At 41.9% G+C, this 288,358-nt stretch overlaps 1 protein-coding gene and 1 long non-coding RNA gene across 8 annotated transcripts in view; both read left to right on the top strand.

Annotated features, from left to right (window-relative positions):
• Pde6 (phosphodiesterase 6) overlaps positions 1–43,269 on the top strand; it is an 840,004-nt gene extending 796,735 nt beyond the window's left edge. For all 7 annotated transcript variants that reach the window (XM_069822899.1, XM_069822895.1, XM_069822898.1 and 4 more), the window contains 9 exons: positions 3,081–3,186; positions 5,595–5,738; positions 10,717–10,896; positions 14,844–14,997; positions 25,079–25,224; positions 30,319–30,402; positions 31,995–32,145; positions 35,280–35,353; positions 41,776–43,269. In XM_069822899.1, the coding sequence (XP_069679000.1) occupies positions 3,081–3,186; positions 5,595–5,738; positions 10,717–10,896; positions 14,844–14,997; positions 25,079–25,224; positions 30,319–30,402; positions 31,995–32,145; positions 35,280–35,353; positions 41,776–42,084 (1,348 nt within the window). In that variant the 3' untranslated portion in view covers positions 42,085–43,269. The remainder of the gene's footprint in view (positions 1–3,080; positions 3,187–5,594; positions 5,739–10,716; positions 10,897–14,843; positions 14,998–25,078; positions 25,225–30,318; positions 30,403–31,994; positions 32,146–35,279; positions 35,354–41,775) is intronic.
• Positions 43,270–68,547: 25,278 nt separating this feature from the next.
• On the top strand, positions 68,548–284,587 carry LOC138697557 (uncharacterized). The gene is made up of 7 exons (XR_011331585.1): positions 68,548–68,615; positions 69,156–69,255; positions 72,593–72,712; positions 72,872–73,005; positions 75,225–75,343; positions 82,449–82,663; positions 282,658–284,587. It is a non-coding gene; the product is annotated as an uncharacterized lncRNA (long non-coding RNA).
• Positions 284,588–288,358: the final 3,771 nt, after the last annotated feature.

Genomic DNA, 288,358 nt, shown 5'->3' with positions numbered 1-288,358 from the left:
GTCCAACGTTTGGAGTCCTCCGGCTGCTCCCTCCTTATGGTGGCGCCACCCCATCCTTGGCTTGGCTGGGCAGCGATACTCGTACAGCGTGGGCGCCATCTTGCTTTTCCCCTTGGCCCTCCAAGGAGAGCTCGCTGGCCACGGGTTGGTCCTCGGCGTCCATCAGGAACACTTCATCCCGACCAAGACGGAGTATACGGCGCCGGACGTCCACCGTCGCATCGAGTAACCGCATGGCGTCGAGTCCCAGGACGACGTCCTCGGTGATGTTGGCGACGAACACTCACATCTTCAGTTTCCTCTTCCCCAAGGTCACGTTCAGGAAGACCTCTCTCTGGATGGGCAAGCTCTCGCCTGAAGCAGTCCGTAGCTCGTATTGGCGCAGCGGCATCCTCCCAGGTAGGCCACGCACGACGTCTGGTCTGGCGATAGTGAGCATCGCCCCGGTGTCCACCAGTACTCTGCATGGACGGCCTCTTATCCGTCCTTCAGCAATCAGCCCATCGTCGCACCTTCTGTCGACCGGTTTCAGGACGAGCCGAGGGGACGGTGATGATGGCGCCGACGTGCTCCTCCTAGCATCGGCCCCCTCTCTCTCCTGACTGTTGCCAGGTCGGTCGCAACTCCTCCGCAGGTGCCCAGGTTCACCGCAGGACCAGCAGGTGGGCACCCGTCGTCTCCGTTGCTCAGGCGACTGTTGGTTTCTCTCGGTGTCAGCCACCTCTCTCTCCTGCCGGTGGCTGGAGCGGTTGCAGTCCCTCCTTAGGTGTCCCGGTCTCCCGCAGGACCAGCAGTTGGGCGTCCGTCGTCTCCGCCGCTCCGTCGACTGTTGGCGCTCCTCGACGTCGGCCACCTCTCTCTCCTGCCGGTGACCGGATCGGTCACAGTCCCTTCTCAGGTGTCCCGGTCTGCCGCAGGACCAGCAGGTGGGCGCCCGTCGTCTCCGCCGCTCCGTTGACTGCTGGCGCTCCTCGACGTCGGCCACCTCTCTCTCCTGCCTGTGGCCGGATTGGTCACAGTCCCTTCTCAAGTGTCCCGGTTTGCCACAGGACCAGCAGGTGGGCGCCCGTCGTCTCCGCCGCTCCGTTGACTGCCGCTCGGGTGGCTTCGGTTGGCGCCCCCCCAGCATCCGTCGCCGTGACGCTCCTGATCCAGTGCGGTGTTGAGACTCCCGCCGCCGACTTGGCCGCCTCCATCCTGAGGGCCGCCGCCAGAGCTGCGTTGATACTGCGATGCTCTGCTATGAGTAGCTGTTGTCTTATTTCCGGGTCTCGAACTCCGCTGCCGAAGGTGTAGGCCGCCTCTCCAGCGATGAAATCATTAGGTAGGCCCCTGAGGGCCTTATGGGCCAGTTGTTCCACCGCCATCGCGAATTCTTGTAGGGACTCGCCTGACTGTTGGACCCTCGTTTTTAGTTGGGTCCTAAATGCTGCAGCAAGTTGATGGTCACCATAACGTCCCTCCAGGGCCGCCATTATCTCAGCGGCTGTCCCATCTTCTGGAACGCTGTGAAGAATCTCCGACGCCTGTCCTTGAAGCGCGGTCAGCAGCTGAGTAGTCTTCTCCGCTGGGGTCCACCCATTGTCGATAATGTCCCGGTTCTGACACCAATGTGAATTTTATTAGTAACAACAATGTAATTTATTCGTCACAACAGTAATTCCTTTCTACAATTCACCTTCAACGCTCTCGTCAACAATTGGATCCTCACTCAACACAGTATTCGTTATAGCACTCCACCGACGACAATGACAATTTACTTGGACTATTACGCACAACAATGAACTGTTAATCTTAACTAATATTTGCAAAGCACTATTTACAAATCAGAACTACCAGTTCTCAGTTCACAGTTCTTCTATCTCAGTCACTCGAGTTCACAGTATCTCGAACCACAGACCTTCAGAGACAGTTCACTGTACTTGAACTCGGGTCCCTCCAACTGCGGTCCACTGCACTCGAACTCAGGTCCCTCCAACTGCGGTCCACTGCACTCGAACTCAGGCCTTCGGATGCTGACGCAGATGCGGACGCACACTCGAGTCGAACTCCGGCACACAAGTCTGGCTTGCTTGCTCTGGCTTACTCACTGACTTAATAACTGAAAACTGCAAACTGGAAAACTCTGAAACTGCTGTCGTTCCTTCGCGTCCGTAATTTATAACCACAGCGACGTAGCCTCGAAGGTTCCACGCGTCTCTAGAGATGGCATTCCAGAAAAAGCCAGAGGCCTCTCCTCTCTACCAGCACCAGATGCGCGCGCACTCTCGCTCCACTCTCTCGCCGCGTTGGCCCTTTCCCCTCTTCGCCGCGCGCCATCACAAAGTGCTCCGCGCGATCTTCTCTCTTGCGGGACGCTGGTCGTGAGTTCGAATCTCACGTCGCTGTCACAATATTTTTAACTTAAAATTGATGTGCAGTAGTGGCAAAAAAACCGGACAGACTCTTGTAGCTGATTTCAGAGCCTCGTTCACTGCAGAGCACTACAGACTGGTGACTAAGATTTTCTTGGTCGAATCCTGTCTGGGAAGGAAACTTTTTTTTGTTCCTTATTCAAATTTATTCCCAATACTTTTCGATTGCTGGTAAAATTCATGTTCTGGGAATAAGTTAATTAAGTAGTAAAATATTGTTGCAATTGAAAAGTATTGGGAATAAATTTGAATAAGGAACAAAAAAAAGTTTCTTTTCCAGGCAGGATTCGGACCACGAAAGTCTAGTTAGCAGTCTATCGTGCTGTGAGTGAACGAGGCTCTGAAATCAGCTACAAGGGTCGGTCCGGTTTTTTGCCACTACTGTACACGTTGGTATGTTTAATTTGCTGCCTAAGATCCCTTAGTTTAGACATTAGCTCTTAGAATTCGTGTACCAATGCTCCGTTAGTGCTGATTTGAGACCCACTTAAGCTAAATATTTTTCAGCGATTTCCTACAGATGTAAGATGAATGTCAGGTAATTCCATGGCGAATCTTCAGCCTTATCTTGTCAAAATATCTATTGTTATCACAAATTCCTTGATACGAAGCTTGTGCGGCAATCTGCGCTTGGTTTGAATTAAATATTATGTTTGTCTGTTCTAGTTTCACGTTCATCGACTTCGACCTGTCCGACGAGGACACATGTCGAGCCACAGTGCGCATGTTCCTGCAGTGTAACCTCGTCAAGCAGTTCCACATTCCTTATGACGTGAGTGAACCACCTAAATCCATAGAATGGCTGTTGTAAATGAAACCTGTATATGCAGATTATTTTAGTTTATCTACACAAGTTTCCAACTTCAATTTGTTCAACCACATCCCTCTCATTACCACCACCACCACCACCACAACCACAACCACCACCACCACAACCACAACCACCACCACCACCACAATCACAACCACAACCACCACAACCACAACCACAACCACCACCACAACCACCACCACCACCACAACCACCACCACAACCACCACCACCACAACCACAACCACAACCACAACCACAACAACCACCACCACCACCACCATCATCATCATCATCATCATCGTCATATATTAGATACACCTCTAATGCCCAGTTGTACGATTACGGAATAAATCTTGGAATAGCTATTCGTGGATGTGCCTAACTATAGAATAAATGGAGTGTCGTGTTTTATTACGTTTGTTTATTCCAAGATGATCTATTCCATAGTTATCCGAATTGGAACAGAAGTTGGCAGTTGTGGATGGTGTTTTGTTTATAAAGTACATTCACAATACAAGTAATATCAAATACCTTACTATAATGATACCGGACAGCTAGCAGTTCTGCGCGCGAACGAGACGCTGGTGCTGCTACCTAGGCGGCCGGTGTGGCGATACTCGCGAAACAAACTGTAATCAACTGCAATATATATTGTTCCTGGACTAGTTAATAGTTTGTTAAAATAGTTTGTTATAATAGTGTTTTAAAATTGCTTCAAATTGTACTTTCGATTTCCGAGGGATCATAAAACGTGAATCAACAACATTCTTTAGTAGGCCTAATTTCTTCGTCTTTGTGTTGATAGAAAAATACAAATTATATTTTTTATTTAAATGAATAGAAGTTAAAATGTATTGGAAATTTTAAGGTTTTATCAAATTAAGTTTTATTCTTGCCCACATGCCTTTACTAATTAGTACAAGAACCAGATTACTATCAATTTTATCTTTGCAGTTGTCAGCAATGCGTATATAAAGCATTACTGTAAATTCATTCTTAATGTCAGAATTAATTTTGTCTCACTAAACCAAAGAAAAAATATGTAACAATTAATTACGGAAAGTAATATGAAGTATGCAATATTTCTCGTAATATCCAGCTTTGACATAAGATAATAATTTTACATTAAATGCTATTCAACATTTCTTAAGTGTTTCATATATTAGTCCACATTAGTAACTCACGTTTTAAACAATATTCCGATTCTGTTATGTTAATATTTGTATTTGTGGACATAATTCCAAGCCGCTCAGCTAGATGTCAGGTCCGCGATATTTCGCACTCACATCAATGCTGCTAGTATACAGCTGTCCGGTATTATTATAGTAAGGTATTTGCTCCTACCTTCTCATCATACTCATTCTTATTCTGTACTCTTGTTGATTCGTACTATACTCGTTTTCTCACAATGTAACCTAACTTTTCTCCGATTTATCCTTATTGTTTCCGTCCTCTATTTTCTAAATCTTTGTCTCCTTTTTTATTTTTCTCGTATTATACTTATGTTTATCTTTCACTTCATCCTCACACTTCTGCTCCTATTTATCCTTATCCCTCTCATCTTCCCTATTCTTCACTTCCTTCTTCACCCCCGTTTCCGCTATATTTTCACCCTCTGCCTCAAGAACTGCAATGACATCTTAAGACTCCTGATATACCGTACAAAGAACACTACGAACTTGTTGTTGTTTTCTAATGCCAGGCGTTTGACAATAAAGTCATTTGACCTCTTGCACTCCAATATTTTTCAAAGATATTATCATGACCAGCCACTGAAGCACAGATTTTGAGGTGTTCCGAATCCATTTCTTGATTTGAGTTGCACAATGGGCAGTTAGGGGACTGATATATTCCAATTCTATGCAGGTGTTTAGCCAAACAATCATGGCCTGTTGCCAATCTAAATGCAGCTACAGACGATTTTCGTGGTAAATCGGGAATTAACTGTGGATTTCGATGCAGAGAGTTCCATTTTTTCCCTTGGGATTGTGTTATCAAATTTTGTTTGTTGAAGTATAAGTATGTATATTTAATAAATCTCTTCACAGAGTAATACGTAGATTTAGTAACAGGTCTGTAAGTAGCAATGCTGCCCTTCTTTGCTAAAGCATCCGCATTCTCGTTTCCCAGGATTCCACAATGGGATGGTATTCATTGGAATACAATTCTTTTATTGAGTGATATTAATTGAGAGAGCATTTTAGTTATTTCTGCTGATTGAGATGAAGGTGTGTGTTTAGAGACGATTGATAGAATAGCTGCTTTGGAGTCTGACTACGAAGATATATTATATTCTGTCGAAGTAATCAAAGGTTTACATCTATAAACACTTTATTTTTCTGGTCACCGCACGAATTTATTTTCAGGTTCTGTGTCGATGGATACTGAGCGTCAAGAAGAACTACCGCCCCGTCAAGTATCATAATTGGAGACATGCCCTTAACGTTGCTCAAACGATGTTCGCGATGCTGAAGACAGGGAAGATGGAACGCTTCATGACTGACCTGGAGGTGAGATCTTAGTTGCATTCGTAATTTCTGCCACAAAAAAAAAACAATGATGAGAATAACTATATACGTAAAATAATACCGGTTATAATAATTTCTATCATGCATGAGGCCACAGGCTTGAGACAAAAAATACATTGTTTTTTAATCAAGTAGGCCCTCTTCGTTCTCCTTAAAAAAACCGTCCGGAAAAGTTGGTACTCAACACTTTTTTTAAGGGGACTCTTACATTATTTTTTTTAATTTCTAAAATTTTCATCCAAAATTTATGAAATTTAAACTGCACAAACATAATCATCATCATCATCGGCTCAACAACCCATTGATGGTTCTAGCCTTCCTCAGTATTTTATTCCAGCCATCTCTACTTCTGGCCTTGACTGTCCACATTCGTGAACCAATAAAGTTGGCATCTTCGTATACATTATCCTCCTATCTGCTCCTTGGTCTTCCTTTGGATCTGCTTCCTCCAGGATTGGATGTAAAGGCTCTTGTAGCGGGTCTAGTATCGTCCATTCTTACCAGGTGTCCAGTCCACTGCAATCGACTATTTTAATAACCTACTGTTATAATATCTGCCTCCTTAAACAGATCGTATATTTCTTTGTGCGAGATCGTGCGTATTTGCTTGGTTTCCGCACAAAACTATCCGCGGTAAGTGTGAAATTCCACATTCAGTATTCCCAACCTAACACACATAACAATTCCCCTCTTCTTACCGCTTAAGTGACATATTGATTTTACTGCTTTAGGTTCTTAACATATTATTTTTAGAGACGTTCAATATAGTAATAATTATAAACTGGAAACTTACTACTACAATTTCGCCTAAATTGCACTCTTAATTATTGTTTTTAAATATTTGCAAAAAATTAAGTAAACTCTACAACTCCACCAAAGTTACTGCATTCGATTAAGGAAGCCGTGAAAATATCAACAAGATTCCAGATGCCGATGTTATTACTGCAATATGTTATGTAAATAATATTGTTAAAATATTGAAATGAAAAATAAATCGTTACATAACCTTACCGTTTGTTTTAAGTTCGCATTTATAGACTGGGAAAAAAAAAAAAGACAGACGTATATCACGGCCTGCTGGAATATAGTAAACACAGAAAACATTTTAAAGCAACAATGTTGAAGATAGATATTTTTGTTTTCCAAATTTGCCGTCATTGAACAGAAACCAAGATGGAAATTTCATTGCAACTAATTAGAAATTCCTCTTTCAGGTATGTAATAAATGATCTTCGCACAAAATAATGTACGATACACGAGTGGTATGTTTTCTTTCAATTCTCGGAAATTAAAAAGCTCAACTACGTTTCGCTTTTTCAAACTTTTCCTCGAACATGAAAACTTCAACATACCGCTCTTGTAACGCATATTACTATTGTTATATCTAATTTTCCATTCATTATTTATTTTGACGGGTCCATAAATTGCTCTCAAAATTTTCCTTTCGAAGATAGTAAGTCTTCTGGTGTCCTGTTTGTTCATAGTCCAAGTTTCTGAGGCATACGTCCACACCGGCCTAATAAGCGTCTTATATATTCTTATTTTAGTTGAGATGGTTAAGAATTTCGATTCAATATGTTTCAGTAATCCAAAGTAACATTTATTTGTTATAGATATTCTTCCCATAATTTCAAGACTGGTGTCGTTGTCATTATTGATCATGGAGCCAAGCTACATAAAATTTTTTACATATTCAAATTTGTAATTTTCAATTGTAAGATAAGTTGGTTCTTTATTAATAATGCTTCGTTTAAACTGCACAAACGTGCCTACAATAATATCATCTGTACAAAATTATGTGTCATTAGGGCCAATAGTTTTGAAATTATATTTTAAAATTCATTTTTATATTGAAGTCACTAAAAGGCTCTTATCCTCTGATTGAAGTTCTGGCTGATATGTACATACATTTTCAGTTCATATTTGTTCAAAAACTTGAAAGCAGTCATAAGGATAAAATTAATTAGCTTCTTTAGAGCAACTGATTTGATAATCTATTTTGGTTTGTCTTCTAACGAATGTGTTTGCAATAATATTACATTTGTATAGCCTATTTCTGCAATAGATACATTTATTTTATATCAAACTTGCATATTGTAAGTACTCACTTTTTTCCGTAGTAGTATGTAGCTATATATTGAGTGTTTTATGTAGGTAGTAGAGAGAGGAAAAATCTGGGAAGTGGACTAGAGAGAAAGTGGAAGTGAGTGCAAGTAGATGAGTGGTTCATGAAAGCTAACCAATAAAGTGAAAAAATGATAAGTAAATTGAACAAGTGATAGCAAAGTAGTGTTACAAACATTCGAACATTGGAAAATTAAATGGAATATAGATATTTACTGGATAATAGTCAGAGATAAAAACATTTGAAGATAAACAGAAAATTATAGATAAGAATAATGAAAGATAGCAATGTTAGTAGAGGAGGATTAGTAGATTGTAGCCGAGAGTGTTTCTAAACAAGAATAATGTAGATAAGTATTGTATAGTTATCTTCAATGGAATGGAGGGTACATAAAAAAGTGAAGAAGTATGTCACAAAGGATGGAGGCAGGAAATAGTGGATTGAAGCAGAGTTTAATTTTATGTATCAGAAAATATCAGAAAATATTTATTTATTTATTTATTTATTTATTTATTTATTTATTTATTATTTATTCATTTATTTATTTGTTTGTTTGTTTATTTATATATTTATATATGTATATATTTATTTATTTGTTTATTTATTATTTATTCATTTATTTATTTGTTTGTTTGTTTATTTATATATTTATATATGTATATATTTATTTATTTATTTATTATTAATCATTTATTTATTTGTTTGTTTGTTTATTTATATATTTATATATGTATATATTTATTTATTTATTTATTGTTTATTTAATATTTTATTTGTTTGTTTGTTTATTTATATATTTATATATGTATATATTTATTTATTTATTTATTTATTTATTTATTTATTTATTTATTTATTTATTATTTATTCATTTATTTATTTGTTTGTTTTTTATTTATATATTTATATATGTATATATTTATTTATTTATTCATTTATTTGTTTGTTTGTTTATTTATATATTTATATATGTATATATTTATTTATTTATTTATTTATTTATTTATTTATTATTTATTCATTTATTTATTTGTTTGTTTGTTTATTTATATATTTATACATGTATATATTTATTTATTTATTTATTTATTTATTTACTTATTTATTTATTTATTTATTATTTATTCATTTATTTATTTGTTTGTTTGTTTATTTATATATTTATATATGTATATATATATTTATTTATTTATTTGTTTGTTTGTTTGTTTATTTATATATTTATATATGTATATATTTATTTATTTATTTATTTATTTATTATTTATTCATTTATTTGTTTGTTTGTTTATTTATATATTTATATATGTATATATTTATTTATTTATTTCTTTATTTATTTATTTATTATTTATTCATTTATTTATTTGTTTGTTAGTTTATTTATATATTTATATATGTATATATTTATTTATTTATTTATTATTTATTCATTTATTTGTTTGTTTGTTTATTTATAAATTTATATATGTATTTATTTATTTATTTATTTATTTATTTATTTATTTATTTATTCATTTATTCATTTATTTATTTGTTTGTTTGTTTATTTATATATTTATATATGTATATATTTATTTATTTATTTATTTATTTATTTATTTATTTATTTATTTATTTATTTATTTATTTATTTATTATTTATTTATTTATTTATTTATTTATTTATTTATTTATTTATTTATTTATTTATTTATTTATTTCATGTGGTATAGTTAAGATGATATGAGAAGTATATTAGGACATGTGGTGGATCGTATACAGAAATGTGAGGAAAACATGAAAGCAGTATGACGGTAATAAATAAGAATATGGCTTTATTACGAGAACAATTCTACAGAATATATTTTAAGAATGTAACAGAAAATCACACGGGAATTTTACTGGAAGCAAGTAAAGAGATAGGTTTGGAAGTAAATCCCGAAAAGATAAAGTAGCCTATATGATTATGTCTCGTGACGAGAATATTGCACGAAATGGAAATATAAAAATTGGAGATTTATCCTTCGAAGAGGTGGAGAAGTTCAAATATCTTGGAGCAACAGTAACAGATATAAATGATACTCGGGAGGAAATTAAACACAGAATAAATAAGGGAAATGCCTGTTATTATTCGGTTGAGAAGCTTTTATCATCCAGTCTTCTGTCAAAAAATCTGAAAGTTAGAATTTATAAAACAGTTATCTTACCGGTTGTTCTTTATGGTTGTGAAGCTTGGACTCTCACTTTGAGAGAGGAACATAGGTTAAGATTGTTTGAGAATAAGGTGCTTAGGAAAATATTTCGGGCTAAGAGGGATGAAGTTACAGGAGAATGGAGAAAGTTACACAACGCAGAACTGCACGCATTGTATTCTTCACCTGACATAATTATTAGGAACATTAAATCCAGACGTTTGAGATGGGCAGGATATGTAGCACGTATGGACGAATCCAGAAATGCATACAGAGTGTTAGTTGGGAGGCCGGAGGGAAAAAGACCTTTAGGGAGGCCGAGACGTAGGAGGGAAGATAATATTAAAATGGACTTGAGGGAGGTGGGATATGATGATAGAGAATGGATTAATCTTGCTCAGGATAGGGACCAATGGCGGGCTTATGTGAGGGTGGCAATGGACCTCCGGGTTCCTTAAAAGCCAGTAAGTAAGTAATGGAAAATCGCACTCGGTGGTTTAATATTTATCCTCCATGCGTATTAGACGAAAAAAGTCAAGCGCGATTGTCGTCGTTGGATAACATTGTAAGTCTAGCAATAGTTTACGACCACTGGTGCACGAAATTATTTACTCTATAACAGAAATAACGTGAATCTCAGACCGCAGGATTTTAATTGCAGATCCTTGGCCTGCTAGTGGCTTGCCTATGCCACGATTTGGATCATCGTGGCACCAACAACGCCTTCCAGACCAAGACTGAGTCGCCCCTGGCCATCCTCTACTCCACCAGCACGATGGAGCACCACCATTTCGACCAGTGCGTGATGATCCTCAACAGCGAGGGGAACAACATCTTCCAGGTGAACCACGGGTTTAGGGCTTTCGTCACCGTTATGAGTTGCCACGAACAACTCGTAACGAGTTGTGACTACTTTTTATTCTTACACTAAATTACGAGTGTTTTTCAATTCAATTTAAAGTAGATGTATATTCAGATTTGTTGTTTTGTGTCTGCAAGGTCCCAAATTTTCGATTATGGAATGATAAAAATAGCGTAAGAAAGGCCTAGTAGATAAATTGTGAGGAGCAGTTGCGAAAGAATGAATGCATTTTATAAAAGCAACTACTCGTCACTGGAACTCTCTGGTGCCTGAAGTCAAGGGCTGCCAAACCTTGAAATCTTTTAAATCTAAATTAGAAAATTGCCTTATGACAAATTACCAAACTATCTTACTATTATGACGAGTGTTGCATGTTTCCACGTATTTACTACATTTAGATATTTTAGTGATATTTACATTACATTTTTAATCATCTGTCACATCATTTTTCCTTACATTGCCCACCATGTGAGAACTCGTCTTACATATAATAATTTTACCTTTTTTGTACGAGTACTTAAAAGTAATGTTTATCATATGCTCTATACTTCACTATATTTTATAATAATAATAATAATAATAATAATAATAATAATAATAATAATAATAATAATAAGCAGGGAGATGCACTATCACCTTTACCTTTTAACTTCGCTCTAGAATATGCCATTAGGAAAGTTCAGGATAACAGGCAGGGTTTCGAATTGAACGGGTTACATCAGCTTCTTGTCTATGCGGATGACGTGAATATGTTAGGAAAAAATCCACAAACAATTAGGGAAAACGCGGAAATTCTTGTTGAAGCAAGTAGAGAGATAGGGTTGGAAGTAAATCCCGAAAAGACTAAGTATATGATTATGTCTCGTGACCAGAATATTGTACGAAATGGAAATATAAAAATTGGAGATTTATCCTTCGAAGAGGTGGGAAAATTCAAATATCTTGGAGCAACAGCAACAAATATAAATGACACTCGGGAGGAAATTAAATGCAGAATAAATATTGGAAATGCCTGTTATTATTCGGTTGAGAAGCTTTTGTCATCTAGTCTTCTGTCAAAAAGTCTGAAAGTTAGAATTTATAAAACAATTATATTACCGGTTGTTCTTTATGGTTGTGAAACTTGGACTCTCACTTTGAGAGAGGAACAAAGATTAAGGGTGTTTGAGAATAAGGATCTTGGGAAAATATTTGGGGCTAAGAGGGATGAAGTTACAGGAGAATGGAGAAAGTTACACAACACAGAACTGCACGCATTGTATACTTCACCTGACATAATTAGGAACATAAAATCCAGACGTTTGAGATGGGCAGGGCATGTAGCACGTATGGGTGAATCCAGAAATGCATATAGAGTGTTAGTTGGGAGGCCAGAGGGAAAAAGACCTTTGGGGAGGCCGAGACGTAGATGGGAAGATAATATTAAAATGGATTTGAGGGAGGTAGGATATGATGGTAGAGACTGGATTAATCTTGCACAGGATAGGGACAAATGGCGGGCTTATGTGAGGGCGGCAATGAACCTACGGGTTCCTTAAAAGCCAGTAAGTAAGTAATAATAATAGACATCACAGAATCAGGTCCATGATTGCCGAAGCCTTGAGGAAGAAAGGTCTCACTGTGCACGAAGAAGTCCATGGCATCTCTCAAGAGGGATCCTGTCGGCGAATTGACATGCTTGCCATTCCACCAGGCTCTACATCCGCCTACATTATCAGGTTCGAGGCACAGGAACAACAGCCCGCTGACGTCCACGCAGAAAAATGCAGAATTTATGAGCCCACAGTTCCATTCTATTTGGAGAAATATCACCTCACCTCCAGTGAAGTAGTTGGGCTAATGGTTGGCGCTAGGGGCACAATACCTCGCCTCTTTGCCAGTTTCTGCAAGAAGTTCCAGCTGAACAACGACTTCATTCGTGATGTTTCCCTTGCCGCTATCAGAGGATCACTTGCCATTTTAAAATACCACCTGTACTTTGTTTCCTAAAAAGGAAGAACTTTTGCTCGAACGTCTAATCCGTTTGTTTATTACGTTTAGGCCTCTTATATATATGCTATTATAATTCCTGTACTTAATTTCCCTTTCTTGTTTGTTCCCTACTTTTCCCTTTTGTGGTCTGTTTTTGTTTTCGCTCTATGCTTTGTCCAATGAGGCAGTCCGGTTATTGGGAAAGCTGAAAGAGTGTCTTTCTTTATATCTATACTAATAATAAATCTGTAGCCGAAATTTTTCTGGCAATTTTCGATTTTACAAAAATAATTGGTCCTAACATACATAATTAACTACCCTGAAACCGAAAATCGCTTTTTTGAAATTTTTGTTTGTCTGTCTGTCTGTATGTTTGTTACCTTTTCACGCGATAATGGATGAACGGATTTCGATGAAAATTGGAATATAAATTAAGTTCGTTGTAACTTAGATTTTAGGCTATATGGCATTCAAAATACATTATTTAAAAGGGGTGTTATAAGGGGGCCTGAATTAAATAAATCGAAATATCTCGCTTATTATTGATTTTTGTGAAAAATGTTAAATAGCAAAAGTTTATTTAAAAATAATTTGCGATAAGTCTTATTCCTTGAAAAATTTTGATAGGACTGATATTTAATGAGATAAATGAGTTTTAAAATTAAAATAACTGCCATCTAAGGCCGTGTAATGAATTAAAAAACAAATGACTTCGTCTATAAGGGGCCTTGGACAGCAACAATCGAAAGCTATGAAAGATATCCTACAGAGAATGTTTCTGTGTTTGTATGAAGTAATATCGGAAGCTAAATTAACCGATTTGTATAATTAATTATTATTTAACCATTGGAAAGTGCAGTTTCTCTAGATGGACATAATGCTATAATGTTATTACAGTAACTTCTGATATAATATAATATAATATAATATGCAATGTAATATTATATAATATAATTTAAGTTATTTGAAGGGTTCAGAACCATAGTGGGCCAAGCGCCATTTACTGAATACGTAGAAAACAAGGGTTAAAATTAAGTTATTACCATAATTCAATGGAAACCTATAACAAGTAAGATAAAGTATACACATTAAATCTAAATGATGTCAATCTTCATTAAGCTATGGTTGCATGTAATAAAAATTAAGAAACATGTTAAAGGAATTGTCATTGCACCAAATGAGTGTCTGTGGACCAAAATGATCGCATTTTAATTATTTGGATGCAATTTAAATTAAGTAACATATTAAACGATTTATCCCTCTATCAAACACGAATGTTCCCTGGATCTAACGTCCTATTTTAATTATGTAATTACTTTATATTTATTTCTAAGGGGTGCAGCGGAGCGCACGGGTACGGCTAGTATAATAATAATAATAATGTGTCTAAAAATGTATTCTTAATTTTAAAATGGTTTTCCAGAGCCATCTGCTATTTCAGCACGATGTTGTCAATGTATGTACACTAGCATTTAAAGATACCTGGCCCTACTAATCGATAGTGATCAATAGTTGAACAGTCTGTGTAGTAGTACATAAATGTACCCGCATTATACAAATCAGATTTTAATCCTCCTCTAAATATTGTAAAAAAAATCATTAGGTTTAGCCGCAGTCTACTGATACAGTAAGTATGAAAATAATTTATACTTAATCCACATCATTTTTTCAAATACATTTTTACCCGTCCCATATATAGTGTCACCTATTGAGAGCTAGCGGCACTATTTCAAAGTTAGTCAAGTACTTATATCTTTGGTTCTGACTTATCCCGTGGTTAGAAAGTTCGCTTACATGATCAGATAATCGTAGCTCAGTTAGTGATAAAGAGTAATCTTGTGTCACTGCATGTTTAATAATTGGTGAACTATTTAAAGTTTGATATATGATGAAGGATGTGTTGTATGTAAATTAACTTGTATCTCGGAAGCCTACAATCATGTTTGTTTGTGCAGTCTCTATCGACAGAGGACTACCGCTCCGTGATGAAGACTGTTGAGAGCGCCATCATCTCCACAGACCTGGCCATGTACTTCAAGAAGAAGGATAGCTTCATGGAACTGGTCGACGAAGGGGAATTCGACTGGCAGAGCGAGGGAAAGAAAGAGCGTAAGTTGGTACTTTCATTCTGAGAAAGATGACTAGAATCTTCAACAAGTTCTACCAGTAAACCCTAGAGTATGAAAGAACGCCAAACGAATTATCTTTGCACCAAAAACGGATGCTCCCTGGACCAAATTATCGTATTTTGTAATTGTTTGAATACAACAGAAGCCAGGAGTCTTGCTAAACACGTTATTGCTAAAGCACTACGAAATGGCGTTCCTGTGCTTATCAATTTCCAAAGTTAATTTTTCATGTGAAAAATAATAATAAAATATGAATGCCAAGGAGGTGACTTAGTTATAACACAGTCTACTATATACAGTCGCGAAGCTTGACGTGATTTTTTTAAATCTCGTGATAAAGCGCTCCAAGCGGTTAGCAACTAGAAACAATAGACTGTTCACGGTCGACTTTGGACTGTGTCGTATTTCCATCGAGTGCTAGCTCGTTGAGTATTTCACATTGATGCTTATAAAACGTTCGTTATTGGTTGTAATGAAAATGTTAATGGCTAAAATATAATAATTGGAATAATAATATTTTACTAGAGACGTAGAAAAATTAAGTTTGTTTTAATGAAATTTATTGATCACGTTTTATTTTCAATTCTGGTGGGATTATTATTGCTTAGGCCTACTTTTTTTTTTTTTCAAAGGATATGTTTTTAATTATAGCTGTTAATTTTGTTGTTATTTTTATTTGTTACTTTACTAGAGACGTAAAAAAAGTCTGTTACAATAAAATTTATTGATCACGTTTTATTTCCAATTCTGGTGTGATTATTATTGCTTAACCTCATCCCACTTTGTTAACTACGTAAGCCTACACTACAAGTACCGGTACACGTAAGTTACTCCATCAATTCATATTTCATTATTATTGTTGTAAAGGGAAATGCAAATTAATATTTATCGGTTTCATAGTTAATTATCGCTATAATCTTGAATGAGTGAAGCGATTATAGTAAATTTTAGTTCGTTTTGCACAAACAAAAATAATACTAACCTATTTCTTGCAGGTATCTTCGAGTTTATGGTGGAATTTAATATACTTTATTAAAATAATAAATTAACTTTATGCATTTAATATTTCAATAATGGAAGGAAGATGTTAATTTTAACAAAAGAACACAACGAAAGTGTAACATATTTTGTCGTCTACTAGGAGAGAGATCTGCGATGATGAGGCGATAGTACCGATCCTAGTGGTGGGCAACTACCCATGTTTACATTTTTACTACATATTGAGCTTCGCGACTGTATATAGTAGACTGTGGTTATAATGTAGCAAGTGTCCCAACGCGCAAGAAAATACGGAGCTAAATCGAAAACAAACGATGCACATGTTTATATGAAATGTTTGTAAATTAATGTGCAACATTTTAAGGACATATTTCTTGGTCAATTATAAATAGATTTACCCAATATCATTAATAAAAATTGTAATACACAAGCTTAAAGTTGGAAATTTTGGCGACGATTTCTTTGACAATAAATGTTATGAATATTAAATAAATAATAAGTTATCACAAGATACATATGCTTATTATGACATTAACAAAACCCTGCCATTATCTCTACTTGGAAATAACATGCAAAAGTTAAAAATAATAACAAAAGAGTAGGTCTTCATAAGCTTCCAGTAACTTGTTACAACATTAATTAAGAGCACAAAACCATTAAAAAACGTAGTGAAGAGATGAATATTTTATGTAGTTAATGACGGTTTCGATAGGCGCGTCTATGCTTAAGTGCTTGAACGCTTGTCTTAAATGCAGGCTGTTCGAGTTCTATCCCCGGCAAGGTCGTGGTGGAATTTTTGGTGGAAAAGCCTAACGTTGCATAGGGTCTTTTCCCGGGGTACACCCGTTTCCCTCTATTACTCCATCAACATTTTCCACATCTCCTTCATTTTATCTATCATCAGCAATCGTATGGGGCGAAGTCTTAGGGGTAATACGGGTTTCGTCCACACCTGTGGAGTAACGGTTAGCGCGTCTGGCCGCGAACCCAAGTTCGATTCTCGGTCGGGGCAAGTTACCTGGTTGAGGATTTTTCCTGGGTTTTCTCTCAACCCAATATGAGCAAAATCTGGGTAACTTTCGGTGCTGGACTCCGGAATCATTTCACCGGCATTATCACCTTCATCTCATTCAGATGCTAAATAACCTAAGATGTTGATAAAGCGTCTTAAAATAACCTACTAAAAAATACGGGTTTCTGATGCTTATACAGGAAGGATTTAGGGTTTCGAGCCGCTATATCAGGGGATGAGGCAGGATGGATCATATGTCAGCGTTGGATTCACGAATGTCATCCTGGCCACTGGTCAGACAATTGGTAACAGCAGAAGAATAGGAAGAAAATGTGTTACTTTCACGCTCATTATTATTGTATAACTCCAAATACAAAATTGAATAAGTAAGTAATTGCTAGGACAAAGATCCGGGCTGTAGGATGGATGTTGAAACACGTCCCAGCGGAACTTCTGCTGAAGATCTGTTGTGAACCGAGCCGTATGCGATAGAGCGATTGCTAGTTTCTTACACTTCAAGAAATTCCTGTCCGGTCAGTATTTTCACAGTGACAGAGAGGTGCAGACGGCTGTCACACACTGGTTCCGATCCCAGGCGGCTGACTTCTACGACAAAGGGATACAAAAGTTGATGCTACGGTATGACAAATGTCTCAGTTCCGGCGGGGAATATGTTGAAAAATATCTCAACAATTGCTGTAGAACTATAAATGATTGGAATGACCTACCTGCAGCGCTCTTTGAGGGCTGTCCTTCCTTAAGGAGATTCAAGAATAATTTAAAACGTTGTGTAAACAGTGTAAATTAAGATTAAGGTGACATTTATATTTTAAGGTGACATGTATTTATTTAGCTTGAAAGTTACTCCCTTGGTTTGAATTGTAAGTTTAGTTAAAATGTAGTTCTGTTTATAAGTATGAATAAGGATGTAATTGTATGTCTTATTTGAATTGTTGTATCAGTGAAGCGAGGTGAGTCAGTGAAGTTATGGTTTTACAGTGCAGTGAATAGTTCCGATCAGTGATAATTTATAGTGTCAATGAAATGTGCTCTATAGTGTCAGTGAAATGTGTCATAGTGCCAGTGCAGTGAGTGAAATGAGAGTAAAGTGAAAGATTATTATCCGTACCAATATGAAACTTATGTAGGGCCTAAACATAGGCTATGTAGGTTGTAATGTAAAATTAGGTTCACTTATTAATTAGGTTATTTTATGTATTATTAATTGTAATTATTGTGTATAATTTTATTGTGTATATACAGTAATTGTATTGTGTATCTAATTGTATTGTGTATTGTATTGTTGTATTGTAATTTTATTGTGTGTTGTTTATATTGTTTGCACCACTGCCATCGGGTTCTTGTCCACTTGCAGTGAAAATAAATACACACATCTGTTCCAATAAATCTTTCCTGAAATTGTGTTTTCTTTCTCTAAACGGCCCCAAGGAAACTTACTTTCAGCATGAGTCTCGTATTATATATTAAAAATATATATTTTAATCGATATTAGTCCTAAGAAATAAAACAGAGTGATAGATTTTGTAAGGATTGAAATTCAATTTAACACCAGAAAGAAAAATTAACGAACTAAAACATATTGAAACTGCTTTATAGACGGATTTCACTGAGATTAAATGGTTAAATCTCTTTCATGTGGATTGGATGTCATTAAGAAATTAAACTGTTACGTCGCATTGTTGCAACAATTTAATTTTAACCCGCACGATTTTCTGTCTGTGTGTTTTGCCTCGTTGCACTCAATCAACGCCCCCTGCTAACTTATCACTGTTTCTGCGTTCCACATTAGTTCTCATAGTTCAAATGAAGATAATTAACAACGCAATCTGTAACCAGAGCTAATTGAACGTTCCGACGGGAACCCGATTACCATCGACTGCTGGGTTTGAGAGGCCATTAAACCTCTACATTGCGAGATGAACTGATCGATCTAGTTGGCTCTAATTTATTGCAGATAGACACACATTTCTCCGTGATATGAACTACGCGTAGCATATGATGGCATCATGTAGGAATGGAAGATTTTTATTAACGTCTTTTTATCACTAATTTAACTACGCTTCATCAACTGCTCATTTAACTACGCTTCATCACTTTGTTATCTGGAATTGGTAGGGTTGGTTACAGCGGTATGGTATTTTGAAGGAATGAATTCAAGGATTTCTCAATGGGACTACTCTAAATTTGCCTTACACTTTTGGAACACCTCGAAAAAATAAATAATGTACCAATAATTAGTGCTGTCGATCATCAAAATATTTCAATGATTAACTATTTAAATTTAATCGATTAAGCGATAGATTAATCGAGTTTTGATTGAGTTGAAAAAAATGTTTTAATATACTGTCATACAGAATTTTGTTAAATTTAACTTGTGTTCGGTGATAAGCATAAGTATTAAATGTTGTAAATCTGTATAGTATATTGTATCGTTATATTACAAAACAACTATTTTAATTATTTACTAACATATTTATTATGAGGCTTTTAATTTATTGTGTCAATTTCTCCGGGAATTTTTGAGACAAACATAAATAACAAAAGTATGAAGACTCACCTAGTTAATACTGCTTCATCCATGATTTTAAACATGTGAGTGCATTCACATGCTCCGAATTTAGTGCCGCTCTACGTTTAGTAACAATGTTTCCTGCATCACTAAACACGAAAAAACTTTTTTTCTGTCAAGCACTTCTCCACGATCGTTCAATTTATATTCAAACGTTTCACCGTGTTTACCTCTCAAATTCTCTTATGACATAATGGAGTTTACACTTTTCACAGACCACACAAAACTGATTTTTTTTTTTCCTTATCAAACTAAACACACAACCTTCATATACAAACTCAATACAGAAACTGCAACTCCTTCAAAAGTACAGCGGTCGAAACAGAAAACTGGTCCCTATTGTAATCCGAATTACCAGATTTTTAAAAAAGAAGAAGAAAGTTACGTTCTCACTTGCACACAGTGTAGACATGGCTATTTTATAAGGAATGAGGGGGACGAATCCCAGAAAAGTATGTATTTCATATGCTAGGAAGATGAGCTGACAACAAGGTGGAAGTTTTCTTGGAAAACCATGAAACTTAATAAGGGTTTCGCAATGTGTTTCAACTTTCAATAGAGGTAGACTAGGTCACTGTCCTCATATCTCCATCTCTTTCTGAAGTGTTTGTGCAAAGATTTTCCCTACGCTGCCTGGTTTACAGTTAGAAAATAACAGTCCTATTGTTCTTTTAAGTAAGCATTTTCCGAGAGAGAAATAGTGTCGGAATTTTTAGTATGAGTTTGTATTAACAAAATTATAATTAACATCAACTACAACCGATTAATTTTAATCGGCTCAATTATTCGATAAAATATTTTTGATCGATTAATCTTACAACAGAAATTGATCGATTAATCAATTACATTAATCCATTAAATCCCACAACACTACCAATAATGCAATAATCCCAAGAGAGATTGGAATCTACACTAGAGTGCAGTTTCGGAGCAAGAGAAATTGCATATAACTTAGCAAGAACTATTAAGATAAACTAGATCATTCATAGGCCTATAACCACGCCTATAGCTTACTTAAGTAACTGTTTATAAATTTGTTATCCTCAGAAATTACATTCACTCATTCATATTTTAAGAATAATACATTTAGGATCTTAGACATTAGGATATAATCGGTTAGGGAAGAAGTGCTGAGTCATATCGCAGTCAGTTATCTTCGCTTCAAAAGCGGAATAGGCCTAATTAACATTTTTTTGTCAAAAATCTGTTCATTACCAAAACACTTTATTTATTGATAGTTTTATGTTCATAATATTAAATAACTTACAAAATTGAAGCGCTCGATGCAATAACAGATTAACTCTATTTAAGTCGTTATCTCGGCGATGGCATTTTCATAATCTTTCATGTCTTCTCTATCGACTATAAAAGTTGTATTTTATTTCGTTGACTCTAAATGGCAGGAGAGTTCATTATGTGAAGTGCTGTGTTAAGGCGAAAGGTTCAAAATGTTCCATATAAAAATAAGTTATACTCATGTTTAGTACATCAGGATCTTTGGCAGCATCATATAATTACAATACCGTTTTACAACCATTCACTTCTTCAGTAGGTTATAATATATACCACCAAAGGAAGGACTTAATATAAAAAATCTTCCTCGTCTTGGCATAAAATTACCAAAGAAAAATAATATTATTTCATTATTGTAATTGTTGAAATCAGAAAATGCATGTTCTCTTCAAAATATTTTGGATTCTGAACCAGTGCTGGATGAAAATCATCCTGAAAGTGAAATTTACGATCATGAATAAGGATATTTCACAGTACAGACCCTAGTAGAAGAGTTTTCATCTGTAGCACAGTTTCAAAATTTATTTTGTTAATATACCTTCTGTTTTTCTTATTATAAATTTAAAACAAAACGTTATTTTGTTTGTACACTATATTTCCATAAAAATTTAAGGGCTTATCGGCTAAAAAAATTCGTATTGTGTATTATTTTGATATACTGAATTTTCAATGTACTATTATTTCTTATTATTCATTCAATAAAGTTCGTGTATGTTAGTGAAACAACATGTTTCTACTGGTTTATGCCTAGGTACACTAATTTAAGAAGTCTCAGACTTTGTATGCAACAACGACTTAAGTTTTCAATACTTTATATACAAATATTTAAAAAGGAGTTGTATTTAAAGTATAACTGATAAGGTGTTGGATTTGAATAATTTATACTCTAAAATCTATATATATAATTTGAACTGGTAATGGAAATTACGGGAAAACGGCTAAATGAATTTTAATAAATGATCCCTCATTTTGAAGCTTGGAACCCAAAGCCTTTCAGAAAAATAGTAGTTTTCAGTGAAATGTTAATTTTCCTACATTATTTTCCTACTTTCCAAAATTCATCTGTCGTCTGTTTTGAAAAATAATGACTTTTCAGAATAAAACAAAACACAAACACACTAAAATAACAATAGGCTATTACACGAAGGCCATGACCTGCAGGATTGCTGACATATTTAGAGTTCAAATTCAATTCAGTTAAATTAATTAATTTGGGTTTATTACTGAATTAAATCGATCCAGAAATAAATATAATTGGTTATTAAAAACTTCAAGACTTACTACAAATAAATTTACAGGTCTGATTCTGGGTGGTTTGATGACATTATTACCATTAGAAATGAAAAATTATTATAGTTAATGCCATGATGTGACTATTTTTCATTAATTAAACATATTAATGCTACATTGATGATATGAAAGTACGTTTCGGTGTTATGTAAGTAGATGTAGAGAATATCTTAAATTAGATCTTCATTTCTATAATTTACTGAGTGGCGGCTATTATATATATATATATATATATATATATATATATATATATATATATATATATACAGGGTGTATCAAAAATACTTGTACAAACTTCAGGCATGGGTTCCTTACACCAAAAGAAGGAAAAAAGTTCATATGAACATATGTCCCATAATCCTTTGTTTCCCCATTATTCATTTATTACTAAAAGTTTGCGTTTAACGGCCTTCGAGGTCCAACCTCAAAATTTCATTTCTTTGTGCACTTATTCATAGAAGGCTGTGACTCGTTGTATCAGAAATGGACTGCAGATGGCGAAGTGTTGCCATGGAGACTTGTTTACATATGTCATTTGTCATTAGTCTGTCTTCAACGTTGCAATTGTGAACGTGGAGTGAGTTAACGTGTTTCGTTCAACCATGGCAGAGCGATATTCATTTCGTGAGCAGGCTGACATCATTTTTATGTATGGTCGCGCGAATGGTAATGGACGCGAGGCTGTACGGCTGTATCAGATGGCGTTTCCAGACCGAAGACAACCGAATCATCAAATCTTTGTTGCTGTGTATCGTCGCGTTGCTGAGACAGGAACCGTTGCACCACAGACTGGTGATCGAGGAAGACCAAGAGTTGTTCGTACGCCGAACCTCGAAGAAGACATTTTACACTGTGTCGAAGACGATCCAGGTATCAGTACAAGACAATTGGCTGTGGCAACTGGTACATCACACAGTACAGCATGGAGGGTACTTCACGAGCAGCTCTTGTATCAGCAACGTGTGCAGGGCCTTTCGCCTGCCGATTATCCACCACGGGAGAACTTTTGCCGATTGTTTCTAGCACAAATAGTCAATCCATTGTTTGTCTCATCAGTTTTGTTTACAGACGAGGCAACGTTTGGGAGAGATGGAATTACCAATTTCCACAATGAACACGTATGGGCAGATCGTAATCCTCGTGCTGTATTTCAGGCTAGACATCAGCAACAATTTAGGATTAATGTGTGGGCTGGAATTGTAGGTGACTGTCTGGTAGGTCCATACGTTCTACCAGCACGTCTTACAGGTGCTATCTACAGGGACTTTATCCAAAACACTCTTCCAGAATTACTGCACGAAGATGTGCCTCTGAACATAAGACAAAACATGTGGTTCATTCATGATGGGGCTCCAGCACATTTTAGTCACCTTGTTCGAGATACACTGACTGGTGTATACCATGACAGATGGATAGGCAGAGGAGGACTAGTTCAATGGCCAGCACGTCCTTCCGACTTCATTTCTTTGGATTTTTATCTTTGGGGGCACCTTAAACAATTGGTTTATGGAGCAGACATCCCGGATCAAGAAACTCTTCATCGACGTGTCATGGAAGCCTGCGAAACCATTCGACATCATCCCGGAGTATTTGAAAGGATGCGACAGTCCATGATTCGACGAGTGCATGCATGTCTAGAAGCAAGAGGAGGACATTTCGAGCATTGGTTATGAGTTTTGTGTGTTGGCACATTATAAGTGTACCAATGTGTTGAACAGTTCCTAACGGGGAAACAAAGGATTATGGGACATATGTTCATATGAACTTTTTTCCTTCTTTTGGTGTAAGGAACCCATGCCTGAAGTTTGTACGCGTATTTTTGATACACCCTGTATATATATATGTGTATATATATATATATATATATATATATATATATATATATATATATATATATATATATATATATATATATATAAAACTACAAAACTTATGTAAGATAATATTTTTATAGTTATTAATCAAATGGGGTTGGGATATTTATATGCGTCATTCTCTTCAGTATTGGCTCGAGAGAGCGCAAAAATTACAGTTCCTAAGCAAAGACCAAAAGGTATTACTCACTGATAAAATAAGAGGCCTACAAAATTTTGTAATCTCCCGATCATTCAGGAAGTTCTCTTAGCAGGATAAAATGATTTTACCCTCTACATTTCAAGCTCTCCATGCAGCAGCTATACCAAAATGCTATGTCTACTGTTCGAAAACATGGCAAACCTGACTTTTTTTTTTAACTTTCACCTACAATCCACAATGACTTGAAATAGCTATTGCTTTACTTCCACATGAAAACCTCACTGTTCGTCCTGACATTGTTACTTGCGCTTTCGCGTTGAAACTCAAAAACTGAAGGTGAATAGGTTCAAGAAAAGGTATTTGGCATAAAAAACCATTCAGAGGGAGTATATTTCATTATTATGGAAGCAAATAACTTTCAAAATATCTGTTATTCTTCATTGAAAATAAATCTGAAAAATTTTTATTTGAACGTCTAATGAACTAAGTTTGCAGCATTTGCTGCACAAGCCACTAGTATTATATAAAACAAAAGATACGAGTGTATGTACTAATAAAATTTCTACATTTTTATAAAACTTTGACATTGTTTTTCTCAAAATTTGGGTTTTCAATTAAACTGTTATTGCACCCAGAGCCTTAATTTCACTTTGTTGAAAATATGAAGTTGACATAGAAACAATTCGTAATACTGAACGATATATGTTAGACCTATCTCTTTTACATGAACCAAAATATAATACAAAATATGGACAAATTCATTCTTCATGGACCAAGATTATAGAATCCGTTTATTAAAAAGAACACCAGATTTAAATGTTGTGAATAATATGTAATAAAATATTTCCTCGCTGTTTGCAGTACTGTGCGGCATGATGATGACGGCATGTGACGTGAGCGCAATAGCAAAGCCATGGGAAGTTCAACACAAGGTGGCGAAACTGGTAGCTGACGAATTTTTCGACCAAGGAGATTTGGAGAAGTTACAACTTAATCAACAACCAGTGGTAAGATATTCAGTTAATTATTCGGTACTTCAAACAGGAGAAAAATAGTGTTAAGCGTTGTTTCACAAATGTTTCTAGTAGCTTCTCTTCACTTCGTCGTATTGTCCATGTTTCTGCCCCATACAATGCCACACTCCACACAAAGTACTTCACTAGTCTCTTCCATAGTTCATTTTCAGAGGTCCGCAGAAGATGCTCCTTTTTCTATTAAAAGCTTCCTTTGCCATTGCTATCTCCTTTTGACTTCCTGGCTGCAGCTTATGTTAAGGCTGGTTCACAATAAACCGGAAACGAGAATCGGAACGAAAACGAAAACGGTAAAATTGTTAAATTTAAATGTGAGTATTCACAATTAATGAAAAGCTTGCCGGAGCCCGGGATCGGGAAAGGAGAGTTGGCCAAGTTTCAACTTTGGCTACTTTTAGCTTATTTTTATTTTTATTGATTTGATTTGTAATTCCTTATTTTACTGGTTTTATTTCTTTTGAATTGGGTTTATTATTTTTTCTTTGTTGTTCACGTTTCCGATCACAGCCCACTAGATTCATTCTATTGCCATCTAAAAACTATTTTGTCGTCGTATATTTTGTAGCAAGAAGACCGTGACATAACCTATGCATTATTTTGTTCTGTGCTGTGTATCATGGAGCAAGTTTTATTTGATGAGATTCTAATATGAGTGTTGAGGAAAATCCTAACCTTTACGATAAGCGGCGCGCCTCGTATAAAGATGAAAAAATGAAGGAGAATACGTGGCTTTCAATAGCTGCATCTTTGAACACCGGTCGTAAGTGAATCATATTTTATTACTGTATTGGTTGTATTACACACTACATATTCATGCTTCAATTCAATAACTACTGTTGTGTTCATTTTTGTTCTATTACAAATGTTTCTTCTCTAATTATTTTACGTCATGGTAGACTTAAAATATGTTGATAATAAAGATGCATGGGCATATTTATAGTACCGTACCTAATGAAATGTTTCAGTTGATTTCGAAGTTGGTTAACCTGTGTTTATGTTGGCTGCCTTGTACTCATGAGAGAACGTCATTGGTCAATTATACGCAAATAACATCAGAATGGGTAATATCGACTTTACATATAGTTATTGACATACATATCGATATGCATAGTCGTCTATGTTCTCGGTTTATTGTGAATCAAAAATTTTCATATTCACGTCCTTTGCTTCTCGTTTTCATTCTGGTTCTCGTTCCCGGTTTATTGTGAACCAGCCTTTACTGCTTATAGTACACTCCAAGTATTTGAAGCTGTCCACTTGCTCTACTGCCTCATTTATAATTCGTAAGTTTAAATTCTTTATTTTTCTTGCGATAACCATGGTCTTCGTCTTGTTTGCATTTATCTTCATCCCATACTGCTCACAACTGTCATTTAGCTCCAGTAGTCTCCTCTTATGCTAACAACGCCATGTCATCAGCAAATCTTATGCACTTTATTCTTCTTTCTTCTAGTATCACCTCTCCCATGTTCTGAAAACAGTTCTTCGCTAAATCCCCCACGTACTATTTTCAAATAGTAAACATTTTAAAATAAAAGGGAGAAACATTGATACATTGTTGTTTGCTGACGACCAGATCTTAATTGCAGATCCGGAAGATAATTTACAAAGAGCCATACATGAATTAAATAGTATTACAAGTGAATATAATCTTCAAATCTCATATGAAAAAACGAAAATAATGGCTCTTAAAGGAAGAGATCTGTTAAGAGGAAAAATTTGCATAAATAATAAGCCCATCCAACAACAAAGTGATTTTAATTATCTTGGTTACATTGTGTCATATACCGGCAATAGAGATGTGCAAGATAAATTAAACAAATTCCAAACAATATGTGGCACAATAAAAATAACTTTTAAAAATTGTAATAGAGCAACACTGTTAAAACTTTACAAAGTAATGGCGATCCCAACCTTGCTTTATGTGTGAAAGTTGGGTCTTGACTATCTCACAACAGAAGATGAAATTTTTGAGACAGGTGGCAGGTTATATACTCATAGACAAAAAGAGAAATGAAGATATTAGAAAAGAATTGGAAATTCAGAGTCTAAATGAAACAATCATTGAATACAGACAAAGATGGCAACATCATATACAAAGAATGGATCAAGATCGTATACCACAAATAATAAATAAGTATAAACCTGTAGGTAGAAGAAATGTCGGCAGGCCACGGATGAGATGGTCGGATCAGTTTTCTTGAAGACGGAACGAGCCACAAGGCTTATGCCGTGATGAAGATGATAATGATGATGATGATGACTATTTTCAGAAACGGGAGTGGTGATAGCAGGAGGAAGAAGAATAAAGCGCAATATTTGTTTGTATATTTAGTTGTGTCTTTATCCTTCTGTATGCCTGCATTATTTTTCTACTTGTATAATATTGTGCGCTTTTCAGAAAGAATAATACTGTTATAATTATTTACTGATAGCTCGTACCATCATAGGTTGTATTTCGCGTGTATATTTGGTATCGTGTCGCAAAGTATTGATTTCAACGTTCACTAGGATTGAAGTACCACAGGCAATATGCCGACTGAGATAGCTACACTCCCCTAGTCTGAGAAATAAGGGCAAAAGAATCGCATTTCTTATTGCAATGACTGTTAAGGACATAATATTATAGAGTTGATGCTATTACCGCAATGAAAAGGAGTGACTTATTAAGTACCGGTATCAAGAAAATTGTATTATTTGGGCAGGACATTTTTAACAAATTTATTATTATTATTATTATTATTATTATTATTATTATTATTATTATTATTATTATTATCTATTTGTTATGACACATTTATTTCTTCGTATTATTTTATTTGTGATAAAACTAATTTATAGAGCAGGCCTGCACAAACAGCGCTCAACGAGCGCGCGCGCTCCTTCGGAGCGGGAGAGCGGTGTTTACCGCTCGCCGAAACGGAGAGGAAGATACGTCAGAATGACATAGACTTGCTTACGTAGAGGAGAGGGAAACGACCACTCAGTTATCTAGTGGAGTGCAGTGTGTAGGCCTATTCTCAGTAACTGTTTCACGTTGCTTACCTACTGCTACAGTACAGTATGGAGGAATCTAAAAGACGAAACATAACATTTAACATTTAACGATTTACAGCTCGAACTTATTGATCTTCAATGTGACCTAAGGGCTAAAGATCGTTTGAATAATACTACTAGCCTGGTTGAGTTTTACAAGACTAAACATTAGCAATAATATCCACGACTACACAGGCTGGCTGTGAAAATGATTGCTATGTTTGGCTCAATCTTTATTTGTGAGCAACTGTTTTCTATAATCAACTTTAATAAAGGCAGACATCGAACATCTGTAACTGATGTTTCATTACGATCAGTAGGCTACTGTTCCTTTCAGCTGCCAACAGCATAAAACCTCGTTTTGATGTACTGATAAATAAAAAATATAGCAAAATGATATTGTACATTTAAGTAGCTATACAATTTCTATTACTTCTGTAAAATAAATATTTCTTTATTAATTAATAATAGTCCAAGATAGTTTTGCAAACACTGAACGGGAATTTATTTCATAAGCACTTGTAATAGTACTTCCTTTTGTGTACATTTTGTACGAGATCACCCCTTCTTCCAGTCCATCCTTATACAGAGCGCAGCTAATATCTGCATTCCGCTCATAAGCTGTGAGCCGGCTCGGAGAGCGCAAACCTTGTGCAGGCCTGGTATAGACTAATGTAATGGAAAGAAAACATTACTTTAAATATTAACATAATCGGCAGTATAATGAAAGAATGTATACATCTTGATTCATTCATTTTGTCTTCTGTCTTTCACTGCAAACCCAGCTTTCTGCAATTTTTGCTATTTTCTGCCTTACTCTTCGTTTTCTCATATTATCCATATATCTTAATGTCGTATATGATCTTATATCTTATTCCACCCCGAACTCTCCTCCCGTTCACCATTCCTTCCAGTGGATCCTTCAGTAGGCAGTTTCTTCTCAGCCAGTGCCCCAACCAACTCCTTTTCCTCTTCCTGATCAGTTTCAGCATCATTCTTTCTTCACCCACTCTTTCCAACACAGCTTCATTTCTTATTCTGTCTGTCCATTTTACATGCTCCATTCTTCTTCATATCCACATATCAAATGCTTCTATTCGCTTCTCTTCACTTCGTCGTGATGTCCATGTTTCTGCCCCATACAATGCGACACTCCACACAAAGCAGTCTCTTCCTTAGTTCTGTTTCCAGAGGTCCACAGAAGATGCTCCTTTTTCTATTAAAAGCTTCCTTGGCCATTGCTATCCTCATTTTGACTTCCTGGCAGCAGCTCATGTTACTACTTATAGTACACCCAAGTATTTGAAGCTGTCCACTTGCTATACTGCCTCATATAGAATTTGTAAGTTTACCTTCTTTACTTTTCTTCCTATGACCATGGTTTTCGTCTAATTAGCATTTATCTTCATCCCATACTGCTCACAGCTGCCATTTAGCTCCAGTAGCATATCCTTTGGTATCATTTCCTCTTCTGCTAACAACGCCACATCATTAGCAAATCCTATGCACTTTACGCCATATGGCAACTGAGCCGCACCTCTAAAAGCCCGCGCGTCACAGACCCGCCATTTTTTTCGCATGACGTCATAATAATGCCTCTGTAGGTTTGCATAATCCTATTCCTCATCTTGCAGATACCCGTGCTTGTTGGGTGGTATCAATCGGTTTTGACTAGACTTCTTATTATTAATTTTTTTTTTTTTTTTTTTTTTTCGATTTTACAGGGATTTGTATTTTTGAATGGAGTACCGGTATGATAGTGGGAGGTCGTAAGCAAATGTCTCGCCCAAAAGTGGGTCGCGCCTTCAGAAAGTTTGGGAACCACTGAAATAATCAATGTCAGTAATTAATGATAATAGAATATTCCTCTTAGGAGCATTGTCAGACAGCAAGAGTTACTGTGGGACAAAGGAAAAGTTGTTTATGAAATAACTTAACAATACTTCAGTGTAAGGAAAAATGTTTCATTATGCAGGTTAATAGATTATCACAATTTCAACTTGGTAAAATATGTAATGTTTTTATTCACAGGCAATGATGGATCGAGAGAGGAAGGATGAGTTACCACAAATGCAAGTTGGCTTCATAGATGTAATCTGTCTTCCTTTATACAAGGTAAGGACATTTGGAAACTTGTAACAAACTCCATTATATCATAGAAATCATATTTTGTTTATGTAAAACAAACAAGATTAAGTATCATTTAGATTTAACGTCTATCCCATATATGATCATTACATACAGTACATATTTTGCACTCTTTATCTATTTTGTTCCCTATATGGGATCAAAAGTTTTTTTAGACAACTTTATCTATACATGGTGTTAAGGGTATGGATACAAATATTTTTATATTTGTTTAAGAAAAATGAATGTAAAACGATGCTATTTTCCTTCTTCTCTTGCCCTAATATGTCTTCCAATTCACTGCGGACTAAAACAAGGAGATGCACTATCACCTTTACTTTCTAACTTTGCTCTAGAATATGCCATTAGGAAAGTCCAGGATAACAGAGAGGTTTATGCGAATGACCTGAATATGTTAGAAAAAATCCAGAGACTATCAAGGAAGACACGGGAATTTTACTTCAAGCAAGTAATGAGATGGAAATAAATCCGGAAAAAACAAAGTATGTGAATACGTCTCGTGACTAGAACATAGTAGCACAGTCTAGTATATACAGTCACGAAACTTGAGTTGTGAGGGTGCTAGGAACAATAGACTGTGCTGGTACTATTTCGCATTGTCTGTAATGAGGCGATATTAGCGGTTCTAGTGGTTAGCAACTATCTATGGATGCATATTTACTACATATTGAGCTTCGTGACTGCATATATTAGACTGTGATAGTACCGATATGTAGATAATGGAAATACAGTATATTAATAATAATTCGAAATTTAGGCCTATCCTTTGAAAAGGTGGAAAAATTCAAATATCTTGCAACAACAGTAAGAAATATAAATGATAATGGAGAGAAAATTAAACGCAGAATAAACATGAGAAAAGCCTGTTATTATTCGCTTGAGAAGTTTTTATCAACCAGTCTGCTATCGAAAGATCTGGTGGTTAGAATTTATAAAACAGTTACATTACCGGTTCTTCTGTATGGTTGTGAAACTTGGACTCTCACTTTGAGAGAGGAACAGAGATTAAGGGTGTTTGAGAATAAGGTACTTAGGAAAATATTTGGGATAAAAGGGTTGAAGTTACAGGAGAATGGAGAAAGTTACACAACAAACATAATTTGAAACATTAAATCCAGATGTTTGAGATGGGCAGGGCATTTAGCACGTATGGGTGAATCCAGAAAGACATATAGGGTCTTAGTTGGAAGACCTGAGGGAGAAAGACCTTTGGGGAGACCGAGACGTAGATGGGAGGATAATATTAAAGTGGATTTGAGGGAGGTGTGATATGATAGAAGGGACTGGATTAATCTTGCTCAGGATAGAGACCGATGGTAGGCTTATGTGAGGGCGGCAATGAACCTCCGGGTTCTCTAAAAGCCACTTGTAAGTAAGTAAGTACTAAGTAAGTAAGCCGTATAATGAGAAAGTATGTGTCGTCTTTGCAACACTTACAGTACTTTCCTTCAGTATGATGTACCTACTGTTTTTGTAACAATCCTCTTATATTGAAATTAACTTTCTCTCATTTAAGTATGAATTCAAATGGTATTAAATCTTCGTGTATATCTTTGTAGGTGCTTTCAGAAACATTTCCTTGGATTCAGCCATTATATGATGGTTGCTACGAGAACAAACAGCACTGGCAAGACTTGGCTGAAAAGGTTGAAATGGGCCTGACATGGATCGACCACGATACCATCGACAAACCAGTTGAGGAATTTACAGGTAGTCATATAGTAATACTTCATGAAACATATATAATTGCAGCATTATGCTTTAAGATAAGTGGTACGTAAAATATTCACGGAGAGGCCTTTTCAAGAGACCGTTGCCTGTTTATTGTAAGAAGTAGGCCTAGGATTTACAAAGCTACAGTATTCTTTTAGTAACGGATGTGACATATACAAAGTTTTATAAGACTATTTCGTTTATATGACGTCATTGCATTTTCGACCAATGAAGTGTAATGAAATTTTGAATTCAAACCAATCACAGTCACACTTTGCGATAATTTTTGCAGCTAGATTTATCGCTTTCAATTTATCGCATGGTCGTTCTTTTGTTTAGTCATTGTCGCCAACTGTTCCCCCATAAATCGATGATCATGAATACATTAAGATGCAACTACACGGTTAAACTTTTCTTTCAACTTTAAAGCAATGAATGCAAGATTAAGATTTAATATTAATTAATATATTTACGCAGTGAAGACGACGTTCAAAACGGCGCTCCATTAGACATAAAATCTTTATGCATCTTAATTTAACGTACGTTTTGAAGTTGATTCCTTCAATATTCTTCCCAGACTGCACGCATACGCGATTGGAATATTGAACTGTGTAGATGCAGCTTTAGTTCCGTTACACACTACAGCGAGAATACGTTTGTCGAGCTATAAAAAATGCTTTCGTGTAGCACTGATTGTGAGTAACGGTCGAAATAAGGCACAGCTGACACTGGTCCTGCTCACACAGGTAATCTAACCTATAACTATAGCCTATAAAATACATCTTCATCTTCTAATTCCACGTCCATTGTAGGATATCAGAAAAAAATTACATTCCTTCATTCAGATTAGATAACTGCGTTTTCAACAATTCTTCATTTAATTAATGTATTAATCAGGTTACTGTAATTATATTATAAAATTTTAAATTATATCATGATTTCAGCAGATAATGAAAATGTATTTATATTATATAGTAAGAGAAAAGTGCAGTACGTGTAATTAACATTGTTAAACCTGTATTTCGCTTTTCGCAATTGGCATTACTGAATAATAACATCGAATTTCTTTATTGCACTGAAGTATTCGTAAATATACAATTATTAACATTTTGTGATCGAACTTTAGGGCTATATTATTTGCATTTTTATTTTATTCACGAAATAGTCCTAATAAATGTCACTCGAGGTCTGAGATTTCCCAGATAAATCCACTCTCTTCGCTCGTGGATTTATCGGCAGATCTCAGGCCTCTCGTGACATTACTACAGATAATTTTTTAAGATGAAAATATATTTTTGGGTGTTTCATTCTCACGTCGTTTCCTTGCGGTCTTCCTTAGACTCATATGAATTTTCATCATTATTGCTTTGAAGATTTTCATTTTATCGTTATTTTTTACGCTGTAATGAATGTGCAATCGACATAGTCAAAACAATACGTAAGACAATAATACGTAAGATTGACTAAACAAAAATACAATAAAATGTAGGCCTAAATAAAAACAAATAGCAAAACAATATGAAAAATATATTCGTATGAAGTTACAAGAAAACGCTATGAGAAACATTAGTACTAATAAAAATGTATCAATATAGTGTCATCTTCAGTTACAAGCCGGAGGATGGGTAGGTTTGGCAACGCCGAGTGGAGGCGGGCGTTGGCGAAATAAAGGCATGACGTTTGACGTTTTAGTGCTTTGATTTCGTTACCAATGTACGTTTTGGACATTAACTGATACAAAACTAAGTGTATATGATCAAGATTCAGTGTATTGATGTACGTAATTTATTACGGAATCCGAAATGGTATTTTATTTGAGTTACAGAATACCGCGTAAGTATCTGCATACAGCCACTTATAACTTAAAAAAAATTTTTCAATTTATACCTGTATTGATATGTACATAGATTTGTTTCAGTGAAAATTGATGATATAAAATGTAAAAAGAATTTCGAAGATAAAGGCGAAATGCATTAATTGAAAGGATAATCTTCAAATTAATATTTATTTATTTATTTATTTATTTATTTATTTATTTATTTATATATTTATTTATTTATTTATTTATTTATTTATTTATTTATTCATTCATTCATTCATTTATTTAGTTATTTATTTATTTATTTATGTATGTATTTATTTATTTATTTATTTATTTATTTATTTATTTATTTATTTATTTATTTATTTATTTATTTATTATTTTGCTAATAATTGTAACATAAAATATAATATATATAGAAAAACTTTAGCTCGCCCCTGAAAGAGTAGAACTCGTGCTCAGGGACGGATTCCTGAATTGAAATTAATAATTATGCAATACAATTTGTCTTATGTCTACTATGCAATTATAGTATATAAATTTAAATTTACAATTTTTCAATTTTTATAAAATTCATACATAAATTTTTTAATTTAATACTGGAACTATTAGAATTGACAAGATTAGGATATTTAAATATAAATTTGTTATATATTCTTGGGCCTAAATTACTACTATGATTAAATACTGTAACAGTGTTGCATTTTGGTTCAAACAATTCATGCCTTAAATTTAGAAATTTTCAATGTTTATAAAATCCATACATAACTTTTTAAATTTAATATGGAACTATTAGAATTGACAAGATTAGGATATTTAAATATAAATTTGTTATATATTCTTGGGCTTAAATTACTACTATGATTAAATACTGTAATAGTGTTGCATTTTGATTCAAACAATCTTAAATAATTCATGCCTTAAATTTACAACTTTTTAAATTTAATACTGGAACTATTAGAATTGACAAGATTAGGATATTTAAATATAAATTTGTTATATATTCTTGGGCCTAAATTACTACTATGATTAAATACCTATATCTACCTAAATACCTATTGGAAGCTTATATAATAAATTGACAAAGAGGAAGGCAGAAAAAAATGAAAGACTGGAAAATGCTGGGTTTGCAGTGAAAGACCTGCCATTGGGAAGAACGCTGTGAATGAATGAATGAATAAGAAATTGAAATACATACTACAGCATTGGACAACGTAGAAACGAATAACAAGCATGAATAAAAAAATGTTATGTACACCAAACGGCAATGACATTAGAAGTAGTAATTTAACATTTTTCTTCCCTCAAGCCAACTCAGAACAACCCAAGGATATCGAGTTCACGGTGACAACGCTCAACTGTGCACACAGCGCAGAAAAAAGGGTATGTATGTGTTCACTTTTTACTATAAATAGCTGTGAAGCATTGCATGTGTTGAATTTATTGAAATAGTATTTACTGTTACATTTCTTAAACAGAGAGAGTGACTAACTTCATAACCATAAACAACAAACATAATTTTGACAAGATCCTACTCCTGTTTATATTTTTTCGGCATTAAAGCGCTGCAGATAACAGTATTATTACAACCAGTACGTATAGAGTATAAATAAGACTATTATCTTATAATTTACAAAATAACATATATCAGACACCACTCCATCTCATAATACAACCTTACATCAAATACCTTACTATAATAATACCGGACAGCTGTATACTAACAGCATTGACGTGAGTGCGAAATATTGCGGACCTGACATCTAGCGAAGCGGCGTGGAATTACGTCCACAAATACAAATATTACGATAGCGGGATTCGGACTATTGTTTAAAACGTGAGTTGTTAATGTGGAATAATATATGAAACGCTTTAGAAATGTTGAATAATATTTAATGTAAAATTATTATCTTATATCAAAGCTGCATATTATGAGAAATATTGCATACTTCATATTACTTTCCGTAATTAATTGTTACATATTTATTCTTTGGTTTAATGAGACAAAATCAATTCTGACATTAAGAATGAATTTACAATAATGCTTTATATACGCATTGCTGACAACTGCAAAGATAAAATTGATAGTAATCTGATGCTTGTAATAATTAGTAAAGGCATGTGGATAACAATAAAACTTCATTTGATAAAACCTTAAAATTTCCAATACATTTTAACTTATATTCATTTATTAGGTCTAAATAAAAAAGCTAATTTGTATTTTTCTATCAACACAAAGACGAAGGAATTAGGCCTACTAAAGAATGTTGTTGACTCACGTTTTATGATCCCTCGGAAATCGAAAGTACGATTTGGAGCAATTTGTAATGCTGTAATTGTAGCAATTACAAACAGCAGATCACAGCACTAATTAATATAAGTATTAACTAGCCCATCAACAATATACATTGCAATTGATTACAGCTTGTTTCGCGACTATCGCCACACCGGCCGCCTAGGTAGCAGCACCAGCGTCGTTCTCGCGCAGAACTGCTACCTGTCCAGTATTATTATTATAGTAAGGTATTTGTTTACACTGGTCACTGTTACAGGAGCTGAATACTGGCAGTGTTGCCATCAATTTTCGAATGACCCATAAATATGATCTTACAAAACCGCTCCCAATAATTAAATTTACTTCGGAATATAAAGTTTCTGGTTTTTCGGTTGGAAATGTAGAATTTCCATGTCTGTGTTTATGTTGCTGTAGGTGTGGTTGGTGTTTGTGATGTGCTCTGCACATGTGGAAGTGTTGTATGATTTGGTTATGGCTGTGATGTGTTCTTTGTAACGTGTTTGAAATGATCTGCATGTCTGTCGTATGTATAAGTTATTGCATAAACCAACACACTATAACAATACGAAATATACAGGCACACAAAAACACACCCGCATCAAATCCTCAACACAACTCGATTTCAGAACACACATACTTTTTGACTCCACATAACACTACACAAACACATACCCACAGGAAACGCAATTAGAAGACGCGAAGACCACCCAGTTCTGATGATAGTCCACCGGGTGAAACTACTCAACAAGGTAAGCTGGTTAATTAACACGTGAAAGCATATACAGGGTGAGTCATAAATATGTTTGAAAAACGCGTGAGCGTACTCCTGGATCAAAAATAAGAATAATTCCTTATATGAAAATTTGACGGAAAATTCTTATTTATTGGAGAAATGGTCATACTTTGTTTTTGTTCTTTTCTTATTGTCACTTGTACATGTTTGGAAACCTGCCATTTAACGTTTACAAAAGGTGCTCAATATATCCCCCTACATTGTTTACTCATGCCTGAGCACGACGTACACACGACTGGCGAGTTCGCTCAAATACTATGTTGTCATCATGGATCAATTGGCATCCATTTTCAACACATTGCAATAGCTCCTCTGATTTATTCACTGGTGTTGCATAGACGACAGCCTTCAAGTGACCCCAAAGGTAAAAATCTAATGGAGTGAAGTCGGGTGATCTGGGTGGCCAAGGCACTGGACTACCACGTCCAATCAAAACAAAAACAATATACTACTGTCTTGTCACTGTGTTGTTTGTAAACAAATATTGGTAAAAAAAGGTAAAGGTATCCCCGTAACATGTCATGAAGGCACTTGGGGGGCATGGAGGTAGAGCCCTATGCTTTCCATGACCGGCACTAGAATGAGGTGGTGTGGTCGGCACCACGCTCTGACCGCCTTTTACCCCCGGGAAAGACCCGGTACTCAATTTTATAGGAGGCTGAGTGAACCTCGGGGCCGTTCTGAAAGTTTGGCAACGAGAAAAAATCCTGTCACCACCTGGGATCGGACCCCGGACCTTCCAGTCCGTAGCCAGCTGCTCTACCAACTGAGCTACCCGGCCGCCCAAAACAAATATTGGTACAAACTCAAAACAAAAACAACACAATAATATGATCAGTTACTTATAAAATAAAAGTCACAATTTTATCAATAAATAAGCAATTTCCGTCAAATTTTCATATAAGGAATTGTTCTTATTTTTGATCCAGGAGCACGTTCACGCGTTTTCCAAACATACATGTGATTTACTCTGTATACACTTTATATTCCGAAGTGATTTAGTGTTAAAAATTGTGTAATCAAGATGGATAATAAAATTTATGCGCACATGGCATTCATTGTAGTGTTGTGGGATTTAATCGATTAATCTAATCGATTAAACGATCAGTTTCTGTTGTAAGATTAATTGATCAAAAATATTTAATCGAATAATCAAATAGATTAAAATTAATCGGTTGTAGTTGATATTAATTATTATTTTGTTAATACAAACTCATACTAAAAATTCCGACAATATTCCTCTCTCGAAAATTGCTTACTTAAAAGCATAATAGTACTGTTATTTTTTTTCTAACTGCAAAGCAGGTACCGTAGGGAAAATCTTTGCACAAACACTTTAGAAAGAGATGGAGATATGACGACAGTGACCTAGTCTATCTCTATTGAAAGTTCAAACAATGCGAAACCCTTATTAAGTTTTATGATTTTCCAAGAAAACTTCCACCTTGTTGTCAGCTCATCTTCCTAGCATATGAAATACATACTTTTCTGGGATTCGTCCCCCTCATCCCTAATAAAATAGCCATGTCTACACTGTGTGCAAGTGAGAGCGTAACTATCTTCTTCTCTTTCTAAAATCTGGTAATTCGATTACAATAGGGGCCAGTCTTCTGTTTCGACCGCTGTACTTTTGCAATTGCAGTTTCTGTACTGAGTTTGTATATGAAGGTTGTGTGTTTAGTTTCATAAAGAAAAAAATTCAGTTTTCTGTGGTTTGTGAAAATTGTAAACTCCATTATGTCATATAAGAATTTGAGAGGTAAACTCGGTGAAACGTTTGGATTTAAATTGAACGATCGTGGAGAAGTGATTGACAGAAAAACAGTTTTTTTTTTCGTGTTTAGTGATGCAGGAAACATTGTTACTAAACGTAGAGCGGCACTTAATTCGGAGCATGTGAATGCACTCACATGTTTAAAATCATGGATGAAGCAGTATTAACTAGGTGAGTCTTCATACTTTTTGTTATTTATGTTTGTCTCAAAAATTCCCGGAGAAATTTACACAATAAATTATAAGCCTCATAATAAATATAATAGTAAGTAATTAAAATAGTTGTTTTGTAATATAACGATACAATATATACAGATTTACAACATTTAATACTTATACTTATCACTAATCTGAGGATTTTAGGCACTAAAAGCAGTTGAAATAGGCAGGCAAAATAGGCATTCAAAATTCTAAAATAGGCATTTAAAAAGGCACTTACAATTTCTAATTCTTAATGGCTAACACGATCATAGCGTAGCATTATACACTAGTTTCTATAGTAACGTCATTATGGCAGTGAATAACTGAATATTCCTGCAAATGTTGTAATGAGAACTGATGTCTGTTGTCTGTAAGAATGTTCTTAAATTGGGAGAAACTTCTCTCCACTTCACATGAAGTGATGGGGCAATACTTCAGGGATCCAATCCCAGCTGGGGACCAAACCAGTGGGAACGCAGTAATGTCAATGTCATTTCCAATCAGCAATAACACTTGCTCCCAACCAGGACTTCCTTCCACAATTTTCAAATACTTATTTCTCATTGTTTCTCCCACGCTGCTTGATATTTCTTTAAGAATAGTTTCTACTTTCTTCATAACTTGCACAGCACTGTAGAGTGGAATACTCCTCGTTTCCAGTTTCGTTATATAAGCAGGCAGCTTTCCAAAGTTTGCTTTGATGAAAGCAAGATCAGATGTTAGCTTTGGGTTTTCCAGGATAATATTTGCTGCTGGATAAAAAAGAAACAAATTACAGATTAAAAAAATATCGATAGAATAGTGAATAAATTAAAATATAATATATAATACGGATATTTAGGCAACTTTTAGGAATTGATTTACCAGTGAAATAGGCAATTATAGGCACTATAGAATTCGCTTAATACTCACAATGCCATAAAATGGATATGTAACCTAAAAGCGTGCGTCTTCAGGTTAAAGATTAAAATAGGCATATAGGCATAAATCCGCATCTTACTTATCACCGAATACAGTAGAACCTCGATTATCCGTCACCCTATTAACCGATTGGCAGATTATCCGACTGTCTATATCTCGCGCTTTTTTTTTCTTCAGAAATAAATAACTTATATAAAGTACTGTTTTGTACATCATATTAGTAGCACAGTCTAGTATATACAGTCACGAAGCTCAATACGTAGAGAATATGCATCCATAGATAGTTGCTAACCACTATACTGTTTTCGCTGTAAGAAAAATCCTAATGTAAACATAAGCACGTTGCTGTCATACCCGTGATTGGCTCCCAGTTGAAACACTCACATGGCGCAGGAAAATATAGTTCGTATTTGGAAACCACAATCTTATATTATTTGAATATAAAAAATTGAATTCTAGTTGTTAAATACGATGAAACATATAACTTCACTCATATGTAAAACGATATGTAAAAGAAAAGCTACTTTTATGCTTTGTTATGTACTATGAACGCGGATGAATACCGACAGTAATACCGAGGCGGTCTGTTCTGGTAACAAGCTGGCGTCGCTTGAGCTCGTAGTTGTTCATGTAAGTACGTGGTACTTACTGAAATATGGCTTCTGCATCCTCAACTGTCCATTGTGAAGACATAAGACTTAAAAATAATTTAATCACAGTAATTATAAAGTAAATGTCTCCTAAGAAAACGAGTGCATAGTAGTGAGGTTGGGCCTACTTGACGAGTAACGGGAAATGTTTAACATGAAACAGAATGTACAACAGTAGGCGGGAACATGTACTGAGAATCTATGGCGCCAAACGGCCAATGAAGCCTCACTTCAGTCACGTGCTATTGTTTACATTAGGATTTTTCTTACAGCGAAAAGATTATAGGATCGCTACTATCGCTTCATTACAGACAATACGAAAAAGTACCTCCACAGTTTATTGTTCCTAGTACTCTCACAACTCAAGCTTCGTGACTATATATACTAGACTATGTTAGTAGGTTCTACATATTATGTTTTTGCTATAGTGTTTTCTTACAAGCCTTTATCGTTACACAGCATTGTCTACTGTCCGAATTGCCGTTCTATAATATAACTTGTATATAAAATGACTTCCACGGATGTTAACAGAAAACGTGTTGTGCTAAGTATCGAAAAAAAATGGAGATAATTGAATGGTTCGAGAAAGAAAAACTGTGGCTCATCTCGCATCAGAATACGAGATTGGAGTTACAGCTGCGCGATTTAATAAAAAAAAAACAAGGATAAGGAATAAAAAAGTATGTAAATCTACAACATGAGACCTCCTTTATTCCTGTCTTTCCTGAGACAGTCATTACAAAGGGCTTCCTTGTTCTTTAAAAACCCATCATTATTATTAAAATAAATCATTATTATTAATTATTATTATTATTATTATTATTATTATTATTATTATTATTATTATTATTATCATCGTTTATAACCAGATTTAAATTAGTGAACTTCTGATCCACTACCTAGCGAGTTAAATACAAGACAATGGAGGAAATTACAAAATCTTTCATTGTACGGATTATCCGATTTTTTCGATTAACCGTTCAGTCCATCCCCTTCATTACCACGGATAATAGAGGTTCTACTGTGCAAGCTAAATTTAACAATAATTGTGTATTACAGTATATATTAAAACATTTTTTCAAATCGATTAAACCTCGATTAAATTCAGATAGTTAATCGATTATATTTTGATCGATCAATAGCATTGAGTTATTGTGATATTTACTTCCAGGCAGGAGATCAGTCAAGTGGACACCAGCCACGGAAAGCCAATGGCAGTGCAGGAAGTGTAGCAGGCATTAGTTTAGGAAGGTTCACTAGCTTGAGACGAGGAAAGACATTGGGCAAGGCAGTGAGAGAGCGACTCAGCAGCTCCTTGTACAGCAGCAGCAGCAGTGGGCGGAGCCAGCAGCAGCAAGAAGCAGAGACGGTGCTCGTGCCGCCCATCCCAGAGCTCAAAAGAAACAACAACAAGCCGGTGACACAACTGCGCAAGGGGAAGCAAAACAAGGCCAGAAGCAAGTTGTGTGCGCTGTTGTGAGAAGCTGCCATGCAGACTTCTGTTAAAAAGTGCTCAAGTTAAAGAAACAATGCGTTCAGCCTCGGCTGATTTCTAGTCCCAGTTCTGAGACAAATAATTTAATAGCTGTGGCAAGCAGACTATCGTGTGGAATGGACATAGAACGTGTCGCAGCGTCAAACTAGGTCCTCTTTCTAGTGAGGAATAATGTTTCATTTCTACCTTACCAACTTAGTATTTTAATTTGTATTTTTATAATTTTCTTTGCAAAGCCAAAGAGGGTTGAAGGAGTTGAATAAATATTTATTCTGGGTAACAATGACAGTACAAACAAGACTTCAGAATTTCAGGCTATGAAAAGGTTCACGGCTTGAATCCATTTTTTTCATGTGTGAAGTAATGTACGCCTTCAGTCACTTTGAATAAGCACGAATTCAGAAATCGAGTGTCATGCTGATTAAGTAGTTTCAAAGTAGACTTGGGGAGGTTCGCACTGGAGCAATTCTCAACTGCAACTTAACTGCACATTCAAGGAACTGCAGTTGCTATTAACGCAACAATGCGCACAAGTTGCATACGTCAATCTCAACTCAACTGCGATTTCAGTTGACCAACTGAGTTGATAGCAACTGGATGTGTTGTGTATTTTGTTGACTGTAGTTGACAGTACAAGCTAAAGATGATATTGAATTTGCAGTCACTAAACTCAAAGTTGTTCCGGTGATGAATTAAGCTACAACTACAACTCCATTTTGTTTCAGTTACGTTTCAGAGTTAATTATGTGGGAAATCTCCCTATCTGACAACAAATGTCTCTACAAATGGATCCACATGTATTAAATTTTCATTTTCACAATTTCTTTCATTATCTACCTAAGCAATTTAGCAATCCATGCCCCAGTTTCACAAGCTTTGTTAAATACTTAACATGTTGATAAAGTAGTTCAGCAGTAAACTTAACAGAAGAGATGTTTCATAAACTATTTTTACTGCTAACATCATGTTAAACCCATTGTTAAATGAATATCGCGTACTCCAAGGCTCTGTTGTATGATTTTACAAATTTTATTAGAATAAACTTACAAATTACTAATACTAATAATTTCTGTTGCATAATACCGAACAGTTTACTAATATTATTAGTGATTTTCGAATAATTTCGAGGGAAAAATTGTTCCGGGGCCGGCCAACGAACCCGGGACCTTTGGTTTAACGTACCAGCGCTCTACCAACTGAGCTACCCGGGAACTCTACCCGACATCGATGCAATTTTTCCCTCTATATCCACAGACCTCAAAGTGGGCTGACAACCGTCAAGCAACCAACTTCGAGTGCACACTGACTCCGTGTGACTTAAATTGTGGTTTTCTGTTAACGAACAGTGACGTATATTATGCAAATCAAGATTTCAGGTACAATGCCCTGTAAAGTTGATTTGAATAATCTCGAACTTGGTTGCTTGACGATTCTCAGCCCACTTTGAGGTCTGTGGATATAGAGGGAAAAATTGGATCGCTGTCGGGTAGAGTTCCCGGGTAGCTCAGTTGGTAGAGCGTTGGTACGTTAAACCAAAGGTCCCGGGTTCGATGCCCGGCCCCGGAACAATTTTTCCCTCGAAATTATTCAAATCAACTTTATAGGGAGTTATACCTAAAATCTTGATTTGCATTAGTGATTTTCGATAGAATAATTAAAAAAATTACAAGTTCGTCAGAAAACCCTAGGCATGTCACGGCCTCTTGGACTATAACTGTATATAACCAGTGCCATGATAATCACGATGGCAACTATAATAATCTCGATGGCAGTGAGTGCAAATGTCGCGTAGATAAAAAAATAAACAATATTGTTATGTCTGAATCTTTTGCAATAGAGAAGAGAGAAGAGTAAAAAAAAAAAAAAAACTCAAATTTTGCATATTAAACAAAATTAAATGTAATGTATTATTGGTTGATTTAGCGACACATTAATAAATTAAAGATAACAAAATATGTAAATATGGAAAATTAAATTAGAACAGTACATTTTCTATAGTCTAGGAGGGAGCCTTGATAAGTCTCCTTCATCTAAAGATTCCAATACTAGATAATTAATCATGATTTAGTTTACTATTATTGATTAAAAAACAAACCAACCTCATTACTAATCTGTAATAATGCATGAATGCAAACTTATAGGCCTATAAGAAATATGAGTAAACACTAATAACAAATAATATTAGTTTCAATTATGCAACAAGAGCTTGTAAAATTCACTTATAATATTAGTGTTTTAGTAGTAATTTGTAAGTTTTCATCATAGCATAATCCAACAGAAATATTCTACAAATTACAAATCACAAGTAAATTTACAAATATTATTAGTTTGTAATTTACTGTTGTTCTTATTATTATTATTATTATTATTATTATTACTATTATTATTATTATTATTATTATTATTATTATTATTATTATTATGCAATAGAGCCCATATCTTACAAGCTACATTATTATATCAAGATATATTTGGCATTATTGGAGCCCAGGAGAATAATCGTAAAAAAAACGATTTTGCAGATTTATCATAAAGTAAATTTCTTTAATGATACAGAATTTTGAAGTGTGTAACAATTAGATGTTACAAGAAATTGAAGAGAGGTTAAAATATTGCATGTTTCGTTTTCTAGATTTCCATTATAATATTATATTAGTATATTTTAATACTTCCACAATATAGAAATACACTTATTTTCTGCTAAAAACAAATGACTACACACAACTATAGGCACATTCTGCAAACTTTCATACAATCACTGCGTCATTGATTCCTGTTATATTTCTTTTAACATCATGTTACCAAATCAAAGTATACTTCAAATGGTTGGTGAAACACTATTACAGTAACTGAGTGTTTAATTTTAAGAAAAATGTTAGTTAACACTGTGTTAACCTAATGTTAGTTATTCAAATCCATTGTGGCAATCGAGATCTTTGTCAGGTATTTTCTTCACATTTATTAACCCTTTTACTCACTGCGTCTTCTACAGAGGACAGCAACTTCAATGCCGCTTCATGGACAATGAGATGTTGAGAGCGAGTCCTCTCAAATGGACAATTCATATCTGGAAATTCAGGCATCATGCTATAAAATTGAGACTGTGGGCAATTAAAAAAAAAAAACTTAAAAGGAGCCAAGAACAAACAATTAGGCCCAGTTTCACCAACCCTTGTTAAATATTTAACATGTCGTTAAGGCAGTTACACAATAAACTTAACGGAAGACATGTTTCATCAACTGTTGTTACTGCTAACATCATGTTAAACCCACTGTTAAATTAACATAGCATACTTTCGCAATTAAATCCTTAAGGTCCTGTTACAGCGTGAATCATGGCTGCCAGAGAACATATGTTACACACCGCATTATTATATAGAGATATATATGCAGTGAAAACAATTAGCTGCAATCATTACTTCAGAATTTTCAATTATTCAGAATAGATAAATACTAAAATGATTCATATTAATATTAGCACTGCATCCACAGTCAAGAGAAGATATGTGCTTAATTACGTAAGCATTTCTGTGATTATTATTTCGTATAATACTCAGATATACTGTAATTGAAGATTTTCAAAACGATATTTCTTTATTTCACTGATTTAACAGTTCACATGCAATTATGACCAATGACGTGTGAAAATATGTTAAATTATAAAATATTAAAATAATGTTAGCGCTTACCATTATAATATTCAGCATCACAATTATTTTCATTTTCTATTGGTTCTATTTGATCCTGGACAATTGAAAGTATCTTGGCACCAATATCAACTTTGAGAGTGAAAGTACTACAGTCAGTTTTCAAATGTTCCATTGTATCTTGTGCATGACCCGTCTTAGCATTTCTCTTAATATTTTCATAACATTGATTTGTTTCATAGTTTGCGTTTTTACATACAAATGGCGATTGAAAATATTGAGTTAAAGAGACCCATGATTGTTCTTTTTTCCTAATGAAAGTTCCATCACTACGTTTGAGTTCAATTACATTCATATAATTGCTAGATCTACTAAAATAGTTATATTTCTCAAATGAGGTAAAATTACTGCTCCTTACACGTTTCTTTTTGTCGATTTATGTTGTAATTATGTTAGTCTTCAATACTTCCATAATGTAAAAAATACAATTCTCCGTTAAAACAAATGACTACACCAACTAAAGGCACATTCAGCAAACTTTCATACAATCACTGCTTCTTTGATTCCTGTTACATTATTCTTAACATCATGTTACCTAACCAAAGTACCTCAAATGGTTGGTGAAACACTATTACACTAACAGGATGTTTAATTTTTAACAACAAAGAAGTTTGGTGAAACTGGGCCTAAGACTTTTCCAAACAAAAACATACTTCGTGACAGAGGATTAACAGAAATCTAGCACACTAATGCAGCATGACACTCTGTAATCTGTAAGGCTGTTCATTTAGTGATCTCGGCTTGAAGACTAAGGAATGTGGATCATAAATAATAGATTATCATTCTTAAAAGATTTCAAAGTACTTCACAATTTACATTTCATAACCTCAATCTTTTGTAATTGAGTTACAATAAAGGAACATGTGATTATGAAATTTAAGACCACAGGCCTAAACATTGTTCCGCTGTAGATTGTATTAGACGGCATGGAGTTCTTAGCATTTACATAAATTGTATCATTAATGGGAGTGTGTAGACAATCATTATCGGTTACATTTCAAAACTCAAAATGTCAGAAAACATAAATGCAATTTTAGTTTTGGATGTTCACAGTTTGTGTTAGAACAGAGGTTCTTAACCTAGAAGAGTTCGTCATTAACGAATACTGCGTGTTCAGTTCAAAGTGTGTCATGGCTCGCTGTATGCCGTCATGTGGCTAGCCGATGAGCCTAGAGAATTCAATCTTCCTACAATTCCGCAGAGGCGTATTACATATGTGCCAGAGAAGTTGCCTAGCAAGTACGGCGTTCATTCTGAAGAGTACGTACCGATACGTACGGTAACGCCGGTAGTGGCAGGAATGTCAACTGTTTGGAAACACGTACTGAGGTGAGTTTTTTTCTTACTGTCGGGATATGGGGAGAGGGTTAAGACGATTACTTCCGTATTTGTTGACATTAACTTCGACGGTCAACTTGGACACGGAGCAATTGATTTGTGTTGTGGAATGTTGCGGTACGCAACCGATGGTAACAAATACCCTGCGTACGACTTGCCCGCGCAAAACACGTTCGAAAGAGATTATGGTAGTACACAGACCGTACAGACTGCCAGCTGTTGCTACGACGTTCAAGTTATACCATACACGTTCTCAAGTTCAGATTGAATGCCTTGAATAATAGGCAACTTCCCTGACATATAAGCTGAAACTCGTTTCAAATCGCTGACTCAACAACAGTGACGCCATGACACACTTTGAAATGAACACCCAGTATAAAAGAAAAACTCACTAACAAAGGTCACGGAACTATTAGGAAATCATGTTTTCCGTATGTTGTTTGATTTTAACTTTTTTAAATTCTATTACTAAATGCAAATATTACATGTATAGTGAAACTGATACACAATGACTGACAGTTTTCATGTTGATAGTTTCATAACGGTTAAGAACCGCTGTGTTAGAGTATAGAGATATGAACATGAAAAACGAAAAATGTAAAATTTGACAAAGTCATCCCAAAGTCAAAGAACAAGCTTATTAAATAATTTGCATACATAGGATTTTATTCGTGGTTAGGGAACATATTTTTCTCTGGAGGTTGTTCGAATATTCAAGAACTGTGATAAAATAACACAAGTAATATTATATCGATCAATCACAACTTTGTTAACATTGCCAGACTGATGAGTAGAACATAGCAAAGTGATTAATTTGGCTACTGTTTTTTATCATTATATGTCTGGTATTGTATTTTGTAATAAGTGAGTATTGTTTAGTCAGTTAATTATGTAAGCAGATGTGGGTATTCATTGCCATTTCAGGCCATGCTGTTTCTTCTGTGTCCGTTCTTTGACCTTCTACCTGCCTCCTTCACTAAAGTTTGTTTTTCGTTTATTACAGTGGCAATATGTCACGGATAAAAATTTGTACAATTCTGGGTATTATGTACTCACTCTTTGGGTATGAAGATAATAAACTCTCATTCCTATATCTGGCTACCAATAAGTGGCCCCCTCATGCGCATATCTGAGATAGAGGATTACCTGTACCATTACTTAAAATTACATGTCATTTGTTTTAAAGTTCAAAATATACTGTAATATTATTAGAAAAAATATGTAATGTTTTAATGACACACCGCAGTGATGTGATCTAAAACTATCTGTGCGTTCGTAGCTCGGCCGGACCGTTCCGCGGCGGCCTTGGACTGCGTGAAGATTGGCGCACCTGCCGCCAGAGTAGCGCTGTAGTTACCGCTGACGCGCCAGTCAGTCGAATTGGATCTGTCGTGAGGGAAAGACGTCCGCGTGTTGTGAGTAAAATTGTTTTGTCCCGTGGTGATAAAGTGTCTATTAATAATGGTTTTTTTAACAATTTATTGATCGATCAGCGCATTTAGCGCAATACAGATCATTTCTAAAAATTATAAATACAATACATGACACTGAATTGAGGGCAGCCTAGATTGCGCTCCTCAATGAACAAAAATAATTGTTAATAAGTAATTGTTTACATAGGTTGGTGTGATGATAAATTTTGATTATAATATGAGGTCCATTGGAAGTCGGCTCTTGATTCTGGTGGGAAATATGGACTTCTTTCCGAGAGAGTAATGGACGGCGCCTGGAACATTTTCTAGGTTATCATAGAACTTCTTAGCTTGTGAATGCATAAACTGTTTGATTGTGTCAATACCAGTTTCTCTGTGTAGTTGGCTGTTACGGACAAACCAAGGAGAATTGAGTGAAATTCGTAGGACTTTATTTTGAAATGACTGGATGTGTTTAATTTCACTTATTGCAGCTCCTCCCCAGACAGGACAGGCATAAAGCAGGAGAGGTCGTAATAGAGATGAGTAAAGTAGCATGCAATTTTGTAGCTTTAGAGATGATTTCTTGTTGAGGAGCGGATATAATTTAGTGAGTCTTGAGTAGGCCAATTTAAGTTTGTTGTTGATGTGATGTTTCCATGACAGACGGCGATCTAAGTGCACTCCAAGATATTTTACAGCTTCATCCTTTGGTTTCCACGGTATCACGTTGGTTGAAAGATTTATGCATGGAGGATTAGCAGGACGACACAAAGTAAATATCATAATTAATCATGGTTGAGTACACTTTAAAACAACGTATTTTTCTCTATGATGCGTATGTGAAATACTCTTCTGCAAGAAGGTGTCGAAGAGAATTTGAACACCGGTTTGCAGGTGTCCGAATTCCCAGCAGGTCAACTATCCATGACCTTGTCAATAAAGTCAGACGTACAGGATCTTCTTTGAACCAGAAACGTGTTCAACAACGCCGTGTATTGACAGAAGAGAACCTTGATGAAGTAGGGGTCCGGTTAGAGCACTCATCCCGCAAATCACTGCGATGTTTAGCCCAAGAGGTTAAAATTTCCAAGACGTCAGCTATTTTGACAACAAAACTTCTTAAATTTAAGCCGTACAGGGTAACTGTAGTTCATGCTTTACAACCACAAAATCCTGTAAGTAGGATTAATTACAGAGGTGTGAAAATTATTAGAATAATCTTAATTTTAAAGGTTTTTTAATAGTTCCTTCACAAATATTAATTGAATTGATGAATATTGGTATATATTACTATACTGCTGTAGGATATATTTACTACTAACAATGCCGGAAAGCATTGTTGTACATTGGTATTTTTCTTATTTTACAATTGTTATGGGAATTCAGAAATTATTATATTATGTTGGCGGAATTGGAAACATAAAAAATTATATGCACAAAACAGATGTATACGTTCATTTGAACCTTCACAACAATGTAAACGCAAAGAACAATTTGTTTAAAGCGTTTCTTAATTAATTGTTGATGTTTCCAATTCCGCCAACATAATATAATAATTTCTGAATTCCCATAACAATTGTAAAATAAGAAAAATACCAATGTACAACAATGCTTTCCGGCATTGTTAGTAGTAAATATATCCTACATCAGTATAGTAATATTATATACCAATATTCATCAATTCAATGAATATTTGTGAAGGAACTATTAAAAAACCTTTAAAATTAATATTATTCTAATAATTTTCACACCTCTGATTGCAATTGGTTTGTGCAGTCCGTTCATAATGGCGACGTGGGCCCACTTTTAACGTTCTTCACTAATAAAGCGTGGTTTCATCTTCACGGTCACATTTCTACTCAGAACAATACTGTCTTCCTCCGACGAGTTTAGCGCTGGGACCTGAGGTATTCTTGCCATCGGTGCGGGGGGTTACAGGTAGATTATTTTGTTGCTACAGCCAAGCCGAGCCGAGTGGAGTGGGAAGTATTAATCGTCCAAAAATATTCAGTCTTCAGTCTTCTCCCTGATGTTAGCTATGCTAATATTATATGAATTACTCATTAAATATTTCACCGTTACAAGTCATTTTTCAGGAAACATGCTGTGGAAAATTTTTGGTTTTATTCCAATGGAATTTTAGAATATGTGTGATTGGTATCGTGAAAAACAGATTCCTATAATGTCATGCGAAAATCATTTCTTGGTGATATCTTAAAATGCAAAATCAAGCAGTTATTCTTTGAAGTGAGTTCAGCAGTACAATATATTTAAATTGATTACTTTACAAATTTAATTCAATTCTACTAATCATTTTTTTTCTCGTTGCCAAACTTTCAGAACGGCCCCGAGGTTCACTCAGCCTCCTATAAAATTGAGTACCGGGTCTTTCCCGGGGGTAAAAGGCGGTCAGAGCGTGGTGCCGACCACACCACCTCATTCTAGTGCCTAGGTCATGGAAAGCATGGGGCTCTACCTCCATGCCCCCCAAGTGCCTTCATGGCATGTTATGGGGATACCTTTACCTTTACCTTTATCTACTAATCACTAAATTTTATAGTATGATTCTTCTTTTCATTTATATTGTTGTAGTTATATTATGATTTTTCTTTTTGTTTATTTTATTGTATTTGTATTTCTGGTGGTGTGATGGCCTTAACTTCACCAAAATAAATAATAAATAAGTAGTAAATAAATAAAATGTTAAATGTTATGATTTATTTAACGACGCTCGCAACTGCAAAGGTTATATCAGCGTCGCCGGATGTGCCGGAATTTTGTCCCGCAGGAGTTCTTTTACATGCCAGTAAATCTACTGACATGAGCCTGTCGCATTTAAGCACACTTAAATGCCATCGACCTGGCCCGGGATCGAACCCGCAACCTTGAGCATAGAAGGCCAGCGCTATACCAACTCACCAACCAGGTCGACAAATAAATAAATAAATGAATAATAAATAAATAATAAATAAATAACTTAAATAAATAAATAAAATTCTCTACAGTACTTTCCTTATCTGAACACGTAAGCACGAATGGTTGTATCTCTATCTCGCCAAAAATACGTTAGAAAACTAATAGGCATACTGCTCTCGTAAATTGGGCGAATGTTTTCAGTATGATTGTACTTCCTTCCAGACTGCCGCTGTCACTGTCCCCTCCTACTTTAGTACCGCGCTAGACTAGTCGGAACCGCATTCCTCTCAGCACTAAACTCCTCAGAGGATGACAGTATATACTGGGCTACCGAAATTCCCCATATTATTCATGAAGTTCCTTACCACGCTACAAAGATTGGGGTTTGGTGTGCAGTGAGTACGAGTAGAATTGTCGGTTCCATATTTTTCGACACAACAGTTGATTCACACGTTTATGTAACTTCAATTTTAAATAAAGTGGGTGCTCCTGTTAAGGCCATGTTCCTGATAGGGCCACCCCGCTATTGTGAGTTAGTTAACCAAAAAATCTGCTAAATTGCAGCAGCATCCAGTGAAAGGGCATCCTGGTATGTCACTTGATCGTTTTCCAGCCAGTTAGGTTGAGCAATATGGCGTCAGTTGCCTGTTTTGCGGTTTTCGTGTGATTTCTTCTTATTTTTCTCTGATAAGTCTCCTTTGTTTTATGCATGTTTTTCAAAGACTTGTTTCATGAAAGCCATCGTACTCCATTCAGTTTTTAATGTTCTGTTGATTGGTGTTGTCGTTGATGGCGTATCTTTTACGAGTTGTTCATAATCAAACGATTTTCGTGAAAGCTTACCTGCACTTGATATGCCCATATCAAGTTATTTCACTTTTATTTTTTCACGAGACAAATTTACATGCCTTATAGCTGGGATTAAGCAAAAATTTTGTATTTTAAGAAAAACAACTTAATTTTTGATGGGAAAACCTGTTTTGACTACACTTTTAAATTATAAAAAAGATTATTAAGTGTAATGTTTATTCATTTTACACCAAAATTATTTAATTTTAGCACAACTGCGCTATCAAATTGAAAACAATCACGATTTATAGAATATGAAACAAGGGTGGCCATATCATGTGCATGTGTGCCTGATATGGCCACTAGGTAGACTTTTGGAATTTGGGACTTTTTGGACAATTAAAGCTATTTTTATGGAGAAAGGAAATTGTTTTAAGAAAGTCCATTAGACTGAGAACGAGTAAGAAAAAAGTGGTTTCATTTTTTTCAAAATGGCGGCTATAAAAATTCTCAAACCTTAGCATGGCCATATCAGGGACACCTACCTTAATTTTTTTCCGCAACTAACAAGAAATGAACGATTGAGTGGCTGGTTTCAGCAGAATACAGGTACAGCGCACATCGCTGCGAATTATATGCATGAATTGCAAAGTGTGTTTGATGACAGAATAATTATTAGTCGAGGATTGTGGCCACCTCGTTCCCCTGACCTATCTGCATGCGATTTTTATTCATGGGGAACGTTAAAGAATAAAGTGTACGCATCAAATCCGCACACGTTACAAGAACTGAAGGACAACATCACGAGAGAAATACAGGCAGTCAGTCAACATGAACTTTTGCGAGTGAACCAGAATTGTTTTCCGAGATATAGGCCTACGGAATGTGTTCGAGTTGAAGGTCATTCACTTTCAACATCTTTTGTGATGCAGATAAGCCTAATGTTAGTAGAGTAGTTAATGTTTCGTACCCATGACTTGCCGGTCATTTACGTGTGATAAACCGGGAACGGAAACGGCAACGAGAAGGAAATAATGTTAAAATAAATATATTTAAATGTGAGGATTCACAATTACCTATTGTGAACGCTCACATTTAAGTACATTTATTTTAACAATATTTCCGTTCTCGTTCTTGTTGCCGTTTCCGTTCTCGGTTTATTGTAAACCACCCTTAAGGGGAGAGGATGGTATTTTTGATGAAAAATGACTAAATTTTCAAAAAAATATCTTTAAAATACTCTGTAATATGTGTGGATCGCCATATTTAAACTTCCTCCATTATGGATTTTTAAATCACTCGCCCACTTTTATTGTTGTTTCCGGTAAATTAAATTTTCCATTTTTTTTTTTCTTTAAAATACCCTTTGATATGTGTGAAATGCATTGCATAACATTTTGTGGGTATTTGTGCCCTTGTTGGATGGTTTGATGTCATTTTTAAACTTCCTACGCTATGGATTTTTAAATCACACGCCCGCTTTTATCGGCTTCCAGTAACTTAATTTTTTTTTGCTACATTGCCAGACAAAATGGATATAATTTCTGAACTATTAAAGATACATGCAAGAAATTTAGAACACACATTCTTTAGACTATTAGGAAACTTTTCTCTGTAACAGAATTTTGTTAATTGATTTCATTTTAAAAATACGTCCGTTTGCTTGCAAGAAAAGAAATCAGAAAATTGTTATTAAATTTTAATTGTTTATTTTACAAACGTAGGGACTAATATCAAAATTCTGTTACAGACAGTTTGTAAAGCATGCTTTTGCAAATACATTGCAAAAACTGTTTGAATCTATCTTTAAAAACGGTTTAGATATATCGGTTTTAGTACAATCCTGCATTGGGTATATTTTTTTTTCAAATTTGGGCCCCCAAATAATTTTTTTTTTTTTCAAATATTTTTATTTGGTTGAGTTGCCACAGCTATGAGCTCTCTACATACAAAAAATTAATAATTTACACCAAATAGGAAAAAAGTTTTAAAAAATACCATCCTCTCCCCTTAACTCTGGTGGCAGGCGCGCCAATCTTCACCCAGTCCAAGCCCGCCGTGGAACAGTTCGGCCGAGCTACGAACGCACTGTAGCAGTACACGGGCATTCAAAGACATGTCACCCCTACTAATCGATAGTGATCGATAAATTGTTCGTGTAAGTGTGGCTTTATTTATTACTAGGGAACGAAATTTGGAAACCAAAACATTTGCTACGGGCGACTACAAGTTTAACGAACATTGGTCATAGGATAACGTTAGTAGTTTACTATTGTACCTTCAAGTTCGTGCGAAAAATTAAAGACGTAGCGTGAAGTCACTCTAAACAAAATAGGTGCGGATTTTGTATTGTTTACTGCATTCTAATAAGTTGTTTCAACACAGCATACATGAAAAGTAAACATTTCGTATGGAGTTCAGTTGTGGTGTAGTGAAGGTACTGTGAAGATGCATTAAAATACCACCAATAAAATCTGCATCTTTGACTATGCTTATAAAAGTCTTTCGAGATAATTATTTTTCAGTCAGAGAGGAAATAGTAATATGCGTTACAAGACCTGTATGTTGAAGTTTTCATGTTCGAGGAAAAGTTTGAAAAAGCGAAACGTAGTTGGGCTTTTTTAATTTCCGAGAATTGAAAGAAAACATACCGCTCGTGTATCGTACATTATTTTGTGCGAAGATCGTTTATTACATACCTGAAAGAGAATTTCTAATTTTTTTTATTGGGTTATTTTACGACGCTGTATCAACATCTAGGTTATTTAGCATCTGGATGATATGAAGGTGATAATGCCGGTGAAATGAGTCCGGGGTCCAGCACCGAAAGTTACCCAGCATTTGCTCGTATTGGGTTGAGGGAAAACCCCGGAAAAAACCTCAACCAGGTAACTTGCCCCGACCGGGATTCGAACCCGGGTCACCTGGTTTCGCAGCCAGACGCGCTGACCGTTACTCCACAGGTGTGGGTCTAATTTCTAATTAGTTGCAATGAAATCTCCATCTTGGTTTCTGTTCAATAACGGCAAATTTGCAAAAAAAAAAAAAATATCTATCTTCAACATCGTTGCTTTAAAATGTTTTCTGTGTTTACTATACTCCAGCAGGCCGTGATATACGTCTGTCTTCTTTTTCCCCCAGTCTATGATGAGTCTGGAATCTTGTTGATTTTTTCACGGCTTCCTTAATGTTACTTGCATCACGAATGCAGTAACTTTAGTAGAGTTGTAGAGTTTACTTAATTTTTGAAAATATTTAAAAACAATAATTAACAGTGCAATTTAGGTGAAATTGCAGTGGTAAGTTTCCAATTTATAATTATTACTATATGGAACGTCTCTAAAAATAATATGTTAAAAGCCTAAAGCAGTAAAATCAATATGTCACTTAAGCGGTAAGAAGAGGGAAATTATTATGTGTGTTAGGTTGGGAATACTGAATGTGGAATTTTAGACTTTCCGCGGATTGGTTTTGTGCGGAAACCAAGCAAATACGCACGATCTCGCACAAATAATTATGTTGTAAAGTTTGTAACTTAATAAGCGTTGTGACTGAGAAAATCATAGTGACTATAAAAGACGCATCGAAGATGAGAAATTGTTTAGTGATTCGATTTCGTGTCAGTCCGCTTTTTATTATGACTTGTGTCTGATGATGATATGTGCAAATATTTCGTTCCATAAACTTGAGAATCCGCATTTTATACACTTCATTGAAAAGTATACGTGTAGCAAATTCCCGACTACAACAACCATGCTTACGCAATACTTATCCTCATGTTAAGAAATAATTTTAAATTCTATGCGATCAGCTGTTGATAACAATAAAAGGGTTAAACTGAAACTGAAAAATGTTCTTGAAAAAAAAATTCTGCACATTCGAAACTCTGTGCAGTGCAATATCAATTAAATAGTAAACAGGCACAAGATAATACACAACAAGATTACAATAAATATAAACTATTTCAATATGTTGCACCAATAACATTGCGTAATTTCGAAAGAACATTTCCTTATTTGAGTGAAAATCGAAGCGTATTTGACAATTTTAAGAAAAATGACTTTTTACGTTTATTCTTAAAGCTCTACTAATTTGTTACATATATGGCCAGTTTGTCCAAGTAATGTTTAATTTTGCTTAACGAATGTTAAATTAACAGACTGTTTATTTTTAATGCTTTGTTAATGTATTTTCCATTTGTTCAACATAATTTTGTTTAAGATAACCAACACTTAACTATAACGTCGTTAGCACTATTTTAACTATTCAACAGCAGTTGGTAATGATCAGGGAAAGGATTTATATGTAAATACATATTTACTTATAAAGCTAATATAATTTATATTTTGCATTATCTTTATGTTTCACAATGTGTAGGGTTGAAAAATCCTACTTTTATTTTCCATATTTTTCCATATTTTAGAGTTTAGTACATATTTTCGTTAATTTCCATATATTTTCCATATTTCATATAAAACAGTCCATATTATATTAGGTTTAACAATAAAACAAAACAAAATTCCATTAACTTTTAAAAATACATTTCAACAATAGAGATTTAAACACATGTTCAGTAATCCCTTTCACATCAGAGTTATTTGAAAATTAGCAGTCCTATCAACAATGGGAAAGTAAGTTACAAAACTGTATTAATTTAATTTAAAATTTTTAACAGACTTCAGTTGTGCAGCTCAACAGTTAAATGCCAGTCAGAGTACACATAGGTTCAGTTTTGTAAATCATACTATAAAGACGGTAAATATGCCAAAAGTACGTCATTCAGTCAATTTAAAATCAAAACTAACAAGTTACATTTCAGAATTTAAAGAAGATGGTTTATCAACTGACAATAAAATATTATTTTGTAATTTGTGTCAGTGTGCAGTATCATCTACACAAAAGTTCCTGGTGCAACAACACATTACAATTAGTAAACATCAGGCCAACAAACAACTAAATTCCAAGCAGAGACAATTGTTTTTAACACAACCAACAACATCGAATGTAAGATCTGAGTTTAACATCGACCTGTGCCGTTCTCTCATCTCTGCTGATATTCCTCTCTACAAACTAAAGAATAAGGTCTTCAGGGAATTCCTTGAAAAATATACTCAACATACAATCCCGGATGAGTCAACACTTAGGAAGACGTATGCTCCATCCATCTACGATGAGACAATACAGAAGATAAGAGATGAAATTAAAGATAGTTCAATTTGGGTTTCCATTGATGAGACTCCCGACAAAGAAGGTAGACTTGTTGGTAATGTAGTTATCGGTTTGTTAAGTGAACAATATTCTGAACGAATTCTTTTACATTGTGATGTTCTAGAAAAGTGCAATAACAAAACTATAGTTAAACTGTTCAACGAAGCTATGGGTATCCTGTGGCCAAAGGGTATTATGTACGATAATGTGTTATTCTTTATTAGCGATGCTGCCCCTTATATGGTCAAAGCTGGACAAGCATTATCTGTTGTATATCCTAAATTGACTCATTTTACTTGTGTGGCGCATGCATTTCATCGTGTGGCAGAAGTGGTCAGAGACAATTTCCCTAAAGTAGATTTGTTGATTTCATCAGTGAAAAAAGTATTTCTCAAAGCTCCCAGTAGAGTTAACGTGTTGAAAGAAATGTACCCTGAAATTCCATTGCCACCAAAGCCAATTTTAACTAGATGGGGTACATGGCTAGAAGCAGTTGAATATTATGCCGAACATATAGACTCTATTAACAATGTTCTCCTTGCATTGGACTCTGAAGATGCAGTCTCAATTGATACTGCGAAAACAGTTACCTGTGACATAAGTGTGAAGAATGACTTAGCTCACATTCAGCATACATTTTCATGCATCATAAAAACGCTCAAAAGTCTCCAAAATAGGCACCTTTCACTATCTGAAAGTTTTGAAATTATAAATAGTACTGTGGAACAACTGAATCGTGGTAGAGGTAAAGTTGCAGATGCAGTAAGAGCTAAGGTGGACACTGTACTTTCAAAAAACCCTGGATATGAAGAACTACAAAAGGTTGTTGCTATGATGAGTGGTGAATCAACAGTGAAGATTAACTTGGACTTATCCCCAGCAGACATTGTGAAATTGAATTATGTACCAGTTACTTCTTGTGACGTCGAACGCTCTTTTAGTCAGTATAAATCTATCCTCAGAGACAATAGAAGAAGATTCACTTTTCAGCACTTGAAAGAAATGTTTGTAACCTATTGTTATGGTAACAGACAATAAAAATTGTGTTTTGTTGAAACTACATTGGAAGATAAGGTACGTCCATTATATTTTTTGTTTAGTTTGATTAAAATGTACCAATATTTAACGTACATAGTCATTTTTTTTATAATTTTAAGTCCATATTTAATTCCATATTTTGGTAAAAATCCATATTTAATTCCATATTTTGGTAAAAATAACTACATATATATTTACATATTTCATATATTTTTAGTCCATATAAATCCGTTCCCTGGTAATGATTCTACACATGTAAGACAATTTTTGATTGGCTAAAATTAATCTTTAAATTCTATATTATAGAGTGAGTCATGAAACTTGCATAAAATGAAAACCTGTTATAGCAGGCCACGCTCTATAAACAAACAGTTGACAAATGAAAGTTGTAGGTGACGTGCTGAATAATAATTACAAAGTAAGGTTATATTTCCTCATTACTAATATGGATACGAAATACGAAAGAAATAAAATAACACTGATGTATTTAAACAGACCAAAGTATTTTTTAAATGTTATATTACCAGTCATATGCTAAACTTTCCCTACAGAGAGTCACAAAATATTAATTTCGCAACTTCCGTTCGAAGTGCTGTGGAGACATCGGCCATATTTAACTAACTGTTAAACGAGTTAACTGCCCGAAATCCTACATTTAAAATTAACAAACTGTTAACCCAAACTGGTGTTGAAAACATACAATTTTATTAATTAACAAACTGTTTAGAATTTAACAATCGTTAAATTTTCTAAGAATACTTGGAAAAATCGGCCACTAGTCTTCTTTTTTTAGGATTTGTTTAATATGGTGCTTAAAGTTTACGTACAATTTTTTTTAGCCTTTGTCGTTAGTTCGTCTGTTTTCTGCTGTTTAGTTAAACAGAGTGCAGTCAACCCTGCAGACTTACATATTTCGTTCACTATATCCGAAGTGTCTCTCCCCTAACCTTAAATTACAGAAAAGAATGAAATTATGAACAACAAAATAAAATATTTAATTTTTGTAGAATGGATTATACTGTATAGACCTACTGTTACTCACAGTTGATTTACTTAAACTATGCTGTCGACCCACGTCTGTTTGCGAAAGACCACGTTCAATGTCACTTATAATATTCGTCTTATCTTCCAAAGAAAACACTTTACACGTCGACATTTTTATACAGTACATTCACTGTTGGAACACTAGATCAGGTAGAAATGACAAACGCTGTTACTGTGTGACTGTGTACTCAGCCTTGGAATTTCCCGGGTCACTTAATGAAAACTGGGAGATGGTTGATGGAGTTTGAAAGCCATGGAAATCTTACCTTCATTTATGCTCTGGACATAATGTTCGTTCCCTTTTAATAAAAGAAAACAATTTCATTAGGCTATCCGTTGTTTTGATGCTATCCATCATAACAGAAATGTTTGTGAGAACAAAAGGCAACCCTTTGACGGTGGAGAATTAGAAATAACAGTAGAGTAGTGTACCTGAGAACAGAATGGCAACCCTTCGACGGTGGAGTGAGGCAAGGTCGTCACGCGTTGCCTGGATTTACAGTACAGCTCATTGTCTAGGAATCACTAATCCTACCTTTGTCTTTTGACTAAAGCAGTAACAAACTTAGAATGTTGTCATGGATGAATATATAATAGGATGCGAAACTTACCGAGTTTCCCGTAACACATACTAGAGGCGCTGCTGTAGAAAATGATCTTGCTGCCACCTGTTAGAGGGAGGGGCGTTATTACATCTAGCAGCGCACCAAGTATCGAAAAGAGTAATTACTCCATGCATTTAGCAGCGCACCTGGTGACGAAAATGTTAAACTGAGCAGAAAATATTCCCTCCCACCCTCATCGATATTCAAAACTAACCCAATTTAAAATAAAACATTTACATTTTTATTCCTCACAGCAGCTTCTACTGAAAATTCTTACCGGAGCCAATTAAAATATAACCAGACAAAGACAAAAAAAAAAATAAAGCAAAAAGTTAGATGATTGGGATTGTATTCTTTGGGTATTTATTGTACAGAGCAATTGAAAAGTCAGCAAGAAGTACTTAGATACTTCAATTTATTATATTACTATTACTTTACAATACATTCAACAACACTATTTTTACAACTTCCATAAACATCACTGTTTAACATGCACTGCTTATACACACACGTAATATCACTTTATGTTCACTTATTAGCAAGTTTCTGTGTGCCATCTTGTCACCTCGTCGGCTCCTCGAGCAATATCTCGAACGGATAAATAGAGAACCCTGGGTAATGTACCCAACACGTAGTTCTAATGTTCACCACCTACGACGTTGGGCGCTGATCACCTTATTTCAGCCCCCCACTGCCAGATGGTGCTGACAGCAGTTTCACATCCTATTATATATTTATCCATGATGTTGTTCTCAACACATTATTTCAATTTTATACAAGAAGGTCTGACTTCAAATAAGAATTTGTCAGAATACAAGGTTCACTGTAAACGAAAATATTAATGCTACTTTTTAATGTATGCGGGTCGGGACACAGTTGGGATATGGCATTTAGTCACTGAGAAAGCTTCCTTTTCCACTAACGACCAATTTTCAATTTGGAATACAAGAGCTTCCGCATATCCCAATTAATTTGATACTTCACCGTATGAAAGGTAAATGGCAGGAGTAGACGGTCGTACATCTACCTAAAACTTCGAGGTCGGTTGGGATCTACCATCATCATTCGAGAGTCTTCATTTACTACTGTACACAGTTGTACATTGCAACAAAATTAGTGACACTTAAAGCACATCATTCATTTTTATTTGAAGTCCGTCACGATTTTCAACAACGGAGAGAATCAGGTAAGTCACTTTCCTATACAAATGTTATACTCGTATTAGTTTTAGTTACGGTACCTGATTATAACGAGCAATGTTTTGATTCAAGCATAGCATTGTTCTGTGTAAATCCCTGTACCACCCAGAGATTATGTAAAAAACACGGCTTGTACAATACACGACATGGTTAACTTCATATGTCCAATGTCTGAATTCCCATATAATTTTTACTTCTACTAATAGATGGCGAAGATAATAGTCAGTGTTCCATTATTTAATTCAACATTTCTTCCAACTCTTACTTCCAAATGGTTTTTAAGGAACCCGCAGGTTCATTGCTGCCCTCACATAAGCCCGCCATCGGTCCCCATTCCGTGCAAGATTAATCCAATCTCTATCACCATATCCCACCTCCCTCAAATCCATTTTAATATTATCCTCCCGTCTATGTCTCGGCCTCTCCAAAGGTCTTTTTCCCTCCGGCCTCCCAATTAACACACTATTAAGCATTTCTAGATTCGCCAATACGTACCACATACCCCGCCCATCTCAAACGTCTGGATTGAATGTTCCTAATTATGTCAGATGAAGAAAACAATGCGTGCAGTTCTGTGTTGTGTAACTTTCTCCATTCTCCTGTAACTTCATCCCTCTTAGGCAAAATATTTTCCTAAGAACCTTATTCTCAAACATCCTTAATCTCTGTTCCGCTCTTAAAGTGAGAGTCTAAGTTTTACAACCATACAGAACAATCGGTAATATATCTGTTTTATAAATTCTAATTTCCAGCTTTTTTGACAGCAGACTAGATGACAAAAGCTTCTCAACCGAATAATAACAGGCATTTCCCATATTTATTCTGTGTTTAATTTCCTCCCGAGTGTCATTTACATTGCTTACTGTTGCTCCAAACTATTTGAATTTTTCTGCCTCTTCGAAGGATAGATCTCTAATTTTTATATTTCCATTTCGTATAATATTCTGGTCACGAGACATAATCATATCCTTTGTCTTTTCGGGATTTACTTCCAAACCTATCGTTTTACTTGCTTTAAGTAAAATTTCCGTGTTTTCTCTAATCGTTTGTGTATTTTCTCCTAACTTATTCACGTCATCCGCATAGACAAGAAGCTGATGTAACCCGTTCAATTCCAAACCCTCTGTGCTATCCTGAACTTTCCTAATGGCATATTCTAGAGCAAAGTTAAAAAGTAGAGGTGACAATGCATCTCCCTGCTTTAGCCCGCAGTGAATTGAAAAAGCATCAGATAGAAACTGGCCTATACGGACTCTGCTGTAAGTTTCATTGCGAGACGTTTTAATTAATTGAACTAGTTTTTTGGAATTGTCATATTCAATAAGGATATTATATAAAACTTCTCCAACTCTGGGGGTTGTAAAAGAACACTAGTTTTAGCGGGAAACCGCTGATATTGATATTTTCAGTATTTTGAGAATAATTTACATTTAATCTACATGATCATTTTCCCCAACACTTTTTAACCGTCCCAATAATAGTGCCACCTATTGTGAACTAGCGGAAATATTTCGAGGTTCGTATTTTTTTATTATAAAATTTGAACTGGTAATGAAAATTACGGGAAAATGGCTGAACGGATTTTAATACATGCCCCTCATTTTGAAGCTTCGAACCCAAATTTTTCAGAAAAACAATAGTTTTCAGTGAAATGTCAATTTTCCTACATCATTTTCCTATTTTCCAAAATCCATCTTTCGTCAGTTTTGAGAACTTTTTAATTGCTTTTCAGAATAAAACAAAGCACACATTACAATAAACAATAGATTATTACACGTGTTGCGGTCGTCGTCGTTGGGGCGCCGAAATATGCAGTGGTCGTCTGTCGTCGTCGTTGCTGCCCACGACGCCTTTCCTTGCCCTCGGCTGCCAGCTCAGTCGTATATGGAAAGTATCTCGAGGAGGCACGTCGATGTCAATAATTAACTATGTACACTGATTAATTTGGGCGCCAGCCTCCTCGAGATTACTCCGGTAGAGGATGAGGTTCCCAGGTCAGCTGCAAAACGGTCGGGACATGGGGTTTGGGAGACGTGCTCGTAGGTTGAAATGATGTAGGCGCACACCAGAAGTTGTTGGTAAGAACTATGAGAACGTTTATTATTATTATTATTATTATTATTATTATTATTATTATTATTATTATTATTATTAAGTGTTCGTTTCAGATTAGCAGAAATGCGCGTCCAAGTGTATAATATCTCGCTCTCACTTCCCGTAAGTTGGTAAACTAATTTCTGAGTTCACGTAATTATATATTTTGTACTATAAAACACCAGTAATATAACGGACAGTTGATAACGTGATGAGAGGAAAGAATTCAGACTTATAATAATAATGCCACACACGACTTCTTACTACACCCACTAAAAAATTCTAAGTCCGTAAATTGTTATACTTCCGAGTTAGGTTTGCCGAGAATATGTGTAGTTCGACCTCTCCGTACGCGTTGTATATGCCTTCTGTCTATCTGCCAAATCTATCCTCTACTTTCAACCACCAAACATACAATTTCGCCCTCCTATCTATATATCACGTGTCTCTATTAAGAATCCTGATTGGCCATGATTACACTTACGTCACTTAAGACGCGTTCTTCAAAAATTGTTCGTTAACTAGAACATCTCCTTACTTCCGGCGTCCTGACAATTCTCTGACATATACCAGATCATCTCTTTTGGAACCTGGCTTGGCGTCATCTTACTGACCACCCGCAGGCAAAGTCCATACATTCCCTCATCAGTCAACTCCACGCCTGGACACATGTTTCCTGTCCGCCTAGCTTGGCTTCGGTCTTCCTGCCCACCTGTTACTTCCGTCTCAGATTCTGGAACTTCTTACACGTCCCACACTTACTATCCATATAAGAATATTAACACGAAATACTAATCTAATGACAACCTCCTTATCCTATACGAGGAACCGTCTCACACGAAGGCCATGACCTACAGGATTTTTGACATACTTAGAGTTGAGATGGGTCAGATTCTTTCACATCATAATGCCAATACATCTATCTTCATTTGTGTAATTATTTGATAATGTATGAAAATAATTTACAGGTCTGATTCTCTGGTCTGTAGTTTCCCGAGTACAGCTGTGTATTCGATATTAAGAACTACAAAACTTAAGAATGTTTGGTGACATTATTACTATTAAAAATGAAATATTATTACAGTTATTGCAACACATAATGGTATACTGATGATATGAAAGTGAAATCTTTTGGGGCCTTAAGTAAGTATACGTAGAGAAAGGAGATTTTATATTATATATCTTCATTTCTATAATATACTGAAAACTGTAAAACTTACGTAACAGCGTGGTCGATCGACGGATGTTGCGTCAACATTTGTTGCGACTATACATTAGGAATGCCTACTGTATAACATCGACATCAACATGAAGTTTAGATTTTATGCACGAGAACGTATAATCTCATAAAATTCTTTCCATCTGACTGTAGATAATTATTTGAAGAGAAGTAATATAATGATAACGAGATACTAAGAGAACATATCTCTATACTTTGATCAAACCAGTTGTTTTCTTCCTGCTCACAAGGAAGTAATGCCATTGTTTAAAACTTCTGCCCTACGTAATTTTGACGTATAATGGATAAACAATTGATCCTCACTACTTTTCACGCCAAGAGAGCACCTCCTTCTAGCTATGCCTCCGTCTTTCAGTTGCTGACTATAGTAGTCGTGACAGCAGGTTGCAACTTACACGCTTGGCCAACTTATTATGAGATATAATTATTTAGAAGTGTACGTGAGATTTACATATCAATAGTAGCCTATTAATAGAAAATTTTCTGTTAGTGCAGTTTATTTATTCCATTAAGTGTGTTTTATCTAACAAAGTAACACTGGGTGAAAACTTACGTGGTGATCGACACTACTCTGCAGATCATAGATGAAAGTTCAGATGATAATGCTGATAATGACGCTGAAGGCAATGTAGAAATTGAATATGAAACTTGTGACAATGGCAAGGATTTAAGATACAGTAGGAGAGATTGAGAATCACGTAGAAAGCAAGCTAATGGAGAAAGAAGGCAAAAAACAAGAAAACAGGAAGAAAAGAAAAGGAAAGGAAACGGAGAGAAAAAGATAAGGAAAAGGAAAAGGAAAGGAAATAGGAAGGGAAAGGAAAAGGAAAAGAGAAGATAAGTGAAGAGGGCAGAGGACCAGAGGGCACGGGGGCACGAGGGCACGAGGGGAGAGGATATTTTCATAACTCTAACCTACAATCCACTATAATCTGAAATTGCTATTGCTTCACTCCCACATGTAAAAACCGACTGATCGTTCTGACATTGTTACTTGCGTATTCGCATTGAAACTCAAGAACTGAAGATGTATAGGTTAAATAAAGAGTATTTAGCATGAAGAAAACCATTCAGAGGGGTAGGCCTATGTTTCATTATTATGGAAGCAAATAACTTCCAAAATGTCTGGTATTCTTCATTGGAAATAAATTTTAACGGAAGATAACTTTGTAATATTGGTATTCACTATCGCTGCATTTCAGTACTGGGTACACTGCCTAACTATCTTAAAGGATGAAGAGGAAAAGTTGAAAACATAATAATTAGTAAAATTTTTCCATGTACATAGGCTACTTTTACTCAGCTGATGAATTGTGTAGGCTATGTAAAACACAGTGGCGGTTTCTCGGGGGAGGGAAGGGAGGAACGTCCTCCTCACATTTTCTTTTTTTTTTTTTTTTAAGTAAATATCAAATAAAATATGTGCCTTGAAATTCGAAGAAGATTCGATAATTTTTAAGTTCACAGCTATAAGAAAACCTCGATTGATCGAGTTTTTAACGACGCGCGCTCATGTGCTGTAGAAAACTGTGAGAAAGATGCGAGATTGTCTGTGTAGAGGAAAGGCACTCCATTCCTCCTCTACTGCAGTTAACACACATAGACAACAGCGCACTAGCGGCCAGAGAAAGAAGCAGAGTTTTAAAGCGAGTAAATGAACGGAGAGAGAGGAGATCCTCCTCTGAATCAGCACATGGGCGGGAAATAGAAACCGACTGGTCAAGCAGCAAGCTCGCTACCGTTGCCACCTAACGATGTTGAATTCAACCGGACTATAACACATCTAGGAGGAGACACAACAAAAACAGTTTTAACGGAACGCTATGAAAGACACCATGTAAACTTTTTTTTAATTATAAGTCAAAAATATTATCCATTGCACTTTATATAGGCTACTATTCATGGTTTGAAACTTTCGTGGATATTTGAAAGTTAAAGTCGGGTTTATGTAAAACAAAGAGGAAGTAGTTTTACGTAGTTGGCCCCTGAAATTCACTTCTATTCATTGTTTACTAGACAGGGCAACAGCCAAGTTGTCAGTTTTGTACAAATATATTTGAAATTGAAAGTAGGTACTCCAAACTACATCATTTTTAACATAAAAAATTAATCGGCCACCGGCAGCTTTGAACAATAATGGTAGTATGACTTTACAAGAATTGACATTCTTCAAAAGCATGTGACACTGAACTTGTAAAATGTACATGTGGCAACACAGACCACGTGGATGGGTGCAGTGTTCTCGCTTTCTTCAGATTATTTCCCATTCCCATTTCCATTTCCGTAAAACTGTTCCGGTTACGAGTTAGTAGCTAGTCTCTTCCAACACGTGTGATGCTGTAGTGTGCTCGAAAAATGCTGCGAGGTTGTGAATTTCCTTGTAATTGTTAATTTGCACAATTATTCAACAATGAATGGAAGTGAAAACATAATACATTTTGGACAATTTAGGAAACTCTGTTTACAAGAACAGATTATTGCTATAAAGAAGGGAAGGCCAACCCCAACACTACCTGGTCTTACATGTATGCATGTAGGCTAATTTGTAGCATGTTTCGTTCAAGAAGGTGTCATTTCGTGCTGTTAACTTTTTTCCTCCTCTTAAGAAATATGCAGGAGCCGCCACTGGTAAAACACTTTGTATGAATTACATAATTTTGTGTAACTTTCGTTTTGTTTCACATTTGAAAGCGAAAGTACTAATTAAGCCTCCCATAAATGTGTCACAAAAATACGGGACATTGAAGTTAGAAGTTAGTGAAAAATGTATGAAGTAAGGTTGAAGAAAGAGCTCTTTAACGAAAGAAAGAACACTATTGCCTGTTAAACAATGGTTACCTGTAGTCGTGTAAATTTATGTAGCCCTACGTCACTTTAGAGTGCTTTGTAGTTATATTTTGTGTAAGTATATTTTGCTGTGCCCAAATTTTTCTTCTCAGTTCTGCTCTATCTTGCCAATCCTTCACGTTGCATAGTTTTATGATGTAGTCCGTCTGTGGCCTTCCCCTCTTCCCTATGAATGCACAGTTTATTCATGTTAGCTGATTTCAAAATGAAACATTTATAGGAATTTAAAAAAATATATATATACAAATGGAAAGTATAATGTCAACAGTAATTTATTTATGAAGTGAAGATCAGTTGAAGAAACTGTTATTTTTACGTTATGAAATAAGATTTGATTAGACTACCGCGTGTTCTGAGAAGAATTATGAGGACGCCAAACACAAAAGAAAAAAAGGGAGACTGTCCTATTTTTAACGGAACATTGGAAAGATTCATATTTACACAAGATGAATGAAATGGAAAGGAAACAGAAGGGCCACGAGTTAGACATAATACAACTATGCTTAAGGGCACAATAAACAATGCGTACTTATAGAGGAGGAATTTGAAGAATGCGCCATCAACGATGCGCAGTGGCGTTATTGGCGTTGGCAACTTTATTTAAAATGGAGTGAAATTGAAGAGAAGAGAAGTGTTATAAAAAGTAATGTACCGATTCGTGGTTACAGTGTGATGAATTTAAGGGATGCATAGTGTAAAGTGAAAATGAATAATTGTGCGTATTGATCTTGACAAGTTAAAGAAGAAAATTCGAGCTGAGGGAAACGAACTTATTATTAAAAGCCTAGAAATTGAATTCAATGGCGATTGCAGCAAGGAATTAGAGTCGTGAAGGGTTGACGAATTTTGATGGGAGATAGGAAAATTTAAAGATTTTGATAGAAATTCTGTGGAAACGCGAAAAAGTTGTTTGTATTTTTAAGCGAGGGATGTTTTGTAGGAAAGACGGAAATTTCTATCAAAATAGAGGGATTTTTTACCAACAGATGTTGGCGACACTTCCTTCGCAAGACTTCAAAATGACGTTTAATCTCTGAGAGGCGAGATTTGATTGAAAATGAGGATTATGGAATTAGGTAAGGTTTAAAATAATTGTATTGTGTATTAAATATAGATAAGCATGCCTTATGAAATTAATATAAAAAACCTTGCGAAAATAGTGGTAAGATTGTGAAATAATGACGGATACCGGAAGGCCTACTTCAGGTACGAGTTTTGAATGAAGATGTATAAATTCATTTAAGTAATATTTTATACTAAGGTTTCACGGGTTATAATATAGTAAGCAGGAAGAGAGGATAATGTAGATATAATTTAATTTATGATTTGTAGGCATAGGGTCCATATTGTGTGTTTTTCTTTCTTGATTTAGGAGCGGTTCAAGAACGTTCTTGTATTGGATAGCTGTATAAAGGTAGCTAAAACGAGAGAGAAATTTGCAACTTGTTTAATTTTGGTGTGAGTGTGATTTGAATTGGATACTTGGGGAAATGGCGATATAGCAACCAGTGATGGTGTAATATCATGAGGAAGTAAGGGCAGGAATTATAGCCTAAAACACAGAATGTTCATTTCGCCTACAACTGAACTGAAATCCTTTCGAAATTTCTTTCCAGATTCTACATGGACCTGGGGAGGATGGCTGCTTTTCCGAAACCAATGAGGAGGACTGCATGAAGATGTGAAGGAGTTTGATAAGAATGCTGTGAGCTTGAGGTAGGATTATACACTATTATTAATAAGTATTTAATGAATTTCAATCTTAAGTCATATAAACTTGCAAATGTTTATTTGCTATTTAATAACAATATATGAACGTTTTCGCCGTTTAGGGCATCTTCAGATATAACAAAACATATTATCTGGACCTATAATAACATATTATGCAAATAACAAGGAAAATAGAGAATAATATATGTGATACATGAAATTCATGAGCTTTATGTAGATATAACATGATACAGGATGAATATTGAGATAATCTTTGAATTTGAACTTAGACTGGACGAATATTTTATTTTATACATATAGCTCATGTTACAATTAATATACAATGTTTAAAATTTGTCAATGATGTTAATTTTAAAATTTACAATGATGATAATAAAATATTTAAAGTAATCATGGCTGAAAGTTGTCGTAAGTTACAAGATAGTATGCGTAGTTAATGTTCTTGTGTTTTGTAATTATTTCGCTTAGAGAGGCCGTTGGCATTTGAATGAATGTTGTTTGACGTTGATGACTATTTTACAATTGATATACAGTGATTAAATTAGTCAATGTTAAAATTTAAATTTTATAATGAAGATAATAAAATATTTAGAGTAATCATGGCTGAGAATTGTCGTAAGTTCAAGATAGTTTTCGTAGTTGATGTTGTGTGTTTTGTAATTGTTTCACTTAGAGGTCATTGACTTTGAAATGGCTACTCTGATGTGATGACATCCTATTACGTGTTCTCAGGTTTATGAAGTATATAAATGAAGAAGTTCTATAAATTTGTATGTACTGGTGTTGATGTGTTGGAGGTTTTAAGAGAACTCTTAAAACCTCAACACCAGTACATACAAATTTATAGAACTTCTTCATTTATATACTTCATAAACCTGAGAACACGTAATAGGATGTCATCACATCAGAGTAGCCATTTCAAAGTCAATGACCTCTAAGTGAAACAATTACAAAACACACAACATCAACTACGAAAACTATCTTGAACTTACGACAATTCTCAGCCATGATTACTCTAAATATTTTATTATCTTCATTATAAAATTTAAATTTTAACATTGACTAATTTAATCACTGTATATCAATTGTAAAATAGTCATCAACGTCAAACAACATTCATTCAAATGCCAACGGCCTCTCTAAGCGAAATAATTACAAAACACAAGAACATTAACTACGTATACTATCTTGTAACTTACGACAACTTTCAGCCATGATTACTTTAAATATTTTATTATCATCATTGTAAATTTTAAAATTAACATCATTGACAAATTTTAAACATTGCATATTAATTGTAACATGAGCTATATGTATAAAATAAAATATTCGTCCAGTCTAAGTTCAAATTCAAAGATTATCTCAATATTCATCCTGTATCATGTTATATCTACATAAAGCTCATGAATTTCATGTATCACATATATTATTCTCTATTTTCCTTGTTATTTGCATAATATGTTATTATAGGTCCAGATAATATGTTTTGTTATATCTGAAGATGCCCTAAACGGCGAAAACGTTCATATATTGTTATTAAATAGCAAATAAACATTTGCAAGTTTATATGCCTTAAGATTGAAATTCATTAAATACTTATTAATAATTTACCAGGCATATTGATACATAAAAATGAATTGTAAATTATACACTATTAGAATGAATTGTATTGAAAATTTGTTATGAGCAAAGTGAATGTGGGCAGTTTTCCTTGGTTTTCGTTTCCTTCATTTAGACCAAAAAATTGGTCCATTATGACTGTTAGATTTTAGCACTATGAAATTAATAATAGTGATAGTTAGGCATATGCTGAGAATGACAATACATTTAAAAAAAAATGGTGTAGTAATATAAAAGAAATGAAGATGTTAAACATTGGGTAATTACATTTTTGAAGCAGAGTACATCTGCTACTACCGATGACGCCATAACTAAAGTTAATGATGACTTGAATTCTATATCCATATGGTCGAAAACGCACGGACTTAATTTAAATGCAATTAAATCGCAGGCAATCTTAATAGAACATCAAAGATCGAAGTGTGACAAGCAAAATTTGCCACCGATAATTGTAAATAATACTACTATTCCATATAGTACGACTGTGAAGAACCTTGGTATTTATATGGATTGTCACCTGGAATGGAATGAACAAGTGAATCACACTTCCAAAAAAATATTTTCCATTATTCACTCATTAAAGCGACTGAAGCACTTTCTTCCTGATAAATTAAAATTAATCCTTGTACAAACACTCGTGATGCCACACTTTGACTACTGCGATATTATATTAAGTAACCTAAATGCAAATTTGAGCAACAGGCTACAACGTGTGCATAATGCCTGCGTCCGTTATATTTGTAATATTCGTAAGTATGGTCATGTTTCCCCGTCTTTCCAAACTCTGTCTTGGCTAAGGCTAAGCGATCGACGAGCCCTGCATTCTCTTGTTCTCTTATTTCAAATTCTGCGCACCGCTACCCCAATCTATTTGGCTTCTCGTTTCCAAAATTTATCCGCATATCATCAGCTAAGTACAAGATCTCATCATAACAATTTACTCATTATACTCTACCACAAGACATCTTTATATTCTTCATCCTATACAGTTTCAGTTGCTAGAAATTGGAACTCGCTTCCGAGTGATATAAGGGGTTGTTGGACAGTAACTTCATTTAGGTCAAAATTGCATAAATTCTTACTTAACAGATGAATTGCTGATTAATATTTGTTACTTATAATGAAACTAACATCTGTCCATTCTTATTATTATTATTATCATTAATTTTTCTAAATAGATTTACAAAACCTCTAATGGCAATTACATTAATATTCTCATTATAGAAATAGAAATATATATATTCTCCCTGTAACATAGTCCTAGTAAGCTTATATTAAATTAATTTTCATCATTTTACTAGCTATCTCAAATATTAAATTAATTATAATTCATTGAATTAAATTAGCTCATAAATTAAGTTACTACTTTACCTTAGAGATTTATCTAAATTTAAATAAATGTGTAGTGAAGAATATTGCTGGAGAACCTTTTAAGTGTAGTGTAAATATTTGTAATTTAAATTTATGTATTGTATTGATTAAGGCTGGTTGAATGGAAGAGAAGGCCTTATGGCCTTAACTCTGCCAGCGAAAATAAAACATTATTATTATTATTATTATTATTATTATTATTATTATTATTATTATTATTATTATTATTATTATTATTATGCAGTTTCCTTATCTTGTTATAGTAGGCTATAGCTTGCGGAAAATGTAAGTTAGGCTAAAAGGAAAGTGATTGTTATCTATCTTGTTTCAGAGCATTTTTGGACAATTATGGAGTAGGTGTTAACTTCCGTGGAGCAAACGGAGGCAGAAGATGGTGCTGGTGGCAGAATATGCGAGGGAACTGTAGAGGAAATCCGTTGTCAGGAAACTGGTAAGCATGAATTAACAGAATACAGTTCAAAATTTAAAGTTTGTGTATTTAGCTTTACATGCACTAGTACTAATGCAGGTCACGTATCTTGTTATACTATAGCTTTCCGAAAATGTAAACCACTTGTAAGGAAACTGATTGTTGTGTGTCTTGTGTCAGGCATTGTGGGACTTACGTAGTGGGTGTTAAATTTTCTGGAGAAACTGAAGCAGAAGATAAGATGGTGCTGGTGGAGTGGTGCTTTGGCAGAATATGTGAAGGAACTGTGGAGGAAATCCATTGCCAGGAAACAGGTAAGCATGGATTAACAGAATACAATTGAAAGTTACAATATGAATATTGGAAACATTTAGGCCTAATTGTATAAAGCTCTCTGACTAAAGATCAACTTTGATCGAAGATCGGAAAGTGAACCGAGTTCAGACACTTCTTCTATTGTATAAAACTTTTCCGAGATCAAATTACCTTGGTTCAAATGCAATCTAAGTTGACGTGAAAAGGATTTGGCAACATCGCATAAACAGGTGAAGTATGAGATGCGCGGGCCATGTTGTACAGGTTTGTTTAGTGTTGCCAATTTAGCGACTTTAACTCTCTTTTTCAACGACAATTTCTTTTAACTTTTATATTGCTTAAATAGGGATTTAGCGACCTTTTTTACACCCCATAGTGACAAAATTTAATCTTTCTTTGTTGATAATGAGAAATCTAGCGACTTTCCAACTACTTTTTGGCGACTTTCCGTATACTCTGTTGGAGACACTGGTTTGTTTTGTGCATTGTAAATAATGGCGGACAATAAGAAGATTGGCCGTTTTCCAAATTGCTATCATGTTATAGTGCTTGATACTGCTAAACATAATAAAGCTTTATAAGACGACAATTTTCGTTTAGTAATACAGTTAATTGAACATTTATGAATGTACCTATCATATCCATTAATAATTAATGGTTGTTATAAACATAATATAATTATAGGTTATGTTATTTGATACTGCTGAACACGATAAAGCCTTATAAAGTATAAGAATGTTTGTGTATTAAGGCAAGAAATTGAAAACATATGTATATATATATATATATATATATATATATATAGATATATATATATATATATATATATATATATATATATATATATATATATAAGCTAAGTTCATTAGACATTCAAATAAAAATTTTTCAGATTTATTTTCAATTAAGAATACCAGACATTCGGAAAGTTATTTGCTTCCATAACTATGAAAGATACTCTCTCTCGAGCCAATACTGAAGAGAACCACGCATATAAATATCTACTCCACACCGCCATTAAATATATGAAAAAGACCCAACCCCACTTGATGAATAATTATAAAAATATTTGATTTTTAATAATATTATTATCTTACGTAAGTTTTATAACTTTCAGTAACATATACTATATATACTATATAGCCGCCACTCAGTAAAATATAGAAATCAAAATCTAATTTCAGTTCCCTACATCTACTTATATAACCCAAAAACGTTTCACTTTCATATCATCAATATATCATTAATATGTATAATTAATGAAAAATAGTCACATCATGGCATTAACTACAATAATATTTCATTTCTAATGGTAATAATGTCATCAAACCACCTCAAGTTTTGTAGTTTTATAGTTTTTAATATCCAATACACAGCTGTACCCAGAAAATTACACACCACAGAATCGAACCTGTGAATTATTTTTAGTAAGTTACGTTTTTAATAACCAATTTAATTTGAGCTCTAAATATGTCAGCATTCTTGCAGATCATGGCCTTCGTGTAATATTGTTTACTGTAGTATGTGTTTTGTTTTATTCTGAAATGCAACACGGCTGACTTGATGCTCGCTTCACTTCTCCTTTACAAAAAAGCGAAGGGTATATCAAGTCGGCCGTGAATGCTATTAGCTAGTTCTCAAAACTGACGACAGATGGATTTTGGAAAATAGGAAAATTATGTTTAAAAATTGACATTTCACTGAAAACTACTACTTTTCCGAAAAACTTTAAATTCCAAGCTTCAAAATGAGGGGTCATTTATTAAAATCCGTCCAGCCGTTTTCCCGTAATTTCTATTACCAGTTCAAATTATATATATATATTATATGTATTAATATTAGTACTAATAATGGTTATTCTTTTTGCACAATCTGCCACTCGTATATTTCAAACAGAAAAGAAATAACTGAACTTAGATCACCTAACTTAATCGGAGAAATTTCTTCAGTCAAAGTTGACTTTAGTTTAAGACAAAATTAATCTCAGATTAGACTTTATACAACACAAAATTCCAAGTTCAGCTAGAACAAGTATCAATTTAACTTCTGATCTAAGATTAAATGGTTTATACAATCGACCCTTAAAGTTTGTGAATTTAGCATTGTGAAGATGTTCGTGAACCAGTACTAATGCAGCTTACGTATCTTGTTATAGCATAGGTTACCGAAAATGTAAAGAACTTCTAAGGAAACTTGATTGTTGTGTCTCTTGTTTCAGGCATTTTGGGACAGTTACGGAGTTGGTGTTAAATTCTGTGGACAACTGAGGCAGGCGATAAGATGGTGCTGTGGCAGTATATGCGAGAGAACTGGAAGAAATCCCTTGTCAGGAAACTGGTAAGCATTGATTAACAGAATACAGTTGAAAGTTACAATAAGAATATTGAAAACCTTAGAAGTTTGTGAATTTAACATTGTGAAGATGTAGGCCTACTCAAAGTTTTTTTTATTGTAAAGACCACCAAACTTATGAATTCACAAATGTGATAAACACAAAGATACTGTTATTTACATAAAGATAAACGTTTTCGGTTCTAATGAAGCATCATGAGATCAATAAATAGGCCTACAGATGAAAGCAGAGATACGTAGAAATCACAAGTAAAAAGGGAGGTTAAAATGGGTTAAAACATTAACAATAAAAGCTACAGTAGAACTTGGTTATAGCGACCTCGTTTTGTGCGACACCTCGCCTATAACGTAAAATATTCTGTGGTCCCAACTAATTCCCCATAAGACATATGCTTTTCTACCTTGCTTAATACGACAAACGTATATGCGTCTACGTCGCATATAACATCATTTTCAACCTCAGTTTGGAATACAATTTTCTAAGAACCAAAGTATTTTAAGAAATATTTTGCTGAAATCTGGCAAATCCTTTACTGTTCCCTTCTATCACAGACCTCTGGAATGCAGGCAGATTCCCATCCCATTGTCACCTGCCCGAATTCATGCGGTATTAATGGTACCTGCATGCGGTCAGTTTCGACATGAAGTTTTCACTAAGTACACACATTTTAACGCAGTATCACCACTAAGAGAAATGAGTGACACTTTAGAAGCGATTAGAATTGTGAACATTTCTATGAAGCTAAAGGAGAGAGTATGAAGCTAGGAGAGGGAGCAGTGAAATTGCAACTGAAATAATGAACACAGAATTTAATTTAGAAAGTGTATATTGGGCAAGTAGGAGGCAACAGAGTAAAATGACTGATTACTTCACTCCTCAGTAAATAAGTTTGTGAGTAATGAACAAACTGTTTTAATACAGAGTACTGTATTTATAATTGTAACCTACATGTATTTTATTGTGTTCATGGTATGCTTAAAAGTGAATACGTAAATCTAAAATAAGCCTAATTATGTTTATTATTTTTCATTTTCCACCTCATTAGACTGATAATATGAATCTCAGTTACTCCGACGTTTATAACAACATAATTTTCAAGGTCCCTTGGATGTCGTTATAATCAAGTTCTACTGTATATAGGCCTATAGGATATTAAAATGATTTATCAATGGAATCTTGTTTCTCATTTTGTTCTCTATTTTTTCTGTATTCTCTCCTCTACTTATTCTCTGTTTTCTCTCTATATTCTCGTCTATATTCTCCATAGCTCTGCTCTATTTTCTGTGTGTTGTGCTCTAATTTCTCTGCATTTTCTGCTCTTTTTCCTCTGTTTTCTCCTCTACTTTCTCCTCTATTTTCTATATTTCATGTTGTATTTTCTCCTCTATTTTCTATTCTAGTTTGTCGCTTTCTTCTCATTTTATTTCTTTACATTCTCCCTATTTTCTGTATATTTTCTGCTGTCTTTTTCTCCTCTACTTTGAACGCTATGTTCTATTTTGTCCTCTATTTTTTGCTATATATTCGCCCCTATTTTTTCTCTTTTATTTGCTCAAATTTCTCTTTATTGTCTCAGGTTTCTCCTCTATTTCTACTGTATTTTCTCCTGTATTTTATCTTATTTTTTCTTTTTCCCCTCCATTTACTGTCTATTTTCTCCTCTAATTTGTACTCTATTTTCTTCTCTATTTCCTACCCTGTTTTGTCCTATATTTTCTACTATTTCCTCTCTATTCTCTGCTTTATTTTCAATGTAATTTGTTGTTAATTTTATTTTATTTTCTTTGTTCTGCTCTATATTTCCTCTTTTCTGCTCTATATTCTCTCTATTTTCTGCTCCAGTATATACTATATTATCTCTCTACGTTCCACTCTATTTTCTCTGTATTTTCTCTTGTAAGTGTCTATATTTTCTCGTTTATTTTCTCTCTTTTTTGCTTCTATTTTCTCCTCTATTCTCTTTTCTATTTTCTATATATTTTCTGTTATTTGCTTTCATTTTCCCCTCTATTATTCTATTTTCTCTATTTTGTGTGTATCTTATGCTCAATTTTTTACTGTGATTTCTTTTGTATTTTTCCTCTATTTTCTACTCTTATTTTCTGCTGTATATTGTATCTGTTTTCTCTCTATTTTCTACTCTATTACCGCCAGCCTTATTTTATCTATACTTTAGCTCTAAATTCTCTCTTTATACTTCTCCTTTTTTTCCTCTACCCTCTCCTCTTTTGCCTATTCAATTTTCTCTCTATTTTGTCGTCTAGTGTCCTATTTTGTGCTATAATTTCTCTGTTTTCTGCTTCATTTTCTCCTCTTCTCTATTTTGTCCAGTATTTTCAACTGTGTGTGTGCTCTGTATTTTCTGTATGTTATTCTCTATTTCCTCACTTCATTTTCTCTCCAGTTTCTCCTTTTCCTCTAATTTCTGCTGTATTTCCTCCTCTAATTTGTGCTCTATTTTCTCTACATTCTCCTCAGTTTTGTACTTTATTTTGTACTCTGTTTCTCATCTATTTCTCTCCTCTATTTAGCACTGTCACCTCGTTATTTTCTTCCCTATTTTCTCCATTTTGTGCTCTATATTCTATTTTTCCCATCTATTTTCTACTTTGTTTTCACTTTATTTTCTCCTCTATTTTGTAGAATATTTTCCTGTGTTCTGTATTTCTCTATTTTCTTTTCTATTTGGTTATCTATTTCCTATTCTATTTTCTTTCTGTTTTATCCTCTTTTTTCTCTTTTCGTCTATTTCCTTTCTATTTCTACTCTTTCTCCTGTATTTTTACTCTCTATTTTCTGCTGTCTGTCCTCTCTGATTTCTCCTCTATTTCCCACTCTATTTCTCTCCATTTTCTGCTCTTTATTCTCTCTATTTTGTAGTCTATTTTGTCTCGATTTTCTGCTTTATTTTTTCCTCTATTTTCTCTTCTCATTTTCATATATGTGTTCCTCAAATTTGTCATCTTTTTTTTTCCTCCATTTTCTCATGTAGTTTCTGTATTTTGTACTCTGTTTTCTCTTTGTTTTCTGTCTTTTTTCCTCTATTTTCCCTGTATATTCTTCCCTGTTTTCTGCTTTATTTTCTGTCTTTTCCTGTATATATGTTTTATTTTTTTGCTCTATGTTCTTCTCTATTTTTTCTATTTCTCCTCGATTTTCTACTTCCCCCTCCACTTTCTTCTTTATTTCGGCCTTATTTTGTCCTCCATTTTCCCTCTATTTTCTCGTCTACTTTCTCCTCTATTTACTCGTCTGATTTTTCCCCTTAATTTTTTCCTCTACTCTATTACTCTCTTTATTTTATGCTCTATTAATTATCCCTCATATTTTGTGCTGTATTTTGTCCTCTAAATTCTTCTCTATATTCTCTTGTATTTCTTTGGTATTTTCCCCCTATTTCACCTGCATGTTTTCCTCTAATTCCCTCTATTTTCTCATTATCCCTTTATTTTCTCCTCTATTATCTGCTGTATTTTTCCTTGATTATCCTCTCAATTTTTTCGTGTATTTTGTCCAGTATTTTCGGTCTCCGTTTTCTCTATTTCCTCTCTATTATCCGTCTATTTTTCCCCTTTATTTCCTTCTCTATTTCTCTGTTTCTATATTTGCTTCCATGGCTGCAAAAGGGTATCTGTCGGATACAGGGGGGAGAGCCATTAATCCTTCCCATTGAAGGCTTTAAGGAACCAACCTGGACAAATACCCAATGTCCCATCCCTACCTTCCCGTGGTGCAGCTGTTAGTAAGCATAATTTTACAAGCTGAACTAAAGGGAGGGGCTACTCATCAATTAGCACTGGTCAGCTTGATGAGTTAATGACCGAATTTGGTATAATTTTCCTCTATTCAATACCTAATTCCCTCTTTACCCTTTCCTACCCAGTCCTCTGACTGAACTCTTACTTTCTTCGACCCCAACGGCATTAGAGCATTCGAGGCCTAGGGGTTCATTTCCCTTTCCTTCCTCCTCTTTCTACTTTTCTGTTCCTAGTGCTGACCTGCTATGGCACTAAAATCGTCCTCCAGTGGCTTAAGGAGGGAAAGCTGGTGATCAACAAGATCTCCCAGCTAGGTCCAATGGACCCGTCGACCAACAGCAGGTGTGGTCCTCCAGACATTCTGGGGGTTGTGTGTGAATGAAGTAGCCACCAAAACGTTAAAATATGGTGTTCACTTAAATCGGCTACAACTTGCCATTTTCATACCTCAAAATCTGTGCTTCAGTGGCTGACCATGATAATATCTTTGAAAAATATTGGAGTGAAAGAGATCAAATGACTTTATTGTCAAACGCCTGGCATTAGAAAACAACAATAACATATTTGCTTCCATGTTGTCTATAAATTCTCTCTATTTTGCTTGTATTTTATCGTGTATATTCTGCTGTATTTTTCTCTTTTTTTCTCTATTTTGTCTCAGTGTTTTGCAATATTGTATGCTCTATTTTCTGTGTACTTTCTTCTCTAATACCCCGTCTATTTTAATGCACTCTATTTTCCCTCCAGTTTGTACTTTATTTCTCCTCTGTGTTCTCGTATATTTTCTGGTGTAATTTCCCCTGTATTTTGTCCTCTTAATTTTGTCCATTTTGTGTTCTATTTCCCCCCCTCTCTATTTTCCCGTGTAATGTTTCGTCAATTTTGTCTTTATTTTATCTGTTTGCTCCTTAATTTTCTCCTCTATTTTCTAGCTGTTATCTTTTGTATTTTCATCTATTATCCTCTCCATTTTTGTCCTGTATTATATGATCTATTTTGTCATAGATTTTTTTTCTCTTCTTTGTTGTCCTATATTTTGCCTACTATTTTCCCCTCTATTTCCTCCTCTAGTTTCCCGTGTATTTTTCCTTTTATTTTCTGGTCTATTTTCTCCTCCATTTTATGTCTATATTGAACTGTATTTTCGTTCTGTTATCACCTCTGCTTTCCCTCTATTTCTCCTGTAATACCTCCTTTATTATACCCTCTATTTTCCCTTTAATTCCTCCTCTATTTTGTCCTCCATTTTATCTCACGTATTCCTGTTTTGTCTCCTGTATTTTCTCTATATGCACCCTTCTATTTTCCATATATCTTCTCTGTCATTATCCCCTCCATTTTCAGATGGGGGGGACAAGAAATTAAGTTTCCTGGTATTCGGGAAATTATTTGCACCTGAGTGCAGTCCTGTTGGCTGAAATATGAATAAGGAATGCTGTGGTCGCACAGGTAGAAAATTGATTTTCACCTCGTTGCACTGCAGTTTAATGAAATATTCTTTTGATGTAGAGATGGGAACGATATATCGGTTTTTACAAAATACCGATATTTTCGTTTCGATATAGCGATATATCGATATCGAAATTTTGATTCAATATATCGTATAATATATCGGTTTTCTCATAAATTTATCGATTTTTTTGTAGAATTATTATCATTATCAACAACAACAAAATTCACACTAGACAACTCCGATAGTTCCCAAGAGATGGCGCTACTGAAGGTGGACAGTTACATAATTATGCAACCTCACTCAATACCTTGTTCTAATTGGCTGGACTGGAATTCGAATTCAAACTGTTTAATATGCAGCACCAAATTCAAAATGCAGCGTGTGCGAACGTGAGACAGATGGGAGATTTATCTACTACTGTTTTAATATTGTTATTAATGTTCTCCAAGGCAGGAGAGCAACTCCCACCCTGAAAGGGAACCGTCTGACCTCCAAACGGGTATCAAAACTTTTATTTCTATATTCTGAAATGGAAAGAGAAACAGGGATTTAATACCGATGTGACATTTGTTTACGTCTATGATTTCTATCCACAACCTAGTGCTGACATAGTTTTCTTATTATATCTTTTAGTGCATAAAAATTCTATCCCTATAATAATCACCATTGTTGTTTGGAATGTTGGAATGTAACAATAACTTGCAATGGGAACTTACTATAGAAGAATTGTATCAAATCAACTGTGAAGTTTGTTAAAACTTGTAATATTCTAAATAAGTTTACTTACATTGAAAAATAATTACAAGTTCTGTTTACTTACATTTACAAATTATTACGTTGTTAGGTAGAAAAGAGCATTATATCTGTGTCCTGGATTGAATCTTATATAACATTAGCGTGTTCCAATATATTCAACCATGTAAAGTTCACTTAACTCTTTCCCACTATATCATTTAAGCTCCCTTGCCTCCACCATAATTTTGATTTAGGTTAGGACCTACATTGGCTGCCAGGTAGCTCAGTTGGTAGAGCAGCTGGCTACGGACTGGAAGGTCCAGGGTTCGATCCCAGGTGGTAACAGGATTTTTTTCTCGTTGCCAAACTTTCAGAACGGCCCCGAGGTTCACTCAGCCTCCTATAAAATTGAGTACCGGGTCTTTCCCGGGGGTAAAAGGCGGTCAGAGCGTGGTGCCGACCACACTACCTCATTCTAGTGCCGAGGTCATGAAAAGCATGGGGCTCTACCTCCATGCCCCCCAAGTGCCTTCATGGCATGTTACGGGGATACCTTTACCTTTACCTTTTTAGGACCTACATCGTATGGTATTGAAAATTTATTGTTACAATTTTACATTTATGCTTTTGACTGTTATGATGTTAATTTCAATGGTAAAAAGGAATATTAAAATTCAAGTAATTTTATTGTAATACAGTAAATGTACGCATTAAAATGCAATTTGCTTATGGAATAGCAATATATCGATAATCGTTCGATATATCAATATATTTTCTGCGATATATATCATTTATCGAAATTAGGTTTGTAATATATTGCAATATCAATATGTCGGTATTTAATTTATTTCCTCCATCACTATTTTGATGCCTTAGATATTTGTGGAAATAGATATTTGTGTAATGGTCTTGAATTCTTGTGCTGCTGGTAATGATAAAATGAAATAATTGAGGAAGTATTGTATTTTGCGTCTTTAGTAAAATTCGGGAAGTGCAAGTGTGCTGAAGTTTTTGTTGGGACAGTTGTGTGAAAACTGGGATGTCTGTTTAGCCGAACCTGAATAGTACAAGTAATGAGGATTTGTAAAGTAAGATATGACATTTTGGATAACACTGAGCTGACTTTATTGTGAATTTCTCCAGATGTTTTGTCTGCCGGCCAGAGGGAGATGGCAACTTTTCCTGAGATGAATGAGCAAGAAGAAGTGGATGATTTCAAGAGGACATCAGAAGGAGTGAAGGATTTCAAGAGGACATCAGGAGTGGAGGATTTCAAGAGGACATCAGAAGGAGTGAAGGATTTCAAGAGGACTTGAGAAGGAAGTGAAGGATTTGAAGAGGAATGTCCCCAGCTTAAGGTTGGAAATAATTATAATTCACAGTACATTAGAACAGATTATGTACAAGGTGAACCGTAAGTCAGTCAATAATTGTGGTGGATGATTCCTTGAGGAAAGAGCAAAAAAAGTCAAATAGCATTGTGCTATATTTTGAATAGTTTTCCAGAGAAATCATCAATCTTCTTAATGTATCCAGCTGTTTACTGACAACATAAAGTCCACTATAGTCCACTGTAGTCTATTTTGTTGTTGTTTTTCACGAGAAATGAGGGGTATTTTGATCGGTGTTCATTATAGATGCCTGTTGCTAGTAGCCAGAGTTGGGGTGTAGTCAATATATACTGCAGGGCTGTGTCTTCTGCAACTGGTACTGATGATTTTAATTTACTTCTTTATTTTTCCAGAGAAATGTGTATTTTAAAATATATTAATTATGAGAAGTTGCAATGCTGTGGCCTAAAACCAGCTTGGACTTGTGTTGCTCTGAACAAACCCCTTCATCTGTTTGATGAATGTCATTGCCATCATTCCAGATGCATTGCATTTAAACTCTTAAGAAAAAATACAGATGATATACCGTTAAATTTTTGTTTAAACTGTGTTAGATAATAGAGAATAAACACAGCTTTTTTTTTCAACACTAATCTCACTGGAGGTTTTGATTTATCTAGAGAAAATCAAAACTCGAGTGGGATTTAATTGACTATTACACGATTAGAAGAAAGTATATAAAGATTATAAGTAACGAAGTACTCCAATACAATAAAATATTAATTGGCTTAAGAAAATACAACTGTCTTCAAATGTATTATTGTACCATCGCAACATTACGCTAGATGGCATAGTGTTTTATGATTATGTTTTCTTGTTATCAGTTGTGCCAACTATGGAATCTTATTGAACTCTGTGAACGGTTACTAGTCAAGAAGGCTTTGTTGATTCAGTTTCATTTTTATTAAAACAGTTGCATTCCACTTCAATCATCCGGATCCCAGTAATCAATGTCACTTGACAGATGATTTTGAATAAATCTTAGTATTAAAACACTCTCTGATACGTGACTATCCATAATATCATATAGCAGAAGCTATAACAAACATAACCTAAATAATATAAACAAGTGTTAGAAAAGCTTTAATTAGGGATGATGAAATAAACAAGAAACATTTTAATTAACGATGGTGAAATAAAAAATAAACATGAATAATTTTAAAAGAAACGATTATTGAAAGTACAATTTTCAAATTTGAATGTTTTAGTGGTTGGTGGTTCAGGTGATGTTATATAAGACGTGTGCGCAAAAGAAAGGAACTCGTTGATGTACATGGTGTATCCCTCAACTTATTCAGGATTTCCGAATGGTGCTCTTCATATATTACTAGTGATCTTTATTAATTCTTGTTCTTGAATGCCAATGCGAGTCATATTTGAAAGTGCTGTGCATCGACTGGAGTGGTTTGTAATTTTCTGTTTTTTGGCGTCCAGACCAGCGCAGTTTGAAATGTTAGCAAACAAAGAAACAAATGCTAGGGTACCGGTAGTGATAAAAATAAACAAATGCTAGGGACGCGATAAAATTGTGCGATAAGCAGCCATGATTGGTTGAAAGACGTCCTTTCGTACCATTTTATTGGTCAAAAGTAGTGTGACGTAGTAAAAGTGTAATAGTCAAGTTAAAATCTTGAACAATTTAGAATAAATTCTACAACCTTATTTTAAGAGAACATAGGCAATAGGGTCTGCTTCTTTGAAACTAAACAAATGAGATTAAGAACTGTGTCTGCACTGCCATTTGAGTTGAATATTCTATAGATCGTGAAGAATAATGATGCATATTTCATGTTATGAAAATGAAATTTTAAACCGTGTAGGAAAAAATAAAAATACGATATGCTTATTTCACATTGAAGTAAGAAATAAAATTGAAATAGTAATACAATGGAACCTCAATGCATTGTTCCCGTTATCGTCATTTTCCCGCCTTTTTCGTCCGCTTTTTTTAGTCCCAGAAATAGTCCCATACAAGTAACATTATTTTTTCCCCGGTTTCATCGTTCCTTGAACTATCGTTTTATCGCATCGGTCATTGAGAAATCACGGTCCAGCATGGATAGTTTCCTTTTACTTTGAAAGGGCGAGCTTTTTGCTCTCATTAACTTTGAAGCAATAGAATGCAGAAGATTGTAATCCGGAAACTGTGTCAAACTTCGCAGAGAAACGTAAATGTATTATGCCGCCATGATACATGACTGATTCGTCATCTTAGTGCAGTGCGCGAATAGGGATATCCTGAACTAGCACCAACAGATAGCACATATGTACTTTGAGGGATGCGCTTTGCATGTGCATTTGTTTTCTGGTATATAAACATTGAGGATTTACGTAGCGTATTAGTACATTAAATATTCTTAAAAACAACTCAAAATGCCAAATATTTGTTATGTTCCTATATGTAAAAACGTCTTCATTCAAGTCCTGAAATATTCTGAATATATAGTTTAAACATTAAAAAATTTAACTAATGAAATTGCGCCTCGAAAGTGCTAGCTATTTAACAAAAATAACTACTTTAAGTAGGAATTGCTGGCTACAGTTTCATTTTGGAAGAGGGAAAAGAAAAATTAATAAAAACATATGCAACCTCGACAGCAAGCTATGTTAGCTTAGATTATATTCAGTATTCAATTCAGTTTATTAAGCCCTTAAACATACAGTGATAGGCTTCGTCACAATACAGAAGGGAGGAAAAAAGAGAACATACATTTGAAAATACACATATAATTGAAAACAGTAAAGTTTAATTAAAATGAAAAGACAAAACATTTTGAAACTCTAAAATTAATGAAAACACTTCACTCTTATGTAATAATTGCAACTAATGTAAATAACTTTATTTATTAAAAAACAATTTCCTATGAATTTGTGTTAAGAAACTCATCTACAGAGTAGAAAGGATTAATTAAAAGCCAATTATAAAATCTAGCTTTGAAACTATTGGTTGGTAACTTATAATATTGACTGGGAAGGTTATTATATAATTTCATCCCCATGATAGAAAAATTTGTACTAGTTTTATGTAATCTACAGTATGGAATATTAATTTGTTGATTATTTCTAATTTCATAATCATGTAGGGGCTTATATTGGTTATTAATGAGTAATTGTCTATATTTTGTCGAGTGTAAAGGACTAGGTCGTTTAGATATAAATTTATGACTGTTAATATCTGTGATTGTTTGAAAAGAGGTCGACAATGTTCCAGATAGTTTGATTGACATAGAATTCTAATGGCTTTCTTTTGCAAAATCAAGACACTCCCAATTTTGCTACCATTTCCCCAGAAGATTAAGGCATACCTAATTATCGACTGATAGAACGAAAAGTAGGCACATCTTAAATAATTTTGAGAAACACAAGTCACTAATTTCTTTAATAAATATGTAATTCTTGATAATTTTGTGCATATATATTCTATATGTTTTTTCCCATGTTAAACTGGAGTCTTTAAAAAGTCCTAGAAATTTGGTATAGTTTTGTATGTTGTCCTTTTTATTACATGATTTAGGGTAAAAGTTATGTTGATAGCCTTTTCTTGATTAAGCAAAAAACCATTAGATTCAAACCATAAAGCCATCTGTGATAGAATATCTTTGGTTAGAGCATGTAGTTCATTCAGAGTAGAGCCGTCCTATACACTGGCCGAAATTTCATGAGAAAATTTCTTCCCCCATGAGGATTCGAACCAGCACGCATTCTGTAATGCGAGTCCTAGGTAGGATGCCTTAGACCACGATGTCATGGCGCAGGACTTAATTTTATTTATAGCATTTTAATTTCAAATGCTATTAAACATCCAAATTAATCTATAATAGTCATTTTCTAACATTATCTCACTTATATTTCAAACACTGAAAAGAAATCAGAAGAAGAACAATGCGAAAGAGTTGAAAATCTTCAATCGCTTTATATGATATATTTCAAAATGGCAACATTCAGTGACTTCCAAATAAAGAAGCAGTTCTGCAGACACGCAGTACAAGACCATTGAAAGGAAAACGAGAATTATATTTTGAAATTATACATAAAACAGACAGATCGTTCTTACTTTGGAAGTTTACACATTGTTTGTTTATATTGCATTTTCCATTGTTGCCATTCAAACTTAAAACAAATTGTCACGGTATAATTAATAAGAAATCATCGTTCTTTACATTCCACTACGTCAATTTCTATTAAATACACACATAGCAAAGTATTAAGTGCTTAAACTTTAAAATTAATATGCGTTACAAGAGCGGTATGTTGATTCATGAGGAAGTACATTGTGTATCATCAGATGGTTCTTTTAGACGGGCAGACATTATTGCTATCAACGGACGCTTAAAACGGGCTCTTGTTCTTGACCCTACTATCCGTTTCGAAAGAAACCTAAATCAGGCCACCAAAGTTGATATTGAGAAGAAGTCCATATATGAACCTTGTCTGCCGTATCTTTCTCAAAAGTACAACGTCCCTCTTAAACAATGGTCCGTCATTGGTTTGCTGTTTGGCAGTAGAGGTTCAATCACAAAATTCACGTGGAATTATCTTAAGGTACTTCACATTCCTTTTGATTATGTAATGTCTATTCTTATAAATATTATCAAGGATTCTCTTCAAATATTACATCATCATCTCTATTTCAATTAATCAACTTATATTTGCCTTCAACAATTAACTTTCTTTTTTCTTTAATGTATCACATCACATTATTGTACATGTTTATTGTATTCAGGACCCTTGTGGTCACTCAAAATTCTTTGAACTGATGTCTATAATTTAGAATTATTATTTGTTCAAGGAAAAGTTTGAAAAAGCGAAACGTAGTTGAGCTTTTTTAATTTCCGAGAATTGAAAGAAAACATACCGCTCGTGTATCGTACATTATTTTGTGCGAAAATCGTTTATTACATACCTGAAAGAGGAATTTCTAATTAGTTGCAATGAAATCTCCATCTTAGTTTCTGTTCAATGACGGCAAATTTGCAAAACAAAAATATCCATCTTCAACATTGTTGCTTTAAAATGTTTTCTGTGTTTACTATACTCCAGCAGGCCATGATATACGTCTGTCTTTTTTTCCCCCCAGTCTATAAATGCTAACTTAAAACAAACGGTAAGGTTATGTAATGATTTATTTTTCATTTTAATATTTTAACAATATTATTTATATAACATATTGCAGTAATAACATCAAGTTTAATTTTGCCGGTCTTGTTGATTTTTTCATGGCTTCCTTAATGTTACTTGCATCACGAGTTGTAGAGTTTACTTAATTTTTGCAAATATTTAAAAACAATAATTAACAGTGCAATTTAGGTGAAATTGCAGTGGTAAATTTCCAATTTATAATTATTACTATATTGAACATCTCTAAAAATAATATGTTAAAATCCTAAAGCAGTAAAATCAGTTTGTCACTTAAGCGGTAAGAAGAGGGAAATTGTTATGTGCATTAGGTTGGGAATACTGAATGTGGAATTTTACACTTTCCGCGGATTGGTTTTATGTGGAAACCAAGCAAATACACACGATCTCGCACAAAATTAGTTTTTCTCCAAACTTTCTAAAATAGACTTTCATCGTTATTCCCATGTACCGTTCAAATCAGGCCTATTTCATATGCATGAAAATAATGTCAGAACTTGCCTAGAGCTCTTTAGTAACCCTATAACGATAATTCTCCTGTAAGTTTCTAAGCATATAAACATGTACTGAACATAAACAATGTACAGAAACACTTGCCACGGTGGAGACTGGCACAGCTGACTCTAAACAAGTCCCAGCATTAAGACGACAAATCTCGTTAGGTAAGACGACTGCTTGATATATTCCATAATAATACTGTTTTTTTTTTTGTGGAAAAATGTGATTAATCAATAAGTTACTATAGAACTGCATTTCTTTTCAGAGTCTAATAATCTTAATAGCACAGAATTTCCGCATTAGCAGACTATACCAAATGCACGTGGAGAATAGGGATATCTTATGCGAAGTTTTACCATTAGATGGCAGAAGCGTTCCATGCAGCAGTACATCACAGTTTAGTATATACAGTTGCGAAGCTCAATACCTACTAAATATGCAAACATAGACAATTGAAATATGCATCCATAGATAGTTGCTAGCCACCAGGATCGCTACTATTGCCTCATCACAGACTCTTTCCCTAGCAGACGATAAAATGTATTGTACTTTCGATATGGTGTCCTTTTGAAAATTAACACCTTCCTTCCACTATTGAAATACGAAATACATAAGGTTTATATATTATTTTCATAAAGTATATATTATATTTTATAAACTCACCTTCCTGGATCTTTCAGAAGAAGGATAACTCTGACCTCTTTTTTTTAGAATTTATAGTGCTACAAAGTCTCCTTGTCCCATATTATTATTCAAATTATTGTATTTTAGCCATTTACAGTTATTACAACCGATAACGAACATTTCACAGTTTACACAAATTTTCACAACAATGCGAAATATGGCACAGTCAATGCCTTTTCGATCTAGATCAGGCCGTAATATATGTTCGGGTTTTCTATTTCAGTGTATGGAGCTCAGTGAATTATTATATTATAACTTTATTGTGTATCATATCTAAGTTTTATTTAGTGTAATGTATCCATAAGTTCCCTTTACTTCTTGTTGCATAATATATTGCAGAAATAATTAAAAAAATGTGTTATTTTAATGTGAAGAGAATTTTACATGTTAACATAATCTTTTCGCATCAACATTTTAAGTTTAGAATGGAGAGAATTTTTCTCCGTTCCATTACTCTTTCATCGTTAGAATGGAAGCTATTTTGAGGTTTAATAAAAAAAATTTATATTGTGATTTAATATAGCACATCTACCTTCCTTAATAAAGACAGAAAATTTATCATACCACTCCTATGAAATTAATGTACGTACGATTGTTACTTTGTCTCGTAGATAGTAGATAAATACAATAATTCAATACTCAATTGTAGTATTAAAATACAGATATAGTAAACATAACCTATAATATTTCCATATGAATGGCAGGGCATTGGAGACCACTAAAATTAGACAGAAAGGGGCAACTGGGACAGTAAACATAACCTATAATTTCAACATATCTAAATATCCGTGCAGTGCAACTGAAAATTATTGAATCGTGCATAAATGAATGTACAAGAATTTCGCAATATTTAATCGAAATAAAGACGAGTATTACACATACGAACAACGTAATTTTCACACCAAAAATAATATTTCATCTTGACTTGCAAGTGATTTATGTCTGAAGTGTCTCATAATCATAGTTTTAAATTTTATTAATGCAATTACACTAGAGAAATATATGTTACTCTTTATGCATTCCAACTAATTAATATGGTTGAAACGCCACCCTTCATGATCAGGTTAAGCGAGTTACATGGTCTGCCTTACGGCCTATATTAGATCACGATGGCAGTGACACCAGCGAATAGGGATTATAAAGAATGGACACTGAGCGAATTTTCCTGTGTTTTGTTTCTCTGTGTGCCAGCGGCTAGTTCCACTTTCAAGCACTAGAGGTTAGTGTAATCGAGCATATGCTAAGATAATAATAGAGAATAATTTTAAGGCACAGGATCCAAACATCGCCTACCTTATTGCATAATCCAGTAACGCTTTGCTTCATATAAATTCAAGTTAACAGCTTTTCCTTATTTCTCAGTGACAAACTAGTTGTAATAATAATATTTTATATTTCAGATATAATACATTATATTGTAAAATAATATACATTATAAAATTAAGTATCGAATTCGTTTAATATTTGTATAATAATATAATATAGGTATATGGTTTTACTTCTCGTAAGAGTTTTGTTTTTCCATTTTCAGCGCTATCAAATCATTACATATTTTAATTGTTGTTGGGGTCAACGTCTCACCTCTCATTATAAAGGAACTCTAGAGTCTAGACATTGCAGTTAATGAAGGATTTATTATTTTATGGATCCAATTTATTTTATTTGAGTACATAATGTACCTAGATGTATTAATTGTATGTGTTATATTTCCACTGTGTCGACTGCTAGCTGGCTTGAAGGTCATTGAAATCAGTCCGGCTACATCAAAGGTACTGACGCGAAGTGTCCATTCTTTATAATCCCTATTCTCTGGTGACACAGTCTATTGTTCCTAGTACTCAGAGCTCTCCAAGCGGATAGCAACTATCGCGAGAAATGCAAAAAATCATCCCAAGCTTCGCAACTGTATATATTAAACGGTGATTACATGTTGCAGGGCTATATTATGTCATATGCTACAGTTGATTACGTTCTCCTGCTGTTGGTTTTCTGTGCATATCAAAATTATATTTCTAATTATTTTGTGTAACCTAGTACAATTTAATATAATTCAGTATTTTCTTACCTCAATTTAATTTAATTTACAATAAATAATAGCATAAATTTGTATAACATTGAGCTATTCCCCTTAAGAGATGGATGGGAAAATCTGCAGTATGCAGAGTATAGATACTAGTAAATTGAATATTCATAAACCTAAACGAGAACTTTGAGAACGAAGTGCATGAGTTAAAAAAAAAATCTTTGTCCAAGGTGATTATTGTCTCTTTATTAGTATTGTTGGAAGTACAGTACGCGAAAAACAGGATATGCAGCCACCAATGTGTTTTTTTTTAATAGGGAAGGGACTATCGACATTGAATTACTCGTATTTCTTTCTCTAGTTGCGGAAAGTTCAAATGCAATGTTTCATAAGATGATATAATCAGTGGCGTAGCGTCAATGTAAGCTAAAAAGCTCAGCTTCCCCAGTTAATAGTAATTTCATAATAAACCTACAGTTTATGGACAAAATTATTTATTAATTTTAATAGAATTTATATTTACGCATTAAATATTGTGATGCGGCAGCTCAGGATGATTTGTGATGCAGCAGTAAATAAGAAGCCTGCACACACCAGCTTCCAGACAGACTGGTTTCTTCTGTGTAATCCATCCCGCAGATTTTCCATCCCTTTCTAACTAAACTACCCTAGTCGCAAGGCTCACAAGAAGCTAGCTTTAACATTTAAAATAAGTAATTTCCGAGTTATCCCTTTTCGTCAGTTGTGTTCAGTTGAAGTGTTAGTGTGCATTGTGGTTGATATAATAAATAATGAGCGAAATAACAGTTCCTGACACTAATTTACTTCAATTTTTTAGGGCAATTGTATTATCAAGACTGACTTACGAACAAAAGTGTGATTTAAAAAAGAAATGACCGACTCCCTTGCTGTCAATGAAGGACACAACCAAAAGACAGACACATACTTACGTAATGATACTAAAATTGTGATTTCTCTAAGTATGACAGGGAGTGAGCTAATGTTATACGTATACGTGCCCATTTGTTAAGAGATATGTGTAAACAGTGAAATCATATTTTACTACGTACCATTTGAGGTCATGCCTTATTGGTGTTACTTACGATGTTCCAACCAATCTTCGACTGCTGACTTGACATTGACTACTATTTATTTTAAGACTGTATCTTTGTAATACGTTTTCTCATATTGCATGAAAGACAACTTGAGTTAGCTTCCCCTGCTCAAAATTTCATGCTACGTCACTGGATATAATATGATCACAGTAGTATCACGATTATTCCTGTGTTTTGTAGCTTAAGACATGCAGTTTTGAATACTATTTAGGATGATTTTGAAAATTTGAATTAGAAACGTGGTTTTAATAATTAGTCTACAGCACATTAAAAACATTATTCACGAAATGGATTTCACTATGAATCGTCCTGGATAATTAACATCCCAGTTAATCGAGAGTTTACTGTGGGCATAAACTTCGGAGACTCCTAGAAATACAGAGCTGTCTTTACTAAAGTGACATGCAGTAAACAAACCCAGCATAGTCATAATATTACGCCCGGGATTTCAGCTAACACTGCACTGCTTGCAATCCTCAAGCAAACCTAATCAGAAAAGCGAGGTCATTACGGTAAACAATAACAAGGCAACTCCTCCCAGAGAAACCAAAACATTCAATCAGAATAATGATGAAACTGAATGGGGTCACTGTTGGGAAGAAAAGATCTACTAGTAAAAACAAAAGAATTGTAGTTGGTAACAAGTCAGTTACTAATAATATTGGACTAAAAACTGTTCCTAAGACAGGATAGAAAGGATACTTATTTGTCTCTAGATTAGACCCAACTACAACAGTGCAAAGTTTAGAGTCCTTTGTGAAAGAAAGTTTCCAGAGGCACAATGCAAACCTCTGAAATCAAAATTTTCTAATTCCTATGCATCGTTTAAAATTACAATAAATTCCAACAATATTGCACGAGCTTTGGACACCAATATCTGGCCGCAAGAAGTTCTGGTCACTAGGTTTTATTTTCAAAGGAGGCGCCCCCAAACACAGGCCACATAGAAAACTCATCATCACCAATAGGGGGAGACGTAAATTCTGACTTTGATGTCTTAACAGAGAAAACAAGTGTACTTGACCTATTAAATCTATTAAGATAATTCCCCAACTGATGAATTGTTTATGCTTGTGAATTGAATTATTCTACTTAAAATGACATGTACAATTTTATATAGCTCAACTAAAATATGTTTTTATATTGACTTAATCTGTTTACTATGCATTGCATGTTTTTGTTTAGCATAACTGATGAATTGTATGTGCTGTAAAGTGAATTAATCTTCTTCATATGAATTGTACAATTTTGTATAGCTTAACGAAAATAAGTTTGTAAATTGAACTAATTTGATTGTATATGTTTGTATAGTTTGACTGATGAATTGTATATGCATTTAAAATGAATACTAGTCTGTGTAGCTCTACTGATGAATTGTTTATGATTATAAATTGAATTAATCTACTTGATATTAATTGTACAAATTTGTATACCTTAATGAAAGTATGCTTGCAATTTGAATTAATCTGCTTACTTTGTGTTGTATATGTTTGTATATTTTTGGTTGATGAATTGTATATGCTTTAAATTGAATAGTAATCTGTATAGCTCTATTGATTAAATGTTTTTGTTTGTAATTTGAAGTAGTTTGCATGATATGTATTATCAATTTCTGTAAATCACAACTGATTGAATTGTTTAGGGGAGAGTCGGGTAGTATCAGACATTGGGTAGTATCGCACAGTGCGTTTCTTTCATCTACCACCCTATGGTAGTACCTGAATGACATGGTTAAGTTTCTCTATGCGACATCACAGAAACGTAACCATGTCAATCAGGTACTATCATCGTGTGGTAGATGAAAGAAACTCACTGTCCGATATTACCCGATGTCCGATACTACCCGACTCTCCTCTATGCCTTAAATTTAATTAACTTACTTGTTATGTATTACACATATAGCTCAACTGATGAATGATCGTTTGCGTTTGTAAATTTAATAATCTGATTGGCTATGTATTGTATACTTTTAGTAGAGCCATCAATGTAGCTCAGTCGGCAGACTCGCTGGGCTGATGATCCGGAGCAGGGTTCGGACTTGGGTTGGATCCCCCTTTGGTCTCATTGAATAGTTTCTTCCGAGGTTTTCCCCAGCCGTGGGACTGAAGCCGGATGGTGTATGGCGAGTCCTCGGCATCAACCCCTTTGATTTGATTACCTGGTTGGGATTTTCCGAGGTTTTCCCCAACCAAAAGGCAAATGCCGGGTAATCTTTTGGCGAATCCTCGGACCTCACTACATCTCGCCAAAATATTGTAAAAAATTGCACAAAATTGAAAAAAAAAATTGTAGAAAATTACTACATTGTAAAACTGTAAAAATCGTAATTGTGATATTGTAAAATTTTGACTTGTTCCACATCTTAAAGCTTCATTGCTCATGTAAGATCTATGGAATAAAATAAATGAATGAATGAATTAACTCAATTTACATTTTTGATGGACCTTGATCGTTTTGACAAAAAGCTAACTAGATCACATGATAGTACTCCCTTTCCAAGATGGCATTATTAACTCAATTTACATTTTTGATGGACCTTGATCGTTTAGACAAAAAATTACTAGACCACATAATAGTACCCCCTTTCCACTATAAGATGGCATTATTAACTCAATTTACATTTTTGATGGACCTTGATCGTTTAGACAAAAAACTACTAACCACATAATAGTACTCCCTTTCCACTATAAGATGGCATTATTAACTCAATTTACATTTTTGATGGACCTTGATCGTTTTGACAAAAAAACTAACTAGATCACATGATAGTACTCCCTTTCCAAGATGGCATTATTAACTCAATTTACATTTTTGATGGACCTTGATCGTTTTGACAAAAAACTAACTAGACCATATGATAGTACTCCCTTTCCACTATAGGATGGCATTATTAACTCAATTTACATTTTTGATGGACCTTGATTGTTTTTCCCGTGTACCCTTTATTTGTGATGGCTTATGGAAGCCCACCTATTTGGGAATAGATTCATGGTAACACATATCTGTATTCTGAAAGTATGACGAATGTAGGCTTATGATTTTCTCATACTTCATTTGTGTCTAAATTATCAGTAATGGCTCAACATCTCGTAAGGAATAGCGAATTAATTTCTAGTGTCTACCTCATCCTCATCACATGCATGACGTGGTGCGAAGGTGTGGGAGGTGGTGAAATTTAATCTTTCTGTTTACTTCAGTAGGCTAAAGCAGGGAGATGCACTATCACCTTTACTTTTTAAATTTGCTCTAGAATATGCCATTAGGAAAGTTCAGGATAACAGACAGGGTTTGGAATTGAACAGGTTACATCAGCTTCTTGTCTATGCGGATGACGTGAACATGTTAGGAGAAAATCCAAAAACGATTAGGGAAAACGCGGAAATTCTAGTTGAAGCAAGTAAAACGATAGGGTTGGAAGTAAATCCCGAAAAGACAAAGTATATGATTATGTCTCGTGACCAGAATATTGTACGAAATGGAACTATAAAAATTGGAGATTTATCCTTCGAAGAGGTGGAAAAATTCAAATATCTTGGAGCAATAGTAACAAATATAAATGACACTCGGGAGGAAATTAAACACAGACTAAATATGGGAAATGCCTGTTATTATTCGGTTGAGAAGCTTTTGTCATTTAGTCTTCTGTCAAAAAGTCTGAAAGTTAGAATTTATAAAACAGTTATATTACCGGTTGTTCTGTATGGTTGTGAAACTTGGACTCTCACTTTGAGAGAGGAACAGAGATTAAGGGTGTTTGAGAATAAGGTTCTTAGAAAAATATTTCGGGCTAAGAGGGATGAAGTTACAGGAGAATGGAGAAAGTTACACAACGCAGAGCTACACTCATTGTATACTTCACCTGACATAATTAGGAACATAAAATCCAGACGTTTGAGATGGGCAGGACATGTAGCATGTATGGGCGAATCCAGAAATGCATATAGAGTGTTGGGAGGCCGGAGGGAAAAAGACCTTTGGGGAGGCCGAGACGTAGATGGGAAGATAATATTAAAATGGATTTGAGGGAGGTGGGATATGATGGTAGAGGCTGGATTAATCTTGCCCAGGGCAGGGACCAATGGTGGGCTTATGTGAGGGCGGCAATGAACCTCCGGGTTCCTTAAAAGCCAGTAAGTAAGTTTACTTCAGTAGGTATCGTTCTTATCTGAAGTGTAAAATGTGCACGAAAGCTTATTTCAGATTTTTTCTGCAAGAAATAGTGTACATAATGTTCTAATAAAGGTGTATTCAGTGTAATCACTAAACATTCAGTTGTTAATTTTATACCGTATTTAAGCAAACAATAGATTTTTAATCACGAGTTTAGAAAGAAGCATGAAATATTACGAGACCCGTTCATTATGACTTCATATTATTTATGATTATTGTTTAAAGTTAGATGCATCGATTATGTGGGTATTCCAAGTTAAAATATCTAGAGAACACTGGAATATGTTCATAACTGTTGTGTCGATTATACATGTAAATACGGTCATTTTTCATTGTTTCCCGGTATTATCGTTTTTATTCCCTGTTCCTTAAAAAACTGATGGATTGAGGTTTCATTATATTATGGAACAATTGTATAATGTATGTCCTGTGCTGTGGCATCGTAGTCTAAGGCATCCTGCCTGGGACTCACATTATGGAATGTGCGCTGGTTCGAGTCCTCATGGGGGAAGACATTTTCTCATCAAATTTCGGCCAGTGTATGGAACCGGTGCCCACCCAGCATCGTGATGCACTTGGGGAGCTACGATAGAAAGCAAAATCCGGTTGCAAAAGCCAGCTGTAACGGCTGGGGGGAATCATTGTGCTAACCACACGATACCTCCATTCTGGTTGGATGATCGTCCACCTCTGCTTCGCCATGTGGGCGTGAGGCCAACAGCTGGCTGGTCGGTCCAGGCCCTTCACAGGCTGTAGCACCACAGATTATTATTATTGTATAATGTAATAATAGTATAACATAATGAGTTTAATATGTTTTTTTATGCTCGACCATGCCGAAATGTAGTAATTTTACACCTGGTAGCAGCCCTTTAATGGACCTCATTAAAGTACACCTATTCATTAAAGTTCAGGTGTTCCACCAATCAGAAAATACCATTGTAGCAATATGAAAGCACAAGTCTCGATTATTCTCGGATATGCAATCGAAAGACAACTAGTTCTGTTACTATAATAATTAGCGTTAATTATAAATAATATTCAAATAAATTCAATTTGTCATCTCGTTTTTCAATGTCTAATTCAATTTCAAGGTTATATCAAGATTAATGTTTATTTTACTCTCTACGTTATATCAAGGTCAATGTCGACATTTATTTCTCGGAAAAAATCAATACTTTCGGGTCTGCGCACATCTCACAATTTACGAGGTATTGCACAAGGTCAGTTCCGCTTCTCAGTCAGATAAGAATAACATGAATACTTATGAATAATTTCAAGTTAGAAATATGGTCGAGCATAAAAAGTCGTATGAAACTTGACTATAATGGTAATTAAGACGCTCGTATGAAAACATACTCGCGTCTTAATTACTACCATTACAGGCTCGTTGCATAATGTAGTATTATGACAGTGTTCTAAAAGATTATTAATAAAGAAATGGCATCACATTTGTAAGATATGAAAAAAAAAAGTTTGCTGTGATAAGTGTGATATATGAAATATTTTAGCACTGGCAAATCGTTTCATAATGTTAACTTTATTCGTTAATAGAATTCATGATGTTTCAGTTGTCATGGTAATATTTTACGGCACTAATATAATAATGCGCATATTAAGCACGATTTTCACTAACGACAAAGACTGTTTATAATGCTGATGTAGAAAGAATTTAATTTTGAAACTCTTTGACTTAATTTTAATTACATTTGGTGAAGACAGCTATAAGAAAATGTTGTTTTACGTGATGCAAGTGTAATGAATGATTTAAAAAATATCCTTTTGTCGTAGTATGAGCATTTTCTTTAGGCAGTTAGAAATAGTTACCTCTCACTTCAATTTTTTAAGTAGTATTCGATAAACTTACGTACAAGAAATGAAATTTCCTGAGCTATATTTAAAAGCAATTGCGTTATGTTCCTTTTTTTCTGTTGCAAATGCGAACTACATCTGTTTGGGCAGCTTTGTAGTGTTGTCAGAGCGGAGCAGGGTTTAAAATTTATTTACGGAACGAAAGCTTCCATTGGTTTGGATCAAATTTCTACACATTTTATTTATTATTATTATTATTATTATTATTATTATTATTATTATTATTATTATTATGTTGTTTTCTGATGCCAGGCCTTTGACAATAAAGTCATTTGACCTCTTGCACTCCAATATTTTTCAAAGATATTATCATGACCAGCCACTGAAGCACAGATTTTGAGTTGTTCCGAATCCATTTCTTGGTTTGAGTTGCACAATGGGCAGTTAGAGGACTGATATATTCCAATTCTATGCAGGTGTTTGGCCAAACAATCATGGCCTGTTGCCAATCTAAATGCAGCTACAGACAATTTTCGTGGTAAATCGGGAATTAACTGTGGATTTTGATGCAGAGAGTTCCATTTTTTCCCTTGGGATGAGTTATCAAATTTTGTTTATTGAAGTCTAAGTATGTAGATTTAATAAATCTCTTCACAGAGTAATATGTAGATTTCGTAACAGGTCTGTAAGTAGCAGTGCTGCCCTTCTTTGCTAAAGCATCCGCATTCTCGTTTCCCAGGATTCCACAATGGGATGGTATCCTTTGGAATACAATTCTTTTATTGAGTGATATTAATTGAGAGAGCATTTTAGTTATTTCTGCTGTTTGAGATGAAGGTGTGTGTTTAGAGACTATTGATAGAATAGCTGCTTTGGAGTCTGACAATATAACTGCATTTTTAAATTTACTGATGTGGCATAGAAGATTCCTGAGACTTTCGCTTATTGCAATGATTTCTCCATCAAAACTTGTTGTTCCATACCCAAGAGAAGAGACAGCACGTAACACCTGCACCGGCACCTTGTTCTCTGGAGATCAATGATCCGTTGGTGTATAAATGAAGCCAGTTTTGTGGAGGGTACCTGATATTAATTGTCTCTAAAGACAATTGTTTCAGTATTCATTATTATTATTATTATTATTATTATTATTATTATTATTATTATTATTATTATTATTATTATACACTCCTCTCTTCAACTGACTGAGCATATTGGGAATTAATTGAATAGCTTTCCCAAAATATGCTAAGGGATATTTTATATAAATTAATTTTTTCTCGGAAGGGAAGCACAATGAAGCAAAATAGTATTGAAGTTTTTTGTTTTAAACAAGTGAAAGAATAACCTCTTTAAATGAATGACATTACTTATGGTTCACCCTGTATATGTAAGAGCACCTGTAGTCGACAGGACACATGTAGTTGACACCAATTTTGATAATGAATTTGTGTTTTCTTTAAGGTTGACAGCTATGTGAACTTCAGGTTCTCAACTCGATATTACATGTTATAACTAGTTTAAACATTTTTAAAAGGCATAATGGGACAGATAAGCTAATTTACTATTAGTGACAATTAAAATTTATTTCATGTGCTGTCTATGCTTATCCTTATTTAACAAGTATATTGATTATACAATATTTGTTACATAATATATCAATTGAACATTTTCGGCTCTATGGAGCCATCATCAGAAACAAGTAAGCCCTTATGTATGATATAAGTACACAGTATATTGCCGTACAAGTAAACTCAATTAATATTAAATAACATGCTTTGTTGTGACCACAAGTACTGCGGAGTTATGGCCACCAGAACGTCGGCGGAAGGGTGGCTTAAACCCTTCCACTTTTTTTCTCGAAAATCAGAAAGAGTTCGCGATTGCCAATTCGATACTATCGTGTAAGAAGTAAGTCAAGGTGGAATACAGGGCCGCATCCCGTTCCTCGTTATGGTCATTATTTCCGGAATTAGAGACTCAAATATTTCAGGTACCCAAAAATTAAGGCTAGAAAAAAGTGCGGCGGATTTGCCGGATTTTTGCGGTGATTACTGGCGAAGATGCGGGGTTGCTACAGTTAAAAGGGCGGGCCTCTGAGCCGCTTCGATTTCCTTGTTTAGAAAAAAAGTCTGTTTTGGTTTTGGAAGGTCAAAATGACCATTTTTTTAAATTTGCCGGCCTCTCCCGTCCAAACGCAAGGGCATAGAGAGTTGTCCTTTATACTGGAGATAGAGTTCGACGAGCTGTATTCAACGCACTCATCGGCTTTGTTGTGACCACAAGTACTGCGGAGTTATGGCCGCCAGAACGTCGGCGGAAGGGTGGTTTAAACCCTTCCCCTTTTTTTCTCGAAAATCAGAAAGTGTTCGCGATTGCCAATTCAATGCTATCGTGTAAGAAGTAAGTCAAGGTGGAATACAGGGCCGCATCCCGTTCCTCGCTATGGCCATTATTTCCGGAATTAGAGACTCAAATATTTCAGGTGCCCAAAAATTAAGGCTAGAAAAAAGTGCGGCGGATTTGCCGGATTTTTGCGCTGATTACTGGCGAAGATGCGAGGATGCTACAGTTAAAAGGGCGGGCCTCTGAGCCGCTTCGTTTTCCTTGTGTAGAGAAAAGTCTGTTTTGGAAGGTCAAAATGACCATTTTTTTAAATTTTCCCGGCCTCGCCCGTCCAAACGCAGGGGGATAGAGAGTTGTCCTTTATACTGGAGATAGAGTTCGACGAGCTGTATTCTACGCACTCATCGGCTTTGTTGTGACCACAAGTACTGCGGAGTTATGGCCGCCAGAACGTCGGCGGAAGGGTTTACCTTCCCCTTTTTTTCTCGAAAATCAGAAAGTGTTCGCGATTGCCAATTCGATGCTATCGTGTAAGAAGTAAGTCAAGGTGGAATACAGGGCCGCATCCCGTTCCTCGTTATGGCCTTTATTTCCGGAATTAGAGACTCAAATATTTCAGGTACCCAAAAATTAAGGCTAGAAAAAAGTTCGGCGGATTTGCCGGATTTTTGCGGAGAATCCTGGCGAAGATGCGGGGATGCTACAGTTAATAGGGCGGGCGTCTGAGCCGCTTCGTTTTCCTTGTGTAGAAAAAAGTCTGTTTTGGAAGGTCAAAATGACCATTTTTTGAAATTTTGCCGGCCTCTCCCGTCCAAACGCAGGGGGATAGAGAGTTGTCCTTCATACTGGAGATAGTGTTCGACGAGCTGTATTCAACGCACTCATCGGCTTTGTTGTGACCACAAGTACTGCGGAGTTATGGTCCTTCCCCTTTTTTTCTCGAAAATCAGAAAGTGTTCGCGATTGCCAATTCGATGCTATCGTGTAAGAAGTAAGTTAAGGTGGAATACAGGGCCGCATCCCGTTCCTCGCTATGGCCATTATTTCCGGAATTAGAGACTCAAATATTTCAAGTACCCAAAAATTCAGGCTAGAAAAAAGTGCGTCGGATTTGCCGGATGTTTGCGGTGATTACTGGCGAAGATGCGGGGATGCTACAGTTAAAAGGGCGGGCCTCTGAGCCGCTTCGTTTTCCTTGTGTAGAGAAAAGTCTGTTATGGAAGGTCAAAATGACCATTTTTTTTAATTTTGCCGGCCTCTCCCGTCCAAACGCAGGGGGATATAGAGTTGTCCTTTATACTGGAGATAGAGTTCGACGAGCTGTATTCAACGCACTCATCGGCTTTGTTGTGACCACAAGTACTGCGGAGTTATGGCCCTTCCCCTTTTTTTCTCGAAAATCAGAAAGTGTTCGCGATTGCCAATTCGATGCTATCGTGTAAGAAGTAAGTCAAGGTGGAATACAGGGGCGCATCCCGTTCCTCGTTATGGCCTTTATTTCCGGAATTAGAGACTCAAATATTTCAGGTACCCAAAAATTAAGGCTAGAAAAAAGTGCGGCGGATTTGCCGGATTTTTGCAGTGATTACTGGCGAAGATGCGGGGATACTACAGTTAAAAGGACGGGCCTCTGAGCCGCTTCGTTTTCCTTGTGTAGAGAAAAGTCTGTTTTGGAAGGTCAAAATGACCATTTTTTGAAATTTTGCCGGCCTCGCCCGTCCAAACGCAGGGGGATAGAGTTCGAAGAGCTGTATTCAACGCACTCATCGGCTTTGTTGTGACCACAAGTACTCGAAAATCAGAAAGTGTTCGCGATTGCCAATTCCATGCTCTCGTGTAAGAAGTAAGTCAAGGTGGAATACAGGGCCGCATCCCGTTCCTCGTTATGGCCTTTATTTCCGGAATTAGAGACTCAAATAATTCAGGTACCCAAAAATTAAGGCTAGAAAAAAGTGCGGCGGATTTGCCGGATTTTTGCGGAGAATACTGGCGAAGATGCGGGGATGCTACAGTTAATAGGGCGGGCGTCTGAGCCGCTTCGTTTTCGTTGTGTAGAAAAAAGTCTGTTTTGGAAGGTCAAAATGACCATTTTTTGAAATTTTGCCGGCCTCTCCCGTCCAAACGCAGGGGGATAGAGAGTTGTCCTTCATACTGGAGATAGAGTTCGACGAGCTGTATTCAACGCACTCATCGGCTTTGTTGTGACCACAAGTACTGCGGAGTTATGGCCGCCAGAACGTCGGCGGAAGGGTGGTTCCCCTTTTTGTCTCGAAAATCAGAAAGTGTGCGCGATTGCCAATTCGATGCTATCGTGTAAGAAGTAAGTCAAGGTGGAATACAGGGCCGCATCCCGTTCCTCGTTATGGCCATTATTTCCGGAATTAGAGACTCAAATATTTCAGGTACCCAAAAATTAAGGCTAGAAAAAAGTGCGGCGGATTTGCCGGATTTTTGCGGTGATTAGTGGCTAAGATGCGGGGACGCTACAGTTAAAAGGGCGGGCCTCTGAGCCGCTTCGTTTTCCTTGTGTAGAGAAAAGTCTGTTTTGGAAGGTCAAAATGACCATTTTTTGAAATTTTGCCGGCCTCTCCCGTCCAAACGCAGGGGGATAGAGAGTTGTCCTTTATACTGGAGATAGAGATCGACGAGATGTATTCAACGCACTCATCGGCTTTGTTGTCACTACACGTAGTGCGGAGTTATGGCGGCAAGAAGGTCGGCGGAAAATCAGAAAGTGTTCGCGATTGCCATTTTGATGCTATCGTGTAAGAAGCAAGTCAAGGGAGAATACAGGGCCGCATCTCGTTCCTCGGTATGGCCATTATTTCAGGAATTAGAGACTCAAATATTTCAGGTACCCAAAAATTAAGGCTAGAAAAAAGTGCGGCGGATTTGCCGGATATTAGCGGTGATTACTAGATAAGGTGCGAGGATGCTACAGTTAAAAGGCCGGGCCTCTGAGTCGCTTCGTTCTCCTTGTGTAGAAAAAAGTCTGTTTTGGAAGGGCAAAATGACCATTTTTTGAAATTTTGCCGGCCTCTCCCGTCCAAACGCAGGAGGATAGAGAGTTGTCCTTTATACTGGAGATAGAGTTCGACGAGCTGTATTCAACGCACACATCGGCTTTGTTGTCACTACACGTAGTGCGGAGTTATGGCGGCAAGAATGTCGGCGGAAGGGTGGTCTAAACCCTTCCCCTTTTTTTCTCGAAAATCAGAAAGTGTTCGCGATTGCCATTTTGATGCTATCGTGTAAGAAGCAAGTCAAGGGGGAATACAGGGCCGCATCCCGTTCCTCGGTATGGCCATTATTTCAGGAATTAGAGACTCAAATATTTCAGGTACCCAAAAATTAAGGCTAGAAAAAAGTGCGGCGGATTTGCCGGATATTAGCGGTGATTACTAGATAAGGTGCGAGGATGCTACAGTTAAAAGGGCGGGCCTCTGAGTCGCTTCGTTCTCCTTGTGTAGAAAAAAGTCTGTTTTGGAAGGGCAAAATGACCATTTTTTGAAATTTTGCCGGCCTCTCCCGTCCAAACGCAGGAGGATAGAGAGTTGTCCTTTAGACTGGAGATAGAGTTCGACGAGCTGTATTCAACGCACTCATCGGCTTTGTTGTCACTACAAGTAGTGCGGAGTTATGGCGGCAAGAAGGTCGGCGGAAGGGTGGTCTAAACCCTTCCCCTTTTTTTCTCGAAAATCAGAAAGTGTTCGCGATTGCCATTTTGATGCTATCGTGTAAGAAGCAAGTGAAGGGGGAATACAGGGCCGCATCCCGTTCCTCGGTATGGCCATTATTTCAGGAATTAGAGACTCAAACATTTCAGGTACCCAAAAATTAAGGCTAGAAAAAAGTGCGGCGGATTTGCCGGATATTAGCGGTGATTACTAGATAAGGTGCGAGGATGCTACAGTTAAAAGGGCGGGCCTCTGAGTCTTTTCGTTCTCCTTGTGTAGAAAAAAGTCTGTTTTGGAAGGGCAAAATGACCATTTTTTGAAATTTTGCCGGCCTCTCCCGTCCAAGCGCAGGAGGATAGAGAGTTGTCCTTTAGACTGGAGATAGAGTTCGACGAGCTGTATTCAACGCACTCATCGGCTTTGTTGTCACTACACGTAGTGCGGAGTTATGGCGGCAAGAAGGTCGGCGGAAGGGTGGTCTAAACCCTTCCCCTTTTTTTCTCGAAAATCAGAAAGTGTTCGCGATTGCCATTTTGATGCTATCGTGTAAGAGGCAAGTGAAGGGGGAATACAGGGCCGCATCCCGTTCCTCGGTATGGCCATTATTTCAGGAATTAGAGACTCAAATATTTCAGGTACCCAAAAATTAAGGCTAGAAAAAAGTGCGGCGGATTTGCCGGATATTAGCGGTGATTACTAGATAAGGTGCGAGGATGCTACAGTTAAAAGGGCGGGCCTCTGAGTCGCTTCGTTCTCCTTGTGTAGAAAAAAGTCTGTTTTGGAAGGGCAAAATGACCACTTTTTGAAATTTTGCCGGCCTCTCCCGTCCAAACGCAGGAGGATAGAGAGTTGTCCTTTATACTGGAGATAGAGTTCGACGAGCTGTATTCAACGCACTCATCGGCTTTGTTGTCACTACACGTAGTGCGGAGTTATGGCGGCAAGAAGGTCGGCGGAAGGGTGGTCTTAACCCTTCCCCTTTTTTTCTCGAAAATCAGAAAGTGTTCGCGATTGCCATTTTGATGCTATCGTGTAAGAAGCAAGTCAAGGGGGAATACAGGGCCGCATCCCGTTCCTCGGTATGGCCATTATTTCAGGAATTAGAGACTCAAATATTTCAGGTACCCAAAAATTAAGGCTAGAAAAAAGTGCGGCGGATTTGCCGGATATTAGCGGTGATTACTAGAGAAGGTGCGAGGATGCTACAGTTAAAAGGGCGGGCCTCTGAGTCGCTTCGTTCTCCTTGTGTAGAAAAAAGTCTGTTTTGGAAGGGCAAAATGACCATTTTTTGAAAATTTGCCGGCCTCTCCCGTCCAAACGCAGGAGGATAGAGAGTTGTCCTTTATACTGGAGATAGAGTTCGACGAGCTGTATTCAACGCACTCATCGGCTTTGTTGTCACTACACGTAGTGCGGAGTTATGGCGGCAAGAAGGTCGGCGGAAGGGTGGTTCCCCTTTTTTTCTCGAAAATCAGAAAGTGTTCGCGATTGCCATTTTGATGCTATCGTGTAAGAAGCAAGTCAAGGGGGTATACAGGGCCGCGTCCCGTTCTTCGGTATGGCCATTATTTCAGGAATTAGAGACTCAAATATTTCAGGTACCCAAAAATTAAGGCTAGAAAAAAGTGCGGCGGATTTGCCGGATTTTTGCGCTGATTACTGGCGAAGATGCGAGGATGCTACAGTTAAAAGGGCGGGCCTCTGAGCCGCTTCGTTTTCCTTGTGTAGAGAAAAGTCTGTTTTGGAAGGTCAAAATGACCATTTTTTTAAATTTTGCCGGCCTCGCCCGTCCAAACGCAGGGGGATAGAGAGTTGTCCTTTATACTGGAGATAGAGTTCGACGAGCTGTATTCTACGCACTCATCGGCTTTGTTGTGACCACAAGTACTGCGGAGTTATGGCCGCCAGAACGTCGGCGGAAGGGTTTACCTTCCCCTTTTTTTCTCGAAAATCAGAAAGTGTTCGCGATTGCCAATTCGATGCTATCGTGTAAGAAGTAAGTCAAGGTGGAATACAGGGCCGCATCCCGTTCCTCGTTATGGCCTTTATTTCCGGAATTAGAGACTCAAATATTTCAGGTACCCAAAAATTAAGGCTAGAAAAAAGTTCGGCGGATTTGCCGGATTTTTGCGGAGAATCCTGGCGAAGATGCGGGGATGCTACAGTTAATAGGGCGGGCGTCTGAGCCGCTTCGTTTTCCTTGTGTAGAAAAAAGTCTGTTTTGGAAGGTCAAAATGACCATTTTTTGAAATTTTGCCGGCCTCTCCCGTCCAAACGCAGGGGGATAGAGAGTTGTCCTTCATACTGGAGATAGTGTTCGACGAGCTGTATTCAACGCACTCATCGGCTTTGTTGTGACCACAAGTACTGCGGAGTTATGGCCCTTCCCCTTTTTTTCTCGAAAATCAGAAAGTGTTCGCGATTGCCAATTCGATGCTATCGTGTAAGAAGTAAGTTAAGGTGGAATACAGGGCCGCATCCCGTTCCTCGCTATGGCCATTATTTCCGGAATTAGAGACTCAAATATTTCAAGTACCCAAAAATTCAGGCTAGAAAAAAGTGCGGCGGATTTGCCGGGTGTTTGCGGTGATTACTGGCGAAGATGCGGGGATGCTACAGTTAAAAGGGCGGGCCTCTGAGCCGCTTCGTTTTCCTTGTGTAGAGAAAAGTCTGTTATGGAAGGTCAAAATGACCATTTTTTTTAATTTTGCCGGCCTCTCCCGTCCAAACGCAGGGGGATATAGAGTTGTCCTTTATACTGGAGATAGAGTTCGACGAGCTGTATTCAACGCACTCATCGGCTTTGTTGTGACCACAAGTACTGCGGAGTTATGGCCCTTCCCCTTTTTTTCTCGAAAATCAGAAAGTGTTCGCGATTGCCAATTCGATGCTATCGTGTAAGAAGTAAGTCAAGGTGGAATACAGGGGCGCATCCCGTTCCTCGTTATGGCCTTTATTTCCGGAATTAGAGACTCAAATATTTCAGGTACCCAAAAATTAAGGCTAGAAAAAAGTGCGGCGGATTTGCCGGATTTTTGCAGTGATTACTGGCGAAGATGCGGGGATACTACAGTTAAAAGGACGGGCCTCTGAGCCGCTTCGTTTTCCTTGTGTAGAGAAAAGTCTGTTTTGGAAGGTCAAAATGACCATTTTTTGAAATTTTGCCGGCCTCGCCCGTCCAAACGCAGGGGGATAGAGTTCGAAGAGCTGTATTCAACGCACTCATCGGCTTTGTTGTGACCACAAGTACTCGAAAATCAGAAAGTGTTCGCGATTGCCAATTCCATGCTCTCGTGTAAGAAGTAAGTCAAGGTGGAATACAGGGCCGCATCCCGTTCCTCGTTATGGCCTTTATTTCCGGAATTAGAGACTCAAATAATTCAGGTACCCAAAAATTAAGGCTAGAAAAAAGTGCGGCGGATTTGCCGGATTTTTGCGGAGAATACTGGCGAAGATGCGGGGATGCTACAGTTAATAGGGCGGGCGTCTGAGCCGCTTCGTTTTCGTTGTGTAGAAAAAAGTCTGTTTTGGAAGGTCAAAATGACCATTTTTTGAAATTTTGCCGGCCTCTCCCGTCCAAACGCAGGGGGATAGAGAGTTGTCCTTCATACTGGAGATAGAGTTCGACGAGCTGTATTCAACGCACTCATCGGCTTTGTTGTGACCACAAGTACTGCGGAGTTATGGCCGACAGAACGTCGGCGGAAGGGTGGTTCCCCTTTTTGTCTCGAAAATCAGAAAGTGTGCGCGATTGCCAATTCGATGCTATCGTGTAAGAAGTAAGTCAAGGTGGAATACAGGGCCGCATCCCGTTCCTCGTTATGGCCATTATTTCCGGAATTAGAGACTCAAATATTTCAGGTACCCAAAAATTAAGGCTAGAAAAAAGTGCGGCGGATTTGCCGGATTTTTGCGGTGATTAGTGGCTAAGATGCGGGGACGCTACAGTTAAAAGGGCGGGCCTCTGAGCCGCTTCGTTTTCCTTGTGTAGAGAAAAGTCTGTTTTGGAAGGTCAAAATGACCATTTTTTGAAATTTTGCCGGCCTCTCCCGTCCAAACGCAGGGGGATAGAGAGTTGTCCTTTATACTGGAGATAGAGATCGACGAGATGTATTCAACGCACTCATCGGCTTTGTTGTCACTACACGTAGTGCGGAGTTATGGCGGCAAGAAGGTCGGCGGAAAATCAGAAAGTGTTCGCGATTGCCATTTTGATGCTATCGTGTAAGAAGCAAGTCAAGGGAGAATACAGGGCCGCATCTCGTTCCTCGGTATGGCCATTATTTCAGGAATTAGAGACTCAAATATTTCAGGTACCCAAAAATTAAGGCTAGAAAAAAGTGCGGCGGATTTGCCGGATATTAGCGGTGATTACTAGATAAGGTGCGAGGATGCTACAGTTAAAAGGGCGGGCCTCTGAGTCGCTTCGTTCTCCTTGTGTAGAAAAAAGTCTGTTTTGGAAGGGCAAAATGACCATTTTTTGAAATTTTGCCGGCCTCTCCCGTCCAAACGCAGGAGGATAGAGAGTTGTCCTTTATACTGGAGATAGAGTTCGACGAGCTGTATTCAACGCACACATCGGCTTTGTTGTCACTACACGTAGTGCGGAGTTATGGCGGCAAGAATGTCGGCGGAAGGGTGGTCTAAACCCTTCCCCTTTTTTTCTCGAAAATCAGAAAGTGTTCGCGATTGCCATTTTGATGCTATCGTGTAAGAAGCAAGTCAAGGGGGAATACAGGGCCGCATCCCGTTCCTCGGTATGGCCATTATTTCAGGAATTAGAGACTCAAATATTTCAGGTACCCAAAAATTAAGGCTAGAAAAAAGTGCGGCGGATTTGCCGGATATTAGCGGTGATTACTAGATAAGGTGCGAGGATGCTACAGTTAAAAGGGCGGGCCTCTGAGTCGCTTCGTTCTCCTTGTGTAGAAAAAAGTCTGTTTTGGAAGGGCAAAATGACCATTTTTTGAAATTTTGCCGGCCTCTCCCGTCCAAACGCAGGAGGATAGAGAGTTGTCCTTTAGACTGGAGATAGAGTTCGACGAGCTGTATTCAACGCACTCATCGGCTTTGTTGTCACTACAAGTAGTGCGGAGTTATGGCGGCAAGAAGGTCGGCGGAAGGGTGGTCTAAACCCTTCCCCTTTTTTTCTCGAAAATCAGAAAGTGTTCGCGATTGCCATTTTGATGCTATCGTGTAAGAAGCAAGTGAAGGGGGAATACAGGGCCGCATCCCGTTCCTCGGTATGGCCATTATTTCAGGAATTAGAGACTCAAAAATTTCAGGTACCCAAAAATTAAGGCTAGAAAAAAGTGCGGCGGATTTGCCGGATATTAGCGGTGATTACTAGATAAGGTGCGAGGATGCTACAGTTAAAAGGGCGGGCCTCTGAGTCTTTTCGTTCTCCTTGTGTAGAAAAAAGTCTGTTTTGGAAGGGCAAAATGACCATTTTTTGAAATTTTGCCGGCCTCTCCCGTCCAAACGCAGGAGGATAGAGAGTTGTCCTTTAGACTGGAGATAGAGTTCGACGAGCTGTATTCAACGCACTCATCGGCTTTGTTGTCACTACACGTAGTGCGGAGTTATGGCGGCAAGAAGGTCGGCGGAAGGGTGGTCTAAACCCTTCCCCTTTTTTTCTCGAAAATCAGAAAGTGTTCGCGATTGCCATTTTGATGCTATCGTGTAAGAGGCAAGTGAAGGGGGAATACAGGGCCGCATCCCGTTCCTCGGTATGGCCATTATTTCAGGAATTAGAGACTCAAATATTTCAGGTACCCAAAAATTAAGGCTAGAAAAAAGTGCGGCGGATTTGCCGGATATTAGCGGTGATTACTAGATAAGGTGCGAGGATGCTACAGTTAAAAGGGCGGGCCTCTGAGTCGCTTCGTTCTCCTTGTGTAGAAAAAAGTCTGTTTTGGAAGGGCAAAATGACCACTTTTTGAAATTTTGCCGGCCTCTCCCGTCCAAACGCAGGAGGATAGAGAGTTGTCCTTTATACTGGAGATAGAGTTCGACGAGCTGTATTCAACGCACTCATCGGCTTTGTTGTCACTACACGTAGTGCGGAGTTATGGCGGCAAGAAGGTCGGCGGAAGGGTGGTCTTAACCCTTCCCCTTTTTTTCTCGAAAATCAGAAAGTGTTCGCGATTGCCATTTTGATGCTATCGTGTAAGAAGCAAGTGAAGGGGGAATACAGGGCCGCATCCCGTTCCTCGGTATGGCCATTATTTCAGGAATTAGAGACTCAAATATTTCAGGTACCCAAAAATTAAGGCTAGAAAAAAGTGCGGCGGATTTGCCGGATATTAGCGGTGATTACTAGATAAGGTGCGAGGATGCTACAGTTAAAAGGGCGGGCCTCTGAGTCGCTTCGTTCTCCTTGTGTAGAAAAAAGTCTGTTTTGGAAGGGCAAAATGACCAATTTTTGAAAATTTGCCGGCCTCTCCCGTCCAAACGCAGGAGGATAGAGAGTTGTCCTTTATACTGGAGATAGAGTTCGACGAGCTGTATTCAACGCACTCATCGGCTTTGTTGTCACTACACGTAGTGCGGAGTTATGGCGGCAAGAAGGTCGGCGGAAGGGTGGTTTAACCCTTCCCCTTTTTTTCTCGAAAATCAGAAAGTGTTCGCGATTGCCATTTTGATGCTATCGTGTAAGAAGCAAGTCAAGGGGGTATACAGGGCCGCATCCCGTTCCTCGGTATGGCCATTATTTCAGGAATTAGAGACTCAAATATTTCAGGTACCCAAAAATTAAGGCTAGAAAAAAGTGCGGCGGATTTGCCGGATATTAGAAGTGATTACTAGATAAGGTGCGAGGATGCTACAGTTAAAAGGGCGGGCCTCTGAGTCGCTTCGTTCTCCTTGTGTAGAAAAAAGTCTGTTTTGGAAGGGCAAAATGACCATTTTTTGAAATTTTGCCGGCCTCTCCCGTCCAAACGCAGCAGGATAGAGAGTTGTCCTTTATACTGGAGATAGAGTTCGACGAGCTGTATTCAACGCACTCATCGGCATTGTTGTCACTACACGTAGTGCGGAGTTATGGCGGCAAGAATGTCCCCTTTTTTTCTCGAAAATCAGAAAGTGTTCGCGATTGCCATTTTGATGCTATCGTGTAAGAAGCAAGTCAAGGGGGTATACAGGGCCGCATCCCGTTCCTCGGTATGGCCATTATTTCAGGAATTAGAGACTCAAATATTTCAGGTACCCAAAAATTAAGGCTAGAAAAAAGTGCGGCGGATTTGCCGGATATTAGCGGTGATTACTAGATAAGGTGCGAGGATGCTACAGTTAAAAGGGCGGGTCTCTGAGTCGCTTCGTTCTCATTGTGTAGAAAAAAGTCTGTTTTGGAAGGGCAAAATGACCATTTTTTGAAATTTTGCCGGCCTCTCCCGTCCAAACGCAGCAGGATAGAGAGTTGTCCTTTATACTGGAGATAGAGTTCGACGAGCTGTATTCTACGCACTCATCGGCATTGTTGTCACTACACGTAGTGCGGAGTTATGGCGGCAAGAAAGTCCCCTTTTTTTCTCGAAAATCAGAAAGTGTTCGCGATTGCCATTTTGATGCTATCGTGTAAGAAGCAAGTCAAGGGGGAATACAGGGCCGCATCCCGTTCCTCGGTATGGCCATTATTTCAGGAATTAGAGACTCAAATATTTCAGGTACCCAAAAATTAAGGCTAGAAAAAAGTGCGGCGGATTTGCCGGATATTAGCGGTGATTACTAGAGAAGGTGCGAGGATGCTACAGTTAAAAGGGCGGGCCTCTGAGTCGCTTCGTTCTCCTTGTGTAGAAAAAAGTCTGTTTTGGAAGGGCAAAATGACCATTTTTTGAAAATTTGCCGGCCTCTCCCGTCCAAACGCAGGAGGATAGAGAGTTGTCCTTTATACTGGAGATAGAGTTCGACGAGCTGTATTCAACGCACTCATCGGCTTTGTTGTCACTACACGTAGTGCGGAGTTATGGCGGCAAGAATGTCGGCGGAAGGGTGGTTCCCCTTTTTTTCTCGAAAATCAGAAAGTGTTCGCGATTGCCATTTTGATGCTATCGTGTAAGAAGCAAGTCAAGGGGGTATACAGGGCCGCGTCCCGTTCCTCGGTATGGCCATTATTTCAGGAATTAGAGACTCAAATATTTCAGGTACCCAAAAATTAAGGCTAGAAAAAAGTGCGGCGGATTTGCCGGATATTAGCGGTGATTACTAGATAAGGTGCGAGGATGCTACAGTTAAAAGGGCGGGCCTCTGAGTCGCTTCGTTCTCCTTGTGTAGAAAAAAGTCTGTTTTGGATGGGTAAAATGACCATTTTTTTAAATTTTGCCGGCCTCTCCCGTCCAAACGCAGGAGGATAGAGAGTTGTCCTTTATACTGGATATAGAGTTCGACGAGCTGTATTCAACGCACTCATCGGCTTTGTTGTCACTACACGTAGTGAGGAGTTATGGCGGCAAGAACGTCGGCGGAAGGGTGGTCTAAACCCTTCCCCTTTTTTTCTCGAAAATCAGAAAGTGTTCGCGATTGCCATTTTGATGCTATCGTGTAAGAAGCAAGTCAAGGGGGTATACAGGGCCGCATCCCGTTCCTCGGTATGGCCATTATTTCAGGAATTAGAGACTCAAATATTTCAGGTACCCAAAAATTAAGGCTAGAAAAAAGTGCGGCGGATTTGCCGGATATTAGCGGTGATTACTAGATAAGGTGCGAGGATGCTACAGTTAAAAGGGCGGGCCTGTGAGTCGCTTCGTTCTCCTTGTGTAGAAAAAAGTCTGTTTTGGAAGGGCAAAATGACCATTTTTTGAAATTTTGCCGGCCTCTCCCGTCCAAACGCAGGAGGATAGAGAGTTGTCCTTTATACTGGAGATAGAGTTCGACGAGCTGTATTCAACGCACTCATCGGCTTTGTTGTCACTACACGTAGTGCGGAGTTATGGCGGCAAGAATGTCGGCGGAAGGGTGGTCTAAACCCTTCCCCTTTTTTTCTCGAAAATCAGAAAGTGTTCGCGATTGCCATTTTGATGCTATCGTATAAGAAGCAAGTCAAGGGGGTATACAGGGCCGCATCCCGTTCCTCGGTATTGCCATTATTTCAGGAATTAGAGACTCAAATATTTCAGGTACCCAAAAATTAAGGCTAGAAAAAAGTGCGGCGGATTTGCCGGATATTAGAAGTGATTACTAGATAAGGTGCGAGGATGCTACAGTTAAAAGGGCGGGCCTCTGAGTCGCTTCGTTCTCCTTGTGTAGAAAAAAGTCTGTTTTGGAAGGGCTAAATGACCATTTTTTGAAATTTTGCCGGCCTCTCCCGTCCAAACGCAGGAGGATAGAGAGTTGTCCTTTATACTGGAGATAGAGTTCGACGAGCTGTATTCAACGCACTCATCGGCTTTGTTGTCACTACACGTAGTGCGGAGTTATGGCGGCAAGAATGTCGGCGGAAGGGTGGTCTAAACCCTTCCCCTTTTTTTCTCGAAAATCAGAAAGTGTTCGCGATTGCCATTTTGATGCTATCGTGTAAGAAGCAAGTCAAGGGGGTTTACAGGGCCGCGTCCCGTTCCTCGGTATGGCCATTATTTCAGGAATTAGAGACTCAAATATTTCAGGTACCCAAAAATTAAGGCTAGAAAAAAGTGCGGCGGATTTGCCGGATATTAGCGGTGATTACTAGATAAGGTGCGAGGATGCTACAGTTAAAAGGGCGGGCCTCTGAGTCGCTTCGTTCTCATTGTGTAGAAAAAAGTCTGTTTTGGAAGGGCAAAATGACCATTTTTTTTAATTTTGCCGGCCTCTCCCGTCCAAACGCAGGAGAATAGAGAGTTGTCCTTTATACTGGAGATAGAGTTCGACGAGCTGTATTCAACGCACTCATCGGCTTTGTTGTCACTACACGTAGTGCGGAGTTATGGCGGCAAGAAGGTCGGCGGAAGGGTGGTCTAAACCCTTCCCCTTTTTTTCTCGAAAATCAGAAAGTGTTCGCGATTGCCATTTTGATGCTATCGTGTAAGAAGCAAGTCAAGGGGGTATACAGGGCCGCATCCCGTTCCTCGGTATGGCCATTATTTCAGGAATTAGAGACTCAAATATTTCAGGTACCCAAAAATTAAGGCTAGAAAAAAGTGCGGCGGATTTGCCGGATATTCGCGGTGATTACTAGATAAGGTGCGAGGATGCTACAGTTAAAAGGGCGGGCCTCTGAGTCGCTTCGTTCTCCTTGTGTAGAAAAAAGTCTGTTTTGGAAGGGCAAAATGACCATTTTTTTAAATTTTGCCGGCCTCTCCCGTCCAAACGCAGGAGGATAGAGAGTTGTTCTTTATACTGGAGATAGAGTTCGACGAGCTGTATTCAACGCACTCATCGGCTTTGTTGTCACTACACGTAGTGCGGAGTTATGGCGGCAAGAAGGTCGGCGGAAGGGTGGTCTAAACCCTTCCCCTTTTTTTCTCGAAAATCAGAAAGTGTTCGCGATTGCCATTTTGATGCTATCGTGTAAGAAGCAAGTCAAGGGGGAATACAGGGCCGCATCCCGTTCCTCGGTATGGCCATTATTTCAGGAATTAGAGACTCAAATATTTCAGGTACCCAAAAATTAAGGCTAGAAAAAAGTGCGGCGGATTTGCCGGATATTAGCGGTGATTACTAGATAAGGTGCGAGGATGCTACAGTTAAAAGGGCGGGCCTCTGAGTCGCTTCGTTCTCCTTGTGTAGAAAAAAGTCTGTTTTGGAAGGGCAAAATGACCATTTTTTGAAATTTTGCCGGCCTCTCCCGTCCAAACGCAGGAGGATGGAGAGTTGTCCTTTATACTGGAGATAGAGTTCGACGAGCTGTATTCAACGCACTCATCGGCTTTGTTGTCACTACACGTAGTGCGGAGTTATGGCGGCAAGAAGGTCGAAAATCAGAAAGTGTTCGCGATTGCCATTTTGATGCTATCGTGTAAGAAGCAAGTCAAGGGGGTATACAGGGCCGCGTCCCGTTCCTCGGTATGGCCATTATTTCACGAATTAGAGACTCAAATATTTCAGGTACCCAAAAATTAAGGCTAGAAAAAAGTGCGGCGGATTTGCCGGATATTAGCGGTGATTACTAGATAAGGTGCGAGGATGCTACAGTTAAAAGGGCGGGCCTCTGAGTCGCTTCGTTCTCCTTGTGTAGAAAAAAGTCAGTTTTGGAAGGGCAAAATGACCATTTTTTGAAATTTTGCCGACCTCTCCCGTCCAAACGCAGGAGGATAGAGAGTTGTCCTTTATACTGGAGATAGAGTTCGACGAGCTGTATTCAACGCACTCATCGGCTTTGTTGTCACTACACGTAGTGCGGAGTTATGGCGGCAAGAATGTCGGCGGAAGGGTGGTCTAAACCCTTCCCCTTTTTTTCTCGAAAATCAGAAAGTGTTCGCGATTGCCATTTTGATGCTATCGTGTAAGAAGCAAGTCAAGGGGGTATACAGGGCCGCATCCCGTTCCTCGGTATGGCCATTATTTCAGGAATTAGAGACTCAAATATTTCAGGTACCCAAAAATTAAGGCTAGAAAAAAGTGCGGCGGATTTGCCGGATATTAGCGGTGATTACTAGATAAGGTGCGAGGATGCTACAGTTAAAAGGGCAGGCCTCTGAGTCGCTTCGTTCTCCTTGTGTAGAAAAAAGTCTGTTTTGGAAGGGCAAAATGACCATTTTTTGAAATTTTGCCGGCCTCTCCCGTCCAAACGCAGGAGGATAGAGAGTTGTCCTTTATACTGGAGATAGAGTTCGACGAGCTGTATTCAACGCACTCATCGGCTTTGTTGTCACTACACGTAGTGCGGAGTTATGGCGGCAAGAAAGTCGGCGGAAGGGTGGTCTAAACCCTTCCCCTTTTTTTCTCGTAAAATCAGAAAGTGTTCGCGATTGCCATTTTGATGCTATCGTGTAAGAAGCAAGTCAAGGGGGTATACAGGGCCGCGTCCCGTTCCTCGGTATGGCCATTATTTCAGGAATTAGAGACTCAAATATTTCAGGTACCCAAAAATTAAGGCTAGAAAAAAGTGCGGCGGATTTGCCGGATATTAGCGGTGATTACTAGATAAGGTGCGAGGATGCTACAGTTAAAAGGGCGGGCCTCTGAATCGCTTCGTTCTCCTTGTGTAGAAAAAAGTCTGTTTTGGATGGGTAAAATGACCATTTTTTTAAATTCTGCCGGCCTCTCCCGTCCAAACGCAGGAGGATAGAGAGTTGTCCTTTATACTGGAGATAGAGTTCGACGAGCTGTATTCAACGCACTCATCGGCTTCGTTGTCACTACACGTAGTGCGGAGTTATGGCGGCAAGAAGGTCGGCGGAAGGGTGGTTCCCCTTTTTTTCTCGAAAATCAGAAAGTGTTCGCGATTGCCATTTTGATGCTATCGTGTAAGAAGCAAGTCAAGGGGAATACAGGGCCGCATCCCGTTCCTCGGTATGGCCATTATTTCAGGAATTAGAGACTCAAATATTTCAGGTACCCAAAAATTAAGGCTAGAAAAAAGTGCGGCGGATTTGCCGGATATTAGCGGTGATTACTAGATAAGGTGCGAGGATGCTACAGTTAAAAGGGCGGGCCTCTGAGTCACTTCGTTCTCCTTGTGTAGAAATAAGTCTGTTTTGGAAGGGCAAAATGACCATTTTTTGAAATTTTGCCGGCCTCTCCCGTCCAAACGCAGGAGGATAGAGAGTTGTCCTTTATACTGGAGATAGAGTTCGACGAGCTGTATTCAACGCACTCATCGGCTTTGTTGTCACTACACGTAGTGCGGAGTTATGGCGGCAAGAATGTCGGCGGAAGGGTGGTCTAAACCCTTCCCCTTTTTTTCTCGAAAATCAGAAAGTGTTCGCGATTGCCATTTTGATGCTATCGTGTAAGAAGCAAGTCAAGGGGGTATACAGGGCCGCGTCCCGTTCCTCGGTATGGCCATTATTTCAGGAATTAGAGACTCAAATATTTCAGGTACCCAAAAATTAAGGCTAGAAAAAAGTGCGGCGGATTTGCCGGATATTAGCGGTGATTACTAGATAAGGTGCGAGGATGCTACAGTTAAAAGGGCGGGCCTCTGAGTCGCTTCGTTCTCCTTGTGTAGAAAAAAGTCTGTTTTGGAAGGGCAAAATGACCATTTTTTGAAATTTTGCCGGCCTCTCCCGTCCAAACGCAGGAGGATAGAGAGTTGTCCTTTAGACTGGAGATAGAGTTCGACGAGCTGTATTCAACGCACTCATCGGCTTTGTTGTCACTACACGTAGTGCGGAGTTATGGCGGCAAGAAGGTCGGCGGAAGGGTGGTCTAAACCCTTCCCCTTTTTTTCTCGAAAATCAGAAAGTGTTCGCGATTGCCATTTTGATGCTATCGTGTAAGAAGCAAGTGAAGGGGGAATACAGGGCCGCATCCCGTTCCTCGGTATGGCCATTATTTCAGGAATTAGAGACTCAAACATTTCAGGTACCCAAAAATTAAGGCTAGAAAAAAGTGCGGCGGATTTGCCGGATATTAGCGGTGATTACTAGATAAGGTGCGAGGATGCTACAGTTAAAAGGGCGGGCCTCTGAGTCTTTTCGTTCTCCTTGTGTAGAAAAAAGTCTGTTTTGGAAGGGCAAAATGACCATTTTTTTAAATTTTGCCGGCCTCTCCCGTCCAAACGCAGGAGGATAGAGAGTTGTCCTTTAGACTGGAGATAGAGTTCGACGAGCTGTATTCAACGCACTCATCGGCTTTGTTGTCACTACACGTAGTGCGGAGTTATGGCGGCAAGAAGGTCGGCGGAAGGGTGGTTCCCCTTTTTTTCTCGAAAATCAGAAAGTGTTCGCGATTGCCATTTTGATGCTATCGTGTAAGAAGCAAGTCAAGGGGGAATACAGGGCCGCATCCCGTTCCTCGGTATGGCCATTATTTCAGGAATTAGAGACTCAAATATTTCAGGTACCCAAAAATTAAGGCTAGAAAAAAGTGCGGCGGATTTGCCGGATATTAGCGGTGATTACTAGATAAGGTGCGAGGATGCTACAGTTAAAAGGGCGGGCCTCTGAGTCACTTCGTTCTCCTTGTGTAGAAATAAGTCTGTTTTGGAAGGGCAAAATGACCATTTTTTGAAATTTTGCCGGCCTCTCCCGTCCAAACGCAGGAGGATAGAGAGTTGTCCTTTATACTGGAGATAGAGTTCGACGAGCTGTATTCAACGCACTCATCGGCTTTGTTGTCACTACACGTAGTGCGGAGTTATGGCGGCAAGAATGTCGGCGGAAGGGTGGTCTAAACCCTTCCCCTTTTTTTCTCGAAAATCAGAAAGTGTTCGCGATTGCCATTTTGATGCTATCGTGTAAGAAGCAAGTCAAGGGGGTATACAGGGCCGCGTCCCGTTCCTCGGTATGGCCATTATTTCAGGAATTAGAGACTCAAATATTTCAGGTACCCAAAAATTAAGGCTAGAAAAAAGTGCGGCGGATTTGCCGGATATTAGCGGTGATTACTAGATAAGGTGCGAGGATGCTACAGTTAAAAGGGCGGGCCTCTGAGTCGCTTCGTTCTCCTTGTGTAGAAAAAAGTCTGTTTTGGAAGGACAAAATGACCATTTTTTGAAATTTTGCCGGCCTCTCCCGTCCAAACGCAGGAGGATAGAGAGTTGTCCTTTAGACTGGAGATAGAGTTCGACGAGCTGTATTCAACGCACTCATCGGCTTTGTTGTCACTACACGTAGTGCGGAGTTATGGCGGCAAGAAGGTCGGCGGAAGGGTGGTCTAAACCCTTCCCCTTTTTTTCTCGAAAATCAGAAAGTGTTCGCGATTGCCATTTTGATGCTATCGTGTAAGAAGCAAGTGAAGGGGGAATACAGGGCCGCATCCCGTTCCTCGGTATGGCCATTATTTCAGGAATTAGAGACTCAAACATTTCAGGTACCCAAAAATTAAGGCTAGAAAAAAGTGCGGCGGATTTGCCGGATATTAGCGGTGATTACTAGATAAGGTGCGAGGATGCTACAGTTAAAAGGGCGGGCCTCTGAGTCTTTTCGTTCTCCTTGTGTAGAAAAAAGTCTGTTTTGGAAGGGCAAAATGACCATTTTTTTTTAATTTTGCCGGCCTCTCCCGTCCAAACGCAGGAGGATAGAGAGTTGTCCTTTATACTGGAGATAGAGTTCGACGAGCTGTATTCAACGCACTCATCGGCTTTGTTGTCACTACACGTAGTGCGGAGTTATGGCGGCAAGAATGTCGGCGGAAGGGTGGTCTAAACCCTTCCCCTTTTTTTCTCGAAAATCAGAAAGTGTTCGCGATTGCCATTTTGATGCTATCGTGTAAGAAGCAAGTCAAGGGGGTATACAGGGCCGCATCCCGTTCCTCGGTATGGCCATTATTTCAGGAATTAGAGACTCAAATATTTCAGGTACCCAAAAATTAAGGCTAGAAAAAAGTGCGGCGGATTTGCCGGATATTAGCGGTGATTACTAGATAAGGTGCGAGGATGCTACAGTTAAAAGGGCAGGCCTCTGAGTCGCTTCGTTCTCCTTGTGTAGAAAAAAGTCTGTTTTGGAAGGGCAAAATGACCATTTTTTGAAATTTTGCCGGCCTCTCCCGTCCAAACGCAGGAGGATAGAGAGTTGTCCTTTATACTGGAGATAGAGTTCGACGAGCTGTATTCAACGCACTCATCGGCTTTGTTGTCACTACACGTAGTGCGGAGTTATGGCGGCAAGAAAGTCGGCGGAAGGGTGGTCTAAACCCTTCCCCTTTTTTTCTCGTAAAATCAGAAAGTGTTCGCGATTGCCATTTTGATGCTATCGTGTAAGAAGCAAGTCAAGGGGGTATACAGGGCCGCGTCCCGTTCCTCGGTATGGCCATTATTTCAGGAATTAGAGACTCAAATATTTCAGGTACCCAAAAATTAAGGCTAGAAAAAAGTGCGGCGGATTTGCCGGATATTAGCGGTGATTACTAGATAAGGTGCGAGGATGCTACAGTTAAAAGGGCGGGCCTCTGAATCGCTTCGTTCTCCTTGTGTAGAAAAAAGTCTGTTTTGGATGGGTAAAATGACCATTTTTTTAAATTCTGCCGGCCTCTCCCGTCCAAACGCAGGAGGATAGAGAGTTGTCCTTTATACTGGAGATAGAGTTCGACGAGCTGTATTCAACGCACTCATCGGCTTTGTTGTCACTACACGTAGTGCGGAGTTATGGCGGCAAGAAGGTCGGCGGAAGGGTGGTTCCCCTTTTTTTCTCGAAAATCAGAAAGTGTTCGCGATTGCCATTTTGATGCTATCGTGTAAGAAGCAAGTCAAGGGGGAATACAGGGCCGCATCCCGTTCCTCGGTATGGCCATTATTTCAGGAATTAGAGACTCAAATATTTCAGGTACCCAAAAATTAAGGCTAGAAAAAAGTGCGGCGGATTTGCCGGATATTAGCGGTGATTACTAGATAAGGTGCGAGGATGCTACAGTTAAAAGGGCGGGCCTCTGAGTCACTTCGTTCTCCTTGTGTAGAAATAAGTCTGTTTTGGAAGGGCAAAATGACCATTTTTTGAAATTTTGCCGGCCTCTCCCGTCCAAACGCAGGAGGATAGAGAGTTGTCCTTTATACTGGAGATAGAGTTCGACGAGCTGTATTCAACGCACTCATCGGCTTTGTTGTCACTACACGTAGTGCGGAGTTATGGCGGCAAGAATGTCGGCGGAAGGGTGGTCTAAACCCTTCCCCTTTTTTTCTCGAAAATCAGAAAGTGTTCGCGATTGCCATTTTGATGCTATCGTGTAAGAAGCAAGTCAAGGGGGTATACAGGGCCGCGTCCCGTTCCTCGGTATGGCCATTATTTCAGGAATTAGAGACTCAAATATTTCAGGTACCCAAAAATTAAGGCTAGAAAAAAGTGCGGCGGATTTGCCGGATATTAGCGGTGATTACTAGATAAGGTGCGAGGATGCTACAGTTAAAAGGGCGGGCCTCTGAGTCGCTTCGTTCTCCTTGTGTAGAAAAAAGTCTGTTTTGGAAGGGCAAAATGACCATTTTTTGAAATTTTGCCGGCCTCTCCCGTCCAAACGCAGGAGGATAGAGAGTTGTCCTTTAGACTGGAGATAGAGTTCGACGAGCTGTATTCAACGCACTCATCGGCTTTGTTGTCACTACACGTAGTGCGGAGTTATGGCGGCAAGAAGGTCGGCGGAAGGGTGGTCTAAACCCTTCCCCTTTTTTTCTCGAAAATCAGAAAGTGTTCGCGATTGCCATTTTGATGCTATCGTGTAAGAAGCAAGTGAAGGGGGAATACAGGGCCGCATCCCGTTCCTCGGTATGGCCATTATTTCAGGAATTAGAGACTCAAACATTCCAGGTACCCAAAAATTAAGGCTAGAAAAAAGTGCGGCGGATTTGCCGGATATTAGCGGTGATTACTAGATAAGGTGCGAGGATGCTACAGTTAAAAGGGCGGGCCTCTGAGTCTTTTCGTTCTCCTTGTGTAGAAAAAAGTCTGTTTTGGAAGGGCAAAATGACCATTTTTTTAAATTTTGCCGGCCTCTCCCGTCCAAACGCAGGAGGATAGAGAGTTGTCCTTTAGACTGGAGATAGAGTTCGACGAGCTGTATTCAACGCACTCATCGGCTTTGTTGTCACTACACGTAGTGCGGAGTTATGGCGGCAAGAAGGTCGGCGGAAGGGTGGTTCCCCTTTTTTTCTCGAAAATCAGAAAGTGTTCGCGATTGCCATTTTGATGCTATCGTGTAAGAAGCAAGTCAAGGGGGAATACAGGGCCGCATCCCGTTCCTCGGTATGGCCATTATTTCAGGAATTAGAGACTCAAATATTTCAGGTACCCAAAAATTAAGGCTAGAAAAAAGTGCGGCGGATTTGCCGGATATTAGCGGTGATTACTAGATAAGGTGCGAGGATGCTACAGTTAAAAGGGCGGGCCTCTGAGTCACTTCGTTCTCCTTGTGTAGAAATAAGTCTGTTTTGGAAGGGCAAAATGACCATTTTTTGAAATTTTGCCGGCCTCTCCCGTCCAAACGCAGGAGGATAGAGAGTTGTCCTTTATACTGGAGATAGAGTTCGACGAGCTGTATTCAACGCACTCATCGGCTTTGTTGTCACTACACGTAGTGCGGAGTTATGGCGGCAAGAATGTCGGCGGAAGGGTGGTCTAAACCCTTCCCCTTTTTTTCTCGAAAATCAGAAAGTGTTCGCGATTGCCATTTTGATGCTATCGTGTAAGAAGCAAGTCAAGGGGGTATACAGGGCCGCGTCCCGTTCCTCGGTATGGCCATTATTTCAGGAATTAGAGACTCAAATATTTCAGGTACCCAAAAATTAAGGCTAGAAAAAAGTGCGGCGGATTTGCCGGATATTAGCGGTGATTACTAGATAAGGTGCGAGGATGCTACAGTTAAAAGGGCGGGCCTCTGAGTCGCTTCGTTCTCCTTGTGTAGAAAAAAGTCTGTTTTGGAAGGACAAAATGACCATTTTTTGAAATTTTGCCGGCCTCTCCCGTCCAAACGCAGGAGGATAGAGAGTTGTCCTTTAGACTGGAGATAGAGTTCGACGAGCTGTATTCAACGCACTCATCGGCTTTGTTGTCACTACACGTAGTGCGGAGTTATGGCGGCAAGAAGGTCGGCGGAAGGGTGGTCTAAACCCTTCCCCTTTTTTTCTCGAAAATCAGAAAGTGTTCGCGATTGCCATTTTGATGCTATCGTGTAAGAAGCAAGTGAAGGGGGAATACAGGGCCGCATCCCGTTCCTCGGTATGGCCATTATTTCAGGAATTAGAGACTCAAACATTTCAGGTACCCAAAAATTAAGGCTAGAAAAAAGTGCGGCGGATTTGCCGGATATTAGCGGTGATTACTAGATAAGGTGCGAGGATGCTACAGTTAAAAGGGCGGGCCTCTGAGTCTTTTCGTTCTCCTTGTGTAGAAAAAAGTCTGTTTTGGAAGGGCAAAATGACCATTTTTTTAAATTTTGCCGGCCTCTCCCGTCCAAACGCAGGAGGATAGAGAGTTGTCCTTTAGACTGGAGATAGAGTTCGACGAGCTGTATTCAACGCACTCATCGGCTTTGTTGTCACTACACGTAGTGCGGAGTTATGGCGGCAAGAAGGTCGGCGGAAGGGTGGTCTAAACCCTTCCCCTTTTTTTCTCGAAAATCAGAAAGTGTTCGCGATTGCCATTTTGATGCTATCGTGTAAGAGGCAAGTGAAGGGGGAATACAGGGCCGCATCCCGTTCCTCGGTATGGCCATTATTTCAGGAATTAGAGACTCAAATATTTCAGGTACCCAAAAATTAAGGCTAGAAAAAAGTGCGGCGGATTTGCCGGATATTAGCGGTGATTACTAGATAAGGTGCGAGGATGCTACAGTTAAAAGGGCGGGCCTCTGAGTCGCTTCGTTCTCCTTGTGTAGAAAAAAGTCTGTTTTGGAAGGGCAAAATGACCAATTTTTGAAATTTTGCCGTCCTCTCCCGTCCAAACGCAGGAGGATAGAGAGTTGTCCTTTATACTGGAGATAGAGTTCGACGAGCTGTATTCAACGCACTCATCGGCTTTGTTGTCACTACACGTAGTGCGGAGTTATGGCGGCAAGAAGGTCGGCGGAAGGGTGGTCTTAACCCTTCCCCTTTTTTTCTCGAAAATCAGAAAGTGTTCGCGATTGCCATTTTGATGCTATCGTGTAAGAAGCAAGTCAAGGGGGTATACTGGGCCGCATCCCGTTCCTCGGTATGGCCATTATTTCAGGAATTAGAGACTCAAATATTTCAGGTACCCAAAAATTAAGGCTAGAAAAAAGTGCGGCGGATTTGCCGGATATTAGAAGTGATTACTAGATAAGGTGCGAGGATGCTACAGTTAAAAGGGCGGGCCTCTGAGTCGCTTCGTTCTCCTTGTGTAGAAAAAAGTCTGTTTTGGAAGGGCAAAATGACCATTTTTTGAAATTTTGCCGGCCTCTCCCGTCCAAACGCAGCGGGATAGAGAGTTGTCCTTTATACTGGAGATAGAGTTCGACGAGCTGTATTCAACGCACTCATCGGCATTGTTGTCACTACAGGTAGTGCGGAGTTATGGCGGCAAGAATGTCCCCTTTTTTTCTCGAAAATCAGAAAGTGTTCGCGATTGCCATTTTGATGCTATCGTGTAAGAAGCAAGTCAAGGGGGTATACAGGGCCGCATCCCGTTCCTCGGTATGGCCATTATTTCAGGAATTAGAGACTCAAATATTTCAGGTACCCAAAAATTAAGGCTAGAAAAAAGTGCGGCGGATTTGCCGGATATTAACGGTGATTACTAGATAAGGTGCGAGGATGCTACAGTTAAAAGGGCGGGCCTCTGAGTCGCTTCGTTCTCCTTGTGTAGAAAAAAGTCTGTTTTGGAAGGGCAAAATGACCATTTTTTGAAATTTTGCCGGCCTCTCCCGTCCAAACGCAGCAGGATAGAGAGTTGTCCTTTATACTGGAGATAGAGTTCGACGAGCTGTATTCAACGCACTCATCGGCATTGTTGTCACTACACGTAGTGCGGAGTTATGGCGGCAAGAAAGTCCCCTTTTTTTCTCGAAAATCAGAAAGTGTTCGCGATTGCCATTTTGATGCTATCGTGTAAGAAGCAAGTCAAGGGGGTATACAGGGCCGCGTCCCGTTCCTCGGTATGGCCATTATTTCAGGAATTAGAGACTCAAATATTTCAGGTACCCAAAAATTAAGGCTAGAAAAAAGTGCGGCGGATTTGCCGGATATTAGCGGTGATTACTAGATAAGGTGCGAGGATGCTACAGTTAAAAGGGCGGGCCTTTGAGTCGTTTCGCTCTCTTTGTGTAGAAAAAAGTCTGTTTTGGAAGGGCAAAATGACCATTTTTTGAAAATTTGCCGGCTTCTCCCGTCCAAACGCAGGAGGATAGAGAGTTGTCCTTTATACTGGATATAGAGTTCGACGAGCTGTATTCAACGCACTCATCGGCTTTGTTGTCACTACACGTAGTGAGGAGTTATGGCGGCAAGAAAGTCGGCGGAGGGGTGGTCTAAACCCTTCCCCTTTTTTTCTCGAAAATCAGAAAATGTTCGCGATTGCCATTTTGATGCTATCGTGTAAGAAGCAAGTCAAGGGGGTATACAGGGCCGCATCCCGTTCCTCGGTATGGCCATTATTCCAGGATTTAGAGACTCAAATATTTCAGGTACCCAAAAATTAAGGCTAGAAAAAAGTTCGGCGGATTTGCCGGATATTAGCGGTGATTACTAGATAAGGTGCGAGGATGCTACAGTTAAAAGGGCGGGTCTCTGAGTCGCTTCGTTCTCCTTGTGTAGAAAAAAGTCTGTTTTGGAAGGGCAAAATGACCATTTTTTGAAATTTTGCCGGCCTCTCCCGTCCAAACGCAGGAGGATAGAGAGTTGTCCTTTATACTGGAGATAGAGTTCGACGAGCTGTATTCAACGCACTCATCGGCTTTGTTGTCACTACACGTAGTGCGGAGTTATGGCGGCAAGAAGGTCGGCGGAAGGGTGGTCTAAACCCTTCCCCTTTTTTTCTCGAAAATCAGAAAGTGTTCGCGATTGCCATTTTGATGCTATCGTGTAAGAAGCAAGTCAAGGTGGTATACAGGGCCGCATCCCGTTCCTCGGTATGGCCATTATTTCAGGAATTAGAGACTCAAATATTTCAGGTACCCAAAAATTAAGGCTAGAAAAAAGTGCGGCGGATTTGCCGGATATTAGAAGTGATTACTAGATAAGGTGCGAGGATGCTACAGTTAAAAGGGCGGGCCTCTGAGTCGCTTCGTTCTCCTTGTGTAGAAAAAAGTCTGTTTTGGAAGGGCAAAATGACCATTTTTTTAAATTTTGCCGGCCTCTCCCGTCCAAACGCAGCAGGGTAGAGAGTTGTCGTTTATACTGGAGATAGAGTTCGACGAGCTGTATTCAACGCACTCATCGGCATTGTTGTCACTACACGTAGTGCGGAGTTATGGCGGCAAGAAGGTCCCCTTTTTTTCTCGAAAATCAGAAAGTGTTCGCGATTGCCATTTTGATGCTATCGTGTAAGATGCAAGTCAAGGGGGTATACATGGCCGCATCCCGTTCCTCGGTATGGCCATTATTTCAGGAATTAGAGACTCAAATATTTCAGGTACCCAAAAATTAAGGCTAGAAAAAAGTGCGGCGGATTTGCCGGATATTAGCGGTGATTACTAGATAAGGTGCGATGATGCTACAGTTAAAAGGGCGGGCCTCTGAGTCGCTTCGTTCTCCTTGTGTAGAAAAAAGTCTGTTTTGGAAGGGCAAAATGACCATTTTTTTTAATTTTGCCGGCCTCTCCCGTCCAAACGCAGGAGGATAGAGAGTTGTCCTTTATACTGGATATAGAGTTCGACGAGCTGTATTCAACGCACTCATCGGCTTTGTTGTCACTGCACGTAGTGCGGAGTTATGGCGGCAAGAAGGTCGAAAATCAGAAAGTGTTCGCGATTGCCATTTTGATGCTATCGTGTAAGAAGCAAGTCAAGGGGGTATACAGGGCCGCGTCCCGTTCCTCGGTATGGCCATTATTTCAGGAATTAGAGACTCAAATATTTCAGGTACCCAAAAATTAAGGCTAGAAAAAAGTGCGGCGGATTTGCCGGATATTAGCGGTGATTACTAGATAAGGTGCGAGGATGCTACAGTTAAAAGGGCGGGCCTTTGAGTCGTTTCGCTCTCTTTGTGTAGAAAAAAGTCTGTTTTGGAAGGGCAAAATGACCATTTTTTGAAAATTTGCCGGCTTCTCCCGTCCAAACGCAGGAGGATAGAGAGTTGTCCTTTATACTGGATATAGAGTTCGACGAGCTGTATTCAACGCACTCATCGGCTTTGTTGTCACTACACGTAGTGAGGAGTTATGGCGGCAAGAAAGTCGGCGGAGGGGTGGTCCAAACCCTTCCCCTTTTTTTCTCGAAAATCAGAAAATGTTCGCGATTGCCATTTTGATGCTATCGTGTAAGAAGCAAGTCAAGGGGGTATACAGGGCCGCATCCCGTTCCTCGGTATGGCCATTATTTCAGGAATTAGAGACTCAAATATTTCAGGTACCCAAAAATTAAGGCTAGAAAAAAGTTCGGCGGATTTGCCGGATATTAGCGGTGATTACTAGATAAGGTGCGAGGATGCTACAGTTAAAAGGGCGGGCCTCTGAGTCGCTTCGTTCTCCTTGTGTAGAAAAAAGTCTGTTTTGGAAGGGCAAAATGACCATTTTTTGAAATTTTGCCGGCCTCTCCCGTCCAAACGCAGGAGGATAGAGAGTTGTCCTTTATACTGGAGATAGAGTTCGACGAGCTGTATTCAACGCACTCATCGGCTTTGTTGTCACTACACGTAGTGCGGAGTTATGGCGGCAAGAAGGTCGGCGGAAGGGTGGTCTAAACCCTTCCCCTTTTTTTCTCGAAAATCAGAAAGTGTTCGCGATTGCCATTTTGATGCTATCGTGTAAGAAGCAAGTCAAGGGGGTATACAGGGCCGCATCCCGTTCCTCGGTATGGCCATTATTTCAGGAATTAGAGACTCAAATATTTCAGGTACCCAAAAATTAAGGCTAGAAAAAAGTGCGGCGGATTTGCCGGATATTAGAAGTGATTACTAGATAAGGTGCAAGGATGCTACAGTTAAAAGGGCGGGCCTCTGAGTCGCTTCGTTCTCCTTGTGTAGAAAAAAGTCTGTTTTGGAAGGGCAAAATGACCATTTTTTGAAATTTTGCCGGCCTCTCCCGTCCAAACGCAGCAGGATAGAGAGTTGTCCTTTATACTGGGGATAGAGTTCGACGAGCTGTATTCAACGCACTCATCGGCATTGTTGTCACTACACGTAGTGCGGAGTTATGGCGGCAAGAAGGTCCCCTTTTTTTCTCGAAAATCAGAAAGTGTTCGCGATTGCCATTTTGATGCTATCGTGTAAGATGCAAGTCAAGGGGGTATACATGGCCGCATCCCGTTCCTCGGTATGGCCATTATTTCAGGAATTAGAGACTCAAATATTTCAGGTACCCAAAAATTAAGGCTAGAAAAAAGTGCGGCGGATTTGCCGGATATTAGCGGTGATTACTAGATAAGGTGCGAGGATGCTACAGTTAAAAGGGCGGGCCTCTGAGTCGCTTCGTTCTCCTTGTGTAGAAAAAAGTCTGTTTTGGAAGGGCAAAATGACCATTTTTTGAAATTTTGCCGGCCTCTCCCGTCCAAACGCAGGAGGATAGAGAGTTGTCCTTTAGACTGGAGATAGAGTTCGACGAGCTGTATTCAACGCACTCATCGGCTTTGTTGTCACTACACGTAGTGCGGAGTTATGGCGGCAAGAAGGTCGGCGGAAGGGTGGTCTAAACCCTTCCCCTTTTTTTCTCGAAAATCAGAAAGTGTTCGCGATTGCCATTTTGATGCTATCGTGTAAGAAGCAAGTGAAGGGGGAATACAGGGCCGCATCCCGTTCCTCGGTATGGCCATTATTTCAGGAATTAGAGACTCAAACATTTCAGGTACCCAAAAATTAAGGCTAGAAAAAAGTGCGGCGGATTTGCCGGATATTAGCGGTGATTACTAGATAAGGTGCGAGGATGCTACAGTTAAAAGGGCGGGCCTCTGAGTCTTTTCGTTCTCCTTGTGTAGAAAAAAGTCTGTTTTGGAAGGGCAAAATGACCATTTTTTTAAATTTTGCCGGCCTCTCCCGTCCAAACGCAGGAGGATAGAGAGTTGTCCTTTAGACTGGAGATAGAGTTCGACGAGCTGTATTCAACGCACTCATCGGCTTTGTTGTCACTACACGTAGTGCGGAGTTATGGCGGCAAGAAGGTCGGCGGAAGGGTGGTTCCCCTTTTTTTCTCGAAAATCAGAAAGTGTTCGCGATTGCCATTTTGATGCTATCGTGTAAGAAGCAAGTCAAGGGGGAATACAGGGCCGCATCCCGTTCCTCGGTATGGCCATTATTTCAGGAATTAGAGACTCAAATATTTCAGGTACCCAAAAATTAAGGCTAGAAAAAAGTGCGGCGGATTTGCCGGATATTAGCGGTGATTACTAGATAAGGTGCGAGGATGCTACAGTTAAAAGGGCGGGCCTCTGAGTCACTTCGTTCTCCTTGTGTAGAAATAAGTCTGTTTTGGAAGGGCAAAATGACCATTTTTTGAAATTTTGCCGGCCTCTCCCGTCCAAACGCAGGAGGATAGAGAGTTGTCCTTTATACTGGAGATAGAGTTCGACGAGCTGTATTCAACGCACTCATCGGCTTTGTTGTCACTACACGTAGTGCGGAGTTATGGCGGCAAGAATGTCGGCGGAAGGGTGGTCTAAACCCTTCCCCTTTTTTTCTCGAAAATCAGAAAGTGTTCGCGATTGCCATTTTGATGCTATCGTGTAAGAAGCAAGTCAAGGGGGTATACAGGGCCGCGTCCCGTTCCTCGGTATGGCCATTATTTCAGGAATTAGAGACTCAAATATTTCAGGTACCCAAAAATTAAGGCTAGAAAAAAGTGCGGCGGATTTGCCGGATATTAGCGGTGATTACTAGATAAGGTGCGAGGATGCTACAGTTAAAAGGGCGGGCCTCTGAGTCGCTTCGTTCTCCTTGTGTAGAAAAAAGTCTGTTTTGGAAGGACAAAATGACCATTTTTTGAAATTTTGCCGGCCTCTCCCGTCCAAACGCAGGAGGATAGAGAGTTGTCCTTTAGACTGGAAATAGAGTTCGACGAGCTGTATTCAACGCACTCATCGGCTTTGTTGTCACTACACGTAGTGCGGAGTTATGGCGGCAAGAAGGTCGGCGGAAGGGTGGTCTAAACCCTTCCCCTTTTTTTCTCGAAAATCAGAAAGTGTTCGCGATTGCCATTTTGATGCTATCGTGTAAGAAGCAAGTGAAGGGGGAATACAGGGCCGCATCCCGTTCCTCGGTATGGCCATTATTTCAGGAATTAGAGACTCAAACATTTCAGGTACCCAAAAATTAAGGCTAGAAAAAAGTGCGGCGGATTTGCCGGATATTAGCGGTGATTACTAGATAAGGTGCGAGGATGCTACAGTTAAAAGGGCGGGCCTCTGAGTCTTTTCGTTCTCCTTGTGTAGAAAAAAGTCTGTTTTGGAAGGGCAAAATGACCATTTTTTTAAATTTTGCCGGCCTCTCCCGTCCAAACGCAGGAGGATAGAGAGTTGTCCTTTAGACTGGAGATAGAGTTCGACGAGCTGTATTCAACGCACTCATCGGCTTTGTTGTCACTACACGTAGTGCGGAGTTATGGCGGCAAGAAGGTCGGCGGAAGGGTGGTCTAAACCCTTCCCCTTTTTTTCTCGAAAATCAGAAAGTGTTCGCGATTGCCATTTTGATGCTATCGTGTAAGAGGCAAGTGAAGGGGGAATACAGGGCCGCATCCCGTTCCTCGGTATGGCCATTATTTCAGGAATTAGAGACTCAAATATTTCAGGTACCCAAAAATTAAGGCTAGAAAAAAGTGCGGCGGATTTGCCGGATATTAGCGGTGATTACTAGATAAGGTGCGAGGATGCTACAGTTAAAAGGGCGGGCCTCTGAGTCGCTTCGTTCTCCTTGTGTAGAAAAAAGTCTGTTTTGGAAGGGCAAAATGACCAATTTTTGAAATTTTGCCGTCCTCTCCCGTCCAAACGCAGGAGGATAGAGAGTTGTCCTTTATACTGGAGATAGAGTTCGACGAGCTGTATTCAACGCACTCATCGGCTTTGTTGTCACTACACGTAGTGCGGAGTTATGGCGGCAAGAAGGTCGGCGGAAGGGTGGTCTTAACCCTTCCCCTTTTTTTCTCGAAAATCAGAAAGTGTTCGCGATTGCCATTTTGATGCTATCGTGTAAGAAGCAAGTCAAGGGGGTATACTGGGCCGCATCCCGTTCCTCGGTATGGCCATTATTTCAGGAATTAGAGACTCAAATATTTCAGGTACCCAAAAATTAAGGCTAGAAAAAAGTGCGGCGGATTTGCCGGATATTAGAAGTGATTACTAGATAAGGTGCGAGGATGCTACAGTTAAAAGGGCGGGCCTCTGAGTCGCTTCGTTCTCCTTGTGTAGAAAAAAGTCTGTTTTGGAAGGGCAAAATGACCATTTTTTGAAATTTTGCCGGCCTCTCCCGTCCAAACGCAGCGGGATAGAGAGTTGTCCTTTATACTGGAGATAGAGTTCGACGAGCTGTATTCAACGCACTCATCGGCATTGTTGTCACTACACGTAGTGCGGAGTTATGGCGGAAAGAATGTCCCCTTTTTTTCTCGAAAATCAGAAAGTGTTCGCGATTGCCATTTTGATGCTATCGTGTAAGAAGCAAGTCAAGGGGGTATACAGGGCCGCATCCCGTTCCTCGGTATGGCCATTATTTCAGGAATTAGAGACTCAAATATTTCAGGTACCCAAAAATTAAGGCTAGAAAAAAGTGCGGCGGATTTGCCGGATATTAGCGGTGATTACTAGATAAGGTGCGAGGATGCTACAGTTAAAAGGGCGGGCCTCTGAGTCGCTTCGTTCTCCTTGTGTAGAAAAAAGTCTGTTTTGGAAGGGCAAAATGACCATTTTTTGAAATTTTGCCGGCCTCTCCCGTCCAAACGCAGCAGGATAGAGAGTTGTCCTTTATACTGGAGATAGAGTTCGACGAGCTGTATTCAACGCACTCATCGGCATTGTTGTCACTACACGTAGTGCGGAGTTATGGCGGCAAGAAAGTCCCCTTTTTTTCTCGAAAATCAGAAAGTGTTCGCGATTGCCATTTTGATGCTATCGTGTAAGAAGCAAGTCAAGGGGGTATACAGGGCCGCGTCCCGTTCCTCGGTATGGCCATTATTTCAGGAATTAGAGACTCAAATATTTCAGGTACCCAAAAATTAAGGCTAGAAAAAAGTGCGGCGGATTTGCCGGATATTAGCGGTGATTACTAGATAAGGTGCGAGGATGCTACAGTTAAAAGGGCGGGCCTTTGAGTCGTTTCGCTCTCTTTGTGTAGAAAAAAGTCTGTTTTGGAAGGGCAAAATGACCATTTTTTGAAAATTTGCCGGCTTCTCCCGTCCAAACGCAGGAGGATAGAGAGTTGTCCTTTATACTGGATATAGAGTTCGACGAGCTGTATTCAACGCACTCATCGGCTTTGTTGTCACTACACGTAGTGAGGAGTTATGGCGGCAAGAAAGTCGGCGGAGGGGTGGTCTAAACCCTTCCCCTTTTTTTCTCGAAAATCAGAAAATGTTCGCGATTGCCATTTTGATGCTATCGTGTAAGAAGCAAGTCAAGGGGGTATACAGGGCCGCATCCCGTTCCTCGGTATGGCCATTATTCCAGGATTTAGAGACTCAAATATTTCAGGTACCCAAAAATTAAGGCTAGAAAAAAGTTCGGCGGATTTGCCGGATATTAGCGGTGATTACTAGATAAGGTGCGAGGATGCTACAGTTAAAAGGGCGGGTCTCTGAGTCGCTTCGTTCTCCTTGTGTAGAAAAAAGTCTGTTTTGGAAGGGCAAAATGACCATTTTTTGAAATTTTGCCGGCCTCTCCCGTCCAAACGCAGGAGGATAGAGAGTTGTCCTTTATACTGGAGATAGAGTTCGACGAGCTGTATTCAACGCACTCATCGGCTTTGTTGTCACTACACGTAGTGCGGAGTTATGGCGGCAAGAAGGTCGGCGGAAGGGTGGTCTAAACCCTTCCCCTTTTTTTCTCGAAAATCAGAAAGTGTTCGCGATTGCCATTTTGATGCTATCGTGTAAGAAGCAAGTCAAGGGGGTATACAGGGCCGCATCCCGTTCCTCGGTATGGCCATTATTTCAGGAATTAGAGACTCAAATATTTCAGGTACCCAAAAATTAAGGCTAGAAAAAAGTGCGGCGGATTTGCCGGATATTAGAAGTGATTACTAGATAAGGTGCGAGGATGCTACAGTTAAAAGGGCGGGCCTCTGAGTCGCTTCGTTCTCCTTGTGTAGAAAAAAGTCTGTTTTGGAAGGGCAAAATGACCATTTTTTTAAATTTTGCCGGCCTCTCCCGTCCAAACGCAGCAGGGTAGAGAGTTGTCGTTTATACTGGAGATAGAGTTCGACGAGCTGTATTCAACGCACTCATCGGCATTGTTGTCACTACACGTAGTGCGGAGTTATGGCGGCAAGAAGGTCCCCTTTTTTTCTCGAAAATCAGAAAGTGTTCGCGATTGCCATTTTGATGCTATCGTGTAAGATGCAAGTCAAGGGGGTATACATGGCCGCATCCCGTTCCTCGGTATGGCCATTATTTCAGGAATTAGAGACTCAAATATTTCAGGTACCCAAAAATTAAGGCTAGAAAAAAGTGCGGCGGATTTGCCGGATATTAGCGGTGATTACTAGATAAGGTGCGATGATGCTACAGTTAAAAGGGCGGGCCTCTGAGTCGCTTCGTTCTCCTTGTGTAGAAAAAAGTCTGTTTTGGAAGGGCAAAATGACCATTTTTTTTAATTTTGCCGGCCTCTCCCGTCCAAACGCAGGAGGATAGAGAGTTGTCCTTTATACTGGATATAGAGTTCGACGAGCTGTATTCAACGCACTCATCGGCTTTGTTGTCACTGCACGTAGTGCGGAGTTATGGCGGCAAGAAGGTCGAAAATCAGAAAGTGTTCGCGATTGCCATTTTGATGCTATCGTGTAAGAAGCAAGTCAAGGGGGTATACAGGGCCGCGTCCCGTTCCTCGGTATGGCCATTATTTCAGGAATTAGAGACTCAAATATTTCAGGTACCCAAAAATTAAGGCTAGAAAAAAGTGCGGCGGATTTGCCGGATATTAGCGGTGATTACTAGATAAGGTGCGAGGATGCTACAGTTAAAAGGGCGGGCCTTTGAGTCGTTTCGCTCTCTTTGTGTAGAAAAAAGTCTGTTTTGGAAGGGCAAAATGACCATTTTTTGAAAATTTGCCGGCTTCTCCCGTCCAAACGCAGGAGGATAGAGAGTTGTCCTTTATACTGGATATAGAGTTCGACGAGCTGTATTCAACGCACTCATCGGCTTTGTTGTCACTACACGTAGTGAGGAGTTATGGCGGCAAGAAAGTCGGCGGAGGGGTGGTCCAAACCCTTCCCCTTTTTTTCTCGAAAATCAGAAAATGTTCGCGATTGCCATTTTGATGCTATCGTGTAAGAAGCAAGTCAAGGGGGTATACAGGGCCGCATCCCGTTCCTCGGTATGGCCATTATTTCAGGAATTAGAGACTCAAATATTTCAGGTACCCAAAAATTAAGGCTAGAAAAAAGTTCGGCGGATTTGCCGGATATTAGCGGTGATTACTAGATAAGGTGCGAGGATGCTACAGTTAAAAGGGCGGGCCTCTGAGTCGCTTCGTTCTCCTTGTGTAGAAAAAAGTCTGTTTTGGAAGGGCAAAATGACCATTTTTTGAAATTTTGCCGGCCTCTCCCGTCCAAACGCAGGAGGATAGAGAGTTGTCCTTTATACTGGAGATAGAGTTCGACGAGCTGTATTCAACGCACTCATCGGCTTTGTTGTCACTACACGTAGTGCGGAGTTATGGCGGCAAGAAGGTCGGCGGAAGGGTGGTCTAAACCCTTCCCCTTTTTTTCTCGAAAATCAGAAAGTGTTCGCGATTGCCATTTTGATGCTATCGTGTAAGAAGCAAGTCAAGGGGGTATACAGGGCCGCATCCCGTTCCTCGGTATGGCCATTATTTCAGGAATTAGAGACTCAAATATTTCAGGTACCCAAAAATTAAGGCTAGAAAAAAGTGCGGCGGATTTGCCGGATATTAGAAGTGATTACTAGATAAGGTGCAAGGATGCTACAGTTAAAAGGGCGGGCCTCTGAGTCGCTTCGTTCTCCTTGTGTAGAAAAAAGTCTGTTTTGGAAGGGCAAAATGACCATTTTTTGAAATTTTGCCGGCCTCTCCCGTCCAAACGCAGCAGGATAGAGAGTTGTCCTTTATACTGGGGATAGAGTTCGACGAGCTGTATTCAACGCACTCATCGGCATTGTTGTCACTACACGTAGTGCGGAGTTATGGCGGCAAGAAGGTCCCCTTTTTTTCTCGAAAATCAGAAAGTGTTCGCGATTGCCATTTTGATGCTATCGTGTAAGATGCAAGTCAAGGGGGTATACATGGCCGCATCCCGTTCCTCGGTATGGCCATTATTTCAGGAATTAGAGACTCAAATATTTCAGGTACCCAAAAATTAAGGCTAGAAAAAAGTGCGGCGGATTTGCCGGATATTAGCGGTGATTACTAGATAAGGTGCGAGGATGCTACAGTTAAAAGGGCGGGCCTCTGAGTCACTTCGTTCTCCTTGTGTAGAAATAAGTCTGTTTTGGAAGGGCAAAATGACCATTTTTTGAAATTTTGCCGGCCTCTCCCGTCCAAACGCAGGAGGATAGAGAGTTGTCCTTTATACTGGAGATAGAGTTCGACGAGCTGTATTCAACGCACTCATCGGCTTTGTTGTCACTACACGTAGTGCGGAGTTATGGCGGCAAGAATGTCGGCGGAAGGGTGGTCTAAACCCTTCCCCTTTTTTTCTCGAAAATCAGAAAGTGTTCGCGATTGCCATTTTGATGCTATCGTGTAAGAAGCAAGGCAAGGGGGTATACTGGGCCGCGTCCCGTTCCTCGGTATGGCCATTATTTCAGGAATTAGAGACTCAAATATTTCAGGTACCCAAAAATTAAGGCTAGAAAAAAGTGCGGCGGATTTGCCGGATATTAGCGGTGATTACTAGATAAGGTGCGAGGATGCTACAGTTAAAAGGGCGGGCCTCTGAGTCGCTTCGTTCTCCTTGTGTAGAAAAAAGTCTGTTTTGGAAGGGCAAAATGACCATTTTTTGAAATTTTGCCGGCCTCTCCCGTCCAAACGCAGGAGGATAGAGAGTTGTCCTTTATACTGGAGATAGAGTTCGACGAGCTGTATTCAACGCACTCATCGGCTTTGTTGTCACTACACGTAGTGCGGAGTTATGGCGGCAAGAAGGTCGGCGGAAGGGTGGTCTAAACCCTTCCCCTTTTTTTCTCGAAAATCAGAAAGTGTTCGCGATTGCCATTTTGATGCTATCGTGTAAGAAGCAAGTCAAGGGGGTATACAGGGCCGCATCCCGTTCCTCGGTATGGCCATTATTTCAGGAATTAGAGACTCAAATATTTCAGGTACCCAAAAATTAAGGCTAGAAAAAAGTGCGGCGGATTTGCCGGATATTAGAAGTGATTACTAGATAAGGTGCGAGGATGCTACAGTTAAAAGGGCGGGCCTCTGAGTCGCTTCGTTCTCCTTGTGTAGAAAAAAGTCTGTTTTGGAAGGGCAAAATGACCATTTTTTTAAATTTTGCCGGCCTCTCCCGTCCAAACGCAGCAGGATAGAGAGTTGTCGTTTATACTGGAGATAGAGTTCGACGAGCTGTATTCAACGCACTCATCGGCATTGTTGTCACTACACGTAGTGCGGAGTTATGGCGGCAAGAAGGTCCCCTTTTTTTCTCGAAAATCAGAAAGTGTTCGCGATTGCCATTTTGATGCTATCGTGTAAGATGCAAGTCAAGGGGGTATACATGGCCGCATCCCGTTCCTCGGTATGGCCATTATTTCAGGAATTAGAGACTCAAATATTTCAGGTACCCAAAAATTAAGGCTAGAAAAAAGTGCGGCGGATTTGCCGGATATTAGCGGTGATTACTAGATAAGGTGCGATGATGCTACAGTTAAAAGGGCGGGCCTCTGAGTCGCTTCGTTCTCCTTGTGTAGAAAAAAGTCTGTTTTGGAAGGGCAAAATGACCATTTTTTTTAATTTTGCCGGCCTTTCCCGTCCAAACGCAGGAGGATAGAGAGTTGTCCTTTATACTGGATATAGAGTTCGACGAGCTGTATTCAACGCACTCATCGGCTTTGTTGTCACTGCACGTAGTGCGGAGTTATGGCGGCAAGAAGGTCGAAAATCAGAAAGTGTTCGCGATTGCCATTTTGATGCTATCGTGTAAGAAGCAAGTCAAGGGGGAATACAGGGCCGCATCCCGTTCCTCGGTATGGCCATTATTTCAGGAATTAGAGACTCAAATATTTCAGGTACCCGAAAATTAAGGCTAGAAAAAAGTGCGGCGGATTTGCCGGATATTAGCGGTCATTACTAGATAAGGTGCGAGGATGCTACAGTTAAAAGGGCGGGCCTCTGAGTCACTTCGTTCTCCTTGTGTAGAAATAAGTCTGTTTTGGAAGGGCAAAATGACCATTTTTTGAAATTTTGCCGGCCTCTCCCGTCCAAACGCAGGAGGATAGAGAGTTGTCCTTTATACTGGAGATAGAGTTCGACGAGCTGTATTCAACGCACTCATCGGCTTTGTTGTCACTACACGTAGTGCGGAGTTATGGCGGCAAGAATGTCGGCGGAAGGGTGGTTCCCCTTTTTTTCTCGAAAATCAGAAAGTGTTCGCGATTGCCATTTTGATGCTATCGTGTAAGAAGCAAGTCAAGGGGGTATACAGGGCCGCGTCCCGTTCCTCGGTATGGCCATTATTTCAGGAATTAGAGACTCAAATATTTCAGGTACCCAAAAATTAAGGCTAGAAAAAAGTGCGGCGGATTTGCCGGATATTAGCGGTGATTACTAGATAAGGTGCGAGGATGCTACAGTTAAAAGGGCGGGCCTTTGAGTCGTTTCGCTCTCTTTGTGTAGAAAAAAGTCTGTTTTGGAAGGGCAAAATGACCATTTTTTGAAAATTTGCCGGCTTCTCCCGTCCAAACGCAGGAGGATAGAGAGTTGTCCTTTATACTGGATATAGAGTTCGACGAGCTGTATTCAACGCACTCATCGGCTTTGTTGTCACTACACGTAGTGAGGAGTTATGGCGGCAAGAAAGTCGGCGGAGGGGTGGTCCAAACCCTTCCCCTTTTTTTCTCGAAAATCAGAAAATGTTCGCGATTGCCATTTTGATGCTATCGTGTAAGAAGCAAGTCAAGGGGGTATACAGGGCCGCATCCCGTTCCTCGGTATGGCCATTATTTCAGGAATTAGAGACTCAAATATTTCAGGTACCCAAAAATTAAGGCTAGAAAAAAGTTCGGCGGATTTGCCGGATATTAGCGGTGATTACTAGATAAGGTGCGAGGATGCTACAGTTAAAAGGGCGGGCCTCTGAGTCGCTTCGTTCTCCTTGTGTAGAAAAAAGTCTGTTTTGGAAGGGCAAAATGACCATTTTTTGAAATTTTGCCGGCCTCTCCCGTCCAAACGCAGGAGGATAGAGAGTTGTCCTTTATACTGGAGATAGAGTTCGACGAGCTGTATTCAACGCACTCATCGGCTTTGTTGTCACTACACGTAGTGCGGAGTTATGGCGGCAAGAACGTCGGCGGAAGGATGGTCTAAACCCTTCCCCTTTTTTTCTCGAAAATCAGAAAGTGTTCGCGATTGCCATTTTGATGCTATCGTGTAAGAAGCAAGTCAAGGGGGTATACAGGGCCGCATCCCGTTCCTCGGTATGGCCATTATTTCAGGAATTAGAGACTCAAATATTTCAGGTACCCAAAAATTAAGGCTAGAAAAAAGTGCGGCGGATTTGCCGGATATTAGAAGTGATTACTAGATAAGGTGCAAGGATGCTACAGTTAAAAGGGCGGGCCTCTGAGTCGCTTCGTTCTCCTTGTGTAGAAAAAAGTCTGTTTTGGAAGGGCAAAATGACCATTTTTTGAAATTTTGCCGGCCTCTCCCGTCCAAACGCAGCAGGATAGAGAGTTGTCCTTTATACTGGGGATAGAGTTCGACGAGCTGTATTCAACGCACTCATCGGCATTGTTGTCACTACACGTAGTGCGGAGTTATGGCGGCAAGAAGGTCCCCTTTTTTTCTCGAAAATCAGAAAGTGTTCGCGATTGCCATTTTGATGCTATCGTGTAAGATGCAAGTCAAGGGGGTATACATGGCCGCATCCCGTTCCTCGGTATGGCCATTATTTCAGGAATTAGAGACTCAAATATTTCAGGTACCCAAAAATTAAGGCTAGAAAAAAGTGCGGCGGATTTGCCGGATATTAGCGGTGATTACTAGATAAGGTGCGAGGATGCTACAGTTAAAAGGGCGGGCCTCTGAGTCACTTCGTTCTCCTTGTGTAGAAATAAGTCTGTTTTGGAAGGGCAAAATGACCATTTTTTGAAATTTTGCCGGCCTCTCCCGTCCAAACGCAGGAGGATAGAGAGTTGTCCTTTATACTGGAGATAGAGTTCGACGAGCTGTATTCAACGCACTCATCGGCTTTGTTGTCACTACACGTAGTGCGGAGTTATGGCGGCAAGAATGTCGGCGGAAGGGTAGTCTAAACCCTTCCCCTTTTTTTCTCGAAAATCAGAAAGTGTTCGCGATTGCCATTTTGATGCTATCGTGTAAGAAGCAAGGCAAGGGGGTATACTGGGCCGCGTCCCGTTCCTCGGTATGGCCATTATTTCAGGAATTAGAGACTCAAATATTTCAGGTACCCAAAAATTAAGGCTAGAAAAAAGTGCGGCGGATTTGCCGGATATTAGCGGTGATTACTAGATAAGGTGCGAGGATGCTACAGTTAAAAGGGCGGGCCTCTGAGTCGCTTCGTTCTCCTTGTGTAGAAAAAAGTCTGTTTTGGAAGGGCAAAATGACCATTTTTTGAAATTTTGCCGGCCTCTCCCGTCCAAACGCAGGAGGATAGAGAGTTGTCCTTTAGACTGGAGATAGAGTTCGACGAGCTGTATTCATCGCACTCATCGGCTTTGTTGTCACTACACGTAGTGCGGAGTTATGGCGGCAAGAAGGTCGGCGGAAGGGTGGTCTAAACCCTTCCCCTTTTTTTCTCGAAAATCAGAAAGTGTTCGCGATTGCCATTTTGATGCTATCGTGTAAGAAGCAAGTGAAGGGGGAATACAGGGCCGCATCCCGTTCCTCGGTATGGCCATTATTTCAAGAATTAGAGACTCAAACATTTCAGGTACCCAAAAATTAAGGCTAGAAAAAAGTGCGGCGGATTTGCCGGATATTAGCGGTGATTACTAGATAAGGTGCGAGGATGCTACAGTTAAAAGGGCGGGCCTCTGAGTCGCTTCGTTCTCCTTGTGTAGAAAAAAGTCTGTTTTGGAAGGGCAAAATGACCATTTTTTGAAATTTTGCCGGCCTCTCCCGTCCAAACGCAGGAGGATAGAGAGTTGTCCTTTATACTGGAGATAGAGTTCGACGAGCTGTATTCAACGCACTCATCGGGTTTGTTGTCACTACACGTAGTGCGGAGTTATGGCGGCAAGAAGGTCGGCGGAAGGGTGGTCTTAACCCTTCCCCTTTTTTTCTCGAAAATCAGAAAGTGTTCGCGATTGCCATTTTGATGCTATCGTGTAAGAAGCAAGTCAAGGGGGAATACAGGGCCGCATCCCGTTCCTCGGTATGGCCATTATTTCAGGAATTAGAGACTCAAATATTTCAGGTACCCAAAAATTAAGGCTAGAAAAAAGTGCGGCGGATTTGCCGGATATTAGCGGTGATTACTAGATAAGGTGCGAGGATGCTACAGTTAAAAGGGCGGGCCTCTGAGTCGCTTCGTTCTCCTTGTGTAGAAAAAAGTCTGTTTTGGAAGGGCAAAATGACCATTTTTTGAAATTTTGCCGGCCTCTCCCGTCCAAACGCAGGAGGATAGAGAGTTGTCCTTTATACTGGAGATAGAGTTCGACGAGCTGTATTCAACGCACTCATCGGCTTTGTTGTCACTACACGTAGTGCGGAGTTATGGCGGCAAGAATGTCGGCGGAAGGGTGGTTCCCCTTTTTTTCTCGAAAATCAGAAAGTGTTCGCGATTGCCATTTTGATGCTATCGTGTAAGAAGCAAGTCAAGGGGTTATACAGGGCCGCGTCCCGTTCCTCGGTGTTGCCATTATTTCAGGAATTAGAGACTCAAATATTTCAGGTACCCAAAAATTAAGGCTAGAAAAAAGTGCGGCGGATTTGCCGGATATTAGCGGTGATTACTAGATAAGGTGCGAGGATGCTAGAGTTAAAAGGTCGGCGGAAGGGTGGTCTAAACCCTTCCCCTTTTTTTCTCGAAAATCAGAAAGTGTTCGCGATTGCCATTTTGATGCTATCGTGTAAGAAGCAAGTCAAATGGGTATACAGTGCCGCATCCCGTTCCTCGGTATGGCCATTATTTCAGGAATTAGAGACTCAAATATTTCAGGTACCCAAAAATTAAGGCTAGAAAAAAGTGCGGCGGATTTGCCGGATATTAGCGGTGATTACTAGATAAGGTGCGAGGATGCTACAGTTAAAAGGGCGGGCCACTGTGTCGTTTCGTTCTCCTTGTGTAGAAAAAAGTCTGTTTTGGAAGGGCAAAATGACCATTTTTTTAAATTTTGCCGGCCTCTCCCGTCCAAACGGAGGAGGATAGAGAGTTGTCCTTTATACTGGAGATAGAGTTCGACGAGCTGTATTCAACGCACTCATCGGCTTTGTTGTCACTACACGTAGTGCGGAGTTATGGCGGCAAGAAGGTCGGCGGAAGGGTGGTCTAAACCCTTCCCCTTTTTTTCTCGAAAATCAGAAAGTGTTCGCGATTGCCATTTTGATGCTATCGTGTAAGAAGCAAGTCAAGGTGGAATACAGGGCCGCATCCCGTTCCTCGGTATGGCCATTATTTCAGGAATTAGAGACTCAAATATTTCAGGTACCCAAAAATTAAGGCTAGAAAAAAGTGCGGCGGATTTGCCGGATATTAGCGGTGATTACTAGATAAGGTGCGAGGATGCTAGAGTTAAAAGGGCGGCGGAAGGGTGGTCTAAACCCTTCCCCTTTTTTTCTCGAAAATCAGAAAGTGTTCGCGATTGCCATTTTGATGCTATCGTGTAAGAAGCAAGTCAAATGGGTATACAGTGCCGCATCCCGTTCCTCGGTATGGCCATTATTTCAGGAATTAGAGACTCAAATATTTCAGGTACCCAAAAATTAAGGCTAGAAAAAAGTGCGGCGGATTTGCCGGATATTAGCGGTGATTACTAGATAAGTTGCGAGGATGCTACAGTTAAAAGGGCGGGCCACTGAGTCGTTTCGTTCTCCTTGTGTAGAAAAAAGTCTGTTTTGGAAGGGCAAAATGACCATTTTTTGAAATTTTGCCGGCCTCTCCCGTCCAAACGCAGGAGGATAGAGAGTTGTCCTTTATACTGGAGATAGAGTTCGACGAGCTGTATTCAACGCACTCATCGGCTTTGTTGTCACTACACGTAGTGCGGAGTTATGGCGGCAAGAAGGTCGGCGGAAGGGTGGTCTAAACCCTTCCCCTTTTTTTCTCGAAAATCAGAAAGTGTTCGCGATTGCCATTTTGATGCTATCGTGTAAGAAGCAAGTCAAGGGGGAATACAGGGCCGCATCCCGTTCCTCGGTATGGCCATTATTTCAGGAATTAGAGACTCAAATATTTCAGGTACCCAAAAATTAAGGCTAGAAAAAAGTGCGGCGGATTTGCCGGATATTAGCGGTGATTACTAGATAAGGTGCGAGGATGCTACAGTTAAAAGGGCGGGCCTCTGAGTCGCTTCATTCTCCTTGTGTAGAAAAAAGTCTGTTTTGGAAGGGCAAAATGACTATTTTTTGAAATTTTGCCGGCCTCTCCCGTCCAAACGCAGGAGGATAGAGAGTTGTCCTTTATACTGGAGATAGAGTTCGACGAGCTGTATTCAACGCACTCATCGGCTTTGTTGTCACTACACGTAGTGCGGAGTTATGGCGGCAAGAAGGTCGGCGGAAGGGTGGTCTAAACCCTTCCCCTTTTTTTCTCGAAAATCAGAAAGTGTTCGCGATTGCCATTTTGATGCTATCGTGTAAGAAGCAAGTCAGAGGGTATACAGGGCCGCATCCCGTTCCTCGGTATGGCCATTATTTCAGGAATTAGAGACTCAAATATTTCAGGTACCCAAAAATTAAGGCTAGAAAAAAGTGCGGCGGATTTGCCGGATATTAGCGGTGATTACTAGATAAGGTGCGAGGATGCTACAGTTAAAAGGGCGGGCCTCTGAGTCGCTTCGTTCTCCTTGTGTAGAATAAAGTCTGTTTTGGAAGGGCAAAATGACCATTTTTTGAAATTTTGCCGGCCTCTCCCGTCCAAACGCAGGAGGATAGAGAGTTGTCCTTTATACTGGAGATAGAGTTCGACGAGCTGTATTCAACGCACTCATCGGCTTTGCTGTCCCTGCACGTAGTGCGGAGTTATGGCGGCAAGAAGGTCGAAAATCAGAAAGTGTTCGCGATTGCCATTTTGATGCTATCGTGTAAGAAGTAAGTCAAGGGGGAATACAGGGCCGCATCCCGTTCCTCTGTATGGCCATTATTTCAGGAATTAGAGACTCAAATATTTCAGGTACCCAAAAATTAAGGCTAGAAAAAAGTGCGGCGGATTTGCCGGATATTAGCGGTGATTACTAGATAAGGTGCGAGGATGCTACAGTTAAAAGGGCGGGCCACTGAGTCGTTTCGTTCTCCTTGTGTAGAAAAAAGTCTGTTTTGGAAGGTCAAAATGACCATTTTTTGAAATTTTGCCGGCCTCTCCCGTCCAAACGCAGGAGGATAGAGAGTTGTCCTTTATACTGGAGATAGAGTTCGACGAGCTGTATTCAACGCACTCATCGGCTTTGTTGTCACTACAAGTAGTGCGGAGTTATGGCGGCAAGAAGGTCGGCGGAAGGGTGGTCTAAACCCTTCCCCTTTTTTTCTCGAAAATCAGAAAGTGTTCGCGATTGCCATTTTGATGCTATCGTGTAAGAAGCAAGTCAAGGGGGAATACAGGGCCGCATCCCGTTCCTCGTTATGGCCATTATTTCAGGAATTAGAGACTCAAATATTTCAGGTACCCAAAAATTAAGGCTAGAAAAAAGTGCGGCGGATTTGCCGGATATTAGCGGTGATTACTAGATAAGGTGCGAGGATGCTACAGTTAAAAGGGCGGGCCTCTGAGTCGCTTCGTTCTCCTTGTGTAGAAAAAAGTCTGTTTTGGAAGGGCAAAATGACCATTTTTTTAAATTTTGCCGGCCTCTCCCGTCCAAACGCAGGAGGATAGAGAGTTGTCCTTTATACTGGAGATAGAGTTCGACGAGCTGTATTCAACGCACTCATCGGCTTTGTTGTCACTACACGTAGTGCGGAGTTATGGCGGCAAGAAGGTCGGCGGAAGGGTGGTCTAAACCCTTCCCCTTTTTTTCTCGAAAATCAGAAAGTGTTCGCGATTGCCATTTTGATGCTATCGTGTAAGAAGCAAGTCAAGGGGGTATACAGGGCCGCATCCCGTTCCTCGGTATGGCCATTATTTCAGGAATTAGAGACTCAAATATTTCAGGTACCCAAAAATTAAGGCTAGAAAAAAGTGCGGCGGATTTGCCGGATATTAGCGGTGATTACTAGATAAGGTGCGAGGATGCTACAGTTAAAAGGGCGGGCCACTGAGTCGCTTCGTTCTCCTTGTGTAGAATAAAGTCTGTTTTGGAAGGGCAAAATGACCATTTTTTGAAATTTTGCCGGCCTCTCCCGTCCAAACGCAGGAGGATAGAGAGTTGTCCTTTATACTGGAGATAGAGTTCGACGAGCTGTATTCAACGCAGTCATCGGCTTTGCTGTCACTGCACGTAGTGCGGAGTTATGGCGGCAAGAAGGTCGAAAATCAGAAAGTGTTCGCGATTGCCATTTTGATGCTATCGTGTAAGAAGCAAGTCAAGGGGGAATACAGGGCCGCATCCCGTTCCTCGGTATGGCCATTATTTCAGGAATTAGAGACTCAAATATTTCAGGTACCCAAAAATTAAGGCTAGAAAAAAGTGCGGCGGATTTGCCGGATATTAGCGGTGATTACTAGATAAGGTGCGAGGATGCTACAGTTAAAAGGGCGGGCCTCTGAGTCACTTCGTTCTCCTTGTGTAGAAAAAAGTCTGTTTTGGAAGGGCAAAATGACCATTTTTTGAAATTTTGCCGGCCTCTCCCGTCCAAACGCAGGAGGATAGAGAGTTGTCCTTTATACTGGAGATAGAGTTCGACGAGCTGTATTCAACGCACTCATCGGCTTTGTTGTCACTACACGTAGTGCGGAGTTATGGCGGCAAGAATGTCGGCGGAAGGGTGGTCTAAACCCTTCCCCTTTTTTTCTCGAAAATCAGAAAGTGTTCGCGATTGCCATTTTGATGCTATCGTGTAAGAAGCAAGTCAAGGGGGTATACAGGGCCGCGTCCCGTTCCTCGGTATGGCCATTATTTCAGGAATTAGAGACTCAAATATTTCAGGTACCCAAAAATTAAGGCTAGAAAAAAGTGCGGCGGATTTGCCGGATATTAGCGGTGATTACTAGATAAGGTGCGAGGATGCTACAGTTAAAAGGGCGGGCCTCTGAGTCGCTTCGTTCTCCCTGTGTAGAAAAAAGTCTGTTTTGGAAGGGCAAAATGACCATTTTTTGAAATTTTGCCGGCCTCTCCCGTCCAAACGCAGGAGGATAGAGAGTTGTCCTTTATACTGGAGATAGAGTTCGACGAGCTGTATTCAACGCACTCATCGGCTTTGTTGTCACTACACGTAGTGCGGAGTTATGGCGGCAAGAAGGTCCCCTTTTTTTCTCGAAAATCAGAAAGTGTTCGCGATTGCCATTTTGATGCTATCGTGTAAGAAGCAAGTCAAGGGGGTATACAGGGCCGCATCCCGTTCCTCGGTATGGCCATTATTTCAGGAATTAGAGACTCAAATATTTCAGGTACCCAAAAATTAAGGCTAGAAAAAAGTGCGGCGGATTTGCCGGATATTAGCGGTGATTACTAGATAAGGTCCGAGGATGCTACAGTTAAAAGGGCGGGCCTCTGAGTCGCTTCGTTCTCCTTGTGTAGAAAAAAGTCTGTTTTGGAAGGGCAAAATGACCATTTTTTGAAATTTTGCCGGCCTCTCCCGTCCAAACGCAGGAGGATAGAGAGTTGTCCTTTATACTGGAGATAGAGTTCGACGAGCTGTATTCAACGCACTCATCGGCTTTGTTGTCACTGCACGTAGTGCGGAGTTATGGCGGCAAGAAGGTCGAAAATCAGAAAGTGTTCGCGATTGCCATTTTGATGCTATCGTGTAAGAAGCAAGTGAAGGGGGAATACAGGGCCGCATCCCGTTCCTCGGTATGGCCATTATTTCAAGAATTAGAGACTCAAACATTTCAGGTACCCAAAAATTAAGGCTAGAAAAAAGTGCGGCGGATTTGCCGGATATTAGCGGTGATTACTAGATAAGGTGCGAGGATGCTACAGTTAAAAGGGCGGGCCTCTGAGTCGCTTCGTTCTCCTTGTGTAGAAAAAAGTCTGTTTTGGAAGGGCAAAATGACCATTTTTTGAAATTTTGCCGGCCTCTCCCGTCCAAACGCAGGAGGATAGAGAGTTGTCCTTTATACTGGAGATAGAGTTCGACGAGCTGTATTCAACGCACTCATCGGCTTTGTTGTCACTACACGTAGTGCGGAGTTATGGCGGCAAGAATGTCGGCGGAAGGGTGGTTCCCCTTTTTTTCTCGAAAATCAGAAAGTGTTCGCGATTGCCATTTTGATGCTATCGTGTAAGAAGCAAGTCAAGGGGTTATACAGGGCCGCGTCCCGTTCCTCGGTGTTGCCATTATTTCAGGAATTAGAGACTCAAATATTTCAGGTACCCAAAAATTAAGGCTAGAAAAAAGTGCGGCGGATTTGCCGGATATTAGCGGTGATTACTAGATAAGGTGCGAGGATGCTAGAGTTAAAAGGGCGGCGGAAGGGTGGTCTAAACCCTTCCCCTTTTTTTCTCGAAAATCAGAAAGTGTTCGCGATTGCCATTTTGATGCTATCGTGTAAGAAGCAAGTCAAGGTGGAATACAGGGCCGCATCCCGTTCCTCGGTATGGCCATTATTTCAGGAATTAGAGACTCAAATATTTCAGGTACCCAAAAATTAAGGCTAGAAAAAAGTGCGGCGGATTTGCCGGATATTAGCGGTGATTACTAGATAAGGTGCGAGGATGCTAGAGTTAAAAGGGCGGCGGAAGGGTGGTCTAAACCCTTCCCCTTTTTTTCTCGAAAATCAGAAAGTGTTCGCGATTGCCATTTTGATGCTATCGTGTAAGAAGCAAGTCAAATGGGTATACAGTGCCGCATCCCGTTCCTCGGTATGGCCATTATTTCAGGAATTAGAGACTCAAATATTTCAGGTACCCAAAAATTAAGGCTAGAAAAAAGTGCGGCGGATTTGCCGGATATTAGCGGTGATTACTAGATAAGGTGCGAGGATGCTACAGTTAAAAGGGCGGGCCACTGTGTCGTTTCGTTCTCCTTGTGTAGAAAAAAGTCTGTTTTGGAAGGGCAAAATGACCATTTTTTTAAATTTTGCCGGCCTCTCCCGTCCAAACGGAGGAGGATAGAGAGTTGTCCTTTATACTGGAGATAGAGTTCGACGAGCTGTATTCAACGCACTCATCGGCTTTGTTGTCACTACACGTAGTGCGGAGTTATGGCGGCAAGAAGGTCGGCGGAAGGGTGGTCTAAACCCTTCCCCTTTTTTTCTCGAAAATCAGAAAGTGTTCGCGATTGCCATTTTGATGCTATCGTGTAAGAAGCAAGTCAAGGTGGAATACAGGGCCGCATCCCGTTCCTCGGTATGGCCATTATTTCAGGAATTAGAGACTCAAATATTTCAGGTACCCAAAAATTAAGGCTAGAAAAAAGTGCGGCGGATTTGCCGGATATTAGCGGTGATTACTAGATAAGGTGCGAGGATGCTAGAGTTAAAAGGGCGGCGGAAGGGTGGTCTAAACCCTTCCCCTTTTTTTCTCGAAAATCAGAAAGTGTTCGCGATTGCCATTTTGATGCTATCGTGTAAGAAGCAAGTCAAATGGGTATACAGTGCCGCATCCCGTTCCTCGGTATGGCCATTATTTCAGGAATTAGAGACTCAAATATTTCAGGTACCCAAAAATTAAGGCTAGAAAAAAGTGCGGCGGATTTGCCGGATATTAGCGGTGATTACTAGATAAGTTGCGAGGATGCTACAGTTAAAAGGGCGGGCCACTGAGTCGTTTCGTTCTCCTTGTGTAGAAAAAAGTCTGTTTTGGAAGGGCAAAATGACCATTTTTTGAAATTTTGCCGGCCTCTCCCGTCCAAACGCAGGAGGATAGAGAGTTGTCCTTTATACTGGAGATAGAGTTCGACGAGCTGTATTCAACGCACTCATCGGCTTTGCTGTCCCTGCACGTAGTGCGGAGTTATGGCGGCAAGAAGGTCGAAAATCAGAAAGTGTTCGCGATTGCCATTTTGATGCTATCGTGTAAGAAGCAAGTCAAGGGGGAATACAGGGCCGCATCCCGTTCCTCGTTATGGCCATTATTTCAGGAATTAGAGACTCAAATATTTCAGGTACCCAAAAATTAAGGCTAGAAAAAAGTGCGGCGGATTTGCCGGATATTAGCGGTGATTACTAGATAAGGTGCGAGGATGCTACAGTTAAAAGGGCGGGCCTCTGAGTCGCTTCGTTCTCCTTGTGTAGAAAAAAGTCTGTTTTGGAAGGGCAAAATGACCATTTTTTTAAATTTTGCCGGCCTCTCCCGTCCAAACGCAGGAGGATAGAGAGTTGTCCTTTATACTGGAGATAGAGTTCGACGAGCTGTATTCAACGCACTCATCGGCTTTGTTGTCACTACACGTAGTGCGGAGTTATGGCGGCAAGAAGGTCGGCGGAAGGGTGGTCTAAACCCTTCCCCTTTTTTTCTCGAAAATCAGAAAGTGTTCGCGATTGCCATTTTGATGCTATCGTGTAAGAAGCAAGTCAAGGGGGTATACAGGGCCGCATCCCGTTCCTCGGTATGGCCATTATTTCAGGAATTAGAGACTCAAATATTTCAGGTACCCAAAAATTAAGGCTAGAAAAAAGTGCGGCGGATTTGCCGGATATTAGCGGTGATTACTAGATAAGGTGCGAGGATGCTACAGTTAAAAGGGCGGGCCTCTGAGTCGCTTCGTTCTCCTTGTGTAGAATAAAGTCTGTTTTGGAAGGGCAAAATGACCATTTTTTGAAATTTTGCCGGCCTCTCCCGTCCAAACGCAGGAGGATAGAGAGTTGTCCTTTATACTGGAGATAGAGTTCGACGAGCTGTATTCAACGCAGTCATCGGCTTTGCTGTCACTGCACGTAGTGCGGAGTTATGGCGGCAAGAAGGTCGAAAATCAGAAAGTGTTCGCGATTGCCATTTTGATGCTATCGTGTAAGAAGCAAGTCAAGGGGGAATACAGGGCCGCATCCCGTTCCTCGGTATGGCCATTATTTCAGGAATTAGAGACTCAAATATTTCAGGTACCCAAAAATTAAGGCTAGAAAAAAGTGCGGCGGATTTGCCGGATATTAGCGGTGATTACTAGATAAGGTGCGAGGATGCTACAGTTAAAAGGGCGGGCCTCTGAGTCACTTCGTTCTCCTTGTGTAGAAAAAAGTCTGTTTTGGAAGGGCAAAATGACCATTTTTTGAAATTTTGCCGGCCTCTCCCGTCCAAACGCAGGAGGATAGAGAGTTGTCCTTTATACTGGAGATAGAGTTCGACGAGCTGTATTCAACGCACTCATCGGCTTTGTTGTCACTACACGTAGTGCGGAGTTATGGCGGCAAGAATGTCGGCGGAAGGGTGGTCTAAACCCTTCCCCTTTTTTTCTCGAAAATCAGAAAGTGTTCGCGATTGCCATTTTGATGCTATCGTGTAAGAAGCAAGTCAAGGGGGTATACAGGGCCGCGTCCCGTTCCTCGGTATGGCCATTATTTCAGGAATTAGAGACTCAAATATTTCAGGTACCCAAAAATTAAGGCTAGAAAAAAGTGCGGCGGATTTGCCGGATATTAGCGGTGATTACTAGATAAGGTGCGAGGATGCTACAGTTAAAAGGGCGGGCCTCTGAGTCGCTTCGTTCTCCCTGTGTAGAAAAAAGTCTGTTTTGGAAGGGCAAAATGACCATTTTTTTAAATTTTGCCGGCCTCTCCCGTCCAAACGCAGGAGGATAGAGAGTTGTCCTTTATACTGGAGATAGAGTTCGACGAGCTGTATTCAACGCACTCATCGGCTTTGTTGTCACTACACGTAGTGCGGAGTTATGGCGGCAAGAAGGTCGGCGGAAGGGTGGTCTAAACCCTTCCCCTTTTTTTCTCGAAAATCAGAAAGTATTCGCGATTGCCATTTTGATGCTATCGTGTAAGAAGCAAGTCAAGGGGGTATACAGGGCCGCATCCCGTTCCTCGGTATGGCCATTATTTCAGGAATTAGAGACTCAAATATTTCAGGTACCCAAAAATTAAGGCTAGAAAAAAGTGCGGCGGATTTGCCGGATATTAGCGGTGATTACTAGATAAGGTGCGAGGATGCTACAGTTAAAAGGGCGGGCCACTGAGTCGTTTCGTTCTCCTTGTGTAGAAAAAAGTCTGTTTTGGAAGGGCAAAATGACCATTTTTTGAAATTTTGCCGGCCTCTCCCGTCCAAACGCAGGAGGATAGAGAGTTGTCCTTTATACTGGAGATAGAGTTCGACGAGCTGTATTCAACGCACCCATCGGCTTTGTTGTCACTACACGTAGTGCGGAGTTATGGCGGCAAGAAGGTCCCCTTTTTTTCTCGAAAATCAGAAAGTGTTCGCGATTGCCATTTTGATGCTATCGTGTAAGAAGCAAGTCAAGGGGGTATACAGGGCCGCATCCCGTTCCTCGGTATGGCCATTATTTCAGGAATTAGAGACTCAAATATTTCAGGTACCCAAAAATTAAGGCTAGAAAAAAGTGCGGCGGATTTGCCGGATATTAGCGGTGATTACTAGATAAGGTCCGAGGATGCTACAGTTAAAAGGGCGGGCCTCTGAGTCGCTTCGTTCTCCTTGTGTAGAAAAAAGTCTGTTTTGGAAGGGCAAAATGACCATTTTTTGAAATTTTGCCGGCCTCTCCCGTCCAAACGCAGGAGGATAGAGAGTTGTCCTTTATACTGGAGATAGAGTTCGACGAGCTGTATTCAACGCACTCATCGGCTTTGTTGTCACTGCACGTAGTGCGGAGTTATGGCGGCAAGAAGGTCGAAAATCAGAAAGTGTTCGCGATTGCCATTTTGATGCTATCGTGTAAGAAGCAAGTGAAGGGGGAATACAGGGCCGCATCCCGTTCCTCGGTATGGCCATTATTTCAAGAATTAGAGACTCAAACATTTCAGGTACCCAAAAATTAAGGCTAGAAAAAAGTGCGGCGGATTTGCCGGATATTAGCGGTGATTACTAGATAAGGTGCGAGGATGCTACAGTTAAAAGGGCGGGCCTCTGAGTCGCTTCGTTCTCCTTGTGTAGAAAAAAGTCTGTTTTGGAAGGGCAAAATGACCATTTTTTGAAATTTTGCCGGCCTCTCCCGTCCAAACGCAGGAGGATAGAGAGTTGTCCTTTATACTGGAGATAGAGTTCGACGAGCTGTATTCAACGCACTCATCGGCTTTGTTGTCACTACACGTAGTGCGGAGTTATGGCGGCAAGAATGTCGGCGGAAGGGTGGTTCCCCTTTTTTTCTCGAAAATCAGAAAGTGTTCGCGATTGCCATTTTGATGCTATCGTGTAAGAAGCAAGTCAAGGGGGTATACAGGGCCGCGTCCCGTTCCTCGGTATGGCCATTATTTCAGGAATTAGAGACTCAAATATTTCAGGTACCCAAAAATTAAGGCTAGAAAAAAGTGCGGCGGATTTGCCGGATATTAGCGGTGATTACTAGATAAGGTGCGAGGATGCTACAGTTAAAAGGGCGGGCCTTTGAGTCGTTTCGCTCTCTTTGTGTAGAAAAAAGTCTGTTTTGGAAGGGCAAAATGACCATTTTTTGAAAATTTGCCGGCTTCTCCCGTCCAAACGCAGGAGGATAGAGAGTTGTCCTTTATACTGGATATAGAGTTCGACGAGCTGTATTCAACGCACTCATCGGCTTTGTTGTCACTACACGTAGTGAGGAGTTATGGCGGCAAGAAAGTCGGCGGAGGGGTGGTCTAAACCCTTCCCCTTTTTTTCTCGAAAATCAGAAAATGTTCGCGATTGCCATTTTGATGCTATCGTGTAAGAAGCAAGTCAAGGGGGTATACAGGGCCGCATCCCGTTCCTCGGTATGGCCATTATTTCAGGAATTAGAGACTCAAATATTTCAGGTACCCAAAAATTAAGGCTAGAAAAAAGTTCGGCGGATTTGCCGGATATTAGCGGTGATTACTAGATAAGGTGCGAGGATGCTACAGTTAAAAGGGCGGGCCTCTGAGTCGCTTCGTTCTCCTTGTGTAGAAAAAAGTCTGTTTTGGAAGGGCAAAATGACCATTTTTTGAAATTTTGCCGGCCTCTCCCGTCCAAACGCAGGAGGATAGAGAGTTGTCCTTTATACTGGAGATAGAGTTCGACGAGCTGTATTCAACGCACTCATCGGCTTTGTTGTCACTACACGTAGTGCGGAGTTATGGCGGCAAGAAGGTCGGCGGAAGGGTGGTCTAAACCCTTCCCCTTTTTTTCTCGAAAATCAGAAAGTGTTCGCGATTGCCATTTTGATGCTATCGTGTAAGAAGCAAGTCAAGGGGGTATACAGGGCCGCATCCCGTTCCTCGGTATGGCCATTATTTCAGGAATTAGAGACTCAAATATTTCAGGTACCCAAAAATTAAGGCTAGAAAAAAGTGCGGCGGATTTGCCGGATATTAGAAGTGATTACTAGATAAGGTGCGAGGATGCTACAGTTAAAAGGGCGGGCCTCTGAGTCGCTTCGTTCTCCTTGTGTAGAAAAAAGTCTGTTTTGGAAGGGCAAAATGACCATTTTTTTAAATTTTGCCGGCCTCTCCCGTCCAAACGCAGCAGGATAGAGAGTTGTCCTTTATACTGGAGATAGAGTTCGACGAGCTGTATTCAACGCACTCATCGGCATTGTTGTCACTACACGTAGTGCGGAGTTATGGCGGCAAGAAGGTCCCCTTTTTTTCTCGAAAATCAGAAAGTGTTCGCGATTGCCATTTTGATGCTATCGTGTAAGATGCAAGTCAAGGGGGTATACATGGCCGCATCCCGTTCCTCGGTATGGCCATTATTTCAGGAATTAGAGACTCAAATATTTCAGGTACCCAAAAATTAAGGCTAGAAAAAAGTGCGGCGGATTTGCCGGATATTAGCGGTGATTACTAGATAAGGTGCGAGGATGCTACAGTTAAAAGGGCGGGCCTCTGAGTCGCTTCGTTCTCCTTGTGTAGAAAAAAGTCTGTTTTGGAAGGGCAAAATGACCATTTTTTGAAATTTTGCCGGCCTCTCCCGTCCAAACGCAGGAGGATAGAGAGTTGTCCTTTATACTGGAGATAGAGTTCGACGAGCTGTATTCAACGCACTCATCGGCTTTGTTGTCACTACACGTAGTGCGGAGTTATGGCGGCAAGAATGTCGGCGGAAGGGTGGTTCCCCTTTTTTTCTCGAAAATCAGAAAGTGTTCGCGATTGCCATTTTGATGCTATCGTGTAAGAAGCAAGTCAAGGGGGTATACAGGGCCGCGTCCCGTTCCTCGGTATGGCCATTATTTCAGGAATTAGAGACTCAAATATTTCAGGTACCCAAAAATTAAGGCTAGAAAAAAGTGCGGCGGATTTGCCGGATATTAGCGGTGATTACTAGATAAGGTGCGAGGATGCTACAGTTAAAAGGGCGGGCCTTTGAGTCGTTTCGCTCTCTTTGTGTAGAAAAAAGTCTGTTTTGGAAGGGCAAAATGACCATTTTTTGAAAATTTGCCGGCTTCTCCCGTCCAAACGCAGGAGGATAGAGAGTTGTCCTTTATACTGGATATAGAGTTCGACGAGCTGTATTCAACGCACTCATCGGCTTTGTTGTCACTACACGTAGTGAGGAGTTATGGCGGCAAGAAAGTCGGCGGAGGGGTGGTCTAAACCCTTCCCCTTTTTTTCTCGAAAATCAGAAAATGTTCGCGATTGCCATTTTGATGCTATCGTGTAAGAAGCAAGTCAAGGGGGTATACAGGTCCGCATCCCGTTCCTCGGTATGGCCATTATTTCAGGAATTAGAGACTCAAATATTTCAGGTACCCAAAAATTAAGGCTAGAAAAAAGTTCGGCGGATTTGCCGGATATTAGCGGTGATTACTAGATAAGGTGCGAGGATGCTACAGTTAAAAGGGCGGGCCTCTGAGTCGCTTCGTTCTCCTTGTGTAGAAAAAAGTCTGTTTTGGAAGGGCAAAATGACCATTTTTTGAAATTTTGCCGGCCTCTCCCGTCCAAACGCAGGAGGATAGAGAGTTGTCCTTTATACTGGAGATAGAGTTCGACGAGCTGTATTCAACGCACTCATCGGCTTTGTTGTCACTACACGTAGTGCGGAGTTATGGCGGCAAGAAGGTCGGCGGAAGGGTGGTCTAAACCCTTCCCCTTTTTTTCTCGAAAATCAGAAAGTGTTCGCGATTGCCATTTTGATGCTATCGTGTAAGAAGCAAGTCAAGGGGGTATACAGGGCCGCATCCCGTTCCTCGGTATGGCCATTATTTCAGGAATTAGAGACTCAAATATTTCAGGTACCCAAAAATTAAGGCTAGAAAAAAGTGCGGCGGATTTGCCGGATATTAGAAGTGATTACTAGATAAGGTGCGAGGATGCTACAGTTAAAAGGGCGGGCCTCTGAGTCGCTTCGTTCTCCTTGTGTAGAAAAAAGTCTGTTTTGGAAGGGCAAAATGACCATTTTTTTTAATTTTGCCGGCCTCTCCCGTCCAAACGCAGGAGGATAGAGAGTTGTCCTTTATACTGGAGATAGAGTTCGACGAGCTGTATTCAACGCACTCATCGGCTTTGTTGTCACTGCACGTAGTGCGGAGTTATGGCGGCAAGAAGGTCGAAAATCAGAAAGTGTTCGCGATTGCCATTTTGATGCTATCGTGTAAGAAGCAAGTCAAGGGGGAATACAGGGCCGCATCCCGTTCCTCGGTATGGCCATTATTTCAGGAATTAGAGACTCAAATATTTCAGGTACCCGAAAATTAAGGCTAGAAAAAAGTGCGGCGGATTTGCCGGATATTAGCGGTGATTACTAGATAAGGTGCGAGGATGCTACAGTTAAAAGGGCGGGCCTCTGAGTCACTTCGTTCTCCTTGTGTAGAAATAAGTCTGTTTTGGAAGGGCAAAATGACCATTTTTTGAAATTTTGCCGGCCTCTCCCGTCCAAACGCAGGAGGATAGAGAGTTGTCCTTTATACTGGAGATAGAGTTCGACGAGCTGTATTCAACGCACTCATCGGCTTTGTTGTCACTACACGTAGTGCGGAGTTATGGCGGCAAGAATGTCGGCGGAAGGGTGGTCTAAACCCTTCCCCTTTTTTCCTCGAAAATCAGAAAGTGTTCGCGATTGCCATTTTGATGATATCGTGTAAGAAGCAAGTCAAGGGGGTATACTGGGCCGCGTCCCGTTCCTCGGTATGGCCATTATTTCAGGAATTAGAGACTCAAATATTTCAGGTACCCAAAAATTAAGGCTAGAAAAAAGTGCGGCGGATTTGCCGGATATTAGCGGTGATTACTAGATAAGGTGCGAGGATGCTACAGTTAAAAGGGCGGGCCTCTGAGTCGCTTCGTTCTCCTTGTGTAGAAAAAAGTCTGTTTTGGAAGGGCAAAATGACCATTTTTTTAAATTTTGCCGGCCTCTCCCGTCCAAACGCAGGAGGATAGAGAGTTGTCCTTTAGACTGGAGATAGAGTTCGACGAGCTGTATTCAACGCACTCATCGGCTTTGTTGTCACTACACGTAGCGCGGAGTTATGGCGGCAAGAAGGTCGGCGGAAGGGTGGTCTAAACCCTTCCCCTTTTTTTCTCGAAAATCAGAAAGTGTTCGCGATTGCCATTTTGATGCTATCGTGTAAGAAGCAAGTGAAGGGGGAATACAGGGCCGCATCCCGTTCCTCGGTATGGCCATTATTTCAAGAATTAGAGACTCAAACATTTCAGGTACCCAAAAATTAAGGCTAGAAAAAAGTGCGGCGGATTTGCCGGATATTAGCGGTGATTACTAGATAAGGTGCGAGGATGCTACAGTTAAAAGGGCGGGCCTCTGAGTCGCTTCGTTCTCCTTGTGTAGAAAAAAGTCTGTTTTGGAAGGGCAAAATGACCATTTTTTGAAATTTTGCCGGCCTCTCCCGTCCAAACGCAGGAGGATAGAGAGTTGTCCTTTATACTGGAGATAGAGTTCGACGAGCTGTATTCAACGCACTCATCGGCTTTGTTGTCACTACACGTAGTGCGGAGTTATGGCGGCAAGAAGGTCGGCGGAAGGGTGGTCTTAACCCTTCCCCTTTTTTTCTCGAAAATGAGAAAGTGTTCGCGATTGCCATTTTGATGCTATCGTGTAAGAAGCAAGTCAAGGGGGAATTCAGGGCCGCATCCCGTTCCTCGGTATGGCCATTATTTCAGGAATTAGAGACTCAAATATTTCAGGTACCCAAAAATTAAGGCTAGAAAAAAGTGCGGCGGATTTGCCGGATATTAGCGGTGATTACTAGATAAGGTGCGAGGATGCTACAGTTAAAAGGGCGGGCCTCTGAGTCGCTTCGTTCTCCTTGTGTAGAAAAAAGTCTGTTTTGGAAGGGCAAAATGACCATTTTTTGAAATTTTGCCGGCCTCTCCCGTCCAAACGCAGGAGGATAGAGAGTTGTCCTTTATACTGGAGATAGAGTTCGACGAGCTGTATTCAACGCACTCATCGGCTTTGTTGTCACTACACGTAGTGCGGAGTTATGGCGGCAAGAATGTCGGCGGAAGGGTGGTTCCCCTTTTTTTCTCGAAAATCAGAAAGTGTTCGCGATTGCCATTTTGATGCTATCGTGTAAGAAGCAAGTCAAGGGGTTATACAGGGCCGCGTCCCGTTCCTCGGTGTTGCCATTATTTCAGGAATTAGAGACTCAAATATTTCAGGTACCCAAAAATTAAGGCTAGAAAAAAGTGCGGCGGATTTGCCGGATATTAGCGGTGATTACTAGATAAGGTGCGAGGATGCTAGAGTTAAAAGGGCGGCGGAAGGGTGGTCTAAACCCTTCCCCTTTTTTTCTCGAAAATCAGAAAGTGTTCGCGATTGCCATTTTGATGCTATCGTGTAAGAAGCAAGTCAAATGGGTATACAGTGCCGCATCCCGTTCCTCGGTATGGCCATTATTTCAGGAATTAGAGACTCAAATATTTCAGGTACCCAAAAATTAAGGCTAGAAAAAAGTGCGGCGGATTTGCCGGATATTAGCGGTGATTACTAGATAAGGTGCGAGGATGCTACAGTTAAAAGGGCGGGCCACTGTGTCGTTTCGTTCTCCTTGTGTAGAAAAAAGTCTGTTTTGGAAGGGCAAAATGACCATTTTTTGAAATTTTGCCGGCCTCTCCCGTCCAAACGCAGCAGGATAGAGAGTTGTCCTTTATACTGGAGATAGAGTTCGACGAGCTGTATTCAACGCACTCATCGGCTTTGTTGTCACTACACGTAGTGCGGAGTTATGGCGGCAAGAAGGTCGGCGGAAGGGTGGTCTAAACCCTTCCCCTTTTTTTCTCGAAAATCAGAAAGTGTTCGCGATTGCCATTTTGATGCTATCGTGTAAGAAGCAAGTCAAGGGGGAATACAGGGCCGCATCCCGTTCCTCGGTATGGCCATTATTTCAGGAATTAGAGACTCAAATATTTCAGGTACCCAAAAATTAAGGGTAGAAAAAAGTGCGGCGGATTTGCCGGATATTAGTGGTGATTACTAGATAAGGTGCGAGGATGCTACAGTTAAAAGGACGGGCCTCTGAGTCGCTTCGTTCTCCTTGTGTAGAAAAAAGTCTGTTTTGGAAGGGCAAAATGACCATTTTTTGAAATTTTGCCGGCCTCTCCCGTCCAAACGCAGGAGGATAGAGAGTTGTCCTTTATACTGGAGATAGAGTTCGACGAGCTGTATTCAACGCACTCATCGGCTTTGTTGTCACTACACGTAGTGCGGAGTTATGGCGGCAAGAATGTCGGCGGAAGGGTGGTCTAAACCCTTCCCCTTTTTTCCTCGAAAATCAGAAAGTGTTCGCGATTGCCATTTTGATGATATCGTGTAAGAAGCAAGTCAAGGGGGTATACTGGGCCGCGTCCCGTTCCTCGGTATGGCCATTATTTCAGGAATTAGAGACTCAAATATTTCAGGTACCCAAAAATTAAGGCTAGAAAAAAGTGCGGCGGATTTGCCGGATATTAGCGGTGATTACTAGATAAGGTGCGAGGATGCTACAGTTAAAAGGGCGGGCCTCTGAGTCGCTTCGTTCTCCTTGTGTAGAAAAAAGTCTGTTTTGGAAGGGCAAAATGACCATTTTTTGAAATTTTGCCGGCCTCTCCCGTCCAAACGCAGGAGGATAGAGAGTTGTCCTTTAGACTGGAGATAGAGTTCGACGAGCTGTATTCAACGCACTCATCGGCTTTGTTGTCACTACACGTAGTGCGGAGTTATGGCGGCAAGAAGGTCGGCGGAAGGGTGGTCTAAACCCTTCCCCTTTTTTTCTCGAAAATCAGAAAGTGTTCGCGATTGCCATTTTGATGCTATCGTGTAAGAAGCAAGTGAAGGGGGAATACAGGGCCGCATCCCGTTCCTCGGTATGGCCATTATTTCAAGAATTAGAGACTCAAACATTTCAGGTACCCAAAAATTAAGGCTAGAAAAAAGTGCGGCGGATTTGCCGGATATTAGCGGTGATTACTAGATAAGGTGCGAGGATGCTACAGTTAAAAGGGCGGGCCTCTGAGTCGCTTCGTTCTCCTTGTGTAGAAAAAAGTCTGTTTTGGAAGGGCAAAATGACCATTTTTTGAAATTTTGCCGGCCTCTCCCGTCCAAACGCAGGAGGATAGAGAGTTGTCCTTTATACTGGAGATAGAGTTCGACGAGCTGTATTCAACGCACTCATCGGCTTTGTTGTCACTACACGTAGTGCGGAGTTATGGCGGCAAGAAGGTCGGCGGAAGGGTGGTCTTAACCCTTCCCCTTTTTTTCTCGAAAATCAGAAAGTGTTCGCGATTGCCATTTTGATGCTATCGTGTAAGAAGCAAGTCAAGGGGGAATACAGGGCCGCATCCCGTTCCTCGGTATGGCCATTATTTCAGGAATTAGAGACTCAAATATTTCAGGTACCCAAAAATTAAGGCTAGAAAAAAGTGCGGCGGATTTGCCGGATATTAGCGGTGATTACTAGATAAGGTGCGAGGATGCTACAGTTAAAAGGGCGGGCCTCTGAGTCGCTTCGTTCTCCTTGTGTAGAAAAAAGTCTGTTTTGGAAGGGCAAAATGACCATTTTTTGAAATTTTGCCGGCCTCTCCCGTCCAAACGCAGGAGGATAGAGAGTTGTCCTTTATACTGGAGATAGAGTTCGACGAGCTGTATTCAACGCACTCATCGGCTTTGTTGTCACTACACGTAGTGCGGAGTTATGGCGGCAAGAATGTCGGCGGAAGGGTGGTTCCCCTTTTTTTCTCGAAAATCAGAAAGTGTTCGCGATTGCCATTTTGATGCTATCGTGTAAGAAGCAAGTCAAGGGGTTATACAGGGCCGCGTCCCGTTCCTCGGTGTTGCCATTATTTCAGGAATTAGAGACTCAAATATTTCAGGTACCCAAAAATTAAGGCTAGAAAAAAGTGCGGCGGATTTGCCGGATATTAGCGGTGATTACTAGATAAGGTGCGAGGATGCTAGAGTTAAAAGGGCGGCGGAAGGGTGGTCTAAACCCTTCCCCTTTTTTTCTCGAAAATCAGAAAGTGTTCGCGATTGCCATTTTGATGCTATCGTGTAAGAAGCAAGTCAAATGGGTATACAGTGCCGCATCCCGTTCCTCGGTATGGCCATTATTTCAGGAATTAGAGACTCAAATATTTCAGGTACCCAAAAATTAAGGCTAGAAAAAAGTGCGGCGGATTTGCCGGATATTAGCGGTGATTACTAGATAAGGTGCGAGGATGCTACAGTTAAAAGGGCGGGCCACTGTGTCGTTTCGTTCTCCTTGTGTAGAAAAAAGTCTGTTTTGGAAGGGCAAAATGACCATTTTTTTAAATTTTGCCGGCCTCTCCCGTCCAAACGCAGGAGGATAGAGAGTTGTCCTTTATACTGGAGATAGAGTTCGACGAGCTGTATTCAACGCACTCATCGGCTTTGTTGTCACTACACGTAGTGCGGAGTTATGGCGGCAAGAAGGTCGGCGGAAGGGTGGTCTTAACCCTTCCCCTTTTTTTCTCGAAAATCAGAAAGTGTTCGCGATTGCCATTTTGATGCTATCGTGTAAGAAGCAAGTCAAATGGGTATACAGTGCCGCATCCCGTTCCTCGGTATGGCCATTATTTCAGGAATTAGAGACTCAAATATTTCAGGTACCCAAAAATTAAGGCTAGAAAAAAGTGCGGCGGATTTGCCGGATATTAGCGGTGATTACTAGATAAGGTGCGAGGATGCTACAGTTAAAAGGGCGGGCCACTGTGTCGTTTCGTTCTCCTTGTGTAGAAAAAAGTCTGTTTTGGAAGGGCAAAATGACCATTTTTTGAAATTTTGCCGGCCTCTCCCGTCCAAACGCAGCAGGATAGAGAGTTGTCCTTTATACTGGAGATAGAGTTCGACGAGCTGTATTCAACGCACTCATCGGCTTTGTTGTCACTACACGTAGTGCGGAGTTATGGCGGCAAGAAGGTCGGCGGAAGGGTGGTCTAAACCCTTCCCCTTTTTTTCTCGAAAATCAGAAAGTGTTCGCGATTGCCATTTTGATGCTATCGTGTAAGAAGCAAGTCAAGGGGGAATACAGGGCCGCATCCCGTTCCTCGGTATGGCCATTATTTCAGGAATTAGAGACTCAAATATTTCAGGTACCCAAAAATTAAGGGTAGAAAAAAGTGCGGCGGATTTGCCGGATATTAGCGGTGATTACTAGATAAGGTGCGAGGATGCTACAGTTAAAAGGACGGGCCTCTGAGTCGCTTCGTTCTCCTTGTGTAGAAAAAAGTCTGTTTTCGAAGGGCAAAATGACCATTTTTTGAAATTTTGCCGGCCTCTCCCGTCCAAACGCAGGAGGATAGAGAGTTGTCCTTTATACTGGAGATAGAGTTCGACGAGCTGTATTCAACGCACTCATCGGCTTTGTTGTCACTACACGTAGTGCGGAGTTATGGCGGCAAGAATGTCGGCGGAAGGGTGGTCTAAACCCTTCCCCTTTTTTCCTCGAAAATCAGAAAGTGTTCGCGATTGCCATTTTGATGATATCGTGTAAGAAGCAAGTCAAGGGGGTATACTGGGCCGCGTCCCGTTCCTCGGTATGGCCATTATTTCAGGAATTAGAGACTCAAATATTTCAGGTACCCAAAAATTAAGGCTAGAAAAAAGTGCGGCGGATTTGCCGGATATTAGCGGTGATTACTAGATAAGGTGCGAGGATGCTACAGTTAAAAGGGCGGGCCTCTGAGTCGCTTCGTTCTCCTTGTGTAGAAAAAAGTCTGTTTTGGAAGGGCAAAATGACCATTTTTTGAAATTTTGCCGGCCTCTCCCGTCCAAACGCAGGAGGATAGAGAGTTGTCCTTTATACTGGAGATAGAGTTCGACGAGCTGTATTCAACGCACTCATCGGCTTTGTTGTCACTACACGTAGTGCGGAGTTATGGCGGCAAGAATGTCGGCGGAAGGGTGGTTCCCCTTTTTTTCTCGAAAATCAGAAAGTGTTCGCGATTGCCATTTTGATGCTATCGTGTAAGAAGCAAGTCAAGGGGTTATACAGGGCCGCGTCCCGTTCCTCGGTGTTGCCATTATTTCAGGAATTAGAGACTCAAATATTTCAGGTACCCAAAAATTAAGGCTAGAAAAAAGTGCGGCGGATTTGCCGGATATTAGCGGTGATTACTAGATAAGGTGCGAGGATGCTAGAGTTAAAAGGGCGGCGGAAGGGTGGTCTAAACCCTTCCCCTTTTTTTCTCGAAAATCAGAAAGTGTTCGCGATTGCCATTTTGATGCTATCGTGTAAGAAGCAAGTCAAATGGGTATACAGTGCCGCATCCCGTTCCTCGGTATGGCCATTATTTCAGGAATTAGAGACTCAAATATTTCAGGTACCCAAAAATTAAGGCTAGAAAAAAGTGCGGCGGATTTGCCGGATATTAGCGGTGATTACTAGATAAGGTGCGAGGATGCTACAGTTAAAAGGGCGGGCCACTGTGTCGTTTCGTTCTCCTTGTGTAGAAAAAAGTCTGTTTTGGAAGGGCAAAATGACCATTTTTTTAAATTTTGCCGGCCTCTCCCGTCCAAACGCAGGAGGATAGAGAGTTGTCCTTTATACTGGAGATAGAGTTCGACGAGCTGTATTCAACGCACTCATCTTCTTTGTTGTCACTACACGTAGTGCGGAGTTATGGCGGCAAGAAGGTCGGCGGAAGGGTGGTCTAAACCCTTCCCCTTTTTTTCTCGAAAATCAGAAAGTGTTCGCGATTGCCATTTTGATGCTATCGTGTAAGAAGCAAGTCAAGGTGGAATACAGGGCCGCATCCCGTTCCTCGGTATGGCCATTATTTCAGGAATTAGAGACTCAAATATTTCAGGTACCCAAAAATTAAGGCTAGAAAAAAGTGCGGCGGATTTGCCGGATATTAGCGGTGATTACTAGATAAGGTGCGAGGATGCTACAGTTAAAAGGGCGGGCCTCTGAGTCGCTTCGTTCTCCTTGTGTAGAAAAAAGTCTGTTTTGGAAGGGCAAAATGACCATTTTTTGAAATTTTGCCGGCCTCTCCCGTCCAAACGCAGCAGGATAGAGAGTTGTCCTTTATACTGGAGATAGAGTTCGACGAGCTGTATTCAACGCACTCATCGGCTTTGTTGTCACTACACGTAGTGCGGAGTTATGGCGGCAAGAAGGTCGGCGGAAGGGTGGTCTAAACCCTTCCCCTTTTTTTCTCGAAAATCAGAAAGTGTTCGCGATTGCCATTTTGATGCTATCGTGTAAGAAGCAAGTCAAGGGGGAATACAGGGCCGCATCCCGTTCCTCGGTATGGCCATTATTTCAGGAATTAGAGACTCAAATATTTCAGGTACCCAAAAATTAAGGGTAGAAAAAAGTGCGGCGGATTTGCCGGATATTAGCGGTGATTACTAGATAAGGTGCGAGGATGCTACAGTTAAAAGGACGGGCCTCTGAGTCGCTTCGTTCTCCTTGTGTAGAAAAAAGTCTGTTTTGGAAGGGCAAAATGACCATTTTTTGAAATTTTGCCGGCCTCTCCCGTCCAAACGCAGGAGGATAGAGAGTTGTCCTTTATACTGGAGATAGAGTTCGACGAGCTGTATTCAACGCACTCATCGGCTTTGTTGTCACTACACGTAGTGCGGAGTTATGGCGGCAAGAAGGTCGGCGGAAGGGTGGTCTTAACCCTTCCCCTTTTTTTCTCGAAAATCAGAAAGTGTTCGCGATTGCCATTTTGATGCTATCGTGTAAGAAGCAAGTCAAGGGGGAATACAGGGCCGCATCCCGTTCCTCGGTATGGCCATTATTTCAGGAATTAGAGACTCAAATATTTCAGGTACCCAAAAATTAAGGCTAGAAAAAAGTGCGGCGGATTTGCCGGATATTAGCGGTGATTACTAGATAAGGTGCGAGGATGCTACAGTTAAAAGGGCGGGCCTCTGAGTCGCTTCGTTCTCCTTGTGTAGAAAAAAGTCTGTTTTGGAAGGGCAAAATGACCATTTTTTGAAATTTTGCCGGCCTCTCCCGTCCAAACGCAGGAGGATAGAGAGTTGTCCTTTATACTGGAGATAGAGTTCGACGAGCTGTATTCAACGCACTCATCGGCTTTGTTGTCACTACACGTAGTGCGGAGTTATGGCGGCAAGAATGTCGGCGGAAGGGTGGTTCCCCTTTTTTTCTCGAAAATCAGAAAGTGTTCGCGATTGCCATTTTGATGCTATCGTGTAAGAAGCAAGTCAAGGGGTTATACAGGGCCGCGTCCCGTTCCTCGGTGTTGCCATTATTTCAGGAATTAGAGACTCAAATATTTCAGGTACCCAAAAATTAAGGCTAGAAAAAAGTGCGGCGGATTTGCCGGATATTAGCGGTGATTACTAGATAAGGTGCGAGGATGCTAGAGTTAAAAGGGCGGCGGAAGGGTGGTCTAAACCCTTCCCCTTTTTTTCTCGTAAATCAGAAAGTGTTCGCGATTGCCATTTTGATGCTATCGTGTAAGAAGCAAGTCAAATGGGTATACAGTGCCGCATCCCGTTCCTCGGTATGGCCATTATTTCAGGAATTAGAGACTCAAATATTTCAGGTACCCAAAAATTAAGGCTAGAAAAAAGTGCGGCGGATTTGCCGGATATTAGCGGTGATTACTAGATAAGGTGCGAGGATGCTACAGTTAAAAGGGCGGGCCACTGTGTCGTTTCGTTCTCCTTGTGTAGAAAAAAGTCTGTTTTGGAAGGGCAAAATGACCATTTTTTTTAAATTTTGCCGGCCTCTCCCGTCCAAACGCAGGAGGATAGAGAGTTGTCCTTTATACTGGAGATAGAGTTCGACGAGCTGTATTCAACGCACTCATCTTCTTTGTTGTCACTACACGTAGTGCGGAGTTATGGCGGCAAGAAGGTCGGCGGAAGGGTGGTCTAAACCCTTCCCCTTTTTTTCTCGAAAATCAGAAAGTGTTCGCGATTGCCATTTTGATGCTATCGTGTAAGAAGCAAGTCAAGGTGGAATACAGGGCCGCATCCCGTTCCTCGGTATGGCCATTATTTCAGGAATTAGAGACTCAAATATTTCAGGTACCCAAAAATTAAGGCTAGAAAAAAGTGCGGCGGATTTGCCGGATATTAGCGGTGATTACTAGATAAGGTGCGAGGATGCTACAGTTAAAAGGGCGGGCCTCTGAGTCGCTTCGTTCTCCTTGTGTAGAAAAAAGTCTGTTTTGGAAGGGCAAAATGACCATTTTTTGAAATTTTGCCGGCCTCTCCCGTCCAAACGCAGCAGGATAGAGAGTTGTCCTTTATACTGGAGATAGAGTTCGACGAGCTGTATTCAACGCACTCATCGGCTTTGTTGTCACTACACGTAGTGCGGAGTTATGGCGGCAAGAAGGTCGGCGGAAGGGTGGTCTAAACCCTTCCCCTTTTTTTCTCGAAAATCAGAAAGTGTTCGCGATTGCCATTTTGATGCTATCGTGTAAGAAGCAAGTCAAGGGGGAATACAGGGCCGCATCCCGTTCCTCGGTATGGCCATTATTTCAGGAATTAGAGACTCAAATATTTCAGGTACCCAAAAATTAAGGGTAGAAAAAAGTGCGGCGGATTTGCCGGATATTAGCGGTGATTACTAGATAAGGTGCGAGGATGCTACAGTTAAAAGGACGGGCCTCTGAGTCGCTTCGTTCTCCTTGTGTAGAAAAAAGTCTGTTTTGGAAGGGCAAAATGACCATTTTTTGAAATTTTGCCGGCCTCTCCCGTCCAAACGCAGGAGGATAGAGAGTTGTCCTTTATACTGGAGATAGAGTTCGACGAGCTGTATTCAACGCACTCATCGGCTTTGTTGTCACTACACGTAGTGCGGAGTTATGGCGGCAAGAAGGTCGGCGGTAGGGTGGTCTAAACCCTTCCCCTTTTTTTCTCGAATATCAGAAAGTGTTCGCGATTGCCATTTTGATGCTATCGTGTAAGAAGCAAGTCAAGGGGGTATACAGGGCCGCGTCCCGTTCCTCGGTATTGCCATTATTTCAGGAATTAGAGACTCAAATATTTCAGGTACCCAAAAATTAAGGCTAGAAAAAAGTGCGGCGGATTTGCCGGATATTAGCGGTGATTACTAGATAAGGTGCGAGGATGCTAGAGTTAAAAGGGCGGCGGAAGGGTGGTCTAAACCCTTCCCCTTTTTTTCTCGAAAATCAGAAAGTGTTCGCGATTGCCATTTTGATGCTATCGTGTAAGAAGCAAGTCAAATGGGTATACAGTGCCGCATCCCGTTCCTCGGTATGGCCATTATTTCAGGAATTAGAGACTCAAATATTTCAGGTACCCAAAAATTAAGGCTAGAAAAAAGTGCGGCGGATTTGCCGGATATTAGCGGTGATTACTAGATAAGTTGCGAGGATGCTACAGTTAAAAGGGCGGGCCACTGAGTCGTTTCGTTCTCCTTGTGTAGAAAAAAGTCTGTTTTGGAAGGGCAAAATGACCATTTTTTGAAATTTTGCCGGCCTCTCCCGTCCAAACGCAGGAGGATAGAGAGTTGTCCTTTATACTGGAGATAGAGTTCGACGAGCTGTATTCAACGCACTCATCGGCTTTGTTGTCACTACACGTAGTGCGGAGTTATGGCGGCAAGAATGTCGGCGGAAGGGTGGTTCCCCTTTTTTTCTCGAAAATCAGAAAGTGTTCGCGATTGCCATTTTGATGCTATCGTGTAAGAAGCAAGTCAAGGGGTTATACAGGGCCGCGTCCCGTTCCTCGGTGTTGCCATTATTTCAGGAATTAGAGACTCAAATATTTCAGGTACCCAAAAATTAAGGCTAGAAAAAAGTGCGGCGGATTTGCCGGATATTAGCGGTGATTACTAGATAAGGTGCGAGGATGCTAGAGTTAAAAGGGCGGCGGAAGGGTGGTCTAAACCCTTCCCCTTTTTTTCTCGTAAATCAGAAAGTGTTCGCGATTGCCATTTTGATGCTATCGTGTAAGAAGCAAGTCAAATGGGTATACAGTGCCGCATCCCGTTCCTCGGTATGGCCATTATTTCAGGAATTAGAGACTCAAATATTTCAGGTACCCAAAAATTAAGGCTAGAAAAAAGTGCGGCGGATTTGCCGGATATTAGCGGTGATTACTAGATAAGGTGCGAGGATGCTACAGTTAAAAGGGCGGGCCACTGTGTCGTTTCGTTCTCCTTGTGTAGAAAAAAGTCTGTTTTGGAAGGGCAAAATGACCATTTTTTTTAAATTTTGCCGGCCTCTCCCGTCCAAACGCAGGAGGATAGAGAGTTGTCCTTTATACTGGAGATAGAGTTCGACGAGCTGTATTCAACGCACTCATCTTCTTTGTTGTCACTACACGTAGTGCGGAGTTATGGCGGCAAGAAGGTCGGCGGAAGGGTGGTCTAAACCCTTCCCCTTTTTTTCTCGAAAATCAGAAAGTGTTCGCGATTGCCATTTTGATGCTATCGTGTAAGAAGCAAGTCAAGGTGGAATACAGGGCCGCATCCCGTTCCTCGGTATGGCCATTATTTCAGGAATTAGAGACTCAAATATTTCAGGTACCCAAAAATTAAGGCTAGAAAAAAGTGCGGCGGATTTGCCGGATATTAGCGGTGATTACTAGATAAGGTGCGAGGATGCTACAGTTAAAAGGGCGGGCCTCTGAGTCGCTTCGTTCTCCTTGTGTAGAAAAAAGTCTGTTTTGGAAGGGCAAAATGACCATTTTTTGAAATTTTGCCGGCCTCTCCCGTCCAAACGCAGCAGGATAGAGAGTTGTCCTTTATACTGGAGATAGAGTTCGACGAGCTGTATTCAACGCACTCATCGGCTTTGTTGTCACTACACGTAGTGCGGAGTTATGGCGGCAAGAAGGTCGGCGGAAGGGTGGTCTAAACCCTTCCCCTTTTTTTCTCGAAAATCAGAAAGTGTTCGCGATTGCCATTTTGATGCTATCGTGTAAGAAGCAAGTCAAGGGGGAATACAGGGCCGCATCCCGTTCCTCGGTATGGCCATTATTTCAGGAATTAGAGACTCAAATATTTCAGGTACCCAAAAATTAAGGGTAGAAAAAAGTGCGGCGGATTTGCCGGATATTAGCGGTGATTACTAGATAAGGTGCGAGGATGCTACAGTTAAAAGGACGGGCCTCTGAGTCGCTTCGTTCTCCTTGTGTAGAAAAAAGTCTGTTTTGGAAGGGCAAAATGACCATTTTTTGAAATTTTGCCGGCCTCTCCCGTCCAAACGCAGGAGGATAGAGAGTTGTCCTTTATACTGGAGATAGAGTTCGACGAGCTGTATTCAACGCACTCATCGGCTTTGTTGTCACTACACGTAGTGCGGAGTTATGGCGGCAAGAAGGTCGGCGGTAGGGTGGTCTAAACCCTTCCCCTTTTTTTCTCGAATATCAGAAAGTGTTCGCGATTGCCATTTTGATGCTATCGTGTAAGAAGCAAGTCAAGGGGGTATACAGGGCCGCGTCCCGTTCCTCGGTATTGCCATTATTTCAGGAATTAGAGACTCAAATATTTCAGGTACCCAAAAATTAAGGCTAGAAAAAAGTGCGGCGGATTTGCCGGATATTAGCGGTGATTACTAGATAAGGTGCGAGGATGCTAGAGTTAAAAGGGCGGCGGAAGGGTGGTCTAAACCCTTCCCCTTTTTTTCTCGAAAATCAGAAAGTGTTCGCGATTGCCATTTTGATGCTATCGTGTAAGAAGCAAGTCAAATGGGTATACAGTGCCGCATCCCGTTCCTCGGTATGGCCATTATTTCAGGAATTAGAGACTCAAATATTTCAGGTACCCAAAAATTAAGGCTAGAAAAAAGTGCGGCGGATTTGCCGGATATTAGCGGTGATTACTAGATAAGTTGCGAGGATGCTACAGTTAAAAGGGCGGGCCACTGAGTCGTTTCGTTCTCCTTGTGTAGAAAAAAGTCTGTTTTGGAAGGGCAAAATGACCATTTTTTGAAATTTTGCCGGCCTCTCCCGTCCAAACGCAGGAGGATAGAGAGTTGTCCTTTATACTGGAGATAGAGTTCGACGAGCTGTATTCAACGCACTCATCGGCTTTGTTGTCACTACACGTAGTGCGGAGTTATGGCGGCAAGAAGGTCGGCGGAAGGGTGGTCTAAACCCTTCCCCTTTTTTTCTCGAAAATCAGAAAGTGTTCGCGATTGCCATTTTGATGCTATCGTGTAAGAAGCAAGTCAAGGGGGAATACAGGGCCGCATCCCGTTCCTCGGTATGGCCATTATTTCAGGAATTAGAGACTCAAATATTTCAGGTACCCAAAAATTAAGGCTAGAAAAAAGTGCGGCGGATTTGCCGGATATTAGCGGTGATTACTAGATAAGGTGCGAGGATGCTACAGTTAAAAGGGCGGGCCTCTGAGTCGCTTCATTCTCCTTGTGTAGAAAAAAGTCTGTTTTGGAAGGGCAAAATGACCATTTTTTGAAATTTTGCCGGCCTCTCCCGTCCAAACGCAGGAGGATAGAGAGTTGTCCTTTATACTGGAGATAGAGTTCGACGAGCTGTATTCAACGCACTCATCGGCTTTGTTGTCACTACACGTAGTGCGGAGTTATGGCGGCAAGAAGGTCGGCGGAAGGGTGGTTCCCCTTTTTTTCTCGAAAATCAGAAAGTGTTCGCGATTGCCATTTTGATGCTATCGTGTAAGAAGCAAGTCAAGGGGTTATACAGGGCCGCGTCCCGTTCCTCGGTGTTGCCATTTTTTCAGGAATTAGAGACTCAAATATTTCAGGTACCCAAAAATTAAGGCTAGAAAAAAGTGCGGCGGATTTGCCGGATATTAGCGGTGATTACTAGATAAGGTGCGAGGATGCTAGAGTTAAAAGGGCGGCGGAAGGGTGGTCTAAACCCTTCCCCTTTTTTTCTCGAAAATCAGAAAGTGTTCGCGATTGCCATTTTGATGCTATCGTGTAAGAAGCAAGTCAAATGGGTATACAGTGCCGCATCCCGTTCCTCGGTATGGCCATTATTTCAGGAATTAGAGACTCAAATATTTCAGGTACCCAAAAATTAAGGCTAGAAAAAAGTGCGGCGGATTTGCCGGATATTAGCGGTGATTACTAGATAAGGTGCGAGGATGCTACAGTTAAAAGGGCGGGCCACTGTGTCGTTTCGTTCTCCTTGTGTAGAAAAAAGTCTGTTTTGGAAGGGCAAAATGACCATTTTTTTAAATTTTGCCGGCCTCTCCCGTCCAAACGCAGGAGGATAGAGAGTTGTCCTTTATACTGGAGATAGAGTTCGACGAGCTGTATTCAACGCACTCATCTTCTTTGTTGTCACTACACGTAGTGCGGAGTTATGGCGGCACCCCTTTTTTTCTCGAAAATCAGAAAGTGTTCGCGATTGCCATTTTGATGCTATCGTGTAAGAAGCAAGTCAAGGGGGTATACAGGGCCGCATCCCGTTCCTCGGTATGCCCATTATTTCAGGAATTAGAGACTCAAATATTTCAGGTACCCAAAAATTAAGGCTAGAAAAAAGTGCGGCGGATTTGCCGGATATTAGCGGTGATTACTAGATAAGGTCCGAGGATGCTACAGTTAAAAGGGCGGGCCTCTGAGTCGCTTCGTTCTCCTTGTGTAGAAAAAAGTCTGTTTTGGAAGGGCAAAATGACCATTTTTTGAAATTTTGCCGGCCTCTCCCGTCCAAACGCAGGAGGATAGAGAGTTGTCCTTTATACTGGAGATAGAGTTCGACGAGCTGTATTCAACGCACTCATCGGCTTTGTTGTCACTGCACGTAGTGCGGAGTTATGGCGGCAAGAAGGTCGAAAATCAGAAAGTGTTCGCGATTGCCATTTTGATGCTATCGTGTAAGAAGCAAGTCAAGGGGGAATACAGGGCCGCATCCCGTTCCTCGGTATGGCCATTATTTCAGGAATTAGAGACTCAAATATTTCAGGTACCCAAAAATTAAGGCTAGAAAAAAGTGCGGCGGATTTGCCGGATATTAGCGGTGATTACTAGATAAGGTGCGAGGATGCTACAGTTAAAAGGGCGGGCCACTGAGTCGTTTCGTTCTCCTTGTGTAGAAAAAAGTCTGTTTTGGAAGGGCAAAATGACCATTTTTTGAAATTTTGCCGGCCTCTCCCGTCCAAACGCAGGAGGATAGAGAGTTGTCCTTTATACTGGAGATAGAGTTCGACGAGCTGTATTCAACGCACTCATCGGCTTTGTTGTCACTACACGTAGTGCGGAGTTATGGCGGCAAGAAGGTCGGCGGAAGGGTGGTCTAAACCCTTACCCTTTTTTTCTCGTAAATCAGAAAGTGTTCGCGATTGCCATTTTGATGCTATCGTGTAAGAAGCAAGTGAAGGGGGAATACAGGGCCGCATCCCGTTCCTCGGTATGGCCATTATTTCAAGAATTAGATACTCAAACATTTCAGGTACCCAAAAATTAAGGCTAGAAAAAAGTGCGGCGGATTTGCCGGATATTAGCGGTGATTACTAGATAAGGTGCGAGGATGCTACAGTTAAAAGGGCGGGCCTCTGAGTCGCTTCGTTCTCCTTGTGTAGAAAAAAGTCTGTTTTGGAAGGGCAAAATGACCATTTTTTGAAATTTTGCCGGCCTCTCCCGTCCAAACGCAGGAGGATAGAGAGTTGTCCTTTATACTGGAGATAGAGTTCGACGAGCTGTATTCAACGCACTCATCGGCTTTGTTGTCACTACACGTAGTGCGGAGTTATGGCGGCAAGAAGGTCGGCGGAAGGGTGGTCTTAACCCTTCCCCTTTTTTTCTCGAAAATCAGAAAGTGTTCGCGATTGCCATTTTGATGCTATCGTGTAAGAAGCAAGTCAAGGGGGAATACAGGGCCGCATCCCGTTCCTCGGTATGGCCATTATTTCAGGAATTAGAGACTCAAATATTTCAGGTACCCAAAAATTAAGGCTAGAAAAAAGTGCGGCGGATTTGCCGGATATTAGCGGTGATTACTAGATAAGGTGCGAGGATGCTACAGTTAAAAGGGCGGGCCTCTGAGTCGCTTCGTTCTCCTTGTGTAGAAAAAAGTCTGTTTTGTAAGGGCAAAATGACCATTTTTTGAAATTTTGCCGGCCTCTCCCGTCCAAACGCAGGAGGATAGAGAGTTGTCCTTTATACTGGAGATAGAGTTCGACGAGCTGTATTCAACGCACTCATCGGCTTTGTTGTCACTACACGTAGTGCGGAGTTATGGCGGCAAGAATGTCGGCGGAAGGGTGGTTCCCCTTTTTTTCTCGAAAATCAGAAAGTGTTCGCGATTGCCATTTTGATGCTATCGTGTAAGAAGCAAGTCAAGGGGGTATACAGGGCCGCGTCCCGTTCCTCGGTATTGCCATTATTTCAGGAATTAGAGACTCAAATATTTCAGGTACCCAAAAATTAAGGCTAGAAAAAAGTGCGGCGGATTTGCCGGATATTAGCGGTGATTACTAGATAAGGTGCGAGGATGCTAGAGTTAAAAGGGCGGCGGAAGGGTGGTCTAAACCCTTCCCCTTTTTTTCTCGAAAATCAGAAAGTGTTCGCGATTGCCATTTTGATGCTATCGTGTAAGAAGCAAGTCAAATGGGTATACAGTGCCGCATCCCGTTCCTCGGTATGGCCATTATTTCAGGAATTAGAGACACAAATATTTCAGGTACCCAAAAATTAAGGCTAGAAAAAAGTGCGGCGGATTTGCCGGATATTAGCGGTGATTACTAGATAAGGTGCGAGGATGCTACAGTTAAAAGGGCGGGCCACTGTGTCGTTTCGTTCTCCTTGTGTAGAAAAAAGTCTGTTTTGGAAGGGCAAAATGACCATTTTTTTAAATTTTGCCGGCCTCTCCCGTCCAAACGCAGGAGGATAGAGAGTTGTCCTTTATACTGGAGATAGAGTTCGACGAGCTGTATTCAACGCACTCATCGGCTTTGTTGTCACTACACGTAGTGCGGAGTTATGGCGGCAAGAAGGTCGGCGGAAGGGTGGTCTAAACCCTTCCCTTTTTTTTCTCGAAAATCAGAAAGTGTTCGCGATTGCCATTTTGATGCTATCGTGTAAGAAGCAAGTCAAGGTGGAATACAGGGCCGCATCCCGTTCCTCGGTATGGCCATTATTTCAGAAATTAGAGACTCAAATATTTCAGGTACCCAAAAATTAAGGCTAGAAAAAAGTGCGGCGGATTTGCCGGATATTAGCGGTGATTACTAGATAAGGTGCGAGGATGCTACAGTTAAAAGGGCGGGCCTCTGAGTCGCTTCGTTCTCCTTGTGTAGAAAAAAGTCTGTTTTGGAAGGGCAAAATGACCATTTTTTGAAATTTTGCCGGCCTCTCCCGTCCAAACGCAGCAGGATAGAGAGTTGTCCTTTATACTGGAGATAGAGTTCGACGAGCTGTATTCAACGCACTCATCGGCTTCGTTGTCACTACACGTAGTGCGGAGTTATGGCGGCAAAAAGGTCGGCGGAAGGGTGGTCTAAACCCTTCCCCTTTTTTTCTCGAAAATCAGAAAGTATTCGCGATTGCCATTTTGATGCTATCGTGTAAGAAGCAAGTCAAGGGGGTATACAGGGCCGCATCCCGTTCCTCGGTATGGCCATTATTTCAGGAATTAGAGACTCAAATATTTCAGGTACCCAAAAATTAAGGCTAGAAAAAAGTGCGGCGGATTTGCCGGATATTAGCGGTGATTACTAGATAAGGTGCGAGGATGCTACAGTTAAAAGGGCGGGCCACTGAGTCGTTTCGTTCTCCTTGTGTAGAAAAAAGTCTGTTTTGGAAGGGCAAAATGACCATTTTTTGAAATTTTGCCGGCCTCTCCCGTCCAAACGCAGGAGGATAGAGAGTTGTCCTTTATACTGGAGATAGAGTTCGACGAGCTGTATTCAACGCACTCATCGGCTTTGTTGTCACTACACGTAGTGCGGAGTTATGGCGGCAAGAAGGTCGGCGGATTTTCTCGAAAATCAGAAAGTGTTCGCGATTGCCATTTTGATGCTATCGTGTAAGAAGCAAGTCAAGGGGGAATACAGGGCCGCATCCCGTTCCTCGGTATGGCCATTATTTTAGGAATTAGAGACTCAAATATTTCAGGTACCCAAAAATTAAGGGTAGAAAAAAGTGCGGCGGATTTGCCGGATATTAGCGGTGATTACTAGATAAGGTGCGAGGATGCTACAGTTAAAAGGACGGGCCTCTGAGTCGCTTCGTTCTCCTTGTGTAGAAAAAAGTCTGTTTTGGAAGGGCAAAATGACCATTTTTTGAAATTTTGCCGGCCTCTCCCGTCCAAACGCAGGAGGATAGAGAGTTGTCCTTTATACTGGAGATAGAGTTCGACGAGCTGTATTCAACGCACTCATCGGCTTTGTTGTCACTACACGTAGTGCGGAGTTATGGCGGCAAGAAGGTCGGCGGTAGGGTGGTCTAAACCCTTCCCCTTTTTTTCTCCAAAATCAGAAAGTGTTCGCGATTGTCATTTTGATGCTATCGTGTAAGAAGCAAGTCAAGGGGGTATACAGGGCCGCGTCCCGTTCCTCGGTATTGCCATTATTTCAGGAATTAGAGACTCAAATATTTCAGGTACCCAAAAATTAAGGCTAGAAAAAAGTGCGGCGGATTTGCCGGATATTAGCGGTGATTACTAGATAAGGTGCGAGGATGCTACAGTTAAAAGGGCGGGCCTCTGAGTCGCTTCGTTCTCCTTGTGTAGAAAAAAGTCTGTTTTGGAAGGGCAAAATGACCATTTTTTGAAATTTTGCCGGCCTCTCCCGTCCAAACGCAGGAGGATAGAGAGTTGTCCTTTATACTGGAGATAGAGTTCGACGAGCTGTATTCAACGCACTCATCGGCTTTGTTGTCACTACACGTAGTGCGGAGTTATGGCGGCAAGAAGGTCGGCGGAAGGGTGGTCTAAACCCTTCCCCTTTTTTTCTCGAAAATCAGAAAGTGTTCGCGATTGCCATTTTGATGCTATCGTGTAAGAAGCAAGTCAAGGGGGTATACAGGGCCGCATCCCGTTCCTCGGTATGGCCATTATTTCAGGAATTAGAGACTCAAATATTTCAGGTACCCAAAAATTAAGGCTAGAAAAAAGTGCGGCGGATTTGCCGGATATTAGCGGTGATTACTAGATAAGGTGCGAGGATGCTACAGTTAAAAGGGCGGGCCTCTGAGTCGCTTCGTTCTCCTTGTGTAGAATAAAGTCTGTTTTGGAAGGGCAAAATGACCATTTTTTGAAATTTTGCCGGCCTCTCCCGTCCAAACGCAGGAGGATAGAGAGTTGTCCTTTATACTGGAGATAGAGTTCGACGAGCTGTATTCAACGCACTCATCGGCTTTGCTGTCCCTGCACGTAGTGCGGAGTTATGGCGGCAAGAAGGTCGAAAATCAGAAAGTGTTCGCGATTGCCATTTTGATGCTATCGTGTAAGAAGCAAGTCAAGGGGGAATACAGGGCCGCATCCCGTTCCTCGGTATGGCCATTATTTCAGGAATTAGAGACTCAAATATTTCAGGTACCCAAAAATTAAGGCTAGAAAAAAGTGCGGCGGATTTGCCGGATATTAGCGGTGATTACTAGATAAGGTGCGAGGATGCTACAGTTAAAAGGTCGGGCCACTGAGTCGTTTCGTTCTCCTTGTGTAGAAAAAAGTCTGTTTTGGAAGGTCAAAATGACCATTTTTTGAAATTTTGCCGGCCTCTCCCGTCCAAACGCAGGAGGATAGAGAGTTGTCCATTATACTGGAGATAGAGTTCGAAGAGCTGTATTCAACGCACTCATCGGCTTTGTTGTCACTACACGTAGTGCGGAGTTATGGCGGCAAGAAGGTCGGCGGAAGGGTGGTCTAAACCCTTCCCCTTTTTTTCTCGAAAATCAGAAAGTGTTCGCGATTGCCATTTTGATGCTATCGTGTAAGAAGCAAGTCAAGGGGGTATACAGGGCCGCATCCCGTTCCTCGGTATGGCCATTATTTCAGGAATTAGAGACTCAAATATTTCAGGTACCCAAAAATTAAGGCTAGAAAAAAGTGCGGCGGATTTGCCGGATATTAGCGGTGATTACTAGATAAGGTCCGAGGATGCTACAGTTAAAAGGGCGGGCCTCTGAGTCGCTTCGTTCTCCTTGTGTAGAAAAAAGTCTGTTTTGGAAGGGCAAAATGACCATTTTTTGAAATTTTGCCGGCCTCTCCCGTCCAAACGCAGGAGGATAGAGAGTTGTCCTTTATACTGGAGATAGAGTTCGACGAGCTGTATTCAACGAACTCATCGGCTTTGTTGTCACTACACGTAGTGCGGAGTTATGGCGGCAAGAAGGTCGGCGGAAGGGTGGTCTAAACCCTTCCCCTTTTTTTCTCGAAAATCAGAAAGTGTTCGCGATTGCCATTTTGATGCTATCGTGTAAGAAGCAAGTCAAGGGGGTATACAGGGCCGCATCCCGTTCCTCGGTATGGCCATTATTTCAGGAATTAGAGACTCAAATATTTCAGGTACCCAAAAATTAAGGGTAGAAAAAAGTGCGGTGGATTTGCCGGATATTAGCGGTGATTACTAGAAAAGGTGCGAGGATGCTACAGTTAAAAGGGCGGGCCTCTGAGTCGCTTCGTTCTCCTTGTGTAGAAAAAATTCTGTTTTGGAAGGGCAAAATGACCATTTTTTGAAATTTTGCCGGCCTCTCCCGTCCAAACGCAGGAGGATAGAGAGTTGTCCTTTATACTGGAGATAGAGTTCGACGAGCTGTATTCAACGCACTCATCGGCTTTGTTGTCACTACACGTAGTGCGGAGTTATGGCGGCAAGAAGGTCGGCGGTAGGGTGGTCTATACCCTTCCCCTTTTTTTCTCGAAAATCAGAAAGTGTTCGCGATTGCCATTTTGATGCTATCGTGTAAGAAGCAAGTCAAGGGGGTATACAGGGCCGCGTCCCGTTCCTCGGTATTGCCATTATTTCAGGAATTAGAGACTCAAATATTTCAGGTACCCAAAAATTAAGGCTAGAAAAAAGTGCGGCGGATTTGCCGGATATTAGCGGTGATTACTAGATAAGGTGCGAGGATGCTAGAGTTAAAAGGGCGGCGGAAGGGAGGTCTAAACCGTTCCCCTTTTTTTCTCGAAAATCAGAAAGTGTTCGCGATTGCCATTTTGATGCTATCGTGTAAGAAGCAAGTCAAATGGGTATACAGGGCCGCATCCCGTTCCTCGGTATGGCCATTATTTCAGGAATTAGAGACTCAAATATTTCAGGTACCCAAAAATTAAGGCTAGAAAAAAGTGCGGCGGATTTGCCGGATATTAGCGGTGATTACTAGATAAGGTGCGAGGATGCTACAGTTAAAAGGGCGGGCCTCTGAGTCGTTTCGTTCTCCTTGTGTAGAAAAAAGTCTGTTTTGGAAGGGCAAAATGACCATTTTTTGAAATTTTGCCGGCCTCTCCCGTCCAAACGCAGGAGGATAGACAGTTGTCCTTTATACTGGAGATAGAGTACGACGAGCTGTATTCAACGCACTCATCGGCTTTGTTGTCACTACACGTAGTGCGGAGTTATGGCGGCAAGAATGTCGGCGGAAGGGTGGTCCTTCCCCTTTTTTTCTCGAAAATCAGAAAGTGTTCGCGATTGCCATTTTGATGCTATCGTGTAAGAAGCAAGTCAAGGGGGTATACAGGGCCGCATCCCGATCCTCGGTATGGCCATTATTTCAGGAATTAGAGACTCAAATATTTCAGGTACCCAAAAATTAAGGCTAGAAAAAAGTGCGGCGGATTTGCCGGATATTAGCGGTGATTACTAGATAAGGTGCGAGGATGCTACAGTTAAAAGGGCGGGCCTCTGAGTCGCTTCGTTCTCCTTGTGTAGAAAAAAGTCTGTTTTGGAAGGGCAAAATGACCAATTTTTGAAATTTTGCCGGCCACTCCCGTCCAAACGCAGGAGGATAGAGAGTTGTCCTTTATACTGGAGATAGAGATCGACGAGCTGTATTCAACGCACTCATCGGCTTTGTTGTCACTACACGTAGTGCGGAGTTATGGCGGCAAGAAGGTCGGCGGAAGGGTGGTCTAAACCCTTTCCCTTTTTTTCTCGAAAATCAGAAAGTGTTCACGATTGCCATTTTGATGCTATCGTGTAAGAAGCAAGTCAAGGGGGTATACAGGGCCGCATCCCGTTGTCTCTACACGTAGTGAGGAGTGAGGAGTTATGGCGGCAAGAAGGTCTCGAAAATCAGAAAGTGTTCGCGATTGCCATTTTGATGCTATCATGTAAGAAGCAAGTCAAGGGGGTATACAGGGCCGCATCCCGTTCCTCGGTATGGCCATTATTTCAGGAATTAGAGACTCAAATATTTCAGGTAACCAAAAATTAAGGCTAGAAAAAAGTGCGGCGGATTTGCCGGATATTAGCGGTGATTACTAGATAAGGTGCGAGGATGCTACAGTTAAAAGGGCGGGCCTCTGAGTCGTTTCGTTCTCCTTGTGTAGAAAAAAGTCCGTTTTGGAAGGGCAAAATGACCATTTTTTGAAATTTTGCTGGCCTCTCCCGTCCAAACGCAGGAGGATAGAGAGTTGTTCTTCATACTGGAGATAGAGTTCGACGAGCTGTATTCAACGCACTCATCGGCTTTGTTGTCACTACACGTAGTGCGGAGTTATGGCGGCAAGAATGTCGGCGGAAGGGTGGTCTAAACCCTTCCCCTTTTTTTCTCGAAAATCAGAAAGTGTTCGCGATTGCCATTTTGATGCTATCGTGTAAGAAGCAAGTCAAGGGGGAATACAGGGCCGCATCCCGTTCCTCGGTATGGCCATTATTTCAGGAATTAGAGACTCAAATATTTCAGGTACCCAAAAATTAAGGCTAGAAAAAAGTGCGGCGGATTTGCCGGATATTAGCGGTGATTACTAGATAAGGTGCGAGGATGCTACAGTTAAAAGGGCGGGCCTCTGATTCGTTTCGTTCTCCTTGTGTAGAAAAAAGTCTGTTTTGGAAGGGCAAAATGACCATTTTTTGAAATTTTGCCGGCCTCTCCCGTCCAAACGCAGGAGGATAGAGAGTTGTCCTTTATACTGGAGATAGAGTTCGACGAGCTGTATTCAACGCACTCATAGGCTTTGTTGTCACTACACGTAGTGCGGAGTTATGGCGGCAAGAAAGTCGGCGGAAGGGTGATCTTAACCCTTCCCCTTTTTTTCTCGAAAATCAGAAAGTGTTCGCGATTGCCATTTTGATGCTATCGTGTAAGAAGCAAGTCAAGGGGGTATACAGGGCCGCATCCCGTTCCTCGGTATGGCCATTATTTCAGGAATTAGAGACTCAAATATTTCAGGTACCCAAAAATTAAGGCTAGAAAAAAGTGCGGCGGATTTGCCGGATATTAGCGGTGATTACTAGATAAGGTGCGAGGATGCTACAGTTAAAAGGGCGGGCCTCTGAGTCGCTTCGTTCTCCTCGTGTAGAAAAAAGTCTGTTTTGGAAGGGCAAAATGACCATTTTTTGAAATTTTGCCGGCCTCTCCCGTCCAAACGCAGGAGGATAGAGAGTTGTCCTTTATACTGGAGATAGAGTTCGACGAGCTGTATTCAACGCACTCATCGGCTTTGTTGTCACTTCACGTAGTGCGGAGTAATGGCGGCAAGAAGGTCGGCGAAAATCAGAAAGTGTTCGCGATTGCCATTTTGATGCTATCGTGTAAGAAGCAAGTCAAGGGGGAATACAGGGCCGCATCCCGTTCCTCGGTATGGCCATTATTTCAGGAATTAGAGACTCAAATATTTCAGGGACCCAAAAATTAAGGCTAGAAAAAAGTGCGGCGGATTTGCCGGATATTAGCGGTGATTACTACATAAGGTGCGAGGATGCTACAGTTAAAACGGCGGGCCTCTGATTCGCTTCGTTCTCCTTGTGTAGAAAAAAGTCTGTTTTGGAAGGGCAAAATGACCATTTTTTGAAATTTTGCCGGCCTCTCCCGTCCAAACGCAGGAGGATAGAGAGTTGTCCTTTATACTGGAGATAGAGTTCGACGAGCTGTATTCAACGCACTCATCGGCTTTGTTGTCACTACACGTAGTGAGGAGTTATGGCGGCAAGAACGTCGGCGGAAGGGTGGTCTAAACCCTTCCCCTTTTTTTCTCGAAAATCAGAAAGTGTTCGCGATTGCCATTTTGATGCTATCATGTAAGAAGCAAGTCAAGGGGGTATACAGGGCCGCATCCCGTTCCTCGGTATGGCCATTATTTCAGGAATTAGAGACTCAAATATTTCAGGTAACCAAAAATTAAGGCTAGAAAAAAGTGCGGCGGATTTGCCGGATATTAGCGGTGATTACTAGATAAGGTGCGAGGATGCTACAGTTAAAAGGGCGGGCCTCTGAGTCGTTTCGTTCTCCTTGTGTAGAAAAAAGTCTGTTTTGGAAGGGCAAAATGACCATTTTTTGAAATTTTGCCGGCCTCTCCCGTCCAAACGCAGGAGGATATAGAGTTGTCCTTTATACTGGAGATAGAGTTCGACGAGCTGTATTCAACGCACTCATCGGCTTTGTTGTCACTACACGTAGTGCGGAGTTATGGCGGCAAGAAAGTCGGCGGAAGGGTGGTCTTAACCCTTCCCCTTTTTTTCTCGAAAATCAGAAAGTGTTCGCGATTGCCATTTTGATGCTATCGTGTAAGAAGCAAGTCAAGGGGGTATACAGGGCCGCATCCCGTTCCTCGGTATGGCCATTATTTCAGGAATTAGAGACTCAAATATTTCAGGTACCCAAAAATTAAGGCTAGAAAAAAGTGCGGCGGATTTGCCGGATATTAGCGGTGATTACTAGATAAGGTGCGAGGATGCTACAGTTAAAAGGGCGGGCCTCTGAGTCGTTTCGTTCTCCTTGTGTAGAAAAAAGTCTGTTTTGGAAGGGCAAAATGACCATTTTTTGAAATTTTGCCGGCCTCTCCCGTCTAAACGCAGGAGGATAGAGAGTTGTCCTTTATACTGGAGATAGAGTTCGACGAGCTGTATTCAACGCACTCATCGGCTTTGTTGTCACTACACGTAGTGCGGAGTTATGGCGGCAAGAAAGTCGGCGGAAGGGTGGTCTTAACCCTTCCCCTTTTTTTCTCGAAAATCAGAAAGTGTTCGCGATTGCCATTTTGATGCTATCGTGTAAGAAGCAAGTCAAGGGGGTATACAGGGCCGCATCCCGTTCCTCGGTATGGCCATTATTTCAGGAATTAGAGACTCAAATATTTCAGGTACCCAAAAATTAAGGCTAGAAAAAAGTGCGGCGGATTTGCCGGATATTAGCGTTGATTACTAGATAAGGTGCGAGGATGCTACAGTTAAAAGGGCGGGCCTCTGAGTCGCTTCGTTCTCCTTGTGTAGAAAAAAGTCTGTTTTGGAAGGGCAAAATGACCATTTTTTTAAATTTTGCCGGCGTCTCCCGTCCAAACGCAGGAGCATAGAGAGTTGTCCTTTATACTGGAGATAGAGTTCGACGAGCTGTATTCAACGCACTCATCGGCTTTGTTGTCACTACACGTAGTGCGGAGTTATGGCGGCAAGAAGGTCGGCGGAAGGGTGGTCTAAACCCTTCCCCTTTTTTTCTCGAAAATCAGAAAGTGTTCGCGATTGCCATTTTGATGGTATCGTGAGTCAAGGGGGTATACAGGGCCGCATCCCGTTCCTCGGTATGGCCATTATTTCAGGAATTAGAGACTCAAATATTTCAGGTAACCAAAAATTAAGGCTAGAAAAAAGTGCGGCGGATTTGCCGGATATTAGCGGTGATTACTAGATAAGGTGCGAGGATGCTACAGTTAAAAGGGCGGGCCTCTGAGTCGTTTCGTTCTCCTTGTGTAGAAAAAAGTCTGTTTTGGAAGGGCAAAATGACCATTTTTTGAAATTTTGCCGGCCTCTCCCGTCCAAACGCAGGAGGATAGAGAGTTGTCCTTTATACTGGAGATAGAGTTCGACGAGCTGTATTCAACGCACTCATCGGCTTTGTTGTCACTACACGTAGTGCGGAGTTATGGCGGCAAGAAAGTCGGCGGAAGGGTGGTCTTAACCCTTCCCCTTTTTTTCTCGAAAATCAGAATGTGTTCGCGATTGCCATTTTGATGCTATCGTGTAAGAAGCAAGTCAAGGGGGTATACAGGGCCGCATCCCGTTCCTCGGTATGGCCATTATTTCAGGAATTAGAGACTCAAATATTTCAGGTACCCAAAAATTAAGGCTAGAAAAAAGTGCGGCGGATTTGCCGGATATTAGCGGTGATTACTAGATAAGGTGCGAGGATGCTACAGTTAAAAGGGCGGGCCTCTGAGTCGTTTCGTTCTCCTTGTGTAGAAAAAAGTCTGTTTTGGAAGGGCAAAATGACCATTTTTTGAAATTTTGCCGGCCTCTCCCGTCCAAACGCAGGAGGATAGAGAGTTGTTCTTCATACTGGAGATAGAGTTCGACGAGCTGTATTCAACGCACTCATCGGCTTTGTTGTCACTACACGTAGTGAGGAGTTATGGCGGCAAGAACGTCGGCGGAAGGGTGGTCTAAACCCTTCCCCTTTTTTTCTCGAAAATCAGAAAGTGTTCGCGATTGCCATTTTGATGCTATCGTGTAAGAAGCAAGTCAAGGGGGTATACAGGGCCGCATCCCGTTCCTCGGTATGGCCATTATTTCAGGAATTAGAGACTCAAATATTTCAGGTACCCAAAAATTAAGGCTAGAAAAAAGTGCGGCGGATTTGCCGGATATTAGCGGTGATTACTAGATAAGGTGCGAGGATGCTACAGTTAAAAGGGCGGGCCTCTGAGTCGTTTCGTTCTCCTTGTGTAGAAAAAAGTCTGTTTTGGAAGGGCAAAATGACCATTTTTTGAAATTTTGCCGGCCTCTCCCGTCCAAACGCAGGAGGATAGAGAGTTGTCCTTTATACTGGAGATAGAGTTCGACGAGCTGTATTCAACGCACTCATCGGCTTTGTTGTCACTACACGTAGTGCGGAGTTATGGCGGCAAGAAGGTCGGCGGAAGGGTGGTCTAAACCCTTCCCCTTTTTTTCTCGAAAATCAGAAAGTGTTCGCGATTGCCATTTTGATGCTATCGTGTAAGAAGCAAGTCAAGGGGGTATACAGGGCCGCATCCCGTTCCTCGGTATGGCCATTATTTCAGGAATTAGAGACTCAAATATTTCAGGTACCCAAAAATTAAGGCTAGAAAAAAGTGCGGCGGATTTGCCGGATATTAGCGGTGATTACTAGATAAGGTGCGAGGATGCTACAGTTAAAAGGGCGGGCCTCTGAGTCGCTTCGTTCTCCTTGTGTAGAAAAAAGTCTGTTTTGGAAGGGCAAAATGACCATTTTTTGAAATTTTGCCGGCCTCTCCCGTCCAAACGCAGGAGGATAGAGAGTTGTCCTTTATACTGGAGATTGAGTTCGACGAGCTGTATTCAACGCACTCATCGGCTTTGTTGTCACTACACGTAGTGCGGAGTTATGGCGGCAAGAAGGTCGGCGGAAGGGTGGTCTAAACCCTTCCCCTTTTTTTCTCGAAAATCAGAAAGTGTTCGCGATTGCCATTTTGATGCTATCGTGTAAGAAGCAAGTCAAGGGGGTATACAGGGCCGCATCCCGTTCCTCGGTATGGCCATTATTTCAGGAATTAGAGACTCAAATATTTCAGGTACCCAAAAATTAAGGCTAGAAAAAAGTGCGGCGGATTTGCCGGATATTAGCGGTGATTACTAGATAAGGTGCGAGGATGCTACAGTTAAAAGGGCGGGCCTCTGAGTCGTTTCGTTCTCCTTGTGTAGAAAAAAGTCTGTTTTGGAAGGGCAAAATGACCATTTTTTGAAATTTTGCCGGCCTCTCCCGTCCAAACGCAGGAGGATAGAGAGTTGTCCTTTATACTGGAGATAGAGTTCGACGAGCTGTATTCAACGCACTCATCGGCTTTGTTGTCACTACACGTAGTGCGGAGTTATGGCGGCAAGAAAGTCGGCGGAAGGGTGGTCTTAACCCTTCCCCTTTTTTTCTCGAAAATCAGAAAGTGTTCGCGATTGCCATTTTGATGCTATCGTGTAAGAAGCAAGTGAAGGGGGAATACAGGGCCGCATCCCGTTCCTCGGTATGGCCATTATTTCAGGAATTAGAGACTCAAATATTTCAGGTACCCAAAAATTAAGGCTAGAAAAAAGTGCGGCGGATTTGCCGGATATTAGCGGTGATTACTAGATAAGGTGCGAGGATGCTACAGTTAAAAGGGCGGGCCTCTGAGTCGTTTCGTTCTCCTTGTGTAGAAAAAAAGTCTGTTTTGGAAGGGCAAAATGACCATTTTTTGAAATTTTGCCGGCCTCTCCCGTCCAAACGCAGGAGGATAGAGAGTTGTTCTTCATACTGGAGATAGAGCTCGACGAGCTGTATTCAACGCACTCATCGGCTTTGTTGTCACTACACGTAGTGAGGAGTTATGGCGGCAAGAACGTCGGCGGAAGGGTGGTCTAAACCCTTCCCATTTTTTTCTCGAAAATCAGAAAGTGTTCGCGATTGCCATTTTGATGCTATCGTGTATGAAGCAAGTCAAGGGGGTATACAGGGCCGCATCCCGTTCCTCGGTATGGCCATTATTTCAGGAATTAGAGACTCAAATATTTCAGGTACCCAAAAATTAAGGCTAGAAAAAAGTGCGGCGGATTTGCCGGATATTAGCGGTGATTACTAGATAAGTTGCGAGGATGCTACAGTTAAAAGGGCGGGCCTCTGAGTCGTTTCGTTCTCCTTGTGTAGAAAAAAGTCTGTTTTGGAAGGGCAAAATGACCATTTTTTGAAATTTTGCCGGCCTCTCCCGTCCAAACGCAGGAGGATAGAGAGTTGTCCTTTATACTGGAGATAGAGTTCGACGAGCTGTATTCAACGCACTCATCGGCTTTGTTGTCACTACACGTAGTGCGGAGTTATGGCGGCAAGAAGGTCGGCGGAAGGGTGGTCTAAACCCTTCCCCTTTTTTTCTCGAAAATCAGAAAGTGTTCGCGATTGCCATTTTGATGCTATCGTGTAAGAAGCAAGTCAAGGGGGTATACAGGGCCGCATCCCGTTCCTCGGTATGGCCATTATTTCAGGAATTAGAGACTCAAATATTTCAGGTACCCAAAAATTAAGGCTAGAATAAAGTGCGGCGGATTTGCCGGATATTAGCGGTGATTACTAGATAAGGTGCGAGGATGCTACAGTTAAAAGGGCGGGCCTCTGATTCGTTTCGTTCTCCTTGTGTAGAAAAAAGTCTGTTTTGGAAGGGCAAAATGACCATTTTTTGAAATTTTGCCGGCCTCTCCCGTCCAAACGCAGGAGGATAGAGAGTTGTCCTTTATACTGGAGATAGAGTTCGACGAGCTGTATTCAACGCACTCATCGGCTTTGTTGTCACTACACGTAGTGCGGAGTTATGGCGGCAAGAAAGTCGGCGGAAGGGTGGTCTTAACCCTTCCCCTTTTTTTCTCGAAAATCAGAAAGTGTTCGCGATTGCCATTTTGATGCTATCGTGTAAGAAGCAAGTCAAGGGGGTATACAGGGCCGCATCCCGTTCCTCGGTATGGCCATTATTTCAGGAATTAGAGACTCAAATATTTCAGGTACCCAAAAATTAAGGCTAGAAAAAAGTGCGGCGGATTTGCCGGATATTAGCGGTGATTACTAGATAAGGTGCGAGGATGCTACAGTTAAAAGGGCGGGCCTCTGAGTCGTTTCGTTCTCCTTGTGTAGAAAAAAGTCTGTTTTGGAAGGGCAAAATGACCATTTTTTGAAATTTTGCCGGCCTCTCCCGTCCAAACGCAGGAGGATAGAGAGTTGTTCTTCATACTGGAGATAGAGTTCGACGAGCTGTATTCAACGCACTCATCGGCTTTGTTGTCACTACACGTAGTGAGGAGTTATGGCGGCAAGAACGTCGGCGGAAGGGTGGTCTAAACCCTTCCCCTTTTTTTCTCGAAAATCAGAAAGTGTTCGCGATTGCCATTTTGATGCTATCGTGTAAGAAGCAAGTCAAGGGGGTATACAGGGCCGCATCCCGTTCCTCGGTATGGCCATTATTTCAGGAATTAGAGACTCAAATATTTCAGGTACCCAAAAATTAAGGCTAGAAAAAAGTGCGGCGGATTTGCCGGATATTAGCGGTGATTACTAGATAAGGTGCGAGGATGCTACAGTTAAAAGGGCGGGCCTCTGAGTCGTTTCGTTCTCCTTGTGTAGAAAAAAGTCTGTTTTGGAAGGGCAAAATGACCATTTTTTGAAATTTTGCCGGCCTCTCCCGTCCAAACGCAGGAGGATAGAGAGTTGTCCTTTATACTGGACATAGAGTTCGACGAGCTGTATTCAACGCACTCATCGGCTTTGTTGTCTCTACACGTAGTGCGGAGTTATGGCGGCAAGAAGGTCGGCGGAAGGGTGGTCTAAACCCTTCCCCTTTTTTTCTCGAAAATCAGAAAGTGTTCGCGATTGCCATTTTGATGCTATCGTGTAAGAAGCAAGTCAAGGGGGAATACAGGGCCGCATCCCGTTCCTCGGTATGGCCATTATTTCAGGAATTAGAGACTCAAATATTTCAGGTACCCAAAAATTAAGGCTAGAAAAAAGTGCGGCGGATTTGCCGGATATTAGCGGTGATTACTAGATAAGGTGCGAGGATGCTACAGTTAAAAGGGCGGGCCTCTGAGTCGCTTCGTTCTCCTTGTGTAGAAAAAAGTCTGTTTTGGAAGGGCAAAATGACCATTTTTTGAAATTTTGCCGGCCTCTCCCGTCCAAACGCAGGAGGATAGAGAGTTGTCCTTTATACTGGAGATAGAGTTCGACGAGCTGTATTCAACGCACTCATCGGCTTTGTTGTCACTACACGTAGTGCGGAGTTATGGCGGCAAGAAGGTCGGCGGAAGGGTGGTCTAAACCCTTCCCCTTTTTTTCTCGAAAATCAGAAAGTGTTCGCGATTGCCATTTTGATGCTATCGTGTAAGAAGCAAGTCAAGGGGGTATACAGGGCCGCATCCCGTTCCTCGGTATGGCCATTATTTCAGGAATTAGAGACTCAAATATTTCAGGTACCCAAAAATTAAGGGTAGAAAAAAGTGCGGTGGATTTGCCGGATATTAGCGGTGATTACTAGATAAGGTGCGAGGATGCTACAGTTAAAAGGGCGGGCCTCTGAGTCGCTTCGTTCTCCTTGTGTAGAAAAAAGTCTGTTTTGGAAGGGCAAAATGACCATTTTTTGAAATTTTGCCGGCCTCTCCCGTCCAAACGCAGGAGGATAGAGAGTTGTCCTTTATACTGGAGATAGAGTTCGACGAGCTGTATTCAACGCACTCATCGGCTTTGTTGTCACTACACGTAGTGCGGAGTTATGGCGGCAAGAAGGTCGGCGGTAGGGTGGTCTAAACCCTTCCCCTTTTTTTCTCGAAAATCAGAAAGTGTTCGCGATTGCCATTTTGATGCTATCGTGTAAGAAGCAAGTCAAGGGGGTATACAGGGCCGCGTCCCGTTCCTCGGTATTGCCATTATTTCAGGAATTAGAGACTCAAATATTTCAGGTACCCAAAAATTAAGGCTAGAAAAAAGTGCGGCGGATTTGCCGGATATTAGCGGTGATTACTAGATAAGGTGCGAGGATGCTACAGTTAAAAGGGCGGCGGAAGGGTGGTCGAAACCCTTCCCCTTTTTTTCTCGAAAATCAGAAATTGTTCGCGATTGCCATTTTGATGCTATCGTGTAAGAAGCAAGTCAAATGGGTATACAGGGCCGCATCCCGTTCCTCGGTATGGCCATTATTTCAGGAATTAGAGACTCAAATATTTCAGGTACCCAAAAATTAAGGCTAGAAAAAAGTGCGGCGGATTTGCCGGATATTAGCGGTGATTACTAGATAAGGTGCGAGGATGCTACAGTTAAAAGGGCGGGCCTCTGAGTCGTTTCGTTCTCCTTGTGTAGAAAAAAGTCTGTTTTGGAAGGGCAAAATGACCATTTTTTGAAATTTTGCCGGCCTCTCCCGTCCAAACGCAGGAGGATAGACAGTTGTCCTTTATACTGGAGATAGAGTACGACGAGCTGTATTCAACGCACTCATCGGCTTTGTTGTCACTACACGTAGTGCGGAGTTATGGCGGCAAGAATGTCGGCGGAAGGGTGGTCCTTCCCCTTTTTTTCTCGAAAATCAGAAAGTGTTCGCGATTGCCATTTTGATGCTATCGTGTAAGAAGCAAGTCAAGGGGGAATACAGGGCCGCATCCCGTTCCTCGGTATGGCCATTATTTCAGGAATTAGAGACTCAAATATTTCAGGTACCCAAAAATTAAGGCTAGAAAAAAGTGCGGCGGATTTGCCGGATATTAGCGGTGATTACTAGATAAGGTGCGAGGATGCTACAGTTAAAAGGGCGGGCCTCTGAGTCGCTTCGTTCTCCTTGTGTAGAAAAAAGTCTGTTTTGGAAGGGCAAAATGACCATTTTTTGAAATTTTGCCGGCCTCTCCCGTCCAAACGCAGGAGGATAGAGAGTTGTCCTTTATACTGCAGATAGAGTTCGACGAGCTGTATTCAACGCACTCATCGGCTTTGTTGTCACTACACGTAGTGCGGAGTTATGGCGGCAAGAAGGTCGGCGGAAGGGTGGTCTAAACCCTTCCCCTTTTTTTCTCGAAAATCAGAAAGTGTTCGCGATTGCCATTTTGATGCTATCGTGTAAGAAGCAAGTCAAGGGGGTATACAGGGCCGCATCCCGTTCGTCGGTATGGCCATTATTTCAGGAATTAGAGACTCAAATATTTCAGGTACCCAAAAATTAAGGCTAGAAAAAAGTGCGGCGGATTTGCCGGATATTAGCGGTGTTTACTAGATAAGGTGCTAGGATGCTACAGTTAAAAGGGCGGGCCTCTGAGTCGCTTCGTTCTCCTTGTGTAGAAAAAAGTCTGTTTTGGAAGGGCAAAATTACCATTTTTTGAAATTTTGCCGACCTCTCCCGTCCAAACGCAGGAGGATAGAGAGTTGTCCTTTATACTGGAGATAGAGTTCGACGAGCTGTATTCAACGCACTCATCGGCTTTGTTGTCACTACACGTAGTGAGGAGTTATGGCGGCAAGAATGTCGGCGGAAGGGTGGTCTAAACCCTTCCCCTTTTTTTCTCGAAAATCAGAAAGTGTTCGCGATTGCCATTTTCATGCTATCATGTAAGAAGCAAGTCAAGGGGGTATACAGGGCCGCATCCCGTTCCTCGGTATGTCCATTATTTCAGGAATTAGAGACTCAAATATTTCAGGTAACCAAAAATTAAGGCTAGAAAAAAGTGCGGCGGATTTGCCGGATATTAGCGGTGATTACTAGATAAGGTGCGAGGATGCTACAGTTAAAAGGGCGGGCCTCTGAGTCGTTTCGTTCTCCTTGTGTAGAAAAAAGTCCGTTTTGGAAGGGCAAAATGACCATTTTTTGAAATTTTGCTGGCCTCTCCCGTCCAAACGCAGGAGGATAGAGAGTTGTTCTTCATACTGGAGATAGAGTTCGACGAGCTGTATACAACGCACTCATCGGCTTTGTTGTCACTACACGTAGTGCGGAGTTATGGCGGCAAGAATGTCGGCGGAAGGGTGGTCTAAACCCTTCCCCTTTTTTTCTCGAAAATCAGAAAGTGTTCGCGATTGCCATTTTGATGCTATCGTGTAAGAAGCAAGTCAAGGGGGAATACAGGGCCGCATCCCGTTCCTCGGTATGGCCATTATTTCAGGAATTAGAGACTCAAATATTTCAGGGACCCAAAAATTAAGGCTAGAAAAAAGTGCGGCGGATTTGCCGGATATTAGCGGTGATTACTAGATAAGGTGCGAGGATGCTACAGTTAAAAGGGCGGGCCTCTGAGTCGTTTCGTTCTCCTTGTGTAGAAAAAAGTCTGTTTTGGAAGGGCAAAATGACCATTTTTTGAAATTTTGCCGGCCTCTCCCGTCCAAACGCAGGAGGATAGAGAGTTGTCCTTTATACTGGAGATAGAGTTCGACGAGCTGTATTCAACGCACTCATCGGCTTTGTTGTCACTACACGTAGTGCGGAGTTATGGCGGCAAGAAGGTCGGCGGAAGGGTGGTCTAAACCCTTCCCCTTTTTTTCTCGAAAATCAGAAAGTGTTCGCGATTGCCATTTTGATGCTATCGTGTAAGAAGCAAGTCAAGGGGGTATACAGGGCCGCATCCCGTTCCTCGGTATGGCCATTATTTCAGGAATTAGAGACTCAAATATTTCAGGTACCCAAAAATTAAGGGTAGAAAAAAGTGCGGTGGATTTGCCGGATATTAGCGGTGATTACTAGATAAGGTGCGAGGATGCTACAGTTAAAAGGGCGGGCCTCTGATTCGCTTCGTTCTCCTTGTGTAGAAAAAAGTCTGTTTTGGAAGGGCAAAATGACCATTTTTTTAAATTTTGCCGGCCTCTCCCGTCCAAACGCAGGAGGATAGAGAGTTGTCCTTTATACTGGAGATAGAGTTCGACGAGCTGTATTCAACGCACTCATCGGCTTTGTTGTCACTACACGTAGTGCGGAGTTATGGCGGCAAGAAGGTCGGCGGTAGGGTGGTCTAAACCCTTCCCCTTTTTTTCTCGAAAATCAGAAAGTGTTCGCGATTGCCATTTTGATGCTATCGTGTAAGAAGCAAGTCAAGGGGGTATACAGGGCCGCGTCCCGTTCCTCGGTATTGCCATTATTTCAGGAATTAGAGACTCAAATATTTCAGGTACCCAAAAATTAAGGCTAGAAAAAAGTGCGGCGGATTTGCCGGATATTAGCGGTGATTACTAGATAAGGTGCGAGGATGCTACAATTAAAAGGGCGGCGGAAGGGTGGTCTAAACCCTTCCCCTTTTTTTCTCGAAAATCAGAAAGTGTTCGCGATTGCCATTTTGATGCTATCGTGTAAGAAGCAAGTCAAATGGGTATACAGGGCCGCATCCCGTTCCTCGGTATGGCCATTATTTCAGGAATTAGAGACTCAAATATTTCAGGTACCCAAAAATTAAGGCTAGAAAAAAGTGCGGCGGATTTGCCGGATATTAGCGGTGATTACTAGATAAGGTGCGAGGATGCTACAGTTAAAAGGGCGGGCCTCTGAGTCGTTTCGTTCTCCTTGTGTAGAAAAAAGTCTGTTTTGGAAGGGCAAAATGACCATTTTTTTAAATTTTGCCGGCCTCTCCCGTCCAAACGCAGGAGGATAGACAGTTGTCCTTTATACTGGAGATAGAGTACGACGAGCTGTATTCAACGCACTCATCGGCTTTGTTGTCACTACACGTAGTGCGGAGTTATGGCGGCAAGAATGTCGGCGGAAGGGTGGTCCTTCCCCTTTTTTTCTCGAAAATCAGAAAGTGTTCGCGATTGCCATTTTGATGCTATCGTGTAAGAAGCAAGTCAAGGGGGTATACAGGGCCGCATCCCGTTCCTCGGTATGGCCATTATTTCAGGAATTAGAGACTCAAATATTTCAGGTACCCAAAAATTAAGGCTAGAAAAAAGTGCGGCGGATTTGCCAGATATTAGCGGTGATTACTAGATAAGGTGCGAGGATGCTACAGTTAAAAGGGCGGGCCTCTGAGTCGCTTCGTTCTCCTTGTGTAGAAAAAAGTCTGTTTTGGAAGGGCAAAATGACCATTTTTTGAAATTTTGCCGGCCTCTCCCGTCCAAACGCAGGAGGATAGAGAGTTGTCCTTTATACTGGAGATAGAGTTCGACGAGCTGTATTCAACGCACTCATCGGCTTTGTTGTCACTACACGTAGTGCGGAGTTATGGCGGCAAGAAGGTCGGCGGTAGGGTGGTCTAAACCCTTCCCCTTTTTTTCTCGAAAATCAGAAAGTGTTCGCGATTGCCATTTTGATGCTATCGTGTAAGAAGCAAGTCAAGGGGGTATACAGGGCCGCGTCCCGTTCCTCGGTATTGCCATTATTTCAGGAATTAGAGACTCAAATATTTCAGGTACCCAAAAATTAAGGCTAGAAAAAAGTGCGGCGGATTTGCCGGATATTAGCGGTGATTACTAGATAAGGTGCGAGGATGCTACAGTTAAAAGGGCGGCGGAAGGGTGGTCTAAACCCTTCCCCTTTTTTTCTCGAAAATCAGAAAGTGTTCGCGATTGCCATTTTGATGCTATCGTGTAAGAAGCAAGTCAAATGGGTATACAGGGCCGCATCCCGTTCCTCGGTATGGCCATTATTTCAGGAATTAGAGACTCAAATATTTCAGGTACCCAAAAATTAAGGCTAGAAAAAAGTGCGGCGCATTTGCCGGATATTAGCGGTGATTACTAGATAAGGTGCGAGGATGCTACAGTTAAAAGGGCGGGCCTCTGAGTCGTTTCGTTCTCCTTGTGTAGAAAAAAGTCTGTTTTGGAAGGGCAAAATGACCATTTTTTGAAATTTTGCCGGCCTCTCCCGTCCAAACGCAGGAGGATAGACAGTTGTCCTTTATACTGGAGATAGAGTACGACGAGCTGTATTCAACGCACTCATCGGCTTTGTTGTCACTACACGTAGTGCGGAGTTATGGCGGCAAGAATGTCGGCGGAAGGGTGGTCCTTCCCCTTTTTTTCTCGAAAATCAGAAAGTGTTCGCGATTGCCATTTTGATGCTATCGTGTAAGAAGCAAGTCAAGGGGGAATACAGGGCCGCATCCCGTTCCTCGGTATGGCCATTATTTCAGGAATTAGAGACTCAAATATTTCAGGGACCCAAAAATTAAGGCTAGAAAAAAGTGCGGCGGATTTGCCGGATATTAGCGGTGATTACTAGATAAGGTGCGAGGATGCTACAGTTAAAAGGGCGGGCCTCTGATTCGCTTCGTTCTCCTTGTGTAGAAAAAAGTCTGTTTTGGAAGGGCAAAATGACCATTTTTTGAAATTTTGCCGGCCTCTCCCGTCCAAACGCAGGAGGATAGAGAGTTGTCCTTTATACTGGAGATAGAGTTCGACGAGCTGTATTCAACGCACTCATCGGCTTTGTTGTCACTACACGTAGTGAGGAGTTATGGCGGCAAGAACGTCGGCGGAAGGGTGGTCTAAACCCTTCCCCTTTTTTTCTCGAAAATCAGAAAGTGTTCGCGATTGCCATTTTGATGCTATCGTGTAAGAAGCAAGTCAAGGGGGTATACAGGGCCGCATCCCGTTCCTCGGTATGGCCATTATTTCAGGAATTAGAGACTCAAATATTTCAGGTAACCAAAAATTAAGGCTAGAAAAAAGTGCGGCGGATTTGCCGGATATTAGCGGTGATTACTAGATAAGGTGCGAGGATGCTACAGTTAAAAGGGCGGGCCTCTGAGTCGTTTCGTTCTCCTTGTGTAGAAAAAAGTCTGTTTTGGAAGGGCAAAATGACCATTTTTTGAAATTTTGCCGGCCTCTCCCGTCCAAACGCAGGAGGATAGAGAGTTGTCCTTTATACTGGAGATAGAGTTCGACGAGCTGTATTCAACGCACTCATCGGCTTTGTTGTCACTACACGTAGTGCGGAGTTATGGCGGCAAGAAAGTCGGCGGAAGGGTGGTCTTAACCCTTCCCCTTTTTTTCTCGAAAATCAGAAAGTGTTCGCGATTGCCATTTTGATGCTATCGTGTAAGAAGCAAGTCAAGGGGGTATACAGGGCCGCATCCCGTTCCTCGGTATGGCCATTATTTCAGGAATTAGAGACTCAAATATTTCAGGTACCCAAAAATTAAGGCTAGAAAAAAGTGCGGCGTATTTGCCGGATATTAGCGGTGATTACTAGATAAGGTGCGAGGATGCTACAGTTAAAAGGGCGGGCCTCTGAGTCGTTTCGTTCTCCTTGTGTAGAAAAAAGTCTGTTTTGGAAGGGCAAAATGACCATTTTTTGAAATTTTGCCGGCCTCTCCCGTCCAAACGCAGGAGGATAGAGAGTTGTCCTTTATACTGGAGATAGAGTTCGACGAGCTGTATTCAACGCACTCATCGGCTTTGTTGTCACTACACGTAGTGCGGAGTTATGGCGGCAAGAAAGTCGGCGGAAGGGTGGTCTTAACCCTTCCCCTTTTTTTCTCGAAAATCAGAAAGTGTTCGCAATTGCCATTTTGATGCTATCGTGTAAGAAGCAAGTCAAGGGGGTATACAGGGCCGCATCCCGTTCCTCGGTATTGCCATTATTTCAGGAATTAGAGACTCAAATATTTCAGGTACCCAAAAATTAAGGCTAGAAAAAAGTGCGGCGGATTTGCCGGATATTAGCGGTGATTACTAGATAAGGTGCGAGGATGCTACAGTTAAAAGGGCGGGCCTCTGAGTCGCTTCGTTCTCCTTGTGTAGAAAAAAGTCTGTTTTGGAAGGGCAAAATGACCATTTTTTGAAATTTTGCCGGCGTCTCCCGTCCACACGCAGGAGGATAGAGACTTGTCCTTTATACTGGAGATAGAGTTCGACGAGCTGTATTCCACGCACTCATCGGCTTTGTTGTCACTACACGTAGTGCGGAGTTATGGCGGCAAGAAGGTCGGCGGAAGGGTGGTCTAAACTCTTCCCCTTTTTTTCTCGAAAATCAGAAAGTGTTCGCGATTGCCATTTTGATGCTATCGTGTAAGAAGCAAGTCAAGGGGGTATACAGGGCCGCATCCCGTTCCTCGGTATGGCCATTATTTCTGGAATTAGAGACTCAAATATTTCAGGTAACCAAAAATTAAGGCTAGAAAAAAGTGCGGCGGATTTGCCGGATATTAGCGGTGATTACTAGATAAGGTGCGAGGATGCTACAGTTAAAAGGGCGGGCCTCTGAGTCGTTTCGTTCTCCTTGTGTAGAAAAAAGTCTGTTTTGGAAGGGCAAAATGACCATTTTTTGAAATTTTGCCGGCCTCTCCCGTCCAAACGCAGGAGGATAGAGAGTTGTCCTTTATACTGGAGATAGAGTTCGACGAGCTGTATTCAACGCACTCATCGGCTTTGTTGTCACTACACGTAGTGCGGAGTTATGGCGGCAAGAAAGTCGGCGGAAGGGTGGTCTTAACCCTTCCCCTTTTTTTCTCGAAAATCAGAAAGTGTTCGCGATTGCCATTTTGATGCTATCGTGTAAGAAGCAAGTCAAGGGGGTATACAGGGCCGCATCCCGTTCCTCGGTATGGCCATTATTTCAGGAATTAGAGACTCAAATATTTCAGGTACCCAAAAATTAAGGCTAGAAAAAAGTGCGGCGGATTTGCCGGATATTAGCGGTGATTACTAGATAAGGTGCGAGGATGCTACAGTTAAAAGGGCGGGCCTCTGAGTCGTTTCGTTCTCCTTGTGTAGAAAAAAGTCTGTTTTGGAAGGGCAAAATGACCATTTTTTGAAATTTTGCCGGCCTCTCCCGTCCAAACGCAGGAAGATAGAGAGTTGTTCTTCATACTGGAGATAGAGTTCGACGAGCTGTATTCAACGCACTCATCGGCTTTGTTGTCACTACACGTAGTGAGGAGTTATGGCGGCAAGAACGTCGGCGGAAGGGTGGTCTAAACCCTTCCCCTTTTTTTCTCGAAAATCAGAAAGTGTTCGCGATTGCCATTTTGATGCTATCGTGTAAGAAGCAAGTCAAGGGGGAATACAGGGCCGCATCCCGTTCCTCGGTATGGCCATTATTTCAGGAATTAGAGACTCAAATATTTCAGGTACCCAAAAATTAAGGCTAGAAAAAAGTGCGGCGGATTTGCCGGATATTAGCGGTGATTACTAGATAAGGTGCGAGGATGCTACAGTTAAAAGGGCGGGCCTCTGAGTCGTTTCGTTCTCCTTGTGTAGAAAAAAGTCTGTTTTGGAAGGGCAAAATGACCATTTTTTGAAATTTTGCCGGCCTCTCCCTTCCAAACGCAGGAGGATAGAGAGTTGTCCTTTATACTGGAGATAGAGTTCGACGAGCTGTATTCAACGCACTCATCGGCTTTGTTGTCACTACACGTAGTGCGGAGTTATGGCGGCAAGAAGGTCGGCGGAAGGGTGGTCTAAACCCTTCCCCTTTTTTTCTCGAAAATCAGAAAGTGTTCGCGATTGCCATTTTGATGCTATCGTGTAAGAAGCAAGTCAAGGGGGTATACAGGGCCGCATCCCGTTCCTCGGTATGGCCATTATTTCAGGAATTAGAGACTCAAATATTTCAGGTACCCAAAAATTAAGGCTAGAATAAAGTGCTTCGGATTTGCCGGATATTAGCGGTGATTACTAGATAAGGTGCGAGGATGCTACAGTTAAAAGGGCGGGCTTCTGATTCGTTTCGTTCTCCTTGTGTAGAAAAAAGTCTGTTTTGGAAAGGCAAAATGACCATTTTTTGAAATTTTGCCGGCCTCTCCCGTCCAAACGCAGGAGGATAGAGAGTTGTCCTTTATACTGGAGATAGAGTTCGACGAGCTGTATTCAACGCACTCATCGGCTTTGTTGTCACTACACGTAGTTCGGAGTTATGGCGGCAAGAAAGTCGGCGGAAGGGTGGTCTTAACCCTTCCCCTTTTTTTCTCGAAAATCAGAAAGTGTTCGCGATTGCCATTTTGATGCTATCGTGTAAGAAGCAAGTCAAGGGGGTATACAGGGCCGCATCCCGTTCCTCGGTATGGCCATTATTTCAGGAATTAGAGACTCAAATATTTCAGGTACCCAAAAATTAAGGCTAGAAAAAAGTGCGGCGGATTTGCCGGATATTAGCGGTGATTACTAGATAAGGTGCGAGGATGCTACAGTTAAAAGGGCGGGCCTCTGAGTCGCTTCGTTCTCCTTGTGTAGAAAAAAGTCTGTTTTGGAAGGGCAAAATGACCATTTTTTGAAATTTTGCCGGCCTCTCCCGTCCAAACGCAGGAGGATAGAGAGTTGTCCTTTATACTGGAGATAGAGTTCGACGAGCTGTATTCAACGCACTCATCGGCTTTGTTGTCACTACACGTAGTGCGGAGTTATGGCGGCAAGAAGGTCGGCGGAAGGGTGGTCTAAACCCTTCCCCTTTTTTTCTCGAAAATCAGAAAGTGTTCGCGATTGCCATTTTGATGCTATCGTGTAAGAAGCAAGTCAAGGGGGTATACAGGGCCGCATCCCGTTCCTCGGTATGGCCATTATTTCAGGAATTAGAGACTCAAATATTTCAGGTACCCAAAAATTAAGGCTAGAAAAAAGTGCGGCGGATTTGCCGGATAATAGCGGTGATTACTAGATAAGGTGCGAGGATGCTACAGTTAAAAGGGCGGGCCTCTGAGTCGTTTCGTTCTCCTTGTGTAGAAAAAAGTCTGTTTTGGAAGGGCAAAATGACCATTTTTTGAAATTTTGCCGGCCTCTCCCGTCCAAACGCAGGAGGATAGAGAGTTGTTCTTCATACTGGAGATAGAGTTCGACGAGCTGTATTCAACGCACTCATCGGCTTTGTTGTCACTACACGTAGTGAGGAGTTATGGCGGCAAGAACGTCGGCGGAAGGATGGTCTAAACCCTTCCCCTTTTTTTCTCGAAAATCAGAAAGTGTTCGCGATTGCCATTTTGATGCTATCGTGTAAGAAGCAAGTCAAGGGGGTATACAGGGCCGCATCCCGTTCCTCGGTATGGCCATTATTTCAGGAATTAGAGACTCAAATATTTCAGGTAACCAAAAATTAAGGCTAGAAAAAAGTGCGGCGGATTTGCCGGATATTAGCGGTGATTACTAGATAAGGTGCGAGGATGCTACAGTTAAAAGGGCGGGCCTCTGAGTCGTTTCGTTCTCCTTGTGTAGAAAAAAGTCTGTTTTGGAAGGGCAAAATGACCATTTTTTGAAATTTTGCCGGCCTCTCCCGTCCAAACGCAGGAGGATAGAGAGTTGTCCTTTATACTGGAGATAGAGTTCGACGAGCTGTATTCAACGCACTCATCGGCTTTGTTGTCACTACACGTAGTGCGGAGTTATGGCGGCAAGAAAGTCGGCGGAAGGGTGGTCTTAACCCTTCCCCTTTTTTTCTCGAAAATCAGAAAGTGTTCGCGATTGCCATTTTGATGCTATCGTGTAAGAAGCAAGTCAAGGGGGTATACAGGGCCGCATCCCGTTCCTCGGTATGGCCATTATTTCAGGAATTAGAGACTCAAATATTTCAGGTACCCAAAAATTAAGGCTAGAAAAAAGTGCGGCGGATTTGCCGGATATTAGCGGTGATTACTAGATAAGGTGCGAGGATGCTACAGTTAAAAGGGCGGGCCTCTGAGTCGTTTCGTTCTCCTTGTGTAGAAAAAAGTCTGTTTTGGAAGGGCAAAATGACCATTTTTTGAAATTTTGCCGGCCTCTCCCGTCCAAACGCAGGAAGATAGAGAGTTGTTCTTCATACTGGAGATAGAGTTCGACGAGCTGTATTCAACGCACTCATCGGCTTTGTTGTCACTACACGTAGTGAGGAGTTATGGCGGCAAGAACGTCGGCGGAAGGGTGGTCTAAACCCTTCCCCTTTTTTTCTCGAAAATCAGAAAGTGTTCGCGATTGCCATTTTGATGCTATCGTGTAAGAAGCAAGTCAAGGGGGAATACAGGGCCGCATCCCGTTCCTCGGTATGGCCATTATTTCAGGAATTAGAGACTCAAATATTTCAGGTACCCAAAAATTAAGGCTAGAAAAAAGTGCGGCGGATTTGCCGGATATTAGCGGTGATTACTAGATAAGGTGCGAGGATGCTACAGTTAAAAGGGCGGGCCTCTGAGTCGTTTCGTTCTCCTTGTGTAGAAAAAAGTCTGTTTTGGAAGGGCAAAATGACCATTTTTTGAAATTTTGCCGGCCTCTCCCTTCCAAACGCAGGAGGATAGAGAGTTGTCCTTTATACTGGAGATAGAGTTCGACGAGCTGTATTCAACGCACTCATCGGCTTTGTTGTCACTACACGTAGTGCGGAGTTATGGCGGCAAGAAGGTCGGCGGAAGGGTGGTCTAAACCCTTCCCCTTTTTTTCTCGAAAATCAGAAAGTGTTCGCGATTGCCATTTTGATGCTATCGTGTAAGAAGCAAGTCAAGGGGGTATACAGGGCCGCATCCCGTTCCTCGGTATGGCCATTATTTCAGGAATTAGAGACTCAAATATTTCAGGTACCCAAAAATTAAGGCTAGAATAAAGTGCTTCGGATTTGCCGGATATTAGCGGTGATTACTAGATAAGGTGCGAGGATGCTACAGTTAAAAGGGCGGGCTTCTGATTCGTTTCGTTCTCCTTGTGTAGAAAAAAGTCTGTTTTGGAAAGGCAAAATGACCATTTTTTGAAATTTTGCCGGCCTCTCCCGTCCAAACGCAGGAGGATAGAGAGTTGTCCTTTATACTGGAGATAGAGTTCGACGAGCTGTATTCAACGCACTCATCGGCTTTGTTGTCACTACACGTAGTGCGGAGTTATGGCGGCAAGAAAGTCGGCGGAAGGGTGGTCTTAACCCTTCCCCTTTTTTTCTCGAAAATCAGAAAGTGTTCGCGATTGCCATTTTGATGCTATCGTGTAAGAAGCAAGTCAAGGGGGTATACAGGGCCGCATCCCGTTCCTCGGTATGGCCATTATTTCAGGAATTAGAGACTCAAATATTTCAGGTACCCAAAAATTAAGGCTAGAGAAAAGTGCGGCGGATTTGCCGGATATTAGCGGTGATTACTAGATAAGGTGCGAGGATGCTACAGTTAAAAGGGCGGGCCTCTGAGTCGCTTCGTTCTCCTTGTGTAGAAAAAAGTCTGTTTTGGAAGGGCAAAATGACCATTTTTTGAAATTTTGCCGGCCTCTCCCGTCCAAACGCAGGAGGATAGAGAGTTGTCCTTTATACTGGAGATAGAGTTCGACGAGCTGTATTCAACGCACTCATCGGCTTTGTTGTCACTACACGTAGTGCGGAGTTATGGCGGCAAGAAGGTCGGCGGAAGGGTGGTCTAAACCCTTCCCCTTTTTTTCTCGAAAATCAGAAAGTGTTCGCGATTGCCATTTTGATGCTATCGTGTAAGAAGCAAGTCAAGGGGGTATACAGGGCCGCATCCCGTTCCTCGGTATGGCCATTATTTCAGGAATTAGAGACTCAAATATTTCAGGTACCCAAAAATTAAGGCTAGAAAAAAGTGCGGCGGATTTGCCGGATAATAGCGGTGATTACTAGATAAGGTGCGAGGATGCTACAGTTAAAAGGGCGGGCCTCTGAGTCGTTTCGTTCTCCTTGTGTAGAAAAAAGTCTGTTTTGGAAGGGCAAAATGACCATTTTTTGAAATTTTGCCGGCCTCTCCCGTCCAAACGCAGGAGGATAGAGAGTTGTTCTTCATACTGGAGATAGAGTTCGACGAGCTGTATTCAACGCAGTCATCGGCTTTGTTGTCACTACACGTAGTGAGGAGTTATGGCGGCAAGAACGTCGGCGGAAGGGTGGTCTAAACCCTTCCCCTTTTTTTCTCGAAAATCAGAAAGTGTTCGCGATTGCCATTTTGATGCTATCGTGTAAGAAGCAAGTCAAGGGGGTATACAGGGCCGCATCCCGTTCCTCGGTATGGCCATTATTTCAGGAATTAGAGACTCAAATATTTCAGGTACCCAAAAATTAAGGCTAGAAAAAAGTGCGGCGGATTTGCCGGATATTAGCGGTGATTACTAGATAAGGTGCGAGGATGCTACAGTTAAAAGGGCGGGCCTCTGAGTCGTTTCGTTCTCCTTGTGTAGAAAAAAGTCTGTTTTGGAAGGGCAAAATGACCATTTTTTGAAATTTTGCCGGCCTCTCCCGTCCAAACGCAGGAGGATAGAGAATTGTCCTTTATACTGGAGATAGAGTTCGACGAGCTGTATTCAACGCACTCATCGGCTTTGTTGTCTCTACACGTAGTGCGGAGTTATGGCGGCAAGAAGGTCGGCGGAAGGGTGGTCTAAACCCTTCCCCTTTTTTTCTCGAAAATCAGAAAGTGTTCGCGATTGCCATTTTGATGCTATCGTGTAAGAAGCAAGTCAAGGGGGAATACAGGGCCGCATCCCGTTCCTCGGTATGGCCATTATTTCAGGAATTAGAGACTCAAATATTTCAGGTACCCAAAAATTAAGGCTAGAATAAAGTGCGGCGGATTTGCCGGATATTAGCGGTGATTACTAGATAAGGTGCGAGGATGCTACAGTTAAAAGGGCGGGCCTCTGATTCGTTTCGTTCTCCTTGTGTAGAAAAAAGTCTGTTTTGGAAGGGCAAAATGACCATTTTTTGAAATTTTGCCGGCCTCTCCCGTCCAAACGCAGGAGGATAGAGAGTTGTCCTTTATACTGGAGATAGAGTTCGACGAGCTGTATTCAACGCACTCATCGGCTTTGTTGTCACTACACGTAGTGCGGAGTTATGGCGGCAAGAAGGTCGGCGGAAGGGTGGTCTTAACCCTTCCCCTTTTTTTCTCGAAAATCAGAAAGTGTTCGCGATTGTCATTTTGATGCTATCGTGTAAGAAGCAAGTCAAATGGGTATACAGGGCCGCATCCCGTTCCTCGGTATGGCCATTATTTCAGGAATTAGAGACTCAAATATTTCAGGTACCCAAAAATTAAGGCTAGAAAAAAGTGCGGCGGATTTGCCGGATATTAGCGGTGATTACTAGATAAGGTGCGAGGATGCTACAGTTAAAAGGGCGGGCCTCTGAGTCGCTTCGTTCTCCTTGTGTAGAAAAAAGTCTGTTTTGGAAGGGCAAAATTACCATTTTTTGAAATTTTGCCGGCCTCTCCCGTCCAAACGCAGGAGGATAGAGAGTTGTCCTTTATACTGGAGATAGAGTTCGACGAGCTGTATTCAACGCACTCATCGGCTTTGTTGTCACTACACGTAGTGCGGAGTTATGGCGGCAAGAAGGTCGGCGGAAGGGTGGTGTAAACCCTTCCCCTTTTTTTCTCGAAAATCAGAAAGTGTTCGTGATTGCCATTTTGATGCTATCGTGTAAGAAGCAAGTCAAGGGGGTATACAGGGCCGCATCCCGTTCCTCGGTATGGCCATTATTTCAGGAATTAGAGACTCAAATATTTCAGGTACCCAAAAATTAAGGCTAGAAAAAAGTGCGGCGGATTTGCCGGATATTAGCGGTGATTACTAGATAAGGTGCGAGGATGCTACAGTTAAAAGGGCGGGCCTCTGAGTCGCTTCGTTCTCCTTGTGTAGAAAAAAGTCTGTTTTGGAAGGGCAAAATGACCATTTTTTGAAATTTTGCCGGCCTCTCCCGTCCAAACGCAGGAGGATAGAGAGTTGTCCTTTATACTGGAGATAGAGTTCGACGAGCTGTATTCAACGCACTCATCGGCTTTGTTGTCACTACACGTAGTGAGGAGTTATGGCGGCAAGAACGTCGGCGGAAGGGTGGTCTAAACCCTTCCCCTTTTTTTCTCGAAAATCAGAAAGTGTTCGCGATTGCCATTTTGATGCTATCGTGTAAGAAGCAAGTCAAGGGGATATACAGGGCCGCATCCCGTTCCTCGGTATGGCCATTATTTCAGGAATTAGAGACTCAAATATTTCAGGTACCCAAAAATTAAGGCTAGAAAAAAGTGCGGCGGATTTGCCGGATATTAGCGGTGATTACTAGATAAGGTGCGAGGATGCTACAGTTAAAAGGGCGGGCCTCTGAGTCGCTTCGTTCTCCTTGTGTAGAAAAAAAACTGTTTTGGAAGGGCAAAATGACCATTTTTTGAAATTTTGCCGGCCTCTCCCGTCCAAACGCTGGAGGATAGAGAGTTGTCCTTTATACTGGAGATAGAGTTCGACGAGCTGTATTCAACGCACTCATCGGCTTTGTTGTCACTACACGTAGTGCGGAGTTATGGCGGCAAGAAGGTCGGCGGAAGGGTGGTCTAAACCCTTCCCCTTTTTTTCTCGAAAATCAGAAAGTGTTCGCGATTGCCATTTTGATGCTATCGTGTAAGAAGCAAGTCAAGGGGGTATACAGGGCCGCATCCCGTTCCTCGGTATGGCCATTATTTCAGGAATTAGAGACTCAAATATTTCAGGTACCCAAAAATTAAGGCTAGAAAAAAGTGCGGCGGATTTGCCGGATATTAGCGGTGATTACTAGATAAGGTGCGAGGATGCTACAGTTAAAAGGGCGGGCCTCTGAGTCGCTTCGTTCTCCTTGTGTAGAAAAAAGTCTGTTTTGGAAGGGCAAAATGACCATTTTTTGAAATTTTGCCGGCCTCTCCCGTCCAAACGCAGGAGGATAGAGAGTTGTCCTTTATACTGGAGATAGAGTTCGACGAGCTCTATTCAACGCACTCATCGGCTTTGTTGTCTCTACACGTAGTGCGGAGTTATGGCGGCAAGAACGTCGGCGGAAGGGTGGTCTAAACCCTTCCCCTTTTTTTCTCGAAAATCAGAAAGTGTTCGCGATTGCCATTTTGATGCTATCGTGTAAGAAGCAAGTCAAGGGGGAATACAGAGCCGCATCCCGTTCCTCGGTATGGCCATTATTTCAGGAATTAGAGACTCAAATATTTCAGGTACCCAAAAATTAAGGCTAGAAAAAAGTGCGGCGGATTTGCCGGATATTAGCGGTGATTACTAGATAAGGTGCGAGGATGCTACAGTTAAAAGGGCGGGCCTCTGAGTCGCTTCGTTCTCCTTGTGTAGAAAAAAGTCTGTTTTGGAAGGGCAAAATGACCATTTTTTGAAATTTTGCCGACCTCTCCCGTCCAAACGCAGGAGGATAGAGAGTTGTCCTTTATACTGGAGATAGAGTTCGACGAGCTGTATTCAACGCACTCATCGGCTTTGTTGTCACTACACGTAGTGAGGAGTTATGGCGGCAAGAACGTCGGCGGAAGGGTGGTCTAAACCCTTCCCCTTTTTTTCTCGAAAATCAGAAAGTGTTCGCGATTGCCATTTTGATGCTATCGTGTAAGAAGCAAGTCAAGGGGGTATGCAGGGCCGCATCCCGTTCCTCGGTTTGGCCATTATTTCAGGAATTAGAGACTCAAATATTTCAGGTACCCTAAAATTAAGGCTAGAAAAAAGTGCGGCGGATTTGCCGGATATTAGCGGTGATTACTAGATAAGGTGCGAGGATGCTACAGTTAAAAGGGCGGGCCTCTGAGTCGCTTCGTTCTCCTTGTGTAGAAAAAAGTCTGTTTTGGAAGGGCAAAATGACCATTTTTTCAAATTTTGCCGGCCTCTCCCGTCCAAACGCAGGAGGATAGAGAGTTGTCCTTTATACTGGAGATAGAGTTCGACGAGCTGTATTCAACGCACTCATCGGCTTTGTTGTCACTACACGTAGTGCGGAGTTATGGCGGCAAGAAGGTCGGCGGGAGGGTGGTCTAAACCCTTTCCCTTTTTTTCTCGAAAATCAGAAAGTGTTCGCGATTGCCATTTTGATGCTATCGTGTAAGAAGCAAGTCAAGGGGGTATACAGGGCCGCATCCCGTTCCTCGGTATGGCCATTATTTCAGGAATTAGAGACTCAAATATTTCAGGTACCCAAAAATTAAGGGTAGAAAAAAGTGCGGTGGATTTGCCGGATATTAGCGGTGATTACTAGATAAGGTGCGAGGATGCTACAGTTAAAATGGCGGGCCTCTGAGTCGCTTCGTTCTCCTTGTGTAGAAAAAAGTCTGTTTTGGAAGGGCAAAATGACCATTTTTTTAAATTTTGCCGGCCTCTCCCGTCCAAACGCAGGAGGATAGAGAGTTGTCCTTTATACTGGAGATAGAGTTCGACGAGCTGTATTCAACGCACTCATCGGCTTTGTTGTCACTACACGTAGTGCGGAGTTATGGCGGCAAGAAGGTCGGCGGTAGGGTGGTCTAAACCCTTCCCCTTTTTTTCTCGAAAATCAGAAAGTGTTCGCGATTGCCATTTTGATGCTATCGTGTAAGAAGCAAGTCAAGGGGGTATACAGGGCCGCGTCCCGTTCCTCGGCATTGCCATTATTTCAGGAATTAGAGACTCAAATATTTCAGGTACCCAAAAATTAAGGCTAGAAAAAAGTGCGGCGGATTTGCCGGATATTAGCGGTGATTACTAGATAAGGTGCGAGGATGCTACAGTTAAAAGGGCGGCGGAAGGGTGGTCTAAACCCTTCCCCTTTTTTTCTCGAAAATCAGAAAGTGTTCGCGATTGCCATTTTGATGCTATCGTGTAAGAAGCAAGTCAAATGGGTATACAGGGCCGCATCCCGTTCCTCGGTATGGCCATTATTTCAGGAATTAGAGACTCAAATATTTCAGGTACCCAAAAATTAAGGCTAGAAAAAAGTGCGGCGGATTTGCCGGATATTAGCGGTGATTACTAGATAAGGTGCGAGGATGCTACAGTTAAAAGGGCGGGCCTCTGAGTCGTTTCGTTCTCCTTGTGTAGAAAAAAGTCTGTTTTGGAAGGGCAAAATGACCATTTTTTGAAATTTTGCCGGCCTCTCCCGTCCAAACGCAGGAGGATAGACAGTTGTCCTTTATACTGGAGATAGAGTACGACGAGCTGTATTCAACGCACTCATCGGCTTTGTTGTCACTACACGTAGTGCGGAGTTATGGCGGCAAGAATGTCGGCGGAAGGGTGGTCCTTCCCCTTTTTTTCTCGAAAATCAGAAAGTGTTCGCGATTGCCATTTTGATGCTATCGTGTAAGAAGCAAGTAAAGGGGGTATACAGGGCCGCATCCCGTTCCTCGGTATGGCCATTATTTCAGGAATTAGAGACTCAAATATTTCAGGTACCCAAAAATTATGGCTAGAAAAAAGTGCGGCGGATTTGCCGGATATTAGCGGTGATTACTAGATAAGGTGCGAGGATGCTACAGTTAAAAGGGCGGGCCTCTGAGTCGCTTCGTTCTCCTTGTGTAGAAAAATGTCTGTTTTGGAAGGGCAAAATGACCATTTTTTGAAATTTTGCCGGCCTCTCCCGTCCAAACGCAGGAGGATAGAGAGTTGTCCTTTATACTGGAGATAGAGTTCGACGAGCTGTATTCAACGCACTCATCGGCTTTGTTGTCACTACACGTAGTGCGGAGTTATGGCGGCAAGAAGGTCGGCGGAAGGGTGGTCTAAACCCTTCCCCTTTTTTTCTCGAAAATCAGAAAGTGATCGCGATTGCCATTTTGATGCTATCGTGTAAGAAGCAAGTCAAGGGGGTATACGGGGCCGCGTCCCGTTCCTCGGTATTGCCATTATTTCAGGAATTAGAGACTCAAATATTTCAGGTACCCAAAAATTAAGGCTAGAAAAAAGTACGGCGGATTTGCCAGATATTAGCGGTGATTACTAGATAAGGTGCGAGGATGCTACAGTTAAAAGGGCGGGCCTCTGAGTCGCTTCGTTCTCCTTGTGTAGAAAAAAGTCTGTTTTGGAAGGGCAAAATGACCATTTTTTGAAATTTTGCCGGCCTCTCCCGTCCAAACGCAGGAGGATAGAGAGTTGTCCTTTATACTGGAGATAGAAATCGACGAGCTGTATTCAACGCACTCATCGGCTTTGTTGTCACTACACGTAGTGCGGAGTTATGGCGGCAAGAAGGTCGGCGGAAGGGTGGTCTAAACCCTTCCCCTTTTTTTCTCGAAAATCAGAAAGTGTTCACGATTGCCATTTTGATGCTATCGTGTAAGAAGCAAGTCAAGGGGGTATACAGGGCCGCATCCCGTTCCTCGGTATGGCCATTATTTCAGGAATTAGAGACTCAAATATTTCAGGTACCCAAAAATTAAGGCTAGAAAAAAGTGCGGCGGATTTGCCGGATATTAGCGGTGATTACTAGATAAGGTGCGAGGATGCTACAGTTAAAAGGGCGGGCCTCTGAGTCGTTTCGTTCTCCTTGTGTAGAAAAAAGTCTGTTTTGGAAGGGCAAAATGACCATTTTTTGAAATTTTGCCGGCCTCTCCCGTCCAAACGCAGGAGGATAGAGAGTTGTCCTTTATACTGGAGATAGAGTTCGACGAGCTGTATTCAACGCACTCATCGGCTTTGTTGTCTCTACACGTAGTGCGGAGTTATGGCGGCAAGAAGGTCGGCGGAAGGGTGGTCTAAACCCTTCCCCTTTTTTTCTCGAAAATCAGAAGGTGTTCGCGATTGCCATTTTGATGCTATCGTGTAAGAAGCAAGTCAAGGGGGAATACAGGGCCGCATCCCGTTCCTCGGTATGGCCATTATTTCAGGAATTAGAGACTCAAATATTTCAGGTACCCAAAAATTAAGGCTAGAAAAAAGTGCGGCGGATTTGCCGGATATTAGCGGTGATTACTAGATAAGGTGCGAGGATGCTACAGTTAAAAGGGCGGGCCTCTGAGTCGTTTCGTTGTCCTTGTGTAGAAAAAAGTCTGTTTTGGAAGGGCAAAATGACCATTTTTTGAAATTTTGCCGGCCTCTCCCGTCCAAACGCAGGAGGATAGACAGTTGTCCTTTATACTGGAGATAGAGTTCGACGAGCTGTATTCAACGCACTCATAGGCTTTGTTGTCACTACACGTAGTGCGGAGTTATGGCGGCAAGAAAATCGGCGGAAGGGTGATCTTAACCCTTCCCCTTTTTTTCTCGAAAATCAGAAAGTGTTCGCGATTGCCATTTTGATGCTATCGTGTAAGAAGCAAGTCAAGGGGGAATACAGGGCCGCATCCCGTTCCTCGGTATGGCCATTATTTCAGGAATTAGAGACTCAAATATTTCAGGTACCCAAAAATTAAGGGTAGAAAAAAGTGCGGTGGATTTGCCGGATATTAGCGGTGATTACTAGATAAGGTGCGAGGATGCTACAGTTAAAAGGGCGGGCCTCTGAGTCGCTTCGTTCTCCTTGTGTAGAAAAAAGTCTGTTTTGGAAGGGCAAAATGACCATTTTTTGAAATTTTGCCGGCCTCTCCCGTCCAAACGCAGGAGGATAGAGAGTTGTCCTTTATACTGGAGATAGAGTTCGACGAGCTGTATTCAACGCACTCATCGGCTTTGTTGTCACTACACGTAGTGCGGAGTTATGGCGGCAAGAAGGTCGGCGGTAGGGTGGTCTAAACCCTTCCCCTTTTTTTCTCGAAAATCAGAAAGTGTTCGCGATTGCCATTTTGATGCTATCGTGTAAGAAGCAAGTCAAGGGGGTATACAGGGCCGCGTCCCGTTCCTCGGTATATCCATTATTTCAGGAATTAGAGACTCAAATATTTCAGGTACCCAAAAATTAAGGCTAGAAAAAAGTGCGGCGGATTTGCCGGATATTAGCGGTGATTACTAGATAAGGTGCGAGGATGCTACAGTTAAAAGGGCGGCGGAAGGGTGGTCTAAACCCTTCCCCTTTTTTTCTCGAAAATCAGAAAGTGTTCGCGATTGCCATTTTGATGCTATCGTGTAAGAAGCAAGTCAAATGGGTATACAGGGCCGCATCCCGTTCCTCGGTATGGCCATTATTTCAGGAATTAGAGACTCAAATATTTCAGGTACCCAAAAATTAAGGCTAGAAAAAAGTGCGGCGGATTTGCCGGATATTAGCGGTGATTACTAGATAAGGTGCGAGGATGCTACAGTTAAAAGGGCGGGCCTCTGAGTCGTTTCGTTCTCCTTGTGTAGAAAAAAGTCTGTTTTGGAAGGGCAAAATGACCATTTTTTGAAATTTTGCCGGCCTCTCCCGTCCAAACGCAGGAGGATAGACAGTTGTCCTTTATACTGGAGATAGAGTACGACGAGCTGTATTCAACGCACTCATCGGCTTTGTTGTCACTACACGTAGTGCGGAGTTATGGCGGCAAGAATGTCGGCGGAAGGGTGGTCCTTCCCCTTTTTTTCTCGAAAATCAGAAAGTGTTCGCGATTGCCATTTTGATGCTATCGTGTAAGAAGCAAGTAAAGGGGGTATACAGGGCCGCATCCCGTTCCTCGGTATGGCCATTATTTCAGGAATTAGAGACTCAAATATTTCAGGTACCCAAAAATTATGGCTAGAAAAAAGTGCGGCGGATTTGCCGGATATTAGCGGTGATTACTAGATAAGGTGCGAGGATGCTACAGTTAAAAGGGCGGGCCTCTGAGTCGCTTCGTTCTCCTTGTGTAGAAAAAAGTCTGTTTTGGAAGGGCAAAATGACCATTTTTTGAAATTTTGCCGGCCTCTCCCGTCCAAACGCAGGAGGATAGAGAGTTGTCCTTTATACTGGAGATAGAGTTCGACGAGCTGTATTCAACGCACTCATCGGCTTTGTTGTCACTACACGTAGTGCGGAGTTATGGCGGGAAGAAGGTCGGCGGAAGGGTGGTCTAAACCCTTCCCCTTTTTTTCTCGAAAATCAGAAAGTGATCGCGATTGCCATTTTGATGCTATCGTGTAAGAAGCAAGTCAAGGGGGTATACAGGGCCGCGTCCCGTTCCTCGGTATTGCCATTATTTCAGGAATTAGAGACTCAAATATTTCAGGTACCCAAAAATTAAGGCTAGAAAAAAGTACGGCGGATTTGCCAGATATTAGCGGTGATTACTAGATAAGGTGCGAGGATGCTACAGTTAAAAGGGCGGGCCTCTGAGTCGCTTCGTTCTCCTTGTGTAGAAAAAAGTCTGTTTTGGAAGGGCAAAATGACCATTTTTTGAAATTTTGCCGGCCTCTCCCGTCCAAACGCAGGAGGATAGAGAGTTGTCCTTTATACTGGAGATAGAGATCGACGAGCTGTATTCAACGCACTCATCGGCTTTGTTGTCACTACACGTAGTGCGGAGTTATGGCGGCAAGAAGGTCGGCGGAAGGGTGGTCTAAACCCTTCCCCTTTTTTTCTCGAAAATCAGAAAGTGTTCACGATTGCCATTTTGATGCTATCGTGTAAGAAGCAAGTCAAGGGGGTATACAGGGCCGCATCCCGTTCCTCGGTATGGCCATTATTTCAGGAATTAGAGACTCAAATATTTCAGGTACCCAAAAATTAAGGCTAGAAAAAAGTGCGGCGGATTTGCCGGATATTAGCGGTGATTACTAGATAAGGTGCGAGGATGCTACAGTTAAAAGGGCGGGCCTCTGAGTCGTTTCGTTCTCCTTGTGTAGAAAAAAGTCTGTTTTGGAAGGGCAAAATGACCATTTTTTGAAATTTTGCCGGCCTCTCCCGTCCAAACGCAGGAGGATAGAGAGTTGTCCTTTATACTGGAGATAGAGTTCGACGAGCTGTATTCAACGCACTCATCGGCTTTGTTGTCTCTACACGTAGTGCGGAGTTATGGCGGCAAGAAGGTCGGCGGAAGGGTGGTCTAAACCCTTCCCCTTTTTTTCTCGAAAATCAGAAGGTGATCGCGATTGCCATTTTGATGCTATCGTGTAAGAAGCAAGTCAAGGGGGAATACAGGGCCGCATCCCGTTCCTCGGTATGGCCATTATTTCAGGAATTAGAGACTCAAATATTTCAGGTACCCAAAAATTAAGGCTAGAAAAAAGTGCGGCGGATTTGCCGGATATTAGCGGTGATTACTAGATAAGGTGCGAGGATGCTACAGTTAAAAGGGCGGGCCTCTGAGTCGTTTCGTTGTCCTTGTGTAGAAAAAAGTCTGTTTTGGAAGGGCAAAATGACCATTTTTTTAAATTTTGCCGCCCTCTCCCGTCCAAACGCAGGAGGATAGACAGTTGTCCTTTATACTGGAGATAGAGTTCGACGAGCTGTATTCAACGCACTCATAGGCTTTGTTGTCACTACACGTAGTGCGGAGTTATGGCGGCAAGAAAGTCGGCGGAAGGGTGATCTTAACCCTTCCCCTTTTTTTCTCGAAAATCAGAAAGTGTTCGCGATTGCCATTTTGATGCTATCGTGTAAGAAGCAAGTCAAGGGGGTATACAGGGCCGCATCCCGTTCCTCGGTATGGCCATTATTTCAGGAATTAGAGACTCAAATATTTCAGGTACCCAAAAATTAAGGCTAGAAAAAAGTGCGGCGGATTTGCCGGATATTAGCGGTGATTACTAGATAAGGTGCGAGGATGCTACAGTTAAAAGGGCGGGCCTCTGAGTCGCTTCGTTCTCCTCGTGTAGAAAAAAGTCTGTTTTGGAAGGGCAAAATGACCATTTTTTGAAATTTTGCCGGCCTCTCCCGTCCAAACGCAGGAGGATAGAGAGTTGTCCTTTATACTGGAGATAGAGTTCGACGAGCTGTATTCAACGCACTCATCGGCTTTGTTGTCACTTCACGTAGTGCGGAGTAATGGCGGCAAGAAGGTCGGCGAAAATCAGAAAGTGTTCGCGATTGCCATTTTGATGCTATCGTGTAAGATGCAAGTCAAGGGGGAATACAGGGCCGCATCCCGTTCCTCGGTATGGCCATTATTTCAGGAATTAGAGACTCAAATATTTCAGGGACCCAAAAATTAAGGCTAGAAAAAAGTGCGGCGGATTTGCCGGATATTAGCGGTGATTACTAGATAAGGTGCGAGGATGCTGCAGTTAAAAGGGCGGGCCTCTGATTCGCTTCGATCTCCTTGTGTAGAAAAAAGTCTGTTTTGGAAGGGCAAAATGACAATTTTTTGAAATTTTGCCGGCCTCTCCCGTCCAAACGCAGGAGGATAGAGAGTTGTCCTTTATACTGGAGATAGAGTTCGACGAGCTGTATTCAACGCACTCATCGGCTTTGTTGTCACTACACGTAGTGAGGAGTTATGGCGGCAAGAACGTCGGCGGAAGGGTGGTCTAAACCCTTCCCCTTTTTTTCTCGAAAATCAGAAAGTGTTCGCGATTGCCATTTTGATGCTATCATGTAAGAAGCAAGTCAAGGGGGTATACAGGGCCGCATCCCGTTCCTCGGTATGGCCATTATTTCAGGAATTAGAGACTCAAATATTTCAGGTAACCAAAAATTAAGGCTAGAAAAAAGTGCGGCGGATTTGCCGGATATTAGCGGTGATTACTAGATAAGGTGCGAGGATGCTACAGTTAAAAGGGCGGGCCTCTGAGTCGTTTCGTTCTCCTTGTGTAGAAAAAAGTCTGTTTTTTTGGAAGGGCAAAATGACCATTTTTTGAAATTTTGCCGGCCTCTCCCGTCCAAACGCAGGAGGATAGAGAGTTGTCCTTTATACTGGAGATAGAGTTCGACGAGCTGTATTCAACGCACTCATCGGCTTTGTTGTCACTACACGTAGTGCGGAGTTATGGCGGCAAGAATGTCGGCGGAAGGGTGGTCTTAACCCTTCCCCTTTTTTTCTCGAAAATCAGAAAGTGTTCGCGATTGCCATTTTGATGCTATCGTGTAAGAAGCAAGTCAAGGGGGTATACAGGGCCGCATCCCGTTCCTCGGTATGGCCATTATTTCAGGAATTAGAGACTCAAATATTTCAGGTACCCAAAAATTAAGGCTAGAAAAAAGTGCGGCGGATTTGCCGGATATTAGCGGTGATTACTAGATAAGGTGCGAGGATGCTACAGTTAAAAGGGCGGGCCTCTGAGTCGTTTCGTTCTCCTTGTGTAGAAAAAAGTCTGTTTTGGAAGGGCAAAATGACCATTTTTTGAAATTTTGCCGGCCTCTCCCGTCCAAACGCAGGAGGATAGAGAGTTGTCCTTTATACTGGAGATAGAGTTCGACGAGCTGTATTCAACGCACTCATCTGCTTTGTTGTCACTACACGTAGTGCGGAGTTATGGCGGCAAGAAAGTCGGCGGAAGGGTGGTCTTAACCCTTCCCCTTTTTTTCTCGAAAATCAGAAAGTGTTCGCGATTGCCATTTTGATGCTATCGTGTAAGAAGCAAGTCAAGGGGGTATACAGGGCCGCATCCCGTTCCTCGGTATGGCCATTATTTCAGGAATTAGAGACTCAAATATTTCAGGTACCCAAAAATTAAGGCTAGAAAAAAGTGCGGCGGATTTGCCGGATATTAGCGGTGATTACTAGATAAGGTGCGAGGATGCTACAGTTAAAAGGGCGGGCCTCTGAGTCGCTTCGTTCTCCTTGTGTAGAAAAAAGTCTGTTTTGGAAGGGCAAAATGACCATTTTTTGAAATTTCTGCCGGCGTCTCCCGTCCACACTCAGGAGGATAGAGAGTTGTCCTTTATACTGGAGATAGAGTTCGACGAGCTGTATTCCACGCACTCATCGGCTTTGTTGTCACTACACGTAGTGCGGAGTTATGGCGGCAAGAAGGTCGGCGGAAGGGTGGTCTAAACTCTTCCCCTTTTTTTCTCGAAAATCAGAAAGTGTTCGCGATTGCCATTTTGATGCTATCGTGTAAGAAGCAAGTCAAGGGGGTATACAGGGCCGCATCCCGTTCCTCGGTATGGCCATTATTTCAGGAATTAGAGACTCAAATATTTCAGGTAACCAAAAGTAAGGCTAGAAAAATGTGCGGCGGATTTGCCGGATATTAGCGGTGATTACTAGATAAGGTGCGAGGATGCTACAGTTAAAAGGGCGGGCCTCTGAGTCGTTTCGTTCTCCTTGTGTAGAAAAAAGTCTGTTTTGGAAGGGCAAAATGACCATTTTTTGAAATTTTGCCGGCCTCTCCCGTCCAAACGCAGGAGGATAGAGAGTTGTCCTTTATACTGGAGATAGAGTTCGACGAGCTGTATTCAACGCACTCATCGGCTTTGTTGTCTCTACACGTAGTGCGGTGTTATGGCGGCAAGAAGGTCGGCGGAAGGGTGGTCTAAACCCTTCCCCTTTTTTTCTCGAAAATCAGAAAGTGTTCGCGATTGCCATTTTGATGCTATCGTGTAAGAAGCAAGTCAAGGGGGAATACAGGGCCGCATCCCGTTCCTCGGTATGGCCATTATTTCAGGAATTAGAGACTCAAATATTTCAGGTACCCAAAAATTAAGGCTAGAAAAAAGTGCGGCGGATTTGCCGGATATTAGCGGTGATTACTAGATAAGGTGCGAGGATGCTACAGTTAAAAGGGCGGGCCTCTGAGTCGTTTCGTTCTCCTTGTGTAGAAAAAAGTCTGTTTTGGAAGGGCAAAATGACCATTTTTTGAAATTTTGCCGGCCTCTCCCGTCCAAACGCAGGAGGATAGAGAGTTGTCCTTTATACTGGAGATAGAGTTCGACGAGCTGTATTCAACGCACTCATCGGCTTTGTTGTCACTACACGTAGTGCGGAGTTATGGCGGCAAGAAGGTCGGCGGAAGGGTGGTCTAAACCCTTCCCCTTTTTTTCTCGAAAATCAGAAAGTGTTCGCGATTGCCATTTTGATGCTATCGTGTAAGAAGCAAGTCAAGGGGGTATACAGGGCCGCATCCCGTTCCTCGGTATGGCCATTATTTCAGGAATTAGAGACTCAAATATTTCAGGTACCCAAAAATTAAGGCTAGAATAAAGTGCGGCGGATTTGCCGGATATTAGCGGTGATTACTAGATAAGGTGCGAGGATGCTACAGTTAAAAGGGCGGGCCTCTGATTCGTTTCGTTCTCCTTGTGTAGAAAAAAGTCTGTTTTGGAAGGGCAAAATGACCATTTTTTGAAATTTTGCCGGCCTCTCCCGTCCAAACGCAGGAGGATAGAGAGTTGTCCTTTATACTGGAGATAGAGTTCGACGAGCTGTATTCAACGCACTCATCGGCTTTGTTGTCACTACACGTAGTGCGGAGTTATGGCGGCAAGAAAGTCGGCGGAAGGGTGGTCTTAACCCTTCCCCTTTTTTTCTCGAAAATCAGAAAGTGTTCGCGATTGCCATTTTGATGCTATCGTGTAAGAAGCAAGTCAAGGGGGTATACAGGGCCGCATCCCGTTCCTCGGTATGGCCATTATTTCAGGAATTAGAGACTCAAATATTTCAGGTACCCAAAAATTAAGGCTAGAAAAAAGTGCGGCGGATTTGCCGGATATTAGCGGTGATTACTAGATAAGGTGCGAGGATGCTACAGTTAAAAGGGCGGGCCTCTGAGTCGCTTCGTTCTCCTTGTGTAGAAAAAAGTCTGTTTTGGAAGGGCAAAATGACCATTTTTTGAAATTTTGCCGGCCTCTCCCGTCCAAACGCAGGAGGATAGAGAGTTGTCCTTTATACTGGAGATAGAGTTCGACGAGCTGTATTCAACGCACTCATCGGCTTTGTTGTCACTACACGTATTGCGGAGTTATGGCGGCAAGAAGGTCGGCGGAAGGGTGGTCTAAACCCTTCCCCTTTTTTTCTCGAAAATCAGAAAGTGTTCGCGATTGCCATTTTGATGCTATCGTGTAAGAAGCAAGTCAAGGGGGTATAAAGGGCCGCATCCCGTTCCTCGGTATGGCCATTATTTCAGGAATTAGAGACTCAAATATTTCAGGTACCCAAAAATTAAGGCTAGAAAAAAGTGCGGCGGATTTGCCGGATATTAGCGGTGATTACTAGATAAGGTGCGAGGATGCTACAGTTAAAAGGACGGGCCTCTGAGTCGTTTCGTTCTCCTTGTGTAAAAAAGACTGTTTTGGAAGGGCAAAATGACCATTTTTTGAAATTTTGCCGGCCTCTCCCGTCCAAACGCAGGAGGATAGAGAGTTGTTCTTCATACTGGAGATAGAGTTCGACGAGCTGTATTCAACGCACTCATCGGCTTTGTTGTCACTACACGTAGTGAGGAGTTATGGCGGCAAGAACGTCGGCGGAAGGGTGGTCTAAACCCTTCCCCTTTTTTTCTCGAAAATCAGAAAGTGTTCGCGATTGCCATTTTGATGCTATCGTGTAAGAAGCAAGTCAAGGGGGTATACAGGGCCGCATCCCGTTCCTCGGTATGGCCATTATTTCAGGAATTAGAGACTCAAATATTTCAGGTACCCAAAAATTAAGGCTAGAAAAAAGTGCGGCGGATTTGCCGGATATTAGCGGTGATTACTAGATAAGGTGCGAGGATGCTACAGTTAAAAGGGCGGGCCTCTGAGTCGTTTCGTTCTCCTTGTGTAGAAAAAAGTCTGTTTTGGAAGGGCAAAATGACCATTTTTTGAAATTTTGCCGGCCTCTCCCGTCCAAACGCAGGAGGATAGAGAGCTGTCCTTTATACTGGAGATAAGAGTTCGACGAGCTGTATTCAACGCACTCATCGGCTTTGTTGTCTCTACACGTAGTGCGGAGTTATGGCGGCAAGAAGGTCGGCGGAAGGGTGGTCTAAACCCTTCCCCTTTTTTTCTCGAAAATCAGAAAGTGTTCGCGATTGCCATTTTGATGCTATCGTGTAAGAAGCAAGTCAAGGGGGAATACAGGGCCGCATCCCGTTCCTCGGTATGGCCATTATTTCAGGAATTAGAGACTCAAATATTTCAGGTACCCAAAAATTAAGGCTAGAAAAAAGTGCGGCGGATTTGCCGGATATTAGCGGTGATTACTAGATAAGGTGCGAGGATGCTACAGTTAAAAGGGCGGGCCTCTGATTCGTTTCGTTCTCCTTGTGTACAAAAAAGTCTGTTTTGGAAGGGCAAAATGACCATTTTTTGAAATTTTGCCGGCCTCTCCCGTCCAAACGCAGGAGGATAGAGAGTTGTCCTTTATACTGGAGATAGAATTCGACGAGCTGTATTCAACGCACTCATCGGCTTTGTTGTCACTACACGTAGTGCGGAGTTATGGCGGCAAGAAAGTGTTCGCGATTGCCATTTTGATGCTATCGTGTAAGAAGCAAGTCAAGGGGGTATACAGGGCCGCATCCCGTTCCTCGGTATGGCCATTATTTCAGGAATTAGAGACTCAAATATTTCAGGTACCCAAAAATTAAGGCTAGAAAAAAGTGCGGCGGATTTGCCGGATATTAGCGGTGATTACTAGATAAGGTGCGAGGATGCTACAGTTAAAAGGGCGGGCCTCTGAGTCGCTTCGTTCTCCTTGTGTAGAAAAAAGTCTGTTTTGGAAGGGCAAAATTACCATTTTTTGAAATTTTGCCGGCCTCTCCCGTCCAAACGCAGGAGGATAGAGAGTTGTCCTTTATACTGGAGATAGAGTTCGACGAGCTGTATTCAACGCACTCATCGGCTTTGTTGTCACTACACGTAGTGCGGAGTTATGGCGGCAAGAACGTCGGCGGAAGGGTGGTCTAAACCCTTCCCCTTTTTTTCTCGAAAATCAGAAAGTGTTCGCGATTGCCATTTTGATGCTATCGTGTAAGAAGCAAGTCAAGGGGATATACAGGGCCGCATCCCGTTCCTCGGTATGGCCATTATTTCAGGAATTAGAGACTCAAATATTTCAGGTACCCAAAAATTAAGGCTAGAAAAAAGTGCGGCGGATTTGCCGGATATTAGCGGTGATTACTAGATAAGGTGCGAGGATGCTACAGTTAAAAGGGCGGGCCTCTGAGTCGCTTCGTTCTCCTTGTGTAGAAAAAAGTCTGTTTTGGAAGGGCAAAATGACCATTTTTTGAAATTTTGCCGGCCTCTCCCGTCCAAACGCAGGAGGATAGAGAGTTGTCCTTTATACTGGAGATAGAGTTCGACGAGCTGTATTCAACGCACTCATCGGCTTTGTTGTCACTACACGTAGTGCGGAGTTATGGCGGCAAGAAGGTCGGCGGAAGGGTGGTCTAAACCCTTCCCCTTTTTTTCTCGAAAATCAGAAAGTGTTCGCGATTGCCATTTTGATGCTATCGTGTAAGAAGCAAGTCATGGGGGTATACAGGGCCGCATCCCGTTCCTCGGTATGGCCTTTATTTCAGGAATTAGAGACTCAAATATTTCAGGTACCCAAAAATTAAGGCTAGAAAAAAGTGCGGCGGATTTGCCGGATATTAGCGGTGATTACTAGATAAGGTGCGAGGATGCTACAGTTAAAAGGGCGGGCCTCTGAGTCGCTTCGTTCTCCTTGTGTAGAAAAAAGTCTGTTTTGGAAGGGCAAAATGACCATTTTTTGAAATTTTGCCGGCCTCTCCCGTCCAAACGCAGGAGGATAGAGAGTTGTCCTTTATACTGGAGATAGAGTTCGACGAGCTCTATTCAACGCACTCATCGGCTTTGTTGTCTCTACACGTAGTGCGGAGTTATGGCGGCAAGAACGTCGGCGGAAGGGTGGTCTAAACCCTTCCCCTTTTTTTCTCGAAAATCAGAAAGTGTTCGCGATTGCCATTTTGATGCTATCGTGTAAGAAGCAAGTCAAGGGGGTATACAGGGCCGCATCCCGTTCCTCGGTATGGCCATTATTTCAGGAATTAGAGACTCAAATATTTCAGGTACCCAAAAATTAAGGCTAGAAAAAAGTGCGGCGGATTTGCCGGATATTAGCGGTGATTACTAGATAAGGTGCGAGGATGCTACAGTTAAAAGGGCGGGCCTCTGAGTCGCTTCGTTCTCCTTGTGTAGAAAAAAGTCTGTTTTGGAAGGGCAAAATGACCATTTTTTGAAATTTTGCCGGCCTCTCCCGTCCAAACGCAGGAGGATATAGAGTTGTCCTTTATACTGGAGATAGAGTTCGACGAGCTGTATTCAACGCACTCATCGGCTTTGTTGTCACTACACGTAGTGCGGAGTTATGGCGGCAAGAAGATCGGCGGAAGGGTGGTCTAAACCCTTCCCATTTTTTTCTCGAAAATCAGAAAGTGTTCGCGTTTGCCATTTTGATGCTATCGTGTAAGAAGCAAGTCATGGGGGTATAAAGGGCCGCATCCCGTTCCTCGGTATGGCCATTATTTCAGGAATTAGAGACTCAAGTATTTCAGGTACCCAAAAATTAAGGCTAGAAAAAAGTGCGGCGGATTTGCCGGATATTAGCGGTGATTACTAGATAAGGTGCGAGGATGCTACAGTTAAAAGGGCGGGCCTCTGAGTCGCTTCGTTCTCCTTGTGTAGAAAAAAGTCTGTTTTGGAAGGGCAAAATTACCATTTTTTTAAATTTTGCCGGCCTCTCCCGTCCGAACGCAGGAGGATAGAGAGTTGTCCTTTATACTGGAGATAGAGTTCGACGAGCTGTATTCAACGCACTCATCGGCTTTGTTGTCACTACACGTAGTGCGGAGTTATGGCGGCAAGAAGGTCGGCGGAAGGGTGGTCTAAACCCTTCCCCTTTTTTTCTCGAAAATCAGAAAGTGTTCGCGATTGCCATTTTGATGCTATCGTGTAAGAAGCAAGTCAAGGGGGTATGCAGGGCCGCAAAATGACCATTTTTTGAAATTTTGCCGGCCTCTCCCGTCCAAACGCAGGAGGATAGAGAGTTGTCCTTTATACTGGAGATAGAGTTCGACGAGATGTATTCAACGCACTCATCGGCTTTGTTGTCACTACACGTAGTGCGGAGTTATGGCGGCAAGAAGGTCGGCGGAAGGGTGGTCTAAAACCTTCCCCTTTTTTTCTCGAAAATCAGAAAGTGTTCGCGATTGCCATTTTGATGCTATCGTGTAAGAAGCAAGTCAAGGGGGTATACAGGGCCGCATCCCGTTCCTCGGTATGGCCATTATTTCAGGAATTAGAGACTCAAATATTTCAGGTACCCAAAAATTAAGGCTAGAAAAAAGTGCGGCGGATTTGCCGGATATTAGCGGTGATTACTAGATAAGGTGCGAGGATGCTACAGTTAAAAGGGCGGGCCTCTGAGTCGCTTCGTTCTCCTTGTGTAGAAAAAAGTCTTTTGGAAGGGCAAAATGACCATTTTTTGAAATTTTGCCGGCCTCTCCCGTCCAAACGCAGGAGGATAGAGAGTTGTCCTTAATACTGGAGATAGAGTTCGACGAGCTGTATTCAACGCACTCATCGGCTTTGTTGTCACTACACGTAGTGAGGAGTTATGGCGGCAAGAACGTCGGCGGAAGGGTGGTCTAAACCCTTCCCCTTTTTTTCTCGAAAATCAGAAAGTGTTCGCGATTGCCATTTTGATGCTATCGTGTAAGAAGCAAGTCATGGGGGTATGCAGGGCCGCATCCCGTTCCTCGGTATGGCCATTATTTCAGGAATTAGAGACTCAAATATTTCAGGTGCCCTAAAATTAAGGCTAGAAAAAAGTGCGGCGGATTTGCCGGATATTAGCAGTGATTACTAGATAAGGTGCGAGGATGCTACAGTTAAAAGGGCGGGCCTCTGAGTCGCTTCGTTCTCCTTGTGTAGAAAAAAGTCTGTTTTGGAAGGGCAAAATGACCATTTTTTGAAATTTTGCCGGCCTCTCCCGTCCAAACGCAGGAGGATAGAGAGTTGTCCTTTATACTGGAGATAGAGTTCGACGAGCTGTATTCAACGCACTCATCTGCTTTGTTGTCACTACACGTAGTGCGGAGTTATGGCGGCAAGAAGGTCGGCGGAAGGGTGGTCTAAACCCTTCCCCTTTTTTTCTCGAAAATCAGAAAGTGTTCGCTATTGCCATTTTGATGCTATCGTGTAAGAAGCAAGTCAAGGGGGTATACAGGGCCGCATCCCGTTCCTCGGTATGGCCATTATTTCAGGAATTAGAGACTCAAATATTTCAGGTACCCAAAAATTAATTCTAGAAAAAAGTGCGGCGGATTTGCCGGATATTAGCGGTGATTACTAGATAAGGTGCGAGGATGCTACAGTTAAAAGGGCGGGCCTCTGAGTCGCTTCGTTCTCCTTGTGTAGAAAAAAGTCTGTTTTGGAAGGGCAAAATGACCATTTTTTGAAATTTTGCCGGCCTCTCCCGTCCAAACGCAGGAGGATATAGAGTTGTCCTTTATACTGGAGATAGAGTTCGACGAGCTGTATTCAACGCACTCATCGGCTTTGTTGTCACTACACGTAGTGCGGAGTTATGGCGGCAAGAAGGTCGGCGGAAGGGTGGTTTAAACCCTTCCCCTTTTTTTCTCGAAAATCAGAAAGTGTTCGCGATTGCCATTTTGATGCTATCGTGTAAGAAGCAAGTCATGGGGGTATACAGGGCCGCATCCCGTTCCTCGGTATGGCCATTATTTCAGGAATTAGAGACTCAAATATTTCAGGTACCCAAAAATTAAGGCTAGAAAAAAGTGCGGCGGATTTGCCGGATATTAGCGGTGATTACTAGATAAGGTGCGAGGATGCTACAGTTAAAAGGGCGGGCCTCTGAGTCGCTTCGTTCTCCTTGTGTAGAAAAAAGTCTGTTTTGGAAGGGAAAATGACCATTTTTTGAAATTTTGCCGGCCTCTCCCGTCCAAACGCAAGAGGATAGAGAGTTGTCCTTTATACTGGAGATAGAGTTCGACGGGCTGTATTCAACGCACTGATCGGCTTTGTTGTCACTACACGTAGTGAGGAGTTATGGCGGCAAGAACGTCGGCGGAAGGGTGGTCTAAACCCTTCCCCTTTTTTTCTCGAAAATCAGAAAGTGTTCGCGATTGCCATTTTGATGCTATCGTGTAAGAAGCAAGTCAAGGGGGTATACAGGGCCGCATCCCGTTCCTCGGTATGGCCATTATTTCAGGAATTAGAGACTCAAATATTTCAGGTACCCTAAAATTAAGGCTAGAAAAAAGTGCGGCGGATTTGCCGGATATTAGCGGTGATTACTAGATAAGGTGCGAGGATGCTACAGTTAAAAGGGCGGGCCTCTGAGTCGCTTCGTTCTCCTTGTGTAGAAAAAAGTCTGTTTTGGAAGGGCAAAATGACCATTTTTTGAAATTTTGCCGGCCTCTCCCGTCCAAACGCAGGAGGATAGAGAGTTGTCCTTTATACTGGAGATAGAGTTCGACGAGCTGTATTCAACGCACTCATCGGCTTTGTTGTCACTACACGTAGTGAGGGGTTATGGCGGCAAGAACGTCGGCGGAAGGGTGGTCTAAACCCTTCCCCTTTTTTTCTCGAAAATCAGAAAGTGTTCGCGATTGCCATTTTGATGCTATCGTGTAAGAAGCAAGTCAAGGGGGTATACAGGGCCGCATCCCGTTCCTCGGTATGGCCATTATTTCAGGAATTAGAGACTCAAATATTTCAGGTACCCAAAAATTAAGGCTAGAAAAAAGTGCGGCGGATTTGCCGGATATTAGCGGTGATTACTAGATAAGGTGCGAGGATGCTACAGTTAAAAGGGCGGGCCTCTGAGTCGCTTCGTTCTCCTTGTGTAGAAAAAAGTCTGTTTTGGAAGGGCAAAATTACCATTTTTTGAAATTTTGCCGGCCTCTCCCGTCCAAACGCAGGAGGATAGAGAGTTGTCCTTTATACTGGAGATAGAGTTCGACGAGCTGTATTCAACGCACACATCGGCTTTGTTGTCACTACACGTAGTGAGGAGTTATGGCGGCAAGAACGTCGGCGGAAGGGTGGTCTAAACCCTTCCCCTTTTTTTCTCGAAAATCAGAAAGTGTTCGCGATTGCCATTTTGATGCTATCGTGTAAGAAGCAAGTCAAGGGGGTATACAGGGCCGCATCCCGTTCCTCGGTATGGCCATTATTTCAGGAATTAGAGACTCAAATATTTCAGGTACCCAAAAATTAAGGCTAGAAAAAAGTGCGGCGGATTTGCCGGATATTAGCGGTGATTACTAGATAAGGTGCGAGGATGCTACAGTTAAAAGGGCGGGCCTCTGAGTCGCTTCGTTCTCCTTGTGTAGAAAAAAGTCTGTTTTGGAAGGGCAAAATGACCATTTTTTGAAATTTTGCCGGCCTCTCCCGTCCAAACGCAGGAGGATAGAGAGTTGTCCTTTATACTGGAGATAGAGTTCGACGGGCTGTATTCAACGCACTGATCGGCTTTGTTGTCACTACACGTAGTGAGGAGTTATGGCGGCAAGAACGTCGGCGGAAGGGTGGTCTAAACCCTTCCCCTTTTTTTCTCGAAAATCAGAAAGTGTTCGCGATTGCCATTTTGATGCTATCGTGTAAGAAGCAAGTCAAGGGGGTATGCAGGGCCGCATCCCGTTCCTCGGTATGGCCATTATTTCAGGAATTAGAGACTCAAATATTTCAGGTACCCTAAAATTAAGGCTAGAAAAAAGTGCGGCGGATTTGCCGGATATTAGCGGTGATTACTAGATAAGGTGCGAGGATGCTACAGTTAAAAGGGCGGGCCTCTGAGTCGCTTCGTTCTCCTTGTGTAGAAAAAAGTCTGTTTTGGAAGGGCAAAATGACCATTTTTTGAAATTTTGCCGGCCTCTCCCGTCCAAACGCAGGAGGATAGAGAGTTGTCCTTTATACTGGAGATAGAGTTCGACGAGCTGTATTCAACGCACTCATCGGCTTTGTTGTCACTACACGTAGTGCGGAGTTATGGCGGCAAGAAGGTCGGCGGAAGGGTGGTCTAAACCCTTCCCCTTTTTTTCTCGAAAATCAGAAAGTGTTCGCGATTGCCATTTTGATGCTATCGTGTAAGAAGCAAGTCAAGAGGGTATACAGGGCCGCATCCCGTTCCTCGGTATGGCCATTATTTCAGGAATTAGAGACTCAAATATTTCAGGTACCCAAAAATTAAGGCTAGAAAAAAGTGCGGCGGATTTGCCGGATATTAGCGGTGATTACTAGATAAGGTGCGAGGATGCTACAGTTAAAAGGGCGGGCCTCTGAGTCGCTTCGTTCTCCTTGTGTAGAAAAAAGTCTGTTTTGGAAGGGCAAAATGACCATTTTTTGAAATTTTGCCGGCCTCTCCCGTCCAAACGCAGGAGGATAGAGAGTTGTCCTTTATACTGGAGATAGAGTTCGACGAGCTGTATTCAACGCACTCATCGGCTTTGTTGTCACTACACGTAGTGCGGAGTTATGGCGGCAAGAACGTCGGCGGAAGGGTGGTTTAAACCCTTCCCATTTTTTTCTCGAAAATCAGAAAGTGTTCGCGATTGCCATTTTGATGCTATCGTGTAAGAAGCAAGTCATGGGGGTATACAGGGCCGCATCCCGTTCCTCGGTATGGCCATTATTTCAGGAATTAGAGACTCAAATATTTCAGGTACCCAAAAATTAAGGCTAGAAAAAAGTGCGGCGGATTTGCCGGATATTAGCGGTGATTACTAGATAAGGTGCGAGGATGCTACAGTTAAAAGGGCGGGCCTCTGAGTCGCTTCGTTCTCCTTGTGTAGAAAAAAGTCTGTTTTGGAAGGGCAAAATTACCATTTTTTGAAATTTTGCCGGCCTCTCCCGTCCAAACGCAGGAGGATAGAGAGTTGTCCTTTATACTGGAGATAGAGTTCGACGAGCTGTATTCAACGCACTCATCGGCTTTGTTGTCACTACACGTAGTGCGGAGTTATGGCGGCAAGAAGGTCGGCGGAAGGGTGGTCTAAACCCTTCCCCTTTTTTTCTCGAAAATCAGAAAGTGTTCGCGATTGCCATTTTGATGCTATCGTGTAAGAAGCAAGTCAAGGGGGAATACAGAGCCGCATCCCGTTCCTCGGTATGGCCATTATTTCAGGAATTAGAGACTCAAATATTTCAGGTACCCAAAATTTAAGGCTAGAAAAAAGTGCGGCGGATTTGCCGGATATTAGCGGTGATTACTAGATAAGGTGCGAGGATGCTACAGTTAAAAGGGCGGGCCTCTGAGTCGCTTCGTTCTCCTTGTGTAGAAAAAAGTCTGTTTTGGAAGGGCAAAATGACCATTTTTTGAAATTTTGCCGGCCTCTCCCGTCCAAACGCAGGTAAGAAGCAAGTCAAGGGGGTATACAGGGCCGCATCCCGTTCCTCGGTATGGCCATTATTTCAGGAATTAGAGACTCAAATATTTCAGGTACCCAAAAATTAATTCTAGAAAAAAGTGCGGCGGATTTGCCGGATATTAGCGGTGATTACTAGATAAGGTGCGAGGATGCTACAGTTAAAAGGGCGGGCCTCTGAGTCGCTTCGTTCTCCTTGTGTAGAAAAAAGTCTGTTTTGGAAGGGCAAAATGACCATTTTTTGAAATTTTGCCGGCCTCTCCCGTCCAAACGCAGGAGGATATAGAGTTGTCCTTTATACTGGAGATAGAGTTCGACGAGCTGTATTCAACGCACTCATCGGCTTTGTTGTCACTACACGTAGTGCGGAGTTATGGCGGCAAGAAGGTCTCGAAAATCAGAAAGTGTTCGCGATTGCCATTTTGATGCTATCGTGTAAGAAGCAAGTCATGGGGGTATACAGGGCCGCATCCCGTTCCTCGGTATGGCCATTATTTCAGGAATTAGAGACTCAAATATTTCAGGTACCCAAAAATTAAGGCTAGAAAAAAGTGCGGCGGATTTGCCGGATATTAGCGGTGATTACTAGATAAGGTGCGAGGATGCTACAGTTAAAAGGGCGGGCCTCTGAGTCGCTTCGTTCTCCTTGTGTAGAAAAAAGTCTGTTTTGGAAGGGCAAAATGACCATTTTTTGAAATTTTGCCGGCCTCTCCCGTCCAAACGCAGGAGGATAGAGAGTTGTCCTTTATACTGGAGATAGAGTTCGACGGGCTGTATTCAACGCACTGATCGGCTTTGTTGTCACTACACGTAGTGAGGAGTTATGGCGGCAAGAACGTCGGCGGAAGGGTGGTCTAAACCCTTCACCTTTTTTTCTCGAAAATCAGAAAGTGTTCGCGATTGCCATATTGATGCTATCGTGTAAGAAGCAAGTCAAGGGGGTATGCAGGGCCGCATCCCGTTCCTCGGTATGGCCATTATTTCAGGAATTAGAGACTCAAATATTTCAGGTACCCTAAAATTAAGGCTAGAAAAAAGTGCGGCGGATTTGCCGGATATTAGCGGTGATTACTAGATAAGGTGCGAGGATGCTACAGTTAAAAGGGCGGGCCTCTGAGTCGCTTCGTTCTCCTTGTGTAGAAAAAAGTCTGTTTTGGAAGGGCAAAATGACCATTTTTTGAAATTTTGCCGGCCTCTCCCGTCCAAACGCAGGAGGATAGAGAGTTGTCCTTTATACTGGAGATAGAGTTCGACGAGCTGTATTCAACGCACTCATCGGCTTTGTTGTCACTACACGTAGTGCGGAGTTATGGCGGCAAGAAGGTCGGCGGAAGGGTGGTCTAAACCCTTCCCCTTTTTTTCTCGAAAATCAGAAAGTGTTCGCGATTGCCATTTTGATGCTATCGTGTAAGAAGCAAGTCAAGGGGGTATACAGGGCCGCATCCCGTTCCTCGGTATGGCCATTATTTCAGGAATTAGAGACTCAAATATTTCAGGTACCCAAAAATTAAGGCTAGAAAAAAGTGCGGCGGATTTGCCGGATATTAGCGGTGATTACTAGATAAGGTGCGAGGATGCTACAGTTAAAAGGGCGGGCCTCTGAGTCGCTTCGTTCTCCTTGTGTAGAAAAAAGTCTGTTTTGGAAGGGCAAAATGACCATTTTTTTTAATTTTGCCGGCCTCTCCCGTCCAAACGCAGGAGGATATAGAGTTGTCCTTTATACTGGAGATAGAGTTCGACGAGCTGTATTCAACGCACTCATCGGCTTTGTTGTCACTACACGTAGTGCGGAGTTATGGCGGCAAGAAGGTCGGTTTCTCGAAAATCAGAAAGTGTTCGCGATTGCCATTTTGATGCTATCGTGTAAGAAGCAAGTCATGGGGGTATACAGGGCCGCATCCCGTTCCTCGGTATGGCCATTATTTCAGGAATTAGAGACTCAAATATTTCAGGTACCCAAAAATTAAGGCTAGAAAAAAGTGCGGCGGATTTGCCGGATATTAGCGGTGATTACTAGATAAGGTGCGAGGATGCTACAGTTAAAAGGGCGGGCCTCTGAGTCGCTTCGTTCTCCTTGTGTAGAAAAAAGTCTGTTTTGGAAGGGCAAAATTACCATTTTTTGAAATTTTGCCGGCCTCTCCCGTCCAAACGCAGGAGGATAGAGAGTTGTCCTTTATACTGGAGATAGAGTTCGACGAGCTGTATTCAACGCACTCATCGGCTTTGTTGTCACTACACGTAGTGCGGAGTTATGGCGGCAAGATGGTCGGCGGAAGGGTGGTCTAAACCCTTCCCCTTTTTTTCTCGAAAATCAGAAAGTGTTCGCGATTGCCATTTTGATGCTGTCGTGTAAGAAGCAAGTCAAGGGGGTATGCAGGGCCGCAAAATGACCATTTTTTGAAATTTTGCCGGCCTCTCCCGTCCAAACGTAGGAGGATAGAGAGTTGTCCTTTATACTGGAGATAGAGTTCGACGAGCTGTATTCAACGCACTCATCGGCTTTGTTGTCACTACACGTAGTGCGGAGTTATGGCGGCAAGAAGGTCGGCGGAAGGGTGGTCTAAACCCTTCCCCTTTTTTTCTCGAAAATCAGAAAGTGTTCGCGATTGCCATTTTGATGCTATCGTGTAAGAAGCAAGTCAAGGGGGTATACAGGGCCGCATCCCGTTCCTCGGTATGGCCATTATTTCAGGAATTAGAGACTCAAATATTTCAGGTACCCAAAAATTAAGGCTAGAAAAAAGTGCGGCGGATTTACCGGATATTAGCGGTGATTACTAGATAAGGTGCGAGGATGCTACAGTTAAAATGGCGGGCCTCTGAGTCGCTTCGTTCTCCTTGTGTAGAAAAAAGTCTTTTGGAAGGGCAAAATGACCATTTTTTGAAATTTTGCCGGCCTCTCCCGTCCAAACGCAGGAGGATAGAGAGTTGTCCTTTATACTGGAGATAGAGTTCGACGAGCTGTATTCAACGCACTCATCGGCTTTGTTGTCACTACACGTAGTGAGGAGTTATGGCGGCAAGAACGTCGGCGGAAGGGTGGTCTAAACCCTTCCCCTTTTTTTCTCGAAAATCAGAAAGTGTTCGCGATTGCCATTTTGATGCTATCGTGTAAGAAGCAAGTCAAGAGGGTATGCAGGGCCGCATCCCGTTCCTCGGTATGGCCATTATTTCAGGAATTAGAGACTCAAATATTTCAGGTGCCCTAAAATTAAGGCCAGAAAAAAGTGCGGCGGATTTGCCGCATATTAGCAGTGATTACTAGATAAGGTGCGAGGATGCTACAGTTAAAAGGGCGGGCCTCTGAGTCGCTTCGTTCTCCTTGTGTAGAAAAAAGTCTGTTTTGGAAGGGCAAAATGACCATTTTTTGAAATTTTGCCGGCCTCTCCCGTCCAAACGCAGGAGGATAGAGAGTTCTCCTTTATACTGGAGATAGAGTTCGACGAGCTGTATTCAACGCACTCATCGGCTTTGTTGTCACTACACGTAGTGCGGAGTTATGGCGGCAAGAAGGTCGGCGGAAGGGTGGTCTAAACCCTTCCCCTTTTTTTCTCGAAAATCAGAAAGTGTTCGCGATTGCCATTTTGATGCTATCGTGTAAGAAGCAAGTCAAGGGGGTATACAGGGCCGCATCCCGTTCCTCGGTATGGCCATTATTTCAGGAATTAGAGACTCAAATATTTCAGGTACCCAAAAATTAATTCTAGAAAAAAGTGCGGCGGATTTGCCGGATATTAGCGGTGATTACTAGATAAGGTGCGAGGATGCTACAGTTAAAAGGGCGGGCCTCTGAGTCGCTTCGTTCTCCTTGTGTAGAAAAAAGTCTGTTTTGGAAGGGCAAAATGACCATTTTTTGAAATTTTGCCGGCCTCTCCCGTCCAAACGCAGGAGGATATAGAGTTGTCCTTTATACTGGAGATAGAGTTCGACGAGCTGTATTCAACGCACTCATCGGCTTTGTTGTCACTACACGTAGTGCGGAGTTATGGCGGCAAGAAGGTCGGCGGAAGGGTGGTTTAAACCCTTCCCCTTTTTTTCTCGAAAATCAGAAAGTGTTCGCGATTGCCATTTTGATGCTATCGTGTAAGAAGCAAGTCATGGGGGTATACAGGGCCGCATCCCGTTCCTCGGTATGGCCATTATTTCAGGAATTAGAGACTCCAATATTTCAGGTACCCAAAAATTAAGGCTAGAAAAAAGTGCGGCGGATTTGCCGGATATTAGCGGTGATTACTAGATAAGGTGCGAGGATGCTACAGTTAAAAGGGCGGGCCTCTGAGTCGCTTCGTTCTCCTTGTGTAGAAAAAAGTCTGTTTTGGAAGGGCAAAATGACCATTTTTTGAAATTTTGCCGGCCTCTCCCGTCCAAACGCAGGAGGATAGAGAGTTGTCCTTTATACTGGAGATAGAGTTCGACGGGCTGTATTCAACGCACTGATCGGCTTTGTTGTCACTACACGTAGTGAGGAGTTATGGCGGCAAGAACGTCGGCGGAAGGGTGGTCTAAACCCTTCCCCTTTTTTTCTCGAAAATCAGAAAGTGTTCGCGATTGCCATTTTGATGCTATCGTGTAAGAAGCAAGTCAAGGGGGTATGCAGGGCCGCATCCCGTTCCTCGGTATGGCCATTATTTCAGGAATTAGAGACTCAAATATTTCAGGTACCCTAAAATTAAGGCTAGAAAAAATTGCGGCGGATTTGCCGGATATTAGCGGTGATTACTAGATAAGGTGCGAGGATGCTACAGTTAAAAGGGCGGGCCTCTGAGTCGCTTCGTTCTCCTTGTGTAGAAAAAAGTCTGTTTTGGAAGGGCAAAATGGCCATTTTTTGAAATTTTGCCGGCCTCTCCCGTCCAAACGCAGGAGGATAGAGAGTTGTCCTTTATACTGGAGATAGAGTTCGACGAGCTGTATTCAACGCACTCATCGGCTTTGTTGTCACTACACGTAGTGCGGAGTTATGGCGGCAAGAAGGTCGGCGGAAGGGTGGTCTAAACCCTTCCCCTTTTTTTCTCGAAAATCAGAAAGTGTTCGCGATTGCCATTTTGATGCTATCGTGTAAGAAGCAAGTCAAGGGTGTATACAGGGCCGCATCCCGTTCCTCGGTATGGCCATTATTTCAGGAATTAGAGACTCAAATATTTCAGGTACCCAAAAATTAAGGCTAGAAAAAAGTGCGGCGGATTTGCCGGATATTAGCGGTGATTACTAGATAAGGTGCGAGGATGCTACAGTTAAAAGGGCGGGCCTCTGAGTCGCTTCGTTCTCCTTGTGTAGAAAAAAGTCTGTTTTGGAAGGGCAAAATGACCATTTTTTGAAATTTTGCCGGCCTCTCCCGTCCAAACGCAGGAGGATATAGAGTTGTCCTTTATACTGGAGATAGAGTTCGACGAGCTGTATTCAACGCACTCATCGGCTTTGTTGTCACTACACGTAGTGCGGAGTTATGGCGGCAAGAAGGTCGGTTTCTCGAAAATCAGAAAGTGTTCGCGATTGCCATTTTGATGCTATCGTGTAAGAAGCAAGTCATGGGGGTATACAGGGCCGCATCCCGTTCCTCGGTATGGCCATTATTTCAGGAATTAGAGACTCAAATATTTCAGGTACCCAAAAATTAAGGCTAGAAAAAAGTGCGGCGGATTTGCCGGATATTAGCGGTGATTACTAGATAAGGTGCGAGGATGCTACAGTTAAAAGGGCGGGCCTCTGAGTCGCTTCGTTCTCCTTGTGTAGAAAAAAGTCTGTTTTGGAAGGGCAAAATGACCATTTTTTGAAATTTTGCCGGCCTCTCCCGTCCAAACGCAGGAGGATAGAGAGTTGTCCTTTATACTGGAGATAGAGTTCGACGAGCTGTATTCAACGCACTCATCGGCTTTGTTGTCACTACACGTAGTGCGGAGTTATGGCGGCAAGATGGTCGGCGGAAGGGTGGTCTAAACACTTCCCCTTTTTTTCTCGAAAATCAGAAAGTGTTCGCGATTGCCATTTTGATGCTATCGTGTAAGAAGCAAGTCAAGGGGGTATGCAGGGCCGCAAAATGACCATTTTTTGAAATTTTGCCGGCCTCTCCCGTCCAAACGCAGGAGGATAGAGAGTTGTCCTTTATACTGGAGATAGAGTTCGACGAGCTGTATTCAACGCACTCATCGGCTTTGTTGTCACTACACGTAGTGCGGAGTTATGGCGGCAAGAAGGTCGGCGGAAGGGTGGTCTAAACCCTACCCCTTTTTTTCTCGAAAATCAGAAAGTGTTCGCGATTGCCATTTTGATGCTATCGTGTAAGAAGCAAGTCAAGGGGGTATACAGGGCCGCATCCCGTTCCTCGGTATGGCCATTATTTCAGGAATTAGAGACTCAAATATTTCAGGTACCCAAAAATTAAGGCTAGAAAAAAGTGCGGCGGATTTGCCGGATATTAGCGGTGATTACTAGATAAGGTGCGAGGATGCTACAGTTAAAAGGGCGGGCCTCTGAGTCGCTTCGTTCTCCTTGTGTAGAAAAAAGTCTGTTTTGGAAGGGCAAAATGACCATTTTTTGAAATTTTGCCGGCCTCTCCCGTCCAAACGCAGGAGGATAGAGAGTTGTCCTTTATACTGGAGATAGAGTTCGACGAGCTGTATTCAACGCACTCATCGGCTTTGTTGTCACTACACGTAGTGCGGAGTTATGGCGGCAAGAAGGTCGGCGGAAGGGTGGTCTAAACCCTTCCCCTTTTTTTCTCGAAAATCAGAAAGTGTTCGCGATTGCCATTTTGATGCTATCGTGTAAGAAGCAAGTCAAGGGGGTATACAGGGCCGCATCCCGTTCCTCGGTATGGCCATTATTTCAGGAATTAGAGACTCAAATATTTCAGGTACCCAAAAATTAATTCTAGAAAAAAGTGCGGCGGATTTGCCGGATATTAGCGGTGATTACTAGATAAGGTGCGAGGATGCTACAGTTAAAAGGGCGGGCCTCTGAGTCGCTTCGTTCTCCTTGTGTAGAAAAAAGTCTGTTTTGGAAGGGCAAAATGACCATTTTTTTGAAATTTTGCCGGCCTCTCCCGTCCAAACGCAGGAGGATATAGAGTTGTCCTTTATACTGGAGATAGAGTTCGACGAGCTGTATTCAACGCACTCATCGGCTTTGTTGTCACTACACGTAGTGCGGAGTTATGGCGGCAAGAAGGTCGGCGGAAGGGTGGTCTAAACCCTTCCCCTTTTTTTCTCGAAAATCAGAAAGTGTTCGCGATTGCCATTTTGATGCTATCGTGTAAGAAGCAAGTCATGGGGGTATACAGGGCCGCATCCCGTTCCTCGGTATGGCCATTATTTCAGGAATTAGAGACTCAAATATTTCAGGTACCCAAAAATTAAGGCTAGAAAAAAGTGCGGCGGATTTGCCGGATATTAGCGGTGATTACTAGATAAGGTGCGAGGATGCTACAGTTAAAAGGGCGGGCCTCTGAGTCGCTTCGTTCTCCTTGTGTAGAAAAAAGTCTGTTTTGGAAGGGCAAAATGACCATTTTTTGAAATTTTGCCGGCCTCTCCCGTCCAAACGCAGGAGGATAGAGAGTTGTCCTTTATACTGGAGATAGAGTTCGACGGGCTGTATTCAACGCACTGATCGGCTTTGTTGTCACTACACGTAGTGAGGAGTTATGGCGGCAGGAACGTCGGCGGAAGGGTGGTCTAAACCCTTCCCCTTTTTTTCTCGAAAATCAGAAAGTGTTCGCGATTGCCATTTTGATGCTATCGTGTAAGAAGCAAGTCAAGGGGGTATGCAGGGCCGCATCCCGTTCCTCGGTATGGCCATTATTTCAGGAATTAGAGACTCAAATATTTCAGGTACCCTAAAATTAAGGCTAGAAAAAAGTGCGGCGGATTTGCCGGATATTAGCGGTGATTACTAGATAAGGTGCCAGGATGCTACAGTTAAAAGGGCGGGCCTCTGAGTCGCTTCGTTCTCCTTGTGTAGAAAAAAGTCTGTTTTGGAAGGGCAAAATGACCATTTTTTGAAATTTTGCCGGCCTCTCCCGTCCAAACGCAGGAGGATAGAGAGTTGTCCTTTATACTGGAGATAGAGTTCGACGAGCTGTATTCAACGCACTCATCGGCTTTGTTGTCACTACACGTAGTGCGGAGTTATGGCGGCAAGAAGGTCGGCGGATTTTCTCGAAAATCAGAAAGTGTTCGCGATTGCCATTTTGATGCTATCGTGTAACAAGCAAGTCAAGGGGGTATACAGGGCCGCATCCCGTTCCTCGGTATGGCCATTATTTCAGGAATTAGAGACTCAAATATTTCAGGTACCCAAAAATTAAGGCTAGAAAAAAGTGCGGCGGATTTGCCGGATATTAGCGGTGATTACTAGATAAGGTGCGAGGATGCTACAGTTAAAATTTTGCCGGCCTCTCCCGTCCAAACGCAGGAGGATAGAGAGTTGTCCTTTATACTGGAGATAGAGTTCGACGGGCTGTATTCAACGCACTGATCGGCTTTGTTGTCACTACACGTAGTGAGGAGTTATGGCGGCAAGAAGGTCGGTTTCTCGAAAATCAGAAAGTGTTCGTGATTGCCATTTTGATGCTATCGTGTAAGAAGCAAGTCAAGGGGGTATGCAGGGCCGCAAAATGACCATTTTTTGAAATTTTGCCGGCCTCTCCCGTCCAAACGCAGGAGGATAGAGAGTTGTCCTTTATACTGGAGATAGAGTTCGACGAGCTGTATTCAACGCACTCATCGGCTTTGTTGTCACTACACGTAGTGCGGAGTTATGGCGGCAAGAAGGTCGGCGGAAGGGTGGTCTAAACCCTTCCCCTTTTTTTCTCGAAAATCAGAAAGTGTTCGCGATTGCCATTTTGATGCTATCGTGTAAGAAGCAAGTCAAGGGGGTATACAGGGCCGCATCCCGTTCCTCGCTTTGGCCATTATTTCAGGAATTAGAGACTCAAATATTTCAGGTACCCAAAAATTAATTCTAGAAAAAAGTGCGGCGGATTTGCCGGATATTAGCGGTGATTACTAGATAAGGTGCGAGGATGCTACAGTTAAAAGGGCGGGCCTCTGAGTCGCTTCGTTCTCCTTGTGTAGAAAAAAGTCTGTTTTGGAAGGGCAAAATGACCATTTTTTGAAATTTTGCCGGCCTCTCCCGTCCAAACGCAGGAGGATATAGAGTTGTCCTTTATACTGGAGATAGAGTTCGACGAGCTGTATTCAACGCACTCATCGGCTTTGTTGTCACTACACGTAGTGCGGAGTTATGGCGGCAAGAAGGTCGGCGGAAGGGTGGTTCCCCTTTTTTTCTCGAAAATCAGAAAGTGTTCGCGATTGCCATTTTGATGCTATCGTGTAAGAAGCAAGTCATGGGGGTATACAGGGCCGCATCCCGTTCCTCGGTATGGCCATTATTTCAGGAATTAGAGACTCAAATATTTCAGGTACCCAAAAATTAAGGCTAGAAAAAAGTGCGGCGGATTTGCCGGATATTAGCGGTGATTACTAGATAAGGTGCGAGGATGCTACAGTTAAAAGGGCGGGCCTCTGAGTCGCTTCGTTCTCATTGTGTAGAAAAAAGTCTGTTTTGGAAGGGCAAAATGACCATTTTTTGAAATTTTGCCGGCCTCTCCCGTCCAAACGCAGGAGGATAGAGAGTTGTCCTTTATACTGGAGATAGAGTTCGACGAGCTGTATTCAACGCACTCATCGGCTTTGTTGTCACTACACGTAGTGCGGAGTTATGGCGGCAAGAAGGTCGGCGGAAGGGTGGTCTAAACCCTTCCCCTTTTTTTCTCGAAAATCAGAAAGTGTTCGCGATTGCCATTTTGATGCTATCGTGTAAGAAGCAAGTCAAGGGGGTATGCAGGGCCGCATCCCGTTCCTCGGTATGGCCATTATTTCAGGAATTAGAGACTCAAATATTTCAGGTACCCTAAAATTAAGGCTAGAAAAAAGTGCGGCGGATTTGCCGGATATTAGCGGTGATTACTAGATAAGGTGCGAGGATGCTACAGTTAAAAGGGCGGGCCTCTGAGTCGCTTCGTTCTCCTTGTGTAGAAAAAAGTCTGTTTTGGAAGGGCAAAATGACCATTTTTTTAAATTTTGCCGGCCTCTCCCGTCCAAACGCAGGAGGATAGAGAGTTGTCCTTTATACTGGAGATAGAGTTCGACGAGCTGTATTCAACGCACTCATCGGCTTTGTTGTCACTACACGTAGTGCGGAGTTATGGCGGCAAGAAGGTCGGCGGAAGGGTGGTCTAAACCCTTCCCCTTTTTTTCTCGAAAATCAGAAAGTGTTCGCGATTGCCATTTTGATGCTATCGTGTAAGAAGCAAGTCATGGGGGTATACAGGGCCGCATCCCGTTCCTCGGTATGGCCATTATTTCAGGAATTAGAGACTCAAATATTTCAGGTACCCAAAAATTAAGGCTAGAAAAAAGTGCGGCGGATTTGCCGGATATTAGCGGTGATTACTAGATAAGGTGCGAGGATGCTACAGTTAAAAGGGCGGGCCTCTGAGTCGCTTCGTTCTCCTTGTGTAGAAAAAAGTCTGTTTTGGAAGGGCAAAATGACCATTTTTTGAAATTTTGCCGGCCTCTCCCGTCCAAACGCAGGAGGATAGAGAGTTGTCCTTTATACTGGAGATAGAGTTCGACGAGCTGTATTCAACGCACTCATCGGCTTTGTTGTCACTACACGTAGTGCGGAGTTATGGCGGCAAGAAGGTCGGCGGATGGGTGGTTTAAACCCTTCCCCTTTTTTTCTCGAAAATCAGAAAGTGTTCGCGATTGCCATTTTGATGCTATCGTGTAAGAAGCAAGTCATGGGGGTATACAGGGCCGCATCCCGTTCCTCGGTATGGCCATTATTTCAGGAATTAGAGACTCAAGTATTTCAGGTACCCTAAAATTAAGGCTAGAAAAAATTGCGGCGGATTTGCCGGATATTAGCGGTGATTACTAGATAAGGTGCGAGGATGCTACAGTTAAAAGGGCGGGCCTCTGAGTCGCTTCGTTCTCCTTGTGTAGAAAAAAGTCTGTTTTGGAAGGGCAAAATGACCATTTTTTGAAATTTTGCCGGCCTCTCCCGTCCAAACGCAGGAGGATAGAGAGTTGTCCTTTATACTGGAGATAGAGTTCGACGGGCTGTATTCAACGCACTGATCGGCTTTGTTGTCACTACACGTAGTGCGGAGTTATGGCGGCAAGAAGGTCGGCGGAAGGGTGGTCTAAACCCTTCCCCTTTTTTTCTCGAAAATCAGAAAGTGTTCGCGATTGCCATTTTGATGCTATCGTGTAAGAAGCAAGTCATGGGGGTATACAGGGCCGCATCCCGTTCCTCGGTATGGCCATTATTTCAGGAATTAGAGACTCAAATATTTCAGGTACCCAAAAATTAAGGCTAGAAAAAAGTGCGGCGGATTTGCCGGATATTAGCGGTGATTACTAGATAAGGTGCGAGGATGCTACAGTTAAAAGGGCGGGCCTCTGAGTCGCTTCGTTCTCCTTGTGTAGAAAAAAGTCTGTTTTGGAATGGCAAAATGACCATTTTTTGAAATTTTGCCGGCCTCTCCCTTCCAAACGCAGGAGGATAGAGAGTTGTCCTTTATACTGGAGATAGATTTCGACGAGCTGTATTCAACGCACTGATCGGCTTTGTTGTCACTACACGTAGTGAGGAGTTATGGCGGCAAGAACGTCGGCGGAAGGGTGGTCTAAACCCTTCCCCTTTTTTTCTCGAAAATCAGAAAGTGTTCGCGATTGCCATTTTGATGCTATCGTGTAAGAAGCAAGTCAAGGGGGTATACAGGGCCGCATCCCGTTCCTCGGTATGGCCATTATTTCAGGAATTAGAGACTCAAATATTTCAGGTACCCAAAAATTAAGGCTAGAAAAAAGTGCGGCGGATTTGCCGGATATTAGCGGTGATTACTAGATAAGGTGCGAGGATGCTACAGTTAAAAGGGCGGGCCTCTGAGTCGCTTCGTTCTCCTTGTGTAGAAAAAAGTCTGTTTTGGAAGGGCAAAATGACCATTTTTTGAAATTTTGCCGGCCTCTCCCGTCCAAACGCAGGAGGATAGAGAGTTGTCCTTTATACTGGAGATAGAGTTCGACGAGCTGTATTCAACGCACTCATCGGCTTTGTTGTCACTACACGTAGTGAGGAGTTATGGCGGCAAGAACGTCGGCGGAAGGGTGGTCTAAACCCTTCCCCTTTTTTTCTCGAAAATCAGAAAGTGTTCGCGATTGCCATTTTGATGCTATCGTGTAAGAAGCAAGTCATGGGGGTATACAGGGCCGCATCCCGTTCCTCGGTATGGCCATTATTTCAGGAATTAGAGACTCAAATATTTCAGGTACCCAAAAATTAAGGCTAGAAAAAAGTGCGGCGCATTTGCCGGATATTAGCGGTGATTACTAGATAAGGTGCGAGGATGCTACAGTTAAAAGGGCGGGCCTCTGAGTCGCTTCGTTCTCCTCGTGTAGAAAAAAGTCTGTTTTGGAAGGGCAAAATGACCATTTTTTGAAATTTTGCCGGCCTCTCCCGTCCAAACGCAGGAGGGTAGGGAGTTGTCCTTTATACTGGAGATAGAGTTCGACGAGCTGTATTCAACGCACTCATCGGCTTTGTTGTCAATACACGTAGTGCGGAGTTATGGCGGCAAGAAGGTCGGCGGAAGGGTGGTCTAAACCCTTCCCCTTTTTGTCTCGAAAATCAGAAAGTGTTCGCGATTGCCATTTTGATGCTATCGTGTAAGAAGCAAGTCAAGGGGGAATACAGAGCCGCATCCCGTTCCTCGGTATGGCCATTATTTCAGGAATTAGAGACTCAAATATTTCAGGTACCCAAAAATTAAGGCTAGAAAAAAGTGCGGCGGATTTGCCGGATATTAGCGGTGATTACTAGATAAGGTGCGAGGATGCTACAGTTAAAAGGGCGGGCCTCTGAGTCGCTTCGTTCTCCTTGTGTAGAAAAAAGTCTGTTTTGGAAGGGCAAAATGACCATTTTTTGAAATTTTGCCGGCCTCTCCCGTCCAAACGCAGGAGGATAGAGAGTTGTCCTTTATACTGGAGATAGAGTTCGACGAGCTGTATTCAACGCACTCATCGGCTTTGTTGTCACTACACGTAGTGCGGAGTTATGGCGGTAAGAATGTCGGCGGAAGGGTGGTCTAAACCCTTCCCCTTTTTTTCTCGAAAATCAGAAAGTGTTCGCGATTGCCATTTTGATGCTATCATGTAAGAAGCAAGTCAAGGGGGAATACAGGGCCGCATCCCGTTCCTCGGTATGGCCATTATATCAGGAATTAGAGACTGAAATATTTCAGGTACCCAAAAATTAAGGCTAGAAAAAAGTGCGGCGGATTTGCCGGATATTAGCGGTGATTACTAGATAAGGTGCGAGGATGCTACAGTTAAAAGGGCGGGCCTCTGAGTCGTTTCGTTCTCCTTGTGTAGAAAAAAGTCTGTTTTGGAAGGGCAAAATGACCATTTTTTGAAATTTTGCCGGCCTCTCCCGTCCAAACGCAGGAGGATAGAGAGTTGTCCTTTATACTGGAGATAGAGTTCGACGAGCTGTATTCAATGCACTCATCGGCTTTGTTGTCACTACACGTAGTGCGGAGTTATGGCGGCAAGAATGTCGGCGGAAGAGTGGTCTAAACCCTTCCCCTTTTTTTCTCGAAAATCAGAAAGTGTTCGCGATTGCCATTTTGATGCTATCATGTAAGAAGCAAGTCAAGGGGGAATACAGGGCCGCATCCCGTTCCTCGGTATGGCCATTATTTCAGGAATTAGAGACTGAAATATTTCAGGTACCCAAAAATTAAGGCTAGAAAAAAGTGCGGCGGATTTGCCGGATATTAGCGGTGATTACTAGATAAGGTGCGAGGATGCTACAGTTAAAAGGGCGGGCCTCTGAGTCGTTTCGTTCTCCTTGTGTAGAAAAAAGTCTGTTTTGGAAGGGCAAAATGACCATTTTTTTAAATTTTGCCCTCCTCTCCCGTCGAAACGCAGGAGGACAGAGAGTTGTCCTTTATACTGGAGATAGAGTTCGACGAGCTGTATTCAACGCACTCATCGGCTTTGTTGTCACTACACGTAGTGCGGAGTTATGGCGGCAAGAAGGTCGGCGGAAGGGTGGTCTAAACCCTTCCCCTTTTTTTCTCGAAAATCAGAAAGTGTTCGCGATTGCCATTTTGATGCTATCGTGTAAGAAGCAAGTCAAGGGTGTATACAGGGCCGCATCCCTTTCCTCGGTATGGCCATTATTTCAGGAATTAGAGACTCAAATATTTCAGGTACCCAAAAATTAAGGCTAGAAAAAATTGCGGCGGATTTGCCGGATATTAGCGGTGATTACTAGATAAGGTGCGAGAATGCTACAGTTAAAAGGGCGGGCCTCTGAGTCGCTTCGTTCTCCTTGTGTAGAAAAAAGTCTGTTTTGGAAGGGCAAAATGACCATTTTTTGAAATTTTGCCGGCCTCTCCCGTCCAAACGCAGGAGGATAGAGAGTTGTCCTTTATACTGGAGATAGAGTTCGACGAGCTGTATTCAACGCACTCATCGGCTTTGTTGTCACTACACGTAGTGCGGAGTTATGGCGGCAAGAAGGTCGGCGGAAGAGTGGTCTAAACGCTTCCCCTTTTTTTCTCGAAAATCAGAAAGTGTTCGCGATTGCCATTTTGATGCTATCGTGTAAGAAGCAAGTCAAGGGGGAATACAGGGCCGCATCCCGTTCCTCGGTATGGCCATTATTTCAGGAATTAGAGACTGAAATATTTCAGGTACCCAAAAATTAAGGCTAGAAAAAAGTGCGGCGGATTTGCCGGATATTAGCGGTGATTACTAGATAAGGTGCGAGGATGCTACAGTTAAAAGGGCGGGCCTCTGAGTCGCTTCGTTTTCCTTGTGTAGAAAAAAGTCTGTTTTGGAAGGGCAAAATGACCATTTTTTGAAATTTTGCCGGCCTCTCCCGTCCAAACGCAGGAGGATAGAGAGTTGTCCTTTATACTGGAGATAGAGTTCGACGAGCTGTATTCAACGCACTCATCGGCTTTGTTGTCACTACACGTAGTGCGGAGTTATGGCGGCAAGAAGGTCGGCGGAAGGGTGGTCTAAACCCTTCCCCTTTTTTTCTCGAAAATCAGAAATTGTTCGCGATTGCCATTTTGATGATATCGTGTAAGAAGCAAGTCAAGGGGGAATACAGGGCCGCATCCCGTTCCTCGGTATGGCCATTATTTCAGGAATTAGAGACTCAAATATTTCAGGTACCCAAAAATTAAGGCTAGAAAAAAGTGCGGCGGATTTGCCGGATATTAGCGGTGATTACTAGATAAGGTGCGAGGATGCTACAGTTAAAAGGGCGGGCCTCTGAGTCGCTTCGTTCTCCTTGTGTAGAAAAAAGTCTGTTTTGGAAGGGCAAAATGACCATTTTTTGAAATTTTTCCGGCCTCTCCCGTCCAAACGCAGGATAGAGAGTTGTCCTTTATACTGGAGATAGAGTTCGACGAGCTGTATTCAACGCACTCATCGGCTTTGTTGTCACTACACGTAGTGCGGAGTTATGGCGGCAAGAAGGTCCCCTTTTTTTCTCGAAAATCAGAAAGTGTTCGCGATTGCCATTTTGATGCTATCGTGTAAGAAGCAAGTCAAGGGGGAATACAGGGCCGCATCCCGTTCCTCGGTATGGCCATTATTTCAGGAATTAGAGACTCAAATATTTCAGGTACCCAAAAATTAAGGCTAGAAAAAAGTGCGGCGGATTTGCCGGATATTAGCGGTGATTACTAGATAAGGTGCGAGGATGCTACAGTTAAAAGGGCGGGCCTCTGAGTCGTTTCGTTCTCCTTGTGTAGAAAAAAGTCTGTTTTGGAAGGGCAAAATGACCATTTTTTGAAATTTTGCCGGCCTCTCCCGTCCAAACGCAGGAGGATAGAGAGTTGTCCTTTATACTGGAGATAGAGTTCGACGAGCTGTATTCAACGCACTCATCGGCTTTGTTGTCACTACACGTAGTGCGGAGTTATGGCGGCAAGAAGGTCGGCGGAAGGGTGGTCTTAACCCTTCCCCTTTTTTTCTCGAAAATCAGAAAGTGTTCGCGATTGCCATTTTGATGCTATCGTGTAACAAGCAAGTCAAAGGGGGAATACAGGGCCGCATCCCGTTCCTCGGTATGGCCATTATTTCAGGAATTAGAGACTCAAATATTACAGGTCTAAACCCTTTGAGTCGTTTCATTCTCCTTGTGTAGAAAAAAGTCTGTTTTGGAAGGGCAAAATGACCATTTTTTGAAATTTTGCCGGCCTCTCCCGTCCAAACGCAGGAGTATAGAGAGTTGTCCTTTATACTGGAGATAGAGTTCGACGAGCTGTATTCAACGCACTCATCGGCTTTGTTGTCTCTACACGTAGTGAGGAGTTATGGCGGCAAGAACGTCGGCGGAAGGGTGGTCTAAACCCTTCCCCTTATTTTCTCGAAAATCAGAAAGTGTTCGCGATTGCCATTTTGATGCTATCGTGTAAGAAGCAAGTCAAGGGGGAATACAGGGCCGCATCCCGTTCCTCGGTATGGCCATTATTTCAGGAATTAGAGACTCAAATATTTCAGGTACCCAAAAATTAAGGCTAGAAAAAAGTGCGGCGGATTTGCCGGATATTAGCGGTGATTACTAGATAAGGTGCGAGGATGCTACAGTTAAAAGGGCGGGCCTCTGAGTCGCTTCGTTCTCCTTGTGTAGAAAAAAGTCTGTTTTGGAAGGGCAAAATGACCATTTTTTGAAATTTTGCCCGCCTCTCCCGTCCAAACGCAGGAGGATAGAGAGTTGTCCTTTATACTGGAGATAGAGTTCGACGAGCTGTATTCAACGCACTCATCGGCTTTGTTGTCACTACACGTAGTGCGGAGTTATGGCGGCAAGAAGGTCGGCGAAAATCAGAAAGTGTTCGCGATTGCCATTTTGATGCTATCGTGTAAGAAGCAAGTCAAGGGGGAATACAGGGCCGCATCCCGTTCCTCGGTATGGCCATTATTTCAGGAATTAGAGATTCAAATATTTCAGGCACCCAAAAATTAAGGCTAGAAAAAAGTGTGGCGGATTTGCCGGATATTAGCGGTGATTACTAGATAAGGTGCGAGGATGCTACAGTTAAAAGGGCGGGCCTCTGAGTCGTTTCGTTCTCCTTGTGTAGAAAAAAGTCTGTTTTGGAAGGGCAAAATGACGATTTTTTGAAATTTTGCCGACCTCTCCCGTCCAAACGCAGGAGGATAGAGAGGTGTCCTTAATACTGGAGATAGAGTTCGACGAGCTGTATTCAACGCACTCATCGGCTTTGTTGTCACTACACGTAGTGCGGAGTTATGGCGGCAAGAATGTCGGCGGAAGGAACCTTCCCCTTTTTTTCTCGAAAATCAGAAAGTGTTCGCGATTGCCATTTTGATGCTATCGTGTAAGAAGCAAGTCAAGGGGGAATACAGGGCCGCATCCCGTTCCTCGGTATGGCCATTATTTCAGGAATTAGAGACTCAAATATTTCAGGTACCCAAAAATTAAGGCTAGAAAAAAGTGCGGCGGATTTGCCGGATATTAGCGGTGATTACTAGATAAGGTGCGAGGATGCTACAGTTAAAAGGGCGGGCCTCTGAGTCGCTTCGTTCTCCTTGTGTAGAAAAAAGTCTGTTTTGGAAGGGCAAAATGACCATTTTTTTTAATTTTGCCGGCCTCTTCCGTCCAAACGCAGGAGGATAGAGAGTTGTCCTTTATACTGGGGATAGAGTTCGACGAGCTGTATTCAACGCACTCATCGGCTTTGTTGTCACTACACGTAGTGCGGAGTTATGGCGGCAAGAAAGTCCCCTTTTTTTCTCGAAAATCAGAAAGTTTTCGCGATTGCCATTTTGATGCTATCGTGTAAGAAGCAAGTCAAGGGGGTATGCAGGGCCGCATCCCGTTCCTCGGTATGGCTATTATTTCAGGAATTAGAGACTCAAATATTTCAGGTACCCAAAAATTAAGGCTAGAAAAAAGTGCGGCGGATTTGCCGGATATTAGCAGTGATTACTAGATAAGGTGCGAGGATGCTACAGTTAAAAGGGCGGGCCTTTGAGTCGTTTCGTTCTCCTTGTGTAGAAAAAAGTCTGTTTTGGAAGGGCAAAATGACCATTTTTTGAAATTTTGCCGGCCTCTCCCGTCCAAACGCAGGAGGATAGAGAGTTGTCCTTTATACTGGAGATAGAGTTCGACGAGCTGTATTCAACGCACTCATCGGCTTCGATGTCTCTACACGTAGTGAGGAGTTATGGCGGCAAGAACGTCGGCGGAAGGGTGGTCTAAACCCTTCCCCTTTTTTTCTCGAAAATCAGAAATTGTTCGCGATTGCCATTTTGATGCTATCGTGTAAGAAGCAAGTCAAGGGGGAATACAGGGCCGCATCCCGTTCCTCGGTATGGCCATTATTTCACGAATTAGAGACTCAAATATTACAGGTACCCAAAAATTAAGGCTAGAAAAAAGTGCGGCGGATTTGCCGGATATTAGCGGTGATTACTAGATAAGGTGCGAGGATGCTACAGTTAAAAGGGCGGGCCTCTGAGTCGTTTCGTTCTCCTTGTGTAGAAAAAAGTCTGTTTTGGAAGGGCAAAATGACCATTTTTTGAAATTTATCCGGCCTCTCCCGTCCAAACGCAGGAGGATAGAGAGTTGTCCTTTATACTGGAGATAGAGTTCGACGAGCTGTATTCAACGCACTCATCGGCTTTGTTGTCACTACACGTAGTGCGGAGTTATGGCGGCAAGAAGGTCGGCGGAAGGGTGGTCTTAACCCTTCCCCTTTTTTTCTCGAAAATCAGAAAGTGTTCGCGATTGCCATTTTGATGCTATCGTGTAAGAAGCAAGTCAATGGGGTATACAGGGCCGCATCCCGTTCCTCGGTATGGCCATTATTTCAGGAATTAGAGACTCAAATATTTCAGGTACCCAAAAATTAAGGCTAGAAAAAAGTGCGGCGGATTTGCCGGATATTAGCGGTGATTACTAGATAAGGTGCGAGGATGCTACAGTTAAAAGGGCGGGCCTCTGAGTCGCTTCGTTCTCCTTGTGTAGAAAAAAGTCTGTTTTGGAAGGGCAAAATGACCATTTTTTTTAATTTTGCCGGCCTCTCCCGTCCAAACGCAGGAGGATAGAGAGTTGTCCTTTATACTGGAGATAGAGTTCGACGAGCTGTATTCAACGCACTCATCGGCTTTGTTGTCACTACACGTAGTGCGGAGTTATGGCGGCAAGAAGGTCCCCTTTTTTTCTCGAAAATCAGAAAGTGTTCGCGATTGCCATTTTGATGCTATCGTGTAAGAAGCAAGTCAAGGGGGTATACAGGGCCGCATCCCGTTCCTCGGTATGGCCATTATTTCAGGAATTAGAGACTCAAATATTTCAGGTACCCAAAAATTAAGGCTAGAAAAAAGTGCGGCGGATTTGCCGGATATTAGCAGTGATTACTAGATAAGGTGCGAGGATGCTACAGTTAAAAGGGCGGGCCTTTGAGTCGTTTCGTTCTCCTTGTGTAGAAAAAAGTCTGTTTTGGAAGGGCAAAATGACCATTTTTTGAAATTTTGCCGGCCTCTCCCGTCCAAACGCAGGAGGATAGAGAGTTGTCCTTTATACTGGATATAGAGTTCGACGAGCTGTATTCAACGCACTGATCGGCTTCGTTGTCTCTACACGTAGTGAGGAGTTATGGCGGCAAGAACGTCGGCGGAAGGGTGGTCTAAACCCTTCCCCTTTTTTTCTCGAAAATCAGAAAGTGTTCGCGATTGCCATTTTGATGCTATCGTGTAAGAAGCAAGTCAAGGGGGAATACAGGGCCGCATCCCGTTCCTCGGTATGGCCATTATTTCAGGAATTAGAGACTCAAATATTACAGGTACCCAAATATTAAGGCTAGAAAAAAGTGCGGCGGATTTGCCGGATATTAGCGGTGATTACTAGATAAGGTGCGAGGATGCTACAGTTAAAAGGGCGGGCCTCTGAGTCGTTTCGTTCTCCTTGTGTAGAAAAAAGTCTGTTTTGGAAGGGCAAAATGACCATTTTTTGAAATTTTGCCGGCCTCTCCCGTCCAAACGCAGGAGGATAGAGAGTTGTACTTTATACTGGAGATAGAGTTCGACGAGCTGTATTCAACGCACTCATCGGCTTTGTTGTCACTACACGTAGTGCGGAGTTATGGCGGCAAGAAGGTCGGCGGAAGGGTGGTCTAAACCCTTCCCCTTTTTTTCTCGAAAATCAGAAAGTGTTCGCGATTGCCATTTTGATGCTATCGTGTAAGAAGCAAGTCAAGGGGGAATACAGGGCCGCATCCCGTTCCTCGGTATGGCCATTATTTCAGGAATTAGAGACTCAAATATTTCAGGTACCCAAAAATTAAGGCTAGAAAAAAGTGCGGCGGATTTGCCGGATATTAGCGGTGATTACTAGATAAGGTGCGAGGATGCTACAGTTAAAAGGGCGGGCCTCTGAGTCGCTTCGTTCTCCTTGTGTAGAAAAAAGTCTGTTTTGGAAGGGCAAAATGACCATTTTTTGAAATTTTGCCGGCCTCTCCCGTCCAAACGCAGGAGGATAGAGAGTTGTCCTTTATACTGGAGATAGAGTTCGACGAGCTGTATTCAACGCACTCATCGGCTTTGTTGTCACTACACGTAGTGCGGAGTTATGGCGGCAAGAAGGTCGGCGGAAGGGTGGTCTTAACTCTTCCCCTTTTTTTCTCGAAAATCAGAAAGTGTTCGCGATTGCCATTTTGATGCTATCGTGTAAGAAGCAAGTCAAGGGGGTATACAGGGCCGCATCCCGTTCCTCGGTATGGCCATTATTTCAGGAATTAGAGACTCAAATATTTCAGGTACCCAAAAATTAAGGCTAGAAAAAAGTGCGGCGGATTTGTCGGATATTAGCGGTGATTACTAGATAAGGTGCGAGGATGCTACAGTTAAAAGGGCGGGCCACTGAGTCGCTTCGTTCTCCTTGTGTAGAAAAAAGTCTGTATTGGAAGGGCAAAATGACCATTTTTTGAAATTTTGCCGGCCTCTCCCGTCCAAACGCAGGAGGATAGAGAGTTGTCCTTTATACTGGAGATAGAGTTCGACGAGCTGTATTCAACGCACTCATCGGCTTTGTTGTCACTACACGTAGTGCGGAGTTATGGCGGCAAGAAGGTCGGCGGAAGGGTGGTCTAAACCCTTCCCCTTTTTTTCTCGAAAATCAGAAAGTGTTCGCGATTGCCATTTTGATGCTATCATGTAAGAAGCAAGTCAAGGGGGATACAGGGCCGCATCCCGTTCCTCGGTATGGCCATTATTTCAGGAATTAGAGACTCAAATATTTCAGGTACCCAAAAATTAAGGCTAGAAAAAAGTGCGGCGGATTTGCCGGATATTAGCGGTGATTACTAGATAAGGTGCGAGGATGCTACAGTTAAAAGGGCGGGCCTCTGAGTCGCTTCGTTCTCCTTGTGTAGAAAAAAGTCTGTTTTAGAAGGGCAAAATGACCATTTTTTTTAATTTTGCCGGCCTCTCCCGTCCAAACGCAGGAGGATAGAGTATTGTCCTTTATACTGGAGATAGAGTTCGACGAGCTGTATTCAACGCACTCATCGGCTTTGTTGTCACTACACGTAGTGCGGAGTTATGGCGGCAAGAAGGTCGGCGGAAGGGTGGTCTAAACCCTTCCCCTTTTTTTCTCGAAAATCAGAAAGTGTTCGCGATTGCCATTTTGATGCTATCGTGTAAGAAGCAAGTCAAGGGGGAATACAGGGCCGCATCCCGTTCCTCGGTATGGCCATTATTTCAGGAATTAGAGACTCAAATATTTCAGGTACCCAAAAATTAAGGCTAGAAAAAAGTGCGGCGGATTTGCCGGATATTAGCGGTGATTACTAGATAAGGTGCGAGGATGCTACAGTTAAAAGGGCGGGCCTCTGAGTCGCTTCGTTCTCCTTGTGTAGAAAAAAGTCTGTTTAGGAAGGGCAAAATGACCATTTTTTGAAATTTTGCCGGCCTCTCCCGTCCAAACGCAGGAGGATAGAGAGTTGTCCTTTATACTGGAGATAGAGTTCGACGAGCTGTATTCAACACACTCATCGGCTTTGTTGTCACTACACGTAGTGCGGAGTTATGGCGGCAAGAAGGTCGGCGGAAGGGTGGTCTAAACCCTTCCCCTTTTTTTCTCGAAAATCAGAAAGTGTTCGCGATTGCCATTTTGATGCTATCGTGTAAGAAGCAAGTCAAGGGGGTATACAGGGCCGCATCCCGTTCCTCGGTATGGCCATTATTTCAGGAATTAGAGACTCAAATATTTCAGGTACCCAAAAATTAAGGCTAGAAAAAAGTGCGGCGGATTTGCCGGATATTAGCAGTGATTACTAGATAAGGTGCGAGGATGCTACAGTTAAAAGGGCGGGCCTTTGAGTCGTTTCGTTCTCCTTGTGTAGAAAAAAGTCTGTTTTGGAAGGGCAAAATGACCATTTTTTGAAATTTTGCCGGCCTCTCCCGTCCAAACGCAGGAGGATAGAGAGTTGTCCTTTATACTGGAGATAGAGTTCGACGAGCTGTATTCAACGCACTCATCGGCTTCGTTGTCTCTACACGTAGTGAGGAGTTATGGCGGCAAGAACGTCGGCGGAAGGGTGGTCTAAACCCTTCCCCTTTTTTTCTCGAAAATCAGAAAGTGTTCGCGATTGCCATTTTGATGCTATCGTGTAAGAAGCAAGTCAAGGGGGAATACAGGGCCGCATCCCGTTCCTCGGTATGGCCATTATTTCAGGAATTAGAGACTCAAATATTACAGGTACCCAAAAATTAAGGCTAGAAAAAAGTGCGGCGGATTTCCCGGATATTAGCGGTGATTACTAGATAAGGTGCGAGGATGCTACAGTTAAAAGGGCGGGCCTCTGAGTCGTTTCGTTCTCCTTGTGTAGAAAAAAGTCTGTTTTGGAAGGGCAAAATGACCATTTTTTGAAATTTTGCCGGCCTCTCCCGTCCAAACGCAGGAGGATAGAGAGTTGTCCTTTATACTGGAGATAGAGTTCGACGAGCTGTATTCAACGCACTCATCGGCTTTGTTGTCACTACACGTAGTGCGGAGTTATGGCTGCAAGAAGGTCGGCGGAAGGGTGGTCTAAACCCTTCCCCTTTTTTTCTCGAAAATCAGAAAGTGTTCGCGATTGCCATTTTGATGCTATCGTGTAAGAAGCAAGTCAAGTGGGAATACAGGGCCGCATCCCGTTCCTCGGTATGGCCATTATTTCAGGAATTAGAGACTCAAATATTTCAGGTACCCAAAAATTAAGGCTAGAAAAAAGTGCGGCGGATTTGCCGGATATTAGCGGTGATTACTAGATAAGGTGCGAGGATGCTACAGTTAAAAGGGCGGGCCTCTGAGTCGCTTCGTTCTCCTTGTGTAGAAAAAAGTCTGTTTTGGAAGGGCAAAATGACCATTTTTTGAAATTTTGCCGGCCTCTCCCGTCCAAATGCAGGAGGATAGAGAGTTGTCCTTTATACTGGAGATAGAGTTCGACGAGCTGTATTCAACGCACTCATTGGCTTTGTTGTCACTACTCGTAGTGCGGAGTTATGGCGGCAAGAAGGTCCCCTTTTTTTCTCGAAAATCAGAAAGTGTTCGCGATTGCCATTTTGATGCTATCGTGTAAGAAGCAAGTCAAAGGGGGAATACAGGGCCGCATCCCGTTCCTCGGTATGGCCATTATTTCAGGAATTAGAGACTCAAATATTACAGGTCTAAACCCTTTGAGTCGTTTCATTCTCCTTGTGTAGAAAAAAGTCTGTTTTGGAAGGGCAAAATGACCATTTTTTGAAATTTTGCCGGCCTCTCCCGTCCAAACGCAGGAGGATAGAGAGTTGTCCTTTATACTGGAGATAGAGTTCGACGAGCTGTATTCAACGCACTCATCGGCTTTGTTGTCTCTACACGTAGTGAGGAGTTATGGCGGCAAGAACGTCGGCGGAAGGGTGGTCTAAACCATTCCCCTTTTTTTCTCGAAAATCAGAAAGTGTTCGCGATTGCCATTTTGATGCTATCGTGTAAGAAGCAAGTCAAGGGGGAATACAGGGCCGCATCCCGTTCCTCGGTATGGCCATTATTTCAGGAATTAGAGACTCAAATATTTCAGGTACCCAAAAATTAAGGCTAGAAAAAAGTGCGGCGGATTTGCCGGATATTAGCGGTGATTACTAGATAAGGTGCGAGGATGCTACAGTTAAAAGGGCGGGCCTCTGAGTCGTTTCGTTCTCCTTGTGTAGAAAAAAGTCTGTTTTGGAAGGGCAAAATGACCATTTTTTGAAATTTTGCCGGCCTCTCCCGTCCAAACGCAGGAGGATAGAGAGTTGTCCTTTATACTGGAGATAGAGTTCGACGAGCTGTATTCAAAGCACTCATCGGCTTTGTTGTCACTACACGTAGTGCGGAGTTATGGCGGCAAGAAGGTCCCCTTTTTTTCTCGAAAATCAGAAAGTGTTCGCGATTGCCATTTTGATGCTATCGTGTAAGAAGCAAGTCAAGGGGGTATACAGGGCCGCATCCCGTTCCTCGGTATGGCCATTATTTCAGGAATTAGAGACTCAAATATTTCAGGTACCCAAAAATTAAGGCTAGAAAAAAGTGCGGCGGATTTGCCGGATATTAGCGGTGATTACTAGATAAGGTGCGAGGATGCTACAGTTAAAAGGGCGGGCCTTTGAGTCGTTTCGTTCTCCTTGTGTAGAAAAAAGTCTGTTTTGGAAGGGCAAAATGACCATTTTTTGAAATTTTGCCGGCCACTCCCGTCCAAACGCAGGAGGATAGAGAGTTGTCCTTTATACTGGAGATAGAGTTCGACGAGCTGTATTCAACGCACTCATCGGCTTTGTTGTCTCTACACGTAGTGCGGAGTTATGGCGGCAAGAACGTCCTCTTTTTTTCTCGAAAATCAGAAAGTGTTCGCGATTGCCATTTTGATGCCATCGTTTAAGAAGCAAGTCAAGGGGGAATACAGGGCCGCATCCCGTTCCTCGGTATGGCCATTATTTCAGGAATTAGAGACTCAAATATTTCAGGTACCCAAAAATTAAGGCTAGAAAAAAGTGCGGCGGATTTGCCGGATATTAGCGGTGATTACTAGATAAGGTGCGAGGATGCTACAGTTACAAGGGCGGGCCTCTGAGTCGCTTCGTTCTCCTTGTGTAGAAAAAAGTCTGTTTTGGAAGGGCAAAATGACCATTTTTTGAAATTTAGCCGGCCTCTCCCGTCCAAACGCAGGAGGATAGAGAGTTGTCCTTTATACTGGAGATAGAGTTCGACGAGCTGTATTCAACGCACTCATCGGCTTTGTTGTCTCTACACGTAGTGCGGAGTTATGGCGGCAAGAACGTCCCCTTTTTTTCTCGAAAATCAGAAAGTGTTCGCGATTGCCATTTTGATGCCATCGTTTAAGAAGCAAGTCAAGGGGGAATACAGGGCCGCATCCCGTTCCTCGGTATGGCCATTATTTCAGGAATTAGAGACTCAAATATTTCAGGTACCCAAAAATTAAGGCTAGAAAAAAGTGCGGCGGATTTGCCGGATATTAGCGGTGATTACTAGATAAGGTGCGAGGATGCTACAGTTACAAGGGCGGGCCTCTGAGTCGCTTCGTTCTCCTTGTGTAGAAAAAAGTCTGTTTTGGAAGGGCAAAATGACCATTTTTTGAAATTTAGCCGGCCTCTCCCGTCCAAACGCAGGAGGATAGAGAGTTGTCCTTTATACTGGAGATAGAGTTCGACGAGCTGTATTCAACGCACTCATCGGCTTTCTTGTCACTACACGTAGTGCGGAGTTATGGCGGCAAGAAGGTCGGCGGAAGGGTGGTCTAAACCCTTCCCCTTTTTTTCTCGAAAATCAGAAAGTGTTCGCGATTGCCATTTTGATGCTATCGTGTAAGAAGCAAGTCAAGGGGGAATACAGGGCCACATCCCGTTCCTCGGTATGGCCATTATTTCAGGAATTAGAGACTCAAATATTTCAGGTACCCAAAAATTAAGGCTAGAAAAAAGTGCGGCAGATTTGCCGGATATTAGCGGTGATTACTAGATAAGGTGCGAGAATGCTACAGTTAAAAGGGCGGGCCTCTGAGTCGCTTCGTTCTCCTTGTGTAGAAAAAAGTCTGTTTTGGAAGGGCAAAATGACCATTTTTTGAAATTTTGCCGGCCTCTCCCGTCCAAACGCAGGAGGATAGAGAGTTGTCCTTTATACTGGAGATAGAGTTCGACGAGCTGTATTCAACGCACTCATCGGCTTTGTTGTCACTACACGTAGTGCGGAGTTATGGCGGCAAGAAGGTCGGCGGAAGGGTGGTCTAAACCCTTCCCCTTTTTTTCTCGAAAATCAGAAAGTGTTCGCGATTGCCATTTTGATGATATCGTGTAAGAAGCAAGTCAAGGGGGAATACAGGGCCGCATCCCGTTCCTCGGTATGGCCATTATTTCAGGAATTAGAGACTCAAATATTTCAGGTACCCAAAAATTAAGGCTAGAAAAAAGTGCGGCGGATTTGCCGGATATTAGCGGTGATTACTAGATAAGGTGCGAGGATGCTACAGTTAAAAGGTCGGGCCTCTGAGTCGCTTCGTTCTCCTTGTGTAGAAAAACGTCTGTTTTGGAAGGGCAAAATGACCATTTTTTGAAATTTTGCCGGCCTCTCCCGTCCAAACGCAGGAGGATAGAGAGTTGTCCTTTATACTGGAGATAGAGTTCGACGAGCTGTATTCAAAGCACTCATCGGCTTTGTTGTCACTACACGTAGTGCGGAGTTATGGCGGCAAGAAGGTCCCCTTTTTTTCTCGAAAATCAGAAAGTGTTCGCGATTGCCATTTTGATGCTATCGTGTAAGAAGCAAGTCAAGGGGGTATACAGGGCCGCATCCCGTTCCTCGGTATGGCCATTATTTCAGGAATTAGAGACTCAAATATTTCAGGTACCCAAAAATTAAGGCTAGAAAAAAGTGCGGCGGATTTGCCGGATATTAGCGGTGATTACTAGATAAGGTGCGAGGATGCTACAGTTAAAAGGGCGGGCCTTTGAGTCGTTTCGTTCTCCTTGTGTAGAAAAAAGTCTGTTTTGGAAGGGCAAAATGACCATTTTTTGAAATTTTGCCGGCCTCTCCCGTCCAAACGCAGGAGGATAGAGAGTTGTCCTTTATACTGGAGATAGAGTTCGACGAGCTGTATTCAACGCACTCATCGGCTTTGTTGTCACTACACGTAGTGAGGAGTTAAGGCGGCAAGAACGTCGGCGGAAGGGTGGTCTAAACCCTTCCCCTTTTTTTCTCGAAAATCAGAAAGTGTTCGCGATTGCCATATTGATGCTATCGTGTAAGAAGCAAGTCAAGGGGGTATACAGGGCCGCATCCCGTTCCTCGGTATGGCCATTATTTGAGGAATTAGAGACTCAAATATTTCAGGTACCCAAAAATTAAGGCTAGAAAAAAGTGCGGCGGATTTGCCGGATATTAGCGGTGATTACTAGATAAGGTGCGAGGATGCTACAGTTAAAAGGGCGGGCCTCTGAGTCGCTTCGTTCTCCTTGTGTAGAAAAAAGACTGTTTTGGAAAGGCAAAATGACCATTTTTTTTTTAATTTTGCCGGCTTCTCCCGTCCAAACGCAGGAGGATAGAGAGTTGTCCTTTATACTGGAGATAGAGTTCGACGAGCTGTATTCAACGCACTCATCGGCTTTGTTGTCACTACACGTAGTGCGGAGTTATGGCGGCAAGAAGGTCGGCGGAAGGGTGGTCTAAACCCTTCCCCTTTTTTTCTCGAAAATCAGAAAGTGTTCGCGATAGCCATTTTGATGATATCGTGTAAGAAGCAAGTCAAGGGGGAATACAGGGCCGCATCCCGTTCCTCGGTATGGCCATTATTTCAGGAATTAGAGACTCAAATATTTCAGGTACCCAAAAATTAAGGCTAGAAAAAAGTGCGGCGGATTTGCCGGATATTAGCGGTGATTACTAGATAAGGTGCGAGGATGCTACAGTTAAAAGGGCGGGCCTCTGAGTCGCTTCGTTCTCCTTGTGTAGAAAAAAGACTGTTTTGGAAAGGCAAAATGACCATTTTTTGAAATTTTGCCGGCTTCTCCCGTCCAAACGCAGGAGGATAGAGAGTTGTCCTTTATACTGGAGATAAGAGTTCGACGAGCTGTATTCAACGCACTCATCGGCTTTGTTGTCACTACACGTAGTGCGGAGTTATGGCGGCAAAAAGGTCGGCGGAAGGGTGGTCTAAACCCTTCCCCTTTTTTTCTCGAAAATCAGAAAGTGTTCGCGATTGCCATTTTGATGATATCGTGTAAGAAGCAAGTCAAGGGGGAATACAGGGCCGCATCCCGTTCCTCGGTATGGCCATTATTTCAGGAATTAGAGACTCAAATATTTCAGGTACCCAAAAATTAAGGCTAGAAAAAAGTGCGGCGGATTTGCCGGATATTAGCGGTGATTACTAGATAAGGTGCGAGGATGCTACAGTTAAAAGGGCGGGCCTCTGAGTCGCTTCGTTCTCCTTGTGTAGAAAAACGTCTGTTTTGGAAGGGCAAAATGACCATTTTTTGAAATTTTGCCGGTCTCTCCCGTCCTAACGCAGGAGGATAGAGAGTTGTCCTTTATACTGGAGATAGAGTTCGACGAGCTGTATTCAACGCACTCATCGGCTTTCTTGTCACTACACGTAGTGCGGAGTTATGGCGGCAAGAAGGTCGGCGGAAGGGTGGTCTAAACCCTTCCCCTTTTTTTCTCGAAAATCAGAAAGTGTTCGCGATTGCCATTTTGATGCTATCGTGTAAGAAGCAAGTCAAGGGGGAATACAGGGCCACATCCCGTTCCTCGGTATGGCCATTATTTCAGGAATTAGAGACTCAAATATTTCAGGTACCCAAAAATTAAGGCTAGAAAAAAGTGCGGCAGATTTGCCGGATATTAGCGGTGATTACTAGATAAGGTGCGAGAATGCTACAGTTAAAAGGGCGGGCCTCTGAGTCGCTTCGTTCTCCTTGTGTAGAAAAAAGTCTGTTTTGGAAGGGCAAAATGACCATTTTTTGAAATTTTGCCGGCCTCTCCCGTCCAAACGCAGGAGGATAGAGAGTTGTCCTTTATACTGGAGATAGAGTTCGACGAGCTGTATTCAACGCACTCATCGGCTTTGTTGTCACTACACGTAGTGCGGAGTTATGGCGGCAAGAAGGTCGGCGGAAGGGTGGTCTAAACCCTTCCCCTTTTTTTCTCGAAAATCAGAAAGTGTTCGCGATTGCCATTTTGATGATATCGTGTAAGAAGCAAGTCAAGGGGGAATACAGGGCCGCATCCCGTTCCTCGGTATGGCCATTATTTCAGGAATTAGAGACTCAAATATTTCAGGTACCCAAAAATTAAGGCTAGAAAAAAGTGCGGCGGATTTGCCGGATATTAGCGGTGATTACTAGATAAGGTGCGAGGATGCTACAGTTAAAAGGGCGGGCCTCTGAGTCGCTTCGTTCTCCTTGTGTAGAAAAACGTCTGTTTTGGAAGGGCAAAATGACCATTTTTTGAAATTTTGCCGGCCTCTCCCGTCCAAACGCAGGAGGATAGAGAGTTGTCCTTTATACTGGAGATAGAGTTCGACGAGCTGTATTCAAAGCACTTATCGGCTTTGTTGTCACTACACGTAGTGCGGAGTTATGGCGGCAAGAAGGTCCCCTTTTTTTCTCGAAAATCAGAAAGTGTTCGCGATTGCCATTTTGATGCTATCGTGTAAGAAGCAAGTCAAGGGGGTATACAGGGCCGCATCCCGTTCCTCGGTATGGCCATTATTTCAGGAATTAGAGACTCAAATATTTCAGGTACCCAAAAATTAAGGCTAGAAAAAAGTGCGGCGGATTTGCCGGATATTAGCGGTGATTACTAGATAAGGTGCGAGGATGCTACAGTTAAAAGGGCGGGCCTTTGAGTCGTTTCGTTCTCCTTGTGTAGAAAAAAGTCTGTTTTGGAAGGGCAAAATGACCATTTTTTGAAATTTTGCCGGCCTCTCCCGTCCAAACGCAGGAGGATAGAGAGTTGTCCTTTATACTGGAGATAGAGTTCGACGAGCTGTATTCAACGCACTCATCGGCTTTGTTGTCACTACACGTAGTGAGGAGTTAAGGCGGCAAGAACGTCGGCGGAAGGGTGGTCTAAACCCTTCCCCTTTTTTTCTCGAAAATCAGAAAGTGTTCGCGATTGCCATTTTGATGCTATCGTGTAAGAAGCAAGTCAAGGGGGTATACAGCGCCGCATCCCGTTCCTCGGTATGGCCATTATTTCAGGAATTAGAGACTCAAATATTTCAGATACCCAAAAATTAAGGCTAGAAAAAAGTGCGGCGGATTTGCCGGATATTAGCGGTGATTACTAGATAAGGTGCGAGGATGCTACAGTTAAAAGGGCGGGCCTCTGAGTCGCTTCGTTCTCCTTGTGTAGAAAAAAGACTGTTTTGGAAAGGCAAAATGACCATTTTTTTTTTAATTTTGCCGGCTTCTCCCGTCCAAACGCAGGAGGATAGAGAGTTGTCCTTTATACTGGAGATAGAGTTCGACGAGCTGTATTCAACGCACTCATCGGCTTTGTTGTCACTACACGTAGTGCGGAGTTATGGCGGCAAGAAGGTCGGCGGAAGGGTGGTCTAAACCCTTCCCCTTTTTTTCTCGAAAATCAGAAAGTGTTCGCGATAGCCATTTTGATGATATCGTGTAAGAAGCAAGTCAAGGGGGAATACAGGGCCGCATCCCGTTCCTCGGTATGGCCATTATTTCAGGAATTAGAGACTCAAATATTTCAGGTACCCAAAAATTAAGGCTAGAAAAAAGTGCGGCGGATTTGCCGGATATTAGCGGTGATTACTAGATAAGGTGCGAGGATGCTACAGTTAAAAGGGCGGGCCTCTGAGTCGCTTCGTTCTCCTTGTGTAGAAAAAAGACTGTTTTGGAAAGGCAAAATGACCATTTTTTGAAATTTTGCCGGCTTCTCCCGTCCAAACGCAGGAGGATAGAGAGTTGTCCTTTATACTGGAGATAAGAGTTCGACGAGCTGTATTCAACGCACTCATCGGCTTTGTTGTCACTACACGTAGTGCGGAGTTATGGCGGCAAAAAGGTCGGCGGAAGGGTGGTCTAAACCCTTCCCCTTTTTTTCTCGAAAATCAGAAAGTGTTCGCGATTGCCATTTTGATGATATCGTGTAAGAAGCAAGTCAAGGGGGAATACAGGGCCGCATCCCGTTCCTCGGTATGGCCATTATTTCAGGAATTAGAGACTCAAATATTTCAGGTACCCAAAAATTAAGGCTAGAAAAAAGTGCGGCGGATTTGCCGGATATTAGCGGTGATTACTAGATAAGGTGCGAGGATGCTACAGTTAAAAGGGCGGGCCTCTGAGTCGCTTCGTTCTCCTTGTGTAGAAAAACGTCTGTTTTGGAAGGGCAAAATGACCATTTTTTGAAATTTTGCCGGCCTCTCCCGTCCTAACGCAGGAGGATAGAGAGTTGTCCTTTATACTGGAGATAGAGTTCGACGAGCTGTATTCAAAGCACTCATCGGCTTTGTTGTCACTACACGTAGTGCGGAGTTATGGCGGCAAGAAGGTCCCCTTTTTTTCTCGAAAATCAGAAAGTGTTCGCGATTGCCATTTTGATGCTATCGTGTAAGAAGCAAGTCAAGGGGGTATACAGGGCCGCATCCCGTTCCTCGGTATGGCCATTATTTCAGGAATTAGAGACTGAAATATTTCAGGTACCCAAAAATTAAGGCTAGAAAAAAGTGCGGCGGATTTGCCGGATATTAGCGGTGATTACTAGATAAGGTGCGAGGATGCTACAGTTAAAAGGGCGGGCCTTTGAGTCGTTTCGTTCTCCTTGTGTAGAAAAAAGTCTGTTTTGGAAGGGCAAAATGACCATTTTTTGAAATTTTGCCGGCCTCTCCCGTCCAAACGCAGGAGGATAGAGAGTTGTCCTTTATACTGGAGATAGAGTTCGACGAGCTGTATTCAACGCACTCATCGGCTTTGTTGTCACTACACGTAGTGAGGAGTTAAGGCGGCAAGAACGTCGGCGGAAGGGTGGTCTAAACCCTTCCCCTTTTTTTCTCGAAAATCAGAAAGTGTTCGCGATTGCCATTTTGATGCTATCGTGTAAGAAGCAAGTCAAGGGGGTATACAGCGCCGCATCCCGTTCCTCGGTATGGCCATTATTTCAGGAATTAGAGACTCAAATATTTCAGATACCCAAAAATTAAGGCTAGAAAAAAGTGCGGCGGATTTGCCGGATATTAGCGGTGATTACTAGATAAGGTGCGAGGATGCTACAGTTAAAAGGGCGGGCCTCTGAGTCGCTTCGTTCTCCTTGTGTAGAAAAAAGACTGTTTTGGAAAGGCAAAATGACCATTTTTTTTTTAATTTTGCCGGCTTCTCCCGTCCAAACGCAGGAGGATAGAGAGTTGTCCTTTATACTGGAGATAGAGTTCGACGAGCTGTATTCAACGCACTCATCGGCTTTGTTGTCACTACACGTAGTGCGGAGTTATGGCGGCAAGAAGGTCGGCGGAAGGGTGTTCTAAACCCTTCCCCTTTTTTTCTCGAAAATCAGAAAGTGTTCGCGATAGCCATTTTGATGATATCGTGTAAGAAGCAAGTCAAGGGGGAATACAGGGCCGCATCCCGTTCCTCGGTATGGCCATTATTTCAGGAATTAGAGACTCAAATATTTCAGGTACCCAAAAATTAAGGCTAGAAAAAAGTGCGGCGGATTTGCCGGATATTAGCGGTGATTACTAGATAAGGTGCGAGGATGCTACAGTTAAAAGGGCGGGCCTCTGAGTCGCTTCGTTCTCCTTGTGTAGAAAAAAGTCTGTTTTGGAAGGGCAAAATGACCATTTTTTGAAATTTTGCCGGCCTCTCCCGTCCAAACGCAGGAGGATAGAGAGTTGTCCTTTATACTGGAGATAGAGTTCGACGAGCTGTATTCAACGCACTCATCGGCTTTGTTGTCACTACACGTAGTGCGGAGTTGTGGCGGCAAGAAGGTCCCCTTTTTTTCTCGAAAATCAGAAAGTGTTCGCGATTGCCATTTTGATGCTATCGTGTAAGAAGCAAGTCAATGGGGTATAGAGGGCCGCATCCCGTTCCTCGGTATGGCCATTATTTCAGGAATTAGAGACTCAAATATTTCAGGTACCCAAAAATTAAGGCTAGAAAAAAGTGCGGCGGATTTGCCGGATATTAGCGGTGATTACTACATAAGGTGCGAGGATGCTACAGTTAAAAGGGCGGGCCTTTGAGTCGTTTCGTTCTCCTTGTGTAGAAAAAAGTCTGTTTTGGAAGGGCAAAATGACCATTTTTTGAAATTTTGCCGGCCTCTCCCGTCCAAACGCAGGAGGATAGAGAGTTGTCCTTTATACTGGAGATAGAGTTCGACGAGCTGTATTCAACGCACTCATCGGCTTTGTTGTCTCTACACGTAGTGCGGAGTTATGGCGGCAAGAACGTCGGCTGAAGGGTGGTCTAAACCCTTCCCCTTTTTTTCTCGAAAATCAGAAAGTGTTCGCGATTGCCATTTTGATGCCATCGTGTAAGAAGCAAGTCAAGGGGGAATACAGGGCCGCATCCCGTTCCTCGGTATGGCCATTATTTCAGGAATTAGAGACTCAAATATTTCAGGTACCCAAAAATTAAGGCTAGAAAAAAGTGCGGCGGATTTGCCGGATATTAGCGGTGATTACTAGATAAGGTGCGAGGATGCTACAGTTACAAGGGCGGGCCTCTGAGTCACTTCGTTCTCCTTGTGTAGAAAAAAGTCTGTTTTGGAAGGGCAAAATGACCATTTTTTGAAATTTTGCCGGCCTCTCCCGTCCAAACGCAGGAGGATAGAGAGTTGTCCTTTATACTGGAGATAGAGTTCGACGAGCTGTATTCAACGCACTCATCGGCTTTCTTGTCACTACACGTAGTGCGGAGTTATGGCGGCAAGAAGGTCGGCGGAAGGGTGGTCTAAACCCTTCCCCTTTTTTTCTCGAAAATCAGAAAGTGTTCGCGATTGCCATTTTGATGCTATCGTGTAAGAAGCAAGTCAAGGGGGAATACAGGGCCGCATAACGTTCCTCGGTATGGCCATTATTTCAGGAATTAGAGACTCAAATATTTCAGGTACCCAAAAATTAAGGCTAGAAAAAAGTGCGGCGGATTAGCCGGATATTAGCGGTGATTACTAGATAAGGTGCGAGGATGCTACAGTTAAAAGGGCGGGCCTCTGAGTCGTTTCGTTCTCCTTGTGTAGAAAAAAGTCTGTTTTGGAAGGGCAAAATGACCATTTTTTGAAATTTTGCCGGCCTCTCCCGTGCAAACGCAGGAGAATAGAGTGTTGTCCTTTATACTGGAGATAGAGTTCGACGAGCTGTATTCAACGCACTCATCGGCTTTCTTGTCACTACACGTAGTGCGGAGTTATGGCGGCAAGAAGGTCGGCGGAAGGGTGGTCTAAACCCTTCCCCTTTTTTTCTCGAAAATCAGAAAGTGTTCGCGATTGCCATTTTGATGCTATCGTGTAAGAAGCAAGTCAAGGGGGTATACAGGGCCGCATCCCGTTCCTCGGTATGGCCATTATTTCAGGAATTAGAGACTCAAATATTCCAGGTACCCAAAAATTAAGGCTAGAAAAAAGTGCGGCGGATTTGCCGGATATTAGCGGTGATTACTAGATAAGGTGCGAGGATGCTACAGTTAAAAGGGCGGGCCACTGAGTCGCTTCGTTCTCCTTGTGTAGAAAAAAGTCTGTTTTGGAAGGGCAAAATGACCATTTTTTGAAATTTTGCCGGCCTCTCCCGTCCAAACGCAGGAGGATAGACAGTTGTCCTTTATACTGGAGATAGAGTTCGACGAGCTGTATTCAACGCACTCATCGGCTTTGTTGTCACTACACGTAGTGCGGAGTTATGGCGGCAAGAAGGTCGGCGGAAGGGTGGTCTTAACCCTTCCCCTTTTTTTCTCGAAAATCAGAAAGTGTTCGCGATTGCCATTTTGATGCTATCGTGTAAGAAGCAAGTCAAGGGGGTATACAGGGCCGCATCCCGTTCCTCGGTATGGCCATTATTTCAGGAATTAGAGACTCAAATATTTCAGGTACCCAAAAATTAAGGCTAGAAAAGGTGCGGCGGATTTGCCGGATATTAGCGGTGATTACTAGATAAGGTGCGAGGATGCTACAGTTAAAAGGGCGGGCCACTGAGTCGCTTCGTTCTCCTTGTGTAGAAAAAAGTCTGTTTTGGAAGGGCAAAATGACCATTTTTTGAAATTTTGCCGGCCTCTCCCGTCCAAACGCAGGAGGATAGAGAGTTGTCCTTTATACTGGAGATAGAGTTCGACGAGCTGTATTCAACGCACTCATCGGCTTTGTTGTCACTACACGTAGTGCGGAGTTATGGCGGCAAGAAGGTCGGCGGAAGGGTGGTCTAAACCCTTCCCCTTTTTTTCTCGAAAATCAGAAAGTGTTCGCGATTGCCATTTTGATGCTATCGTGTAAGAAGCAAGTCAAGGGGGAATACAGGGCCGCATCCCGTTCCTCGGTATGGCCATTATTTCAGGAATTAGAGACTCAAATATTTCAGGTACCCAAAAATTAAGGCTAGAAAAAAGTGCGGCGGATTTGCCGGATATTAGCGGTGATTACTAGATAAGGTGCGAGGATGCTACAGTTAAAAGGGCGGGCCTCTGAGTCGCTTCGTTCTCCTTGTGTAGAAAAAAGTCTGTTTTGGAAGGGCAAAATGACCATTTTTTTAAATTTTGCCGGCCTCTCCCGTCCAAAAGCAGGAGGATAGAGAGTTGTCCTTTATACTGGAGATAGAGTTCGACGAGCTGTATTCAACGCACTCATCGGCTTTGTTGTCACTACACGTAGTGCGGAGTTATGGCGGCAAGAAAGTCGGCGGAAGGGTGGTCTAAACCCTTCCCCTTTTTTTCTCGAAAATCAGAAAGTTTTCGCGATTGCCATTTTGATGCCATCGTGTAAGAAGCAAGTCAAGGGGGAATACAGGGCCGCATCCCGTTCCTCGGTATGGCCATTATTTCAGGAATTAGAGACTCAAATATTTCAGGTACCCAAAAATTAAGGCTAGAAAAAAGTGCGGCGGATTTGCCGGATATTAGCGGTGATTACTAGATAAGGTGCGAGGATGCTACAGTTAAAAGGGCGGGCCTCTGAGTCGCTTCGTTCTCCTTGTGTAGAAAAAAGTCTGTTTTGGAAGGGCAAAATGACCATTTTTTGAAATTTTGCCGGCCTCTCCCGTCCAAACGCAGGAGGATAGAGAGTTGTCCTTTATACTGGAGATAGAGTTCGACGAGCTGTATTCAACGCACTCATCGGCTTTCTTGTCACTACACGTAGTGCGGAGTTATGGCGGCAAGAAGGTCGGCGGAAGGGTGGTCTAAACCCTTCCCCTTTTTTTCTCGAAAATCAGAAAGTGTTCGCGATTGCCATTTTGATGCTATCGTGTAAGAAGCAAGTCAAGGGGGTATACAGGGCCGCATCCCGTTCCTCGGTATGGCCATTATTTCAGGAATTAGAGACTCAAATATTTCAGGTACCCAAAAATTAAGGCTAGAAAAAAGTGCGGCGGATTTGCCGGATATTAGCGGTGTTTACTAGATAAGGTGCGAGGATGCTACAGTTAAAAGGGCGGGCCTTTGATTCGTTTCGTTCTCCTTGTGTAGAAAAAAGTCTGTTTTGGAAGGGCAAAATGACCATTTTTTGAAATTTTGCCGGCCTCTCCCGTCCAAACGCAGGAGGATAGAGAGTTGTCCTTTATACTGGAGATAGAGTTCGACGAGCTGTATTCAACGCACTCATCGGCTTTGTTGTCACTACACGTAGTGCGGAGTTATGGCGGCAAGAAGGTCGGCGGAAGGGTGGTCTAAACCCTTCCCCTTTTTTTCTCGAAAATCAGAAAGTGTTCGCGATTGCCATTTTGATGCTATCGTGTAAGAAGCAAGTCAAGGGGGAATACAGGGCCGCATCCCGTTCCTCGGTATGGCCATTATTTCAGGAATTAGAGACTCAAATATTTCAGGTACCCAAAAATTAAGGCTAGAAAAAAGTGCGTCGGATTTGCCGGATATTAGCGGTGATTACTAGATAAGGTGCGAGGATGCTACAGTTAAAAGGGCGGGCCTCTGAGTCGCTTCGTTCTCCTTGTGTAGAAAAAAGTCTGTTTTGGAAGGGCAAAATGACCATTTTTTGAAATTTTGCCGGCCTCTCCCGTCCAAAAGCAGGAGGATAGAGAGTTGTCCTTTATACTGGAGATAGAGTTCGACGAGCTGTATTCAACGCACTCATCGGCTTTGTTGTCACTACACGTAGTGCGGAGTTATGGCGGCAAGAAAGTCGGCGGAAGGGTGGTCTAAACCCTTCCCCTTTTTTTCTCGAAAATCAGAAAGTTTTCGCGATTGCCATTTTGATGCCATCGTGTAAGAAGCAAGTCAAGGGGGAATACAGGGCCGCATCCCGTTCCTCGGTATGGCCATTATTTCAGGAATTAGAGACTCAAATATTTCAGTTACCCAAAAATTAAGGCTAGAAAAAAGTGCGGCGGATTTGCCGGATATTAGCGGTGATTACTAGATTAGGTGCGAGGATGCTACAGTTAAAAGGGCGGGCCTCTGAGTCGCTTCGTTCTCCTTGTGTAGAAAAAAGTCTGTTTTGGAAGGGCAAAATGACCATTTTTTGAAATTTTGCCGGCCTCTCCCGTCCAAACGCAGGAGGATAGAGAGTTGTCCTTTATACTGGAGATAGAGTTCGACGAGCTGTATTCAACGCACTCATCGGCTTTCTTGTCACTACACGTAGTGCGGAGTTATGGCGGCAAGAAGGTCGGCGGAAGGGTGGTCTAAACCCTTCCCCTTTTTTTCTCGAAAATCAGAAAGTGTTCGCGATTGCCATTTTGATGCTATCGTGTAAGAAGCAAGTCAAGGGGGTATACAGGGCCGCATCCCGTTCCTCGGTATGGCCATTATTTCAGGAATTAGAGACTCAAATATTTCAGGTACCCAAAAATTAAGGCTAGAAAAAAGTGCGGCGGATTTGCCGGATATTAGCGGTGATTACTAGATAAGGTGCGAGGATGCTACAGTTAAAAGGGCGGGCCTCTGATTCGCTTCGTTCTCCTTGTGTAGAAAAAAGTCTGTTTTGGAAGGGCAAAATGACCATTTTTTGAAATTTTGCCGGCCTCTCCCGTCCAAATGCAGGAGGATAGAGAGTTGTCCTTTATACTGGAGATAGAGTTCGACGAGCTGTATTCAACGCACTCATTGGCTTTGTTGTCACTACTCGTAGTGCGGAGTTATGGCGGCAAGAAGGTCCCCTTTTTTTCTCGAAAATCAGAAAGTGTTCGCGATTGCCATTTTGATGCTATCGTGTAAGAAGCAAGTCAAAGGGGGAATACAGGGCCGCATCCCGTTCCTCGGTATGGCCATTATTTCAGGAATTAGAGACTCAAATATTACAGGTCTAAACCCTTTGAGTCGTTTCATTCTCCTTGTGTAGAAAAAAGTCTGTTTTGGAAGGGCAAAATGACCATTTTTTGAAATTTTGCCGGCCTCTCCCGTCCAAACGCAGGAGGATAGAGAGTTGTCCTTTATACTGGAGATAGAGTTCGACGAGCTGTATTCAACGCACTCATCGGCTTTGTTGTCTCTACACGTAGTGAGGAGTTATGGCGGCAAGAACGTCGGCGGAAGGGTGGTCTAAACCATTCCCCTTTTTTTCTCGAAAATCAGAAAGTGTTCGCGATTGCCATTTTGATGCTATCGTGTAAGAAGCAAGTCAAGGGGGAATACAGGGCCGCATCCCGTTCCTCGGTATGGCCATTATTTCAGGAATTAGAGACTCAAATATTTCAGGTACCCAAAAATTAAGGCTAGAAAAAAGTGCGGCGGATTTGCCGGATATTAGCGGTGATTACTAGATAAGGTGCGAGGATGCTACAGTTAAAAGGGCGGGCCTCTGAGTCGTTTCGTTCTCCTTGTGTAGAAAAAAGTCTGTTTTGGAAGGGCAAAATGACCATTTTTTGAAATTTTGCCGGCCTCTCCCGTCCAAACGCAGGAGGATAGAGAGTTGTCCTTTATACTGGAGATAGAGTTCGACGAGCTGTATTCAACGCACTCATCGGCTTTGTTTTCACTACACGTAGTGAGGAGTTATGGCGGCAAGAACGTCGGCGGAAGTGTGGTCCCCTTTTTTTCTCGAAAATCAGAAAGTGTTCGCGATTGCCATTTTGATGCTATCGTGTAAGAAGCAAGTCAAGGGGGTATACAGGGCCGCATCCCGTTCCTCGGTATGGCCATTATTTCAGGAATTAGAGACTCAAATATTTCAGGTACCCAAAAATTAAGGCTAGAAAAAAGTGCGGCGGATTTGCCGGATATTAGCGGTGATTACTAGATAAGGTGCGAGGATGCTACAGTTAAAAGGGCGGGCCTCTGAGTCGCTTCGTTCTCCTTGTGTAGAAAAAAGTCTGTTTTGGAAGGGCAAAATGACCATTTTTTGAAATTTTGCCGGCCTCTCCCGTCCAAACGCAGGAGGATAGAGAGTTGTCCTTTATACTGGAGATAGAGTTCGACGAGCTGTATTCAACGCACTCATCGGCTTTGTTGTCACTACACGTAGTGCGGAGTTATGGCGGCAAGAATGTCGGCGGAAGGGTGGTCTAAACCCTTCCCCTTTTTTTCTCGAAAATCAGAAAGTGTTCGTGATTGCCATTTTGATGATATCGTGTAAGAAGCAAGTCAAGGGGGAATACAGGGCCGCATCCCGTTCCTCGGTATGGCCATTATTTCAGGAATTAGAGACTCAAATATTTCAGGTACCCAAAAATTAAGGCTAGAAAAAAGTTCGGCGGATTTGCCGGATATTAGCGGTGATTACTAGATAAGGTGCGAGGATGCTACAGTTAAAAGGGCGGGCCTCTGAGTCGCTTCGTTCTCCTTGTGTAGAAAAACGTCTGTTTTGGAAGGGCAAAATGACCATTTTTTGAAATTTTGCCGGCCTCTCCCGTCCAAACGCAGGAGGATAGAGAGTTGTCCTTTATAATGGAGATAGAGTTCGACGAGCTGTATTCAAAGCACTCATCGGCTTTGTTGTCACTACACGTAGTGCGGAGTTATGGCGGCAAGAAGGTCCCCTTTTTTTCTCGAAAATCAGAAAGTGTTCGCGATTGCCATTTTGATGCTATCGTGTAAGAAGCAAGTCAAGGGGGTATACAGGGCCGCATCCCGTTCCTCGGTATGGCCATTATTTCAGGAATTAGAGACTCAAATATTTCAGGTACCCAAAAATTAAGGCTAGAAAAAAGTGCGGCGGATTTGCCGGATATTAGCGGTGATTACTAGATAAGGTGCGAGGATGCTACAGTTAAAAGGGCGGGCCTTTGAGTCGTTTCGTTCTCCTTGTGTAGAAAAAAGTCTGTTTTGGAAGGGCAAAATGACCATTTTTTGAAATTTTGCCGGCCACTCCCGTCCAAACGCAGGAGGATAGAGAGTTGTCCTTTATACTGGAGATAGAGTTCGACGAGCTGTATTCAACGCACTCATCGGCTTTGTTGTCTCTACACGTAGTGCGGAGTTATGGCGGCAAGAACGTCCTCTTTTTTTCTCGAAAATCAGAAAGTGTTCGCTATTGCCATTTTGATGCCATCGTTTAAGAAGCAAGTCAAGGGGGAATACAGGGCCGCATCCCGTTCCTCGGTATGGCCATTATTTCAGGAATTAGAGACTCAAATATTTCAGGTACCCAAAAATTAAGGCTAGAAAAAAGTGCGGCGGATTTGCCGGATATTAGCGGTGATTACTAGATAAGGTGCGAGGATGCTACAGTTACAAGGGCGGGCCTCTGAGTCGCTTCGTTCTCCTTGTGTAGAAAAAAGTCTGTTTTGGAAGGGCAAAATGACCATTTTTTGAAATTTAGCCGGCCTCTCCCGTCCAAACGCAGGAGGATAGAGAGTTGTCCTTTATACTGGAGATAGAGTTCGACGAGCTGTATTCAACGCACTCATCGGCTTTGTTGTCTCTACACGTAGTGCGGAGTTATGGCGGCAAGAACGTCCCCTTTTTTTCTCGAAAATCAGAAAGTGTTCGCGATTGCCATTTTGATGCCATCGTTTAAGAAGCAAGTCAAGGGGGAATACAGGGCCGCATCCCGTTCCTCGGTATGGCCATTATTTCAGGAATTAGAGACTCAAATATTTCAGGTACCCAAAAATTAAGGCTAGAAAAAAGTGCGGCGGATTTGCCGGATATTAGCGGTGATTACTAGATAAGGTGCGAGGATGCTACAGTTACAAGGGCGGGCCTCTGAGTCGCTTCGTTCTCCTTGTGTAGAAAAAAGTCTGTTTTGGAAGGGCAAAATGACCATTTTTTGAAATTTAGCCGGCCTCTCCCGTCCAAACGCAGGAGGATAGAGAGTTGTCCTTTATACTGGAGATAGAGTTCGACGAGCTGTATTCAACGCACTCATCGGCTTTCTTGTCACTACACGTAGTGCGGAGTTATGGCGGCAAGAAGGTCGGCGGAAGGGTGGTCTAAACCCTTCCCCTTTTTTTCTCGAAAATCAGAAAGTGTTCGCGATTGCCATTTTGATGCTATCGTGTAAGAAGCAAGTCAAGGGGGAATACAGGGCCACATCCCGTTCCTCGGTATGGCCATTATTTCAGGATTTAGAGACTCAAATATTTCAGGTACCCAAAAATTAAGGCTAGAAAAAAGTGCGGCAGATTTGCCGGATATTAGCGGTGATTACTAGATAAGGTGCGAGAATGCTACAGTTAAAAGGGCGGGCCTCTGAGTCGCTTCGTTCTCCTTGTGTAGAAAAAAGTCTGTTTTGGAAGGGCAAAATGACCATTTTTTGAAATTTTGCCGGCCTCTCCCGTCCAAACGCAGGAGGATAGAGAGTTGTCCTTTATACTGGAGATAGAGTTCGACGAGCTGTATTCAACGCACTCATCGGCTTTGTTGTCACTACACGTAGTGCGGAGTTATGGCGGCAAGAAGGTCGGCGGAAGGGTGGTCTAAACCCTTCCCCTTTTTTTCTCGAAAATCAGAAAGTGTTCGCGATTGCCATTTTGATGATATCGTGTAAGAAGCAAGTCAAGGGGGAATACAGGGCCGCATCCCGTTCCTCGGTATGGCCATTATTTCAGGAATTAGAGACTCAAATATTTCAGGTACCCAAAAATTAAGGCTAGAAAAAAGTGCGGCGGATTTGCCGGATATTAGCGGTGATTACTAGATAAGGTGCGAGGATGCTACAGTTAAAAGGGCGGGCCTCTGAGTCGCTTCGTTCTCCTTGTGTAGAAAAACGTCTGTTTTGGAAGGGCAAAATGACCATTTTTTGAAATTTTGCCGGCCTCTCCCGTCCAAACGCAGGAGGATAGAGAGTTGTCCTTTATACTGGAGATAGAGTTCGACGAGCTGTATTCAAAGCACTCATCGGCTTTGTTGTCACTACACGTAGTGCGGAGTTATGGCGGCAAGAAGGTCCCCTTTTTTTCTCGAAAATCAGAAAGTGTTCGCGATTGCCATTTTGATGCTATCGTGTAAGAAGCAAGTCAAGGGGGTATACAGGGCCGCATCCCGTTCCTCGGTATGGCCATTATTTCAGGAATTAGAGACTCAAATATTTCAGGTACCCAAAAATTAAGGCTAGAAAAAAGTGCGGCGGATTTGCCGGATATTAGCGGTGATTACTAGATAAGGTGCGAGGATGCTACAGTTAAAAGGGCGGGCCTTTGAGTCGTTTCGTTCTCCTTGTGTAGAAAAAAGTCTGTTTTGGAAGGGCAAAATGACCATTTTTTGAAATTTTGCCGGCCTCTCCCGTCTAAACGCAGGAGGATAGAGAGTTGTCCTTTATACTGGAGATAGAGTTCGACGAGCTGTATTCAACGCACTCATCGGCTTTGTTGTCACTACACGTAGTGAGGAGTTAAGGCGGCAAGAACGTCGGCGGAAGGGTGGTCTAAACCCTTCCCCTTTTTTTCTCGAAAATCAGAAAGTGTTCGCGATTGCCATTTTGATGCTATCGTGTAAGAAGCAAGTCAAGGGGGTATACAGGGCCGCATCCCGTTCCTCGGTATGGCCATTATTTGAGGAATTAGAGACTCAAATATTTCAGGTACCCAAAAATTAAGGCTAGAAAAAAGTGCGGCGGATTTGCCGGATATTAGCGGTGATTACTAGATAAGGTGCGAGGATGCTACAGTTAAAAGGGCGGGCCTCTGAGTCGCTTCGTTCTCCTTGTGTAGAAAAAAGACTGTTTTGGAAAGGCAAAATGACCATTTTTTTTTTAATTTTGCCGGCTTCTCCCGTCCAAACGCAGGAGGATAGAGAGTTGTCCTTTATACTGGAGATAGAGTTCGACGAGCTGTATTCAACGCACTCATCGGCTTTGTTGTCACTACACGTAGTGCGGAGTTATGGCGGCAAGAAGGTCGGCGGAAGGGTGGTCTAAACCCTTCCCCTTTTTTTCTCGAAAATCAGAAAGTGTTCGCGATAGCCATTTTGATGATATCGTGTAAGAAGCAAGTCAAGGGGGAATACAGGGCCGCATCCCGTTCCTCGGTATGGCCATTATTTCAGGAATTAGAGACTCAAATATTTCAGGTACCCAAAAATTAAGGCTAGAAAAAAGTGCGGCGGATTTGCCGGATATTAGCGGTGATTACTAGATAAGGTGCGAGGATGCTACAGTTAAAAGGGCGGGCCTCTGAGTCGCTTCGTTCTCCTTGTGTAGAAAAAAGACTGTTTTGGAAAGGCAAAATGACCATTTTTTTAAATTTTGCCGGCTTCTCCCGTCCAAACGCAGGAGGATAGAGAGTTGTCCTTTATACTGGAGATAAGAGTTCGACGAGCTGTATTCAACGCACTCATCGGCTTTGTTGTCACTACACGTAGTGCGGAGTTATGGCGGCAAAAAGGTCGGCGGAAGGGTGGTCTAAACCCTTCCCCTTTTTTTCTCGAAAATCAGAAAGTGTTCGCGATTGCCATTTTGATGATATCGTGTAAGAAGCAAGTCAAGGGGGAATACAGGGCCGCATCCCGTTCCTCGGTATGGCCATTATTTCAGGAATTAGAGACTCAAATATTTCAGGTACCCAAAAATTAAGGCTAGAAAAAAGTGCGGCGGATTTGCCGGATATTAGCGGTGATTACTAGATAAGGTGCGAGGATGCTACAGTTAAAAGGGCGGGCCTCTGAGTCGCTTCGTTCTCCTTGTGTAGAAAAACGTCTGTTTTGGAAGGGCAAAATGACCATTTTTTGAAATTTTGCCGGCCTCTCCCGTCCTAACGCAGGAGGATAGAGAGTTGTCCTTTATACTGGAGATAGAGTTCGACGAGCTGTATTCAAAGCACTCATCGGCTTTGTTGTCACTACACGTAGTGCGGAGTTATGGCGGCAAGAAGGTCCCCTTTTTTTCTCGAAAATCAGAAAGTGTTCGCGATTGCCATTTTGATGCTATCGTGTAAGAAGCAAGTCAAGGGGGTATACAGGGCCGCATCCCGTTCCTCGGTATGGCCATTATTTCAGGAATTAGAGACTGAAATATTTCAGGTACCCAAAAATTAAGGCTAGAAAAAAGTGCGGCGGATTTGCCGGATATTAGCGGTGATTACTAGATAAGGTGCGAGGATGCTACAGTTAAAAGGGCGGGCCTTTGAGTCGTTTCGTTCTCCTTGTGTAGAAAAAAGTCTGTTTTGGAAGGGCAAAATGACCATTTTTTGAAATTTTGCCGGCCTCTCCCGTCCAAACGCAGGAGGATAGAGAGTTGTCCTTTATACTGGAGATAGAGTTCGACGAGCTGTATTCAACGCACTCATCGGCTTTGTTGTCACTACACGTAGTGAGGAGTTAAGGCGGCAAGAACGTCGGCGGAAGGGTGGTCTAAACCCTTCCCCTTTTTTTCTCGAAAATCAGAAAGTGTTCGCGATTGCCATTTTGATGCTATCGTGTAAGAAGCAAGTCAAGGGGGTATACAGCGCCGCATCCCGTTCCTCGGTATGGCCATTATTTCAGGAATTAGAGACTCAAATATTTCAGATACCCAAAAATTAAGGCTAGAAAAAAGTGCGGCGGATTTGCCGGATATTAGCGGTGATTACTAGATAAGGTGCGAGGATGCTACAGTTAAAAGGGCGGGCCTCTGAGTCGCTTCGTTCTCCTTGTGTAGAAAAAAGACTGTTTTGGAAAGGCAAAATGACCATTTTTTTTTAATTTTGCCGGCTTCTCCCGTCCAAACGCAGGAGGATAGAGAGTTGTCCTTTATACTGGAGATAGAGTTCGACGAGCTGTATTCAACGCACTCATCGGCTTTGTTGTCACTACACGTAGTGCGGAGTTATGGCGGCAAGAAGGTCGGCGGAAGGGTGTTCTAAACCCTTCCCCTTTTTTTCTCGAAAATCAGAAAGTGTTCGCGATAGCCATTTTGATGATATCGTGTAAGAAGCAAGTCAAGGGGGAATACAGGGCCGCATCCCGTTCCTCGGTATGGCCATTATTTCAGGAATTAGAGACTCAAATATTTCAGGTACCCAAAAATTAAGGCTAGAAAAAAGTGCGGCGGATTTGCCGGATATTAGCGGTGATTACTAGATAAGGTGCGAGGATGCTACAGTTAAAAGGGCGGGCCTCTGAGTCGCTTCGTTCTCCTTGTGTAGAAAAAAGTCTGTTTTGGAAGGGCAAAATGACCATTTTTTGAAATTTTGCCGGCCTCTCCCGTCCAAACGCAGGAGGATAGAGAGTTGTCCTTTATACTGGAGATAGAGTTCGACGAGCTGTATTCAACGCACTCATCGGCTTTGTTGTCACTACACGTAGTGCGGAGTTGTGGCGGCAAGAAGGTCCCCTTTTTTTCTCGAAAATCAGAAAGTGTTCGCGATTGCCATTTTGATGCTATCGTGTAAGAAGCAAGTCAAGGGGGTATAGAGGGCCGCATCCCGTTCCTCGGTATGGCCATTATTTCAGGAATTAGAGACTCAAATATTTCAGGTACCCAAAAATTAAGGCTAGAAAAAAGTGCGGCGGATTTGCCGGATATTAGCGGTGATTACTACATAAGGTGCGAGGATGCTACAGTTAAAAGGGCGGGCCTTTGAGTCGTTTCGTTCTCCTTGTGTAGAAAAAAGTCTGTTTTGGAAGGGCAAAATGACCATTTTTTGAAATTTTGCCGGCCTCTCCCGTCCAAACGCAGGAGGATAGAGAGTTGTCCTTTATACTGGAGATAGAGTTCGACGAGCTGTATTCAACGCACTCATCGGCTTTGTTGTCTCTACACGTAGTGCGGAGTTATGGCGGCAAGAACGTCGGCTGAAGGGTGGTCTAAACCCTTCCCCTTTTTTTCTCGAAAATCAGAAAGTGTTCGCGATTGCCATTTTGATGCCATCGTGTAAGAAGCAAGTCAAGGGGGAATACAGGGCCGCATCCCGTTCCTCGGTATGGCCATTATTTCAGGAATTAGAGACTCAAATATTTCAGGTACCCAAAAATTAAGGCTAGAAAAAAGTGCGGCGGATTTGCCGGATATTAGCGGTGATTACTAGATAAGGTGCGAGGATGCTACAGTTACAAGGGCGGGCCTCTGAGTCACTTCGTTCTCCTTGTGTAGAAAAAAGTCTGTTTTGGAAGGGCAAAATGACCATTTTTTGAAATTTTGCCGGCCTCTCCCGTCCAAACGCAGGAGGATAGAGAGTTGTCCTTTATACTGGAGATAGAGTTCGACGAGCTGTATTCAACGCACTCATCGGCTTTCTTGTCACTACACGTAGTGCGGAGTTATGGCGGCAAGAAGGTCGGCGGAAGGGTGGTCTAAACCCTTCCCCTTTTTTTCTCGAAAATCAGAAAGTGTTCGCGATTGCCATTTTGATGCTATCGTGTAAGAAGCAAGTCAAGGGGGAATACAGGGCCGCATAACGTTCCTCGGTATGGCCATTATTTCAGGAATTAGAGACTCAAATATTTCAGGTACCCAAAAATTAAGGCTAGAAAAAAGTGCGGCGGATTTGCCGGATATTAGCGGTGATTACTAGATAAGGTGCGAGGATGCTACAGTTAAAAGGGCGGGCCACTGAGTCGCTTCGTTCTCCTTGTGTAGAAAAAAGTCTGTTTTGGAAGGGCAAAATGACCATTTTTTGAAATTTTGCCGGCCTCTCCCGTCCAAACGCAGGAGGATAGACAGTTGTCCTTTATACTGGAGATAGAGTTCGACGAGCTGTATTCAACGCACTCATCGGCTTTGTTGTCACTACACGTAGTGCGGAGTTATGGCGGCAAGAAGGTCGGCGGAAGGGTGGTCTTAACCCTTCCCCTTTTTTTCTCGAAAATCAGAAAGTGTTCGCGATTGCCATTTTGATGCTATCGTGTAAGAAGCAAGTCAAGGGGGTATACAGGGCCGCATCCCGTTCCTCGGTATGGCCATTATTTCAGGAATTAGAGACTCAAATATTTCAGGTACCCAAAAATTAAGGCTAGAAAAGGTGCGGCGGATTTGCCGGATATTAGCGGTGATTACTAGATAAGGTGCGAGGATGCTACAGTTAAAAGGGCGGGCCACTGAGTCGCTTCGTTCTCCTTGTGTAGAAAAAAGTCTGTTTTGGAAGGGCAAAATGACCATTTTTTGAAATTTTGCCGGCCTCTCCCGTCCAAACGCAGGAGGATAGAGAGTTGTCCTTTATACTGGAGATAGAGTTCGACGAGCTGTATTCAACGCACTCATCGGCTTTGTTGTCACTACACGTAGTGCGGAGTTATGGCGGCAAGAAGGTCGGCGGAAGGGTGGTCTAAACCCTTCCCCTTTTTTTCTCGAAAATCAGAAAGTGTTCGCGATTGCCATTTTGATGCTATCGTGTAAGAAGCAAGTCAAGGGGGAATACAGGGCCGCATCCCGTTCCTCGGTATGGCCATTATTTCAGGAATTAGAGACTCAAATATTTCAGGTACCCAAAAATTAAGGCTAGAAAAAAGTGCGGCGGATTTGCCGGATATTAGCGGTGATTACTAGATAAGGTGCGAGGATGCTACAGTTAAAAGGGCGGGCCTCTGAGTCGCTTCGTTCTCCTTGTGTAGAAAAAAGTCTGTTTTGGAAGGGCAAAATGACCATTTTTTTAAATTTTGCCGGCCTCTCCCGTCCAAAAGCAGGAGGATAGAGAGTTGTCCTTTATACTGGAGATAGAGTTCGACGAGCTGTATTCAACGCACTCATCGGCTTTGTTGTCACTACACGTAGTGCGGAGTTATGGCGGCAAGAAAGTCGGCGGAAGGGTGGTCTAAACCCTTCCCCTTTTTTTCTCGAAAATCAGAAAGTTTTCGCGATTGCCATTTTGATGCCATCGTGTAAGAAGCAAGTCAAGGGGGAATACAGGGCCGCATCCCGTTCCTCGGTATGGCCATTATTTCAGGAATTAGAGACTCAAATATTTCAGGTACCCAAAAATTAAGGCTAGAAAAAAGTGCGGCGGATTTGCCGGATATTAGCGGTGATTACTAGATAAGGTGCGAGGATGCTACAGTTAAAAGGGCGGGCCTCTGAGTCGCTTCGTTCTCCTTGTGTAGAAAAAAGTCTGTTTTGGAAGGGCAAAATGACCATTTTTTGAAATTTTGCCGGCCTCTCCCGTCCAAACGCAGGAGGATAGAGAGTTGTCCTTTATACTGGAGATAGAGTTCGACGAGCTGTATTCAACGCACTCATCGGCTTTCTTGTCACTACACGTAGTGCGGAGTTATGGCGGCAAGAAGGTCGGCGGAAGGGTGGTCTAAACCCTTCCCCTTTTTTTCTCGAAAATCAGAAAGTGTTCGCGATTGCCATTTTGATGCTATCGTGTAAGAAGCAAGTCAAGGGGGTATACAGGGCCGCATCCCGTTCCTCGGTATGGCCATTATTTCAGGAATTAGAGACTCAAATATTTCAGGTACCCAAAAATTAAGGCTAGAAAAAAGTGCGGCGGATTTGCCGGATATTAGCGGTGATTACTAGATAAGGTGCGAGGATGCTACAGTTAAAAGGGCGGGCCTTTGATTCGTTTCGTTCTCCTTGTGTAGAAAAAAGTCTGTTTTGGAAGGGCAAAATGACCATTTTTTGAAATTTTGCCGGCCTCTCCCGTCCAAACGCAGGAGGATAGAGAGTTGTCCTTTATACTGGAGATAGAGTTCGACGAGCTGTATTCAACGCACTCATCGGCTTTGTTGTCACTACACGTAGTGCGGAGTTATGGCGGCAAGAAGGTCGGCGGAAGGGTGGTCTAAACCCTTCCCCTTTTTTTCTCGAAAATCAGAAAGTGTTCGCGATTGCCATTTTGATGCTATCGTGTAAGAAGCAAGTCAAGGGGGAATACAGGGCCGCATCCCGTTCCTCGGTATGGCCATTATTTCAGGAATTAGAGACTCAAATATTTCAGGTACCCAAAAATTAAGGCTAGAAAAAAGTGCGTCGGATTTGCCGGATATTAGCGGTGATTACTAGATAAGGTGCGAGGATGCTACAGTTAAAAGGGCGGGCCTCTGAGTCGCTTCGTTCTCCTTGTGTAGAAAAAAGTCTGTTTTGGAAGGGCAAAATGACCATTTTTTGAAATTTTGCCGGCCTCTCCCGTCCAAAAGCAGGAGGATAGAGAGTTGTCCTTTATACTGGAGATAGAGTTCGACGAGCTGTATTCAACGCACTCATCGGCTTTGTTGTCACTACACGTAGTGCGGAGTTATGGCGGCAAGAAAGTCGGCGGAAGGGTGGTCTAAACCCTTCCCCTTTTTTTCTCGAAAATCAGAAAGTTTTCGCGATTGCCATTTTGATGCCATCGTGTAAGAAGCAAGTCAAGGGGGAATACAGGGCCGCATCCCGTTCCTCGGTATGGCCATTATTTCAGGAATTAGAGACTCAAATATTTCAGGTACCCAAAAATTAAGGCTAGAAAAAAGTGCGGCGGATTTGCCGGATATTAGCGGTGATTACTAGATTAGGTGCGAGGATGCTACAGTTAAAAGGGCGGGCCTGTGAGTCGCTTCGTTCTCCTTGTGTAGAAAAAAGTCTGTTTTGGAAGGGCAAAATGACCATTTTTTGAAATTTTGCCGGCCTCTCCCGTCCAAACGCAGGAGGATAGAGAGTTGTCCTTTATACTGGAGATAGAGTTCGACGAGCTGTATTCAACGCACTCATCGGCTTTCTTGTCACTACACGTAGTGCGGAGTTATGGCGGCAAGAAGGTCGGCGGAAGGGTGGTCTAAACCCTTCCCCTTTTTTTCTCGAAAATCAGAAAGTGTTCGCGATTGCCATTTTGATGCTATCGTGTAAGAAGCAAGTCAAGGGGGTATACAGGGCCGCATCCCGTTCCTCGGTATGGCCATTATTTCAGGAATTAGAGACTCAAATATTTCAGGTACCCAAAAATTAAGGCTAGAAAAAAGTGCGGCGGATTTGCCGGATATTAGCGGTGATTACTAGATAAGGTGCGAGGATGCTACAGTTAAAAGGGCGGGCCTTTGATTCGTTTCGTTCTCCTTGTGTAGAAAAAAGTCTGTTTTGGAAGGGCAAAATGACCATTTTTTGAAATTTTGCCGGCCTCTCCCGTCCAAACGCAGGAGGATAGAGAGTTGTCCTTTATACTGGAGATAGAGTTCGACGAGCTGTATTCAACGCACTCATCGGCTTTGTTGTCACTACACGTAGTGCGGAGTTATGGCGGCAAGAAGGTCGGCGGAAGGGTGGTCTAAACCCTTCCCCTTTTTTTCTCGAAAATCAGAAAGTGTTCGCGATTGCCATTTTGATGCTATCGTGTAAGAAGCAAGTCAAGGGGGAATACAGGGCCGCATCCCGTTCCTCGGTATGGCCATTATTTCAGGAATTAGAGACTCAAATATTTCAGGTACCCAAAAATTAAGGCTAGAAAAAAGTGCGGCAGATTTGCCGGATATTAGCGGTGATTACTAGATAAGGTGCGAGGATGCTACAGTTAAAAGGGCGGGCCTCTGAGTCGCTTCGTTCTCCTTGTGTAGAAAAAAGTCTGTTTTGGAAGGGCAAAATGACCATTTTTTGAAATTTTGCCGGCCTCTCCCGTCCAAACGCAGGAGGATAGACAGTTGTCCTTTATACTGGAGATAGAGTTCGACGAGCTGTATTCAACGCACTCATCGGCTTTGTTGTCACTACACGTAGTGCGGAGTTATGGCGGCAAGAAGGTCGGCGGAAGGGTGGTCTTAACCCTTCCCCTTTTTTTCTCGAAAATCAGAGAGTGTTCGCGATTGCCATTTTGATGCTATCGTGTAAGAAGCAAGTCAAGGGGGTATACAGGGCCGCATCCCGTTCCTCGGTATGGCCATTATTTCAGGAATTAGAGACTCAAATATTTCAGGTACCCAAAAATTAAGGCTAGAAAAGGTGCGGCGGATTTGCCGGATATTAGCGGTGATTACTAGATAAGGTGCGAGGATGCTACAGTTAAAAGGGCGGGCCACTGAGTCGCTTCGTTCTCCTTGTGTAGAAAAAAGTCTGTTTTGGAAGGGCAAAATGACCATTTTTTGAAATTTTGCCGGCCTCTCCCGTCCAAACGCAGGAGGATAGAGAGTTGTCCTTTATACTGGAGATAGAGTTCGACGAGCTGTATTCAACGCACTCATCGGCTTTGTTGTCACTACACGTAGTGCGGAGTTATGGCGGCAAGAAGGTCGGCGGAAGGGTGGTCTAAACCCTTCCCCTTTTTTTCTCGAAAATCAGAAAGTGTTCGCGATTGCCATTTTGATGCTATCGTGTAAGAAGCAAGTCAAGGGGGAATACAGGGCCGCATCCCGTTCCTCGGTATGGCCATTATTTCAGGAATTAGAGACTCAAATATTTCAGGTACCCAAAAATTAAGGCTAGAAAAAAGTGCGGCGCATTTGCCGGATATTAGCGGTGATTACTAGATAAGGTGCGAGGATGCTACAGTTAAAAGGGCGGGCCTCTGAGTCGCTTCGTTCTCCTTGTGTAGAAAAAAGTCTGTTTTGGAAGGGCAAAATGACCATTTTTTGAAATTTTGCCGGCCTCTCCCGTCCAAAAGCAGGAGGATAGAGAGTTGTCCTTTATACTGGAGATAGAGTTCGACGAGCTGTATTCAACGCACTCATCGGCTTTGTTGTCACTACACGTAGTGCGGAGTTATGGCGGCAAGAAAGTCGGCGGAAGGGTTTACCTTCCCCTTTTTTTCTCGAAAATCAGAAAGTTTTCGCGATTGCCATTTTGATGCCATCGTGTAAGAAGCAAGTCAAGGGGGAATACAGGGCCGCATCCCGTTCCTCGGTATGGCCATTATTTCAGGAATTAGAGACTCAAATATTTCAGGTACCCAAAAATTAAGGCTAGAAAAAAGTGCGGCGGATTTGCCGGATATTAGCGGTGATTACTAGATAAGGTGCGAGGATGCTACAGTTAAAAGGGCGGGCCTCTGAGTCGCTTCGTTCTCCTTGTGTAGAAAAAAGTCTGTTTTGGAAGGGCAAAATGACCATTTTTTGAAATTTTGCCGGCCTCTCCCGTCCAAACGCAGGAGGATAGAGAGTTGTCCTTTATACTGGAGATAGAGTTCGACGAGCTGTATTCAACGCACTCATCGGCTTTCTTGTCACTACACGTAGTGCGGAGTTATGGCGGCAAGAAGGTCGGCGGAAGGGTGGTCTAAACCCTTCCCCTTTTTTTCTCGAAAATCAGAAAGTGTTCGCGATTGCCATTTTGATGCTATCGTGTAAGAAGCAAGTCAAGGGGGTATACAGGGCCGCATCCCGTTCCTCGGTATGGCCATTATTTCAGGAATTAGAGACTCAAATATTTCAGGTACCCAAAAATTAAGGCTAGAAAAAAGTGCGGCGGATTTGCCGGATATTAGCGGTGATTACTAGATAAGGTGCGAGGATGCTACAGTTAAAAGGGCGGGCCTTTGATTCGTTTCGTTCTCCTTGTGTAGAAAAAAGTCTGTTTTGGAAGGGCAAAATGACCATTTTTTGAAATTTTGCCGGCCTCTCCCGTCCAAACGCAGGAGGATAGAGAGTTGTCCTTTATACTGGAGATAGAGATCGACGAGCTGTATTCAACGCACTCATCGGCTTTGTTGTCTCTACACGTAGTGCGGAGTTATGGCGGCAAGAACGTCGGCGGAAGGGTGGTCTAAACCCTTCCCCTTTTTTTCTCGAAAATCAGAAATTGTTCGCGATTGCCATTTTGATGCCATCGTGTAAGAAGCAAGTCAAGGGGGAATACAGGGCCGCATCCCGTTCCTCGGTATGGCCATTATTTCAGGAATTAGAGACTCAAATATTTCAGGTACCCAAAAATTAAGGCTAGAAAAAAGTGCGGCGGATTTGCCGGATATTAGCGGTGATTACTAGATAAGGTGCGAGGATGCTACAGTTACAAGGGCGGGCCTCTGAGTCGCTTCGTTCTCCTTGTGTAGAAAAAAGTCTGTTTTGGAAGGGCAAAATGACCATTTTTTGAAATTTTGCCGGCCTCTCCCGTCCAAACGCAGGAGGATAGAGAGTTGTCCTTGATACTGGAGATAGAGTTCGACGAGCTGTATTCAACGCACTCATCGGCTTTGTTGTCACTACACGTAGTGCGGAGTTATGGCGGCAAGAAGGTCGGCGGAAGGGTGGTCTAAACCCTTCCCCTTTTTTTCTCGAAAATCAGAAAGTGTTCGCGATTGCCATTTTGATGCTATCGTGTAAGAAGCAAGTCAAGGGGGAATACAGGGCCGCATCCCGTTCCTCGGTATGGCCATTATTTCAGGAATTAGAGACTCAAATATTTCAGGTACCCAAAAATTAAGGCTAGAAAAAAGTGCGGCAGATTTGCCGGATATTAGCGGTGATTACTAGATAAGGTGCGAGGATGCTACAGTTAAAAGGGCGGGCCTCTGAGTCGCTTCGTTCTCCTTGTGTAGAAAAAAGTCTGTTTTGGAAGGGCAAAATGACCATTTTTTGAAATTTTGCCGGCCTCTCCCGTCCAAACGCAGGAGGATAGAGAGTTGTCCTTTATACTGGAGATAGAGTTCGACGAGCTGTATTCAACGCACTCATCGGCTTTGTTGTCACTACACGTAGTGCGGAGTTATGGCGGCAAGAATGTCGGCGGAAGGGTGGTCCCCTTTTTTTCTCGAAAATCAGAAAGTGTTCGCGATTGCCATTTTGATGCTATCGTGTAAGAAGCAAGTCAAGGGGGAATACAGGGCCGCATCCCGTTCCTCGGTATGGCCATTATTTCAGGAATTAGAGACTCAAATATTTCAGGTACCCAAAAATTAAGGCTAGAAAAAAGTGCGGCGGATTTGCCGGATATTAGCGGTGATTACTAGATAAGGTGTAGGATGCTACAGTTAAAGGGGCGGGCCTCTGAGTCGCTTCGTTCTCCTTGTGTAGAAAAAAGTCTGTTTTGGAAGGGCAAAATGACCATTTTTTGAAATTTTGCCGGCCTCTCCCGTCCAAACGCAGGAGGATAGAGAGTTGTCCTTTATACTGGAGATAGAGTTCGACGAGCTGTATTCAACGCACTCATCGGCTTTGTTGTCACTACACGTAGTGCGGAGTTATGGCGGCAAGAACGTCGGCGGAAGGGTGGTCCTTCCCCTTTTTTTCTCGAAAATCAGAAAGTGTTCGCGATCGCCAATTCGATGCTATCGTGTAAGAAGTAAGTCCAGGTGGAATACAGGGCCGCATCCCGTTCCTCTTTATGGCCATTATTTCCGGAATTAGAGGCTGAAATATTTCAGGTACCCAAAAATTAAGGCTAGAAAAAAGTGCGGCGGATTTGCCGGATTTTTGCGGTGATTACTGGCAAAGATGCGGGGATGCTACAGTTAAAAGGGCGGGCCTCTGAGCCGCTTCGTTTTCCTTGTGTAGAGAAAAGTCTGTTTTGGAAGTCAAAATGACCATTTTTTGAAATTTTGCCGGCCTCTCCCGTCCAAACGCAGGGGGATAGAGAGTTGTCCTTTATACTGGAGATAGAGTTCCACGAGCTGTATTCAACGCACTCATCGGCTTTGTTGTGACCACAAGTACTGCGGAGTTATGGCCGCCAGAACGTCGGCGGAAGGGTGGTTTAAACCCTTCCCCTTTTTTTCTCGAAAATCAGAAAGTGTTCGCGATTGCCAATTCGATGCTATCGTGTAAGAAGTAAGTCAAGGTGGAATACAGGGCCGCATCCCGTTCTTCGTTATGGCCATTATTTCCGGAATTAGAGACTGAAATATTTCAGGTACCCAAAAATTAAGGCTAGAAAAAAGTGCGGCGGATTTGCCGGATTTTTGCGGTGATTACTGGCGAAGATGCGTGGATGCTACAGTTAAAAGGGCGGGCCTCTGAGCCGCTGTTTCCTTGTGTAGAGAAAAGTCTGTTTTGGAAGGTCAAAATGACCATTTTTGGAAATTTTGCCGGCCTCTCCCGTCCAAACGCAGGGGGATAGAAAGTTGTCCTTTATACTGGAGATAGGGTTCGACGAGCTGTATTCAACGCACTCATCGGCTTTGTTGTGACCACAAGTACTGCTGAGTTATGGCCGCCAGAACGTCGGCGGAAGGGTGGTTTAAACCCTTCCCCTTTTTTTCTCGAAAATCAGAAAGTGTTCGCGATTGCCAATTCGATGGTATCGTGTAAGAAGTAAGTCCAGGTGGAATGCAGGGCCGCATCCCGTTCCTCTTTATGGCCATTATTTCCGGAATTAGAGGCTGAAATATATCAGGTACCCAAAAATTAAGGCTAGAAAAAAGTGCGGCGGATTTGCCGGATTTTTGCGGTGATTACTGGCAAAGATGCCCGGATGCTACAGTTAAAAAGGGCGGGCCTCTGATCCGCTTCGTTTTCCTTGTGTAGAGAAAAGTCTGTTTTGGAAGGTCAAAATGACCATTTTTGGAAATTTTGCCGGCCTCTCCCGTCCAAACGCAGGGGGATAGAGAGTTGTCCTTTATACTGGAGATAGAGGTCGACGAGCTGTATTCAACGCTCTCATCGGGTTTGTTGTGACCACAAGTACTGCGGAGTTATGGCCGCCAGAATGTCGGCGGAAATCAGAAAGTGTTCGCGATTGCCAATTCGATGCTATCGTGTAAGAAGTAAGTCAAGGAGGAATACAGGGCCGCATCCCGTTCCTCGTTATGGCCATTATTTCCGGAATTAGAGGCTGAAATATTTCAGGTACCCAAAAATTAAGGCTAGAAAAAAGTGCGGCGGATTTGCCGGATTTTTGCGGTGATTACTGGCGAAGATGGGTGGATGCTACAGTTAAAAGGGCGGGCCTCTGAGCCGCTGTTTTCCTTGTGTAGAGTAAAGTCTGTTTTGGAAGGTCAAAATGACCATTTTTGGAAATTTTGCCGGCCTCTCCCGTCCAAACGCAGGGGGATAGAAAGTTGTCCTTTATACTGGAGATAGAGTTCGACGAGCTGTATTCAACGCACTCATCGGCTTTGTTGTGACCACAAGTACTGCGGAGTTATGGCCGCCAGAACGTCGGCGGAAGGGTGGTTCCCCTTTTTTTCTCGAAAATCAGAAAGTGTTCGCAATTGCCAATTCGATGCTATCGTGTAAGAAGTAAGTCAAGGTGGAATACAGGGCCGCATCCCGTTCCTCGTTATGGCCATTATTTCCGGAATTAGAGGCTGAAATATTTCAGGTACCCAAAAATTAAGGCTAGAAAAAAGTGCGGCGGATTTGTCGGATTTTTGCGGTGATTACTGGCGAAGATGCGGGGATGCTACAGTTAAAAGGGCGGGCCTCTGAGCCGCTTCGTTTTCCTAGTGTAGAGAAAAGTCTGTTTTGGAAGGTCAAAATGACCATTTTTTGAAATTTTGCCGGCCTCTCCCGTCCAAACGCAGGGGGATAGAGAGTTGTCCTTTATACTGGAGATAGAGGTCGACGAGCTGTATTCAACGCACTCATCGGCTTTGTTGTGACCACAAGTACTGCGGAGTTATGGCCGCCAGAATGTCGGCGGAAGGGTGGTTTAAACCCTTCCCCTTTTTTTCTCGAAAATCAGAAAGTGTTCGCGATTGCCAATTCGATGCTATCGTGTAAGAAGTAAGTCAAGGTGGAATACAGGGCCGCATCCCGTTCCTCGTTATGGCCATTATTTCCGGAATTAGAGGCTGAAATATTTCAGGTACCCAAAAATTAAGGCTAGAAAAAAGTGCGGCGGATTTGCCGGATTTTTGCGGTGATTACTGGCGAAGATGCGTGGATGCTACAGTTAAAAGGGCGGGCCTCTAAGCCGCTGTTTTCCTTGTGTAGAGAAAAGTCTGTTTCGGAAGGTCAAAATGACCATTTTTGGAAATTTTGCCGGCCTCTCCCGTCCAAACGCAGGGGGATAGAAAGTTGTCCTTTATACTGGAGATAGAAGTCGACGAGCTGTATTCAACGCACTCATCGGCTTTGTTGTGACCACAAGTACTGCGGAGTTATGGCCGCCAGAATGTCTCGAATGTCTCGAAAATCAGAAAGTGTTCGCGATTGCCAATTCGATGCTATCGTGTAAGAAGTAAGTCAAGGTGGAATACAGGGCCGCATCCCGTTCCTCGTTATGGCCATTATTTCCGGAAATAATGGCCATATCGAGGAACGGAATGTATTCTGTTCCCCCTTGACTTACTTCGGACACGATACCATGAAAATGGGAATCTCGAACACAAACTGATTATCGAGAAAAAACACCAAGGCTTATAAACTTCTATTGCGCCTACATTCTCGGCGCCTTATCTCCGCCGTATACGTAGTGACAAGAAATCTGATAAATGCAGCGAATAGATCTTCACGAAGTCTATCTTTAGTATAAGAGACAACTCTCTGTCCCAAGGCATATGGACGGTAGGGACCGTGATATTTAAAAAAAGTGGTCATTTTGGGCTTCCAAAAACAGAATTTTCTCTACACGAGTAGAACGAAGGTGCTCAGAGACCCGCGCTTTTCACTGTAGCATCCCCGCATATTCACTAATATTCACGAATAAAATCGATCAAATCCCTTGCACTTTTTCGTAGGCTCGTGCTTTTCAGCTGTGCATTTTTTATTCCTTGCAGTGATATAATTCCTCTTGAAACTGATTGTTGTTTGCCATTAGGTATGCATCGACTTATGAAACGTGAGATTTTTTCAAAATTTTGGCATTTAGTGGTTTTTTGTCTCATCTGGAAGCTCATTTTTTTATATTTTTTAAAAAATATGTAATTTTTACTCATTATCTAAATAGTCTCGTAATTATTTGGACATTTTTGTAGTAATAATCGCATTGTACTTTGGATACCTTACACCATCTGCAGTGTCTGTTTCTCGTATTTCACATTTTCTGACATTTATTATCCTTGCAACGGACGAAATATAGATTTAAAATTGGGCAAAAAACTTCACTGAGATACCAAGTCCAAGTTCAAAATTGTGGCTATGTTGCAAACCGATATTATTATTTATTTTAAATTGAATGTAGTTATTGAATTCCATGATTGTACTGATATAAATGTGGGATATGTTATGAATATTTTTCCTTTGGCATTCTTCATTTGTTTTTGCCTTGTTTATGTATTTCATGATGTCTTTGTTGCATTGTTGATTTAAAACATAGAGATATTAGAGCTGTAACATTGCTTTTGCTTATGTTTGCAGGCTGATTCCTCGGGTAGATGGCAGTATGTCGCTGGAGTGCCTGACAGTGATGTTCCCTTCATGTCGCAGACTGGTGTGGTCATATTGGCAGCACTGTCCTCGTGACATGCTACAGCTGGACACGTAAAGAGTTGCAATGTGAGGAGAAGGGAAGTTTGAAATAATGAGTGGTTTAGTTAAATAATACCAGTTTATTTCATGAAATGTATTAAACAGCTTAATTGCACTATAAATACGTGTGTGTGTAATATGTATAAAGGAATAGAGGAGAAATAATTCTTAACTATAAGAGACATACTGTAAATTGCATAAAGGCTAATTTCATTGTCAATGATTTTCAGTACCCAACATATTACAACTGTTAATAGGAGGCTCACAGTATAAAATGTTGACGTCATTATGTCTAGTGTTTCGTAAAGAGAAGGTGTTGAAGGAATAGATTATGGAGACGCAATGTGTAATGAATAACCCTCACTGTAGTGACTACAACATTACATGAGTGGCGTTATAAGCAATGTAGAAACAGGATATATTTATGAAGTATATTGTATAATGTTGATGATAATTTTTAAATATACATTTGAATATAAATGTTGACTACGCCTGTATACTTTGTATTTTATGACAGTAAAGTAATGTCAGTATGAACAAAGCGACATGAAGCAGGAATGCTTCCCTTGGACTCTTTGCTTGGAAGCGATCTGCACTTTATACTTAACTAGTGAGCTAACATAACATGCATATACGTCATTGAGTTCATACCTTACATTGCAATTGAGGCTAACTACACATGTGTATGACTAGATTTCAGTCTGGTGTGAATAGGACTTAACACGTCCAGCGCCTGAGTGGTCCCTAGGGTCTGCTATCTATATTTTTTGTGCGTGAAGGCAGTCCATATGGCTGTCAGCATCCCACTTTTTTTCGCGAGCTCTACAGATCTCCTGACGGCTGTAGTACCTATTGAATATGGATCAGACCGCTGCGGCCCTTGTCTATCGTTGGGGTTTGGATGGGGTTTATTATAGAATCATAAATCTAAACATAATAAGATGCATATCACTATGAATGCAACATTTTATTTTGATCATTATTTTGTAATGAACTTACAGTAACATTGATACTAACGATTGAACATTGCATCGTACTCTCTTGCTTTAAAATATTCGAAATGCAGTTTGAAGTTACGGAAAAATTACATTATCGAACTTTGTTTGAATCAGAGTACTTCACATTAGATTTTGTTTGACAAATAATATAACAAAATACAGTACTGAAACCTGTCTGAAAAATATTTATTCTCAATTCACTCTAGTCACACCCAGGTCACTCTTAACTCGCTCTCGCGTTAATCCTAAACACTTGCAAGTCACTCCCAAATCACTCTTAAGTCACTTTCCATTCATTGTCGAGTCGATCTTAAGTCACACCTAAGTCTCTCCGTATTCACTCTTTAGTCACTCCCTATCACTCTCGGTTCCCTCTTAAGTCACTCAAAAGTCATTCTCGATTTGCACATGAATCGCTCTAGATATACTCCATAGTCAATCTCGATTCACTCCGAAGTCAGTGCCTAGTCACTCCCAAATATTTATGTCACTCCTAAGTCATTCTTAATACACTCTCGATAAGTCCAAAGTCAATTTTAAAACTCTCATAAATCAGTTAACACACACATGACTCGATTCACTCTTACCTAACTTACTATGAAGTCACTCTCGATTTTCTCCCTAGTCACTCTTCATTCACTCCGAAGTCAATCTCGATTCATTCCCAAATCACTTCCAAATTAATCTTACAACACTCCCAAGTCACACTTTAAAAAGTCAGTTTTGAGTCACTCTTAAGTCACTCTCGATTCACACTCAAGTTACTCCCAAATCACTCCTGTCAGTCCTAAGTCAATGTTAAACACTCCCACGTCACTCAAAAAATCACTCCTCATTTCGGAGTGTCCAGATAAGGAAGACTTTTTGTTGGAATATACTTGTCCACCAATCCTAGTAAATTGAATATATTTATAACGCTAAAGAACGAAGAGAGAATGTAAATGATTACTTGAATATTATTTATACAGTTAAAGAACGATAACAGAATATAAATAACGTGAATATTATTTATATTGCTAAAGAACGAAAATAGAATACAAAAAATTATAAATTGAGTATTAATTATATCGCTTACAGAACGTGAACAGAATATGATTGATAATTTGAATATTATTTATATCGCTGAAGAACGATTAAAAAATAAAATGAAAACTTGAACAAGGCCCGAACTCAGAACCTTCGATTCATTGAGCAAGCACTCTACAGCTGGTTTATGAGACGCAGATATGAATTAGTACCATAGTTCCGGAACTGCTTCAACAAGAACATGCATTGTGTAACATCGCCATGGATGAATAGAAAATAGGATGCGAAACTACGTTCAGCATTATCTGACGGAAGGGGGTTCAAATAAGATGATCAGCGCACGACGTCGTGGGTGGTGAACATTAGAACTACGTGTTGGAGAGATTACCCGGAGTTCTCTAATTATCCGTTCCTGTTGGCTCCGGTAAGAATTTTCAGTGGAAGATGCTGTGAGGAATAAAAATGCAAATGTTTCCTTTCAAATTGGGTTGGGAATATCGATGAGAAATATTTTTCTACATAGTTTAACATTTTCGTCACCAGGTGCTCTGCTAAATGCATAGAGTAATTAGTTTTTGTTTTCGCTACTTGGTGCGCTGCTAGATGTAAAAAGTTCTAGTCCGTCCAACAGATGGCAACAAGATCAGTTCCTACATTAGCGTCTCAAGCATGTGTTACGGAACACTGAGTAAGTTACGCATCGTATTACAATTCATCCATGACATCGCCGCGACCCGAAGTGGACTATGAAAATATTCCCGTCGTCGTCGACTTCGTCCCGTCTAATTTCGTCTAGGTGGCATTATCGACTTCGTCTCTTCGTAGTTGAAAAGTCATCTAGGTCTCGTCGTCTTCCACTTCATCTCGTCATCGTCGTCTACTTCGTCTCGTCGTCGAAATCGTCTCGTCTCCGCCGTCTTCATGTACTTCCTTTTCGTCGTCGACTTCGGCCAGGATGCCGGGATCTATGTGCAGGCCTCCGCTTTCAGGGTTCCGGGTTCCCGGGAAAACTACTTTGCGTTCCGGGTCCAAGACTCGCAGACCTGGATAAAGAAAAACCAGTTCCAGTTAGGGCTCTGGGACAACACTGTCTTCCGGGTCCAGGACAGCGAGTTCCGGGTTCAGGACTCAGGTTACGGGTGGACACCCAAACTCCTGGTTCCGGTTCCCAAACTCCGGGTTCCGGTTCAAAAAATCCGGGTTCCAAAGTACGGGTTTTGGTTCCCAAATTCCGGGCTCCGGTTCCCAAACTCCGGGTCCCAAACCGAGGGTTGCGGATCCCATATTCCCGGTTCCGGATTCCAAACTCCACGTTCCGGTTACCATACTCCGGGTTCCGGTTTCCAATCTCGTATGTAATCCATCCACCAATGGATCACATATGTAATCCACGTATTTCGATCACATATGTAATCCATCCATAATTGGATTACGTATGTAATCAACACAGATTTGGATTACGTATGTAATCCATACATAATTGGATTACACATGTAATACACACAGATTTGGATTACGTATGTAATCCATTTATAATTGGATTCCACATGTAATCCATCCATAATTGGATCACATATGTAATCCACACAGATTTGGATTACGTACGTAATCCATCTATAATTGGATTACATATGTAATCCACACAGATTTGGATTACGTATGTAATCCATCCATAATTGTAATTGTAATCCACACAGATTTGGATTACGTATGTAATCCATCTGTAATTGGATTACATCTGTAATCCATCCATAATTGGATTACATATGTAATCCACACAGATTTGGATTACGTACGTAATCCATCTATAATTGGATTACATATGTAATCCACACAGATTTGGATTACGTATGTAATCCATCCATAATTGTAATTGTAATCCACTCAGATTTGGATTACGTATGTAATCCATCTGTAATTGGATTACATCTGTAATCCATCCATAATTGGATTACATATGTAACCCACACAGATTTGGATTACGTATGTAATCCATCCATAATTGGATTACATATGTAATCCACTCAGATTTGGAGTACGTATGTAATCCATCCATAATTGGATTACATATGTAATCCACACAGGTTTGGATTGCACATGTAATCCATCCATAATTGGATTACATATGTAATCCACTCAGATTTTGATTACGTATGTAATCCATCCATAATTGGATTACATATGTAATCCACACAGATTTGGATTACGTATGTAATCCATCCATAATTGGATTACATATGTAATCCACACAGGTTTGGATTGCACATGTAATCCATCCATAATTGGATTACATATGTAATCCACTCAGATTTTGATTACGTATGTAATCCATCTACAATTTATTGGGTTGCACATGTAATCCATCCATAATTGGATTACATATGTAATCCACTCAGATTTAGAGTACGTATGTAATCCATCCATAATTGGATTACATATGTAATCCACTCAGATTTGGCTTATGTAATCCATCCACAATTGGATCACATGTAATCCACGTATTTGGATTGCACATGTAATCCTTCCATAATTGGATTACATATCTAATCCACACAGATTTGGATGTCATGTAATCCATCCATAATTGGATTATACATGTATTCCACGGATTTGGATTTCATACGTAATCCATCCATAATTGGATCACATATGCAATCCAAGAATGTAATCCACACAGAATTTGATTACGTATAAAACCCTAAACTCCGGGTATGAATCCTATCTCCGGGTTTCGGTTTTCAAATTCCGGGCAGGGATGCAAAGCTTCGGGTTCCGGTTCCCAAATTCCGGGTATAGTTCCCTCTAAACTCCGGGTTGCGGATCCAAAGCTCCGGATTCGGGATTCCAAACTCCAGGTTCCAGTTCCCAAACTCCGGGCAGTATTCCAAAACTCCGGGTTCTGCGGTCGCAAACTCCGGGTTCCGGTCACGAACCCCTGGTCCCAGGTTGGAAATTCCGGGCTGCCGAACTCTGGGTACCGGTTCCAAAGCTCCGGTTACCTGTTCCCAAACTCCGGGTTCAAAACTCCAGTTCCGAAACTTAGGGTTCCGGTTCCCAAACTCCGGGCAGTATTCCAAAACTCCGGGTTCTGGTATCGCAAACTCCGGGTTCCAGGTCCAAAACTCCGAGTTCCGGGTCCAACACTCTGAGTTCCGTGTCCAAAACTCCGTTTTCCGGGTCCAAACACTCCGGGTTCCCGGTCGAAAACTCCGGGTTCCGGGTACAAAACTCCGAGTTCCGGGTCAATAATTCGGGTTCCGGTCACAAACTCCTTAGCCGGTTTGGAAACTCCGGGTTTCCGGGTCCAAAACTCCGAGTTCCGGGTCCAAAACTCCGAGTTCCGGGTCCAAAACTCCGGGTTCCGGTCACAAACTCCTGAGCCGGTTTCGAAACTACGGGTTCCGGGTCCAAAACTCCGGGTTCCGGATCCAAAACTCCGGGTTCCGGGTCCAAAACTCCGGGTTCCGGTTCCAAAACTCGTGGTTCCCGGTCCAAAGCTCCGTGTTCCGCGTCCAAAACTCCGAGTTCCAGGACCAAAGCTCCGTGTTCCGGGTCCAACACTCCGG

The sequence above is a fragment of the Periplaneta americana genome, chromosome 4 (assembly GCF_040183065.1).
Source record: "Periplaneta americana isolate PAMFEO1 chromosome 4, P.americana_PAMFEO1_priV1, whole genome shotgun sequence".
Classification (NCBI taxonomy): domain Eukaryota; kingdom Metazoa; phylum Arthropoda; class Insecta; order Blattodea; family Blattidae; genus Periplaneta; species Periplaneta americana.
Note: the sequence above shows the minus strand (reverse complement) of the source record. Positions and strands in the feature narration are given on the sequence as shown.